The sequence below is a fragment of the Myotis nattereri genome (genome assembly GCF_964212035.1).
Source record: "Myotis nattereri genome assembly, chromosome: 12".
NCBI lineage: Eukaryota > Metazoa > Chordata > Mammalia > Chiroptera > Vespertilionidae > Myotis > Myotis nattereri.
The window spans coordinates 55,107,606-55,391,298 of NC_138087.1; the positions used below are offsets into that span (position 1 = coordinate 55,107,606).

Here is a 283,693-nt window from a genome sequence, read left to right on the forward strand (position 1 = left end):
CGAACTTGAGGGCGGCTTTCCCTCAGAGGTGCTTGCAGCCGTTACCGGGACACAGACGCGTGACTCCTTAGGGCGGGGCTAAGGATCCGCCATAGCTGCTTGCTCCGCCCTTTGATTCCTTGAGACCCCGCCCCACCCAGGCTGCGGCAGAGGCTTTTGCATATGAATGCCCCGGCCCTTTGCAACCTGATAATTACCTAACTGCAGCTGGGCCAGACAGACCCAGAACTTCAAGAGAAGGCCCAAGGCCCCACAGCGGCTTGCATTGCTTCACAGCTGAGCCTCATCAGGGCACCTCCAAACTCCAAAAAAGGAAGGGGAATCTGCAGTTCTCTTCGTAGCTCCTGCTGTGTAACCTCAGGCAGAGGCTAAATTAGCACCTCCTTAGATCCAAGAGCCACTGTACCCAGTGGTCAGAGGGGGACCATCCAGATCACAACTCCTCAGATCCATAAGGGACACACTCAGGGTACAGACTCAGTGAGCACCAAAACCCCACTGAAGCAAGTCTTGCCCCAGAAGGGTGTCTCCAGCACAGAAGTTCTCCCACTGCAGACACAGCTGATTCTCACTGCCAATTGGCCTGGAGGTCAATTCCTCCCACTGATCCTACAACAACCAAGGCATAACTACAATAAGACTGTGCACAAAGCCCACAAGGGGGTGCACCAAGAGTGTCTACCTCAGGTAACTGGGGAGGCTGAGACACTGGGCCCTACAGGACACCTAACACACAAAGCCACTCTATCAACACAGGGAAGCAGCCAAAATGCGGAGACAAAGAAACAGGTCACAAATGGCAGAAATGGAGGAAAGCAAACGACTGGATATAGAGTTCAAGGCCACGTTTATAAGGTTTTTCAAGAATTTTATGGAAACCGCCGATAAATTTAGTGAGTCCCTCAATAAGTATAGTGAGACCATGGAGGACATGAAAAAGGACCAACTAGAAATTAAGCATACACTGACTGAAATAAAGAATAATTTACAGAGATCCAACAGCAGACAAGAGGATCCCAAGAATCAAGTCAAAGATTTGAAATACAAAGAAACAAAAAATACCCAACTGCAAAAGAAAAAAGAAAAGAGATTCAAAAAATATGAAGATAGTGTAAGGAGCCTCTGGGACAACTTCAAGCGTACCAACATCAGAATTATAGGGGTACCAGAAGAAGAGAGAGGGCAAGATATTGAAAACCTATTTGAAGAAATAATGACAGAAAACTTCCCCTACCTGGTGAAAGAAATAGACTTACAAGTCCAGGAAGCCCAGAGAACCCCAAACAAAAGGAATCCAAAGAGGACCACACCAAGACACATCATAATTAAAATGCCAAGAGCAAAAGACAAGGAGAGAATCTTAAAAGCAGCAAGAGAAAGAAACTCAGTTACCTACAAGGGAATACCCATACGACTGTCAGCTGATTTCTCAACAGAAACCATGCAGGCCAGAAAAGAGTGGCAAGAAATATTCAAAGAGATGAATAGCAAGAACCTGCAACCAAGATTACTTTATCCAGCAAAGCTATCATTCAGAATAGAAGGTCAGATAAAGAGCTTCACGGATAAGAAAAAGCTAAGGGAGTTCATCACCACCAAACCAGCATTATATGAAATGCTGAAAGGTATCCTTTAAGAAGAGGAAGAAGAAAAAGGAACTCTTACCATTTGCCACAGCATGGATGGAACTGGAGAGCGGATAAATACCACATGATCTCACTCATTTGTGGAATATAATGAACAACATAAACTGATGAACAAGGACTGATCCAGAGATGGAGAAGCATTGATTGGACTGTCAGGCCTTGGAGGGAAGGTAGGGGAGGGTGGGGGTAAGGGGGAAAGATCAACCAAAGGACTTACATGCAAGCATATAGGCCTAACCAATGGACACGGACAACGGGGGGGGGGGGGGGGGGGGGGTGGGTGAGGGCATGAGGGGGGGGGGTAGAGGGTAACGTGGGGACAAGGACACATATGTAATATCTTAATCAATAAAAAATATATTAAAAAAAATTTCTAATTTTCCCAGCCAAACTCTGAGATTTATAATTAAATTATTTGCATTTTGTGTTCCCAACTAGACTCTTAGCTCTATGAGATCACAAACTTTACATCCGCAGTTGCTAGTGCTGTGTCCCTCTCAACTGAGGTTCAAGAAATGTTGGCCAAAAGGACCAATGCCAAACCTGTCTTTCAGGACTGTTGCCAAGAGCCAGTGAACTGATACCAGTAAAGGTGCTTCACTATTTGTAAAGTTGTACAGGTGGGTTTATTATTACTAAGAATTAAAATAAAGTGTGAGAAAAGGAAACAACGCCAGAGGCTTCCAACACAATCGCATAGCCTCTGGAGGCTTCTAAAGGACCAGGATTCACTTCAACCTTCTGCAGGAGTACAGCTCTTCAAGGCTTACAGAGAGTTCATCTGTTGCCTGTAAAAACAGCCGGAAACGCCCCAGTACCAACTAGGTTCAACTTCAAACTAGAGGCGGAAGGTACCTGCCTAGGTTCACCGGGCACACAAGAGAAGTTAGAAGCTAGGCGCTCTCGAAGAGGCTTCTCTCTCCCTGAGGGTCCCTGGGTCAGACGACCAAGCCACCCGACACTCCACACTGAGTCCCTTGTCCCCATCTCGGTCACGGTAGGGAACCCGCACCACGTGGCACTGGGAGTAGGGAGGATGACGCAAGCGATCCAGAGAGAAGGAGGCGGAGCCTGTCCTGAAGCCGGCATCATGGGAGATGTAGTTTTTCTCGCGGGCGCATAAGGAAGGGTGCGAGCTCCCGCCCTGGTTTTATCAGGGAAGTAGGATTTCTAACGCGCAAGTCATGCAAATAAAGTGTCCCCTATTGTAGATGCAGCCTAGGTATCTTTGAAAGAAGCAGTGAAGGGAAAGGGGAAAAGCAAGGAAGACAAACCAAAAGATTATACGCGGGGAAGGAAAGGGTTAATCGATGTTACGCATGCGTACAGAGGTCCCGCAGGATGAGCCGGGACGGAAGAGGACTCCCGGGAGCTGTGTTTTCCCCGGAAGTGCCTGCCCTCCTCCCGAGTCCGCGCGGACGCGGTTTTCTTACCTCACTTGTACTCGCCCCTCCCCGTCCCTCTACGCGTCTTGGTTCCTGGTTGGTGCTTCCTGGTCGCAGCCGCGGCAGTGAGTATGTGTGTGGCAGACCCCTCGCGGCCCGTGGCCGGGGGACCCCCGCTCGCCCTCCGCCTCGCCCGCCGGGCTTTGGAACTGGCGCGTGTCGCCTCGCCGGCCTCCGCGTTCCCCGTCTGTCCCTCGTTCGTGGCGGGGCGCGCGGCTGGCGATCCCTCCGTGCGGCTGTGCCCTGCGCGGCTCGGCTGCCCAGCCGAGGTGTCCGCTCTTCCCTGCCCGGCCACAGCCCGAGGTCGTGGTTCGAACAGGGCTGGGCGCCATGGCCTCGGTGGGGGTGGCGGTTCTCTCTGCTTTACCCCCACGACCCCAGGATCGCTGTCTGTTGGGGAAGCTGATGGGTCACTTGAACGCGGAGGTCCCGCCGCACCGTGAGGGGCCGAGCCGGGGAGGACCGAGCAGTCCTCGGCCAAGTCCAGCCTCTGGTCAGAAGCAGCAGCTGCAGGGCCAGAAACATTTCGGGAGATGTGCCCCTTCGCTCCTGTAAAACGGGGAGATGTGGGCTGTGTTCGCCAAGATTCCCTTTACCCCTCACATGTCGTGAACCCGCAGTTAGTTCACCTTGAAGAGCTGCCGGGGCGGCGGGGAAGCCGCCTGGAGCCGGCAGGCTGGAGGTGTAGCCAGGCTGGAGGTGTAGCCAGGCTGGAGGGGTAGCCAGGCTGGAGGGGTAGTCAGGCCGGAGGGGGAGGCAGGCCGGAGGCGGGGAGCCAGACTGGAGGGGGAGGCAGGCTGGAGGGGGAGGCAGGCTGGAGGTGTAGCCAGGCCGGAGGGGGAGGCAGGCCGGAGGGGGAGGCAGGCTGGAGGGGGAGGCAGGCTGGAGGTGTAGCCAGGCTGGAGGTGTAGCCAGGCCGGAGGGGTAGTCAGGCCGGAGGGGGAGGCAGGCCGGAGGGGGAGGCAGGCCGGAGGGGGAGGCAGGCTGGAGGTGTAGCCAGGCTGCAGGGGGAGGCAGGCTGGAGGTGTAGCCAGGCTGCAGGGGGAGGCAGGCTGGAGGTGTAGCCAGGCTGCAGGGGTAGTCAGGCCGGAGGGGGAGGCAGGCCGGAGGGGGAGGCAGGCTGGAGGGGAGGCAGGCCGGAGGGGAGGCAGGCCGGAGGGGAGGCAGGCTGCAGGGGGAGGCAGGCTGGAGGGGGAGGCAGGCTGGAGGGGAGGCAGGCCGGAGGGGGAGGCAGGCCAGAGGGGAGGCAGGCTGCAGGGGGAGGCAGGCCGCAGGGGGAGGCGGTGACCGCGAATCTCATCTTCAGGCTGGATTCACCCGTATTTCAGGGTTGAATTAGGAGATCTTTCAGGCTCGAAGAATACACAAGCTTCCCTCACACTCTTTCAGGACTTTTCCAAAACTTGATTTTGAACACTTAGGCTATCACATCCAAAGATTTTTAAGGGGGCTTTGTGCATACTTCGACAGTATTATGCTTTTGGGACGTTCCGTATTGCTGTTTTCCAGAGAGTCTGAGGGTGGGGAACGAGCTGTGTTCGTGGAAGTGGGGATTAAGATAGTTACAAAGATAAGGTACTGCCTAGCGAAAGGAAAGAGATGGGGGAGAGGTGAAGGAAGTGCTTTGATGTTGGATTAATGATCCTAAGGGGACTTCATGCATCCCAAGAACAGCTGGACTTTTCCGAATAAATTTAGCATAATTGTCTCCCAGTAAACATCTCGTATTCTCCCTCTTGTTGTGTGACTGTTGATTCACACAGTTCTCTGGGTTTTCTACTCCAGTCAGATTTGCTCCCAAGTGAAAGTCACATTTGAGGAATGGACAGACTTTAACACTAGAGTCAACAGTTTTTAATATCTCACCGTCAGGATAGCTCACTTAAAAGTAATTCAGGTTTTAAGTTGAAAATAAATTCTATTAGTCACTTTCCATTGAAAACTGAGTTTAAAATCAAGATGCCAATTTACATCTCCGTGAGAATGGATACCTCTTACCAAGAAGAAACTCCTAGGCTCAAAGTTCTTTCAAAGGAAGAGCAATAGGCCCGGCATGATCGGAAGGTAGACTGTTAGAGCCGAAGCATTGGCTTTAAAGACTGTGTAGTAAAACCCCAAAGCTTAAATAAGCCTTCCGTTGTCTAGTTTGAAAATTCAGTGAAGGGTTACTGCTCCCACTTTTGAATGTTGAGAGCCTGTGCAGTTATTCTCTGCTGCTGTTTTAAGCCATTTTAATTGTTTAGGTAAGTTTCACCCCCAAACTAATATTTAAGTTTCTTAACATAACCTAAATCTTTTTTGCTCATGGGGTGGATGTCTATGATCTTTGAGTACCAAGTTGGGAGGCTCCTGGGTGCTAAACTGACAAACTCAAATGTATGCTTTGCCTTTCATGGTTTTTCTACTCCACTGGGAGCTAAAATGGATATTCGTGAAATAAATTTAAGTGTTAGAACCAATTCAAATATAGCTTTGAAGAAAGGCTTTAAAAAACGTTTATTTGGAATTATTTTAAAATTAAAAAAACAACAACACCTTCGTGAACACTTGGCTGTAAGTTAGGGGAATGTGAATTGGCTCTAGTTATATTCTTCAGCTAGGTGCAAAACCCTGGTAGGCCTCTTTATCTCTTTGGACTTCATTTTACATCTCCAATGTAAACTGAAGATGTTGAGTGAGATTATCTGAAAGGTTATCAGACTTAAAATTTTGTGATTCTTATAGGGACCTTATGTTATCTAGTTAAGTATGCTTGAGAATTGTGTACCTTGATAAAAAAGCCAAGAAAGCCTAAATCAAGATTTTATATTAATTCTCTAAGTATACACTTTTTTAAAAAAGTAAATTAAATGCATTTGAATGTAATTAAAGTAGTAAAATAAACCAAAACAGCCTCAGGCAAACCTTCACCCTGGCATATATAAACTACATAAATAGAAGAGCAAGTTATGCTGAGCACAATTTTCAAGTACAGAAGATAGAAAATCCTCTTAAAGGCCATAGGGGCTAAATTGTTAAATTCATTTTTCTACATTTCAGGGAAAGAGATAAACCCTGAGACCCAAGGAAGTCAGTTTTTATTATATTTCTTTAGTTTATTTTTGGCATACATTCACAGGTGTGCCTATGGCTCTATTCTTAATCCCTTTCCTTTGGGATGCCTCCAAGAGTAGTACAAATTTGTAACTCTGTAATTTAGCTCTTTAATTTTTTTCTGTGCTGCACTGGAATTATGTTTTATCTTAAGTCCACACTGGATCCTCAGGATGGATCCAGTGAGGATTTTGAGGGAAGCATAATTCCTTTGACTTCTTTTAGAATTAATTTACCTATTAAATGAAAAGGAAAGGATTCGTCTTTTATTTGAATTCCTCTGAGGCTAACATTTCAATATAAACTGATAAATGCTATGAGCATTATTATTCAGACAGCCACATTCAACTTGTATGACTGTAACTGCATAGCCACCTGAAGGACAGTGCAAGAAGGGAACAGGTAAAAAAAGTACCTTTTAGAAGGAAAAAGGCATTGAAAGTTTGTTTCTTTTCTCCTATCTTTATTGATATAACTGACAAATAACATTGTGTAAGTTTAAGGTGTTCAACATGATTTGATACACATATATATAATTACCACATTGATATTAGTTAACACATCAATCACCCCACATATTTCCTTTTGTTTTTTTTAGTAAGAACATTTAAGATCTGTTCTCTTAGCAGATTTCAAGTATACAATACAGTATTGTTAACTCAGAACTTAATCATCTTTTTAAAAATCTAGCTTTATTGAGGTATAATTGACATACAACATTGGCTAAGTTTAGGATATACAACAAAAATTGGTTTCTTTTTTTCTGTAAAAAATTTTTCATTCATTTCTTCATTGGCTTTTATTTATTTGACTAGAGGCCTGGTGCATGAATTTGTACATGGGTGGGGCCTCTCTGGGTGGCCTGCGGGGATAGGGCCAAAACCCGCAGTTTATTGCTGCCTGCAGCTCCTACCTCCCTCTCCTGCTCATCCTGGCCCCACTATACCTGCCGCAGGCTCGCGTCCAAGCAGTCCTGATCAGGAGAGGCTTCATGCTGCCACAGCAGCGCTCACCAGCCATGAGCCCTGTGTCTGGCACCCTCCTGAGGGGAGTGGCCCGCAGGCTGGGGCTGAAACTGACTTTCCTGGATTGCGAGAGGGTGCAGGTCAGGCCGAGGGACCCCACCAGTGCACAATCAGGCCAGGCAGGGACCGTGGGAGGTTGGCCAGGGTGGGAGAGACCACAGGAGGGCTCGTGGGTGTGTCTGGCCCATCTCACTCAGTCCCGATTGGCCAGACCCCAGCAGCAAGCTAACCTATGGGTTGGAGCATCTGGTGGTGAGTGCACATCATAGTAACTGGTCGACCAGGCGACTATCTGCCTCCTGGTGGCCAGTGCACATCATAGCAAGCTGTTGAGCAGCCTTAGCATATCATTAGCATATTATGCTTTGATTGGTTGAATAGTTGACCAGATGATTGGACACACTTAGCATATTAGGCTTTTATTATATAGGATTCTTGGAGTCAGCTGGTTTTATCACCAAATCTACCATCAGAACACCCTGACATTTTGGGCAAAGAATTGGTAAACTAATAAAATGACTAGTTTTTCTAAATCATGTCTGTATAGATAGAAGGGGAGTAGAAAGAATAAATTGTCATTGTTATTCTCTAGTCTGTCCCTGATTTTTTAAAAAACATGAGTTATTTTTCCAGAGCTCTCATTTTGATCAATATTCCATCAGTACCTAATTGAAACATCTACTGTACAGATTTTTGGTTGATGACATGAGAATAGTTGGAATAGTTGGAGACAACTATGAAAATCCCATCATTTTCTTATTTTAGGTACATATTAGACATTATGGCTGAAGAACAAATGCCTGATGATTTATTCTTTATTAATTTAACAGACATTTATAGAGATCCTGCTAAAATAGCAGTTACTCTGCTGGGTTTTGGGGATCCATTGTTAACCAAATGCATATAGTTCCTGCCCTCCTGGGGTATGTGATTAGTGCTTGTGGGAGATTTACTTTAAATTAGTAATTAGAAATTTGGTGTTTTGAAAGTGCTATGGAAGCCTATGAAAGAGACACTTAATTTAATCTGGTGGGTCAAGGAAAGCTTCCCTGAGAAGTGATGCTTAAGCAGAGTTGAAGGATGACAGGATTTTAATATGCTCACAGTTGGAAAGTAAAGTTCTTCCAAAGCTGAGTTTTGCCTCAGTTTCAGGTCCTTAGTAAGTTTATATTTTATACCTATCTTTTAGCTGGCACAGAAGTAAACCAGGTTTATCAGATACACACACACACACACACACACACACACACACACACACACACATATATATATATGATGATATGATGGGGAATATATATATATACACACTAGAGGCCTGGTGCACAAAAATTTGTGCACTCGGGGGGGGGGGGGTGTCCCTCAGCCCAGCCTGTGCCCTCTCGCAGTCTGGGACCCCTCGGGAGATAACGACCTGCTGGCTTAGGCCTGCTCCCGGGTGGCAGAGGGCAGGCCCAATCCCTAGGTGCAGCCCCTGGTCAGGCTCAGAGCAGGACCGATTGGGGAGTTGGGGCGCTGCCCCCTGTCATGCATAGAGCAGGGCAATCGGGAGGTTGTGATGCCACCCTCAGTCACGCTCAGGGTAGGGCCAATTGGGGGGTTGGGGCACCGTCCCCTGTCACACTCAAGGCAGGGTCGATGGGGAGGTTGTGGCACCACCCCCTGTCATGCACAGAGCAGGGCCAATCGGGGTTGGGGCACTGCCCCCTGTCACTCACAGAACAGGGCCCAGCAGGGGGGTTGGAGCTCCGTACCCTGTCACTCACAGAGCAGGGCCCATCAGGGGGTTGGGGCGCCGCCCTCTATCACCCACAGAGCAGGGCCGATCAGGGGGTTGGCGCACCACCACTGTCACACTTAGGGCAGGGCCGATGGGGAGGTTATGGCTCTACCCCATCACACACAGAGCAGGGCCTGTGGGGAGGGGGGTTGGGGCGCCGCACCCTGTCACACACAGAGCCGCAGGGCGATCAGGGTGTTTGGGCGCTGCCCCCTGTCATGCTGATCCCGGTGCTGGGAGGCCTCGCGGCTCCACTGATCCTGGTGCTGGGAGGCATATTACCCTTTTACTATATAGGATAGAGGCCTGGTGCATGTGTGGGGGCCAGGTGGTTTGCCCTGAAGGGTGTCCTGGATCAGGGTGGGGGTCCCTACTGGGGTGCCTGGCCAGCCTGGGTGAGGGGATGATGGCTCTTTGCAGCTGGTCACACACCCTTCAGGGTGGGGGTCCCCACTGGGGTGCCGGGCCAGTCTGGGTGAGTGGCTAAGGGCTGTTTTCAGGCTGGGGGTGACTGAAGCTCCCAACTGCTCCTTTTTTTCTTTTTTTTTTCTTTTTTATTCTGGGCCAGCTTTAGCTTTGAGGCTTGGCTCCAGCTCTTAGGCCTCTGCTGCTGAAAGTAGGTTTCTGGCCTTTGCCTACAATGTTGCGATCCTGCTGGCTGAAGCCTGGCGGACTAAAGCAGGTTTCTGGGGTTTTGTTTAGCTTCTATATTTGTTACATAGTTGCTTAGAGTTGCAGCTCAGAGGCCTGCAGCGGCAGGCGGGGAACGTTGGAGTCCTCCGTCACTGAAGCAAGCAAGCCTCATGTTAGTTTCAAGCTGCCTGGCTGCCGGCCACCGTCTTGGCTGGCAGTTAATTTGCATATTGCCCTGATTAGCCAATGGGAAGGGTAGCGTTCGTACGCCAATTACCATGTTTCTCTTTCATTAGATAGGAGATATATATATATATATATATATATATATATATATATATATATTTGGTTAAGAATTAGAAAGCCATGAGGTTATTTTTTTAAATTGAGAATAAAAATCTACACAAAAACAGTAAATAAATTTGTTACCCATTATAGATGTTAGTCATAGCTGAAGTAATATTCCTATATGAGAATGTATACCAGAAAAGATGAGATCCAGAACCAAGGAGAAGAGGTAGAATGGATGGAATAGTGAGAATTACATAACTATATTTGTGATTTTGGAGAAAAAGTATTAGATGTCTGAGGCAATGGATCACAACCTTCTTTTTCCTTTCCAACATACCTGCAAAATATGTCATTTTCTTTAATAACTATAACTCAATTTGTTGGTAGTAATTTTCATTTGGGAGGGTGGGCATTATTAGAGTAGGTCATAATTGGATTTAGAAATCCTTGAAAATAAGCTGTTCTAAGAGAAAAAGGTATTTTTTAAAAAAGTCCTTACCCAAGGGTATGTTTTTATTGATTTTTAGAGAGAGAGAGAGGAAGGGGTGAGGGGTGATGAGAGAGAAACATCGATGTGAGAGAAAAACATCAATCATTTGCCACCCATAGGCATCCTGACTGGGGCTTGAACCCATAACCTTTGGTGTATGGGCCAGTGCTCTAAGCAACCCAGGCCACCTGGCCAGGGTGAAAAAAAGGTATTTTAATATGTTATTGAGAAAAATGATAGCCTTTGTATAGAAGTTAGCACTAAACAGGCATGACCTGAGTTTTAAAAATACGTTCTTTGTATGACTTTCTCTTTTACAGCATCACTGTTACAGACTTTCATGATGTTTGGTGGTTATGAGACTATAGAAGCTTATGAAGATGACCTTTATCGTGAAGAGTCATCTAGTGAACTGAGTCTCGATAGTGAGGTGGAATTTCAGCTCTACAGCCAAGTACATTATGCTCAAGATCTTGATAATATCACCAGGGAGGAAGAACATGAAGAAGAGAACTCTGGGGATTCTGAATCATCTAGTAGTAAGCAAAATCAGAAGAACTTAATTATCCTTTCAGATAGTGAGGTCATCCAGCTATCAGATGGGTCAGAAGTCATCACTTTGTCTGATGAAGATAGTGTTTATAGATGTAAAAGAAAGAATTTTAGAGTCCAAGCAAAAGAAAAGACCAGAGTTTCTCCTGCTTCTCTTCATTCTCATGAATTGGATGGTAAGAAATGCAAGAAGGATATTAAGAAGCCTAAACCTGAAGAGAAATCAGGTATGGTCCGAGAGGTTATGATTATAGAAGTCAGTTCAAGTGAAGAGGAAGAGAGCACCATTTCAGACAGCGACAACGTGGAAAGCTGGATGCTGCTGGGATGTGGAGTTGAGGATAAAGATGATGATATCCTTCTCAATCTTGTGGGATGTGATAACTCTGTTAATGAAGGTTAGTATCATGTTGGCCATTTTGAAAAGTAGTATCATCTTTAGAAGACTTTTCCTAGACAAAAAGGGTCTGCTCCATTTAATTCCTCACCTTTTGGTCGTGTTTTTTGCCTTGTTTCTTGTGAGACTCTCTTACCAAAGGCTACTCTAATGGTGGTCTGTCTGAACATCAGAAAGAGTATGTTAAAATATCAAAGAAACTCTGCTTCTGCTGGAAGCAATTTCATAGCTGCTTCTTCCTGTTTGGCTAGAGCCAGTTCTGGACCTGAAATCTTAGTTTCCCTCTCTCTCTGCTTGGTACCACAGGTGAGTACTCCATCCACCTCTGACATTGGTCCCATGCTCTCATTCAGCCAACTCTGTTGGGTCTGCTTCTTCTTAAGTGATTTGCTTACCTAGGAGTTATTCAGGTAGCAAGCATTGGGAATGCTTGGTACACATAGGATATGGAATTAATATTAAGATTGCAGGAGCTCCACAATAAGTAAAGTAGGAAACTGAAAAGCTAAAAATGTGCAGTAGACTGTAGGAGAGAATGCAAATTCTGAGAACCACATCACAGGATTGAAACTTCGGTGTTAGCTTTGTCTCTTCTGTCACAAGTAGTCATCTAGTATTGATACTTATCCTTTTAAAAAGTGCCTTTCATGTCTTATCTTTTATACCCAATGCCTAGCATTAGTTTCCTAAATGATCCTTTTTTTTTTAAATATATCTTCCCTGCACACTATAAAGGTCCTGAAATGCCCTTTTACTCAGCGTATTTTACTGCTGCTCCAAAACCTTTCATGGTACCCACTTGCCCTCGAGGAGTGTTGATACTGAATGGAGATCATGCTCTGGAGCTCCAGAGATTGACAAACTTTATTATAAGGAGCCAGATAAGAAATAGTATTTTAGGTTTCCAGGCCACAGGATCTCCTAACTACTTAACTTTGCCCTTATTGTGGGCACAATACCTAAGAAATGGGATGGTTCTTTCTTTTTTTTTTTAAATGATTTTTTTTTTTTTTGTTAAGAGAGAGAGAGGTGTGGAGAGAAAGAGGGAGAAATGATGTGACAGAGAAACATCGATTGGTTGCTTCCCGCATGTGCCGACTGGGGATTGAACCTGCATCCTGGGTATGTGCCCTGATCAGGAATTGAACCTGCCACCTTCTGGTGTATGGGAGGATGCTCTAACCAACTGAACCACACTGACCAGACCTGGGATGGTTATTTCAACAAAATTTTATTTATAAAAACAGGTGGCTGCCTCAGGCGGTAATAGGCCAACTCTGAGAATTTGACAGCAAAAGGAGGAAAAGAAATAGAATAGTACATAGAAATAGTACGTAGAAAAGAAATAAAACATAGAGCAAAATCAAGTAAAGTTTTGTCAGAATAAAGAAGATCTAATAATGTTTTTAGAAGGAAAAAACTTTTGAAGGAGAGATTATACCTGTTTGGTAGATTAGAGTGGGAGGGGCCAAGTAGAAGATGGGTTCAGGTATATATGTCTGAATTAGTTTCAAAAGGGGAGAGACACATCATTAATCACTAAATTATCAAATATTTGTAGAGAAGAATTTCATTGTTTTGGGGATATCTGTATTTTTATTGAGATGAAATTAACATAAAATTAACCATTTTAAAGTGCTTAATTCGGTGGTTTTTAGTTCATTGGAAATGTAGAACCGTTACATCTATGTAGTTCCAAAACATTTTCACCACATCCAAAGGAAACACTGTATCCATTGAAGTCACTTTCATCCCTGCCTCCTCAGACCCTGCAACCACTAATTTATTTCTATCTGTCTGCATTTACCTATTCTGGATATTTCATCTAAATAGAAGCATACAATATGTGACCTTTTGTGTCTGGCTTTCACTTAGCATAATGTTTTGGAGATTTGTGCATGTTGTAGAACATACCGGTTCTTCATTCTTTTTAAGGCTGAATAATATTCCATTCTGTGAATATATCACATTTTGTGTATCCATTCATTTGTTGATTGACATATGGGTTATTTCCACCTTTTGGCTGTTGTGAACAGTGCTGTTGTGAACATTCATTCATATTTAGGTATTTATTTGAATACCTGTTTTGGATATTCTTTTGATTACATACCTAGGAATGGAATTACTGGTATTTTTATATTTCACTTTTTGAGGAATTACCTATTTTTCACAATGGCTGCACCATTATACAGTTTTATCAGTACAAGGATTCCACTTAACGGAATGGTTTTTTATGATGACTTGTCGTGTTGTACATTTCTATATGATTTACACATTTCTACTAATATTGGATTTTTGCTATTTTCTAGCCCCCCGCCCCCCGCCCGCCCATTTTGTTTCATATAGTTGTTGCTTATGTTGGCTTATGTTTTTTTTTTTTAATTGATTAAGGTATTACATATGTGTACCCTCTACCCCCCCCCCCCCCCCCCCGCTCATCCCCTCACCCCCCCGTTGTCCGTGTCCATTGGTTAGGCCTATATGCTTGCATATAAGTCCTTTGGTTGATCCTTCCCCCTTGCCCCCACCCTCCCCTACCTTCCCTCCAAGGCCCGACAGTCCAATCAAAGCCTCTCCGTCTCTGGATCAGTCCTTGTTCATCAGTTTATGTTGTTCATTATATTCCACAAATAAGTGAGATCTTGTGGTATTTATCCGCTCTCCAGTTCCATCCATGCTGTGGCAAATGGTAAGAGTTCCTTTTTCTTCTTCCTCTTCTTAAAGAATACCTTTCAGCATTTCATATAATGCTGGTTTGGTGGTGATGAACTCCTTTAGCTTTTTCTTATCCGTGAAGCTCTTTATCTGACCTTCCATTCTGAATGATAGCTTTGCTGGATAAAGTAATCTTGGTTGCAGGTTCTTGCTATTCATCTCTTTGAATATTTCTTGCCACTCTCTTCTGGCCTGCATGGTTTCTGTTGAGAAATCAGCTGACAGTCGGATGGGTACTCCCTTGTAGGTAACTGACTGTCTTTCTCTTGCTGCTTTTAAGATTCTCTCTTTATCTTTTGCTCTTGGCATTTTAATTATGATGTGTCTTGGTGTGGTCCTCTTTGGATTCCTTTTGTTTGGGGTTCTCTGCGCTTCCTGGGCTTGTAAGTCCATTTCTTTCACCAGGTGGGGGAAGTTTTCTGTCATTATTTCTTCAAAAAGGTTTTCAATATCTTGCCCTCGCTCTCCTTCTGGTACCCCTATAATTCTGATGTTGGTACGCTTGAAGTTGTCCCAGAGGTTCCTTACACTATCTTCATATTTTTTGAATCTCTTTTCTTTTTTCTTTTTCGGTTGGGTATTTTTTGTTTCTTTGTATTTCAAATCTTTGACTTGATTCTTGGGATCCTCTTGTCTGCTGTTGGATCTCTGTAAATTATTCTTTATTTCAGTCAGTGTATGCTTAATTTCTAGTTGGTCCTTTTTCATGTCCTCCATGGTCTCACTATGCTCCTTGAGGGATTCATTAAATTTATCGGCGGTTTCCATAAAATTCTAGACAAACCTTATAAACGTGGCCTTGAACTCTATATCCAGTCGTCTGCCCTCCTCCGTTTCTGCCAATTGTGACCTGTTTCTTTGTCTCCGCATTTTGGCTGCTTCCCTGTGTTGATAGAGTGGCCCTGCGCGCCAGGTGTCCTGTAGGGCCCAGTGGCTCAGCCTCCCCAGTTACCTGGGGTGGACACTCTTGGTGCACTCTTGGTGCCTTGGTTGTTGTAGGATCACTGGGAGGAATTGACCTCCAGGCCAATTGGCTGTGGGAAGCAGCTGTGTCTGAAGTGGGAGAATGGTCCCCCTCTGACCACTGGGTACAGTGGCTCCTGGATCTAAGGAGGTGCTAATTCAGCCCCTGCCTGAGGCCACACAGCCGGAGCCACGAAGAGGCTCAGCTGTGAAGCAATGCAAGCCGCTGCGGGGCCTTGGGCCTTCTCTTGGAAGTTCCGGGTCTGCTTGGCTGGGCTGTAGGTAGGTACATTCACATGCAAAAGCCTCTGCTGCAGCCTGGGTGGGGCGGGGTCTCAGGGAGTCAAAAGGGCGGAGAAAGAAGCTATGGCTGATTCTCCGTGCCCGGAGTCGCGTGTCTCAGTGTCCCGGTAACGGCTGCAAGCACCTCTGAGGGAAATCCGCCCTCAAGTTCGCCCGCTGCCGCCTGACAGAGCAGCCTCTCCCCGTATGAGTCCTGGGTCCCCAGAGACTTCCCAGAACCGGAGTTCAGAGCAGTCGGGAGCTTGTGATTCAAAAAGACAGCCGCGTCCTCAGGTGCCACCCCCTTTCCGCGCACGTGAGCCGCCGCCGTACCTCTGCACTCAGCCTCCGCAGCTCCTCTGGCTCTCAGCGTGCTTTTCTTTTCTTCTAGTTGTAGAAATTACACTCAGCCAGCCTTCCTGTTGTTCTGGACGATGTTTGCTCCGTCCTTTGCGGTATTTTTCAATTGTTGTGGGAGGCGACTATTTCCCGGTGTTTATCTATGCCGCCATCTTAGTTTCGGCTTATGTTTTTCTAGAATAGCTTTTTTGCATAAAATTTTCTTATATGTTGCCATTCATTTATAATTTTTAAAGAAACTGATTCATTCTTATAGGTATGTATTCCTTTAAAGTTTAGTGTGTGTATTAGTAAAAGTGTTTGATACAAGACCTAAGTAATTCTTGATTCCAGACATTCAGTGTATGCTTCTATTATCCATATTGACATTTATCCCTACTCTTTGCTCCTAGGAATTTTTAAAAATATATTTTTATTGACCAGAGAGAGAGAGAGGGAGAGAGAGACATCAGTGATGAGAGAGAATCATTGATTGGCTGCCTCCTGCACACCCCACATTGGGGATTGAGCCCGCAACCCTGGCATATGCCCTGATGAGGAATCAAACCTTGACCTTCTGGTTCATAGGTTGATGTTCAACCACTGAGCCATGCTGGCCAGGCTAGGATTTGTTTTTTTTTTGTTTTTTGTTTCAGCCAAATTGAAGCAAATTCTGCAGCCTGCAAATTAACTTGCTTGACTCTTATGAACTCTTACAGATATTCAAATATATATTCCTATTTTATTTCCTTGATCTGCTAATACCATAATCCTATTTCTTTCCAGTTAATAAGCAGTATATTCAGTGCTGATACCTATTTGAGTGTGTTGTTATTCTCTAGTCATTATTATCTCATTCATAAATAGATCTGGGGATAGGTCTGATTCAGTGTATATAATAGTCTCTAGAGAAAAGATTTTTTCATGTTGGTGGAATTTTGTGGAAATTCTGGCATACTTTTGAAATGATGATTGTTAAACAGCAACAACAGCTAATTTGTGTTCTCCTTTCCCTTCCCTCAACCCCTACCCCCAAACTATGACATATTTAAAATATCAATAGGATATAAGAGAAGAGATTATAAACTCCTTGATGGCAGGTCTTTTCCATACTCAGAAGTCTCCTTTTTATATATTTATACTAGAGGCCCAGTGCATGAAATTCGTGCACTGGAGCGGGGGGGAAGCGGGGGGGAGGTGTCCTCCCCCAGGCTGGCCTGTGCCCTCTCACAGTGCAGGAGCCCCACGATCGATTGCATCGCCCCAAAGAGATAGGCCCTGCCCACCCATCTGAGCTCCTCAATGGATGCCCCAGAGAGGTAGGCCAGAGCCACGGGACCCGCCTTCGCACCGTGCACACAGCATCAAGCCCCACCTACCCGGGTGCACCTGCTGTGCACACAGCCTCCTGGTGATCACTCGTTACAGCATGAGGGTGTCACAACCACATAGGCTTTTAGTAATAGGACTAGAGGCCTGGTGCATGAAATTTGTGCACTAGGTGGGGGTCCTCAGCCCAGCCTGCGCTTTCTCATAGTCTGGGAGCCCTTGGGGGATGTCTGACTGCCACCTTAGGCCTGCTTCCCATGGCAGTCAGACATCCTTAGTGCTGCCGCGGAGGTGGGAGAGGTTCTTGCCACTGCCTCTGTGCTTGCCAGCCATGAGCCTGGCTTCTGGCTAAGCGGTGCTCCCCCTGTGGGAGTGCACTGACTCTTACATTGAGTATCTGTCCCCTAATGGTCAGTGCACATCATAGTGAGTGGTTGACCGGCCTTAGCATATCACTAGCATATTATGATTTGATTGGTTCAATGGATAACTGGATGACTGAACACTTAGCATATTAGGCTTTTATTATATAGGATGAGATATATATTTTATGTAATATATTATATATATTCCTTGATATATATTACTTTGTTTTTCAATAATTGCTAAATGAACAAACATTTATTGAGCATATACTCTATGTAGACTATTATATAGAGGGGACTTACAGTGGTAAAAAAACATAGTTTTAGCCTTAAGTCAGCGGTTCTCAACCTGTGGGTCACAACCCCTTTGGCAGTCAAATGACCCTTTCACAGGGGTCACCTAAGACCATCCTGCATATCAGATATTTACGATTCATAACAGTAGCAACATTACAGTTATGAAGTAGCAACGAAAATAATTTTGTGGTTGGATCACAACATGAGGAACTGTATTTAAAGGGCCAGAAGGTTGAGAACCACTGCCTTAAGTGGTTTGTGTTTCACTGAAGAGACAAAGTATAATAAGAAGCTAAGTAATTTATAGAAGTCTCTTTTTTCTTAACCATGGGAGTTAAGTCTCTCAAAATCCTAGTGATAGATGTGGTTGAAAACTTAACTCTAAAAAATAGGATTAGTGAATTTTAGGTAGTACATGAGCTTATGAAAGACTATATAAGTACATACATATTTCTCATTTACTATTGTTAAATTTGTAGTAATGAGTACAGTGCCACTCTTGCTCTGTGGATAGTTAAGGCTTTCCCCTGCTATTTTAGTTTCAGTGAGATGCTTACATTTGTTTTATTTTAATACACAATTAGAGATAATACACTATCAGGCAGATAATACACAAGTAAAAGGCATTTTTCCCCCTTTCTGTTCTTCCAGTGTTCTATACTTTTCTGATTTTCTGGTTTTGAATTTGTTGATTAGTTTCCTGAGGTTCCCTTGAGGCCTTGGGGGTGTAACATTTATGTAATGTTCAGCCAAGCCTTCCTCAGTATATACAGTTTTATGATGAGGGCTTTGGTTATAATAAATTCTTGCCAAAACATAGACCTAAAGTGCCTGTTACATCTGGCTCTCAGCTTTCTCTTCTGAGGGATGTAGGAGTTTATTTCTAAGATCTAGGCTTCATTTCCTTTACTTTCTTTACTCTTTCCTAAGGCTTCTTTATATAAACGATGCCTACTCTATCATTTGTTTTCTTTTAAAAATTCTCACCCTTTCTTTTCTTTTTTTTTTTGTTATCCTCAGTAGGATTGGCTTGCAATTCTCATGTGTTAGAAAGACAGGTTATCTGGTTGAAGAAAACATGCAACACAGGAAATCAGCATGGCTTTTAGTTTGTGAGGGTGATCTCAAGTTTGGGAAGGATTATTGTATAAGACAGCCAAATGATGGGGAGACAATAAATGCTGTAAGAATTATAGAGGAATAATCAGCGACTTATTTTCCTGCATAGGGAAGAAATATTATTAGCTCTGGGAGTAGTTGCTAACTCTTTGTTAATTTTTTATTATGGAAATTTTAAAGTATACAAGAATAGAATGTTGTAATGGACTTAATATTCTATAAACCAGCTTCAACAAATTATCAACTTATGACCAATATTATCTTTAACTCCATGCCCCTATATTATTTTGAAGCAAATCACATACATAATTTCATTCATTGATATACATACATATATGCATTTTAATATGTACTTCTGAAAGGTAAATATTCTTCTTAAATAATATCATTATTACACCTAACAAATTATCACTAATTCTTTTTTCATTAAATAACTAGAGTCAGTGTTAAGATTTTCTCATTTGGCTCTTAATTTTTTTTCTTACACTTTATTTGAATTTAAATCTGTTTGTTGTAATTGGTTGGTAACTTGTATCCTTTATAGCAGGGTAGGGAATCAAATTTTATTTGGTGACATTTTATGTTCTAATTAAAACTAAATCGGAAGTCTTAAAAATCAGTCCAATACTTACTTATTGGATGCTTCCAGTGTATAAGCCACTGTATCATTAAGAAGTTGGGATTTAATAATTGCTATATAATTCCTGCGTTTAGAAACCTTAAAGTGCATGACAATATGGAAACTTCACTGTGATACCAGTGTTAAATATATTTCTACAAATATGAGATGCTTCAGCACAGTACATAATCATTTTCAGGTAAATGTAATAGACTTTTAAAAAAGATTATTGTGGGTAGGCAAAGTATAAGACTGAACTGAAAAGTAGCCCTTTGAACTGAGCCTTCAAGAATGGATAGGATTTAAAGTTTAGGTTAAATGCAAAGAGGAAGAATAGAAACTGAAAACCCTAATAGAAACTTAAGACTGTATAGTGTATCATTAATGTTTAATTAATGGTTTAATATGTGGTTAATATGATTAAACATTTTAATAGTATGGCTTTTTAGACAACCACCTTAGCCTAAATGTAAATGAGGAAGGGCATTTATGTTTTACATATGTTCAGATTTCTTGCTCATTATTTTCTTCTAATGTTTTCTACCTGTTTCTTGCTTTATATCTCCTTTTCTTTAAAAAAAAAAAAGTGGATAATTTATATAACTTTATGGCAGATAGAAAAATTCTCTCAGGTGGGCCAGGTGCTATAAGTCAAAGGACAGCTTTTCAAAGTGTCCTTATGCAGGGCAGTTCCAATTAGAGCATGACTTAAACTGTAACTTCGGCACTCATGGCTTGTGTTCTTCCTTACCATCATCTTTAACATTAATTAAACTTTGCTTTTAATGCTCCTCAAATCTTTAAGGTAGTATTTCCCTCCTCCCCTTTTTGCATTTATCAGATAACTAGTCAGTTTAATTTTAGTAAATATAGTTTCTTGAGAGATTTTATAACCAAATAGGTCATAATAGTGGATTGCTGCCCAGCCGGCATGGCTCAGTGGTTGAGCATCGACCTATGAACTGGGAGGTCAGAGTTCAATTCCCAGTGATGCTGGGTTTTGGGCTTTATCCCCAGTGGGAGGTGTACAGGAGGTAGTCGATTGATGGTTCTCTCTCATCATTGATGTTTCTCTCCCTCTCCCTTCCTTTCTCTAAAATCACTTTTAAAAAATAAAATTTAAAAAAAAATGTCTGTTTGACATTCTTCTCATTGATGTATTGTTTAATTTCTGCCTTATAATTGAAAAAATAGCCATATGCTAGAGTTCCAGTGACCGAGAACATCAAGGAGCTCCCTCCCTGATGTTTTCAGCTTTTGTAAGCCTGTACTACACAATTCCTAAAGCTGCTTTTGAACTGTCTCTAGTTGTAGCATGTTACCTTACACTTAACTATTGTAAGGGCATCTTTTTATTTAATTTCTAATTAGCATAATGACTTAAGCTGTGTTATTCACTGTTCTGTAGTGAAGTTGTCATAGAAAGAGAAGAAATAAAAATGTTCAATTTCAACTTTACTTGTGAATGGAGTGAAGTTTGAAAGCCTTTTATAGCTATTATTCAGCAGACTGAAAATCTCATTAGAAATCCCAGAAATGCTAAGGCAGCTTTGGGTTGGATTTTAATAACATTTTGGAATGTTGATACTGCATGTTACTAATTTTTGTGATTTTACTATTGATCAGCAAGTTAGGTATGCATTCTTGCAAAGTCAATTTATGACTTTTAGTCCAAATCCATTTACAGTAGCTTTCAACAGTGTTAAGTACCTTGGGAGAGGATTAAATTTTACTTTTTTTTTTTAAACATTTCTTTTAGAAACCGATTAAATTTTCACAAAGATACTAAATTTGTTGAAAACTGCTTAGTAAGAAATAATACTCTCTCTCTCTCTCTCTCTCTCTCTCTATATATATATATATATATATATATATATATATATATATATTGAACTAATGACTTAGTTGCCATTATAAGTTACTTACTCATCTACAGATTTACTCTTTTATTTTTTTGGTGTAATGGAGAAGCATAAAATTAGGTGGGCACATTTTCATTTTTATCTCCTGTCATAGGAACTCGAATACTGATGTCTGGATAAAGAGTGTTTAAATGTAATTTTCTTACAGCTGTTGGCTGTAAAGGTACTGTATTTCATATAGTGATTACTTGTTTAATAAGATAAATGTAATTTATAGACAGTATATTTTTATGGTCAGAAGGTAAATTTGATGGGAATTACATATGATTAAACTTTAAAACATTTTTCACAAGAAATACAGACTAGGAAATATTTACTCTTTTTTTCCTTGTAATAGAAAAGGCTGTTTAGTTTATGTCTTTAAATAGGTCCTGCTTTTAAGTTTTTGCTAAATTTATATTTAACTTCCAAGTGATTTACTGATGTCTTGCTAATACTCCCCTGGTTGTTAACACTTAATAAAAGTGTTGACTTATGGAAGTTACTCAGCCAAATTATTGTTTATCTTTGTTTTGTTATAAATTGTCATGATTAAGTTTTTGGCATTTTGAGTATTTGCCAGATTGTTGTTGATTCTGCTTATAATAAATAAATATTTTAATTGAGCATCACCATGTATATGGTCACATTTTCTTTTCAGATTACACAGCAATACTTAGGAATATCTAAAGGAAGAGATTTGACTTGTTTCTTAGTTTTTGAATCTTGATCTGATAACATGCTATCAGATATAATTTGGGAGGAAATTATTTTTTCAATACAGATTTGGATTCAAATGTAAATGAAAATAATAGGTTATTTAAAAGTGGATCTTGTCAATGTATAACTTTATTTTTATGACAGTTTTATCTTAGAATTTCAGTTTTTGTCAATTTTGAATATTGTCAGTGGTGAACTTGAGAGCATCTGCTCTTTTGCAAATTCACTTTAAGGGAAGACAGCACAGTTCTACTATGGGAAAATAATTTGTACTCTCCTTCCCTGCTTTTGCCCAAATATATAGTTAATTTATAATTACCGCAATATGAAAGTTTGGCTCTTTAGAGGTACTTACTGAGAGAAAGTGTTTTTATTGGCGTGTGTATATCACATTTGATTTTGCTTTGTAATGAATAGTGCCTCTAACAGAATTATCTACGATAGGAACGGAAAGCCCTAATTTCTAGAAAACTTTTTAATAGTCTTCCCATATTTGTAGTTAATGAGAAATTTTAAAGATATAGGGAATAGTCTGCTTATAGCTGATAAATGTCATTACTAAGTAATTGAATAATTATACTTTGAAAAGTCAGGTGAGAGGAATTCAAGATATTGAGGAAAATGGCAAATAAATTAACTAAAGAAAGGAAGTTTTATTTAAAGAAAAGGTGTGCAATTACATTAATCCGTAAGTTACTTCTTATATTGCTCTAATCATTTTTTAGTGTGAAATGATCTGATTGAAACAAAAGTGAACTTTTGTCAGTGATTTTACTTAGAAATAGTATTACTTTCCACTTCTAATTTTAATTACCAGTAAAATCTTACTGTTCTAAGTACTTGAAAATTACCTCAGTTTCCTATAATTAATATTTTGCTTTATATTCAGTACCCTGTCTACTTCACCTATTTTGTTTTGCTTTAAAAATGACATTAAATTTTGTGAGAGAATAAATGTAACTTAAATATTGCTGTAAATATGGTCTTTAATATAGTATGATTGATTTTTATGTGTATGAAATATTTTCCTAAAAAGGTTAATATTCAAGATGTTTTTGGATAGGTTTGTTACGGGTAAAAATTCATCAGTTCTAAGTTATCGAATATTTGTATTGGTTTTTAACACCATGACTGTCTTGGTTGTTGTAAAGACCCTTTATTCTTCTGTTTGAGATGTTCTAGTTTGAGGAATTTCCTTTATTGACAGATTTAACAGGTGAAATGTAATGGCTGTACCACTGATCATCTAATTTTTAAGCTGTTTTGATTAAACTAATTTTGGTATATAGTTCTTTATGGAATAGTCAAGGAGGAGCTGTGTGATCTTGCCATCACTTAGGTTAACAACAGGAGCAAAGGGCTTATTTCTGACTTTTCTTTCATTTGTTAAAAATTTTCATTGCTTTAACATTATTTGAATATGGAAGGAGAGAGAGTTGTGAAGCAGATTTCTGGATTTGTTGATTCTCAGTATTAAGCAATGGGAATCCTTACTCTTCCTTTAGATACATCACATACATATGTATATTTTGATTTAAGGGGGAAAAAAACCTTAATCTTTATGGTACATTGTGGATAGTTATTCCTTTTTAAAATTAATAAAACTAATAAAGTTTGTTTGGAAATCTCAAAAGATCTTTAGTAGTATACCTGCAACCTCAGCACTCCCTTTTTATCTGTACAGATTTCCCTGCCTATTGTGGCCATTTGCTCTAATTTAAATTTCCCATGGCTTTGGGTTGCAGACTTGGTTTTCTGCAAGAGTGCCCATGCTTACATGGTCATATATTCTGGGCGACTTTTCCACTTTTTCTTTTTTGTTATTTTGTTGATTGCTAAAGGGAATGGGAATCTTTTTTTTTTTTCACTTCTTTGTTTTGATCTTTCTTCCTTAGCCCATCTATTTGTGTGTTGTTTTGTTTTGCAGATTGGGAAGAATTATTTTGTGGATTTAGATCCATGGGGACTAGCAAGGAAAAACTAATTTTGTTTTTGGTTTTGTTTTCTTAATAACAGTAACAATTTAACTTTTTAGCCATTGAGAAGCTCAAAAGATATGTTAGCTTTATGCATGAAATTGATAAAAAATTTCAAAATTTTCTATTCATGGTTGCTCTACTGTTGGAATAAAAATGTTATGTTATAGTTGAATTAAGTAAATACTACTAGAAATACTAATTAGCAGTAAGTAGTACTGTTACAAGTTTTAATTTAAATATTATTGTATATTCAAAAGATATCCATAGGTAATCAGCTATAATCTGATATGTGATATCTCTTACATTCATTTTTTCTTGTTATAATGTGTATATATTCAAATAGACATATGAATATACATTGATTTGAGACGTACATTTTTAACTTGACCAGATCTTAAAAATTTTCCTATTCTTGCAAAACATGCTTACTTTTGAAATGTGAAGGATTTTGTTTTATGAAACAACTTTGTGCTACTAAATGTTAAATCTTTGGAGAAGTGCTATGGCAATTCAGATGTTGAGTAATTTGTTACTGTTGTAAGGGAATAGTAGAAGCTTCTTATCCTAACATCTCAAAATATTTTTTCATTAATATCTGTGAAGATTTTAAAATAGCAAATTAGTGTGATCAAAGATACTTCTGTTTTACATTTGTTTTGTGAGGATGCCACATACAATAGCATTATTTAATGGGATTTTGAATTCCTTAAATTAATATAAAATAAAAACAAGTATTTTTTAGCATTTAAAAATCGTAATAATTTCCAAATATACCATGAAAACTGATGTTGTCTTATACTGTTAACTAATAGGCTAAGAGAACTTTCTAACATTCATAAATAGGATGAAAAAGGATTAATTGTGATATGCATAATTTTAGGGGTTTTTGTTTGTTCAGTTAATTTTACACCATGGCAATGAGTTATCTGAAATTTTCTTTCTGGATGTGTGTTAAGTACATTGGGAACTGGACTAAGGGCAAGTTTTCCTTTGTGCCTGCTAATTGTAGTTTTTCTTCTGGATTTTAGTGCTCCTAGGCTGTGAAACTGGTTTATAGAATTTGTTATTACCAAGAAACAAATGGCATTTTTGAATTTTTGTGTTTATTATTTTCTAGTTATTATGTATTTCACAATTTTATTTCTATTTAATGATGTCTCAAGAAGCAGTTTCTCTTAAAATCAGTGAGTTTCAAACTAGGAAGAAAATGGATCCTGATAGTCTTATTAGCTGTTGTATTATCCCTGACAATTAAAATAATCTTAATAATTTTTACTTTTCATCATTGTTATAGAGGCTTTATGTTTGTAAAATTATTCTTCCTAATTCTTATTAATATTTTTAAAGTTGTTTTATGTTTACATTTGATATTCATATGTAATTATTAAAAAACACTAACCTCTACAATATATTTATTTCCAGTATTCACATCAAATCAGGGTATAATCCATGATAGGAAAACGGATTCAACTGTGAAAATGTACAGCTCTAAAAATAACAAAATTTTTCTGTTAGTGCAAATAACAAAATTTTTCTGTTAGAGAGACCTCTACTATTCCCTTACTGAATGTTCATGTAAAATGTTATTAGGTCTTAAAGCTAAGGCACAGATTTGTCATGTGTGGCTTCCAGTAGGAGAGCAATGTAGAGCCGAACTTGAAATTTATTAGGGAAAGAGCAAAGTTGTAAAGTGCTTTCATGCTATTAAAAACTTCACAATTGTCAGACAACTTTTTTTTTTAAAGGTCATGATTCTTGATTCCTTTTCCAGTGTTTATTTGAAACTCCCGTTTTGTAGGATTTTTTTTTGTTCTCTCTCTCTTTTTTCTTTTGGCAGTGGGCGGAAGATTCTCTTAAAACTGAATGGCTAAACATGTATAGTAACTATTAATGTGTAATGGAAATACTTTTATTCTTGATATTTTTTAGATCAGAAAGTGCTTTGAAGGTAAGCCAATGAAGGTAAAATTACATTGTGTGATTGGGAAACCTTTTAGATTTTTCTGTTTAAAAGAGTAGGCTCTGCATTAGAGCTTTAAATAAGAGTTGTTTGTGAAATATTTTAAAATTCTCTTATTGCTTGGTAAGTTTGAGGTGTTTTTATGTTTCAGTATTCTAGTTGATTGGTGGTATTTCCTGAAAAATACTAAACTGTGTATGAGAGAACAAGAACTTGGGGGAAAGAAAAGCTCATATCCAAAATGTCTACACTTACAGGTAGAGATTTATATGCCGTTATAGATTTTTCAAAACACAGAGTGCTTGAATTCTTTTTTTCTCGGAGTTTACTTAAACCTTGACATACTTCACAAAGTTTGATTGTGATAGGTTTTAAAATTTTAAGTCTGGCATTTATCCTGAATTAATTTAAACGTTTACAAAATTAACCAAACAATCCTTGCTGATAATTGCTGATATTCAGTTACATTATGTTCATTTAAGTAATAGTTCTTTGACTATGGTATTCTTTTCCTTTTATTAATATGATAAGCTAAACTTAGAAAAGATCTATAAGAACGCAGAACTTGAATTATGTAAAATTTTTATATTTTGCTGTAGAGACAAATTAAAGTACATTTTGGTATATAATAATTTTATTTCTTAGTGTTATAAGGACATCTACTGGCTTCCAATATATAAAAAAGGTAGACCTTTTAATTTTTAATACTGAATATATTTAATTTTAAATATTTTCATAAAATAACTGTAGTCATTTTTTTAATGCAAAAACTGGAAGCAAATGATTAAATATAATAGTGTTGGTTTATTTAGATTTTCAGCAATTAGACTTTGTGAAGTAGGAATAAGACCTGAGATTTTATTTAATTTAAGAAAATATAATTTAAAAATACTAATATTAGAACTAGAGAAATCTTACCAAGTATAGTAAATCTATGTCAATAATTATTTTAAATATCTAGTTAGAGAGGAAGGTATGAGATGCTATCATTTTCTTTTTGGAAATCATAAGCTGTTTTTTGAAAAAATGAAAGGAAAAAAGTAATCTGATTTCAAGCAAATTTGTATAATTTTGAAAATGTATTTTTCTGTTTTGTCATTGATGGGTTCAAGTCACAAAATCCTGCAAAACTTCACAAAGTATTAGGTATATTTTAATTTAGTAGACTCGCTGAAAACTATTTTGTGATCTATCTAGAAAATTTTATTTAGGGAATTTTTATATTTTAAAATTTAGTGATTTTAGGTGACAAATAGATGACAAATCATCTTGGTGTTTTTTCTCAATTTTAGTCTTTCTTGTTAATTTAGACATCTTTTTGTTTGTTTAAAACTTAGAGTATTTGTTGGAATACAATCTGTATTGTTGAAATACAGTCTTACTGTCCCAATTACATTTCATCCATCTATGACATTTTATCAGCCAGCTATTATTATATTATTGTTCTTTTTGTGTTGTTAAAAGGTACAGACTTCAAGTCTAAAGTAAGAGCTGGTGTATATTACAGTGTATTTGACCATCTCTAATTTGACCTGTTACTGTAAAGAATGTTAACAAGTGTGTATGACTAGCCCACCCCTTCTGGAGCAGTTGAGAACAGGCCTCAGAAGACTCAAAGGAATTCTTTTAACTCCTAGCAGGGCCACGGGGTCAATGTCAGATTTAGTCATGCTGTTATTTTAGCCCAGTGGTCCAGAGAGATGACTGAAAAGTGAGTCTTTTATTTCTTTTTTTGTGTGGTTATTAACAGGATTAAATGTAAGCCATTGTGTACTTAGTACCAATTAGTTTCTCATCTGAGAGGTTCATTATGATTTTTTGTCAGCCTTCACCCTGTGTAATATTTGTTTCATTGTGTGATTAGTTTAAGGGGGTGAATGGACTAAAGAAAAGTTTTATAGCAGTGCTTTTAAATTCATTGATAATTTTAATACATAGTGAGATATGTAGACCTTGATTGAAAAATGGACCACATTGAAAATTGGCATAAAAGATGGTGAAGTTAAGTAAATTGTTAAAATTTTCCTTTTCTGTGTATTTTCTTTAGTCTTAAAAAACAGACTTATATCAAATAATACTTTTATACTTTTAGCAGTCTGCTTTATATTCTTATGCATACTTTAAAAATGTATGTTCAGTTTGCTCTGAATTTGTAATTGTTGTTTGGGAGACATACACACCAAGAAACTCCAAAATTAAAAAACTCTTGTTCTAATTTCTAGATTAGAAACATAGATTGAACTATTAAAAGTGAACATAAAAATTCTAGAATAAAGATAATTATAAGGTATAAACAAGCCTCAATTTTTAAAAAAGCAGCCTGAAAGTTGATTCTTTATGCTATTATAAATAAGTAAAAATGCAAAGTTGTACAGATTCAGAGAAGAGGAACATACCTTTTAATTGTGTATTAAATTGGTATGGTTTGGTGTTGTTTTTTTATATTTGCCTTTTGAAATTCTTATTAAAGTGTTTTTCAGTCAATAACACTTTTCATTTAAAACATTCAGATATTTCAATAAATTTTTGGACAAAAATTGTTCTTATAAATTAGGTCAGAGATGCTGATTTCAATTAAAAGCAACAAATATAACTCAGAATTAAAATAGAAGACTTATTTTGTTAGTATATAATTGTCTAGGACAGTAGATATTATACCCTGATGTTGAAGTATACTACACACATTTTTACATGTATTTGCCTTTAAATGAATATGCCTGCAGGCTGATTCAGGCTTGACATTAAGTTCCTTTATATACATTAAAAACAATAAATATTAATCTAAGCAAGTGCAATACTATTTTAACTTACTGTATTAGAAGAGTTGCTTGATTTATCTCACATTGTTTGATGTGCCATATTTAGGTACTACACTAAGTCTTTTGCTTACTGCAAGATTTTTTAAAAAGTACCTAGATTACTTTATTATGGAGTTGGTTATTGAAGATTTTATTACCCAAATAGTTATGAAGCAGATGGAATCTGACATACAAGGTTTTCCCCCCTCAAATTAGTTTCAGGCATAGTGTATTTATAACCTTTGCTTGTTAGTATTTATGTATCTCATTTTCTGAAAAGCACATTTCTTTAAAGTCTAGATATATGTTACTTTTCGTACTTTTCTCTTTAATTATAATTTGGAAAGGATTTAGATCCTCTAAATAAAAAACTTTATTTCTGACCTTCTTACCATATTATCAAATTACACCTGCTGTATTATTGTTTAGCAGTCGCGTTCTCCTTGCTCTCCCCACCCCTATTTTTAAAACTAAATATGTGGTAGTTGCATTAAGTTGATGGAAGATTTTTAATCAACAGCAAGTAAATCAAAGTAACTTCCTCTTGTGATTTGTTGTTTATCAAATAAGAAAGTAGTTTCTTTTGAGAGATAGATAGAATTTTTGCTATTTAACATTCCCATAACATCTTTGGGAATAAGAGGGAAATCGTTAGTATGAAAACCTTGTAATATGACAATGGGCAGATTAAAATAAAAATTTATTTCACCTTTTATTACTTTGTATTTGACTTCATAAGAAGCTGAAAGGTGTAGATGTTAAGTTGAAAATATGACTCAATGTAAGTGCTCTGATGGTCATATAATTTAAAATTAGCAAATAACCTATATTAATTGACCTAATATTTACAAAATGTAGCTAATGACAAACTTTTTGTAACTTCTATCTTGACTAAAAGTTGAATTAACTTTAGGTGTCCAGTAGAATTGGTCTAGAAAGTAACATTCAAATAACTATAGGAAGTATAAGGTGAAGGACAGCTATTCTTAGGATCTCATCTTTAATAGTGACCACTATAAGCAATTGAATTGTGATATCGATTTAGTAAATTATCACACCTTTAATAACATTCAGCCACATTACCTTTTTGTTGTTGTTAATCCTCACCTGAGGATATTTTTTAAAATTGATTTTATTTTTAGAGAGAGTGGATCGGGGGAGGGGGTCAAAGGAGGGAGAAGAGAGATAGAGATAGAGATAGACATCAATTGGTTGCCTCTCCCGCACATGCCCAGTGGGCCCAGACCAGGGCAGAGAACCTACAACCCAGGTACTGCCCTTGAGAGAGAATTGAACCCCAGAAACTTTAGTGCACAGACCAACACTCCAGCCACTGAACCACTCCAGCCAATGAGCCACACCGGCCAGGGCCACCCACATTTCTTTTTTCTTTTTTTAAAATACATTTTTATTGATTTCAGAAAGGAAGGGAGAGAGAGAGGGAAACATCAGTGATGAGAGAGAATCATTGATCAGCTGTTTCCTGCACACCTCACACAGGGGATTGAGCCTGCAACCAAGGCATGTGCCCTGACTGGGAATTGAACCGTGACCTCCTGGTTCATAGGTCAATGCTCAACCACTGAGTCAAGCCAGCCAGCCCCAGCCACATTTCTTATGGTTGGTACCCAAACACCTTGAAACTATGCTATTTTAAAAATAGTACAGTGGAAGTTGGGAACTTAGAGTAATACTATTTCATTGTAAGACTCTACAGAATATTCTTTTCTTGATAAATGAAGTTCTAGGGATAATTGATGTTGCAATGTAATTGAAAAATGTTTTGTCCCATAAAAACTTTTAGTTTATACTTTGTTTTTCTGTCTAACCAGGTGAAGCCTAACAAATATAGACAAAAATACCCTCTAACCCTTTAAAAAGTGTCTACTATTGTCAAATGTAGAGGTATAGTTGTGTTATCTTATTTATTCCATAAAATTTAAACACAAAGTTAGAAGGAAATAAAAACTCTTAAATATCTGAATTCTAAGAAGATAAATGGAAGTTGAGTGAAGAGTGAGTAGAATAGAGATCTAGTTTTTGAGTCTGCAAGCTAAAGTTTATATCCAAAGCTTTAACCTTCTGGCCTTTTATATTTCCTACAATGCATATGACTTTATTTTGTATAAAGCATGACAATCATGATAGGATTCAAAGGTATAGCTCATATAGTGCTTAGAATTTATTTTCTTATGGCTTTGTAATGCAGACCAAACCTTTGTGGCTTTTTTGGGGGAGGGGATGGGGAAAGCACTCTTTTATTGTATTTGATGAATATTTCATTTTGCATGAAAGGTGCTATAGATCCTAACTATTAAGTAGTCATTTATATACTATGATTTCATTGGTTCAGCCAGGCCCATTGACCTCTTAAAAACATTTAGGTTTTCAAAATCACTACTATTTATAAGCTGATTTTTAATACATTGTAACATACTGGTATTTGTTTATAAAGGAATTTCTGCTTCTATTTTATAGAGATGCTCTGTATAAGCACTGATGATAATGATGTTTGTATCTGTATCTTTTACTGACTTTTACCTGGTATCTTAAACTGTCCATATTGTTTCTTTATATTAATTAGGAAAAAGAAAACTGGACTTGCCTCTGTTGTTTTTTAACCTTGTAAGGGATATTGTAGAAATTGAACTGAAATGTCTCTAAGCCTTTGATTATCTGTGATACTGGTTTGGAACAAAGACATAAATAACCTGAGACAGTAAGTCATAGACAAAGAAATATATTCTATGTCCATTCATTCAGCCCACAAAAAGTCAGGGACTATTATGATTCACTGTGTGAGGTATGCTGCTCCATACAGAGATGAACCAGCCATAGACTTGACCTCAAAGATCCTATAGTTGAAGAGAAGAGACAGAGATGAGTGGTATGGGAAAGCTATTGGGGTGCAGAAGAGGAAAGTCTGTTTTCATATATATTGAATGGATTTGGGGGGTGGCAGCAGACTTTATTTCTATTTTGAATAGGGCACTTTCTTACACTGGGCCCCTTAAACTTGCAGGGTCCATTTTGCGGAATGGTCTTTGAGTTCTGTAAGAACTGTTAACATTTGTATTTTTATTTTGATGCTTGGTATTGTACCTAGTTAGAAAGACAGCACTTCATAGTGATAATTCATAATGGAAAGAAATTTGTTATAGAATGGGATCTGTTTCTTAAGTCAATGTTCCTCAGTTTAGGATTTGTAGACCGTTTTGATGTTCAAGAAAACTCTTTATACATTTCTTAAGATTAAAAAACAAGGGCTTAGGCTAATAATTTGTATTCTCTGTACCACATTTTCAAATCCATGGCAGGAAGTAGTTGGTCCAGAAGTATGTGAGTGGCAAGGGGATCTATTTTGGGAAAAATTTTTTCAGGAGACAAGGCAATTCAAAACGGTAGCTGAGAGTTCACTAAGCCCCAAAATTCTTTGAGTTTTTTTTGTAAGTCATTACCATTTAGGGTTTAAATTGGTGGCAGTGCTGATGTGTGGGCACAGTTTGTGTGATTTTAAACAGCAATGAACTGTGAATTTATTAAATGGAGGGTAAAATTCCTAAATATATTCTTAACATAAACTAGACCTGATAAAATGGTTTCTGTTATAAGCCTTCTATTCTAGTTCTAAACAACACACTATATGATAGTCAAAGCCTTTTTTGTAGTTGATTATAATATTACAGTAAATGAACAGTTTACTTTCATTGAAGTTAATTAAACCTAGATTATTTTGTAACATAATGGTTTAGAATTTTGTGTCATAAATTTGTGGAAAACATAAGGAATAACCAAGTACATTAATTTATAGTCCATAGTCTCTAAAAATTTTCGTTTCACATTTGGTAAATTCAACATGATAAATTTAAGAATATCTATATCAAATATCCCCAAATTGGGAAACCTGGAGTTGCGGGGGGGGGGGGGGGGGCGGGGGGAGAAACATTGAAGAATATGTCCCATAATTTTCTCCTTCTAAAAATTTTTAGGGGTAAAAATAACCACCCTCCCTACTCCTCCTTCTCCCTTTTACATCCCCCCCCCCCCCAAACAAACAGAACTGACCAAAATAAGAATTACATGATGGTTTTAAGTTTCTTACATTTTTCTGAAATCTCTCCAGGCTTTTAGAATTGGGAATACCTAGGAAAACTGTTTTGATAAGGGAATTGAAACTATGGTGACATTATTTGCTCACATTGTACATAGAATAGTTTTGGCTCATCTTTAGATTCTTATTTTCTTACAGTGTTTTGCATGTAATATATGCTACTTTGAGGATATTACCACTTGAGGTTCTAATAGTCCATGTGTCATATTGCCTTTATATAAAAACATATTTAAATTGCTTTGACAGATACTTTAAATGAGAAACATGAATTTAGCATTGTCATATTCTTTTGTTTTTGCCTTTCTTCTTTTTTTAAACCCAGAGCAATTGTAAGCATTTCTCAATTTCCTGTGCACAGAAATTTCCTGAAACAGTTAAAGCTGCTAAAAGACAAGCTCTGAAAGAAGTCCCAGAGATACATCACTGCTTGACTGCAAACATTTTTAAGAAGTCACTGATTATAATGAACACAGCCTTTAATGGCAGTTTTTCCTCTCCTTTTCAGGAGAACGTGACAGAATGTCATTAAGGTTTTAGAAATGAATGCTCCTGAGGAAAGGAGGATCACTAGGACTACAATGATGCCCAGTATGTGGCCTTGAGATTCTCAGTTGGGCTCTTTTTAGGTTTTTAATCAGGTTGGAGAAGGGGGATGGATGGAGAGGAAAGGAATGGGAATAGACAGAAGCTTTGGAACACCTGTACACCAGAGCATTTTACTTTCTCAATGATCTCTTTTAATGTTGAATTTGTAGGGTCTAATGTAGAAAGGTAAACTAGATTCTAAATATTTTGAGAGCCAATAAACATAATCAGCCCTTAACAGTTTATATTTAGAAGCACATGATTGTCTTTTGCATTAAACTGTTTGGATATATTAAATCTGAAATTTCATTTAAATTGTAATTCCACTTCTGCTCTAAGGATATTGTTTTAACCATTGTTCTTTTGTATGGTGACAGTAATTGCCCTTGATATATTCTGCAGGTCAATCAGATTGTATCACAAAAGAGGCAAATAATAAATGTGTGCCAGGGTGAGCTGTGTCTCAGTGCAAGAATAGAAAAGCATAGTTTTGCATTGGGCATTGCAATAACATCTAGAAGGCATTGCATCATATATGTATTCTTACTTTTATAGTGGAATGTAGAGTGAAAAGAGGAGTTATTTTTAAGTGTTCAGCCGTCATTTCCCACTTTAGATTTCTTAAGAACAAACATTATAAATTTTATATTAGAACTTTTTAACATTAATGCTGATATTAGAACAGGTAACTTTCATTTTTTTGGTCTTCGCTACTTAGATTTTATGACAAATTATAAAATAATCTCCATATAAATTAAAAAAAAAAATTTTTCCCTTTGATTCTAGGGTGATGTTGGGGCTTTTTTTGAGCTCTGAATATAAATTTAGCGCCTGTGGGTTATTTCTAGATAGGCTTCCTGACAGCTCAGTATTTCATTAGCCATTCTTTATTTTGTCAGTGTTTATCCCACATAAAATAATAACCCTTATAAACCCCACTCTTTTTTTAAAAAAAAATGATGAATTGAAACCAGCGTTATTCCAATTTCTTCTGAAAACCTAGGCTTACGTTAGAGCAAGATCACAGTGATGGCAGTATATGCTAGGAATTGTTTGAGAATTTCTATTGAGAGTACTAAAGAAAAATTTCCAGATAGCTACCTAAGATTAAGTAATCTGCCTTGAATTATATAGGAAAGTAGTGAGATCTGAACTTCCCCCTTTCTCCTTTCTGGTCCTGTTTGCCTTAACTTTTAAAAAAAATTTTTTAAATTTTAGAACAGTTTTAGGTTACAGAAAAATTGCAAAGATAGTACAGAGGATTCTCATATGCCAACAGCCAATTTCCCCTCATTAGTACCATCTTATATTAGTACTAGAGGCCCGGTGCACAAAATCTGTGCACTCTGGGGGGGCGGGGCATCCCCTCAGCCTGGATTGCAAAAGGGCGCCAGCCAAACTGAGGGACCCCACCGGTGCACGATCGGGGCAGGGAAGGGACTGCGGAAGGGCTTCTGGGCATGTCTGGCCTGTCTCAGTCCCCATTGGGTGGACCACAGCAGCAAGCTAACCTACCAGTTGGGACACCTGCCCCCTCTGGTCAGTGCACATCATAGCGAGCATTTGAGCAGCCTTAGCATATCATTAGCATATTATGCTTTGATTGGTTGAATGGACGACTGGACACTTAGCATATTAGGCTTTTATTATATAGTAGGATAGTACAGTGTCCAAATTAATGAACTGGTATTGATTCCTTATTATGAACTAAAGTCTATCTTTATTCATATTTCTTTATTTTTTTCTTTATTTTTTTTTTTCTGGTCTAGGATTCCATCTAAGGTAGCACATTATATTTAGTTGTCAGGTCTCTTTAGGCGCCTCTTGATTGTGACAATTCTCAGACTTTCCTTGTTTTTGATGACTTTGTCAGCTTTGGAAAGTACTGGTAAGGTATTTTGGAGAATGTCCCACAATTGGAATTTGTCCTTTTTTTTGTCATAGTTAGTCAGGGGTTATGGCTTTTTGGAAAGAAGACCACAGAGATAAAGTGCCATTCTCATCACATCTTAATCAGGTACAAATGCTATCAACATGACCTGTCAGTGATAATGATAGCCTTATAGCCTTGATGACCTGGCTAAGGTAGTGTTTATTTGGTTTCTCCGCTGTAAAGTTACTCCCCCCGCCCTTCCTGCTTTTCCATACTGTACTTTTTGGAAGGAAGTCATTATGTATAACCTACACATAAGTAGCAGGGTGTTCATGCTCTACTCCTTGACAGTGGGGTATATACATAAATTGTTTGGATTTCTTCTGCATGGAAGATTTGTTTATTCTTCCTCATTCATTCATTCATATCAGTATGGACTCATTGATATTTATTTTATACTTGGGGCTATAATCCAATAATGCTTTATTTTGTTGTTTAAATTGTTCCAGCTTGGCCCTTTGAGGGCTCTTTTAGTTGGCTCCTGTATCTCTTTGACCTAATCCCATCATTAATTTTTGTTGTAATCTTTTTAGCACTGCCTTTCTTTCTAGCACTACAAGATGCCACAGGTTTTTCTTGTATGTATATTTCTTTTAGCAGACCTAGAATCAGCTATTTCTTAAAGGAGCCTTCTTTTCTTTTATTGGAGAATATTAGAAACCCAATATTTGAGCACTCAGTGTTTGTACTTTTAACATAGTTATATTGGACTGAGTCAAATCAGAAATATTTGAATGTCTGTTCCTTGATAATATTGTCCAAAATTCAGTGATTGATTCAGACTGTAGCCATGTCCCCCATGGTTCATAAGAAAGATTTGATGTACTTAGAAGTAACCTAGATATTTATATTACTACTAGAGGCCTGGTGCACAAACTTTGTGCACTCAAGGGGGCGGTTTCCCTTGGCCTGGCCTGTGCCCTCTTGCAGTCCAGGAGCCGTTGGGGGATGTCCAGCAGTCAGACATTCTTAGTGCTGCCGCAGAGACAGGAAAGGCTCCCGCCATCGCCACTGCGCTCACCAGCGCTCACCAGCCGTGAGCCCAGCTTCTAGCTGAGCGGTACTCTCCCTGTGGGAGCGCACTGACCACTAGGGGGCAGCTCCTGCATTGAGCATCCCCCTGTTGGTCAAGTGCACCTCATAGTGGCTGGTCATTCCGCTGGTCGGTCGATTTGCGTATTAGCCAATTATCATATAGGATGATATCAATTTGTTTATTTGATTGGTTTGTCTTGATTCTTTCCAAAGGTCTTTCAAACTTCTTATATTTTGGTTCTAAGGAAACTTATTCCATAAGTTTATTGTCTTTTGTATCTTCATAAAACTCATATTAATGGTTTTATACACCCTTTTATAATTCATTTATCACTTTTGAGAACTTGAGGCCTGTGTTTTTTGCCTTTGAGAGTTCCTGGACCCTGGATGATTTCAATAGGACAGGTTATTCAAACCTTTGGCATGATTTCTTCCTTAATTATTGCAAGATTTTTAAGCAATCATAGTATGTGCAATATGCATTATTGTACTAGGGTTATATGGAATATGTTAATAGACTTTATTGAACTTACTTTTTTTGAGAAAATGCCATAAAAAGGAAAGTTATTAGTAGCTAAGCTTTTTTAGGGTAGGGTGATGGTAAGAAAATAATTGCTGTGTGGTAACTGGGTAGAAAGTATTTCTTATTTTTCCTAAGAGCCTTTGAAGATCTTGATTCCTTTTGAGAGGGACAGGAGGGGGATAGACAGTTGTTTTTTTTCCTCTTTTAATATTAATTTCTTTCCTTTTTTCCCCCCTTCTTCCTTGGTAATTTTTCCTATTTTGTGGCTAGATAGGATTTCCTTTCCTCCTCTTCCCATTCCTAGGCCATCACAATGGTAGCCCAGTTTGGTAGGGAGCCAATGCATAGTGATTAAGAGTGCAAGCTTTGAAGTTGAGATCTAGGTTTGATTTTGCCATTTACTTACTACTAGCCATCTAATTTTGGGCATACAGTGGGGCCTTGACTTACGAGTTTAATTCATTCTGTGGCGGAGCTCGTAACTCAAATTACTCGTATGTCAAATCTTAAAGTGAACGAGTGAGACACGTGATGCTGGGCTGATGTTGTGGCGTTCACTGTGACATTCACTGCACCAACTAGTGGTGGGGTATCAGAAGCTGGGTCATAACCCAAATTTTAGCTCACAACTCAAAGCAAAAGATCGGCCGAGAGACAGCTCGTATCTCGAAAAACTCGTTAGTCGGGACACTCATAAGTCAAGGCCCCACTGTATTTCTTAAATTTTCTAAGTCTCCTTTTTCTTCATCTGTAATGAAGACAGTGCCTACCTTTTGGGTTTGTTGTGATGATTAAATGCAATAATGCATGTGGAACACATACCACGGTCCTTGGAACATTGTAAGAACTAAATAAATGTTAGTAACTGGATTAAAATATTCAGGTGCCATGCAGGCAAGAATGTGGTATAAATAAAAGGTTGTTTAGAATTGTATATCTTTAATTGCATGGTATGTAACAACTTGATCTCAGTTTGATGCTTTTGAAAGTTAAGATGAAGATTATAATAATATTTTGTAAAATAATCTTAATGATTTTTGAGTTCTATTTAATTTCTTAAGATTTTATTAAACTACTAGAGGCCTGGTGCACGAAATTGTGCATGGGTGGGGTCCCTCGGGGTGGCCTGCAGAGATTGGGTCCCAGCTTGCGCTACACAGCCCCAGCTTGCACCCCAAGCCTCACAGCCCTGCCTGGCACCCCACCTTGGTCTGGCGCCACTCCCTCACCTGCTACACCATCTCGCCCGAGGGCTGATTGATTGGGCCTGGGTCCCCCCCACCCCGGCTCCCTCAGTGCCTGGGAGCCGGTTGGCAGTCCCACCCCCTGCTGCCACCGCTGGTCATCGTCTGCAGGGCAATCAGCAGGACGATCGGGCTCCTGCTTGCACCCACCTTGGCCTGGTGCCGCCCGCTTACCTGCTCCACCATCCTGTCGCAGTTCCACTTTTGTCGGGGCCCATTGAAGCCAGCAGCGCCTCCACTGTTGCCTACTGCCAGCACCATGTCGCTGACACCCACCATGTTCTGCACTGCCCCCTGGTGGTCAGTGCACATCATAGCGAGCAGTTGAACTGGTCTCCTGGTCCCGACCACCCAAAGGGACAATTTGCATATTAGGCTTTTATTATATAAGATAAAATTGTGAAATATAATTGGCTTTTGGGGAAAATTAAATTTATATAATTTTAAGACATTATCAAGTGGTATTTAATATTCTGAGGATCCAGATTTGTAAGTGTTCTAACTATACTGAATGTAGGGTACATACAAAAATGGCAATCACGATGACATTTATACAGTTTAGTTAGCAGTAACTAAGTCAGTCAAACTGATCCTATTATATGCAATATAATAAAAGGCTAATATGCAAATCAACCAAATGGCAGAACGACCGATTGCTATGACGCGTACTGACCACCAGGAGGCAGATACTCTACCCAGGAGCTGCCCCATTGTGGTCAGTGCACTCCCACAGCGGGAGTGCTGCTCAGCCAGAAGCCGGGCTCACAGCTGGCAAATGCAGTGGTGGTGGCGGGAGCCTCTCCCACCTCCATGACAGCGCTAAGGATGTCCAACTGACGGCTTAGGCCCACTCCCAGCAGGAAGCGGGCCTAAGCCATCAGTAAGACATCCCCCAAGGGCTCCTGTACTGCGAGAGGGCACAGGCCGGGCTGAGGGACCCCCCCTCTCCCCCAGTGCATGAATTTCATTCACTGGGCCTCTAGTCTTTTATACTTTTATTAGTTTTTAAAGACTTTTTATTAATTTTTAGAGAGCAAGAAAGGGAGAGAGAGAGAAACATTGATGTGAGAACGAGACATTGATCGGCTGCCCCCTGTACACCTCCCCACCAGGGATCAAGCCTGAAACCTGGGCCTATGCCTCATACTGGAATTGAATTGGCAACCCTCCCATTCCTGGTGTATAGGATGACTCCCAGACAACTGAGCTGTATTGGCCAGGACTAGTTTTAATAGTTTTAATATTAATGCCTTATTATTGAGTGTATTTTGGTAAATGGTTTTTAGTTCTTCCTTTAAAATAAGTTTTTTATATAAATACTTATGAATGCAAGTTCAGTGATTAGATATCTCATGTTATCAATTAAGACCATTCAATTCTTGTAAACTAGTCGTTGGTGTTCTGAGAAGCTGGATATTAGAGTGCTTTAATTTTAAAAAGTCCTTTTTCTCAGAGTACAGCCCACTAAATGTTACTAAATTTCAGAGTTCTACTTGCCTAAAATATACTGTCTTTGTTCTCTTCTTTAAATTTTTCCAAGTAACCTCATCAACTGGTAATGGTTAAGACTGTGAATATCCTATATAATAAAATGGTAATGATTAAGACTGTGAATATCCTATATCCTAATATGCTAAGTGTCTGGTCATTTGGTTGTCTGTTCAACCAATCAAAGTGTAATACACTAATGATATGCTAAGGCCCCTCAGCTGCTCGCTATGATGTGAACTGACCACTGGGGAGCAGATGTTCCAACCAGTAGGTTAGCTTGCTGCTGGGGTCCAGCTGATCGGGACTGAGTGAGATGGGCCAGATACTCCCTGGAGCCCTCCTGCGGTCCATCCCTGGCTGGCCAACCTCCTGCATCTGTCCCCTCCCTGGTCCCGATTGTGCACCAGTAGGGTCCCTTGGCCTGACCTGCACCCTCTTGCAATCCAGGACCCCCCAGGGGATGTTGGAGAGCCGATTTTGGCCCGATGGCGGAACAACCAGTCACTATCATGTGCACTGACCACCAGGGGACAGACGCTCAATGCAGGAGCTGCCCCTAGTAGTCAGTGTGCTCCCACAGGTGGAGCACTGCTCAGCCAGAAGCCGGGCTCATGGCTGGCGAGCGCAGCAGCAGTGGTGGGAGCCTCTCCCGCTTCTGCGGCAGCGCTAAGGATGTCTGACTGCCAGTTTAGGCCTGCTACTCATGGGGAGCAGGCCTAAGCCATCAGTTGGACATCCCCCGAGGGCTCCCAGACTGCAAGAGAGCACAGGCCAGGCTGAGGGTCGCCCCAAGTGCATGAATTTCATGCACCGGGCTTCTAGTAAGGAATATTCCATTTTGGCACTCCCTGTAATGCAGCAGAGATGTCCCATCAGCTCACAAATATTTTATTGACAGCTTCCTTTATTAATAAGTGTTAATAGTGTCTGCAAAGAATAAGACTGGTTTCTGACATGTCAAGAATATCACCATCTGGTCCACCATCCATCTGGGATTTTGGGTTTGGTTCCCGTCAGAGCCCATACATACAGGAGGCAACCAATCAATGTCTCTCTCAAAGTGACCATAACTTTGCTAAGTTTAAACTCTCTATTGGTAGGTTGCACGTGTTAGTTTGTATTATTAGCCATTGTTTTGTTTTTTTTATTTTGGTGGGAGACATGAAAAATAGGTAGCAAAGCACTGGAATTAGGTAGGCTTTATTCTCAGATCTCTTGATGGATTTCTTTTTTAAGCCATAATTTACCTTTCTTGTTTTCTTTCTCCCTTCCTTCAGATAAAAGGTACCTTTTTCTGAATATTGACTTGAATTAGATATTATTTTTCTTTTAGTTTAAACCATTTAAATGAATTTTCTCCAAATTCATACATTATTAAAGATCTTATTTCTTTTCTTTTTAAATAGCATTTTATTGTTTTAAGAAATGATTTCAGAGAGGAAGGAGAGAGATAGAAACATCAATGATGAGAGAGTATCATTGCTCAGCTGCCTCCTGCATACCCCATACTGTGGATTGAGCCCACAACCCAGGCATGTGCCCTGACTGGGAATCAAACCATGACCTCCTGGTTCATAGGTCAATGCTCAGCCACTGAGCCATGCCGGCCAGGCTCATTTCTTTTTTTTTTTTTTTTAATGGCCATTGTGGCTCATTATATTTTGGCTATAAAAAGGCTATTTTAGGTTTTCTTGAACTTCTCTCCTGACCCATGTGTTAGTTTCCAGAGGAAGAGATCATATTTTATTCCTCCTTATTAATTCCAGAACCTATAATAGAGTGTCTAACATATCGCAGGTCCTTAATATATGTTAAATGCATTCTCTAAATGAAGTAAAAATTGTTTTGAAATTCTTTTTTATATACTGACGAATCCAAATGACCATAAAAAGTTTAAAAATAACTTGCATAAGCATTTTTTACTTTTGCTTAAGTTGTTAAATTCCTTATAAAAATAATTGTTAAAAAGGTTACTGAAAGTTTATGAGCTTTTTAGTTGATTAATGGGAATATTTAGATAGACATGTCTTCAGTGTCATCTTTTTTTCTCTTCAATTGTTAAAATGGTATACTATTGCTTTCTTTAATCTCTAAGTTAGTTGATATTATTTACCCGTTGTCACCAATATTCTTTCATTAAAACATTTCTTTGTTCATTCAGTTATTGATTTAGATTTAACAGTTTTATTATGGCAAGGCATTGTGATGAGTAAACAAATTTTCCTGGTTCAAGGAGTTTGTAATCTAGTTTATTTCTCAAAATGAGGGATATGGACCCCTGTGGTTCCTGCAAGGTCAAAACTCTTTTTATCATAAGATGCTTTTATTTTCCTTTTTCATTGTGTTGGTATTTGCTCTGATAGTGCAGAAGCAACGGTAGGTAAAACTGCTGATGCCTCGCATGAATCAGTGCTATGGCAACAAACTGTACCAGTCATTGTATTCTTCACCACTACAAACTCAATTTAAAGGGGGGGAAAAAAAGCTAGTTTCTCTTAGTGTCCTTGATGAAGCAGAAAAAATTGTTTATTAAATCTCTATCCTTGTAACCACTTTTTTCCAATATTCTGTATGATGAAATGGGAAATACACATAAAGTACTTATGTTATTTTCTGAAGTATGATTGTAGTCTCAGGGAAAAGCATTTGTTTAATTTTGTGAGCTGAACTAGCCTCTTTTAGCATGGAACATTTTTACGTCAAAGAACAACTGATAAGCTATAGCTATCAGAATTGGGTATTTTATGGACATTTTCTTGAAAAAGAGTGAAGTAAACAGGTCACATCAAGGAAAATAACTGCCAACATTTGTTTTCAGTGATAAAATTTGAGCTTTCAAGCAAAAATTAGAATTTTGAAAAACTTGTATCTGTCATGGTAAATTTGACAAAGCTTCCAAATTCTCAAAGACTTATGAAATCAGTTGTGATATAACAAATGTGATTGTTTTTTGGATTATTGTGTGATGAAATATATGTCAGCATTTGGTATTTTCCATATGACCAATGAATGATGTTACAAAATTGTGCATGGGTTAAAAGATCCTTTCAAGGTACAAGGTAGACCAATGGATTTTAATGTTAACAAAACATGAACGTTCAATGATATACTTTCATATTCTATACTGAACTAAGTTTTGTTAAGTGTGTCAAAGAACAATCATAATCGTCTGAATAGGCTATGAAAATACTCCCCTTTTCAACTACATATCTATCAAACCTGATTTTCTTCATAATATTTCAATCAGAACAGCATATCATAACAGACTGAATGTAGCAGAAGATATGAGAATGAACTGCATTTATTTTTTTAATCCTCACCCAAGGATACGTTTTTGTTGATTTTGAGAGAGGCAGAGAGAGACAGACAGACAGAGATTGGTTGCCACTTGTATGGGCCACGACAGGGATCAAACCTGAAACCCAGGTATATGCTCTGGGAATCAAACTTGCTATCTTTTGGGGTATCTGATGACACTCCAAACAACTGAACCACATTGGTCAGGGCTCAATTGCATTTTAATAGGCCAGTCATTAAAGCAGCGGTTCTCAACCTGTGGGTTGCGACCCTTTGGCAGTCGAACGACCCCTTTACAGGGGTCGCCTAAGATCATCCTGCATATCAGATATTTACATTACCATTCATAACAGTAGCAACATTACGGTTATGAAGTAGCAACGAAAATAATTTTATGGTTGGGTCACAACATGAGGAACTGTATTTAAAGGGCCAGAAGGTTGAGAACCACTGCATTAAAGAGTTTTGTAGAACACTGCCACTCTTACTACTAATTGTTTTCTGTTTTGGAAAAAATAGTTATTTTTCATAAAAATTTTATTTATATTATAATGAATTTATTGTCATGCTAAATGAATAAATACTTGTTTTAAAAATTACTCAGCTTTGCCCTAGCCAGTTTGGCTCAGTGGATAGAGTGTGAGCCCTCTGACTGAAGGGTCCTGGGTTTGATTCCGGTCAAGGGCACTTCCTCGGTTGCAGGTTCGATCTCAGCCCCAGCCAGAAGGCCACCAATAGATGTGTCTCTCTCACACTGATGTTCCTTTCTCTCTGTCTCTCCCCCTCTCTTCCACTCTTTCTAATAATCAGTGGAAAATGTTCTTGGGTAAGGATTAACACAAAAAAATTACTCAGCTTTCGTTTCTTATGTGGTAAATATTGATAAATAGCCCATATTTAAAATGGCTTTTGGAGTGCTCAATAAATTTTTAGGGTACACAAGCATTATGAGACCAAAAAGCCTTTCATCTAGAACAGGCAGATAGGACACATACTCAAGTACCAATGAAATGTTTGAATACAATGATAATTTGAATATGTTAACTAAGAATGATATAAAATTATTTGTGTTGAGAAAAAAACAAGAAAACTTCATGAAGGAAGTATGGATTAAACTAGGTTTTGAAAGAGAATGTGTAGCCTTTCTGGAGGTAGAGACAGGATGGAAGAAGAGGAGGATATTTAAGATAGCATTGAATGAACACTGTTCTTTTTAAACATATGTATATTTATATAATTTGGGTATATATAAAATATTAGTATAGCATTTCTCCTTCTCACTGAATTGGTGAATTGATTTGTAGAGATTGAGGTCTGACCATTTTCAGAGACTCAGACTTTGTAACTATTTTTTTCATTGCCTATCATTTCCCCATGCAAATGAGGCTTGGGAAATCTTTGTCTAAATGCAAAGAGCTAATGTTTCTATTTACATCTGTTTTTATTGGCTCTATTCTATATAAAATTTCATAATGGAATTTTATGGAAGTTTCTATGTGTTTGTCTATTCCTGTGCACATTCATGTTCTTCTGTGTTCTCTCTTTTTCCTTCTGGTTGTATTTGTTTCTATTTGGCTTTTTTACCTGACGTGCTTATTGTGCCTATAGTTGATTCTCTGATTCCCCCTTTTTTAATTTTTGTTTTCTCTCTCTCTTCATTATAGAACTAGAATAGGTCAACAAACATTTAAATATATATGCATGTGTGTGTTTGTGTGTGTGTGTGTGATGGGCTTCTTAACATAAAAATTGGAGTAATAATGTATTTTACATTTATTTCCGTAAATATTCCCAGGAAATAAACAACATCAGCAACAAACCTTGATGTGTGTGTGCATGTCTATATACGCACACATACCGTTTCCCTTATGGCTAGAAGCTTGAGATTTTTCCAGAACTAAAATACTTAGGAAGTCCACTCAGGTTCCTTAATGTTTAATATACTTAGTTGATCTCTTTTGAGAGTTGTGTTACTTGATATGGAATGTGGTATTTGGATTCATTAAGAAAATATGGACGTTACTTTCTTGATTGTAGTAGAAACCCATTTTTGTCTGGTGCCATTAGGATCTATAGTCATTTTCCTGATTAAAATGGAGAATCATGAAAAGTGACATAATAGTATATGAACATTACACATATTTTAAGTTAATATATACATATACCCATTTGCCAATCTTTTTGTAGTGTCACTATCATTCTGCTGAGTATAAAATATTTCATATTTCTTTCATAAGCCAATGTTTTGGAACAACAATAGTGCAGAATCCTTCCATCCCGATGTAAGTCTTATATACTAGTAGTTGGCTTGCCTACAGCTAATTTGACAACAACTTTTAGCAACTCACTTAAGCCCTAACCCTGTCTTTTAAAATCATTTCATTGATTTACTTAATACTTAATGATATTAAATATCACAATAAGAAGTACAACTGGCAAAATTAGTTTTGGAATATATACAGCATATACTTAAGCTGATTAAAGCAGTAGTGAGTGGTTGAACTTGAGAGTGGCCAACTACTCATGAGCATTTAGTATTCCATAGCATGAACACATTTTATAAAACAAATTGAGAGCATTGGTCATTCTGTTAGTGGGTTAAGTTAAGATTTGTTAATATTTTGAGTCCAAGCAATGTTCCTGGACAGAACCTTAATTAAAATGTTCAAAGTAGAGAATAAATATATATGTGATCTTTTTCTTTTTTCTGTTTTTTAGGGCTGCTATAATCCCAAGGAAATTATTTGTTTTTTAGCACTTAACCCTTGAATAAGTACACGTAGGCAAGGCCAAATGTGATGAGTGAGACAAAGGGAAGAAACAAATGCCAAAAGATGATTTTGATTATGGGTGGTTGGTGGTCAAAAGAAAAGTGGATGTAGGAGAAGTGTGTAGGGAGTATCTCTAGGTCATATGGAGGAGAGTAAGTGTGTCTAACAGATTTGAAAGTTATTTCAAATTCTGTTGAGACTTGTACCTTTTATTATGAATTTTATATTAACGAACATAAACGCATATCTTTAGCTAATGTGGAAACAAATGTTTCTCCTTTTGGAGTGGATTGACATGTTGTTTATTGTAAACATAAATAAATTATAAAATTTCAGTAGTAGCCTTCTAATTTTATAATAATTTTCCTTAGAATCTGTTGTTAAAGGATGATTTTGTACAGAATATGAAATATGGGGCAACTAATGGTTGTTTACAATTTGGTTTGCAAATAGGAACAAAATATATTAGTTTGTCTGCTGAATAAAATTGAGCTTATTTTTTTTCTGCAGCATATTAATTGTATTATAGTATGCCACAGCCACTTTCAGTGCAATCCTCCTAGTCTTGGAATAGCAGCCAATTCCAGGAATTAAGAGAATTAGGTTACTTTGCCTAGTGGCACAAAACATACCCAAGGTATTAAATCATTGGCTTGTCTGTTTGGGACACAATCAGAAATAAAGTTTAGAGATAAAAGTTGATTTGCATACTGTTCACATTTATTTAACAGGTATATTTTTCTATTTTGCCTGATTATAATCCTCTTGAAACAGATTTTCAATTGTGGTTATGTCCAGAGGTATAGAATTTTAATAAAATTTTAGTATAAAACTAACTTCAGAATTCAACTGTAATAACTTGATGCTGTTAGCTATGAAAATATTTTGTTCTGTCTTTAGACTTAAGCAAAGATAAAAAACATTGTGTTACTTTAATAGATGACTATGCAGTATAAAATTTTTGAAGGATTTATTAATCTGTTGTGTCAAGTAATATAATAAACCAGTTTGGAAGAAGGAAAAATGACAGCTTTTTTTTGAACTTTAGTATTTTAAAAAATGATATAATCTGTACTCAAAATGGTAAATGCAGAGATGAGGTGACAGTGTGAGATGCTTTTGATTGTGTTTGGGTGAAATTTGGTCATCCATTATAGCTAACATTAGTACTGTATCACTACAGTTTTATGAGATCATTTGAAAAGTTATTTTAACTTTTCATTCTCAAGCTCTGAAGGTCTTGCAGAAATTTTTGCCTTTCTGTTCCTATATCCATTGCTATAAAGCTACAAGAGTGTAGGACAATATCTTTGGCTCTGTGGAATCTAAACTATCCTAAGAATTATGGGAAGAGAATCTTGCTGGAATAAATAAGTAGAAACACACTGGAGAACTAATCAGTCTTTAGGGGGTCTGGCAAGTATGAAAAGGAGTAAAGATAAAGAATTCAGTGATTAACTAGCAATAACTTATTTATAACATGGATCAGGCTTGATATTACTCTCAAAAAATTTAAACTTATTTCTTCCAAGTCAGTAGAATTTAAAGAAATCCCGTTGAACATTAAATATTAGGGCTTTCTGTGTGTCTCATTGCATGCAACCTTTGAAAATAATGCTTAAAGAATATTGCAGCTGAAAGGACCTAAATCTGGTTTTATGTCAGGATTCGACAATATGTCCCCAGGCTCTACCCAGACCTGTGAATTAGAATCTCTGAGTGAGACCCAGGATTCTGTATTTTAACAAGTCCCCTGTGTTAGGCTGGCAGAGATTGATTAGAAATCAGTGCTTCAAGGCCATTGCTCTCATTTTCTAGATGAAAAATCTCAGGCCCAGAGGAAAAAAGTGACAAGTCTATCTCTATTCAATTTGGCCCTCTTCTCTACATGGCAGCTACAATTTAGAGTATTTGAGGTCAAATCATGATAGCTACAGAACTCTTAGTTGGTGGACCATGCTCAAATGCTTCTTAAGACTAGCATTTCCGCTAGGCATTATGACACACAATGTTTCTTGAGCTGTAGCAGACAGACATTGAATCCCTTGCAGGAGAATGATCGAAGAATCTCCTTCACATTAATATTCTATGAGTGAGCAATCAGATACTTTGGGGAGTTATAGAGATAACTTCAGAAACTAGCTCTGAATAAACACCTATGAGTGAAGTATCATAGATGACTGTTAGTAAAGAGGTACTTTGAAAAAAATCAAACACCTGTTAAGGCATAATTGGCATTTAAAATGTACAGTTTGATAAATTTTGATTAGTATACACACAGGAAGCCTTCACCATAATCAAGATAGTGAACATATCCAAAACCTTCAGAAGTTTCCTCATACCACTTTGTAATATTTTTTAAAAAAATATATTTTATTGATTTTTTACAGAGAAGAAGGGAGAGAATTAGAGAGCTAGAAACATCGATCAGCTGCTCCTGCACATCTCCCACTGGGGATGTGCCCGCAACCAAGGTACACGCCCCTGATTGGAATCGAACCTGGGACCTTTTAGTCCGAAGGCCAATGCTCTATCCACTGAGCCAAACCTGTTAGGGCCTACTTTGTAATCTTTATCTCCTACCTCTCCATATCCTTTGTCCTTCATTCCCAAAGAGAACACTGCTTTCTGTTATGGTAGGTTAATTTTGTGTTTCTAAAATTAGTCAATTTTGTTGATCTTTTCAAAGAACCTGCTTTTGTTTTTTTTGTTTCTTTGTTTTGTTGTTGTTTTGGTTTCTAATCTTTTTGTTTTTAACTGTGATCTTTATTATTCTTTTTTTATGTTTACAATGAATAATGCTTGCTTTTATTTACCTAGTTTCTTTAGATGGAAGCTAGGGTTGTTAATTTGAAACTATTCTTTTAGTGCTATTAATTTCCCCCTAAGTACTGTTGTAGCAGCATCCCACAAATTTTGGTATGTTGCATCTTCATTTGCTCTCTCTGTTCAAAATATATTTTCATTTCCTTTGTGATTTCCTTTTTGACCCATGCATTATTTAGAAGTGGGTTATCTAATCTCTATATTTTGGGTTCTCCAGAGAGCTCTCTGTTGTTGATTTCTAACTTAATGCATGTGTTCAAATAGCATAGTTTATATGACTTGAATCTTTTTAAGTTTATTGAAACTTGTTTCATAGCCTAGAATATGGTCTCTCTTGGTAAATATTCCCAAAAAGATTATAATTTAAATCAAATTTAAAAACATTCTAGTCACTATTCAATTTTTTTTGGTCTCCTTCCTTTGGGTTCTTGAATTACTTATGTTAAATTACTTGAAATTGTTCCACAGTTCACTGATGCTATTTTCATTGTTTGTCTTCCTTTCTATTTTTTTAGGTAGTTCTTATTGCTCTCTCTTTAGTTTCACTAATCTTTTCTTCTGCAATGTCTAATCTGACATTAATTCTATCTAGTGTATTTTTAATCTGAGATATGATAGCTTTTGTCTGTAGAAGTTTGATTTGGGTTGTTTTTTTTTAAATCTTCCATGTCTGTACTTAATTTTTTGTAGATAAGGAATACAATTATTACAACTGTCTTAAAGTTCATGTCTCTTAATTTTAACATCTCTGTCAAGTCTGGGCTGGTTTCAGTTGACTGATTTTTCTCATTATGAGTCATATTTTCCTGCTTCTTTGCATACTTTCCAATTTTGATTAGATTTCAGACATTCATTTTAACTTGTTTGTTGCTGATTATTTTTATATTCCTGTAAAATATTCTTGACCTTTATTCTGGGACAAAATTAAATTAGCAATTGTTTGATCCTTTTGGGTCTTGTTTTTAAGATTTGTTAGGTGAGAATAGGGGAATGTTTAGTTTTGGGCTGATTATTCCCCATTAATGAGGCAAGACTCTTCTGAATGCCCTACATAGTACCCCATGAAGTATGAGATTTTGCAGGGGACTGGTAGAAACAGACACTGTTCTCATCTCTGGGTGATTCTGTCTAATCCTTCTGGACTATTCTTTCCGTGGCCTCAAATAGTTTTCTTACACATGTGCTGGATACTCTGCTGCTGGGGTCCAACCCCAGCAGGTCCAGGGGTCCCCAACGGTGTGGACAGAATAGGCGAAGAAGGAAGGACACGGAGACAGTGTTCAGTTGCTCAGCAGCCTAGCCAGGATCTCCAGCCAGGATCTCCAGCCAAGTTCTGGTCTGGATCTCCAGAGAGGTTCTGCTTAGGATCTCCAGCCAGGTTCTGTGTCCATGTTGTCTTGCTAGGTTCTCCAGCCAGGTTCTCCAGGTTCTCAAGCCAGGTTCTGTAGCCAAGTTCCCTTGCTAGGTTCTCCAGCCAGGTTCAGTCACCAGGTTCTAGTCAGGTTCTCTTGCCAATTTCTGTAGTCAGGTTCAGTCCAGGATCTTTTGCCATGTTCTCTCACTAGGTTCTGTCTCTAGGTTCTGAGGCCAGTTTCTGTCCAGGATCTTTTGCCATGTTCTCTCCAGCGAAGTTCTTCTGTCTCTAGAGAACGTTCTGTGTAGGTTCTGTGCCTAGGTTCTGTCTCTCCTGGTTCTGTCTTCTTACATCTGTATTTATACCAGTTGATTCCAATCCTATCAATCTCTATTACAAAGGTTAGGGCGTTTCTTATCTCCATTCCAGGGAGTAAAGATTATGTAGCTTAAGCATGATTGTTCGTAGTTAAAGTGATTAATTACCCACCTGGCATTTAGTTAAGAGGTTTTATTCCCTCCCTAACTTCAGGGGAAAATCCCTACCTGGGGAAACAACCTTTCTCAGAGACCTTGGTTAAAACACATAGTGCCAAGAAGGTGAGCAAACATATTAAGAACAGTATGCCATATATGCCAGGTCCCTTGAAACAGCAAGCATGGACCGGCTCCCGGCACTCTGCTAAATGTTCAGTGGGTTGGACCCTCTGAAGATCTTTGTGATTGTTTCTATCCCCTTTGTTATTATATTTTTCAAATTTATCTGCCTTGGTGTCCCTGGGCTCTCAGCTCTTTTTCTTAAACTATTGACATCTGTTAGGATCTGCCTGGGTTCTCTCCCTGTACTGTGTCCTGGAAACTCTAGCCATAAGCTGGGACAGTGCTAGGGCTCACCTACTGGTTTCTCAGGGATTTTATTGTCTTTTATTGCCAGATACCCAGTGCCTTAAGCACTGTTGTTTGCCATGTTTTGTCTGTTTATTTGTTGTTGTTTGGGTTTTTTTAGGTGGGCTGGTAAGTCTGATCCCTATACTTTATCTTAGTTGGAAGTAGAAGTCTGATACTCTTGATTTGTGTGTAATAAGTTGTTGAGGTTTGGCTTTGCGCTATAGAGCACATTAGACTATTTTGACTGTATCCCTAAAGGTTTATATATTTGGATGCCAAAAATCTTAGTTTTAAATCTGCATATTAGGAAAATGGGTTTACTTTACATTTGGGATTTCCTTATATTTTGGCATATTTTAGCATGTTCAGTATGTTCTCCATGATGCCTAGTAAAATGAAATACATAAAGTACTCAGCATGTAGTTGTGGACCCAGTTAGTTAATAAATTAATTTTAAAGGGCCAGGGGCTTCCTATATCCTGAGACATCACTCTAATTCTGTGCACTTTATATAGTAATTCTTTTGAACTGTTGAAAAGATCTAACAAGTCCATATCATTGTGTTTAGCAGTCATCTTAACAGTAAATGAACTGGAAAGTCTAACTGTAAGTTCCTCTGTGCATCAAGAAATAAAATACAAGGGTGATGGTCAGGATCTTCTTGCCTAAGGTAGACTTTAAAAAGTCTGGGTCTGCTAGAATATAATCTTTCTTACTTTCTTTTGAGATTTGATACCAACTCAAGGGTACCATCCCATTGATGTTAGGAAGGCAGATATTTGTTGACTAAAATTCTGACATAAACTTTTTCTAAAAATACACAAATATTTTGTGAAAACGGGACCAAATATTTCACTAGGGACCTACTTGCTGAGGTGGATTGTCATCCGGAGAGATGCTTGGAAGACTGACAGACTCTTACCTGTTTTGCCAGTTAGATGTCTGCCAGCTGCTCTGACTTACATGGAGCTTCAGTGGGAATTTGACTGTGGGTGCTTGATCTTAACTCTAATTCCTGTGGCAGTTTAACGTTGCTGGTTTTGTAATTTAACGGTCTCCAGAAATTCTTTAGGATATATTTGATATTTTTTTTATCTAATGACTTTTATAACATGGGATTATTGTTTCCAAATACATGTTTTTATTTGTATGTACTAGCATTCCTTTGGATGTAAAATAGATTATAAAGAAAACTTCTAAGTTCTGAATCCCATTTCTTATTAATTTTAATTATTGCTGTGTATTCTTTTTGAAAATTTTGAGGCAATGGAATATGACACAGAAGTCATTATGGCCTCTGATCCTGTCAGTTTCTCTTGTTCTGCCTTTTTGGTGCTATTAACTTTACCTTTTTCGACAAGTTTAATGAATTTGTTGGTGGTAACAGTTTCCCCTTTGATATTTGTCAGCCTAATATGTAAATTTGTAATGTTGAGCAATATGAAATGTAATGTAATGTTGATAAATTAAGAATTAATTTAGTGTATTTATTAGCCAAGTAAAAAAGGCTACACATTAAAATTAATTGAATTGTCCACATTAAATCACATTAAGTATGCATATAACTTTGCCAGTTCTGTTTGGAAAGAGTTTCTGTGCCTGAGGTGAGAACTTTAATCTGGCCAGTCACCTTTGCCACGAACCAAGCAGGTATTTTTTACCTGTTACAAACATGTCTTTGATAGAGCTGTTGTGCACTTTAAAAAAATTAAAGCAAAGAGGTGCCTACAACTTTTTTTCTCAAGCAAAAATAAAACCCCAAAACAAAAACAGATTTGGGAAGAGGAGGAGATACGTAATTCTAAAATTTAAGAACATAAATGTTAGTATGTCACGTAGGTATGATTTTATTATGGTTCATTAAAAATGAATTTCTGAGATTATAGAATCTCAGGGATGAAAAAAGTTTATTTCTATAATGCTATTTGATGTTATTAAAAGTAGATGTGGTATTATTGCTATGGTTATTTAGGAAACACCCTTATTTTTAAGAGATATGTACTAAAACAACCCCTTAGGCTGTTGCTTCAATGCAGAAATGAGCACCAGATTTTAAATGACAGTTTATCACTGTGTTTTGGTGAATTTAGAATGTTTTTATGTTGGTGGTTTAGTATCCAGCCCTTTGAAGTTTTCACCTTGAAGTATGCATACTTTCAGCAGTAATATTTCACAGAGAGAGAGAGAGAGAGAGAGAGAGAGAGAGAGAGAGAGAGAGAGAGAAAGGGAGATGGAGATAGAAACATCACTGATGAGAATCATTGATTGGCTGCCTCCTGCACGCCCCCATTGGGGATCGAGCCCACAACCCCATCATATGCCCTGACCAGGAATCTAACCGTGACCTCCTGGTTGATAGGTTGATGCTCAACCACAGAGCCACATCAGCTGAGCTCATCAGTAATATTTATAAATGTCAGTCACTGCCTCTGCCTCTATGTTTAATCTAGCATTGCAGTGCTTAAATAGCATTGCAGTGTCCTTGAGTTATATAGAGTTCTTTTTAAGCCCAAGCTATTTTACAGGAAGAATTGAAGAGACATAAGAAGTGTAAACCCCCAGCGTAATAGCATAGCTATGAAGGCTGTAACTGGGAAGACACATCAGCTTGGCACTGCTATAGTCAATACAGAGCTAAGGCCTTGAACCAGTGGTTCTCTACCGTGGCTCTGTATCGGATAATCTGGAGAGTGTTTTAAAAACAATTGGTGCCCAAGAATTCTGATTAAATTGGAACCTGGGTAACAGTATTTTAAAAAACTCCTCCAGATGATTCTAATGATTAGCCTAAGTTTTAGACCAATTTTGAAAGCAAAGACACAGGCCAGAAATATCTACGAACTTGGAAATAGTACTGTAATGACTCAAAGACTAATCTTGGTGCAGTATGGGAAGCACAGCTGAATTTTTTTCTTCCTGTGAATCACATTTAAAGAATAGTTGTTAAAATTGCCGAAACCGGTTTGGCTCAGTGGATAGAGCGTCGGCCTGCGGACTGAAAGGTCCCGGGTTCGATTCCGGTCTAGGGCATGTACTTGGGTTGCGGGCACATCCCCAGTAGGAGATGTGCAAGAGGCAGCTGATCGATGTTTCTCTCTCATCGATGTTTCTAACTCTCTATCTCTCTCCCTTCCTCTCTGTAAAAAATCAATAAAAATATATTAAAAAAAAAAAAAAAGAATAGTTGTTAAAATAGCCATCTTCAATAGTGAAGAATAGTAGTGTTATTATAAAATTTAGAAAAGTGTAAGTGCAGTTTTTGTGAAGACTGAGGCTAAATTAAAACACAGTGATAAAACAGGTAATCAAGGCTGTCATCATTATTGATAAATTATGTTGATAGCATTTACACTCGAGATTATATAATGAGAATGTCACTTTATCTCTGTGGTCTTCCTTCCCAAAACCCCATAACTCCATTATAACCTTGAGAAAAGCGAGTAAATCCCAATTGTGGGACATTCTATTAAATTACCTGATCAATACTCCTTAAAGCTGGCAAGGTCATCAAAAACAAAATCTGAGCCCTAGCCAGTTTGGCTCAATGGGTGGAGTGTCGGTTCAATTCCTGTTAAGGGCGCATACCCAGGTTGCAGGCTCGATCCCCAGTAGAGGGTGGGGTGGGGCGTGCAGGAGGTAACCAATCAATGATTCTCTGTTTCTCTCTCTCTCCCTCTCCCTTCCTCTCTGAAATCAATAAAAATATATTTAAAAATAAATAAAATAAAAATATATTAAAAATAAAATAAATGGCATTCTTATAAAAACAAAACAAAACAAAACAGACAATGTCTGAGAAACTATCACAGCCAAGAGGAGCCTAAGGAGACCTGACAGCGAAATGTAATATAGTATCCTGTATGGGATCCTGGGACAGAAAAACCCCCACAATAGGTAAAAATAAAGAAGTATGAATAAAGAATGGATTTTAGTTATTAATAATCAATAATGGTTCATTAATCTTAACAAATGTACCATACTAATGTAAGACATTACTAACAAGGGGAAACTGGGTTTGGGGCACCTAGGAATTCTGTACTGTCTTCATAATTTTTCTGTAAACCTTAAAGTGTTAGCCCTCATAAATAATTTACTGAAAACAATGCCTTGATAGTTAAGACACGTATGATTTCTAGCTAGCTTTATTTATTAACCCCATGACAGGGTATGGATATATCAGGCCAAATTCAACACTCCTAATGGAAAATCAGGGTGAGTTTACACCACATTAAGAGTATAACAGTAACATTGTGTGTTTGTAATTTAGACTGCATTTCATTGTTACATACCGTTTCAACCCCTACATCCCCACCTTATACTCCCCAAAAAGAAAGAGAAGGTAAAACAAAGAAGAAAGGAAGGAAAGAGGAAAAGTGGAAGTAAAGGAAAGAGAAAGGCATAGTAGTTGGCACCTAAGCCTATGTATAGGTTGGGGCAAAAGTAGGTTTAGAGTTGTTTGTATGGAAAAAATACAATAATTAGTAAATAATAATACAACAATAAACTTTTGCATATTCAATAACTGTAAACCTTTTGTATCACCCGGTATTTCTAAAGTTGTGATGATGTAACTAAACTATATTATAAACAAGTTGTAAAAGATACAACTTAGTATTGGTACATGATGTTGGAATATTTCACAATTAATGTTATAAGCAATGATATTAAATTCAGCTGTTGCAACAAAAGTATTTGAGTTTATAGACAATAAGCAGTGGGAATAAATGTTGGATTTCAGTGGAAACAACTGAAATAGCCATTAGATTGTTTTGGATATCTGTGAAAGCAAATTTTGAAGACATGTTAGAAATGCTAACATTCCAATTGTATAGGGAATTACAAGTGACAAAAATGGACTGGGTTTTTTATAAATAGAGTAAATTGACTTTTTTATATGTGATATTTTTGTTGTATATGAAATTAATGATCTGTACGGATGAGTGAGTCCTAGTCGTTTTATTTTGCAAAGTAGTGCAATATTGCTTGTTTTATCTGCTATTTCTTGATAAAGTGTTTTTTTAACCTGTTTTTCCTTGATCAAGGGATGTATCTTGATTTCTAAAATAACCAGGCATGCTATTTACATGCAACAGATAAGAATACCATTGTAAATCTTCATTGATTCCCTGAGAGGTAGTGTGTGTGTTTTTTCCCCCCTTTTAAAAATTTATTTATTTATTTATTTATTTATTTATTTTGCTGGCAGCCTTAATAATGTTTTCATAAAATATGATGGATTTATAAGTCTGTTTAACATGCCTTTCCCTTTTTGTCTTAGCGCTTTGCTTCTAAGTTGCAGATGCAGTGGTTGAACAATACTCTGTGTGGTGTGACAGGTAAATTTCCCAATTTACCTGCCGTAATAGTGTGCTGTGTAATGCCATTCAATCATCTCTGAATTTTACTTGCCTGATTAGTTGAGTGAAGCAGATTTTCAATTTAAATGTAACTTCATCTGCTTGATTAAAAATGTAACAGAACATTATCTGCTGCAAATAAATTTCAGTGGAAGAGATGATTTTGCCTGTTTAAAAATAACATCTGTTTATATTGGCTGGAAGCAGACGATTAATACTTCTCTAATTTCGAGGTTTACCAGTCCAGCTCACCTGTCTCTTTGCATGGATAGTTGAAATTGATGGCTGTCGAGTATAAACATTTACCTGTTGATGTTTAGTTGATGGATTTCTTTTTTAAGGATAATACAGAATCCCATCATTGGGCATTCATTTATTTGCTGCTCATCAAGATGATTGACAGTTTTGCCAACAACGTGGAAAAGGATCTTCCTTCATGATGCATACGAGAAAAATTTTAGCTCTCAGTGATGAGTGCCTTACAAAATAACAGATTCTAGTCAGTTCTTTTGTATAGTTGATTTTTATTTGAAATCTGAGTTTAGAGTCCGTGAATATAAATTTAAGTCAAGTGTGTAGTAAATGAGGGTAGGTAGTACTCTCCTGCTGGCATCTTTCATCAAGTGATTATGTGTTTAGGCCACAAGGACAACGGCAGAGGAAGATAGGAAAACCAAAACGGTTATTTTTCTCCTCAGCGTTTAGCATAGTGTTAGGCATGTAGTAGACCACTCAATAAATATTTATTGAATTTGAATTAAATATTAGACCCAGGGCATATTTGATATTCTACAAATGCAGCAAACTAGATTTAATTGGTTTAAATGTGTAGTTAAAAATTGTAGCAAAGAGAGATTATAGAATACTAGTTTGTCTTTTTTTTTTCTTAGTGAAAACTTCCCTTTAGGAGCTTATTAGAAATATGTTTTTAAATGCAGAATTCTTCTATAAATGTCCTCTAGAAAGAAGAAAGTCATTGTTCACTGTTAACTTTCCTAACTGGTAAAGTTGAATTAAAAAAATAGATGTAAAAATTTTTTATATTTTTTTATATTTTAAATATATATTTTATTGATTTTTTACAGAGAGGAAGGGAGAGGGATAGAGAGTTAGAAACATCGATGAGAGAGAAACATCGATCAGCTGCCTCCTGCACACCCCCTATTGGGGATGTGCCTGCAACCAAGGTACATGCCCTTGACTGGAATCGAACCTGGGACTCTTCAGTCCGAAGGCCGACGCTGTATCCACTGAGCCAAACCAGTCAGGACAAAAAAAAAAAAAAAAATTTTTTAACACTAGTGAAACAGCAAAACAATCCAGTGGTTTTTAGTATATTTAGTATATAGTAAAACAGTATATATTTTAAAATATATTTTTATTGATTTCAGAGAGGAAGGGAGAGGGAGAGGGACGGAAACATCAGTGATGAGAGAGAATCATTGATTGGCTGCCTCCTGCACGTCCCCTACCTGGATCAAGCCCGAAACCCTGGCATGTGCCCTTGACCGGAATCAAACCCAGGCTACATTGTCTGCAGGCTGACGCTATATCCACTGAGCCAAACCAGCTAGGGCTGTTTTGTGTTTTTTTTTAAATTGGTACAGCTCCACAATCTCAAAAAATTCTACCTTTAAAATTTTTTTGAATGCTGTATTTATTTTGGTAGAGTATTCTGAACATGTCACTTATTTATAGAGGAATAATATTGCATTATTTTGATAACATTTTTTTTCATAGAACAAATTATTCACTTTAAGGTTACTGAATTGTTGTGTTGTGAACCTGTTTCCAATTTATAACATTTAGGGGTTCTTGACCACATCTTATGTAATTTAAATAAAAACTTTATAGTCTATATTTTTCAAGGAGATATTTCAGGAGATCTGTAACAAATACTTTTACTCAACTAATTAAGAAAATCATTCTTTGCTCACAAACATAGGGTAAATATTAATCTCCAGTTACTTTCGTCAGTTTGGACATTTTGGATGATTTGGCTGTTCTCTTTACACAAAGTAAATATTTGGGGGTGCATCTTTTCAAATTTATCACTTTAATCTTTAGTATTTAGTGGAAAATTTTGCCATAGTGCTTTAGGAGAAAAACTCTAACTGTAAGTTGTATGCGTACTTAAATATAACCATAAGAACATACCATATATTTGGTATATTCTTCAATTATAAATTTGTAATTTAATCATAACAAATGACTTTGTTCTTATTTAAATATTCAATTCAAATGTGAGATATGTAGGTTTTTAAAACTCAGATAAGGTCAACGTAAGAAACTTCGAATATTTTATATTGTAGCTTTATTTTTTTATTTTTCTGTTCATGGTTTGTAAAGGTAGATGAGGTTTTTCTCCTGTATCATTTGTTCGGATGATATTTAATGAAAAAGAATGAACTCAGAAAAGCAGTCTATACCTAAAGAGGAAGATGCTACTACTTGAAATTGTATTAAGGTCTGTAGGGTCTTCAGAGACCTACTAGTGCCACTGTGAATTGCTTTAATTTAAAACTTTGCCATATATCTTAAAAAGGGGATGAAATGATAAAGAACTTCCATAGCATCATTATTCATAACAGTTAAGATGGGGAAATAACCCAAATGACCATCAATCAATGGATGGATAAATAAAATGTAATTAAGTAGTTATCCACAGGTTTGGTTTTCACAGTTACAGTTATTCAGTCAACTACGGTCCAAAAATATTAAATGGAAAATTTCAGAAATAAACAACTGCTGTTCTGAGTAGCACTATGAAATTTTGTGCTGTCCCGCTCCATTCCACCTGGGATGTGAATCATACCTTTGTCCAACATATCTAGGCTGTATATACCACTGACCAGTTAGTCATTTAGTAGCCATCTCAGTTATTAGAGAGAGACTACATTCATGTAACTTTTATTACAGTTTATTGTTATAATTGTTCTATTTTATTGCTAATCTCTTACTGTGCCTAATTTATAAATTAACTTTATTATTGGTATATATGTGTAGGAAAAAAACATAGTATATGTTTGGTACTATCTGCTGTTCAGGCATTATATGGGGGCTTTGGAATGTATCCCCCATGGATAAAGGGGGGAATATTGAGTATTCTTACAGTGGAATATTAGCCATAAAAAGGCATGAAGTACTGATATGTGCTACAGTATGCATAAACTTCCAAAACATTATGCTAAGTGCAAGAAGATAGGCACAAAAGTCTACAGATTCTAAGATTTCAGAGATGTGAAATATCCAAAAGAGATAAAACCATAGAGTGACCGGCGCCCTGCCTTAGTCTGGTACCCCTGCTCACCTGCTCCACCATACCACCACAACCGATGCCCGCCATGTTCCGCGCTCTGCCACCTGCTGCTGACGCCCACCATGTTCCATGTGTGCCCCCTGGTGGCCATTGCATATCATAGCGACCGGTTGTTTGGTTGTTTGGTTGTTCCGCTGTTCAGTCTGTTTACATATTAGGATTTTATATATAATTTTTATTCATATGTTTTTACATATAATTTAAAGATCCGCCCTGGCCGGTTTGGCTCAGTGGATAGAGCGTCGGCCTGCGGACTCAAGGGTCCCGGGTTCGATTCCAGTCAAGGGCATGTACCTTGGTTGCGGGCACATCCCCGGTGGGGAGTGTGCAGGAGGCGGCAGATCGATGTTTCTAACTCTCTATCCCTCTCCCTTCCTCTCTGTAAAAAATCAATAAAACATATTTAAAAAAAAAAAAAAAGATCCATAGTTAGGTTGTAGAAATTGAAAAGATGAATGAAAACATAAGGTAGCTTTGTGCAATATCAGGCTGTCTTGAAATTGTGCAGTCATTTTTTGAGGTTTTAGTGTACTTGTTTCATTTTGAGATCGACAAGCTTTAAGGTAGATTGTAGATGCTATGTTAAATTGTAGAAATCTATCCTGGTGGAAATATTTAGGAAAATAGTTTTATATTAAAATCAATGTAGATATTTATGAATTGGAACATATTCTAATAAAAAATTATGTTGATTAAAAACCTATAGCATTTTTTGCATTAAAAACACCTTACACTCATATGTGGAATTTAATGAACAAACTGAACTACTACTAAGTAAAATAAACCGACTCATAGATAGCAGGCAGACAGCTCTGGTGGTAGTTGTGGGGGGGGGCGCGTGTTGAGGAGAGTAGAGGGATTAAGAAAAAAAGAACTCATGGACATGGACAACAGTGTGGTGATGGGATGGGGGTGGAGGGCGTGGATGGAGGTGGAAGAGGGCATCGAGGGCATAAATAGTGATGGAAAAAAGAAAATAAAAAACCTTAACAAATCAGCATTAACTTTGTAAATGTTCATGTAATCAAAATTAGGCATTTTTTAAATTTCATAAATAACAGTACAGTATGTTCCTTTTGAAATTGTGAGAACATTCATTTTGTAACTTAGAGGAGAGAAAATAGATGATTGAATATAAAATATTAGTTCAGTTTTCAAAATCAATCCACTGTAAAATATTGGTTGCTTTAGAGGCCAGGCATACTGAATTGTATGCTTTATTATTTGAAATGTGGTTTGTTTTAAACTGCTGGAGAAATCCCTTTCCTTCAGTTATATTTTAGAACTGCTCTAAGTATACATTGCTGGGTTGTTTAGTTTTGTAGAGCTTGGGTCCCCTACATATTCTCAGCAACTTATTTTCACACCTCATTCTTTTATATTCAGTTGAACCATTAAAACATTGTCGCTATTCAAATTGTTTTGACCTATAAAAATATCAATTTTATATGGTTCAGCCCAATAATAATTTACTTTGGGTTACTGGCAAGTATGAGTACAATTTAAATACGAATAGTAAATATTCATTGTAGTTTTCTGAGCACTTTATTTGCATTAACTCATTTTATTCTCCTAACAATCTAATGAATTGGTACTATTATCTCATTTATAGGTGAGGGAAAAAGTATAAAGAGTTAGAGTACCTAAGTAAGTGAGAACTCTGGACTTAAACCCAGGCAGTTTTGCTCCAGAGCCCACACACTTAACCACAATACTATGTTGGCTGATACTCTTGACCTGGACCCCTCTTCACTCTCTGGTAGTGTTATAAATTCAAGCCTAATTCTTTCTTTTGCCACGAGAGCTTCTTTTCCTACCCAATGTAAGTTAGATGTTAGGTTTTTATTGCATTGTATTTGTATTATAATTGTGTGTTATCCCAGATGTGTTTTATAACTATATGAATACTCAAATGAGTCTTTCAGTAGAATATATTATACTGACATTCACACTTGTGTTGTACATATTAATTTTGTAAATTTCAGAAGCCTATAGTTCACATCAGTTCAGCTAACACTTATTGAGTGCTTTTGTGTCGGCCCTTATATAGCAACTTAATGTGTATAATTGTTGTTAACTGAGTTGATAAATCTAGGAATCAACTTAGTCTTTGTCATCTGAAGATTCAGGCAGTGTTTTGGATGGCTGATAAAGTATGTTGTGTCCAGTTTTATTCAGTCCTTAATGGCAGTTTTCCAAATTGCCATTATTGCCTTTCAGCAAGGAAACATGCATTTTAGAAAAATATGTCAGAGATAAGAGAATAAGAAGTGTTTAATTTTTGCTGGTAGGGCTTGCAGGATCCTGTTCCTGCTCTCCTGGTTTCTTACTCATCCTGAATCCCCTGACACCTCTCTTCTCTTTTGTACTTTGTATTAGAGGGGAAACAGTATCAATACTCTAAAGAAGGCAGTTAAATTTAACAGTATATTTAAATCATCATGGTATACTTAGATTTACTTAAAATTATATAGTTCATGGCAGTGGTTTATGAGTCTGGTTTGCTAAAGTGGCAATTTGCATATACTGCATATACAAGTAACAGATTCTTGGACTGATAAATATCTGTGTTGTTTTGTGGGTTTCTTATATTGAGTAAATGAGCTTAGATAATCTAGACTCTTGGGCCCAAACAACCTGAAATTCCGCGTTAAGGAATAAACTAAAGCTGTAAGGTTCATTTAAAAAATGTGAAAAAGATGAGCCCACACTGAGCAATTTTTTAGTTTGAGAATTAAATTATCACTCATTCTTTTTTTGAACTAATATTTTAATGATATTTTTTCAGATAAAATTATTTGGCTGATGTTAGATTATCTGCAGTTTTATATTAGAGATTCATTCAAGTAGTAATGGCTGGGGAGGGAAATTCTCACATTATTTTTGGTATTTCAGAGCCTTAAGGAAGCAATTATCTATAATAATAAAAGCATAATATGCTAATTAGACTTGACATCCTCCGGACGAAGCCGGGGCTGCAAGGGAAACCTGGGTCCAGGGTGCCTGTTGGTGGCCGGAGGGAAGCCCGGGTCCTGGGTGCCAGAGAGAAGCTTGTGCTGGCAGCCAGTGGAAGGAAGGCCTACTCTTATACGAATTTCATGCATCGAGCCTCTAGTCTTATATATAAATTTAGAGCTGATTTTATTATTATTTACTGTTGTCACTAGATATTTTTATTACATATAACTAAATAAATCTTTGATTTTAAAAGTAGAGAAAATACTTATGGATAAATATATCTAGAAAAAATTTCCATCATGATGTACCCAAGAGGTGAAGTAATATAAGGTGATAAACTTGGTGAAAATCGAAGTAAAAGTTACGTATGCATAAAGAGGTTGTTGTTGCTTTCAGATTTAAACATTTATTAAGTACCTGAATCATTTCAATTCATACTCAGAATAGCCCCCACCAAATACTGTACTGATTAGAAGGAGAAACAGGCTCAGAGGAATAATTTTCCCCCAAATCAGCTTAGCAAAATAGTGGCATTATCGGTATTACATGCTCAGGTCCAGAGGCAGCTTCATGAATCTAATTCCTGGTTGCCCAATTTCTGCGTGTCTGGGTGGTACCTTCCATTTCTCCAGACCCTGAGTCCACATAAAGAGTTTTAAACTGATTGGGTAAGTGGGTGTGTTCTTTAGATTAGGTGTTTTTAAATAAGATCATATTCACAGGTACTGGCAGTTAAAACTTGTACATAGCATTTTTGGAGGAGACACCATTTAGTGCACTACAAGAAATAAATGTCCATTTGTGTATCTCACTTTTCATAATTTCAGTCGATTTGGTTAACGTTTCATGAAGTAAATCTGTTGCATGTTTTTTTCTGACAGATAATATTTTGGAGGTTGTATTACTCAATATCCTCCTCCCTTCCCCCCTCCCACACCCCTATTACTTAGAAAAATAAACTTTCATGGTGGGATTTTTGGGTGGGAAGAAATTTTTTTTTAAACCCACTTTGCTGTCATTGTTTTGGGGGGGGGGTATTAAAAATGTGTTCCAAACATATTGTATGATATATGCTTAGTTTAGTGTTGTTTATTTTTAGATGTTTACTCCTTTTACTTTCTCTTCCTCTTCTGTCTTTTGTGGAGAGCATGTACATAAATGTTGATATTTGGGGCAGGAGAAGTGGAAAGGTTAACTCACTTCTAAGGCTGACATTCAGAATACCTAATTCCAAGAATGAGAAGAATATATTTTATTTAATAGCTATGAGAGATGGATTTTCATAGACTTTTATCCAAAGTAACTAGATTCACACATTTAGTATAAAGAGTGTTATGGAAATGTAAAGATCATTAATATGCTGTATATTTTTATACCCTTGAATATTTTTTAGAGATTATATACTGTAATAGGATTTATGACATTATACTGTTTAATCTTTAGGGTGTTACTAACACATCAAGAACAGTTGGTAGTAACTGAAGTTTGCCTGAATTTTAAGAATGTATTAGTATTACATAATATCATGAGCTTTACTTACCACTAAACAAAATTTATACTCAGACTATTTACAGATTCAAAGAATTTTCTTCTGCAGGCCTAAAATAAAGTCTTTAGGAACTAACAAGATGAGTTAAAGATGAAATGATTTATTTCTAAGATTAGGCTTTAATTACGATATGGGGGAGGGTTATGGCATTTCTTCAAAGTATTTGTTTCTGTGTATCTGAATTTGCCCCTTCTCATTAAACTAGCTGGGATTTATAAAATGGAACAATCTCTTCTCTCCAATTTGGCACTTAAAAGGAGCTCTGATATACAAAAGGTAAGCGTATTTTTCTGTCAGGAATAGCTTACCATTCTAAAATTTAAAACAAGCAAAATAGTGGCCCACTGAACCTTCCTCATTTTTTTCTTTTCTTTGTGTACAATAAATACATTGAAATTTTACTGGCATACAAGGTGTATTTTACTTGAGTCTTTAAATCATTGCTCAGTGTTTGTTTTTTGTTTGTTTTATTTCAGTTGTTTATTACTTCTTTTATATTGGATTTAAATAATTTAGATTTTAAGCTTCTAAAAGGGCAAAGAATCTATTCAGCTTGTGGCTTAACAATATCATGCACAATAGGTACTTACAAGCTATTTGATGTTAATTGTTTCTACTTTGGAAAAAGAGAGGATCAATGGAAAGAAATGAAAATGGCTGTGCTATTAAAGATCCATGCAAAGTAGTTTTACTATTTTTGCTCAATTTTGAGTTTGGGGTTGATTGATATATTTGTCTAATGTATTATATCTAGGTACATCAGACATTGTTATTCCATTTGCTTTCTGTTTTCAAACGTATTTTAAAGATCTTAACAGAAGAAAGACTTTTACTATTTCTGTTGCTCCTCTCATTTCTAATATTTAGGTTTCATTCTGATGTCATATTTCTTCTCTCTGAAGAACTTCCCTCTAGCAGTTCTTTTAGAGCAAATCTGCTGACAGTGAATTTTCTTAGTTTTTCTTCATTTGAAAATATCTTTATTTCACCTTAATTCCTGAAGGATATTTTTCTTGAATATAGGAATCTGGGTTAACAGTTCTTTTCTGTTAGCATTTAAAAATGTCACTGCTTCTTCTGGCCTCTGGTTTCTGAAGAGAGAAACTCTCAGTAATTTCAGTTTTGTTGCCCGAGAAGTAATGCAAGTGAAGCTAGGAATTTGGGTTTTCAGTCATTATTTCCTCAAAAACTTCTTTCTATACCACACTCTCTCCTTTCCTGCTTGGATTCCAATGAAGTAAGATATCTTGTTATTTTCCCACAAGTCCCTGAGGGTTGGTTTTAAAAATATATATTTTTTTTCTCTCTCTGTTCAAAATAGGTATTCTTTAATCTATCTTCAAGATTACTGGCTGTTTCTCTATCATTTTCATTTGGCTATTGATCCTGTCCAACTGGATTTTCCTTTCGGTTATTTTATTTCATTTATTTATTCATTCATTCATTCATTCATTCATTTATTTATTTATTTTAGTATAGCAAAGGTGGAGATTTATTGAAGAACAAGTACAGACTCACATGTGGGGAGAGGGAAAGGGTCCCACAGAATGGACTCCCATGTGGGGAGGGGGAAAGGGTCCCCCGGTTATTTTATTTTTCAGTTTCCAAATTTTCCTTTTGGGTCTTCTTTCTATCTTTTATTTCTTTGAAGCAATTTGCCACTTTTCCATTCATTCTAAGAGTGTTTGCTCTTATGGAACATTTTCATATTAACTTCTTTTGAAAGTGTCAGATATCATCAGATAAGTTCATCCTTTGTGTTATCTCAGTGTTGGCATCTGTTAATTGTCTTTTTTTATAAGTTGAGGTTTTCCTGGTTCCTCGTGTGATCAAATTATTTTAGACTAACTCCTGGACAATTTAAGTATTACATTGTGATGCTGTCTTGTTTAAATCCTATGATAAATGTTGATATGTTTGTTTTACCTGGTAATCAGTCTGGTTGGTTGTAGGTTTTAAGTTCTACCCAGGCTCCTGTAGGTTGTTTCTAATATCAGTTCCTTTTACAAAACCTTTGCAGTACAATTTGAATGTGACCTGCATGTGTGCTAAATGATGGCCAATCTAAAAATTGGGTGGTTGTCCCATAGTTTATTTCTTAAAGTCTGTGGTATGCTATTTAAGCATCAGCTCCATGCATGCACAGCTTAGATAAACAACTTAATGGGATTGCTTTCCTGAACTTCTTCCTGGCTGTTTATAATCTCCCTGGTACTTTTTGGTTACTTGGACCTGCCTTTTTTGGTACTCCAACCACAGAGTTGGGGCTTTAGTTACCCCCTCTCTGCTACATGCTTCTTTTTTTTTAAAAAAAACAATTTTTTATTTATTGATTTTTGAGAGAGAGAGCGAGAGAAAGCGAGCACATAGATTTGTTATTCTTATTTATGCATTCACTGGTTGATTCTTACATGTGCCCTGACCCAGGATTGAACCTGCAACCTTGGCATATTGGGACAACATTCTAACCAACGGAGTTACCCAGCCAGGGCTGCATACTTCTCCCAACTGTGCCTATATGTGGGGTGAAATAGCAAGTAGTTGGAGAGAAAAAGGTAAGCAACAGGAGTTCATGCCATCCTCTTGAAAAAGGTTTCCTCCGTCAAGAGTTTAGAAAACAGAATCCGCTGCTGCTGCTGCTGTCCATGCCTCCTCCACTGCATCATAAGATTGCTTGGAGTCTGAGGTACAAAAGAATGTTGAAAAGCACACAAACCCGAGAAATTGACTCTGAGCCTTAGAAGATTCCTTTCCTGATTCTCAAGCTACAACTAGAAGGCTTGTTCCTGCAGTTCCCTCTATCTGCCCAAGTGCCCACTTGTAAGTTTCAGCTGTGTTGAGTCTAGGCCAGAGGATACCAAAGGGGAGAAAATAGTAAATTCACCAAAAGTTTGGTAATAATTAAAATGCTGATCTTCTCCAATTTGCCTGCTAATGTTTACTCTTCAGAGCCCTAAATAGATGCTTTATGCATTTGGTCCAGGTTTTTTACCAGCAGTCAGTGGGAAAGACAGGGTAGAGTGTACTTATTCCATATTATCTGGGGCTGGAACTCCTAATATATTTTTTAAGTCATCAAAAAATATAGAACAAGTGATGCAATTATAACTTGGGGTAGTGCAAATTTAGGAAAATATTTTTGGCACTGGAAGCTATTGGGATCTTTGCTTTTTCAGAGAAGCTTGATAAATCTTTTCCTATGTAAAAAATAATTTTATTTTTATGTCTTCCTAATTTGACATAAGGCTTCAGTCCAGATACCTAAAAGCTGTTTTCTAGCAGGTTTCCTTTTTGTTTGTTGACTTACTAGAAGTGCATTAGGTTTTGCTTTTCTATCACCAGTGCATTTTTTTTTTAAGTATATTGAAAATTTTCTTTCTCATATTTTTCCTCTTCTCTCTTCCTTATTTTGGCTGTTTCTTCTTTATCATTCCTTTCGGTCCTTTTTCATTGTATTTATTCAGGCTCCTCCCTCCCTCATCTTACTGCTTAAAAGGAGTGGATAGGAATTATATAGAAGTGCTTCCCTAAGATTTAAACTCTGACTGGGAAAAGAATCTTCCTTCTCATCCCCCAAATGCTGTCTGCCTCAGCAGTCCCCTTGGCTAATTAGAATTCTAAAGGGCATTAATAACCATTTTAAATTAATCCAGTTATACCTACAGTAGTACGATAACAGATGAGGTTCAGGCTGTTTAATTCCATATTGACGAACTTAAACAACAGTCAAAACTTGGTGGGAATTTCAACATTTTCTTTTCATTTCTGTCCTATGGAAGAAAACCTAAAAACTGCATGACATAACGAGTACATAGACCACCCCACCTGCTCACCTGCAGCAATCTAGTTTCCAACAGTGCAAGGAAGCTCTGCCATTATTTCAGCCTTCATTAGGAGACAAAAGCTAAACAGCTTGATCTTGTGAAAATACTTTTGCGTTGTTTGTGAAAGTCCTTTGGGGCAGAGCTGTAGAAAATCTCCTAACAGTAAATAATCCTTTATTTAAAGGCAAAGTGTTATAAAGAGCTAAAAATTCTCTTAGCCACTGATGTTATAACAGTAGTTTGACAATAGAAGTCTCCGAAGGGACATTAAGGAGGGAGAAAAACAGCTATAATTATAAAACTTTCGATAAAAAGAAGTGGAAATTGAATGACCAGTCTTAGGAGTCAGGAGAAACCCTACAGGTTATCTAGTTCAGACCCCCTCATATAGGTGCTTTTTCTTTCTCCAACACAGTGGACACAGTCACTAGTCTCTGTAACAGCAAGTATTAAAAAGATAGACCATCTTGGATTCAGAAGACATGTCAGTATCAGAGAATCCTATAATAGCTGTTTTCTTTCATTTTATCTCTTGAGTCATAGAGCGTTATTTAATTACAGCTACATGTTTGTCTATTATCCCCACTGTCCCATCCCTGACCCCGCAACTAGATCAGGTGTCTATTTTTGGAATTTAAAAATATATTGGAGAATAAAATGTTTAATAAGCGTGGCGGTTAGAGCATTCTTCATACATTGTTGAATTTGAAAAATGAAAAGCAAGAATAAAAATTAGTTGAAATGTATATTTCTGTGTAACAGGCTATTTTCTCAAAGCGTTTTTTTTTCACTGCTAATGTGAGTGCCAACTATGGAAAGCTACATTCAGGAACTGAGTACAAAAAATGAGTTGGTTTGAGAAAAAAACATCTACTGGAGCCTGCACAGCACTCCTTCAACAAAGATATCTATTAGTCAATAGATGTCATACCCTACACCTGTCTAAAAGGACTCATTTCTTTTCCTGATTACCACTTATAGATTTTTCCTTTTTTAAAAAAAACTTTACACAAAATGTAAACTTCATACATTGGGATTATTCTTTGGTCCGGATCTTTTCTTTGAATGAAATAAGCTTTGGGATGCTTATTTAGATGTTCAATGGAACAGTGTGGAGAACAGTAATTGTGTTTGGGTTAAAGAATTAATCCATTTAGTCATGGGAAGCATTACTTAGCTTTTCCATAGCAGCTGAATTGTGGTGCAACTTAGGCGCTATTTTAAGATTTTAGCCTCAAATAGAAACTTATAGGAATGAAAGTTTATTTGTATTGATGAACATATGCTTTTGAATAATGAGCCATTGAATTGTTTTCAGTGAAAGTGAAATTGTTTTTCAGTTTCCCCTTCTTATTTTATGTTTAACCATGAATTGAAAGCTATATCTTTGTATCGCCCAAATTAAAAAAAAAAAAATCAGGATGTCTGAGCCAGTAAAGAACATTTTAACAGAGAATGGTTTAATAAGTAATAATTGGGATGGCTTGAGAAAGGACCTGTAACTTCAGAATTTTTTGATGGTTACTACTATACTTTTGTGTCATTCAGGCATTCTAATAAACTTTGTATCAACTGTAATTATTCTTTTAAAATAGAAGAATTTACTGATTTTTGATATCTAAAGGGCAAAAAGAGGTTTTTAGAAAGTTATATTTTCATCTCAGAATAATAATTGTCCCATATGTTATGTAAAACATTTTCTTAAATTGTTAGTTTAAATGATTGGGTAAGAGGAAATTTCCTGACTGATATAAGCTTGCCTGCATATGTGTACTGTACTGTAGTCTGCCAAGATATATAGCCTGAAGAAAAAATCAAATAACTTAAAATAACACACTAAAAAACTTTGTGCTTATTGTAGCCTGTTTATGTTGTTGGATTTTCCCTTATTTCATATTACATTTTATATGCATTACCAATTAACAAATATTTATTGAGCATTCACTGTCTGCCCAGTACAGAGTTTAACTGAACTGAGATGGATGGATACATAATAAGACAGAAGAAGAAACAAGTTCTAGTTTCAGCCCAGATCTTCAAAGCAGGAAGCTGGGGCTTTTTAGCTCACCTCCAAAGATTTAGCATTGTGTGTGTGTATGTGGGTGGGTGGGGGGGGGGCGCGGGGGGGGGGTTGGTGTAGGGAGTGGGGGGCAGCACTTCTGGACTTTTCATACTCTGCAGTAGAGTTTTCTTTTTTTATTAAAATAATTACTGAGTTGAGAAAGAGCGAGTGAGAGATAAACATCGATTTGTTGTTCCAACTATTCATGCATTCATTGGTTGCCTTTTGTGTGTGCCTTGACTAGGGATCAAACTAGCAACCATGGTGCATTGGGATGATGCTCTAACCAACTGATCTTACCCGGCCTGGGCCTAGAGTTTTCTTTTTTAATAAATGCTTTAGTGAGATATAACTCACATGCCATATAATTTACTCATTTAAGTGTACAGTTCAGTGTTCTCTTTTAGCTTATTCAGAGTTGTGCAACCTTCATCACATTAATATTAAAACATTTTTATTACTCCAAAAAGGAATCCATGGCCATTGTCATCACTCCTCTCTTACCCCCAAAACTCTCAGCCCAAGGCAACCACTAATCTACTTTTGATCTGTATAGATTTGCCTGTTCTGGACATTTTATATAAATAGAGTCATGTACTTTGTGGTTCTCGTGACTGGATTCTTTCACTTACAATATTTTCAAGGTTCATTCTTGCTATATAACATGTACCAAAACTTAATGCCTTTTTATGACTGAATGAATAAATAAGTAAGTTCCATTTATAGATATATTACTTTTTATTTATTCATCAGTTGATGGACATTTGAGTTGTTTTTAGTTTTTGGCTACTAGAAATAATGTTGCTATGAACATCTGTGTACAAGTTTTCCATGGAAACATCTTTTTAATTCTTTTGGGTGTATGTCTAGGAGTGGAATTGCTGGCTCTTATTCATTTTATCTTTTTTAGAATTAATAATATACTATTAATTTAGTGTCTGTTTCTTCCCTTCTGATCTTTCTAGGTCACTTCACATCAGTCTTTAGTTACTTTTCTGACCATCTCTCTGTCTCTACCTAAGGAAATTGTATTTATTTTTCAAAGCATGGCTCAGATGTATCTCCTTTGTAAGATAATTTCCAATCCTACCCATCAAATAATTATTTTTGTATAAATCTTTAGCACTTGAGTAATATTGTTGTATTAAATTTTGTGATATATGTCAGTGATTGAGCGTCGACCCATGTACTAGGAGGACCCGGTTTGATTCCCGCTCAGGGCACATGCCTGCGGTTGCGGGCTTGATCCCCATTGTGGGGCATGCAGGAAGCAGCTGATCGATGATTCTCTCTCATCATTGATGTTTCTCTTTCTTCCTCTTTCTTCCTCTCTGAAATCAATAAAAAATATTTTTTAAAAGAAAAGAAATCTCATCTTTATGAAGCTTTTCCTATGTGACTTTGTGACCTCATTTTCCTCATCTTTAAGATGCAAGAATTGAATTTTCTTCATTATGATTTTTAGGATTAGACTCAAATATTGATACTGCTCTTTGAAATTTTCTGGCACTTACCTATACTAAGTGCCCCGATTGACCTTGTACTTGGTATTAAGTTTTCATATGAATGTGGACATATTGTGGACAGGCTGTAAAAATTGGACAAATACTATTCTCTCTGTATTTATCACTTATGCCATAGAGGCATCCTATATAATAAAACCCTAATGTGCAAATTGACTGAATGGCAGAATGGCCGGTTGCTTGGACGTGTATTGCATTGAGCGTCTGCCTCCTGAGAGGGAGGCGACCGGCGGGGTGGTGGGACTGGCCAGCAGCCGGTGCCAGGCCACCAGCCAAGGCAGGTGCCAATGGAGGCCTCCCGATTGCCCCGCCCACTGGTCACCCCACAGTTCGGCCCTGATAGCCAGCCAGGCCTAGGGACCCTACCCTATATATTGGGGACAGTCTCTTAGATTTAAAAATTAAAACCTGGCAAGGCTACTCTAACACTGAAAACACAGGATGATGCAGCGATGACATGAATGGACTCTGCCTTGCACATTTTGTGGTCAGCCCTGATTCTGACACTGTGACAAAGCCAATTACTTCTCTCTACTTCAGTTTTTCACCCATAAGATGGGGAAAATGGTACTACTACCTCAGAAGGATCATGTTATGTACTACTTTTTATAATCAGGACAAAAAAAATGAAGCTGCCCATACAACAGCAAGATGCCTTTCACCTGTATGAAAAGTATGGTCCCTGGTACATGCAGCATGCCAGATTGCGATAGCCTAAACCAGCAGTCGGACATCCCCCGAGGGCACGGGCTGGGCTGAGGAACTCACACACACACACACCGCCCCACCCCCCACCCCGCCCCGCACGAATTTTGTGCACCGGGCCTCTGGTTTGAATACATAGAACAATATTATTCTTGTTTTGTTGGGTCAGTATTTTTAATGGAAAATTGGATAATGATTGGAACCCAGATTGTGATTTAAGAGATAATACAGAGGTCCTATGAGAGACTTTGGAACTTACTTAGTGAGTAGGATAGAGTTAAATAGAGCCTTGCAACTCAATAATAGGAATCTTACTTAGGTCATACAGGTAGAGAAGCAAGTAGAGTGAAAATCGGGAATTGAGTTATTTGGAGTAGTGATACTCAGGAAACACATCTGAATAAGTAATATAGAGAATATGTGAGTTTAGATTGATACAGACGCTAAAGACATTTGGAAGATTTAGGTCGAACTTGGGTTTGCACATCATGCTTGAAGCTTAAATGATGTATTCATTATTTTCATGGAGCATTTATTCTTCTTAAAGGGAAGATTTATTTTGGGTGTTGTCCTGGTTAGCTGCAAGAAGGTTTCTATGTGAAATTATGCTGGAATTGGTTTTAAGGATGTAAATCCCATAAGTCCACAACTTGAGTAACAAATTGAATCCCTAACAAATACAAGGAATTTAAGAGAAAGATCCCACTTATAAAAGAATGTCTAACATTATATTATAAGCGGTTATTATAAATAAAGGTTCTGTATCCAAAGGATATCTTTGCATGTCATTGAATCATTGTCACTGCTTGCTCTTACTTAGGCATTGCAGAGCTACAACCCAGATTTCTTGGACTCTGTTTTCTCTTATAAAGGTAAAGGCCTTATAAAGCATAATGCATTGCACACCTAAATGCCTAAATGATTTTGTTGAAAAATTCGGTCAACATATAGCTGTTACTTTATAAGCCATGTAGACACTGCAGAGAAAATATATAATAAAGTTTTTTAAATTCTCTTCCCATCTTCTTCAGACATATGAAAAATACCTCCAAGAAGTAATATTTGTGATGCAGCCATGCAAACCAGTGTATTTTGTATATTTTTAATATATTTTATTGATTTTTTACAGAGAGGAAGGGAGAGAGATAGAGAGTTAGAAACATCGATGAGAGAGAAACATCGATCAGCTGCCTCCTGCACATCTCCCACTGGGGATGTGCCCGCAACCCAGGTACATGCCCATGACCGGAATCGAACCTGGGATCTTTCAGTCCACAGACCGACGCTCTATCCACTGAGCCAAACCGGTTTCGGCAAACCAGTGTATTTTGTGTCTAATGTAGCAGTTCAGCAAGGGGGAAGATGACTCCTGATTCAGACTTCGACTATGGGTAGAAAAGGAAAAGGCATTTAAAACCAGAAGAAGTGGTGGTGGTGTGTACGGCAAGTAGATAGGAGAGACACTACCTACAAAACTGTTAGTTTAGCCCAGAGCTTGAAGAGGGGTGACTTATACTAGGTTGGCAATGGTAATATTGAAGTAAATGAAATATTGACAAAATAATTTTGAAATGAAAGTCAACAGGGCTTGATGACATATAAAGATGATGATGAGAGGAGTAAGAGTTTGGAGATTGCAAGGTTGGGGTTTTTTTTTAAATGTGCTACTGACAGAAATAGCGTCGTTGGGAGGAAAAGCCAGTTTAGAGATAACATGCGTTTAGTTTTAGATGTGTTGTGTTTGAGTTATCTGTCTTTGATTCAAGTGAAGAAATTATGCAGGCATTTCGAAAAAACAGGACTAGAATGTTTGTGGTGATATAATTATATGTAGATTTTTGGATGTGGAAGTTATCTCAGAAATCATATAATCCACCAATTTTATGATTTTGGCACACCCACACCTGCCTTTTTTTATTATTCTCACCTGAGGATATGTTTTATTGATTTTAGAGAGAAAGGAAGGGAGAAAGAGAGGAAAAGAGAGAAACATCAATGTGAGAGAGAAACATTGATCAGTTGCCTCCTGTATGCACCCCATCTGAGGATCAAACCTGTCACCTAGGTATGTGCCCTGACCTGGAGTCGAACCTGCAACCATATTGGTTTATGGGACAACATTCCAACCTACCGACTCACCTGGCCTTGGCCAAACCTCCTGCCTTTCGTGTCTCTAAGTCCCACTGTCCACTACAGAAATATATTTGTTATGTATTTTGAATTAACAGTAAAAGAATGAATCATTCTTCCTTACCAAGCAGTTTATTAGAGTGGAATTTTATCTATAGATGCATCACTTTGCCAGATCTCTGATAGGACTAACAATAATATTGTCTACTTAATTTAACAAGCCCTTTGTCAAAGGATATTGAAATGAACAAATGTAACTTATGATCCTATAGCAGGTAAAAGAATATTTGATTGAAGGGAGATCCAATTTTAAGAAGAAGGCATATTTTTAGTGGTGCAATGATTTTGAGACTTTTATTAGAGTAAAACTCATATCTTATAGAAGGTATTTTGTTTCAATTCCTTTTGTTTTTTTTAATAGCTCTTTATTTCATTGTAATCAATTTTAGCACTATAAAAATTAAATATATTAATCAGTTTTAGTGAGTTATTGTTTACTGAGTATTTCAAATTAACTTCTCCCCTAGTGTGTTTATTTTTGAGTTCTCTGTTCTTTTATATAAATATTTTATTTATATATTTGCTTTCTGCTTAATAAAATTCAGTGTTATGATTATTTTAATGTCATTTGAGGACATTAAAAATTCTCCCAAAATAATCTGGGATAATGTTAAATGATTAAAACAAAATCTGTAGCTTTTTTGTCTAAGTGGAAATTTTAAAATTCGTAGTATCCACTTTTTTTTTTAAAGGATTAAGCTCTTATTAATTATATCAGGTTGGGTAATTATTAAAATGACATTATTAAAATTTATATTATATACTGTAACATGTTAAGAAAATTTCAGTGCATGTTGTGGTTATCTGAATACATAACACTTTTAAATTGGTTGTGTTTTATTAAGAGGTCACTTTGTTATATTTTATTCTTATAGGCAGGAAAAAAAGCAATCCAGAACAATAATCAAAGCCAGGGTGGAGCAAGTTGTTAAACACTTTAGAATTAGACTCCCCCTCCCCCTTTCTAGTGTGATACTTTGAAGGCAGCTGCTACAGATAAACTCTATAGCCCCAGATGGTGGTTGCCTAATCCTCATGAGAATTCATGTCCTGGAAGCAGCTCTTATCTCTCCAGACCTGACATTGTCTGTGAGCTTTTGCTAAGGAGGGAATAATATAAACATGCTATGCATGAGTTTCACTTCTTGAATATGTCAAAAACATAGGAAGTTATAGTAAAGTACAGCAAGAACAGAGTTCATATTATTGAAAGTGTTGTTTTTGAAAGCACTTGATGCTCACTTGTTATGAGTGATGGAGTGCGGTTTGGATGGAAAGACAGTGAACAATTTTATAAAACAAAAATCGCACCTTTCCAATATCATGAATTCAGAGATGTAGAGTTGTCATTAAGTGTGCAATACCCAAAAGAATTCACTGTTATGTGATTTGCTATCAGAATTTAAAACAGTTCATCCTATAAGTGAATGTTCTGGACTTTTATTTACCACCCACTAGACCTCTTTGTTTGGAAAGTTAAAATAATGATTCCACTATTCTAGATTTACTGTTTTGTTAAAAAAAAACAACAAAAAACAAAGTCCAGGAATCTTATCTGTGAGATCTGGGTCTGTGACAAGTAGGAATGATGGTTTCTTTAGCATAACAATCAAATGTTCTGAAGTGGGGTGGTAGAGACTTTATCAACTCCAGGCAGTGTGTCATTAAATATGTGAACAGGATGTTACATGAATAATATTGAATCAACCATCATTTGATGATATGACTCTGTGTGGGGTATAATTTTCCTCTGAAAATCATAAAATTTGTAATCAAATGAGAAACTATGATGCCCCTCAGAATATAGCTTTAGCCTATCTTTCAAGTCTTATATTTCTTTCCCCTAAATATTCTGTTTGCTAGCCACTCTGGGCCTCTCAGAAGGTTTATTAGATAGGTCAGGTAATAGGGTGATGGAAGAGGCATCAAAGATCCGTGTCAAGTTTTTACATTGAATTAATTGATGATCAGCCCTTGGTGTGTTTGTCATATTTTCCTTGTTGTATGAAATTCTTTTGCCACCTTGTGCCAGAGTAATCTGAAATGTCCTGCTTACCACCTGTATCATGGTCAACCCACTGAGCTCATTTTCTATTGCTTCCTGTTGCTGTCACATTTGGCTCACTCCCCTCTTTCCACCCATATTCTCTTTTGAGGGTTCTGTTTCCTGCAGTACATTAAAAGATCTATGCCCCAAGTGGTGCTGTTCTTTATCATGATCTCTTGCCATTTTGTGTTTCTATTTAAATGAACAAATAAAAAACAAAACAAAAAGACACATGCTGCTGGATTGTAACCCAGCTGGCTCCGATTTCTCTTACCCTTGTCTTTGCTGTTCTCTCTCATTCTTGGTTTCTACTGTTTCTTTTTGTTATTTCACCATGTTCCCATATCTGCTTTCCCATTTGTGCGCCACCATTATAAAATTCTTTATAGTCCCTCTCTCTGGCTGAATTGTACATTCTCTTTTTTTCCCCTAATTACATTTGACATACAATATTATATTTGTTTTAGGTTTATAACTCAGTGATTGGACTTTATATAATTTACTACATGATCACTCTGATAAATCTAGTACCATACCCATCTGACACCATACATAGTTATTACAATATTATTGACTGTATTCCCTATGCTGTATTTTATGTTCCTATGATTATTCTGTAACTACTAACTTGGATCGTACATTCTCCAATTCTTGCTTCCATTCCGAATACTCTCTTTTTCTCTGTTTTCTGTGTTTCTAATTCCATGTCTGTCCATCATCTTTTCTCTCTCAGTTCTCTTCTCCATTTCCACTTCTGCTTTCGTTATCCTCAACTCTACTCCTTTTTACATTCTTCACTGTATGTCATTTTAGAAAAGTAAACAAACACCCTAAACCAGTGGTCGGCAAACCGCGGCTCGTGAGCCACATGCGGATCTTTGGCCCCTTGAGTGTGGCTCTTCCACAAAATACCACATGCGGGTGTGCACGTACAGTGCGATTGAAACTTCGGAGAAACTAAGATGGCGGCATAGATAAACACCGGGAAATAGTCGCCTCCCACAACAATTGAAAATTAGCCCAAAGGACGGAGCAAACATCATCCAAAACAACAGGAAGGCTGGCTGAGTGTAATTTCTACAACTAGAAGAAAAGAAAAGCACGCTGAGAGCCAGAGGAGCTGCGGAGGCTGAGTGCAGAGGTACGGCGGCGGCTCGGGCGCGCGGAAAGGGGGTGGCACCTGAGGACGCGGCTGGCTTTTTGAATCACAAGCTCCCGACTGCTCTGATCTCCAGTTCTGGGAAGTCTCTGGGGACTTAGGACTCATACGGGGAGAGGCGGCTCTCTCAGGCGGCAGCGGGCGAACTTGAGGGCGGATTTCCCTCAGAGGTGCTTGCAGCCGTTACCGGGACATTGAGACACGCGACTCCGGGCGCGGAGAATCAGCCATTGCTTCTTTCTACGCCCTTTGACTCCCTGAGACCACGCCCCACCCGGGCTGCGGCAGAGGCTTTTGCATGTGAATGCCCCAGAACTTTGCAACCTGATAATTACCTAACTGCAGCCGGGCCAGCCAGACCCGGAACTTCCAAGAGAAGGCCCAAGGCCCCGCAGCGGCTTGCATTGCTTCACAGCTGAGCCTCTTCTTGGCCCCGGCTGTGAGGCCTCAGGCAGGGGCTGAATTAGCACCTCCTTAGATCCAGGAGCCACTGTACCCAGTGGTCAGAGGGGGACCATTCTCCCACTTCAGACACAGCTGCTTCCCACAGCCAATTGGCCTGGAGGTCAATTCCTCCCAGTGATCCTACAACAACCGAGGCACCAAGAGTGCACCAAGAGTGTCCACCCCAGGTAACTGGGGAGGCTGAGCTACTGGGCCCTACAGGATACCTGGCGCGCAGGGCCACTCTATCAACACAGGGAAGCAGCCAAAATGCGGAGACAAAGAAACAGGTCACAATTGTCAGAAACGGAGGAGGACAGACGACTGGATATAGAGTTCAAGGCCACGTTTATAAGGTTTGTCTAGAATTTTATGGAAACCGCCGATAAATTTAATGAATCCCTCAAGGAGTATGGTGAGACCATGGAGGTCATGAAAAAGGACCAATTAGAAATTATGCATACACTGACTGAAATAAAGAATACTTTACAGAGATCCAACAGCAGACAAGAGGATCCCAAGAATCAAGTCAAAGATTTGAAATGCAAAGAAACAAAAAATACCCAACCGAAAAAGAAAAAAGAAAAGAGATTCAGAAAATATGAAGATAGTGTAAGGAACCTCTGGGACAACTTCAAGCGTACCAACATCAGAATTATAGGGGTACCAGAAGGAGAGAGAGGGCAAGATATTGAAAACCTTTTTGAAGAAATAATGACAGAAAACTTCCCCCACCTGGTGAAAGAAATGGACTTACAAGCCCAGGAAGCGCAGAGAACCCCAAACAAAAGGAATCCAAAGAGGACCACACCAAGACACATCATAATTAAAATGCCAAGAGCAAAAGATAAAGAGAGAATCTTAAAAGCAGCAAGAGAAAGACAGTCAGTTACCTACAAGGGAGTACCCATCCGACTGTCAGCTGATTTCTCAACAGAAACCATGCAGGCCAGAAGAGAGTGGCAAGAAATATTCGAAGAGATGAATAGCAAGAACCTGCAACCAAGATTACTTTATCCAGCAAAGCTATCATTCAGAATGGAAGGTCAGATAAAGAGCTTCACGGATAAGAAAAAGCTAAAGGAGTTCATCACCACCAAACCAGCATTATATGAAATGCTGAAAGGTATTCTTTAAGAAGAGGAAGAAGAAAAAGGAACTCTTACCATTTGCCACAGCATGGATGGAACTGGAGAGCGGATAAATACCACAAGATCTCACTTATTTGTGGAATATAATGAACAACATAAACTGATGAACAAGGACTGATCCAGAGACGGAGAGGCATTGATTGGACTGTCGGGCCTTGGAGGGAAGGTAGGGGAGGGTGGGGGCAAGGGGGAAAGATCAACCAAAGGACTTATATGCAAGCATATAGGCCTAACCAATGGACACGGACAACGGGGGGGGGGGGGGGTGAGGGGGTGAGCGGGGAGAGGGGGGGTAGAGGGTACACATATGTAATATCTTAATCAATAAAAAATATTAAAAAAAAAAAAAAAAGAAAGAAACTTCGTGGCCCATGCACAGAAGTCGGTTTTTGTAAAGGAGATAGACGAAACAAGTATACAAGACGAGTGTGGATGGGAGAGTTGGAATGGGTCGACCTCAGAGAACGTACCTCAATCAGATTGAGGACGTTTTTAGCAAAGGCCAGCTTAGGAGTACCCTAATTAAGTTAATAACAATGTACCTACCTATATAGTTTAAGTTTAAAAAATTTGGCTCTCAAAAGAAATTTCAATCGTACTGTTGATATTTGGCTCTGTTGACTAATGAGTTTGCCGACCACTGCCTTAAACAAACCTCAACACCTATAACTCCTCAACTGTATCCGGGCCTCATTTTATATTTCATTTTCATATTCCCTATTGCTTTAATTAGAAATGACTAACTCCACCCTTTCCCTTCATTTATTACTTTCTGTTTTCCATATTTTTCCCCATAATACTAGTCAATCTTAAAAAGCAATAATTTTGGCTGTTCTTTATCAGTTTCTTTTCCTATTTCATGTGCTCCCTCTTTCCATTATTTTTCCAGTGGGGTGTGTGTGTGTGTGTGTGTGTGTGTGTGTGTGTGTGTTAAGGCCCTAAGATGAGGAAGGTATGGCTAATATGCAGCTACAATAACTGAGTCCTGCAATACTGGCTATTTTACTTTGTAGAAGCCTTAGTGGTGGGGGTAGAAGCAGGAGCCAAATCAAATGGAGAAAATAAAGAGTCAAGAAATTGAAGGGCATTTATAGCTGTTTGTATTAATTATGCTTTGTGGAAAATGGAGTTGGAAATGTAATTGAGGAGCAAGAAGGTAGGATAAGTTGACCAAAAGTAGATCACTGGGAGATTCTCTACTCAAAGATATATATATCTTTTCTTCCCTGCCTCTCTGACTGTACCTACTACCAAGTTCTGGTAATTACAAATGCATATGGTTTATCTGGTCTTTTTAAAAATGCAAATGTCTTGTGATAGTAAGTCTCATTTAGACCTTGTGTGAATTACTCCTAATCAGATTATGAATAGGAATGTTAATTTTATTGAGAGTGCAGGAAGGCCAGTGAAAGAATGGCAAACTCTAGTGGGTATTGGAAAGGACTATGGGGGATGTATCACTGTATTCTTTTGTAACTTTTGTTTTGAATTCATTAAATTTTTAAACTGAAGGTTTATTACTGAAGCTCTAGCTTAATTTATTTTATAGGTTATATAAAACAAAACATTCCGGAGAGAGGTTGACTTGTGTAGGTCTTCTAACTCCTTAGTGATGAAAAGGACAATTCTTTATATTGTTCTTATTATAGCATCACTAGAGGCCTGATGCACGAAATTCGTGCAAGGGGCTCGGCCCTTGCAGCCCCAGCTGCCTGGCCCTTGCAGCCCCAGCTGCCTCGGCCCTCGGGCTGCCTCACGGCCCGGCTGCCTCGGGCCACGTGGCCCCGCCCACTGGTCATTCTGGAAGGTTGTTCCACCATCCAGTCTAATTAACCTATTAGCTCTTCGTTATATAGGATTATATTTTTATGCTACAGTGGATTCCTAGCCATTCCAACTGGGACTTGTTTGTGGCTCTGCCACAGGTCAATCCGAGGCTTAACTCTAGAGCCACCCCCTACAATGCATATACAGTAGGACAGTTAAATATAAAGTCATCGAATAAAAGATAAGATAAATTTCTCTTTTTTAGGAACCTCAAATGAAATGAGTACTGCCCTTAAATATTAAATTTAGCTCTCAGCTTTGGCAGTCAAAGCAAAGGGAAAAATAATGAGTTATATGGTTTTCTGTTTAATTAAAGGGAAGCACATTATTTATTTCATAGTTATTTATGTACACATTGTATTTTGTTTACAAACACCTTCAGAGTAGGGACCGTATGGATCCATGTTTCTACTCATGATAGTGTTTAGTATGAGTGAACAAGTGGTTAAATATGAATTCTTTTGAAGAAAGTACTTTTTTGGCACTGAAATCTAAGAGAAAATTTGTCATTTGAATTCTTATGAAAGAAACACTGAGTAATATAAATTTTAGACAACTATCAGCCATGGTTTTATAAAGTGTGCAGAACAGTTCTTCATCTATTCTAGCCTTTGCTTTTATTGAAACCCTTCCCCAACTTCAACACATGAGATAAGAGGGACGGTCAGGTGGTCTCTGGCACAAATCAACTTCAGAGTCAGATGGAACCAGGTCTAGTCCCAGATCTACTCTGTTGAGCTCTATGACCTTTGACAAACTGTATAACATTGCTGAGCTTTAGTTTCTTCATTTGTAAAATAGGGCTATTAATACTGTTCTCAACGGAATTAGATTGATTAAATGAAGGTAGCTTCTCGCTTTACTGAAACTCCAGCTACACTTCTTCCAGGACTGGATTAAAGGAAAAGGGATTTTGGAAACAGAGATGAAATTCCATGTAAATAAAAATCACTCATTCTCCCAGGTGAGTCTCAAAATTTTTTTTCTCCAGGTATCATAAGGACTCCATACCCAGCACCCAGTGTGGAAGAGGACAGCCCAATTTCTCCTATAACATTTTCACTACAAATCTGACAATAAAATATTGAATTTTTTACTTTAAATAGTCATATATATATATATATATATACATATATATATGTATATATTAAAACTTAGGAAGAAAAATATATATTTCTAAATACCTATTTATTTATTATATCTATTGCTTTTCATCGCTCCTTAAAAATATGAAGTATCCACTTGGTATTATTTGCCTCCAGCCTGGTGAACTTTTTTTTTTTTTTTTTAAATTGTTCTTGAAGTGCAGATCTGCTTGTGATGAATTCTTAGTTTTTGTTTATCTGAAAAGGTCTTTATCTTGTGTCCATCTGTTTTCGGTGGGGATATGTTTTTTGAGGTACAATTTATATACTGTAAAATTCACTCTTTTAGATAGAAAGCTTGATGAGTATTGACAAATGTATATAGTTTTATAGTCACTACTACTGTTACCAGGAAGGGGACCTGGCCCTTGGCGGGTCTACCTAGGGCCACCCGGTAGTATGTAGGTTCTTGACTTCTTGCAGGAAAAATTTTACAACACAAATCCAGGTGACTATGAGGGAACATTTATTAAAGCTGAGGATGTAAAACAAGAAAGGGATTAGCGTAGAAGAAGCAACAAGAGAGTCTAGGCTGGGCTGCCCTAACTTTCTGGGAAGTCCAGAGAAAAGAGGGCCTTGGGAACAGGTTCAGTGACTAGCCCATGACTAGCTGCTGTTGCCCATGGCTCCCCAGGTTGCAAGTCTCGCGGGGTCCCTTAGGGTTTAGGAGATGCATGCCCATAGGGGAAGAAGAAGGGAAAGGGAATGGTGGGAGGAGGTGCTCCCCAGAGGGAGAGCTTGCAAGCTGGGTCTTTGTTGAGGCTTTACCTCCTTCTCTCAGGCAGGAATCTTAGGGAAGGGCCTCAGCAGAATATTAATCAGTTTTCTAGGTGTGCTCCGTGGTCTCTACCAATTGGTCAGTGTCATGATGTTGTCAGTCATCACAGCTGGTTCTGGTGCCGCCCACCTGGTTTTGTAGCTTTTTTGGGTCTGGAGCTGAAATATAACTAATACCTAGATGTTATCTCTAGGGAGGTGACCTTTTGTATCTGCTGTAAATTGCTCTGTCAGTTTGTTCAGCTGTCTGTCTGTCTTAGTTTCCCTATTCTACTTGTCCTGGCGTACTAGCCTTCCATCTCTGAAATCTTTTAGGGGTGATGAGGAAGGATCGTCTGTCTTCTGTAACTGCTTCTCGCTGATAAGGGCTTTGATTCCTGCCTGTGTTGGGGTCTGAAAGTCTCTGTCTCAGTTCCCCTATTCACCTTGTCATGGCTTACTGGTTTGTCTCACTACAATCAAGATGAAGAAAATTTCTATCACCCTCAGACATCCTCATGCCCCTTTTGGGTCAGTGGTTTGCCCTTTACTTCTTTGATGAATCTTGGAAGAGTTGTTGATTTGTTTGTTCAGCTTTTTACATGTTGTTAGGATGATTTTTAAGCTCCTTACATGCAGGACCAGAAACTAGATGTCTACACTCGTGTTTTGGTTTACCTTGAGTATAGTGATAGCTACTTTAGAATTCTTACCTGCTAATTCCAACATCTTGGTCATCCAGGATTACTCTCCATTGATTGTCCTTTCTCTTGAGTGTAGTTAACATGTTCTGTTTTTCATATGTCTGGTTATTTGGGACTGTTTTGTTTGACATTGTGAATAATATGTTGTTAGAGACTTTGGATTCTGTTGTATTTCTCTGAAGAGTGTTGTTTTCTTTTTTCTATCATTTAAAAAATGTTTCTCAGAGCTAATTGCCTTGACTGTATTTAAACTTCACACTTTATTTTTCTTACAGTTGACCACAGATGGCATTTCTTCAGTCCTTTTTGCCTTAGTTGGGCTATTTGGAGTGTGTTCCATATATGCATACATCAGTGGTTAGTCATATATTTGGGCAGACTTTATATATAGAATTTTGGGGTATGACACATGCTCCCAGATGAGGTAAAAAATATAGGCTATGCTCTGCCTTTTTGTTTCAGCTTTCATACAGAGGTGGCCAGAAGTTGAAGATGGTGGGGGACAGTGCAGAAGTTTCAGCTCTGGGGCCAGTTGGACAGAATTTAAAACCCAATTTTGGCACCTCTTAGTGGGACACCCTTAGGCAAGTCACTTGACACCCTCAGGCAAGTCACTTAACACCTCTGAACCTTATTTTCTTTTTTGTAAAATAAAGAAAATAGAATCTACCAAGATAAGTTGTTTTGGCTATCTACACACACTAATAATAAAGGAATATGCAAATTGTCCGGGATGCTGTCACAGTAACAGTAACAACCGAACAGCAGGCTGTGTGGGGTGACCAGGCCGGCAGGGGGTCAGTTAGGGGCAACCAAGCTGGCAGGGGGCGGGCAGTTAGGAGCAATCAGGCCGGCAGGCAGAGGCGATTAGGGGTGATCAGGCTGGCAGGGGGGCAGTTAGGAGCGATCAGGCAGGCAGGCAGGTGAGCAGTTAGGAGCCAGTAGTCCCAGATTGTGAGAGGGATGTCCGACTGCTGGTTTAGGCCCGATCCCAGGGCCTAAACAGGCAGTTGGACATACCCCGAGGGGTCCTGGGTTGGAGAGGGTGCAGGCTGGGCTGAAGGGACCACCCGCCCCGTGCACGAATTTCATGCACTGGGTCTCTAGTCTGTATAATAAAAGCCCAAGCGACCGTTATGGTGGAACGACCAGAATGACCAGTCGCTATGATGCGCACTGACCACCAGGGGACAGATGCTCAACGCAGCAGCTGCCCCTTGGTGGTCAGTGCGCTTCCACAGGGGGAGTGCCACTCATACAGAAGTCGGGCTGACAGCTGGTGAGTGCAGCGGTGGTGGCAGGAGCACTAAGGAGCAGTGAGCCGAGTGGTAGGGAGCACCGAGCAGGCAGGAGGTAAGGAGCGAGGGGCCCCGGACTGCGAGAGGGCGCAGGCTGGGCTGTGGGATACACACACACACCCTCCTCTTCTCTCCCCCCCCCCCCCCCCAGTGCACGAATTTCGTGCACTGGGTCTCTAGTAAGGTTATAATCTATGTGACGTGTTTGTGTGTGTGTGTGTGTGTGTATTTCCCTTAAGAGCAGTGCTTCAGTATTTGCTAATTCATTGTTTGTGGCAGCTTTATAATACATAACTGCTGTGAATAACAAGACTCAAGTGTAATTGTTTTTTTTGTTTTTTTTTAAAATATATTTTATTGATTTTTTATAGAGAAGAAGGGAGAGGGATAGAGAGCCAGAAACATCGATGAGAGAGATCGATCAGCTGCCTCCTGCACGCCCCCCACCGGGGATGTGCCCGCAACCAAGGCACATGCCCCCGACCGGAACCGAACCCGGGACCCCTCAGTCCGCAGGCCGACGCTCTATCCACTGAGCCAAACCGGTTCGGCAAGTGTAATTGTTTTTATATTGTCTACAGAGTTAAGGTATTCTTTCTCCTCTACCTTTCTCTACCCAACAGCCAGAGTGATCCTTTTAAACATAAGTCAGATGATGTCATCCCTTTGTACAAAACTCCTCAGTGATTCTGTGTTATACTGAGAATAATATCCATTCCATGTTATGAAAGGCCGTATATGATCAGGTTCTCTCTTACCTCTCTGATCTTATCTCCTATCACTATCACCTATTATTACTATCTTTCAGTCACACTGACTACTATTTCTTGAAAGTGCCAAGTACATTCCTGCCTTAGGTCTTTCGCACTTAATATGCCCTCTCCTGGCTATGCTTTTTCCTCAATATTTGCATGGCTGTCTCCCTCACTTTTTTTAGATCTCTAGTCAAATGTCATCTTATCAGAAAGGATTTCTTTATCTTATATAAAACTAGAGGCCCAGCGCACAAAATTCGTGCACGGGTATGGTCCCTAGGCCTGGCCTGCGATCAGGGCCATCTTCCCCGGCTGCTGGCAGCTGACACCCCCACCCCCACCCCACCCCCAGTTCCCCATTCCCTATCGGGTGATCGGAGTTTGCCGGCCAGGGGAGAAATCAAGAGGTTGGCCGTTACCGCCTGCTCACCAGCTCTGCCCCTTGCTGCCGGTTGCCCTCTGTGTGTGGGGTGACTGGCGGGGTGGGGGTCTTGGCCTGGCACTGCCCGTGTCTGCTACCACCCACCCCCGGTTTCCCATTCCCCATTGGGCGATTGGGGCTTGGGGCAGCTCCTGTGTTGAGTGTCTGCCCCCTGGTGGTCAGTGTGCATCATAGTGACTGGTCGTTCCACAGTCCAGTCGATTTGCATATTATGCTTTTATATATAGATAGCATCTTCTCTTTACCACATAATTCTCTACCCCCTTTCCCTATTTTATTTGCAATTGTATATCAATTTTATATGCATATGTATGAATGCATGTATTATATATGTATCTTTATATGTATTTAATAGTTTTATCCTACCTGCTAAAGCAGAAACCTTATGATTCATTACTTTATCCCCAGGGCCTAAAAGACACTCAGATATTTCTTTGAATGCATGATTGAATATAACAGATGGGATGTACAAGAAATTATTGTGCGTTTGTAAGGGAAACCAATGGGCATATAGTAAACAGCACGTAGAACTCTTTAGAGGTGTGAATGGTTTGGTAGGAATGGCTTCAGGAAAGAAGGGCTTGGAGTGGACATGTTTATATTGAAGATTGCTTAGTTGGGCTGATTACTTAGGCAGATAGTAATACATGAAGTCAGAAGGCTTTCTGAATTGTCAATCTCTGATCCACCAAGGATAAAGTTTCTTTCCATTTGCCTATTTAACCCCATGCTTTATAAGTAGCTCTTTAGTGTGTGTATGTGTGTGCATGTGAGTACATGTGTGTTGTTGGCAGGATGTGATTTTGTCTTACAACATGAGTAAGCTTTCTTTTACCCTTTCCTGGCTCTCTGGTTTCTTATTGTGGCCAATTTCTAGGCCTTTCTTGCCAGCTTGTCTTCCCTCTAGTGGCTGGTCCTCATCTCCCGGGCTTCTTTTTTGTCAGGGAGAGCATTTTATATGTGCACTTTATCCCTGAATGCTGAGAAAGTACTTGTCAAACTGACAGGTGAGGTGACTACTGGTTGCCACTTGACATGGAGAGTGACACCTAAAAGTTTGCATTTGCAGCTGTGGTCCTTCAGAGAATCGGTGTAAGAGGCTGTACTTTATCAAGTAGAAATAATCATATTTATAAACATTTAATAGTTACTATATTAAAATGTGTCTTTTCTATAAACTTATATTTTCCCCTTGTACTGTCCAGTCTAGTCTTATATCATAGATCTTTTCAATGGGATAAATAAGAAAATATCGAGAACACCAAGAGTTTTGAAGACTGGTGCCTAATAATGAATTAGATATATTATTTCATTCATTTATTCTATACATCACATTATTTATCTTCCTCTGTTTTGACACTTGCAATGGATTCATAGTAGTCACTGAAATATAGCTCATAAAACCAGTATTTAAGGCAATAAATGATATGCTTCCTATGCTACCTTTTTAAATTTCTTAACTCATTCTTATATTTCCCTATACTCTAGTCCAGTGGTCGCCACACTTTCGGACCTCACGGACCACCAGTGGTCCACAGACCACTGGTTGGTGACCACTGCCTAGTCCACTGGTTTTCAAAGAGTTCTTTACTGCTTCTAAAGGATTCCCTTAGACAGGTAGGGGTCAAGTTGGCAGGATTCTGTCTCCATTCTTTGACCAGAGCCTTTGGGATTTCATCTCTTTTGTACATTTGATTTTAAAACAGTTCTGTAGTTAAAAGAATGTTTGCCGTAACCGATTTGGCTCAGTGGATAGAGCGTCGGCCTGCGGACTGAAAGGTCCCGGGTTCGATTCTGGTCAAGGGCATGTACCGTGGTTGCGGGCACATCTCCAGTAGGGAGTGTGCAGGAGGCAGCTGATTGATGTTTCTCTCTCATTGATGTTTCTAACTCTCTATCTCTCTCCCTTTCTGTAAAAAATCAATAAAATATTAAAAAAAAAGAATGTTTGAAAGTCACTCCATTTATTAATCTGTGTATCTGTCTCAGACACACACACACACACACACACCTCAAAATCCTATACTCACACTTTGTTATGCCTTTCGTATTCTTTTATAGTTCGTGTATACACACACACACACACACACACACACACACACACACACACTCCTCAAAGTCCTATACTCACACTTTGTTATGCCGTTCCTATTCTTTTGTAGTTCCCTCTGCCTGGAATGCTAATGTCTACAGTTGATTATTTACATAGTGAGTTTTGCTGGGTACTTGGAGCAGTATGACAATTTTAAGCATTTTAGTTCAAAGAACTTCCAGAAAATTGGGAATTAACTACTAACATGATCAAAATCCTAAGGATTAATATATGTTTTGTTAACTCATGGCATTGTATGCATGGTGGACAAAGACAGGTACTTCTCCTAAATGTTATAAATACTGGTCTTGAGTTTGGGCCAATTTTTTTTTCGTAAATGTATCTAAAATATTGATGAATGGTGATGGAAGGAGACTTGACTTGGGGTCGTGAACACACAATACAGTGTACAGATGATGTGTTGTGGAATTGTGCACTTGAAACCTGTGTAATTTTGTTAACCAGTGTCACCTCCAATAAATTCAATAAAAAGGAAAATTATATATATTGTGGAAGTTTAGTGGGAGAGTGTGATTTTGGCACACATATGGTTGTTTTACCTGTAGATTTTGTTGTTTTAATGCACACTCTATATAAAGCCAAGACAGATTATATTTCTTTAAAAAATATTTTTTCTGGTTTTATTTTAAATTTCACAGAGCAGTTTGTGTTTTTGTGTTTTCTTTTAATTCAGATGCTTTTTTTTTGCAATCCTAGCCCTTCATCCTTAACTCCTTGATGAAATGGTGACTTAGACTTTCCTTTTCTTAATAATTACTGAAAACTTTTGGTTTTGTATACAGTTTTTAAAAATACGTAGTATTTTTCTTCCATCTTAGTCATAAAATACTGGGTTCTCTAAAGCTGCTTTAATTCATAGTAGAGGTATTTTCTTTGCATTTACTTATCAGGTAAGAAGTATATTATACAATGGGAGTTCTTTCATTCACACATACTTTTAAAACCTCAGTTTTTATGTCTTGGAAATATGATGGTAATGATGTGATATTAATTGTTTTTTACTAGTATTTAATATTTTCACTGTAGAATGTTAATATGTAATTGTTACCTAACAGCCTGTAAAGGATAGTTGTTGCCAGTGTAAAACACTCAAAATCATTTCTCCCAGAAAACCTGTAGCTACAGCAGTGGTTCACAAATTGGAGATGCTTTTACCTCCAGAAGTTATTTTGGTAATATCTGGAGACATTTTTTTTTTTAAATATTCTTTTTTAAAATATATTTTATTGATTTTTTACAGAGAGGAAGGGAGAGGGATAGAGAGTTAGAAACATCAATGAGAGAGAAACATCGATCAGCTGCCTCCTGCACACCTCCTACTGGGATGTGCCTGCAACCAAGGTACATGCTCTTGACCGGAATTGAACCTGGGACCTTTCAGTCTGCAGGCCGACGCTGTATCCACTGAGCCAAACTGGTTAGGGCTGGAGACATTTTTGATTGTCACAGCTGAAGGAAGACATTGTTGGCATCTAGCATATTGCTAAATATTCTAAAGTGCACAAAACAGCCTCCTATAACAAATAATTTTCTAGCTCAAATTGTCAATAGTACTAAGAGTGAGAAGCCCCGAGCTAAAGATAACTACCAGTTTTCCATTTCACCTAAAAAAATGTTTATTTTAATTATAAGAGAAATATTTTTTGTTTTTATCTTTCTGTACAGGTATACAGATTTAGCCAGCCAGTACTTTAAAAATGGTTAGTACATCTTCAGAAAAGAGCAGATCTTTAAAAAAATTGCTTTTTTCCTAAAAGAAAGGTATAATTGTGAACTAGCTATCTTTTCTTTTGTTTCTTCCCCCACCCCCTTTTTAAAAGTTGGCTATTGGGATGAAATGAAAATTAGAGACCTGTAGTAAATATTCCTGCCAACAATGGAACTCGTAAGGCCTAGCTGTCAGCTTAAAGCAGCTCACCCTTACTTTAGGGTCCCCACCTAACAGACTAGAGCAGGTCACTTTATTGGAGGAATTACTTTCCCCTCAGGATTAATTAAAAAAATTTTAATAATTTTTGCTTTCTCCTTACCACTTTGCCCCTAAAACATGGTGTTAATAGTTTCTATTTTATACTCACACTGTATTAGTGTTAGCTGCTTCTGTATTCTTTTATACCTTTCTCCATGCTGTACAAAGAACATTTAAACATATGCACATAGTTGTTTGGGTCATTGTTTTTACATACTTCTCTGAGACATAATTTTTTCACTTTTACTATATAACATTCCTTGGTTCATCAATACAGAGCTTGACTTTTCCTTTTAATAGCATATCTAAGCAGTAAAGCGCTAAACTTAAATTATTCAGTAGTCTAACATAAAGATCATACTGAAACACTTAACACATTTGAGTACACAAAGTTCAGAATATGAATTACTTAGTAGTGAGAAATGCTGCATTGAGTTAATTTTTATATTGTCAGATTGTTCTTACGTTAAGAACACGTTTTCAAAGAAGATACTGTTTTGAGATAATAGGGAAATAGTGAATATTTTATGTTGAATGAGCTGTGCATTTTGAAACTGCTATATGTATGAAACATTTTTATGTCAGTTTAGCCTTTCATCTGATTTCATTATGCTGTATCAATTCTAAGTCTGTCCAAAGTATTTCTAATGTCTTGATTAAGAGAATACAATTTTTGAGCTGTACTTCTGAGTCATGTGCTGTTTCCCTGATCAATATATGAATGGAATTAATGATCTGGTTGCAGAATGGCCTTTTGTTCCTCTACTGCCCCAAGATTCTTTTTTAACTTCTGGTGTTAGCTGTTTTGTTTTGTTTTTTTATTTTGTTTTTAGGCATTAGCTTTTCAAGCCAACATTTATTTTCATAATTATGTCTGATAATTCTATATAGTAATTGCTAGAGGGATGAAAATAAATTTAAGGTGGTGAAGATATTATTATTCTCCAACATTAGCAATAATGAAATTGAATTTCATGTCATATGCGCTCTTGCAGGTATTTGGGGGTTTGAATCATCAAAGTCTTTGTGAAGCTAATATAGCAACCTAGGCAGTTCAAGAAAGAGTTTATTTCTGATGTAATCTTAGAAAATATAATGCAGGAAAATAAAGGCTTTATTTTGTAGATTAAAGTTCTCCCTATGTTATATTAAATTTTAATAACATTGATATTCTGCTTACTTTATGAAACCTTTTATTACAAACAGTTATGAATATGAACATCTCATTTGACTACTGATGAACGGAGGGAAAAATCTAAATTAAAACTTTAAATACCACTATTTAATTACCCAAATGGCTTTGACTGTGTTAAAGAGTGCCTGGGATTATTCTGTTTTTCAATTTGTTTTAATGCTTCCTTGGTAAAAGCTGATGGATTCCCAGGCCCATTGCTGTCACTGATGAACTATATAAAGATAAATGACATTATGGTAAATTCCACTTAATGACACATTTTTAATTTTCAGAACACAGGCATTTTCAGGCTAGTGAATGAAGGCTAATTACCTCAAGATCAGAACAAAATAACTCCTCATTTCGAAAGATAATAGAAAAGAAATGTTGCAGATTAATGATGCTATTTATCTTTAAAGGAAAAAAATTTTATCTTTATCCAGATAGCATAGCTCCCTGAGGAGCATGGTTATAAAATGAATCTGAAGTCGCAACTTAATAGGTTATTAAAATTGTTTGAGTGCAGGCTCTCCTGCTTTAGTCTTTCCATAAATTTAAATTGAAGGTCTGCTGAATTCAAAAAGGAGCAGCTTGTTTATGAGGCCAGAGGGAGCAACATACGTTACTGACAAAAGATGCACTTAACCTCATTCTAATATCTTGCTTTTTTATTTCTCTGAATGAAACTCAACTATTTGAGAAAGTATTTTCAAATTTGTTGCCTCTCTTAATTAATACCTAAGTGGAAGGACCACACTTGGACTTGTTTAATTTAAGATTAGAATAAAAATGAAAGCTGTAAATGCACAAAGCCTTTACTAAATACATATAAATCAATTTGTAAACTGATTTAATTGTATACGTGCGTATAAGTACATATGTATATTTTTAAACATTTTAATTTTGTTTAAAATGTTGAAACAAATGTCTCACTTAGATAAGTGAGAGGAAAATATCTTGGCCTGCGAGGGTGTGATTTTGTGGTCACAGTTGGAATTTATGTAGGAATTGTTCAATAAATCATTATTCACAGTTAAAGGATTAGCAATAATCCTTTTGCTACACTCCCACACAAGTAACAAAGTAGGACTCAGACAATATTACTTGATCATAGAGGCTTTAACCTGCTCCTGACATCCTATACTCCTGTCTTTGGCTGTAGGTAATATAACTATTATTTCTTTACTAATAAGGGCACATAGCATTTTCTATAATTTTCATTCTTGTCTCTTAGATAATACATGATTTGCCTATATATTGATCATATTTCTGAGCCACAAAAAAATATTTGTGACCATGAAAGGAAATAAGTGTGTTTCTTGTACCTGAGAGAATTTTCAGTATATTATTGTGAGATATTATTTTACTCCGTTTCAATTTTATCTGCTTGAAATAGTTAAAAGACATATTTTATCTTATAGGGACAACAGTGTACTTATAGACCACAGCATTATTTTCACATGAGATTTTCTAAGATATTTCTTTAGAAAAGTCAAGAAAGGAATTCCATCTAATTATAATTGCCATATACTTTTTAAAAAAAATTTTTTATTGATTTCAGAGAGGAAAGGAGAGGGAAAGAGAGATAGAAACATCAATGATGAGAGAGAATCATTAATGGCTGCCTCCTGCACCCCCCCTACTGGGGATTGAGCCCGCAACTTGGGCATGTGCCCTTGACTGGAATTGAACCCGGGACCCTTCAGTCTGCCGACCAGTGCTCTATCCACTGAGCCAAACCAGCTAGGGCTCCTTTTGATTTTTGTTATAAAAGCCTCCTCTTTATATTTTAAGAGTTATTTTTAAATAGTTTTGACTGAAGGTTGGGGTAATTTCTAACAAAATAATTTTTAATTATTGAATCAAATCAATTAGTCAATTCGGCTAAAAACTCAGGAAAGGTACTAAAAATATACTTCGTGTCAAAACCTTTATCTAACTTAATATTAATACTTAATTGTTACTATTTATTTGAAATTTCCATCAGTTTTCCTACCAGGCTTTCTTTATTCTCTATAGGTGTATCCATCTTATAGTGGCCTTAGGAGATAAACTGATAACAATTCTGAAAGTTATTTCTAGACAGAGATAATCCTGTGAAAACAAAAATAATTGTATTTCTAATATTGAAATACTTTTCTTATAAACATCTTATTTATGATTCTTAAAAACAATATTTGCAAGAGTGAAAAGAAATAAGTATATTTGTTGCATATGGGAGAAATTTCAGCAATTCATCATTTGAATTCTCTAAAACCATTTTTTATGTGGCAAGCAGTGTGTGTTATAAACCTGTGTGTTATTTCACAATCATTATTTGAAGGTTTCCTGATTTATTCTATCTCAATCATTTAAAAAACATAAAAATTTTTAGGAATTCAATCTTTACTTAAGCATGTAACTATACATCAAAGTAATATAAAGACAGGTACTGCAGTATTTTGGTACATTATAAAACTTTTATTTTACAAAATTTAATCGATTAAAATGGATATTTACAATACAGGCAGTCCTCGGGTTACGTTGGACTCAACGTATGGGAGGATTTACAGTATTTATTAAAAAAAAGTTCTGTCATTTCGACGTATATACATATGTGCTTTATGTTTTTTATTATTTATTTACCACAAGTAAAGGTCAGGAATTGTTATCTTTTGTTTAAATTTTTTTTACTGTTTCACTTCATTACTGCTGTGTATGTGCTCCATGTGAGCGACGTAGGTGCTTATGTAGGTGGGTTCCGACTTACGGCGAAAATCGCATTACATCGTACCTAGGAACAGATCTCCGATGTAACCCAAGGACCTACTGTATATGTAGTGTGTTTTCTCTACATGGTTCTTAAACTTAAGTAAGAAAAATGTAATTACTGTCATAATAATATACATGGAAATATTTTAGAGCATTAATAATACTATTTTTATGCTCATCTCATCTTTCTCAATTATTGCTATATTTTAAAAATTTCCAACACTTATCTCCTTCCTAGCCTTCTCCAGTAAAGATGAATTCATTCTAAAGACATTTTCATGCAACAAAAGAAAAATGTAAGGAATTATCAGGGTTATATTTTAGAATTAGTAATCCTATATGGAAATGAAAATATAATTTTTCTAAATATTCATATTTTTGCATCCACTGATGATGATCTTGAATAAATAATCTCTTTGGAAAATCTCTGCTTATGGGCTCACAACATTTATTCCTTTCATGTGCACTCTGAAAATTCTGTTCTGTAAAGCAAGTCTTTAGACTTAACCCTCTTCTAGTTTTTTTCTGACAGACTTTGATATTGTAGTGTAGCGGTGACCCGTAAAAATCATATGGAAAGGGGCAACATTTTAGGGCCATGATCATGGTTTCATAGGAAGGATGACAAGCTAGTTACTATTACACCTCATTCAGAATTCTAGAATTTTGTTTGGATCTTTTTGTGATAGGTAACAGACCCAACAGAGTCTCTACAGGGCAAAAAACAAATCACTGTGGATTTAAACACTCAAATACAATCAGAATAATAAGGCTCTGTTAGAAGTCACAAATCTTAATAATGTGCTTTACTTTCCCACTTTATTGCTACTTGACTCCCCAAGTTAACTATCATGGTTTAATGGCATACAATCAAGAGTCGAAATCTAGATTTTAATTTTAGCGCTAGCTCTAGCATTCTTGATGATCATTCATAAATTATCTCCCCCCCCCCCCCACACCCATGAGTCTGTGTTTTCATCTATATAAATAAGGGGTTTAAACAAATTGGATTGTACAGAGTTTTAGAGGGAAGAACAGCTATCAAAGATATACATTGGAGCAGTGGAAATGAGGCTATGTTAGCAAGGAAGGAAAAGATGGATTACTAGATGGCAGATGGATGTGGTAGACCCTTCTAAATCATATTATGTTCCTAAGTAAGAGAGTGATGAAATCATTATATGTAAAAGTAATCAGTGAGACCAGTTAGGCAGCTATTGATCAGTCCTATGCTAAGTGCTTCAGAAACTGTCGGATTTACAATGTGATCACATATTTTTAAGGAACTCTTGTTCTGGATAGGTCGTCAATCCTCTGTTGGGGAAGGGTATCACATGGTTGTGTCCGGTGTGAGTTACTGAGTAGTGTGGGAATTTGAAGAAGGGAAAAATTACAGCCCTGAAAAGTTGTGCAGATAGCATTTGTGCTGGGCCTTGAAGGGTAAGGAGTACTTGGTAGGTAGATTTCATATAGTTAGAGTGAAGGGTATTGTTGGGAGAGAGAAGGAAGTGAACAAAGATGTGAAGATAAACATTGTTTTGTATTAACAATAAGGAGAGAAAAATCTAAATTGAAATTTAAGTATAAGTAATAAAGTTGGAAAAATAAGGAATTCTGGGCATAGCTTTGTGAAGACTGTGAATGCAAACTGAACAAGTTGGATTTTTTCCCTCTGAATCTCTTTCAAGCTTTTCTCCCTATACAAGTATAGTGGGGCCTTGACTTATGAGTGTCCTAACGAGTTTTTCGAGATAACAAGCCATCTCTCAGCCGATTTTTTGCTTTGAGTTGCGAACTAAAATTCGGGTTATGAGCCAGCTTCACATACCCCACCACTAGTTGGCGCAGCGAACGTCACAGTGAACGCCACAACATCAGCCCAGCATCACGTGTCATTGTAATGCTGAAAATTGATTTGACATACGAGTAATTTGAGTTATGAGCTCTGTCACAGAACGAATTAAACTCATAAGTCAAGGCCCCACTGTAGTGGAACTGTCTCTTTAAGCAGAATATTGCTGATAACATTAATGTGTAAAAGAGATTAAAGCAGAGTAGCTTTGGTTGACTAGTGTGCTGAAGAACATGGAGCCTTACTTACCAAGTCCTACCAAAGTAGCCATAGTGGTACATCAGTGGAACCCTTATTGCTCTTTGCAACAAAGTTTGAAAAATACTGTTTTAAGCCTTGCAAAGCTGTTTAAAGTTTTTGAATGTTGACAATGCAATTAACCCACTGGCATGCAGGATAGAGTGGGAGAAACCTGGGGAAAAAAATTGTTGTACTAAGAGATTTAAGGTCCTGAGCAAGGATGGTAGTAGTTAGAATAGAAAGGGAGAGAACAGGAATGAGATTTTCATAGAGAAATCATCTGTAATGTGGCAGTTATGATTATGAACGAGAGATCACCAAAGTCAAATATGTGAATAAGGAATGGCTAAGGAAAACCATTTAGAATACTGGAAGGAGAGAAAATAGCAAAGCATATATAAACAGGAAAGGATAATAAAGACAAAGTATGGGCCATTTTAAGGCAAAGGTAGTCAATATTGGATTCTACAGAGAATCCAATGGAACTAATGAAATTTGAACATGGAACATGGAAACTAATTTTGAAGTGAGTCATTAGTGAATACACAATTTTTTTTGGGGGGGGGTTGTTGTTTATAGCTTTGGAACTATTTATTTAGCCATACTTTTAATATTCTTTTTCTTTTTTAAACATAATTTTTGTTATTGGTAAAATTTATAGTGAATTTAAACATACATGTTAAATGTACAGTTTGATAAGTGTTCATAAATACATACACAGGGTTGCATTATGACTTTCTTGGATCACAGGTGGGCCCCTTCATAAAAATATTAAAAACTATATTCTATCAATGTGTTGGTAGATCAACTAGAGTGCATACTTCTGAAAAATATGAAAATATGGTTTCTGTGAATAGAGATCCTGATAATAAGTAACTAGATTCACATGAGAATAGAACAGAGAGAGAAAGTGCAAGAAAATAATGGGATTTGTTAATTGAATATAAGAAATGAATGGGAGGAGAGTGAATCATAACTCCTAGAAAATATCTTAGTGCGGTTTTTTAAAGTTGTTTTATTGGAAACCACAAGTTTATAAATAGAGTAATATGTAAATGTATAACATATTTAATGTTTTAGACAATAAATTATAAATGAATTCATTTTCATTATTAAAAATACTAACATGGTCCTAGCCAGTTTGGCTCAGTGGATAAAGTATCGGCCTGCGGACTGGAGGGTCCTGGGTTTGATTCCAGTCAAGGTCGCATGCCTAGGTTGTGGCTTGATCCCCAGTCGGGGGTCATGCAGGAGATAGCCGATCAATGAGTTTCTTTCATCATTGATGTTTCTATCTCTTCTTTTCCCTTCCTCTCTTAAATCAATAAAAATATATTTAAAAAATAAAAATACTAACATATTCCTATGTTATCAACTAAATTGCAAAAGAAGGCATATAAAAATAAATTATATCTGTACTCTCTGTTATAGGTAGTCTAAGTAGTGTTTAGAAATGGCATTTTCCTTTGTTCCCCTTTTTTAAATTCTTTATTGTTGAAAGTGTTAGACATATGTCTCCTTTTCCCCACATTGAGAAATGACATTATTTGACCATTACTGAATATGTAACATTAATGCCACACACTACATTAGATCTAAAGGTAGGTTGTTCTATACCTTGGTCCCCCATAAGATCAAATGTCTAATCCACCTAGGTTTCTTTTTTAATGTTTTATTATGAAATATTTTAAATCTATAGAAACTTACAGGAATAAAACAGTGGACTCCATTATACCCTTCACTTAGTTATTTAATAATTGTTAACATTTTTGCCATAATTACTTCCTCCTTTAACATCCCTCTCTCCTTTTTCCCCTCCTCCTGTACACACACACACACACACACACACATTTATTATTATTACATATTGGCGATTAATTACTTGAAAATAACTTGCAAAGATCATGTCCTTTTATCCCTAAGTATTTCAAAACTTATATTCTAACTATCTTACATAGCCACCATATAGTTAGGAAATGCAAGAAATTTAATGTTGATAAAATTATTTTATCTAATGTAGAGTGCATATTAAAATTTTACCAGTTATATCTTTTACTACAATCTGTTCCCAGCCTCTACCTCCCTTCAGACATGATCTATTCCAGGATCAGGTATTACATTTAGTTGTTACTTAAGTCTCATTTAAACTTGACCAGTTTATTAGTTTTTGTTTTTCATGTTATTGATGCTGTTGACGTTTTAATGGTAAGTTGTTTTGTAGAATGTCCTTTAACTGGGGCTTTTCATAAGTAGATTCAGGATATATATTTTTTGGCCGGAATACTATGTAATTCAAGCATATCAAACTCATGGCCCGCGGGCCGCATGCGGCCCACAACGAATATTTTTGTGGCCCAGCCAATATAACAGTATGTAAGAAATGTTTTAATAAAAATGTCATAACTTAATTTTTACAATATCTGTTATACCTAATTATTAATAATGAACTACAACATTCCCTAATGACTGATTACTATAATTGTGTTGCGTTCATTTTCCTTATGCGCCTTACATGCAGGTACACTATTTCTCTCCACTAATACTAGCAGCGAATATTTTAGCAGCCAATTGCTACATCACTAGTCTTTTACTGACTTGTTCGATGTGCACAACAGGAAATATTTCGGAGAACAAGAAAAATGGGTTTATTTGCGTTCCGCTTATTAATTTGTGTAGTTATTCAGTGGTAAGTTAATGTTCAAGAAAATATTTTTATTAAGATGTTCTATTATTTTATGTTAACGATTACTCATTTATTTCAGCCCTTTGTATTCAGCATGTCTCTAAACCTACATTTCTATGAAAATTGAAGCTTTTGGGGTTTTTTGCGGCCCACATAAACTTAAACCTTGTTTATTTGGCCCATGTTAGCCTTTGAGTTTGACATGCTTGATGTAAGTGATAATATGTTTTCTTTGCATCACATCAGAGAGTTCATGTCTCAGTTTGTCGTGTTATTGGTGTTAACTTTGATCATTTGAGTAAGATGGTTTAACCAGATTTCTTCATAATAAGGATACTTTTTTTTCCCTTTGTACGTAGTCTATGGGAAAAAGGATATTCACACCATTTCAAAGTATCTGAAATGATGTGAATATCCTCTTTTCCAAATAACTTTAACCTAGTGGTTTTAACTCCATTATGATTTGTACCTAAATCAGTTAATGCTGTTGTGGTTTAATTCACCAAATTTTTCATGCATAATTTTTAAGGATTTCTTTAAAAAAAAAAACCCCTATGTGTAAATATAACAATCAAATACTTTTAAAATTAAGAATATCTATAACATGGCATTTGTACTAGTTTCCTGTTGCTGCTGTAACAAATGACCACAAACTCGATGGTCTAAAACAACAGAAATTTATTCTGTCATTCTGGAGGCCAGAAGTTCAAAATTAGTATTATTGGGCAAAAATCAAGGTGTTAGCAGGGCTGACTCCTGGACACTTTCGGGGAGAATCCATTGCTTGCCTCTTCCAATTCTAGTGGCTGCCGATATTCCTTGGTTTTTTATCATTTCACTCCAGTCTTCAAGAGCAGCATTGTCCAAAATCTCTCTGTTCTTGTCTTCTCTTCTGTCTCAAATCTCTCTCTCTTTTTTTTTTTGGCTTTTGGACTTCCTATTGGATTTAGTGGTATAATATGCTTATAAAGGTTGTTTGGTTTTATTAATTATGATTGGGCTTATTACTAAAGGGACTTTCTGCAAATGTTATTTTTCTTAATTATAGACAAGTATTAAGTGGGAAATGACAACTCTGTTTGGACTTGTAGAGGTTAAGTTCTCCTTAAGCTCTGTTCTATCATCTGCCCATACATCCTGCATTACTTACCTTGTTTAGTGGCCAGGTCAAGTAACAATAAAATAAATACATTCCCAATTTAGGCATTCATCCACCATAATTCAGTATTGCAGGGGAGGCAGGGAATTACTGGGAGTAGCAGAGAGTGATACTATATAAGGAATGACATGAAACTGACAAGATTAAGAGTAGATGACAGAGGCTTTAGTAACCTGGGCTCTTGGTTACAAATAACAGAAATCAAAACCAAAGCGAAGGAAGAAAATAAAGGAAAGGAAGGACTGGGAAGAAGGAGAAGAGGAAGAGAGAGGGGAAAGACAAATGTAGGCATTTATCTGGCCTTAGCATAGCTGGATTTTTCTAGCTCTATTCTAAAGACCTAAGTATCAACAGTCTCTCCCCCATTTTTTTATTTCTACTTTCCTCTGTGCTGGCTTCGTTCTTAGGCAACTCTGGTTGGAGAAAAATGGCTTTTGACAGCTTCAGACTTACATGGTCCTTAACGCCTATGTCCAGTACTGAGCCTGCTTCTTTTCTGATTAAGTCCGGTAAAAGCTTTGCAGAGTTCTTTCATTGGCTCAGCTTGGATTATTTCTGATCTAATCAGTGGGATCTGATGCTTGGGTTGGTCAGGTTTGAATTGGTCAGGTTGAATCGTACTCATCTCTCTAATGGGAGTGTGAAGAGGGGTGAAGTGGAGAAGCGTGGTTATCACTCGTCACCATCCAAACCGTACAGAATAATTTTCCAATAAGAAACACTGTTCTGTTACCAGAGAAAGGGAATGGTACTAAAGAGGTAAAATAATTAGCTATTTCAAGGCCAGAATCTAACACATGCAGAATTCTATATGCATTGTACACTCAATAATTTTTTTAATAAAATATGCTTAAGTAGTCTTTTTTAAAACTTTAGAGATTTTTTTTCAGGGCTCTTGTATCTGACATTTAAGATTCTTAGGGTAACTAGATGGAAATATTTTAGCATTTCTTTCAATAATTATTTATTGAATATCTGCTACACTGTTTACCTACAGTATCATTTAATATTTTCAAAGGTTATATATAATTTTTAAAATAACTTCTTTGTATAGAACTAGATTTCAAGACAACTTTAAAGTGTTTTTTTCATATTTTATCTCAGTATGTCAACTTACCAGGCTAAAATATTTATGCAAGCCAAGGAACACCAAGTTACATTTTAAAATATATTTTAACCAAGGATCATAGGCTATCTATCTCCTTACCTTTTATTTATCTAATGTGCTATGGGGTTTTTAATGTCTGTGCAAAGCATACAGTAAGCCTCATCTGGAAGACCCATGCATAGCACAGTGCAGCTACTCAATTTATCTACCTTGGAAGGATGAAAAGCCAAGTTGAAAAATCATTTATCGGTTCCACTTCAGTTGTTACATTTTTGCTTCAGAAACATCCTTCATCTCCTGAGTCTCATAATCTCTTGCTTTTGAGGTTGTTTCATAGACATACTTTTACTCAAATGCCTTCAATTTGAACTTCTTCAAGAGAGGTGCCTATCTCCCAGAAGTTGCCTCTAGTCTAGGGTCTGCTTATAGCTGTTATTTCAGCTCCTCCCACCTAGCTTGTTGAAGCAAGTTCTTTTACCAAAGACACTTCTAATAGGAAACCAGTACTAGTCAAGCCATACCGCAGCTTTGAAGATTGAGTACCCAACTGGAGTTCCTTAAAAAGAAGACGCAACAACAAAACCAATAAGAATGCCCAAGATAAACTTTAGTCCTTCGAAATGAACTTCGCATGCCCTGCTTTCATGTCTTGAATGTGAATGAATGGACCCCCTGGAATGAGATTATACTTTTGGCTTTACATAATAAGAATTCTCAGAAATGTGTTATTTGGCCATATTCGAAGTTCCATCTCCTTGACCGTACTGTAAACTCAATGCCCTGTATTTATTTTGTATTTTCACACAAATGTCAAGTAATTATTATTTGGGAAGATGGTACTTAGTAAAATAATTCATAAATTTTTAGCATCTAGGTATCGTGGCAGACATAAAGATAAATAAGACATAGTTCCTGGCTTCAGGGAGCTTTTTGACCTTATAGAATAGGTAGGATATGCATATCAGTTTAATCTAAAAGAATCAATAAGGCATGAGCAATCAGTTTTTCCTCAGGAAATCAGGGCAGGCTTCAAGAAGGAGTTGGTATTTGAGCCAGCATTAGATTAATGGGCTCTTTTAATTTAATTGTCGAATATCTGGATTATAGCATTCTAGTAGAGTTATTTCAAGGGAAATAATAGTGATCATCACCCATTGTATATAATTCTTGGTGGTTGGCAAAGCTTTTTCACATTCATTTCTCATTTGTGCTTTATAAACCTATGAGTCTATAGAGATTATATTTATTACTAACATACAAATCTTACCTATTTAACTTTCAGAGTTTATTTTATTTTCTGATTGCCTTGCTGATCAGAAAATAGCATTATCATTCTTGACTTTTTCTGCCATGGTATTTTGTCCTTGAGATTAGCACTCTAGAAGAAAGGGGTAATTTCTTGTTCTAGCATCTGCACTGAAAAGTCAGTATTGATTCTGTCTGCTTGACCAGATTTGTCTGTGACCTTCTTGAAATAGTATTCTAACATTAGTTTGTCAAAAAGGAGGGTTGGAGGTGGGGGATAAAGTAGGAACTTTTGCCTGTTAATTTGAAGCATTCTTGAATTTTCTTATCTCTTATCTGTACATGTTTCTGTACAACATACCTGCTAAGATAATGTAAAACATTTCGACTGTGCTATACCTTGGTAAATAACTTCTGTCTCTTCACAGAGGTATATTTTAACTATTTGGCTCCCTTTTCCTATGTGTTCACATAGTCTTTGAAAAATAAAGAAAATGGAAGAAGAAACATTAGCTTAATAAAATAAGGTTTTGTCTTACCGGAAAATTGTTAATGATAGAGCCCCCCATCCATCTGATATCTACCTGTTTTTAAAATGGTCTTTATTAAAGTCAAAATTTGGTTTTGATTTTGCCCAAATCAAATTTCATTCTTTTGCTATTATTCAGAAGACTATGTCTCACCTGATTGATCATTCCAACTATTTCACTCAGTGTTTCAAATCATCAAAATCCCATTTGCCCCACTGCAGGGTTGGCATAAGAATGAATGTGATGGTAGCAATTAACATTATGATCTCAATGAAGACTTAAAAGGAAATAACTGCTTCATTAATATCTAGCTCTTTTTTCTTTTTTGTCCAGAGTTATATCATTAATAAGAAGTGGTAGTTGGAGAAACAAGCAAGAAAAGCTGCTTTTTATAATTAATTAGAAAATTATTTTTATTTGTCCCTTGAAAAGTAATCAAATTCTATGGTTATTTTCCATTGTTTCTGTTATGATGCAGGATTCTTTATAGTTGTGGTTAATTTTGCTTTTAAACTTTAGGAACAACAACAAATTGGAGAAGTCAGTGTTCTACATAGATTCAAAGAAATTCATTATTAATTAGAAAAAGCCAAAGGACTTCCGAGTCCACCCTCACTCACACACAGATTTAGGCATAATGTTTCCTGGTTAATAGATCATGGTGTTATTGTGTGCGCCGCAGGACTTATTTCACATGAATTTAAAAATAATTATTTAATGTCCTGGGTTTTATTCTTATTAAAAAAGGAAATTGAGTATTTACATAAAGCAAAGCAGCTCTTCTTGACAATCCCCAGTGTTTATTATTTTTTGTAATTATGATTATTTTATATAGACTTTTCTTTTTGTAATTATATCCTTATTGTAATGTGGTTGCTCTTTGCCCTGTGATGTTGCTTTGTTGGTTTGTTCATCTACCTTGTAGACCTTGATGACCCTCGTGTTGTAGCCCTTTGGCTTTTTACTAGGCTGAACCAAAAGAAAGCCCTTGGTTGCTAGCAAAAGAACTGAACAAAGGCAGGAAGGGAGGGTTTTAAGCATGGGATACTGCCCTAGAAAACAGCAAATATATTTCAGCTCAGCCTGTGAAAGCCAGCTTCTGTAATGCTAGGCCACTGCACCATCATTTTTATTGTTATCCATGTCTTAGCCTCTGTACACTGTTGAAAAAGTTACATTTCATCACAGGAAGGTTTGACAGAATTGGCCTGTTTGAACCCTGTATAGTTGGGGAAGTTGGTTTTCTACATCATATAACCATAATGGGGGCAGCCTGCATTTTAACTGAATTGTGCTTCATCTGTACATTTCAGTTCAGGGTGAGATTTATTCATAAAGCTTTGAAGCAAAGACTTTTTACTTTTACTGTGTTCTTTTTTCTTTTAATATCAGTATTGAAGAAAAAATGTATGAGAACTATTAAGATATGATCAGTAGACTTTTAAAATAAAGAGGAAAATGTTTAATTATTCCCTTGGGTATCAAAGTAGAGGTGTACACCATATTTAAGTACGTTACTGGCATTGTGGAATGGTAGTAGTCAGTTTTTCAGTTCTATTTAAAAATGCAGGAACTAGCAGGTTTAAACTGATAATTGCTTAGAAATAATAAGCTATCCAGATATTTATGTAGCAAAATGATATATTGAGAGCCAATTACTAAGATAATGGTCTACCTTATCCCTGTGTTTTAATTTTTGTACCATTTGAAGACAATAAGTTTGCTGGTGAGGTTTTGGAGTTTAAAGATTATTAATATGTTATACTCTGGTTTCTCTTCAGATCGCATAAATCTTTCGCCTTTTAAAGATTATTAATATGTCTTGCAGTATACATGTGAGTCTGTGAATGTTACTTGTATATAAGTGACTCATTATGTAAAGAGAACAAATACAGAAAAAAAACCTTTAAAAACTCTTCTTACCTACCTTTCCATTATTGGAGCTTGTTTTTTGAAGGTTAGTTCAGTTTCTGTTTGCTTTCCTATAATAAAATAATTCAGTATTTTTTTTTTGCTTCAGATTGTTACAAATTCAATCTAATTTCCAAGAATATTATATTTCTATATTTAAAGGTTTATGTAACATTTAAGTATTGTTAGGGAATTTGTTTCATACAGGTTAAATTTGGGTAACTACCCAAATTCTAACTATGTTAACCTGATTTTTGTGTTAGTTGTGTTAGGTGGCAGATATATAAAATTGAATTTATATCTACTAATAATAGTTTACAGCAAAATTCCTGTAAAGTGTTATGTAAAGTTCACACAAAATAAAGTGTTGATATTTTTAAAAGTTTGTGAATAAGAAATCTTTTAAATTATTTTTATGTCACTTAAGAATAAATCAGAGGATAATTTTTTTACATTCGCTGAATAAATTCATTTAAAACAAACTTTACACAGTGGGAAAAGAAAACATATTCCAACTCACAACTCCTAAAATAAATGACAAGAAGCTGTAGGAGTAGCAAAGGTAGGAATTGGGATGGGCAGACAACATAATTTTGACCAAATTTAGATGGAATAGAACAATATTCTTCTCACTAACAAACTTTTATTTTTTTGTTTATTATTTTTAAGAAAAATCAGTCCAACTAGGATTAAGCACATTTAATATAAAGTGAAATGTTGATGCAAAGAAGATAGCCAAGAGATACATATTTGTCAAACATTTAGATATATTTTTAGATTATTAATATTGATGCTATTATAGAAATATTAATTATAAAGTGTTGGATAACATTTCACATTATAAAAACTATATTTACTTGAATAATTTCCAAAATTTATCTAACCTTCTTAACACACTTGGACTTCTCATTACATTTGGACTTCTCATTCATTTTATTAAAGAATTTATACACATAATAATTGTATATACATGACAATAAGGTGCCTGGGTTAAAGATGTTTTTCTTATTTTTTTATGTTTTTTATTTTAAGGCCCCTTTAGGAATTGTGCTTTTAAATATGCCAAACATTTAGCTATTTAGCTATGTCCCAATGATAGCTAAAATTTTTACGGTATAACTGTATATTTGGTATGGTATTGGCCTGACTAATGAGCATATAACAAAATGCTATAAATGGAAAGCTATTTCTGACTTAAACTTTTGATTCTTCTACATTAGTACTAGTAAAATTGATGTATTCTTATTTCCAAGTAGTGGTATTTTATAATGCCATAGCAAAAGCATGGTTGGAAATGAGAAGTGCTGTCTCTTAGAAGTTTTCTCATATTTCAGCTAAAACATACTCAGCAAAAAAGATATGTAAATTAAAAGAAAATCTCCAATTTCCTATTCTGAGTAAAGCTTTGATTTTTTGCTGATTCAGGAAGTTAGGTTGACATTGGAGCTTCTCATTTCATCTGGAATAATCACTTTTTCCTTTTGAAAAGTCTTTCATTTTAGCAGCAATATCTTCTAAAACAGTCCATTTTGCATGGATGAACCTGTTTTTCTCTAGATAACACAGAAAATACAACTATCATAAACGGTAACCTGCTTTCTATAGTATTGCTTTCCTGGGTGCTCAGGGAGAGATACTAAAGTGCCAGGCTGTTCATTCTGGAGATTTCACTGATTTTCTTAGCTACATCCCTCCTCCCACCACCCAAATAACAACCCAACAGAAGAATTTTATAACTTCCAAATTGACTACTGCAATAAAATGTTTAACCCCAGGGTTTGATAAATAAGATGCTGACTACCTAATGAACGTGGTTAATATCAATAGAGTCTCCCCTTAGCCACTGGCTCATCAGTTGAGGAACATTCTGAATATATAATTAATTCTAGTTTTTAAAACATTGCACTGGTATTTTTTTTTTTCTGTTAAAATAGATGTTGGATTATTAGCCTTCTGATTCTGTTATATTCTCAGATTTTTCCATTAGTATTTTTTTCTCCCATGTATCAAGATATACTTAAAATCTGAATAAATAATAATGAACTTGCTTTTGTTACAGGGTAAGTGCATAGGGTATTCAACTGCATTCTAAATATTTGACAGCCAAAATAGGAAAGCATGAACTGCTTATTTGTTTAAATTAGTATGAGGCAAAGTGCATTTAAAAAATATGTTCTAGCTAGTGTAATATACATAAAATCCATTAAAATTTCCAAACAAAGATCCATTCTGTATTGGTTGGATTTCTGCCAAATGATGCTAAAAGTAAATTGAGTTTTTATTTAGCATCTATGGTAAATGGAAGTGTATGTGATATTTTACTTTTACTAGAGAATTATAAAGAGATCCATTGTGTTTCAGGTATGTAATTTCTGTGCTGTATGTATTGGGGGCATTTTCTTGCTTCCCACTGTACTTGACAGTGCTCCCAAAAGAGAAAATGTATGCTTATTTTTTCATGGGCACAATACATATTTCTCTGACTATTTGGACTGTTAATGCTCTGTGATACAGAGAACGTACATGAAATTTTATACTCTATATAGACAGTGCTTTTAAACTTCTTCCTCATAACACATTCTCTTGTATTAATGCAATAAAGCCAAAATGACAAGATGACATAGTGAGGCTCTTATTAAAAACATGTCCTAATTGCTGCAGAGGTATTAATGGAAATCTGGAGCTTGCAGCCTCAAGTTATTTCAAATAGTGTATTTTATATTTATAGTTTACATTTACATATTAATTTTATCTATTAAGAATTGCTTTCAAATTAAAAGATTTACATATGCTTAAACAAAAGCATGAAATTAGATTTGAACTCCAGAAACCAATTCATTGTGCCTGTACACTAAATGGTTTTGCATTAAGGAAAGCCAGATTCAGTGTCAAGTTTGGCCCTCACACTTGAAAATATCATGAAGGAAAAGCAATCATGGGAGTCATGTATATATATACTTATTTTACTTTGAAGAGCTAAAATGCTCAAATTATTATGATTTAACATTTAAGCTTTCTAGCCAAAACATAGGGGAAGAATTATGGTGGGAATTTTAGAATGGTTTCTGAGTGAAGTTCATTACATACAAATAATACAGTTTTTAAAAGAATTAATGAGTACTCCATTTGAAATTTATACATATTTGTCTTCATCTTGATGTCATAGGTCTACCATATAAACTTTAAGCACATTACGAAAACAGATTTTAAGATTTTAGTAAGGCCTTCCTTAGAAAATTCTAACCCTTTGTGTAAGATTGGGAGATCATCTGACCATTCTCACCCTATGAAATTATTTCAGTATTTTGTATTGCTGGCTACAAGTGATTTTGAAACTCTTTAATCCAGCTAATTCTTTTTTTTGGCAAAGTATCACTTGCATTTTTAAAAGAGCTTATTTTAGTGGGTACGTCAACATTGCTTTCTCCTTTGATCAGTTTTTAAAACTGTACCATTTTGTAGTTTCATTGGTACATAAATTATAAGTACTATAGAAAGCACTGTGAAGTGTTCAAGAACCATGCTTTCAGGCTTAAAACTGAGTTTATATACACACATTCTACATCCTTTTAAAGCCATGGATCTGTTATTCAGACTGCACTGTAGACTGTGCTATAGGAGTTATTACCTTGCTTTTTTGCAGACATGGTTGATTGGAAAACAACAACAACAACAAAATTGTCCAGACTGGCTACTGAAATGTTTTTCAGTCTTTACTGCACAGCTGTATCAGCAAAGTGTTGATCAAAGTTCAAAAGGAAACATTAACAAGTCTAGCTAGGCTTCCAGTGTTTTCATTAGTTAATTCACAGAGAATCGGACAATAGACTGGATTTTCTCCTAGTATGAATGCTTGCCATAAAATTGTCTGATGTAAGGACCTGACTATAGAGTTCTTCTTGTGTCTCCAAACTTTCTCTCCTGCGCATCTTGACTCTCATTGTATTCATTTTGTAATCTATCAACCAAAAAGGATTTACCTTAAATTAAGCATATTTAGGTATGCCTATTGTCTCCCAGTGGTGCTTTGTAGATAAGTGCCATATGTTTGCCACTTAGTTTAACTTACAATCTTAGTCTTTTTGCTTCTTATGCTAGCCATTTTGCAAAGATAGGCTGAACTTCTTTGTAGTACAGGTCAAGTACTTGTGGAGTGAACTGTAAGGAAGCAAACTTCCATTGTGCTGGAATGTCTTCGTAGAAAAACTACCCCAGCCCAGAATTTTTCAATAGATGCATTTCTTATTTAGAACACCCATTTTACTTTAGGCAGAGTGCTTTTTAAAAAAATAACTCAATTTGTAAATGAGTATTTATTTAATAAAAAGATTACTTTTTCAAAAGCTTATCCATGTCTTCTTTAAAAGGTAATTCTTAATATACTTCTAGAAAAGTGAAAGAGGCATTTAATCTTCATGTATTTAATATGTAATGAATGATAGTGAATTTGTTTTGCCAAGATTTTTTTTTTCCTTTGTAAAACCTAACTAATCTTAGCATTTTCACTTTTCTTTGAAAAAAGGGGTGGCGGAAGTTTTGCTCTGCTTGTTAGCTGTGACTGCCATGAGGGTTCTGCCATGATTGATCAGTGAGGGCCACTGTTTTTTTCATATATATTCACTGCAGAATAGAATCCACAGTTGGATTTTTCTGTTTTTCTTTTAGTGAATAGTGAAGAATGGGGGTAATACATTTGTTCCATTGAATAATTTATAATAGCTAATTTCCTTGTAAAAACTCAACAAAACATGATAGATATATCTCGCTTAGAAAAAAGTTGTCTATAAAGTGAAGCAAATCCTATTTTGGTACATCAAATAGATATATCAAATCCTTGGTATATCAAACCCTGTTTTCTCAATTATTTTACAGTATAAATTAAGGAAGCATTGTTCCAGAAGACAAATTGGTTTTTAAGACAAAAAAATCAAATTTACGATCTTTGTAGAAGAAAAGAATCACTTCCAGGCATAACAGTAATAAGCCAGATTATGAATGCAAGGCAGAAAAGTTTGTTTTACATTTGGCACACTAATTTAAATATAAATATAAGCAGCACAGTTAAATAAGTCTGGTTTTCAGATTCTCATCCTCTCCTTGAAATGCTCTATTAGAATACATAAGCTCTTCTTTTATGTTCAATATTCTGCATTCTAATATTTTGGGTAAATACCTATTTTTAGAAATTAGCAGATTGAAATAAGCAATAGAGAATTTGACATGTAAATAGTTGAAACTATAATTTTAAATATAGTACTAAATTATTAAATAAACAGATAATTTCTTGGAAGGTCAAGTTCAATTGAACAAATTATTGTTGAGCATCTGCCAGTGCAGTTGACACTGTTAAGCGGTGACATTGCTTTCAAGCAGCTAGCTCATATCTTCGCAGGGAGTTAAACACACAAATGGGTATTCACAATAGTGCCTCAATAGATATACATACAGGACACCATGGGGGCACATAGGAAGAATTCCTATTTCAGTTTGGGGAGATGAAATAAGAAGAAAACTGAAGCAAGATCTGAAGAATAAATAAAAAGTAAGCTAAATAGAGGTAGTCATGGAATGGGAAGAGAGCAGGCTTAGGGAATAGTAAGTATATAGTCCAACTGCTATTAGTTTGCCAAAGGTTTATCTATAATTAGGTTTGGCTGGAACATAGGTTGTGAAGATGATGGAAAATAGTGAGTGATTCATCTAAAGTGGTAAATTAGGACCAGATTATCAAGGGCCTTACAAGTATAGTCAGAAAACTCAAGGATTGCTAGAAGGGATTTTAGTAAGATGGTGACATGGTCCAGTTTGCCATGAGGAAAGTCTGAAGAGTGGAGAATAACAGAGGGTTGAGCAGGTGACAATAAGATCAGCTGTAAAAAAACAACAACATTACCTCCTCTCTACTAGGTGAGAAGTAATGATACCATTCTTTGAGAAAGGGAAGAATAAAGTACAGTGGTAGAAATTGTGCTTCATGTGGAATCAAGAGACGTAAAATGTTACATTGGCTCTATTGCTGATGGGGCCATATGATAATGTAGGGCAAATCATTTACTCACTCCCTCAGTGCCGAGTTGCTTCATCTTTGGCATCAACATATAATGTTTTCTTGCCCAATTTATTGCATTTCTGAGGTCATAAGACAGATGTGAATATATGATGACATATTTACCGTGCTGTACAAATGCAGAATATTTACTGTAATGGAGAGTACATTTACATTAAACACATTGCCATGATGTTTGTTATAAAACTAGTGTAGTAAAGTATGGATCCCATGGTTCATGGTTGCTATGGAGAGAGAACACATGAGAATAAAAGGGGTGAGCTCGTGTTATCGGGCAAACAGTTGTGTTTACTTCAACTTTAATGAACCTTAACCACCACCACCCCCAAAATAATGGAAACAAGACATTTTATATTTTCTTCATTACTTCACTTGACAATAGAATATTTCAGTTTTATGAGAAAACAAAAACTTGTTTCTCAACTCTTTTCTCTAGGTATGAATCTATTAAAAATTAGTCTTAAGGGTTCCAATGTACATATGCCAACATAAATGATAGTAGAATGTATCTGAACAGTTTTAAATCTTAAGATTTAAGTACTTCCACATATTTTTTCATATAATACCCACAGTTCTTAGAGGAAGTATCAGAACAGGTGTTCCCAATTTTATGTTTGAGGAAATAGGTTCCAGAGGTGAAGTTTCAGATCTAGATTTTTTTCCTATCATACCGCACTGTCTGTAGATGTGCAGTCTCTACAAATTAAAATAATGTTACTGCAGCTTTTTTACTTTCCTACCTGGAGTGTTTCAGTAGAGGTTCCTATATTATTTGGGAAGTTAAACCAAATGCCTTTTTGTACTCTTTTAGACTCTGCAACTGCTGTTAATCTAGATTTCCTACCCAATAACAATGTCAAGGAGCTAGGGCTCTCTGGTTGGCAGAACCTTTTTAAGGGCTTAGAAGCCATATAGAGAGAATGTTCAATGAAAGGAAGGAAACATCCCTTTATTGGAAACCTGCTGCATAGTAGTTATATACTGTCAGGTGACTCCATCAAGCCACCAGGATGGAATCAACAGGCTTATCATAATTCAGGTAAACATTTGCTGTTATGTATAGCTGTGTACTGAATACTTTACAAATTTTACTGCTTTGGCTTTGGCTCATATTTCTCTATCTGGAATTTTGTCTCATTTTAATCTGTCAGCATTCAACCAGCCTTCAAAGCCAGCTCAACTGATACTTCCTTTGTAAAGCTTTCTCTACTTCAACTAATAATGACCTAAATTTTTATAGCAGTTTGTAATATTCTTAATGCAGATGACACTTGTAACTTTATTAGTTTTTTAGAGGCCTGGTGCATGAAATTTGTGCACGGGGGGCGGGGGGCTCCCCTCATCCCAGCCTGCACCCTCTCCACTCCGGGACCCCTTGGACATCCCTCTCACAATCTGGGACCACTGGCTCCTAACTGCTTGCCTGCCTGCTTGCCTGCCTGCCTGATCACCCCTAACTGCCCCCGCCACCAGCCTGGTCACCCCTTACTGCCCCCCCTACTGGCCTGGTTTCCCCCAACTCTCCCCCCCCCCCCCGCCAGCCTGGTCACCCCCAACTGCCCCCCCTCCCACCGGCCTGGTCACCCCATACTGCCCCCTCTGCTGGCCTGGTTGCCTCTCACTGCCCCCCCCCCCATGGCCTGGTCGCCCCCACCTGCCCCCCCTCCCCCCGCGAGCCTGGTTGCCCCATGCAGCCTGCTGCTCAGTTGTTTGGTCGCCCCTCACTAACCCCCCCTGCTGGCCTGGTCGCCCCACGTAGCCTGTTCGGTCGTCTATTCGGTTGCGATGGTCGCTTAGGCTTATATATATATATATATATATATATATATATATATATATATATATTTGTGTGTATATCTAACCTTCTTTGGTTTCTTTGTTATAGAACATAGCCTACCCAGAACTTTGTATATTATCCTTTCCCTTAGGTCTCTTGATCAGTTCCTTCCACTTAAGTTCCTACCCCAGTCTCTTATAAATCTACTTTGTCTGGGGGAGGGGGAAGCATTGGGGTAGAAGCAGGGATCTGTTACACCAACAGAATTTCTGCTTCTTATGGGCTTTTGTTAATGTGAGTGTTCCATGACATTCCCTCCCTCCCCCCTCCCTCCCCCCCCCCCCTGCTTTTTTTGGTCATACTTATATTGGAATTATTGCAAGGTTCTTACTATTTGATACAAAGGATTTTCTGAACTTTGGATCATAGAGCTAATAAGTAGTGGAGAATTTTACCTTCACCTTTACCTGGATTAATTCTATGAGTGTTTTGGATAGAATATGAGAATCAGAGATTCAAAAAGAAATTTCTGTTAAAGATTTTTGATAAATAACTTTGTAAGTACATAGTCTATTATATTTATACTAGAAGTCTGGTGCACAAAATTTGTGCATGGGTAGGGTCCCTAGGCCTGGCCGGCGATCAGGGCCAATTGGGGCCTTTTTTCATTCCATGCCACCCAGTGGTGGTCAGCGCACATCATAGCAAGCGGTAGAAGTTCCCATCTCCCAGTCGAACTCCCTCGGGGACACTTTGCATATTAACCTTTTTTATATATAAATTTACTATTATAAATTTACTATTGTTCTGTTTCTATATCATAACCAAGTTAATCTTTAAAACATTGCCTGTATACATTCTCCCCTACTCTAAAAACCTACAGTGACTCACTGTTGCCTAAAGAATAAATGTTAGCTCTGATTTAATCCCTCACATTCCTTCTCTAGTTACCTGAGTCCTATTCTTCTTTCAGGTTCTATTGAATACCCTCACCCCACTCCCAATTTTTCTATTCACTGAGTTCATGTAACTTTCAGTATGTTACAGTATGTCCTTTTCTTTATTGCTCTCACTTTTTATGTTTCTGAAACCTAATGCTTCCTCTATAGTATAAAGCTTTAAAGATAGAGCCATGTTTTACTTTATCTCTCCAGGGCTTGTTACATACATGGTACATAGAAGACATGTACTCATTAAGAAACAATAGCAATAAAGAGGAGGAAAAGGACTGTAGATTTGTTTTCTTTTGTCTATCTGAACACTTGCAACTTGACCTAGATATTGGACTTCTTGAGTAGCTTGGCTTTCTTCTTCTCATTACCAGAAGACTTACCTTAACATATTTGATAGGGTGGCTTTTTGGAGAGGAGAGCAATCTGTGGACCTTTCAGTTAAGTTGGTACTAGGATGCCATTGATTATAGTGATGGTATAATGGGTATCTTGGTAGTGGAAACTATTGGGGATATCAAAGAGCCTTAGAAAGGGAAAGTGGTACCCTCCTTTTCAGTATTGTATCTTAATCCTACTCTGGAGCACGTTGCTGATCATTCTCTACCCATGATCCTACCCAAGGATACAATTTACTTGTTCTCTATAGGAACCAATTCCCAGGCCCTGTAAACCAGAAAAGTCTAGCAATAAGCAGTTGTCCCAGCACAGTAAGAATGTTTTTGTCTATAGGTTTTCTAAAAGGTTCAGCACTTTTGCATGCTTCACTGTCTCTGAATCTTCGCCCCCCCCCCCCCATCAGTTCATTTTGTTTATTAGATTCCACATATAAGTGAGATCATGTGATACTTATCTTTCTCTGACTGGCTTATTTCACTCAGCATAATACTTCCCTTGAAGCATGCAATAGACTGACGGATTTCTGAGGAAGCGGTGGTGGGCGGGGCCGACAGGAAGAGATTAACCAATGAACAGACAATCGTTCAGAGAACACCTGGGGAGGGGACAGAGTGGGGTAGAGGTAGTCAATGGGAGGGAGTAAAGGGGGACATTGTAATACTTTCAACAATAAAGATAAATTTTTAAAAAGTGAAAAAAAAATAAAACAGTGATAACACCAAATGCTGGCAATAATCTATAATAATAAAAGCATAATATGCTAATTAAACCGGACGTCCTTCCGGACAAAGCCAGGGCTGTGAGGGAAGCCTGGGTCCTGGGTGCCAGAGGGAAGCCGATGCGAACAGCTGGGGGAAGGAAGACCTACTCTTGCATGAATTTCCTGCATCAGGCCTCTAGTAATAATAACAACAACAACAACAAGAAGAAGAAGAAGAAGAAGAAGAAGAAGAAGAAGAAGAAGAAGAAGAAGAAAATGTTTAGCACTTTGATTATCAGCTTATATGTCACCCTTTATTCATATGATTAATCAGACATTGGCGTTACTGGGGTTTTTTTGTAGCTCTCTTGGACTGCAATATAGTCAAAGATGTGTAGAATATGGGCTTGCAGGGTTTGCCAAGTTCTGTGCCTTCTAAAGGAAAATAATAGTTCCACTCAACCTTCTACTTAACTCCTGGAGACAAGTAGACAAATTCAAATTTCTACTCTTCTAACAGTGCAGCCTTGTTGACATTACTTATCCTCATAGTTATCTAGATTCTTCATTTTAAAAAATCTTTTCTCGTAGGGTTATTGTGAAGATTAAATGAATTAATTCTGTGAAAGAATCTGGCACAGTACTTAGTACATAATTGTTCCCCAGTATATGTGGCTTCCCGAGGGTGACCAACCTGTCCCTGTTTGTCCAGGACTTTCCCACTTTTAGCAATGCAAGTCCCACATGTCCTTTGAAGTGTGATCAAGTTTTACTTTATAGGTTAGACTTTAAAATGGATCTGAATAAAGTTCCTTAGGTTGTATATGTTTGTTTGTTTTGTGGCATTGTGAGGTTGCATTATTTAGTTGCTTTGTTGATTGAACCAACCAGACCTGTCATTTATTGGTTGACCTAATCTGGGTAGGGAGCCTTATGAGTTACTTGGTAAAGATTGAAAGTGACGATTTTGATCTTTACCCCTATGGATGGGTTCTAACTACTTTAAGGAACTATAAATCATATTCACAAGCCTAGAAACTTTAGAATGAGCTCTTGATATTAAAATATTTTATCATGTAAAGCCAGTTTTTTTAGATTCAAGATCTTTCCCTTTAGATACAATTTGCAAAATGATTCTTTGTAAACTATTGTAATTTTCCACCTCTATTTAAATATGTATTTAAATATTTGAATAACTATTCTAATGTCAGCTTAATGCATTTAACAAGCGAAGCTACCTTGTTTTCTAATGAGACAATAAATTACAATTGATTCGTTTACATTTCTTCTTTGTTTCTAATTTTTGCTCCATCTTCCCTGTCTTCAACTCTAAGTTTTCTTTTTTAATTAAAAAAAATCAAATAGAAAACAAATATCTGGTGTTTTTGTCAATGTCATGGCCTTATGTCAAGATGTTGAAAGGTATCTCTCCAAATTATTGTTCTGCTATAGTTACTTCTTTCAAAGAAGGCCTCTTGTATAGCTATTTGTTGAATTGTGTACCTACTGAATTAGTCAAAGCTCTAGCTAAAACCATTTTTTTTTCTTTACCTCTCCCCTCCCCCCAAACTTGCTTTTGTTATGTATTGGCTTGCTAATCCTTGTGTTGAGCAGTATCAGACATCACCTTTCTTGGGGGCAGTTAGTCCACTCTTCCGCTTTCTTTGTCCAAGGGCTCCCTTAATAGGAGAAGTCAACAGGGAGGACAAAAAGGATTGAAAGTTGTATTTAATCAGGGTCAGAGAGGTGGTGTTCAGAGTGACGGGCCCACAGGCAGGCTGGCCTTTTATGCTTGCCGACGCAGATGGTCCCAGAGCATTCAGCTAAGTGAAGAGAAAGCTGCCCAGTGAAAGCTATTGTAGGGTAGCATCGTTACAGTTGAGAAAGGTTGCCAGGGGTAACTAGAGAGTATCACCAGTATCGTGTGATCACTAGTCTGTGCCATTGAAAATCTTAGACTGAGGATTGTATTGGGTCCCTTGGCATCTTGATGTTCATATGTAAGCAGTATTAGCTTACATTAGTGTTTGTAATTTAATTTTTCTTTCTCCCTTTGTTCTTGTCTTGCCTTTTTTAGTACATAAAACATAGATTTCAACAAAACATATGCTTGTAAAAGCATATGGTATTTAATAATATGTATATTATAATTTGGTATAAACTATACCAAATAGTTTAAATTTTTGCAAGTAAATTGGATTTATGGAAATAGGATCTAATATTCTCATTTGAAGAGCTTTAAGTTGATTTTCCATTGCTCTCAAACTGCCCCACTATATCCAAGATGGATCGGTGTTATTTTTTTCTTTTCTCTATGTGGTTTTAAGTAACTTATAAAAGAATATGTTGAAGTATTTATCTGAAAACAGGAGCTATAACCTTGAGTGAAAAGTTGTAACCAAGAGTTTCCAAATATTTATGAAATCTATCTTTAATTTTTTGCCAAAGGCAAAAGTTAAATTATTCATCCCAAGTGAGCCAGAGCGAAGTAGCGTAACAGTCATTGGTCTTAATTTAATATACTCTGAATATAATTTTAATAGCCAATTTTAGAGTTTTTAAAAATTGTACCCTCGTCATTGGAATATTTTAAAGAAATTACTTATAGTTACATGTAGAATGTAAAACCAGTAGTCTTCTGCATTCACTAGAGGAAAATGCATAGAGATTTATTTATATTTAGTGAAATTTAAAATGTACCTAAAATTCAAGATGAAGTGGTAATATAGCCTTGCAAATAATTGTTTTAACTTAGATTACTAATCAACCCAAGTTAAGTTGGCCTTATTTTCGCCAGAGCTGATTTTGGCTTAAAAATGCTACCTACCTGTTGGTGTAGCATGGAGTGAACACAAACCTAATATCATATTGTCATATGAACATATTACAGTGTTTGAGAGCTAATGGTCGTCAATAGAATTATTGTATATAAAAGGTAACGTTTTTAATTAGTCTGTTACAAGTGAAGTCAGACTTATAGAAAAATCATTGGTGTTAGTGTGAGCTTTTTCATCTTAAAATATGGTTGAGTCATTTTGTGACAGTTTACAGTCACTTCCATAATTATGTAAAAGCATTTGCCACACAAAAAATGAGTGAATCTGGTGAAATTTAGAACAAGCATGCTGTTGTCTATGTAATAGTATTCCAGGAAGTCTACAGATGGGTGACAAAGCACTTTATTGGTAATTTCAACTTTTATATTCTTAAAAATCAACAGGTAATGTGATTTCCCTTTATTTCCTGAAAATCAAATAAAGATTAACAACTAGTTTGTACTATCCTTTTATTATCATAGTTCTTTTTTTAAATGAGTCTATTGAAAAAAAAATGTCTCTTAGTTTGTGTCACCTTTAGTATAGGCTGGTTTTCCAGGATTTATGAATGAAGATGGCAGTGTTGAAGAAAATTTAATTACATTGCTTCTTTAATGAACCTTGGTGACTCAAAGACATTAATGTTATTGCAGTTTATGGCCATTCATTATTTTTATTCTGTTGATCAATTTTTTCTTCTTTATATACATGACATAAATTTGTCTAACTGAGGTGAATTGAATGAGCTTGAAGAATAAAAGAGAACGAATTTTAAATTTACATTACATGTATTTTCATTTAAATTGATCATGTAATGTGAACATCTATATAGTGGGACTAGGGGGATTGACATTAAAGATTTACATTAAACTCCAACAGAGATTTCTTATCACTTTGGTCTTTAAATCATGGCAGGTGACATGAATATGAAAGGAAATATAAAATAACTATCTATTGGTAATCATCTCAGCAAAGATTAAAAACAAAATTGCTTTTAAGATTCACAGGTATAGCTATAAATCTCTTAACTTCCTTGATATAGCTTAAAGTTGTCTTTTTAAAAGCAAACTGTTTATGAAGTTAAACTGTTCTATCAACAAACATTTTAAAAAGTGTAAATTGAGCTATATGTCCACTTACATTTTTTTACTGGAAATCAGGAGCCAGAAAACTAATTTAGATTTTGCTGATTTTTAAAATGTTGCTAAAATGTTAGTCAAAGCCCCTTTTTTATTCCTTTATTATGTTAGTAATAGTAATACAGGTTGGGGCAAAAGTAGGTTTATAGTTGTGAGTATGTGAAACAGAATTTATTTTCGTATTATTATTAATTACTAGAGGCCCGGTGCACAGATTTGTGCACCAGTGGGATCCCTCAGTGTGGCCTGCAGGGATAGGGCCAAAACCGGCAGTCCAACACCGCCTGCCACTCCTGCTCATCCTGGTCCCACTGCACCTGCCGCCACTGCTCAGTAGGCTCACTGCTGTTCTGCTGTGGTCTCTGGGCTGTGGTGGCCAGCTGTGGGCCCTGCTTCTGGCGCCCCTCAGTCAGCTGAGCGGCACTCCCACTGTGGGAGCGCACTGACTACCAGGGGGGTAGCTCCTGCATTGAGCATCTGCCCCTCACTGGTCAGTGCACATCATAGCGACCAGTCGACCGGTTGCTTAGGCTTTTATATATATAGATTGTATTATTTTCCATACAAACAACTGTAGACCTACTTTTGCCCCACCCTGTATATAAGTGTTATTAATGATTGGAATATATATATATCAGAATCCATTAATAATGGTGGTGTGAATAGAAGGTCTGTCTCTGTATTTTAGATATATGGGAGTAGAAAAAGAGTTGTCCTTAATGCGAAATTACTGCAATTGTGGTCAAGTTACAAAGAATTGTGAAATTTTAAAGTGCTGTTAACCTTTTGTTTTGTTTTAACATTTTCTCGGGAAATTCAGAAGACTCTGGATTTTGAGGATCCCAGGTTCATTATTATGAATATCAAATGTTTTTTTAAAGGGGAGAGAACAGAAGGAATGATCATGACTAGAGAGTTTTAAATGATAGAATCTAAGAAAAAGCACTTAAAGGAGCCAAATGTTTGGATTTAAGCCCACTAATATGTGCATTTATTACTAATATGGTAATATCTCTATCTAAAGAATTATACACTTGAGTCCTGGCTGGGCAGCTCAGTTGGTTAAAGCGTCATCCGTATGTGCCAAGGTTGTGGGTTTGATCCCTAGTGAGGGTGCATTTAAGAATCAACCAATGAATGCATAAATAAGTGGAACAACAAATCGACGTTTCTCTCTCTCCCTCTCTCCCTTCCTGTTCCCCCTCCCCCTCTCTAAAATCAATCAATAAATAAAATATATTTTAAAAAATTATTATATACTTGAAATTAGATAAAGGACTTGAAAGTACTGCTAAACTGTAGTATACAAATGAATGATGGTTCTAATAATCACCAAGACTGCCGGCATTATTGCTACTGCTGCTGCCCTGTAACTAGTGTTTGCTGGTATGTTTATAGTTTGATATTTGCCAACATTGGGCATTAGAATTCAGCCACATCAGGAAAACAAAATTATAAATAATTAAATAGATATTAATGGGTGAGCATGATAGTGCTCTGCTCTTTGGGAATCCATATTGGTTACATAGGTGTATTTAGCTCTTGGACTTGATTCATTTCAAGTGGGATTAGATGACACACAGTAGGTTTTATAATGCAAGAAATGTAAGACTTAATGAGTGAGCTTCTTAGCTTAGCTAAATATTCTTAACAGTGATGTGGGAAAGATCCTGAGATCTTTGTAAAATTGTAAATTAATATTCATCACTGTACCATGTATTTCCTTACATTTTCTTACTTTATTCCATATAACACATATTTTCTTCCAACAAATAATGTTAATTTACTTGTTCAGATAGACTCTAGCAGGTAACTTTTTAGTAAGGGCAGTGTGTTTATTTTGTGTTGTTTGTTTTGTTTTTACAAAGAAACAATACTTTTATCATTTACATGATGAAACCATGATGACATGTCAGTACTGATTAATTTTACTCAATTGCTTCCATACAGCAGCCTTACTGGTCATGCCATTCAGATTCATGAATCAGCAGAATTTACAAATTATTGTAGGTCATAGGTCTTTGTTTTTCTACCCAAATTTAAAAAACATCAAGTACCTATTGGCTTTATATACCTCTTTATTTATATTAGCCAATGATCTACAGTAGTTGTTCTCAAAGTGTGGGTTGTGTACCCCTGGGAGTCACTGAGTCCTTTCAGAGGGTCTTTGAGGTGAAATCTATCTTCATAATAATACTAAGAAGTTATTTGCATTTTTTACTGTGTTGACATTTGCACTGATGGTGTAAAAGCAGTGATGAGTAAAATTGCTGGCTCCTTAGCACAAATCAAAGCAATTGCACCAAACCATAATGATATTATATTCTTCATTTCTGCACACCCACAGGTGTTTTTTTTTTAAAGGCTAGTTTCACTTTAAAAAGTTCTTGATGAATGAATAAAAAGAATTAATTTTATTAAATCTGAATGCTTCAATACATGTCTTTTAAATATTCTGTATGATGAAATGGGAAGTGCACACAAAGTATAACTCAGTGAACCAATACTTTCCACATGACCAATACATGATGTTATAAAATCATACATGGATGAAAAATCCATTCAAGGTGCAAGATAGATCAATTTCAGATTTCACATTGTAACTAATTTTTAAGAAACTACTACTTGTTAAGTTTGGTGTAGTATTAAAGAACAATATCCACAGTTATCTTAAATAATTGTTGAAATTCAGTTCCCTTTCCAACTGCATATCTGTGTGAGGCCAGATTATCTTCATTTTCTTCACCCAAAACAGCATATCACCATCAAACTGAAAATAGGACTAGATATGAGAATCCAGCCATTTTCTGTTAAATCCTGTCTTATAATTATCAGTTTATATGTGAATCTCTTCCACTATTGTTTAAGCCTTCAATGGCTTAATTGCTATTTTTTTAAAATACATCTTTAAAAATTTGTTTTAGAAAGAGAAACATTAATGTGAGAGAAAACATATTGATTGGTTGCCTCACGTATGCACCACAACCAAGGATTGAACCTGTAACCTGGGTATGTGTCCTGACGGGGAACTTAACTGATGACCTTTCCACAAGTGCTTGGGCTGACGCTCAACCAACGGAGCCACACTGACCAGGGTGGCTTAAGTATTTTTTAATGCTTATCAAGTTATACTTTCATATAGCTTCAAAAAGTCAATGGTTTCCAGATTTTGTTGTGAAGGACAGCATTCTGTCATCACCTACCAACACTGCCATTTCACCTTTGCCCAAAGTCAATATGGTCAATTATTTTCGCTGATTCTTTTGTTGTTGTTGTTGTTTTGTTTTGGTTTGGTTTTTTTACCTCTGGTCCTCTTAGTTACATTCTTGTAATTCTTGACTTTTCAGTTTTAGAAATTTCTATAGACTTCTCATTATAGAAGATGGGATTTATCTTTACCTCGTTCTGTTCTCAGTCTGTGCAGGCACTCTTTCCATCTTCCCTATATAATTACATTGTCCTTTAGGTTAGATTAGAGTCAGTGTTTTACATTATTATGACTACATAAATGTTACTGAATAGCTGAATCACTAGGTAAAATCATGAATTTCCTTTACTGTATTTTCCTACCTCCCCCCACCCCACATTTTTGCCTTGTTTTTGTTGTTGTTTACTTAGTTTTCCATGTGCTTATCCCTAAATCAACTCAAAATTCTTTTTAAATTCTCTAAATCTTCTCCCAGGGTGCTCAAACACTTGGAGGTTTTCGTCAGTTTTTTATCTTTCTGGAGGAATTCTGACTGCTTCATCCTGGTCTGGTTGCCCTATATACCAGCTGGTGCCCACTGTCTTTCTAGGATGTCTCTTTACTATCATCCTAGGAATTCCTTTTGCTTTTATCCTGTGGTGGAGCTTCTGTTCCTATATCCCATTTCATCTTCTTCCTTGGTTTGTGTATTCATTTTGAAAGCGTTCATCTCCAATAATGTCCTGAGAAAGGATGCATAAAGGTAGAACTCTTACGTTGAAAAGGAGAGCATTGCTCCATTGCTTGCTAATTTCCAGTCTTGAGATGCCTTAAGTTATTCTGATTTCTGATCCTTTGAATGTGATGTGCTTTTTCTTTTTAAATCTCTGGAAGCATATAAGATTCTCTTTGGATTTCTTTTCACCTACTATGTAGGGTGCTGATAGATCCTTTCAACCTGGAAATACATGTCTTTCCTTTCTGGGAAATGGTTTTTAATTTTTTTTTTAAGATTTTTTTTTTCCTAGGGAGGGAAAGAGGGAGGAACAGACAGACATCAAGGTGAGAGTAAAACATTGATCAGCTGCCTCCTGCATGCCCCCTACCAGGGATTGAGCCCAAAACCCAGGCATTGTGCTCTGACTGGGAATCAAACTTGCCATGCTTTGGTGCAGGTGATGAGTTACACCGGCCAGGGCCCTAATATTTTTTTTCTGGATGTTCTCCCCTTCTTTTTCTTTGTTCTCTCTTTCTAGAACATCTGTTTTTTATACATTGGACCTCCTGAATTGGTGCTCTATTTTTTTTTACTTTTGCTCTGCTTTGTGGGAGAGTTCCTCGACTTTATTTTCCCCTACATCGATTGAATTTTTCCTCTTTGCTGTTGCGTTTTTTCTTTTCTAAGGATGAGTGATTATGTTTGTGTGCCTGCTTGTCTGTCTCTCTGTCATCTGTGTGTTTTTGTGTCTGTGTGTTGGGAGAAAATTTAATGAAGAATATTTTGGGTTAATGTAATGAGAAGTACATAGAAAACTAAGTTTAAGAAAAAAACAGCAACTTGGAGGACTTATAACTTATGGGTACAATATTTTCTATTGGAGAATATTCTTTATACTTTCATTTTAATTTCCTTATCTCTAAGTAGTATGTTTCATCCAAGTTGCCTTTTCTGTTGGTTTTTTTTGTTTGTTTCGGTTGGCCTTAGTTTTCATTTCAGGTATTTATCAAATATTTGATCATTCTTAGTTGTTTGCTTATGATTAAAAGTGGGAAACGTAACAGATTAAATACCCAGAGCATGTTTTGGATGTTTATTACTTCATTTAGGGAAATTTAGCTGATTTTCTTCTCTGGGAGAACCCCTATGTGAACATATTTAGGACTTACTTTCAGGTTAGTTGGAATCCTTGGAAAAGAGAAGTATTAGAGCATCTGCCTCAAGTGTTTGGTTGACAGTGTTCTAAGAGCCAAGTTGGGGAAGAGTGATGAGGTGGGTCTCAGAATCCGTTGAGTATATGTTCGCTTAATCTTCGTGTTTCCTTTTGTTATCCCCACCACAATTCAGAAACCTTTTTTACTTATTACCTCCAGAAAGTAAACTTGTAGTCATTTGCTGAGGTACAGATAAGATTAATTGCAAAGAGTAGGAAGAGGACTTTGGAGACATCTGACTCTTTAAACTCCTTTACTGTCATTATTAGTAGAGTTTGGGGAAGGAGCAGCTATGCATGCATGTGTTAGTCCTGCATCTTTGTCTGGTGTCCTTAGACTTCATATATAAGCCTCCACAAAACTTAGTATGGTACCAGTACATGGTAGGTAATAAATGTTTGAATGAATGGTGGGACTAGCTGTGTCCTCAAGGCTAAACGAGATATTGATTCATTGCTAAATCTCATGGTGCTATTGAAACGAGTCTTTATGGAACCTCCCTTCTAGGAAAGTTTGGTGCATGTACATAAATATAAACTTCAGTAGAAAGTCAAAGTAATAAAAGACTATTTCTTGACCGGAAAAATCGAGTAAGACATCCTAAGGGAGGTGTCATTTGGCTGAGTTCCACCTTACAAGATGGACAGAAATTTGTTAGGTTAGCAATTAGATGAAAGACTGAAGTATAGAGCAGTGTTGGAACAGTAGGAGATAATGGTTTCAAGTATAGATTAAAACCTAATTTGAGGAGGTTGGGTTGTTGGTCCTAAAATTTAAGCTTAGGAGCTTTATTTATCTTTTAGGCAGTATGTATAAAAGGTCTTAGATGAGAAATTGATCTGTGGAAAGTTTTATTGCAAATTGGAATACTCATAAGACTAGCTAGCATGATATAATGGAGGATGTTATGCAATCAGACCCCTTCTCGATAGCTTGAGCAGTTTGTTTTCATTGTGATTATGACCAGTGTGCTTTACTTCTCTGTTCCTCAATTTATTTAGTTGCAAAATAAGATGATTTTTCCATCAGAATCTCCTCTGCTGGTTTTTCAAGAGCTTATGAGTTTCAGATGATAAAGATACTGTGTAGTAAGACTTCTCTTCGAGGTACATTAGGAGGAAAAGCTTTACAGCGGTTCTCAACCTGTGGGTCGCGACCCCTTTGGGGATCGAACGACCCTTTCACAGGGGTCGCCTAAGACCATCGGAAAACACATATATAATTACATATTGTTTTTGTGATTAATCACTATGCTTTAATTATGTTCAATTTGTAACAATGAAATTGGAGGTCACCACAACATGAGGAACTGTATTTTAGGGTCATGGCATTAGGAAGGTTGAGAACCACTGGTTTAGGATGATCACAGTGAATATGGGATTAAGTTACAGAATTGAGAGTCAAACCAAAGGCAATCTAATAAGACTTATGTAATGACTGATTGAATTTAGGGAATAAAAGGATATTGTTCAACAAATTGGAGGGATAGGGGAGAAAAATGTAAAATGGGTAAAATCCTGGTCTTTGAGATCAAGATTACAGGTTTGGGAATCACAGCATAGATAGAAGGTAAAATAGAGCAAGGTGGCCAGAGATGCAGTCAGGACAAAACTAGTAGTGGAGGGCATAGATAACTGTTAAGGTTGCCCTCCAGAAGCAGGAGAGGTTTGCAAAACAACAGCCAAGCATTGATACGAACTATTGAATTAGACTCCCTAAGGTGGGGCTGGTTACCTATTTTGTGGGACTCAGTACAAAATGAAAATGCAGGGTCCTCTTTAAAAAGCAGGAAGAAAGTGCGGTTAAAGGTACTAACCTTTAATAATTTTTTATTTAAAAATATGTTCTTATAAAGCATAATAGAGGTAATAGCAATGCACGAGTAACAACATAAAGCTACAAATTATAAAAAATATTTGGGGGTTATGATTTTATATAAAAGTAGAAATTATAATACTTTATCAGTGTGACATTTTTTATTTATCATTTGATTTTTCTCATCTGCTTTTCTGTCATTTCTTAGGTCAAAATTTATACTTCTAACAACTTAATTTGTTTTTAAAGATTTTTTTTTTTATTTATAGAGAGAGAGGAAGGGAGAGAGAGAAACATCGATGTGAGAGCAAGACAACAATCAGCTGCCCCCTGCTAGAGATCAAGCCCCCAACTTGAGCATGTACTCTGGGAATCAAACGGGCATCCTTTCAGTTCACGGGACAATGCCCAACCAACTGTGTCACACTGGCCAGGACTAGCAACTTAATTTTTAATGGATATAATTGAAAATAATGTTAGTCAGTCTTGGCAAATGCCAGATTGTAAATAATTTTTTTATTGACAATTTTTAACTTTAAGAAGGGTCTTTCTGATGATGCAGTTGTAACTGGAGCTGTTAAGAACTTTTTATAGGCTAAGCTTTGATAACATTAGGATACATTTCTGATTATTTTTGAATATAAACTTGGGAACATCTAGAGCTGATGACTTATAGAACAATTTTTCTAAAAATATATAACTTTATATGAATCAGTTTTGTGTGGATTTAATTTTGAGTGCAGTTTTAAACTATGGCATTTAAATATTTTCTCTGCCATTTCTTATAACTTGTGGAGGATGTACAGGAAACCAAAGTGGTTTTATGACTGGTATATAATTCAAAATGCCTGGTTATACATTCTATCACTACATCTTCAGTTATAAGGAAAAATTAATTTTAAAATTGTCTTCCTCATTAATAATTGGTTCATCCAAAGCTTCATATGAAAATAGTGTTCTTTTTCATCAAATGTCACAATCTTTAATTCTTTTTCTAAGCCTGTGGGTATTGCTTTGCGATGTTACGTTGATTTTCAAACTTGAGGTTCTAAATTCTTTTAAAAATTCCAGTAACTCCTTAACATGCTAATGCCATGTTATGCTTTTACTTTGTAATAATTTGCTGACCAAGTTCAGTGTCTGAGCACTGGCACACCCTGTCCTGGCTCTCAGGCTAAAGAGGTAATATTTGTGTATATGCTACTGGGACAGGTCCCAGGGACAGGTAGCTGTTCGTACGCAGAGAGCCCCTCCTTTTTCCTGTGACCACTGCCACTATTGCCAGTACCCGTGTGGGCTCAGTCCTGGATGACCCTTGAGTGCTCTGTGGTACCCCAAACTGCCCCAGTTGTGCACATTTCAGTTGGGCAGCCAAGGCCAACTGCTTGGTGCATACGCTGACCCTTGGCATATTTCCTTTGCTGGTGTTTCACTTTCCCATTGGCCTTCACTTACTACAAGTTCAAAAATATAGAGTTCCAAAATGGCAACAATGGAGTATTAAATCAAGCCCCTTGTGCAACTGTCAGGATGCATACCCAATAAACTGTCCCTGTCTAATTTTATGAAAAAGTTTGCTGCCAAACTGCCTTTAAAATTGAGCTGTTCAGTACTTTCCTAAGATGAACTATTTGGGGCCTTTACAGTCTTTAGGGACAGCGTTCTGGTAGTTTCCATGCATGTGTTGGCTGACTTTGCTTCTCTAGGGGGCTTCTGGAAGCTAAACTCCTTAGCAGCCAGAACTGTAACTATGAATCAAGCTGGGGTTCCAAGAAGCAGGTCTTTGCAGTGGAGCTCAGACTAATTAGTTACACCATCATTTATTTGCTGTGTTTTATTATTTACCTTTCTTTTAATACCATTTTAATTTTATTATTGTTGATTTCCTTTTTTTTTTCCTTTTTTTTCTTTTCGGTTAAAGGGAAGGGGACTATGGATTATTATTTACATCTGACCCCTAGTGACTTGATAAATTATGTGTTCATACATAGCCTACTGGTCCTCAGTGCTTAGAAACCACAGTTTTGGCATTTGCTGAAACCAGTTTTCCCCCTTAATCTTGTATCCATCTGAGAGAGATTTTTAAAGAAGAAAATTAAGAAAAATGTGCCCTATAGCCCCATTTTTTTTTCTTCTTTAAAACTGCAATAGTGTTTTTAGAGGAAGTTTCTCTAAATGCTTTAAAAATTTTTTAAGATGGACAGAAGTTGAAATTATCAGTGTATATGAAAGGTAAAGAAGTCAAAGTCAACACACAGACCCCAGTTTATACTCTGCTGCTTCTTTGCTTCCCATAATACACTTTCTATCGTGTAAAACGGTATCTTCAGTGAACTAGGATTGCAGCTACTGCTTGTTCCTCCTTTTATTCCCATATATTTGTCCAAAGATACTTATATTCTAACTTTCTAATTAAGGTGCCACAGCCATTGCTATAACGGGAATAAGTTGCAGGTGAGCAACATATTGAGTCCCTCTCTTCTCGGGGTGATACAGAGGGTGGCCCGGCAGGACCTGGGACATTCAGATTTTTGGGGCAGGCTGTCTCTGACTTAAAGTGCCCTTGTCCATTTACCCTAATGTGCTGTACAAACATCATTTTCTTCGGACACCATGACACAAAAAAGCCTTGGAAATACTGCCTTTAAGCCTCAAATCAGAAACTCACAAGGAAATAAAATTCTGTATTTAAACAATTACTTTTTAACTACTTAAGTACTCAATATGTCTTTGTTCTTTTTCATTATATCTCCTAATTTTATTTAAGGTAAACAGCAGCAACTACTGTACTGATAAAAATAAATATTAAAAGGTTTATAGTCACCCTGGCAAGTACGGCTCAGTTGGTTGGAGTGTTGTCCTGTACACCAAAAGGTTGTGGATTTGGTTCCCTGAGGGCACATATCCAGGTTGCAGGTTCGATCCCTGGTTGGGGTGCGTAAGGGAGACAACTGATCTCTGTTTCACTCTCGCATCGATGATTCTCCCTCTCTCTTCCTTTTTCTCTAAAATCAATAAAAGCATGTCCTCAGGTGAGGATTAAAAATAAGACTTATAGTCTGTTTTCTTCCAGTTGTTATGTTATGTTGGCTATAATTCTTGATAAAGAAATTACCATGCTCTCTGTGCTCAGATTGTGTCATCTTCATACTCTTTGAATGGAACTATGCCAGTTTATAGTCTTCTAACATTAGAAAAGTTTCAACTGTTTATCATACTTTCAATTGAAAACAAGGCCGGTCTAAATGATCATTGTGGTCGTTTTTTCGACAATACAAATCTTCAAGTTTAGTTAATAACAAGCAGATTAAAAACAAACTATTTCAAAGGTGAGTGTACCTGTTTCTCCCCCACCCTCGACCTAATATAAGGTGACTTTGGGTGGTGGCACATGGTGTGATATACAGATCCTGTAACAGAGAAACCCACACCTGAAACCTATATGTTTATGTTGACCAATGTCACCCCAATTTAATTAATAAATGCATTTTTTAAAAAGATGCATGTAATCCAAGAGAAAGTACAAGGAGGTATTTTTTTTTCCAAATGATTGATGTGTGAGACATTACATTTGATTATGTTCATTTGTTTTTGTGAATTATTTTGGTAAAATTTTGGATATCTGAAAATTTAGATAAATTGTAAGAAAGTAGCTATTTACAAAAGTGCATTGGTGTATATAATATGAATTGTTGGTTATTTTAGCTTCATTCTAATAAAGTTCAGATATAAAAAGTGCATTGGCATATTAAAAAAAACAGTAAATCTACATTAGTAGTAATAATGACTATAATTGCCAGTTCTGTGTATTCTGCTCACCTGAGACGGTCAGGAACTTGAGCCTCATCCTATCTTATGAACTCCAATTTGTGTCTCAGAAATCTTTTTTACTGGATACTGGTAAGGACTATTATACTTTATCTGTTTAGAATTTTCAAGGGCAGTATCTTCACTTATTATTTGATTATGGCAGTTGTAAGTAAGGTAGAGTCTCCCCTTGATGGCAAATAAAGGAATTCACATCTTTACTCACAGTAGCAGTGGTAAGCTGCCCTCTCCTGGTCATCTGCGCCATCTAGAACTCCCAGTGGGTCCTTAGGAAAAACCACGTTCTGCCAAATAAATAGATGATTTAATTGTGTCTTTGATACCAACGTTATCCTAGTCTGTGAATGTGCAACGTAAAGCTCTGTTCTAGCTTCTTTTCATTTTTTCTAAAAAGACATTGTTGACAGAAATGATGGGGCTATCTTCTCTCTCACACATGCAGGCATTCTTCCCACCTGAGATTTTTGCCCATTACTTAAATCTTAATGAGTACAATCTGTGCTATTCCTTTGTTTACTAAATTCTTGATTTACTTTAAAGATGTTTCTTAGTGTATGATCACCCCTCCCTGGGAAAAATGATTTTCAAAACTACTTAAATAAGTGGATTAACCAAGATGTTCTTTTCATGGAAGCTATTTCTTATATATTTTCTTAAAAATGGGCATCAAATTTTCCCTGCTCTAGTTAAATAATTTTATGCTGGAGATGAATTTACTAATGATAATTATTAAAACCATTAGACATTTCTGTTTTTAGTTTTCCATTCTAACTTCAATGATCATTTAGACCTGCCATTCTAAGTTCTTAACTTATTTTACACTCTGGCCTGTAGACCTGCAGGATTAGCATCAACTTTGGTACTAACCAGAACTATAAAACCAGAATACTGAAAAGAATTTCACTTCCTTGTTGAAATGTAGCAGTTTATACCTGCCTTTTTTCTTGATTTAGCAGGAGTTCTTTCTGTGTACCCTTGTATTTTAAAAATGGAAAGGAAAAAAAACCCTCTGGTTTTTATTATATTTCCCAGTTAAATTTGTAGCTTGCTACTAGTTGATATGTCTATTAAAGGTACATATAAGGCTTTTCATGATTTATTTTAATTAGTCAGTATATGTCATTGTTTACTAAGGAAAGGTACTAATATATATTTCCTACAGTTGAAATAAAAAGACTAGAGATGGAAATCTTTAAACCTTTTCATGTATTGGTCATTTTACTTTTCAGATAATTTTATGTCATTTTGTTTAACTTGGCCAATTTCATTATGTAATATAACTATTACATTTGGAGAAGATTACAGGTGCAAAGACTAATTTGCATAGTTGAAGAGTCCTCTCAGAATTAGCTAGAATTTCTTCTCATTTTCAAGTAAGAACATAAAAACCCAGCCAATTAGTTCAGATCTGAAATATTTTAAAACCCTAATCAATATTTTAAAATATTTTTTAAAAGTAAATATTAAAAATAAAGACAAAATTGTGGGAAGTAATTATTCACAACAGGAGCAGATCATGTGCCACTTTATCCCCTACCCAGTCTATTTTGTCTTAGTAAAGATTTATGGATAGCTAAGACCTGACCTGAATTTAGTGACCATGGATAAATAAGTGAACAGGTTTCTTTAACTTGATATATGCCTTACTCTTACAAAATCTTAAAATTTATCAAGCCTCTTTGCTTGTCATTGATGATATTATTTAAAAGTTTAACCCCTGATTTTGAGCCTCTGCTATGTCACTATTTGTATGACAAACTTGCCTAGCTTCCTCCTTTATTAAAATGGAAGTATTCATTTCCATAATGGAAGCTTATGAAGATAAAAAGAGAGTTAAGAATATTTGGTAAACTATTAAATGGTGCCCAAATGTAAAGTGGAATTACTTATAAAATAAAAATGCACATGCAAAATTTAATCCACATTACCAAAGGGAAAAATGGTATTATAGCCCATGCTAAACTGACTTAATGGAAGACTTAATTTTTCTTCTCATAATTACTTAATTATATGCCTGTGTCAAACTTGTACACTGATAAAGATTTTCAACTTATTTGTTTGTGGGGGGAGGGCAGTGAATTGTATCATTTTAATGCAACTCACTGCATTTTCTATTGTGTGTAGCATAATAGAAAACAGGATTTACATATTTAAATATTTTTTCCTCATTAAATCTTACCTCCAGACTATCAAGAACTAGGAAAGTAGACATTTCATATATCAGTCTTTATTTTATGAATTTTTTACCTGAGATTCAAATGATAGTTTTTGGATGTATTTCCTCATAAAGATGCAGAGCTAGCACCACAAATTTCAAGCAGCAACTAGACAGACCTTTGTCTCACTTTTTATTGCTTAGGAACCTTTCAGTATGCTCTTTCTGTGGTCCTCTTTGTGACAGTTAGACTTGAACTCTCATCAGAGAAGAAATTGCTCAAGAAAAGAGATGTTAAAAGCCTTATGTTTGAAATACAAGACCAGGGCTCTCCTAATGTTTGGTAGTTAACTTGTAACAAAACAGCTTTGATCTGCTTATTCTTACATTTGAGTTTGTATTTCTGAATTTATGTATGTGTGTGATAGTGTAGGGTATAGGATAAATTTGGTAGCCTAGGAAACCTGTATCCCATCAGGAGAGAAAACAGATGTTCTTCCTCCTGGATAGAACCGCGGCTATCCATTTAGCAATTATGAATCTCTTCCCTAGATAATACTCTTGAGAAAGGAGTCTTTCAGCAGAAGCACACAACTCATTTTTTGCTGTGTGGGACTGAATCTTTTTACATTTGCCCTCTTCTTTTCAAGCCTTCAGTTTTAAAAAAGGTAGGTAGAGTCCAATTTGAATCAAATGACTGCCTTACAGGACTAAAATCTTTACTTCCTTGGATCAGTGCATAGATCGAATTAGAAAGTTCCTCATCTCCCCATCCCCAATTCAATTCAGTCAGTTGTTTCTACTAGAAGATGTGGTTTGCTTATTTGTTTGTTTTTTACCGTCTTCAAATTTGGGGTTGTTTTGATTGAAATGGAAAAGGCCAAATATTCTTGATTCTATTTAGGTAATGCCCTTCATCTTTTCCCTTCCCCATGTTACTATAGTGCAGTGATGGCGAGCCTTTTGAGCTCGGCGTGTCAGCATTTTGAAAAACCCTAACTTAACTCTGGTGCCGTGTCACATATAGAAATTTTTTGATATTTGCAACCATAGTAAAACAAAGACTTATATTTTTGATATTTATTTTATATACTTAAATGCCATTTAACAAAGAAAAATCAACCAAAAAAATGAGTTCGCGTGTCACCTCTGACATGCATGTCATAGGTTCGCCATCACTGCTATAGTGGTTAAAACCTTTATATGTCTTTCCTCTACCCAGACTATTATAATAATAAACTGTCACTTTGTCACTTCGCTCTCTTTCCTTTAGTTCCTTCCATATTGCTGTTGGACTGGTCTTTCTAAAATAGAGACCTCACCATGGATTTCCCTTTTTCAAAGATCTTTAGTGACTCCCCATTGCCTATAAAATTAAGCATAGCCTGTTTAGCCTTGAATTTAAACCCTTCAGTGATCTGGTCCTCGTCTGTTTTTCCAGCCTGTATGCCTTACTGAATGATTCAGTCTTCCACACTTGATGCCTCTTTCCCCTTCTCAAATCAGGCTCTTTCTGGGGGGGGGGGGGGGGGGGGTGTCTATCTTTCTCTTCCTTCATCTCCTCTCTGGATCCCTGCATGTTGAAATCCTACCTCTTCCTCAAGATCCTGTCATAATGCCACATTTACTTCTTAAGGTCAGACTGGAAGAAGATAGTAGAAACTGTACTTTCTATAGCAACATGGTAAAAATGACACTTTTATTTCTTTTAACTAAAATTATCTAACTTACTACAGTTCACCTAAGAAAGTAGGCAATGACCTTCGCAAATGCCTAATAATGTAAGGTTTTTATTACCATATTTAAGAAGAATTTGGGGGGGGGGGGTTGGCAGAATACACCTTTATTATAATGAAATAAAATCAGTGTTTTCATATGACTTAATTTTAGATTGACAGAAAAAATACAAATCCACAGATTGACAATTGTTAGGTAGAACACATATTAGAAATTTATATTCCCAGAATTATGATTTAATATTAGGTTAAATTTACCACCTTACAGAATTTGTGGATTCCAAACAATAGAAATAGAAAACTTTAAATATGATATGGCTAGATTATCTTTCCTATTACAGTTGTTCCCGCCCCTTATCTGTGGTTTTGCTTTGTATGATTTTTGTTTAATAGCCGTGGTCCAAAAATATTAGATGGAAAATCCCAGAAATAAACAATCCAAGAGGAAATGCTAAATACAAGGAGTAGAAAATAGAAGAACAAGATTTATTCTAGGGCTGAGTACATCAGTTTGGCTAGTAACATGACAATAGTAAACTAGGAAGATTCATTTCACCTCAATCAGAGCTCTGTCTCTAAGGATCAACACAGGTCATCAAAATCACAGACTTCTTAGATGTTATACTAATTATCTTAGCTAAGAAATATAGATTATTTTAATGAACCTTATGACCTATTTCTTAAAGCCTTTCCAAATGGATAAATTAAATATATAGGCATATCCCATGAAACATCTTCTATGTCTTAATATGTTCATATAGATAATTTCAAAATTATTTCTCAGAAATTCAGTATGTAAAAGTCTAAAGTTACCTTCCAGATATAACTGGTTGAACATCAAGAACACCATAAAGCCCTGCTGGTTTGGCTCAGTGGAGTGTCGGCCTGCAGTCTGGAGGGTCCCAGGTTCGATTCCGGTCAAGGGCAGGTACCTTGGTTGCGGGCACATCACCAGTGGGGAGTGTGCAGGAGGCAGCTGATCGATGTTTCTCTCTCATCGATGTTTCTAATTCTCTATCTTGCTCCCTTCCTCTCTCTAAAAAATCAATAAAACATATTAAAAAAATAATAATAATAAAAATTTAAAAAATTAAAATCAAGTGGATTAAAAAACAAAACAACCCCATAAAGAGATTCGCAAAAGTAACAAGAAGGTAAAATTCCATTTTGCAATTCTTACCCTAAAACACTATTTCCCTCCCAGTAATTTATCAAAATCTTCCTAATCAGAAATCAGTTGTACTGTTAGTTTGTCTGTGTTTCATAGTTTTTCTGAAATAGTTTTCCCCTTCTTTGGACATTTTGACTATACCATAATTTCTTTCAACAAGCGAAGCTGGCTAATTCAACATTCCTCCTCTCCTTATCTTTCTTTAAGTGCCACCTCACTTATGGAGTGAAAATTCATTACAGAAAGTTCCCTTGTTTTTTCATGGTAAACTTTAATTTGCATTTTTTCTAACAAATTTATTTATTGCTGTTACCTGCTATCTTATGCTATGGCAAGCAAATTGTATGTGCCATTTGTTAACAAGTATATTAAATGCTTTATGATAAGGATGCTCATTTTTGCATTTTATTTCCTAAAGTGATTTCATAGATAGAAGCATTTTACTATGTTGTAGTTACATTTTAGGAAATTGACTGAGGGCTTTTGGTGGGTGTGCAACACATTAAAATTTTTCCTATTTAGGATTAGAAATGCTTATATTCAGTAGTCTAGGCAAATAAGAGATTCAAATCCCCCTCTAAAGAAATCAGTGACATTTGTTGTTTATTTCACTTTTTTCCATGTGCTGGCTTTGTCCTTATTTTGTGTGTGTGTAACTTTGTACCCTAACTTAATTGTAAATTCCTCAGAGCAAGAACTGTGCTTTTAGCCTTTAATTCCCAAATAGTGCTTAGCACAGAGACTAATACATAGGAAACTCTTTGGGAGGGTTTTGTAAAAGCCCTTGGTATCTCTAAAGTGCTCTTAAGACAAACTATTATAAAATAAAAAGACTAACTAACCGTATTTATCTACCTGGTAAAAAAGATATACATGAGTTCCAAATCTATCAAGTATTGCAAAGAAACAGAAAGTAGGGCAAGGGAAACAAGAAAAAAAATAAGCAAACGGGACTACATCAAACTAAAAAGGTTTTGCGCAGCAAAGAAAACCATCAACAAAATGAAAAGACAACCGAGTGGGAGATTAATATCCAAAATTTATAAAGAACTTATACAACTCAACACCAAAAAAAAACCAATCCAGTTAAAAATGGGCAAAGGTCCTGAATAGAAACATCTCCAGAGGACATACAGATGGCCAACAGACATATGAAAAGATACTCAATGTCATTAATCATCAGAGAAATGCAAATTGAAACCACAATGAGATATCACCTCACACCTGTCAGAATGGCTATTACCATTAAATGGGCAAACAACAGGTGTCAGCAAGAACACTCTCATGCACTGTTGGAGGGAAGGCAGATTGGTGCAGCACTGTGGAAAACAGTATGGAGTTTCCTCAAAATATTAAAAGTGGAACTGCCTTATGACCCAGCTATTCCACTTCTGGTAATATATCCGAAGAAACCTGAAACACTGATTCAAAAGAATATATGCAGCCCTATGTTCATTGCTGTGCTATTTACAATAGCCAAGATTTGGAAACAGCCCAAGTGCACAGTAGATGAGTGTGTAAAAAAGCTGTAGTACCTTTATACAGTGTAATACTACTCAGCCATAAAAAAGAAGGAAATCTTAACTTTTGCAACAGTATGGATAGACTTGAAGAGTATTACGCTAAGTGAAATAAGCCAGTCAGAGAAAGACAAATAACATATGACTTCACTTATATGTGGAATCTAATTAACAAAATAAACAAACAAAATAGACTCATAGGTACAGAAAACAGACTGACAGCTGTTAGAGAGGAGAGGGGTTGTGGGACTGGGTGAAGAAGGTGAAGGGTTTGAAAACAAAAACAGAAAACTCATAAACACAGACAGCAGTATGTTGATTACCAGAGGGAAAGGTAGAAGAGGGTAACGGGGGTGTACATAATGATAGAGGAGACTTGACTTGGGAGTAAGCACAATACAATATACAGATGATGTATTATAGAATTGTATGCCTGAAAGCTATATCATTTTATTAACCAATGTCACCCCAATTAATTCAACTAAAAGAAAGAAACATAAAGTAGTAAGCTTCAAAAATCATGAATGCCTTCCTAACTTCTGACCTCATCACATCAAAAAATTAATAGAATTTCTAATCTTTCAGAGGGTTGATCCTGTTCTCTTAACCATGAAACTCTGTCAATGTTGGCATCACATTGGGCACTCTGTTCATTTGGTATTTCAACAAATGTATTAAGTACTACTGTCTGCTAATCTTAGAATACAAAATGAACCCAACTGCTTTAAAAAGTAAAACAGTGCTTTGAGAATGTATAATGGAGACCCCAACCAAGTATGGAGGTCAAACAAAGGCTGCTATGGATATTTTTATGCCTGTCTCTTAGTGCACATGAGAGAATTTCTTTAGAGCAGGTCTTGGCAAACTGACCCCCAGGCCAATTGCCTGTTTTTTGTAAATAAAGCTTCAGTGAAGCAGCCATGCCCATTGGTGTATGTATTGTCTGTGACTGTTTTCAGCCTACAGTGGTAGAGTTGATTAATTGAGAGACCTTATGACCCACAAGCCTAAAATATTTACAACCTGGCCTTTTAAGAAAAAGTTCACTGACCCGTGATCTGGGAATAGAATTACTAGGTAGTAGGGTAATCTCCAACTTTACTAGATTTTGCAAAGCATCCTGCAGGCATGATTTTATAAGTTCCTGTTCATCTACCTCCTAGTCAGTATTTGGTATTGTCAAAGTTTCCTGTTTTGTATTTGTTTACATTGCTGTTTCTCTGATTACTTGTGAGACTGAACATCGTTTCATAAGTTTATTAGATCTTGGATCATTCTTCCATCTTTTGCCGTTAATTGCCTACTCATATCTTTTAACCATTTTCCCTATTCGCTTTTTGTCCTTTTTTCCCCTTAATGATTTTTGGGACTATTTTATATCTTCTGGATATGAACCCTCAGTTGGTTATATGTATTAACAATATTTCCTCCCAGTCTGTGGCTTATCTTTTAACTTTTCTTAATGATGTGTTTTTAAAAACCTTTTTATTTGGAAATAATTTCAGATTTATAAACAATAAAAAAATAAAAATAGTACAAAGAATACCTGTATACCCTTTATCCAGATTCACTTATTTACATTTTACTTCATTTGCTTTATTATTCATTTGTGTACTAGCTCACACCCTCTCTCTCTCTCTCTCTCTCTCTCTCTCTCTCTCTCTATATATATATATATATATATATATACACACACACACACACAAATATATAGTTTTGAACCACTTGAGATTAAGTTACATACATCGTGCCTTTTCTTTAATCCCTAATATTTTTTACTGATTTTCAAGAGAGAGGAAGGAAAAGAGAGAGAGAGAGAATGAATTAGCACTTTATACTAATTATTGATATCTGGTGGGACAAGCCTCTTCATCATATTCTCCTCAAGTTTAACATCTACTTTGATGAATGATTATACAGCAAACAACTCACATAATCATCACCTAGTGGAAATGTAGGATATTACTAGCACAATGAAGCCCTCAGTATGCCGCTCCCTGCACATAACCTTTACCTTCTCTGAAGAGGTGGCCTGACTTTTGTGATAATACTTTCCTTGATTTTCTTCATATTTTTATCACTGATATATGCCCTAAACTGTTGTCTAGCTTTGCCTGTTTTTGAGGTTTATATGCATGGACTTGTACAGGATATATGTTTTTGTATGTGTCTGCCTTCCTTTTTATAACATTATGTAGCTTGGTTCATTGTTTATTTTTTAATTGATGTAAGATATTCTATTATATGACTATACCAGAGTTTATTCATTTTACTATAAACGGCTATTTGGACTATTGCTAATAATGTTGTTCTTAATGTTATGTTTTGCATTTCTTTCAAATATATACCAATACCTAGGACTGGAATTGCTTTGTTCTATGGTATACATATCCTGCACTTTAGTAGTTAATGACAAACTGTTTTTCCAAAGTGGTTATACACAGTATACATGCTAACAATACTGTGTGAGAGTTCTCATTGTCCACATCCGTACCAACAATTAAGTATCCTTAATTCTATCTATTATGGTAGATGAATAGTAGTATTTTATTATGACTGTAATAAGTATTTACCTGATAACTAAATGACGTCAAGTACTTTTCATGTTTCATGTTTATTGGTCATTTAAATATCCTCTTTTATGAAGGGCCTATTTTAAGTCTTTTGCTAGTTTTTCTATTTGTCTTAATAACTTGTAGAGGGTTATATCTTCTGGACATGAATCCTTTTTATGTTGGGAAAATATCTCCTTCTACTCTGTGGTTTTCACCTTTTTAACTCTCTATTTAATAGGGTGTTTTCTTTTGTTTTGATGAACAGAAGTGCTTGATTTCATTATAGTCAAAAGTTACCAAATTTAGCCCTGACCTGTTTGGCTCAGTGGATAGAGCATCGGCCTGCGGACTGAAGGGTCCCAGATTCGATTCCGGTCAAGGGCAGGTACCTTGGTTGCGGGCACATCCCCAGTGGGGAGTGTGCAGGAGGCAGCTGATCGATGTTTCTCTCTCATTGATGTTTCTAACTCTCTATCCCTCTCCTTTCCTCTCTGTAAAAAAATCAATAAAATATATATTTTTTAAAAAGTTACCAAATTTAAATTGCTCCATCACTTACCTACTGTGTGACCTTGGCCAGCTTTGAGCTTTAGTTTACTTATCTGTAAATAATTGCTAATAATATCCATGTCATAAGGTAATTGAAAAGAATCCTGAGATAAAGTATTTTTTATAGAGCTTTTCACCTAGGAGTCCCTCAATAGATGTTAATAGCCTTCCCCATCATTTAGGGTGCTCATTTTCATACTGTCTTTTGGGAAATTGGGTAGTATTCATGAGCTATTTGCAAATGAATGTTTTGGAAATTAGAATCTTATATAATTATCCCAGGAATTTAGAAGGTGGACTAAAATAGTAAATCATAATTAATTTACCCAGAGAACTAAAATATAACATTTTCTTTGATTAAAATGATTATACTTAATATAGGGCCTTTGAATAATAAAACTCATGATTGGAGTTTCTTATCCAGAAAACAAGAAGCTATAGTTAAAAATAATCTAAATCCTAAACATAATGCATCATATTTTGAAACTAAGGGTAAATATCTTTGTCTCTAAGAAGAAAGCAAGGTTTCTTTTCTTTTTTCTTTTATTTTAGAGAGAGAGGGAGAAAAAGAGAAACATTTATTTGTTGTTCCACATATTTATGCATTCATTGGTTGATTCTTGTATGTGCCCTGACCAGGAATTGAACCTGCAACCTAGGTGTTTTGGGACACTCTAACCACCTGAGCTACCCGGCCAGGGCAAAGCATGATTTCTTAAATGAGAAATTGCTAATCATCCCAGTTCAAAGTACCTTCCCCTCCTTAAAGCTTTCTGATGATTTTCATTTTGCCCTTTTTCATCATTCATTAATTTATTCAAGAAGTATTTATAGAATACCTCGTATGTATCAAGCCCTATGCTAGGAGAAAGGGACATAGCAGTGAAAGTGTAGACTCAATCTTTGCCTGAATAGACCTCAGAAAGAAGAGTGAAAGATTTTTTTAAAGGTTATGATGCCATGGTAAAAAAGCAGTCTCAGAGTTCTGCTGCTAGTAATGGCAGAAATGTTCATAATGGACCAACCTTCCCACAGATAATTATATTCTGGACAGAATACTATACTATAAATGTATGCACATATATCACTTTAAAGCTTACTTTAATACTTAAAAACATAAAACAACATCTGAAGGTATTAGAGGCCAACCAAAAGCTGGTAGAAACTGATAGTGAGTCAACACTTGGAATAAAGGAACATCATTGAATGAGTTTCCTGTTTTTATAGCTCTTTGCCTGAGGGCAGTCACTGATTTATACAGCATGGGGAGAGCTAGAACTCAGAAATTTTCAATCTTTCTGACTTTGGAAATCAGAAAAGAGGCTACTACCACAGCTAGAAAGTAAAGGGGGAATTCACAGAGGAGGAAGCCTCTATTATACATGTAAGTATTTGCCAAAGTTTTGATTTTTTTAACAAAATCACTCTTCAAAGGAACGTAAAAGAATCCATCATCTACAAAGTATCATTCACAAGGTTCAGGATACAATAAAAGATTACCACACATGTGAAGAAACTGGAAATTTTGATGCATACTCAAGAAAAGGTGATCAGTGGATACACTCTGGGATGACCCAGATGTTGGAATTAGCAGACAAGAATGTTAAAGTAGTTAATTTGACTATGTTCATGCATATAATAAAATAATACACATGAAATCTCAGTAGAGAAATAAAACTATAAAAGAACTAAATGGAAATTCTAGAACTGAAAAATACAGTATCTGAAATAAAAGTTAACTGAATGAGCTTAGTAGCAGATTAAAAACCTCAGTGAGCTTGAAGACCAAAATTACCCAATCTGAAAAACAGAAAAAATATCGTAAAAATAAATTTAAAGGAGCAGAGCCACAGTGACCCATTGAACAAAATTAAAAGACCTAGTATGTATCATTAGCATTCTAGAGGAGAGGAGAAAGAAAAGTATTTTTAAAATAATATGGACAAGATCTTTTCAAATTTAGTGGAAGATATAATCCTATAAAATAAAGAGCTAATATGCAAATGGTCATCATGCCCTTACGCCATCATGCTGTAATGGCTCAGACACTCAACACTGGGAGAGAGGAATGGGGAGCAGCCAGGCACAAATGAGCTCATGAGAGAAGAGTGGGGACCAGCCAGGCTGTAGCCCAGGAAAGGGACAAGCCGCCCACCCTATAGTCCCGGGCGCCTGTGGCTGCAGCCCAGGTGAAACCATCCACCCACGGTCCCCTGCTGTTGCGGCCGGCCCGGATCCTGGGTGCATGTGGCCAGCCAGATGGAGGGAAGCCAGGTCCCGGGCAAGGCAGAGGCGAGCAGATAGGGGTGATCGGGCAGGCAGGCAGAGGTGGTTAGGGGCAATCAGGCAGGCAGGCAGGCAGGCAGGTGAGCAGTTAGGAGCCAGCAGTCCCAGATTGTGAGAGGCAGTCAGACATCCCCTGAGGAGTCCCGGGTTGGAGAGGGTACAGGCCAGGCTGAGGGACACCCCCACCCCCGCACAAATTTTGTGCACCAGTCCTCTAGTTGTACATATTCAAGAGACATAGTCAAATTGATGAAAACCAAAGATGAGAAAAATTTTATAAATAAAAGGTTGGAAAAAATATAACACGCTAAGAGTAAGCATGTGAAAACTAGAGTGGTCATAGCAGATAAATAGACTTTGAGACAAAGAGTAGTACAGTAATCACCACCCCACCATCCCTTATCCATGGTTTTACTTTCTGCAGTTTCAGTTACCTATGGTCATCCAGGATCTGAAACTATTAAGTGGAAAATTCCAGAAATAAACAATTTTAAATTGCACATCATTCTGAGTAGTGTGTTGAAATCTTGTGCTATCCTACTTTGTCCCACTTAAGACATGAATCATCCCTTTGTCCACTGTATCTACACTGTATATGCTGCCTGCTCATTAATCATGCAGTAGCTGTCTCTGGTTATCAGAGTTTATAGTTGGTTGGAGCATCCTCCCAATGTACCAAGGTTGCGGGCTCAATCCCCAGTCAGGACACATACAATAGTCAACCAAAGAATGCATAAATAAGTGGAACAACAAGTCGATGTCTCTCTCTCTCTCTCTCTCTCTCTCTCTCTCTTCCTTTCCCCCTCCCCCTCCCCCTCTCCCTCCCTCTCTCTCTTTTTCTCTCTCTCTTTTTCTCTCTCTCTCTTTTCTTGCCCCTCTCTTCCTCTACCGCTCTCTCTCTAAACAATCAATAAATAATTTTTTAAAAATTACTGATTCACATGACTTTTATTTAAGCATCTTATAATAATTTATATTTTATTATTAGTTGCTGTTATTAATTTCTTATTATACCTAATTTATAAATTAAACTTTATCACAGGTATGTACATAATAGGAAAAAACATAGTATATATAGGATTTGATACTACACACAGTTTCAGGCACCCACTGGGGGTCTTGGAACATATCCCCTTCAGATAAGGAGAGTACTACTATAATTCCTCAAGAATGTGATACTGTTGCTCCTTTGACATGACCTGTACCTTATCCTGTGCCACTTTTTTTTCCTTTTTTAATCCTTACCAGAGGATATGTTGTTTTTTTTATTTTTGAGAGAAAGGGAGAGCGAGAGAGAGAAGCATCAATGTGAGAGAGAAACATCAATCAGTTGCCTCCTGTAACATCCCCTCCCCCTTCCACCCCCCCACCCCCCCCAAACCATCTCCCAGGGATCAAACCCACAACCTGGGTATATGCCCTGACCAGGAATCAAACCCATGACATTTTTAACCCACATCCTTTTTATGTTGCTGTTTCTTATAATAATTTTTCCATGTTATCTGTTTTCAGTATTTTGATGGGTTCATTTTATAGGAATTCCCATTAGAAATCCTGTCCTAAAAAGAAGAAACAGAGCAGACTTATATTTTTGTTTCTGTAGATGACAGTAACTAGAATCAGTTAAATATATAGGGGGATGAAGGGGCTGTCTCTATTTTGTGTATAGAGTCAAGCTTGTACAGAAAACAGATTTTTTGAAAATATTCCTCAGATCTTTAAATACATCTTTTACCGCTTATAATTGGACTTAATGAGTTTCATTTTGAAAGCCATTCTTCTTTTTGCCCTCTTTGGTATGGGATTTTTCAGTACAGAAATGATTTTTGAGGTCTAGAATTTGCCAAGGGAAGGAAATAAAGCAAGCTTGAATATACACACTAACTTTAGCATGTATATATTTAATAATTTAATACCCTCAGGTCCCAGTAACCAACCTACTTACCTGACAGGTTCCATTTCTTAGGGTAAGGATGTCCAGACAACTTTGTCACAAAAGAGCTGAATTATGAACTCCTTTGGTTATTAAATTATGCAAATATGGGCCAATGTTTTTTAATATTCTGCATTTTAAAACTTGCTTTTTAAAAAAATATATATTTCATTGATTTTTTACAGAGAAGAAGGGAGAGGGATAGAGAGTTAGAAACATCGATGAGAGAGAAACATCAATCGGCTGCCTCCTGCACGCGCCCTACTGGGGATGTGCCCGCAACCAAGGTACATGCCCTTGACCGGAATTGAACCTGGGACCCTTCAGCCCGCAGGCTGACGCTCTATCCACTGAGCCAAACCGCTCGGGGCTAAAACTTGCTTTTTAATAATGACATGGACTTTGTCCCTGCTCTGGTATATGGTTCTTACCATCACAGGGTTCCAACTTCTACCTTCAAACCTTTATTCTCTGTCTTAAGCCTTTTGAGCAACCTGTGTAATAAACATCTCATTTCTAGTGTCTTCATAATAAAATGTGATATTGCCAGCATCAGCTGCACTGTCAGGACATTGAGACCTTGTCAGAACAAGAACATACCTTCCAAGTTATGCATCAAAAGTTGGTAAAATATTGTTTAATAGTTATAGAGTTTCAGTTTTGCAAGATGAAAAAAGTTCTGGAGATGAATAATGGTTATGGTTACACAACAATATAAATTAATGCCACTGAACTGTTAAGAATGGTTATAATGGTAAATATTATATTACAAGAGGTCTGGTGCATGAAAATTCGTGCACTCGAGAGGGCGCAGGCCGGGAGCCCTGGGGGGATGTCCAACTGACAGCTTAGTCCCGTTCTCCGTGGACATCCCTGTGGGAGCACACTGATCACCAGGGGACAGCTCCAGCCCCACCCTCCATTGCCCCACCACCGCTGCAAGTCACCGCAGACCCCTGATCACTATCCCCTCCCTCTGCCCACTGGCACCTGCTTTGAATTGCCTGGCACCGCCCACTTGCCGGCCCCACACCACGCCAACCGGTCATTCTGCCGTTTCGGTCAAGTTGCATATAGACTTTTATTATTTAGAATGTGTATTATACCACAAAAAAAGTTTTTAAAAAAAAGGTTGGTAAGAATATTTAAGAAAGAGGGCTTTGGATCATTTTTTTCTCTTATGAATATGACATTGGTCCCAGAGGCAAAGTGCATCTTGCTGCTGATTATAAGAGCTGTCCTGCTTGTGGTCAATATATAGGAATTGTAATATAATAATCTATATCTATAAAAGCATAAGCAACCATTACAACCAAATGACAGGAACGGATGATTAGTTGCTATGACGCTCACTGACCACCAGGGAGCAAACACTCAATGCAGGAGTTGCCCCAGGGTGGTCAGTGTGCTCCCACAGCCAACCTCCCGTGGCCCCCCCACACTCCCCTGGCTGCCTGACCAACCTCCCATGGCACCTCCCCCCACCCCCTGCACCTGGTCAGCCTCCCCGATCAGCCCCAATTGGGGGGACCGGCCAACCTTCCATGGTCCCTATCCCCACCCAGCCAGCCCCACCATGACCTGATTAGGGGAGCCAGCCAACTTCCCAGGACCCCCCCTGCTGGCTGGCCAACCTCCCACAGCTCCTCCCCCTGGCCGGCCAAACTCCTATGGCACCCCTGCCCCTGCTGGCCAGCCAACCTCCCAGGGTTCCTCCCCCCAGCTGGCTGGCCCCTCGATGGGCCTTGATCACTGGCCCAACCAAGGGACCCCACCTGTGCACAAATTTGTGCACTGGGCCTCTAGTATATATATTAAAGTACTGATGGCGCAGTGCTTTTTCTGTTCCATAGGATGCAGAAATCATTTGGGGGGGAGAAAAGAAAAGGTAGCCAAACTTTTTGTACTGTATCCTAAAATTCATAATCACCCTTCTTTAAATATATGAAATTAGGCAAATGTAGATTATATATAGGGAAATTTAGAATATATATAAATTCTATATGTATATATATTCTAAATGTATATATATATACATACATACACTCTCAAGGGAAACAAATTTTAAATTGTTTTTCTTATTTTTACTCTTTATACCAAGACATCACATGTCCAGATCCAACTATAGCCTCTCCAAATAGTCCCCTTGTTTGAAAACAGAGAACTCTATAATGGAAAGTGAGCTCCTTTTCTTTTGTCTCTACTCACATGAATTTTTATATTTAAGATGAATAACAGGGAGAAATTAACAGGCCCTTGATTTATTCTATCCTCTTTTCCCCTCTCCCCATTACTACTTTCATTTAATATTTTGCTTTTTTAAAAAAATATTTGTTTTACTATTTTTTAACAAGATTTGAGGATCCAATTTTGTTATAGACACCTTAGTCGGACTATAGTAGTAATGTTGATGTTAGACAAAAACAATTCTGACCCTTAACAAAATTATCAGAAGGGGGATTTTTAAACAGAAAGGACAGTTGGTTTAGTTTAGTCCTCAAAATAAATTGTGACCTACTAGATTCCAAAGTTCTATATTGTGCTTGAATTTTCCATCGGGAATGAAACATTCCACTGTCCCTTTTTACTGTTTAACTTAAGCTGCAGTGAATACTGGGAGAATGGCTCTGTGGCTGAGCTGCTTTTTTTTTTTTTTTTTTTAATCTATTCATTTTATACTTTCAGACAGATTTTTCCCTGGGGTGAAACAAAGGTTAACTGAAATTTCCTCTGTTGTGTACCTGAACGAATCAGCAGTTTGAGAAGGAAATCCCATTGATGGGCCAAGAGAGTGACAGGCTCTATTTAAAGAATTCCCCCGACTGTGTGGTAGACCAGCCATGCCATGAATTTAACTGTTCCTGTGGTCCCCGTACTTGTACCCACCAAAAAAAAGAGAGAGAGAGAGAAAGCGACTTTGTTCTGCAAACGTAGCCCTTAAGCTTTGAAAACCACGAGCCATTGAGTTTTGTGAATTCAAGTTAGACAGCAACAGAGGCCAAGACTCTAGGGGAACAATATCTGAAAGGGAGTACACAAAAACAGGTAGAAACTGTTTAACTGTTTTATTTCTCTATGTGTATACAGATTTATGTGTGTTTATACACACACACCCGAAAAACCTATACCTTTCTCTCATTTTATGTAGCTAGTCCTAATTATATTTAATAAATATGCTTGTTAAATTTTTTGTTTTTATACAGCTTTTTTGCTCCATAAAATATTCTGGTTCTTGCAGGATATATTATATGTATTGAAAATGAGAGTAAACACAGTAGGAATTTAAATGGTTAAAAAGATGGGCCTTTATATTACCTCTGCAGGAGCTTTACTGTCAGGGCAGCTCATGTATTTTGTATTTTTCCTGTTTAAGGGAAGCTGCTTTAAATATGAAAAGATGGTATCTTGAGTTGGATTAAACATCCTTAATTCATTTGTATTTAACCTCAGGACTTGTGAGCCTTGTTGAAAATCCAGCTTTAACCCTGCCTCGTAGGCCTCAATAGTGAGCACTGCATAGAGATTATAAACAGTCATTTTCTGAGGTGGAGGTTAGTGTGTATTCCCAGGGGACATGAACTGTTAACATTTCTAACAAACATTTCACATATGTTAATAATTCATATTACTGTTCAAAAGATTAGAACTTTTTTTTTTTTTAACCATTGTTATTTGAAGCTTTTGTTATCAAAACTTTCCTACGTGTATCCTCTGTCATGTGGCCAGGAGCTTATAGAGAGATTTTCTAGACATTAGAATTGATAAAATAATAGAGTGATCTCTGTCTGGGGATTTTTTTTTTTTTAATATATGTTTAGTGATTCGAGAGAGGGAGAGAGAGAGAAACATCAATGATGAGAATCACTGATCGGCTGCGTCCTGCACACCCCACACTGGGGATCGAGCCCACAACGCAGGCATATGCCCTGATTGGGAATTGAACCATGACCTCTGGTTCATAGGTTGACACTCAACTACTGAGCCATGCTGGCTGGGCTGGCTGGGGATTTTTAAAAAGCAAGAACCATTTGAGTTGGCTCCTGAGGAAAAAAATAGGAATTTATCTTAGAGATCATGGAGGGGCTAGATTCATGCTTACAAATGAGAAGTTGAAGTCCAAAGAGATTATATTAGTACAAAATTATTCAGTATATTTTAGAAGAACCTAGGTCTCAATTCATACGTGGTATTTACTGCCCCCCCCCTTTTTTTTTTAATCTGGGATGGTATTTAAAAAATCATTTCTTTCTTGCCCTGGCCAGGTGTCTGTTAGAGAATCGTCCCATACAATAAAAGGTGTGGATTTAATTACTGGTCAGTGCACATACCTAGGTTGGGTTTGATCTCTAGTCAGTGCACATATGGGAGTTAACTGATCCATGTTTCTCTCTCTCTCTCTCTCTCTCTCTCTCTCTCTCTCTCTCTCTCTCTCTCTCTCCCCTTCCCTCCCCTTCCCTCCCTCCCTCTCTTCCCTTCCTCTCTCTAAAAAAACCAATAAAAATATATCCTTAGGTGAGGAGTAAAGAAAATAATTTCTCTCTTATTTGTCAATCATACCTCAATAAAGCTGAAGAAGTCATTTCTCTCTTTCTCTTCTATTATTTCCTGGCTGTTTCTTGTCACTCATTCTTTTGTGTTCCTTGTCTTTTCTCTTATTTTTCAATATTGATCTTATTGTGAATAGGTTGTAGCATTGAAAATTAAGAGCAGGATTTAGGGGAGTGGATCTGTCCAAATATTCCATATGGCCTATAAAAGGCTACATTGTTCTTTTGGATGTTATTTTTTTTTTAAATTGCAGTTACCCTGCTAGTTGAGCAAGCTATGACTAGATTAAATACTCTTTAGTTGTTACTTAGGTAAACAGAAGAGCTAACCAATGCCATGGATAGATGCAGCTGATTTTTAAAGATCAACAAAAACAGTTGACATAGCTTTAAGGAAATCTCTTGGTTCTTCCAAATCTATTCATTAAGTAATATTTATTGAGCATCTACTATGTGCCAAACACCATGCAAGGTGATATACATTGGAGAATAACATGGAAATGGTTCCTGCCCCTTTATTGACTAGAGTTAACCACAACTAGAAAGTTAGAACATTATTTTAATAAAACTAAGGTTCATGATTCTCAAAGACTCTTACATTAAAAGTGGGAAAGTACAGTTTGAAATTCAAGTTTTTTTTCACATTAGAAATTGCCATGTGCTACATGATAAAATGATAATATTGTAGAGATGAAGAGCAGTATTTTTATTAGACAAAGCCAGAAGACTACTGATAAAAATAATTTAGAAAGGTAATATAGCATATTGATTTAAGAGGATGGTTTGGAAGTGTGCCTCCAGCCTGCCACTTAAAGCTTTGTGGCATTAAGCAAAATACTTTAGAATTCATATAACACACCTTTTCCCATCAAAATAAAAGTAGTAATGTTTGCCTCTATAGGATTGTTGTGTGGGTTAAATTAGAAAAGTAGGTAAAATGCTTGATATAGTACTTAGCATAGAAGAAGCTCTTTATATATATGAGCTGTTCTTACATTCTATATTCTTTTTTTAAAAAAATATATATTTTATTGATTTTTTACAGAGAGGAAGGGAGAGAGAGAGTTAGAAACATCGATGAGAGAGAAACATCGATCAGCTGCCTCCTGCACATCTCCTACTGGGGATGCGGCCGCAACCCAGGTACATGCCCATGACTGGAATCGAACCTGAGACCTTTCAGTCCGCAGGCCAACGCTCTATCCACTGAGCCAAACCGGTTTCGGCACATTCTATATTCTTTAAAACCAGTCTTGATTTTCTTCTTCTGGAAGAGTCTGTTAGTGGGGATTTGAAAAGGAACAGTCTTTATGTATTACGCGTATTCTCTATCTGAAGGCATTGCACACTTAAGTTAATTTCCTCAAAAATTAAGGTGAACATTTGTACAAAAATATGCCATCAACTAGGCTGGGTTTTTAAATTTTTGTTTTCCTTTGAACACAATTTTTTATGTAATAATTTCTACTCCCTCATAACTTCTTACTTATTCTTTGGCAATCTCAACTTTGAGCAATGGTTACATTGGTAAATTTTTTTATTTTGGAATTAAAGACAATTTTGTCAGTAATCTTTCTGAAGCTAAATCAAAAACTGAGTAGTTTATAGGCCTAATCCTATATAATAAAACCCTAATATGCAAATCAACCAAACAGCGGAACGACCGGTCGCTATGACACACACTGACCACGAAGGGGCAAACACTCAACACAGGAACTGCCCCCTGGTGGTCAGTGCACTCCCACAGGGGGAGCATTGCTCAGCCAGAAGCTAGGTTCACAGCTGGCGAGCGCAGCGGCAGTGGCGGGAGCTTCTCCCACCTCTGCTGCAGGCGGGTGGTAAGGAGCTAGGGGTCCTGGACTGCGAGAGCCCCAGACTGTGAGAGGGATGTCTGACTGCCAGTTTAGGCCCAATCCCTGCGGGGAGCATGCCTAAGCCAGCAGGAGGACATCCCCCAAGGAGACCCAGTGGCCAGACTACTCAAACTTGTCTATTTACTGCCTCCAGATTCTGTCCTCCAGTTCTCTTCAGTTCAGTCAAGTGTTTGCCTTACCACTTCATCCAAACTTCTCTTATCGGGATCACCAGTAACTTTGCTAATAAATCCAAGAGTCAGTTCGCAGCTTTTATCTTATCCTGACCTAACGGTGGCATTTCCCATAATTGATAACACCTCTTCTTTATATTTCCAGTTTAAGTCTGTCTTCTAAACTTAAGACTAGTATATCCAATAGCCTACTCAACATTTTCATTTGGATGTCTACTAAGATGTCACAAATCCATTATCCAAAACTAAACTTATCTTTCCCCCAAAATACATTCGTCTGTAGCTTCTAGTTGCAGTAAACCTAGGAGTCATCCTTGACTCTCTTTTCTCTTACATTCGTATCCAATTCATCAGGAAATCTTGTTGGATCTACCTTTAGGATATATTCAGAATTCCTCCACATCTCAACACATCTGCTGCTTCCATCCTGGACAGAGGTACCATTGTTTGTTGGTGCCATTTTTTATTCTCAACAGAGTCATTCTTTATATCGTCAGTCATCATATCACCCGTCTGCTCAAAACCCTTCATTGACTTTCCATTTCACTCAGAATAAAAGAGAGAATTATTATAATGTTCTTCAGCTGCTTCAGAGACTGGTATCCCTGCACTTCTTAGACTTCACCTCCCCCTCATTCTCTCTGTTCTTACCATACTGGCCCCCCTGCTATTCATCAAATACACCAGGAATATTCCTGCCTTAAAGGACTTTGCTTTGGTTGTTCCTACTTCTACCCCAGAAGAGCTTGTCTAATTCCCTGATCTCCTTTAAGTTTTTGCTTAAATGTCAATAAGGTCTACTTTGTCCATCTTATGTAAAATTGTAACTCATATCTAACATTCCCAATTTGCATCCCTGCTCTATTTTTTCTTTACTCAAAGTATCACTATCTAACATACATCATTTACTTACTATGTTTGTTATCTCTTCTCCCACTAGAATATAAATTCTACAACGATAGCACTCTATTTAGCTCACTGATATGGCAGTAGCTCAGTAGATATTTGTTGACTGAATGAATGGTAAGAGTTGAGAGTAATTATGTTTAGTTTAACCCTTGGCATCCTGTCCGGTTCATTAGACCCAATTTTAGCTTGAATTTCTTTTTTGAGTATTTTTAACTATTTCTAAGAATTTATATTTCATGGTTTTTATTCTTTGTTAGAGGTCTCCAAAAGACCAGAGAGAAAATGTACAAATCTTAGTAGAATAAAATTCATTCTAGCTCAGAATTACTGTATGGGTCCATGAAATCATTTTATAAATCTCAGATACATCATGGGATCCTAGTGACCTTATTTTTGCCATATTTTGAAATATTTTACTATTTCATCATTGTAAGAATAATTTTATAATTTCTCACCACTTATTCCTAAAAAAGACTAAATTAATAAGAAAATAGGGAAATGACAGAATTGCCTAGGAGGAGGACGTAATGGTGAAATAACTCATCACTATTGCATCATCCTTTAGTATTCTTATTTTTTAACCAAAATATTGCATTGTCTTGCAAAAATGTATAAAAGAAGTCTGGAGGCACCATCTTTTTTAGCTTTCATTAAACAAAGTTGAGAATTCGAAATTTTACATTTTCTGCCCAAAATAGCAAATAGAAGAAAATTGATAGAGGAAGCCATTTTCTAATTATTAGATGAATCAGAACATGAATGCAAAAGACAGATAGTAGCACCTAGATTTTAATGATGTGATGAACCTGATCTTTTAGGCGAAATCTCAGACTGCGATTTTTCAGAGGATATCATAGATAAATTTTCTCAAACTCAAGAATTAATGAGTGAACAACATATTTTTAACTACAAAAAGAAAATAAGCTATTCTCATCTGGTTAGTCATTCAACAGGAAATTCTTTACTGCATATTTTATTATAAAAATGGACCATCCCGCTTGATAAAAGGAAGTGTGACTGTATTCTTTCATATTTTATGATATTTGTATACCAGACTTTACTTGATGTAGTTTGTTTCCAGTGGAAAAATGCTGAAGGCAGATGTTTATGCAGGGGTGATTAGAAGGAAATAGATGATATAGAAGTGAAAAAATTAATAGACTTATCATTCTAATTGGTGTTTATAAGTCTAAAACTGAAAATATTTGGAACTATGGAGCAAAGAAGAAATGTATTTGAAATCTGAGATAAGTATTGTGTCTTATTCCTCTATAAATTGTGAAATGAATTAGATTATTAAAAGGATCCACTAGACCAGTGGTCGGCAAACTCATTAATCAACAGACCCAAATATCAACAGTAAAACGATTGAAATTTCTTTTGAGAGCCAAATTTTTTAAACTTAAACTATATAGGTAAGTACATTATTATTAACTTAATTAGGGTACTCCTAAGCTGGCCTTTGCTAAAAACATCCTCAATCTGACTGAGGTACGTTCGCTGAGGTCGACCCCTTCCAGCTCTCCCATCCACACTTGTCTTGTATACTTGTTTCGTCTATCTCCTTTCCGAAAACCGACTTCTGTGCATGGGCCACGAAGTTTCAATCGCACTGTATGTACGCGTTGGCACTTGGTATTTTGTGGAAGAGCCACACTCAAGGGGCCAAAGAGCTGCATGTACCTCGCGAGCCGCGATTTGCCAACCACTGCACTAGATCCAAATGATTACTGATAACTATTTTTCCTAGTATAATGCATGTATAATGAATAAGCACTGCCTTAATACTGGAGATATGGAGATGACTAAAACTTAGCCTTTTAGAGAGATGAGGTGCTAGTGGCTGGCATGGTAGTAGGTAGACTTTTCAGGCCAAGTAAATGAAACAACTAAATTGGTATTAAATACAGGAAAATTAAAAAGTTGTGTAAGAAAGGAAACCATGTATTACTGCATAGTCATAAATTGAATATTGACCTGAAAGGGGGGTGGAGGGAGAAGAAATTCAGGTAGGATGTTATAAGAAAACTAAATCCACTTTACTTTTACTAGGAAATTATTAATGTTTAAATAGCAGAATGAACATTATTTAGATGTATGCAGATAAATACCAAAATAGCTGAAGAAATAGCCAAAGTATTGAAAATGCCTCTAGAAACTGGGAGCTGGACTAGGAAGGAAATAACTGCTATTTATTTCTTATACACATTTTTCGTATTATTTAAGAGTTTTAAAACCATGTGCATTATTACTTTGATAAAATATAAGATTATAAATTTAAAGAGAAAATCTAGTTGGTGTGTATCAAATGAATTTGAAGGCACAGGGACACTGCAACAATCCTAGGTCCAAGGTGATGATCAAATGGTGGTAACTAGAAGGAAACCAAAGTATTGGCTTGGAAAGACATTTCAAAGGAATATACTGTGTAATTGTAAGACCTGGCCTGATTAGATAAAGGGAGTGAAGCATTTGGTTAAGATGAAAGTAAACATACAGTCTGAGCCATTAATTACTAACAACAGGGAAAAAAGTGTTGGAGCCACTTTCAAGTGGGATTGTAAAGAAGAGTTTTGTTTTGAATGTTATGTTTGCAGTAGCTATAATATAGACATTTGTGATATATCCTATAAGCAGTTTTAATGTGAGCCTGGACATACTTGGTCTTAAGATCTGGAGAGTGATTTGAAGAAAAATTGACCAAAATAAATGATAATAAATAAATGATAATAAAAGCAAGGTGTTTGGAGTGACTTGTTTCCCTAAGAGAGGTGAACAGAGAACAAGACATTGAAGAAAATACATGCGTTTACACACAAAGTTAATGATGGGTACAGAAAAATATAAAAGGTTCAGGAAGGGGTAAAGAAGTGTTAAATAGAAAGCTGACTGATAGAATATAGCTTCCAGTTTGGTATTTTTAACCAGCAGGTAGATACCAACTTTTATATAGCCCTTGAATAATCTCTAGAAACTATAATGTGTGTTTTAAAGTAACTTCTTGATTATAAAGTTTAAATGTGTTTTATATGTGCTTGTCATCTTACAAATATTTCAAGTTGTCTGTATGGTATATTTTACTTTTTGCCTTTTGGGGTGGGGTGGAGGTGGGGACCAGGCACCATAGGTAGATATCTTTAAAAGAATAAAAAACATGGTGCAGCTACTTTGAAAAACAGTTTGGCAGTTCGACAAAAAGTAAACACAGAATTACCATATCATCCAACAAATCCACTTCTAGATATACACCTAAGAGGTGAAAATACACATCTGAACAAAAATTTGTAAGGAAGTGTTCATTGCAACATTATTGCTAATAAGCAAAAAGTGGAAACAATGCAAATATTCATCAAATGATGAATGGACAGATAAAATTTCATTGTGGTATATCAGCATAGTAGAATATTGTTTGCCCATATTAAAGGGATGATATACTAACTAGACACATTATGCTAAGTGAAAAAAGCCAGTCACAGAGGGCTACATATTGTTTGTTTCATTTATACAAAATGTCCAGAATAAGCAAATCCATAGAGACAGAAAGTAGAATAATAATTCCCAAGGACTGGAGAAAGGGAGAATGGGGAGTAATTAACATTAAATTGTACATGGTAAAAGGGTGAGTTTTATGGTATATGAATTGTATCTTAATTTCAAAAATTTTAACATACAGCAAATAAGTATTGGGCCTTCCTCTGAAGTAAAAATCTGCCAACATAAAGCTCATTCTGACTTTGAGATTAAATAAATTCACCTATAACTAAAAGTGTTTGTATTGTTTTCCCTTTTCTAATAACTGCTTTTAAAAGTAACACCTTTGATATTGTATATTTAGCAAGACCTATTCTTTCAGATGGAATGCAAAAAGTTTTGTGACATCTCTTTGTTTATTAAAAAACTGCCAAAAAAAAAAAGGAAAAAAGAAGAAAAAACAACTCCCATAAACAGAATTGCCTGTTTCTGTTCGTAATTTTTTCCTTTCTATTCTTGTTATTTATTTTCATTTGAGGAGTCTTTTATTTCTAAACAAATATTTAGAGTCTTATTTCTAAATAAACATTAGTCAGGTGGTTTACTGACTACATCCATGGGGCAGAGGGAATAAGGAATGATAGAGAACCCTGTGTGTCTGTGACTGTCTTGTCTGGTGACACACAAAAGCCTTTATGGGACTGATAACTTTGCAAGAGCTCTATATAACCCTGTGCCTAGCACCTGTGTTTATTTCCTCTTTCTTCTTCCTCCTCTACCTCTAAAAAAAGAAAAGCTAAATCCCCATTTATTGTTGACATACATTTAAAAATATAAATTGTTTCTGGTAAATTTGATGTGATTTAAAATAAGTGAACAGTTTGATACCTAACTTGCAAATTCTTCTGTTAAAATTTGCTTTATTTAAATTATTGCTAGTACAAAATTTTAATGACTAAAATGGTTTTGTGACCAGTGTTAAATGGAAATGTATAAATTAGAGAAAACCGAGACAGAAATAAAGAGCAGTTTGAGAAGAATGCAAGTTGAATAAAGTGGCTCAACCCACAGGGGATTTGCATGTGGCATTGTGTGTATTTCAAAAGTTTCCGTTGAAATAACAGATGCTGCTGATGAAATTGGGAATAGTAACTTCATTTGTGGCTGGCTCGGTTGCTTATTAGAAGTGAGAAGATCCCAGGAGGAAATCTGGTATAGTAGAAGTAGGCTCAGGAAAGGATATGACATAAATAATATGACAGCTTCATCTTTGTGATCTTTAAACCATAAACACTGACTAGTTACAGGCATGATTATCTATATCTAGTTATCTTATATTTTGTGTGCATCCTGTGTCTACCAAGTGATGTTATTCAATAACTGATATTTTAAGTTTTTTTAGTTCCCAGAGTTGCTTATTACAGAAAGTCCAAGTTTTAAGTCTTAAAACTAAAAGTTCAAGTTTTCAAAGTCTTACTGAACTTTTATATACACAATGATAGTCCATTAAATTATCTAATTGGCTTTGTACCCAAGTTTAGAATAGTGTTTATTCACATGAGTGTACATATGAATGTTTCCCTTTTTTCTTTTTAACTTTTTTCTAGTGTAACTTGAAGTATGCAAGATGTGCTAATAACTGGATAGATATACAAAACAGATAGGTCTCAGTCCATAGAGATGTAGTGAGGGAAATAAAATATTAGTATATTTCTTAATACAGGTTTAGAAATTTTTGCTAGTCTAAGGCATACAAAATAACATGCTTTTAGAATATGAGTGAGGTAGAAAATACTTCTACCAGAGAGAAATTTTTTAAAAAGTTATGTAAGTAATTCATTCAGTAAACATGAGTACCTATGATAGCAAGCAATTTGCTTTGGTGTTTGTTTGGAAGATACAACAATAGAAATGACATGGTTAAAGTCCAGGAGGTTAAAGAGTTGAGAGTGATCATCTCTGCTTTTAAAGGGTTATCAGGGAAGACTTCAGAGGAGGTGGTGACACATGATTAGGTACTTGGAAGGCAAACCTAATTTCCATGTGATTGAAATTAGGTTTGTGTTCCAGGGAATATATGCATAGACAGAGTTGCAGAGAACAGCAATATATATTGGGGACATTATTAGGCATACCTGGAGTATTGGGGCCAGGAAGATGAAGCTAGAGAAATAGATAAGGGCCAAAGTACAGAAGGTGTTACATCTCATACGGAGGAGTTTCACATTTATTCTGTAGGTATAGAGGGACCATTCAGGGCAGAATGTATTCATATTTCCATTTTAGAAACATTACTTCAGGAATGGAAAAGGGGTTGTGGTGTTAGAGACAGAACTTATTTTTATAATCTAGGTGAGAAATTAAATGTCTCTGGGCCAACATAAAGCATTGAGGTCGTTATGGATACAGAATTTTCAGGATGTGGTTAAGTAATTGCGTGAAAAGTGAGAGGGAAGAGTTGAGGTTTTTGATATGGAAAATAGACTAAGATCCAAGGAGGAGAGGTAGGGTTGTTTGTTTTTAAGAGAGAAATGCAAGGAATGGAGAGAAAATGAATTCATTTTCAGTGATTATGAATTTGAATTACCTATGTCTAATCCAGATGTCCCATAAATCAGGAACTCTAGAAAAGATTTGACCTACAGATACAGATTTGGTTTCCTCTGTGGGCATGTATGACATAACCTGGGACAAAGAATATAGAATGAGGAGAAGGAAGACAGTAGAACATTGGTTACTTGCTGGAAGAAAAGGAAACCACGAAGGGAGAGAAGAAATAGAAAAGTGTTTTTGTTATATCAGCTAAGACAATTATGAATGCTCACAGAGATCAAGTGAGAAAAGTACTGACTGACTATTATCTATTTGTGTTGAGAAATTGAGCATTAAAGGATATTCAGAATTTATAATCAGGAAAATTGGATGGGTTAGGTGGAAAATTGGGCAAAGAGGGAGACAATGTTGGAGATTAAGGGAATAAAGTGAGCTGAAGTACAGAGATGGAGAAGCACTGAGAGTGTTAAATTATGAGTAGGACCTTTCAGTTTAAAATATTAGGTATATAGCCCTGACCGGTTTGGCTCTGTGGATGGAGTGTCGGCCTGCAGACTCAGGGGTCCCAGGTTCGATTCCGGTCAGGGGCATGTACCTTGGTTGCGGGCACATACCCAGTGGGGAGTGTGCAGGAGGCAGCTGATCGATGTTTCTCTCTCATCGATGTTTCTAACTCTCTGTCCCTTTCCCTTCCTCTCTGTAAAAAAAAACCAATAAAATATATTAAAAAAATAAATAAAATATTAGGTGTATAAAAAGGTAGTGTGAGCAATAACTTAGAAATGTAATATTGTTCATTTGTCTTTTATGCTGTAACTGCCAAATTATTTAACCTCAGGTTATCTGGTGGGAGGGTTATTCACCATCTTCTCTACTTTTACCTTCTTTATGATTTCTTGACCATTTCACTGTGTTTTAGAGGAGTGAAAGAGTGCCATCTCATATGAGTCAGTTTGGGTTATATCAGCAACTGAATGACTAGATATTGAGAAGGCCCACAATCTTGTGCCTTAGTGATTGTGTGTATATACATATACCAACCAGTGTGTGATTTTTTTCCCAATTCCCAACTGCAAGCTGCCAATTGATAGCCTCACAGATTATTTGGGGAGAAAACAGTTGCTAAAGGACTTACATATTTTAAGAAAGAATGTTTAGACAATATAGTCTTCATGATAAGTTAATTGCTCATTGGTAGATTACATTCAGTATTTCTATTAAATAGTCTATTTTTCCAAATAGTGGACATTTTGTCTTTTTTAGAACTTTGTTAATTAAATCATTATTCTGTTTTAAAAAACAAAATTATCATGGTTATTTAGTTAACACAGTAATGCTTTTTAGAATCTTTAACCCAATGATAGCACAGATTACTCTATGGCAAGCACTATGTCTGGTCATCTTTCTGTCTCTTACACTGTGTTTTACATGAGATATTCAGTAAATATTTGTTGAAAATTAACTTGACACCACATTAAGTGAAAACATTTTACAACTTGAGGATAGTTGCATTTACATTCTTAAGTAATGAATGGTGGCCAAATAAGTTTTTATATCTGATTGGCTGAATATTAAATTCTAGTCCATTGTATGCTGAGAAAATCATAAATATATACCTTCTCACTAAATGTATTGAGATTTATAATTTTAGGTCTTACAAATTAGGGTATTTAGAAAATGTAAGGCATCTATCGCTTCCTTATAAGAAGGAGCTATAGGGTATTAGGCTCAAGAAAAGATTATTGTTAGTTCCTGGCACCTAATCAGCAAATGACCAGCTGGGTGTGCTCAACTAAGTCCGTCTGTAATCTTTGGTGATCTTTGGGAAAACATTTTACTAACTCCTATTTCCTGTCATATTATCCCAAAGGTAGAGAGAACTAGCTCTCTAATTGTCTGTGGCTGCTCTCTTGGCAAAGGAATGATCTTCAGCTATTCCCACCCACCAGGCAGACTAAGAATAACTGAAGCGGAGTATGAACAAGTTTTGATCCTAAGAAATCTAGTCCATACTATTTTCTTTAGATCCTTTGAAACTGAATGCAGCCTTATGGGTAAATAGCTCCATTAGTACTACATTCCACAGAAAGCACCAATTGCCACTTTTTGTAGAAAGTACACATAGAAAAGTGAACGTTTGTGTAACCATAATGTACAGGATTGTTCTGAGGATAAAATGTATATTTAAAACAATTTATAGTCTCTGACTCACCATATAAATGTGAAAGATACTTATCTCTATTACCATGCAGTAAGAAAGAGAGAGAGAAATAGCAGAATAGTTCCACAAGTAGGCGAAAATGTGGGAGGGAAATGTGCAAGTTTATGGTTTCACTTTTTTCTTTTGAAGGTTTACTTCAGGAGAGATGAAATATTCTGGTAGTTGCTTAGTATAAACAGAGCACCCTATATTATTGTTCTGTTATCTCTGCCTTCATCATTACTACTCTGATAGAAAGAGTTCCTTGGAGAGCTCACAAAGGAGGAAGTCAAGACTTTTTAAGTTAACCTGAAAGGGGACATGCAAAACTTCTTAAATGGAAGAATAGCTTTGATATTAATTATACGTGTTTCAGGTAAAAAGCTTCTTATAAGTAATAGAATTTTAATACTCAGTATTCTTTATAGTATATAAAGAGGTCTGTGGAAATTTCTAGTAAAAGAATTATTACACCCTTATTTCCAATCAAACTATACTGTTTGCTATGTTCTTTTACCTCTCCCATTATGTTGCATGTGCCTTTCCTTTTTACTAGTGTCTGCCTTCATCTTTTCTATTAAAATCCTATACAAGACTTCTTCTTCCAGCCATATTATGTTAACTTATTCCACACTTGCCCTCCTGAGAAGAGATAATGAAATTCGCAGACAAGGACTTTAAAATGAAAACAGTTGTTATTGCTCTGGCCAGTTTGGCTCAGTGTTTAGAGCGCTGGCCTATACACCAAAGGGTTGAAGGTTTGATTCCTGATCAAGAGCACGTACCTGGGTTGCAGGTTCCATCTCCCATTCTGATCGGGGTGAGTGTCTCTCTCACATTGATGTTTCTCTCTCTCCCCCTTCCCTTCCACTCTCTCTAAAAAACCAATGGAAAAAATATCCAAAAAACAGCTGTTATAAATATACACAGAGGTTTGAGGGAAAAGATAAATAAGGAGATACGGAAAGAAATGGAAGATATAAAAAAAAAGAAGCAAATGGAACTTCTAGAACTGAAATATATAATATTTGAGAGAAAAAATTTACTACTGGATGGGCTTAAGTACAAATTAGAGGAATAAAAGGAAGTATAAGAGTCTATTCTGGATAATTTTATGTCAATAATTTTGACAATTTAGAAGTAATAGACAAATTCTTTGAAAGTCACAAATTATCAAAACTGGCCCAAGAAGAAATAGAAAATATAAATAGTTACATATTTACTAAAGAAATAGAATTTCTATTTTAAATCCTTTCTGCAAGTAAAATTCCTGACCCACAAACAAGAAAAACCCTAACCTAAATGACTTTACTGATGAATTCCACCAGATACATAAGGAAGAAATCACCAGTCCTACACACTCTTCCCAGCACTTCCCAACTCTTATGAGGCCAGTTTTACCCCAATACCAAAACTGGACAGAGACATTATTAGAAGAGTATAAAGCAATATCTGTCATGAATTCAGATGTAACAATTGTTAATAAAATACTAGCAAATTGAATTCTACAATCTATATATATATAAAAGGCTAATATGCAAAATGTCCCCTTGGGAGTTTGACTAGGAAACCAGGAGTTTGATCACTCTCTGTGATGTGCACTGACCACTAGAGGTCATTGCAAAACGAAGGGAGGCCCCAGCCAGCAGCCAGCAGTCAGGATAGGGAGGCTGCAGCTGGCAACCGGAAGGCCCTGATCACCGGCCAGGCCTAGGGACCCTACCCATGCACAAATTTTGTGCACTGGGCCTCTAGTATATTATAAAGAATAGTACATCATAACCAAATGTGTTAACCCTAAAATACAAGGTTGGTTTAATATCACTGTAATTCACCATATTAACAGAAAATAAAGGAAATTTGCAGGATGCAAGGTGAGCAAACAAAAATTAATTGTATTTTTATAAACTTGTAACCAAAAATTGAAAAATGGAATTAAAATAAGCCATTTGCAATAATAAAGAAACATGAAATACTCAGGGATAAATTTTTTTTTAAATATATTTTATTGATTTTTTATAGAGAGGAAGGGAGAGAGATAGAGAGTTAGAAACATCAATGAGAGAGAATCATCGATCAGCCGCCTCCCGCACATCTCCTATGGGGATATGCCCGCAACTCAGGTACATGCCCCTGACCAGAATCGAACCTGGGACCTCTCAGTCTGCAGGCCGACGCTCTATCCACTGAGCCAAACCGGTTTCGGCATACTCAGGGATAAATTTAATAAAATATATGCAAGACTTGTTCACTAAAACCTATAAAACTGTTTAGAAAAATTAAAGAAACCAAAATAGATGAAGAAATACACCATATTTATGTTTTGAAAGACTTGATATTGTTAAAATATCTTCCCAAGCTGATCTATAGATGTAGCACAGTATCAATCAAAATCCCAGCAGGCTTTTTTGTAGAAATTGACATTTATTCTAAAAATTATACAGAAATCAAAAGGGTCTAGAGTAGCCAACACAGTCTTGTAAAGGAACAAAAAAAGTTGGAAGGCTTACTCTGTGTGATTTCAAGATTTTTAAGTAAAGCTTTAGTAATATAGGCTGTAGTACAGTATAAGATAAACATATAGCTCAGTGTAACATAATAGAACTCCCAGAATTTGACCCACATGTATATAGTCAATTGACTTTCAGCAAAGTTGCTAAGGTAATTCAATGAAGAGAAAGGATAATCTTTCCAAGAAATGATGGTGGAACAACTGGATATTCGTATGGGGGGAAATGAGTAATAAGTAAACAAAAAGCTAAAACTATAGAAGTTTAGAAGAAAACACAGAATGTACTTATAACCTTGCATAGGCAGATTTCTTTGAGCACAGAAAACATTGTCAAGGGAAAATTTGTCAAGTTTATTACAACTTCTGTTTTCCTAATAACACTGTTTAAAAAATAAATGAAAGAGCAAGCCACACGGGGAAAAAATATTTGCAGATCACATGTCTGATAAAAGACTGGTATTATCTATCTATATAATAAAAGCCTAAGTGACCAAATGACTGAATGACCCATTGACCAGCCGCTATGACGTGCACTGACCACTGGGGACAGACCCTCAATGCAGGAGCTGCCCCCTGGTGGTCAGTGCGCTCTCGCAGCTGGCCAACCTCCTGCGGTTCCGCCCCCCAGCCATCCGGCCCCGATCCGCCCCGATCAGGACTGGGTGAAACAGCCCCAATTTTCCCTGTTCTCCAGCCAGGCTGAGGGACCCCACCTATGCGTGAATTCGTGCACTGGGACTCTAGTAATATATAAAGAACTTTTGTGATTTAACAAAAAAAAAGAAAGACAGCCACTCGATAAAAATAACCCAATTTAAAAATAGGCCAGAAATTTGAACAATTTTTAAAAGAAGACATATGAATGGCAAATAAATGCATAAAATATGCTCAACATCATTAGTCATCAGAGTAATGTCCATTAAAATCCTAATGCACTACTACTTTACACCCATTTTAAGGCTAAAATTTAAAAGACTGACCATTCCAGCCCTAGCCAGGTGGCTCAGTTGTTGAAGCATCATCCCATTCACCAAAAGGTGGCAGGTTCGATTGCCAGGCAGGACACGTAAGTGGATTGCAGGTTCAATCCCCGGTTGGATTCCATGTACTGAAGACAACCAATCGATGTTTCTCTCTTGTTCTCCCTCTAAAAAAAAATAAAAATCCATAAAATAACATCAGGTGAAAATAAAATAAAAGACTGACAATTCCAAGTGTTGACGAGATTATGAAACTACTTGAACTCTCATACATTGCTGATGGTAATGTCCTATCACACAACCTCTTTGGGAAAATTTGCCAGTTCCATATAAAGGTAAAGATATACTTACCATGTTTAGTAATTCTACTTCTAGGTATTTTCCCAAGAGAAATAAAAACTTATGTCAATTAAAAGGAAGACTTTTGCAGAATGTTTGTTGTTGCTTAATTTATAACTGCCCAAAATTGGAAACAACCTAAATGTTCATCAGATGAGCAGCTAAACCAGTGGTTCTCAACCTTCCTAATGCCGCGACCCTTTAATACAGTTCCTCATGTTGTAGTGACCCCCAATTTCATTGTTACAAATTGAACATAATTAAAGCATAGTGATTAATCACAAAAACAATATGTAATTATATGTGTGTTTTCCGATGGTCTTAAGCGACCCCTGTGAAAGGGTCGTTTGACCCCCAAAGGGGTCGTGACCCACAGATTGAGAACCGCTGCTAAACTATTATATCCAGACAATAGAATACTGCTTAGCTATTAGAAAGGAACAAACTACAACCCAACAACATGGGTGAATCTCACAAATATTCAGAAGTAAAAGAAGCCAGACACAAAGTTGTACATAATATATGATACTATTTATACAGGGTAAGGCAAAAGTAGGTTTACAGTTGCTCATATGGAAAATAATACAATAATTAATAAGTAATACAAAAATAAACTATGTTTCACATACAATTGTAAACATACTTTTGCTCCACCCTGTAGGTGGTCCTAGAACCAGCAAAATAGTCTATCATGACAGAAAGCAAATCAGTGGTTGCCTCAGGTAGGGGATTGACTGCAAATATGTACAAGGTAATACCTGGCATTTTTGGATGATAGAAATGTTTTACATTTGATTTTTGTGGTGGATACATAGATAGTACATTTGTCAAAATTCATCACACTGCATTTTTTACATGGGTATATTTTATAATACGTAAACTACAACTCAGTAGCATTTCCTTTATGGCACAGCCTTCTGTGACTTTTTCCCCTTTCTCCCTTAAATTTAGACATCTCTAAATTTACCATAGTATTTTTGTAAAAGAATTTTTGTATTTTCTTTTTTCATTAGTCGCCTTGTGTTTTACTGGGCTAAACACTCTTATTCATCTTTGTTTACACTATTCCACCTTGCTCCTTGTAACCTTTCAATATGTTTGTTAAACAGTTGATTTAATGCAAAGAAAGAGTTATCGGCTATTGCTATTACAGTTCTGAAGTCTGAAAAGGATCACAGGCCTAAATATTAGCAAAACAAGGCTATAAGTCAGCTGAGAATTGATATTGGACATTTTTAGGGCAATCCCATTTTATATTCAATTGCACTGGGTGGTAAATACATGGAAGATGAATACTCCTGGGCCCTGTGGGAAGTTGTCTTTAAAGCAAGATGCCAGTTGCAAAGCCCCGGAGGATGTAGGTAACTAGACTGAATGACATTGTATTTGATTCCAGAATGAATGAAAATCTGGTAAAATCACATACATTTTGTGCTAGAAGTTACCATGGGTACCATTAATCCAATCCCTTACTATACAGACCCAGAGAGGATGAAAACCTGTCCAGAGCCACACAGCAAATGATAGGGTTAAAACTGGAACCTAGGTTTCTACCAAGTCCCATACCAGTTATTTTGCACAGTGGAGAACTAGCTGCCTGTGGAAATTCTAATGAGTTGCCCCATATACAAAAGCTCTCATTAGGTTGGGACTTGGAGTTAAGCAAACAGGATAGATAAAAAAAAAAACAAGAGCAGGAGTCAGCTGTCATTTCCAAGATGGAACCAAAACTGGAACCATGGATAGGGTGAAGAGTTGATTTATATGTTCCTGATTATGTTCTTGTTCATTTTCCACTAAGAAGTCTAATTTAGTCTCCAATTGAAACCTATTTTGTGTACTTGTCGATAGATTTTCCAAAGTTAGTATATACTGTAGCTTGTTGAAGAGAAGTTAGTACATAGCCCAGAATATTGATGAATTGTAAGTGGAGTGGATCTCCCTCTCTCAAACCTTCCGTTTTTTCACTGTTCCCTGTTGTGTGTAAATTTATTGTGGATAGAGGGTGGCAACAGTTGCTATTTTGCATTTCACTGGTTTTGAATTTCATTTTTTAAGGACAATATGAAGGCAGTTTTATAATTAAAGTGAGTTTAAGCGGTCATTTTGAATTTTAATGATGAAGGACATTGAGTTACAAAAGGCAGCTTTGAAAGCTACAGCAAAGCTTGCTCCTTAGATGAATCCTTTGAATGAAAGAATAATAGCATGGATGGTGATGATGAAGAAATGGGAACTGCTGCTATTTAATGTATTCTGCACTCTCAATATATGGATGCAGCCTCCAAATTTTACAAAGGAAATAATCATCAGCACAGCATCTCTGCTCTCCTATGGGTTGGTCTTTTTGTAAAGCAGCCTCTTGGGTTTTCTCAGTAAAAGTATTTTATTTTAAAATATATATCTCTAAACACTTACTCCTGGTAGGCCTGAGAAAATGTAGATTACTTCATGTCTCTTCAAAATTCCTTTCAGAGAAAAGAGTCAAGCTCAATTTGTGTTTTTGAGATAGAGAAGAAAAGTAGATAGGAGGAAAGAGGAAATCTTAACTTTGCTTTGGGGGAGAAAAAAGTCTTTCAGTCCTTTGTTGACACCTTAGCTTCTGCATTAGTCATATGTCCCTTCCTCCTGGGCATAGGTGGACCAAAGGAATAGCAGCCATGTGCTGTTTTGTAAAGGAGCAGTGCAAAGGGAAGAAAATAGCAGATAAAGAAAAATGTAGGGCTCCCCACCCGCACCCCTGGGTTTTTTGTTTTATTTTTAGATCAACCAATGGATTCAGGATATTTGGCCTCCTCTTTTGCTTTTTTACTTTACTATTTTTGATGCTAGTTAAAAAACAGTACTGAATTCTTAGCCCTAATCATGAGATAGTGTTCAAAATCCAAATTTTTTAGATGTTAAAATGAAAGTCAACTACAATGGGATGCTAGTGGACACAGTTAATGCTGATTTTGGAATGAAAAAATTCCCTGTAACTACTCGGATCCAAAATGGTGGGGGGAAGGGGAAAGGCTGTGAGTTAACTAACAATAAAGAGCTTAATAAGAGAAAAAACAAAATGTGGGAGCACTAGTAATGAGTAACTCACTGAATAGGCAAAGGTAAAGGTTTGTATACCAGCTTAGCAAAGGGGAGGATTTAGGGCTCAGAAGATAGGTTTTACCCTGGCCAGTGTGGTTCAGTTGGTTGGGCCTCCTCCCATGCTCCAAAGGGTTGCTGGTTGGATTCCCCAGTAGGAGGCGTGCAGGAGGTAGCCAATGGATGTTCTGTTCTCTCTTGGATGCTTCTGTTTTTCCCTTTGCCTTACTCTTTCTCTAAAAATCAATAAAAATGTTTTTAAAATCAATAAAAATATTTAAAAAGAAGATGGAAAGTTTTGATGATGCTTGTTTATACAATTTTTTTGGAATGTCCCTGTTACCCAAGGTCAGTGACTTCCCTAACAGGACACCTGCAGTGGTGGCGGTGGGGGGGGGGGGGGCGGGGGGTCGCTGACTCTCAAAGCTCTGCTATAGTCAGATAAGGGAAGTTCAGGTAAAAATCTCTGCTTCTGTTGTTAGGTTTTTGGTCCCTTCACTGATCTATAATAATAAAAGGGTAATATGCTAATTAGACTGGATGTCTTCCAGACGTCCTTCCTGATGAAGCCAGCCTGGGGCCCGGGTGCCGGAGGGAAGCCGGTGCCAGCAGCTGGGGGAAGGAAGGCTTCCCTTTGCATGAATTTTTGTGCATGGGGCCTCTAGTTTTCTTATATTTGTTTAGAGTTTCATAGTTTTCAAAGCGTTTTCACATATCTCATAAGATTCTATTTTTAGGTAGACAGGGAAAATACTGTTATTCCCATTTTATGGATAAGAAAACTGAGGTTAAGAGAGGTTAAGTATTTTGTTCAGAGCCACACAAGTAATAATGATCCAAGGTATAAGGTTAAGGTATTCATATCTCTCACTATACCTTTGGGGTCCAATTTCGGTACTAAAAAATTGAATAATTTATTGTCAATCTGTAAGTGCTTTAAAGATGTAAAAGATTAAGTAACATTTTATTTATTTTGTAGGAGAAGATGGTGTAAACTGGTTCATCAGTGACAAAGACGTTGAGGTAAAATCAAATTGTTTTTGATGTTATAAATAATAGATTAATAGTTTTTTGATTCCTAATTTTCTTTTACTTCATTATGAACTTAATAAATCTTTTAAAAATAGCAACAACCTGAGTATCTTGTAAGAAAAAGTTTGATTTCAGTATATGGGTAATTGAATTTTGGGAGGTGTGGTTCAGCCTTGATTTTTGTCAGTCACTTAATTACCGTAATGAGTTAGTTCCCATTCCCTTCTGTTTCTTCTCTGTGGTGGTTAGTCCCTCTCAACTCATATTGCCTGGTACCATTAAAAATCAACACCGGAAGTAACTGCTTCTTCAGTGTAAGGAAATGGTTAGGCTATATTTAGGATGTGGCAGGTGTTTATTAGCCTTAATTGTGGCAGATGGCTAGAAAAGAGAATAATTTTACAAGTTGGTAAAAGAGAAGTTTTAAGAGATAATTAGATTATGACATCTTGGAGTCTACTTGGCCAGTTCAGCAAAATAACAAGTAAAAGATTAAAGTTTTTTCAAAGATGGAATTCTACCGAATAAGATAAAAGCATGGTTGGCATTTACATATTCCTCTAGAGATCCGTATGATGTGCTTTGCTAATATTTTCTTGCAAGATACTACCTTTTGGCTAGAATATGGGACAGATAGCTAGCATTGGGTCATTGTAGGTAGAATGGATTTTAAAAGGACTCTGGTGGAAAGAAATTAATATCATTCTCTCTTAGAAATTATAATTCCGTTTATAGGCAGTAACCCTAGGCTGTTCATTAGAAGGAATGTATTCATTAGCTATATAGTTTTATAACTTTATAAAAGAGAAATTCATTTTAAAAAACACCATTCCCTAACTAAAAACTTAAGCAAGCTTCACGTTCAGAAAAATGTGGTATATATTCAGATATGGAAGTCAGCAATATTTTTGATTCTGAATGCCACCAGCATGTCTGATGCACACCAGTGCCCTTGCTAGGCCCGAACTGTAAGCAGAGAAAGATACAGAAGAAATAGAATCATTTGGAGAATGTGAAAGAATGGAGGGAAGGGGCAACAAAAAGTAGAGTTGTCTTTCTAGCACACCTTTTAGGTTTTTCTAACTCCTTTCAAGAACACAGTGTTCCATGTTGTTGGACTCTAAATTGAACTATGACTATTAACTCTCTTGAACAGTATGAAATAATGTTTTTTAATTCTTTATTTTCCCCCCTCTCCTTAGGCCCAGATATGTAATAATAGATCATCTGGAAGATGGACCCACCGATATTATACAGCAAACAAAAACGTCACCTGTAGAAATTGTGACAAATGTGGCCATTTGTCAAAAAATTGCCCTTTTCCACAAGTATGTGAAATATGTAATAATGTTTCTTTCTACCTTATTAAAATCAAAATCTTAGGATTAAAATCCTATAAGCTTAGAATTAAAATCTTAGGTAATATATGTGTTAAATTTCTTGTTAATATTTTATGCAGGCCATAGCCTAGAGTAGTAGTAGAGAAAGAACAGTAAATGTAGTCAGAAAAATCTGGACTCCATTTCAGCTTCCCATCAGTAGTTGGGCAACTTTAGGCAAATTATTTAGTTCTCTGTGCCTCTTTTTTCTTATCTGTAAAACAAGAGGATTGAATCAGATGATTCCTGAGACCCTTTTCACTTCTAAACCTTCTACTTTATGAGACAGCTATTTCATCATGAGAGAAGTTTCATTGTTAGAAAATCATAATTTTAGGCATTGATAGATGTTTACTGATACAAATTATATTAAACAGATACCTCAACCTTTGGAACAGCACAGAATTAAAGATCTTAAATGTTCCCTGACACATACTAAGCCTTTAACAACCATTTCTATTACCTACTCCCTCTTCCAAATGATTGTCTTTCAAATTTTTGAGATAGCTCTCATGCTTCTCCTTTGTCTTTGCTTCTCTAGGCAAAGCTATCTCTTTCTGTTCTTCCTAGGACTTAGGTTCCAGGTCCTCATCTTCCCACTTTTCCTCTCAGACACATTCTACTTTGCCAATATTTCTACCAGACAAGGCATAAGAAATAGATGCCAGCTGACAGTACATGCAGACTAATATGCCTTTTTGGTAACCAGAGGATACAGACAGCTTGTGTAAAAGTTCTGATTTCAGACATTTTGTTTTATTTTATAATTAGGCTCCAGATTTGACCTTCACTGAGGTCTCAAATTAGAAGTTACTTTTTATGGAATTATACAGAAAAAGAAAAATTAATCTACTGTTTGAGTATTTTACTAAAGACATTTTCTGTTTGCCATATAGAAAGTCCGTGCCTGCTGCCTCTGCTCCGAGCGAGGACACCTCCAGTATGCCTGTCCAGCCCGCTTCTGCTTAAACTGTTCTTTGCCTATGTCTTCTACTCACAGATGTCACGGAAAACCTTCCTGGAGAAAACGATGTGACCGATGTGATATGCTAGGCCACTATGCAGATGTAAGTATCCTGCATATAACGAATTTGTCAGGCTTTGGGGACAGTGTGCCAATTTGTGACTATCTGTCAGCCTACTTAAAAGAATGTTTACTCTGTACTGTATATAATGATAGTGATGGCCCTTTGGCCTCTAATCATGTAAAGCAGTGCTCTAATATATCAGGATAGGGATGCTTTGAAATGGTTCATTTGAAGGCAGAATCAACAATTATTGTAAAACCCTGCTAACCCCTTTTGCTTAATGTGCTTGCTAAATAAAACTTGAAATTAAAGAGATATGTAATAAATAATATGTCAAATTTATGTACCTTGTCATGGTTAGGTGGATGAAAATATATACACACTTAGCAGTTGGGTATAGAGGTCCATAGGAAAGCTGGTTTGATGCTGCTTACTGATGGCTCTAGCTGATAGAATAGTCTTATGCAAGAAGGACAAGTCATTAGTACTTTGAATCTGCTTGTTTAGTTTTCTTCCTGCCTTCCTTCGTTCCTTCCTTCCTTCCTTTCTTATATATATATATATATATATATATATATATATATATGTTTTTTTTTTATTTCAGAGAGGAAGGGAGAGGGTAAGAGAGATAGAAACATACATCAATGATGAGAGAGAATCATTGATTGGCTGCTTCCTGCACTGCAGATTGAGCGCGCAGCGTGGGCATATGCCCATACTGGGAATCGAACCATGACCTCCTGGTTCATAGGTCAAGGCTCAACCACTGAGCCAGGCTGGCTGTGCTTAAAGGATCTTTTTAAACAAATAAAAATAGGATTACTGTCCTTCACACTGACTTACAACTTGGTGTTTTTTTCCCACTTTGGAAAATTTGTGAATGCTCACAAAGATCTACCTTTCTAGTGTCTAATTTTTATTCCATTGTATGGATGTGCTAATTGACTCCGCCAATTAATACATTTAGATTTATATTATTACCCATTTTTTTAAAATATATTTCTTTATTGACTTCAGAGAGGAAGGGAGAAAGAGGGAGAGATAGAAAAATCAATGATGAGAGAGAATCATTGATTGGCTGCCTCCTGCACACCCCCCACTGGGGAACGAGGCCACAACCTAGGCATATGCCCTTGGCCGGAATCGAACCTGGGACCCTTCAGTCTGCAGACTGACGCTCTATCCACTGAGCCAAGCCGGCTAGGGCATATTACCCATTTTTTTAAGCAAACAGTGCTTCAATAAACATCTATACTATATGCATGAATGTAAGAGTATTTTGGTAAGTCAAATTCTAAATTCAATTGCGTAATCAAAGGAGGCATACATTTAAATCTGGATCAGTATTGTCAAATTGCTCTTCTAAAAGATTGTACCAATATATCCACCTACCGGCAGTGTTTAAGAGTGCTCTCAACACTAACTATAATAGACCTTTAAAAATTGTGCCCAATCAGCCCCGGCCGGGTGGCTTAGTTACTTGGAGCATTGTCCAGTACAGCAAAAGGTTGCAGGTTCATTTTCTGGTCAGAGCACTTATCTAGATTTACCTAAGTTTTGAGTTCGATTCCCAGTCAGGATGCATATAAAAGGCAACCTATCAGTGTCTCTCCCTTACATCGATGTTTCTCTCTCCCCCATAAAATAAATAAAGTATATCCTCGGGTGAGGATTTTTTTAAAAATTATACCAAATCAGATGAGGAGAAAATGGTAGATTGTTTTAATTTGTGTTTCTTAGGCCACTAGTGATGTTGAATATGATTCTCAAGACTAGAGAATATATAGAACATAAAGATAGAAGTTATTTCATTTCAAAGTAGTTTAAACTTTTTTTCAATATTTACTAAGTCTTAAAATAGTAAATCCTAAGTTGTTGTTGTTTTATACTATTCTTCTCTGCATTCAGATGCCAAATATAATTTTCTTAGCAAGATTTTCCTGTTTGGCAATGATGTTTAATAGCATATTTTTTTACTCTTTTCTTCCAAAGAGCTCTTACAAATACGGTTTTATTTGCCTGTTGTAACAGAACGGGGCTCTGATGTTATCATAAGCATTTTTTTTTTTTACTAAGTATTTTAGTACAGACCAGTTAAGAATGATTTATAAAAGGTTGTATAATCAGCTGTGAATTAAATCTACAGCCCATTCTGCTTAACGTCTTAATTTTGGCCTCTAATGTATGTTAAACTCTTTATCTAAAATGGCCTTGAGGATTAATAACCCCAGTGAATATAAGTTTTTACGATGGGTTAGGCTGTGGCCGACTTCAGAGACGGCAGCATCCTTTCCCCTAAGTTTCCTAAGACCGACTGTCATGTTTTTTTGGTAATTACATGCTGAAGGTCCTGGAGACTGATTGATCTTTTCCCAGTGTGCCCCATTGATATAGCATTCCCTTGGGGCCAGTTCAAACCTGGGTCCCACTGACGCTTTCTGAAGAAGCTTAGAGTCTTTCCACTGTCCCAGAAGCTCTTCATGAAGATTTACTTAGAAGTGAAGTCATTCCAGACCCAGGTTCCTAGAACTATTTAGCCAGTCCCATCCATGCTTTAAATGTCTTGAAACACCTGGCATTCCATAGAAAAGATTCTCCTGCAACCCTCTCAAATGCTTGCTGCTCACTCTTTCTTGACTCACATACCTCAAATTAGGTTGACTGATCAGGATCAACCTCTTTCTCACTTGCTATGGCTGCTTCTGAATCATTCCTCCTCCCTCTTTATATATATTGATTTCAGAGAGGAAGAAAGAGAGAGAGAGATAGAAACATCAATGATGAGAGAGAATCATTGATCAGCTGCCTCCTGCAGGACCACTCCTGGGGATTGAGCTTGCAACCCGGGCATGTGTCCTTGACCGAAATCGAACCCAGAACCCTTCAGTTCTCAGGCTGATGCTCTATCCACTGAGCCAAGCCAGCTAGGGCATTACTCGAGATATCTTTGATTTATTTAAGGTTCGTACCCTCTGACGATGCTGTCCTCCACCCTTTGTCATTTTCATCTTCCCACCTTCTGGATTTTCTGCTAATTCACGGAGGATTTTTGAAACCCTGGGTAATTATAGATGCCCTAACCTCCTATAAATTAAGGAGATCAAGAAACTTCCATTTTTACTGTATATATCCTTGTAGCCACACCTCAGACCTCTGCAATGCCAGAGTACCAGTTATATGTACATAGAGAATTTATAACAAGAACTGATGAGTTGTATTCATATTCTTGCTATATTGAAGAATATGAATTTTCTAGCCCACTGGTGTAGCTCAATGGTTGAGTGTAGACCTATGAACCAGGAGGTCACAGTTCGATTCCCAGTCAGGGCACATGCCCAGGTTGTGGGCTTGATCCCCAATAGGAGGCTTGCAGGAGGCAGCTGCTCAATGATTCTTTCTCATCATTGATGTTTCTATCTCTCTCTCCCTCTCCCTTCCTCTCTCTGAAATCAGTAATAATATATTGTTTAAAAATAGAAATGATTATTGAGTGTGACGAACTTATTAGTCCATTAAATGAGAAATGCATAAATTACAATATAGCACATGAAGTATAATCCTATTTTATATTAATATAAATATTTATATATGTATATAGATATGCATAGAAAAAAGTTTGGAATGACGTATTCCAAAATATTTACTGTAGTTATGGTAACTAGAAGAAAGAAAGAGGAAAGGCAAGAAAGGAAACTGGTTGTTATTGTTTAAACATTGTGGAAAAAAGAATTTAGAAAGTTTGAGTAAACGGAAGGAGGGTATATAAACTTTGAGAATGGTGTGGAATACTTTTAGATTTTATCAGTGATCAAGATCTTTTAGGTTTTTTAATTCCAAAATTGAACTATAAAATATGAGATCATACGCATTTTTGAACAACTAAAAACATTACTGAGTAGATCTTAGTTGAATGTGAAAATAGATACATTGCATATAGTGGATGCTCAGTGATGTTTCTGAAATTGTTTTCTATGCAGAGAAGGTGGCCACAGCAGCTATATCCTAACAAAATCTATATTTTTTTATTTGTCCTTTTGGATTTTTTTTCTCACTTCTTATCAATAGCTCACTTAAACTGTGAGGTTTTTTGCTTTCTCAAGTTTGGCCACACCCAAGAGTTGACATTGCCAAGTAGATTTCACTTACTTCCGCTACCTTATTGAATTTCCCCATGATCATTTTTTGCATCAAAAATATAGAGAGTACCAAATTGACCTCATCACAGCAACAATTTATACAACTAAGTGCTTGCTATGTGTCAGGTGTTGTTCTAAGGACTTCATACTTATCAACTCTTTACCTGTCACAACAGACCTTTTAAGGTACTGTTATCCCTGTTTATCAGTGAGAGAACAGGCATAGAGATGCATAACTTGCTCAAGATAATAAAGAGCAGAGCCAGGAATTTGAATCCAACCATTTTGACTCTAGAATTACCCATTTTACCCACTACATTATCATGCTTCATGTACTGGCTCTATATATTGCTTTACTTTATAATACCTTTAACAACTAGCAGGTATATTACAAGCATTAGCAACTATTTATAAAATTGGTTTATGTTAGTAGTCTAGAATTATAACCAAGATGTCTAGAATCAAAATAAAAAAAGATGTCTAGAAGCACAATCAAGATGTTTTCAGAAAGATTTGCGATTCTCTAGTGTGAAAAAAAAAATTTTTAATGAAAATACAGTTGCTTAAGGTAACCCAGTATAATGTATATGATTTGTTTTATTTTTTGGTTGATTCTTTTGATATAATTTTCTATAAAATATGAACCGTTATATTTTCAAATAAAACTGAAATGTAGTCTACTACTGACAAACTTTATGCCCTCATAACTGCACTTAAGTTGGGAGGAGAATATCAAAGAGAAATATCTTTAAGCAAAAAAATTAGGCTTGTCAGTTTCCCTGATTACAGAGGATTAAGAGTAGAGGGATTGATTAAAATTTGACCTTGGATGGAAAGATGATTTTATGAAGTCTGATTCATTTTGGAGGCAGCTTAGAGATAGAGACCAATGCATGGCTTTCCATACTGATTGGTGAGGAAAAAAATTAGGTGGATTCTGTACACCCTGCCACATATATCTGTTGTATATTTATGACTCCTCTTTACCATGAATGACACATTTTTATATAATATAAATATAACAAGCCCTATTAAAACAGTAATGTATGTTGAATTTTAATTTCTATGATTGATTGAAGGCTAATGCCCAAGATGTTCTCTTTAAAATCTTCCTTATATGATAAATTTCATTTCACATATATTCAATGTACATCTATCATAGCCTGTGTAAGTATTTTATGTCTCTGAGGAATAGTGTATCTACACAGTGACTACCAAAACAACTGGGCAGTCGGATGACTTGAAAGCTGTAATTTATAAAGAGCCTGCTGACGAGACTCCAGAATAGGGCATCTATTTAATGAAGGCACCTAAAATTACATTAATGTACATACGAGAAAGTTAAGGTGGTTGAGTTCAGAAGCTGGAATGCTTTTCTCCCCATATGTTTACATTTGACAAATTTTAAACTAAATTGTCCTCTTTATTCTTTTATTTATGTTATTCACCATCAATGAATATTGCTTGTTTTATTAAATCTTTTGTTTTGCTGCAGTGACTTGAGGGGGCCAGCTCCTAACAACAGAGGCTTTGACAAAGCACCAGAGGATTCTGTTAAAAAGTTGTGTTTCGTAATTGTAGTTGTCGTGTCAGAGCCTAACTGACTTGGAGCTGAAGGATTTTTGTGAGATGAGTAGCTATGCCAGCAGGGACCCGAGTCTCCTGGGCTGGCCGCGCTCTCATTAAGATTTGCCGCTAGCAGTGGCGGTGTTCAGCATGTATGTGACGTGCATTCTGTTATTGTATGCTTGGCTTGTCAGCCTGCAGCTTTCTGACACTCACTTATGTCACTCTTTATTCAGAGAGGAAGAAGCTTTTGATAATTTGACAAGACAAGCTCTTAAACGATCTAGGTCATGGCCTTCACTGTCTGTGATTGTGAACATATTTCCTGAAAGCCCTGTCACTCATCACAGCTACATTTTCTCCCGGGGAGCCACAGGCCTGTCCTGGTCTCTTGTCAGCTCATGCATTTTGGTTATTCATATACCAAATACAGTACTGGGGTGTTTTTTTTTTCTTCCCTTTTGCAAATGCTAGCATGTTAGTAAGGCTAATCCTTTCTCCTGTGCTGTGTTCCCAGCAGGGCTGCGTTCAAGGGCTCTCTCTAGTACAAGGCAGACAACTGGCCAAGGGGAGCTGAGGAGGGAAGGCCGCTTGGTGCTGTTTTTGTGTTTGTTCATTGTTGTGGAAATATGAGACCTGGTGGCAAGGGCCTTGTCTATTGAGCACTTGAGTCTTGGTCTGCTGTCAGGGGCTGTTTAAGATTGAGTGTTTTATTTTCTTTGATGTTCACATTTGAGAATAGGGAAGTGGGAATTAAATAACAGATGCGCTAAGCCGTTGTTCTGGTAAAACAATAATTAGCACCTGATACAATTCAATATGGGTGAAAATGCACAATATAAACTCTCAATTCATCTGGTGTGGCAAACTGTGTTGATTCATTGTTGAATTTTATGAATAATAACACTCAGTTATTCATGTATGCTTTATTATACAAAATACAATAGAGGGGAAAACTAGTTGGGCAAAAGTTGGCATACAGTGTAGCACATTGCTAAAACAGATGTACAAGTACACTTTGTGTGTTTCTGTGGTGAGCCTTGAGTAGGCCCTTGGGTTGCCATCCATCTAAGTGCCAGTAAGGTGAACTCACCAGTACAACCAATAAATAAAATTGTATTTTAAGAGTTTGTTGCATTTTCATCTTAGATGAGTTCCACAGCAGACTAGTCATTCATTTTAAATATTTAAAATAATTTTTAAGTTTCAGTTGTAATAGCAATCCTCTTGCTTTAGAAGTTACTTTGGCTAAATTTTCCATGCAGGAGATATATATACATATGGATACTATGGCATTCTATTTGAATATATAATTCTTTGCATCAGAATATATGTATGTGTGTGTGTGTGTGTGTGTGCGTGTGTGTACACACATATATATGCACAATGACTACAGAATGGTAAAAAGAAGTAGAAACCACAAGCAAAAAAATTAACATTTAAAAAATTAATTACTGATACAGTTATATGTCATATATTCAGAAATAAAGATGTATACTTTATATTGGCACCTATTTTGAAGTGAAAAATATTCTACTTTTTAACCTTATATAAAAATACTCTACTTTTTAACCTTATATAAAAATATTCTACTTTTTAACCTTATATAGAAAATAGTAAAATGAAACATGCATGGGAATGTTGAGTAAAAGTACTTCTTAGTTGGTTGAGGAGGATTTTTTAAAATTATAATACTGTTGCCTAAGAAGAGAAGTTTCATGTCTCTCACTACTAATTTTTTATATTAGCCATCATCTTCATGTACTGAGCAATCAGATGATTGTTCAAAAACCAAGTAATTCTTTCTTTTATTACTAAATTGCTGCAACACAAGAAAAAGTCACATGGTAGAGTGGCACACTGCCAGTGTATGACAACTCAGCGATTGTGATTTTTCAACCATATTATTCTGAGGATACTGTGGTAATCAAGAACTATCCATAACTAATGTATAAATAACTGCTTGCTTATCTCTATAGTAATCCAACTCAAATTATATATACACAGCAAAAAGCGAATGATAGAAAGCAGAAAATGAATATTTAAAGAAATATTGTACATTAGATTTTTGTGTGTAAATATGTTTATAAAAATAGTTATATATAACAATGTGCATATATTCTTAAGAACTTTTGTAACCTACAGGTTTGTGGCCATTATTTGCTACCTAACATGATCTTTGCCTTCTGAAGCTGCTTTCTACTTTTTAAAACTAGTTTTCTTTTTGATCAGTGTTGATCATCCATAAATCACTGTGTATAAAGTGACATTTTTTCGTCAGACTCTTTAGTTTGCATGAATTGCATTTAAATTGGAATCTGACCGCCGATAATTTTCCATACATTTCTTGAGAAAATTACATAGGAAAGTTAAGCTTAAAAAGCATAATGGATAAAATATTCAGCATAGCTGGGACATATTTACTCTTTTTTTTTTTTTGTCCAATCACTTATGATGATTTTGCCATTAAAAGTTATTATCTGAATTATTACCATACCCATATTTTTAAATGATATGAATTCTCTTTATTAGTTTTATCACTACCCTATAAAATAAATGAGACAAGAATGACTAATCAGATAAAGAATTGTTTCAGAGGGTATGTCAAAAATTATAAAGATTTAAATCATTCCAATTTTAGTCATGCATATGTATAAGTACATACACATTTTTAACAAAAGCTATAAGTTCACATTTACTTTAAGAATTGTCATTTACTAGGTTGGTGGTTTAACTTACTAAAACCATTGCTATAATATAGTTATTTAAAAAACACTTTCTATCATCAACAGTTCTTTTTCTGAGAAGATTTTAACCCATCAACTATTCATAAAGACCTTGGTTAGGAAAAGTGTCTCTCCTTAACAGAGTCATAATTCCGGTACAAGGAAAGAAGATTTAAATATGTATCCATAAGAAAATATCTCCTAGAATTTTTTGTTGTTGCTGCTGGTTTTTGTTTGTTTTGTTTTGTTGTTACCTATTCTGGTTTCAGTAAATCCATTTTTTACCAATTTATTGAAGTTTTATTAAGTTATATTTCTATAAATGTAAAGATAGAGAAGACTCAACATTTAAGGGAAAAGACATGGACTTTAGTTCTTGAGATTTTTGTTTGGTTTTGTTTTAATTCTCTTTTTACTCTATTTCATAGAGGAGTGAAAGTTAGAAAGTGATTAGGTAAAAGATGGCAACAGACATCAGAAATACCTATGTAACCACAGTGAAGTCTTCTTAAAGGCTGTTGCTATTAAATTGTTTTCTATCATACTACCAAGGTTCAAAATGTTCTTTAAAAAGGTATACCAGTACTTGGCGAGTCTCATTGATTTTAACCACTGCTGTTCATTTATCAGTTTAACTGAGTTATGGCTCTTAATCACATCTTAGTGCCCAAAACTTCTAACCCGAAAAGAAAAAAAGAGAGAGAAAACTTTGTTACTGGCTTTCTGACAATGGCAGGGAGTGTGTTAAACCAGTGTAAAATTCAATTAAACTGTCTAGCCAGGTTTTTGAAGCTGAAATGCAGACCCTTTCTGTTAAGCTTCTTATTTTCCTGTGACCGACACCGGTGGATGCTGGGTTATGCCAAAACCAACAGGCTGTAAAGTACCTTGTTTCATGCTCCCAGCTGATCAATATTTTTATTTTCCAGGCTTGCCCAGAAATCTGGAGGCAGTATCACCTAACGGTGAGTAGAAACACCTTTTTTATTTTCCCCAAGACCTAGCCTATTTACCCTTCTCTGAACTGCTGACCATAAAATATAGACAAGCATCTTCTGCTGGAAGATAATAAACATCTGAAGAGTTTTTGCACTGAGAGAGCAATAATATACTTTTTCTCTTCTCCCCTGCCCACTACTCTATCCTTTATCTTCCTGTTCTTAAAAGATTTTGATTGTGTTTTATTGCTCACATCATTTAATGATTACATCATGGTATCTCTCAGTCTTTCTGCGTTAAATTCAAATTAAAGAGGGAAAAGTATGCTAGGAGCCCTAAAAAAATAATAGTAATCTAGTGTCTAATATATTGTATCATCTACAGTCTACAAGCATGGAGTCCACAATATCTTCCATTATCAATTCTCTGGCTTTACTGAAATATTTACATATATTTTTAATAAAGCTAGACAAAGCTTAGTGTATCTTTCATATAGAACACTTCAACTGTCATATGCTTAAGCCCCTCTTGACTTACTCAACGTGTATAAATATCTGCTTAATACTATTCAAGTTATTCAGTTCTCTGCTTTCCTTTTAATTGTGATTTTAGGCTAAGTAGAAGCAGAAAACATTGTTATGGAATCATCTTACTAATGCTCAATATTATGAAGTCAGTTTATTTCTAATAGTCAGCTTAAATAATTTTGAGAGTTCACCAAAGCCCTGCTAGTCATTTCTTTTAATGTATTAAGTATGTTGTACTGAGCAAGAGACAATAATAAAAATTACTTTTAATTTTAAAGTTATACAATGTAATTAAAAGCTATTTTCTTAAAGATTAACATATTAAAAAGTTTTCTTTATGGAAGATAGGTAGTGAAAATAGAAAAGGCAAAGTTTTTACAAAACATGTCTTTTTACTGCTCTCCTCTTTATGAAATGAAAGGTAAACCAATAAGTAGACTTATACTACCAATATGTCTTACCACAGGCCCAAGAAAAAAGGAATAATATCAGGTAGTTTGTTCCTATATTCTGTTATCACTGTTTAATTTATTTAAAGATTCTTAGTAGAAAGCTATAATTACTCAGCTATCCCTCAATCCCAAATTGGGTTTTCTTAAAGTCTTCACTATAAAACTAAAATATACATATACACACACATACCCATATATGTACACATATATTTTTACAGATGTAACTTATATAGATATATTACATTTGTGCTTATGTATCATTTTTTAATCTTAACATACTGTGGTAAAATCCTTATAGTCTAAACTTGATTGGAATTCAACCATATTATACTTTCAAGATCACGGTCACTCTTTGTATAGCATTTTTATCAGTATTTTAATTAAGTAATAGCCTAATGGATTTGATATTGCATTTCTTTTCCCCTAACTTAGAGAACTCCAATCTTGAAAACTTGAAGTGATGGTAGCACTATTTTAAAGCCACTCTTTTCATTATTTGCACCTATATTCTTTTATATAACTCTCATAGAAGATTAGAAATTGGTGTTTAGTATAACATAAATATTTGAATATTTGTTTAATATTGTAGCTTTTAAAAAACAAATTATAAAAAGAATAGTTAGGAAAAAATTAGTGAAACAAAATGAGTTATCTTGAAGAGAATAACAATATATTCTATCTATAGGTATAACAAAATCATTTTGAAAGGTCTGTTTGTCTCAACCTGGACTATTGATTAATTTTCAAAATAATATTGAAGCAGCTATTCCAATTCATAATTATCAAGTCTAAACTAAAATTAGGAATAGTTTACTATGCAAGTATAAATGCAGAATTTGTATATTCAGAAATATGTATACATATATATCAATCCATCTAAAATAAAATAGTTAAGTGATTATGTATATAGGCAATATCCAAATATGTACAATTAGGCAATATTTAATCTTGAATAAAAGCAGAATGCATGGTGAGTTTAGTCATCTTCAGTTCTTTACTAGGCGATGGACTGCCATCTATTGACTCATAGTAGCCGTCACACTCGAATGTGGCATCAGTCAGAGCAATGACCAAGTAATGAAGCCTAGGTTAGAATTGCTACTGTATATTGATTTCAACCAGTCTTCTTAAAACTCTGGAAATTTCTACACTTAATCACTGGTTAATTTCTTTTTCTAACCAAAGTATACATTTCTCACCCAAAATGAACTGCGCTTTTTTGGGAGGAGAAATTGATTAGTATATTCAGTTTGGAAATGTTTATTTGCATTTGAGAACGTTTCAGTTGCTTTTATCTGCCCTCCAATCAGGAAGACTAGAAAGTCATTTACACCTAAAGTTTAGCAAATACAATTTAAGATCTATCCAGGAATCACTTTCCTTAAAAGTATTTTTTGAGCCCAGTCGGTGTGGCTCAGTGGTTGAGCAAGGACCTAACCAGGAAGTCACAGTCCAAGTCCCGATCAAAGCACATGCCAGGGCTGCTGGCTCGATACCCAGTGGGAGGCATACAGGAGGCAGCCAATCACTGAGTCTCTCTCATCATTCATGTTTCTCCCTCTCTCTCCCTTTCCCTTCCTCTCTGAAATCAATAAAAAAATACTTTTGCAAAAAGTATATATATATATATATTATATATATATATATTATATATATATATATATATTATATATATACATACATATATTTTTTTAAAGCCTAATAATACAGAGTATTATTTTTCAAACACATAAGAAGGTAGTGAAACTGATTGATATAAGTAGGCTTGTGAAATGTTCCAAGTCAAAAATTTCTTTGAACACATTATAAAAGATGAATATTAAAAAGGAAACATGTTCACTACTCTCAGCAATTTCATGAGAGATCAAATAAAGTATCCCTAACAACTTGTATGTGAATAGAATAGCTTTTTAACCAACTTGACTAGACTTCACTAGATTAATAAAAACTAAGACCATCATTCTAAAGGGCACATGCTAATAAAACTCTAAAGCACTGCCTATATATATATCTATTATATATTTAAATAGCTATAAAATTGCCATATAATTTAAGGACTTTTAGATTATCACTTTGGAGACCTGCATGGGAAAAAGAAAAATATGATTTTTATTTCCCAAGTAGTTTATGTATTTACCTTCTTCAGAATGTTTAGAAAGTTTTTTAAATCTTCAATAATATAGCACTGTTCTTGTATTTTAATTTGTTATATTTTCAAATTTTGGTAATGCCTGACTTTGAATATTCTTTTTCATTTTTTATCCTAGATAAAATCTCCACCCCCACCCCACCCCCACCCCCTTCAACTATTCAAGAAGGAAAGTCCCTTTCCCTACCCCCTGTCATTTCTAAGCTCATTTATATTAAAACTCCTAGGCCAAAATGGCCACCAACAGAGTTTTACAACCAACAGAATTTTTAACTAGTAGAGGCTGTAATTTGACATACTTTGGACATTTTGTTCATCTTGATTTTAATCTACTTAAAAAAGTAGCTAGGAGTTTGCTACTTTGGGACCAAATGTGTTAAGAACCAAAAAGGACAATACATCTTTTATGTTTAATTTTGCCCTTGGATTTCTTTGTGTGCATTGCTAAAATGTGTTACAACTTGCTACCTTTTACTTTAACTAAAAGCTTAAGCAGAAAGGAAGAATTACATTTTAAATGATTCTTTATATATAATGTTTAAATGCCTAGAATTCACACTTCAAAAAGTAAAATACTTGCTGTCAGAGAAATGGGGAGTAAAGTTTCCTTGCCTTCCTTTCTAGCCTAGAAAAGGCTTGTGACCAGAGGTTACTAGCAATTAATAGTAGTCTTACCTGAACTAGTTGAATGCCAGAGTGTATCTTATGGATCATAATTTAAAATATCACTTAGTTTTGCCACTCAAGTTTTTCTCTCCTTCCCTGGAAACATCAGTTTAGAAATGTTTTCTGGGTTCTCACAGTATGGAAATGAGATTTTTACTCTAAATGAGAATGTAACTCTCTAAAGCATCCTATGTCATACCACCCAGTAGGTAACCCTAAATATCAACAGATTTAAATTTAACTTTAGAAACATGTTGTATCCAAAAGAAAGGAATAAGAAAGTGTAATTTGATTGTGAGGCTATAGCCACAAAAGTCTTTTTTCTGAGATTATTGTGATATAAGATAGGGTGGGTAACAATTTTCTAGTTGCCTAATGCTAAAATGGAGTTTTTTTTAATAAGTTAAAATGTGAAATAAAGAGTTTCAAAAAGTCTCCCTCAAGCCAGAATATTTTCTTTTCATGGAAAAAAGAAAACGGGCTCTTAATTAGATAGATGTTGGGAATTCTAAATCTCTTTCTGAGAGCTCGGTGGTTACTTAATAGAACTGCAAAACCCACAAGGATCTCATCTACATGGTAGATATCAAGTGATAGGTCTCAAGGTGTGTGTGTGTGTGTGTGTGTGTGTGTGTGTGTGTGTGTGTGTGTTTAAGAATATAGAACTGGTTACATACTGTATTTTAAAATATTAAATAACTCCAAAATAGAATGAGAAGTAGGCTTCACTCTATTTTGGAATTATTTAAATCAACTTTTTCTTTGTACCATATTTTTGAGGCCCAGCATACTATCCTAAAGTAACACTTACAAATTTACTTTGAAGTTCACTTCACTTTGGTAACTTACTGAAGACATAGGAGTACAGTACTTTTTTTTAAATTACAGTTTTTTCCTCCATATCTGACATCACTATTTCAGTGTTTTGATTGTTTAAGTGTTGCTATTGAGATATTACATCTCTGTCAAATTTTCAGAGATTTAGTTTTCATCAAAAAATACCCTTAGTATTAAAACACTACTGAGGTGAATGTAAAGTTATTGGTGTCTGAATAAAAAGAATTTTCTGAGTAAGCACCGATAAATTATTTTCTAATACTCCATCTGTGATAACCAAGATAGGAAATATATTTGGACAGTGACTAAAATTTTTTAAGATTTTTCAAGTGGACATTTTGTGTGAATACTTGAATATTTATTTACCTGTTCTTAAAGAATTTAGGGTGAACATTTTGCTGGTAATTTTTTTTACCATGTTTTGAATTTAGTGTTAAAGATAATTACCACATTTATAGAGTAGGTCAACTGATTTTTTTAAATCTCTATTTCCAACTGGCATGTTGGACCACATCTTGCCAGAACTTATCGTTCAAAGCAATTGGAAAATGCAATTTCAAAGCAAATGAAACCTGGAATTATCAATCTCAATAAATGAGATTCATTTAAAAATAAATACAATTTGCCAAATCATAAAAAAGCAATTTTCTAAAGCTTCTGTAAAAGGAAGAGAAGAAAGTGAGTGGTGTGAATTATAAATGCATGTTATTTTTCCTCTCACAATGTTTCCTCAGACATTTAAACAATTCGTATACAAACTTATTTTTGAATGGAAGCACAATAAAATTATATAGATTTAGATATAATTTATTTCTATTTTTAGAGAGAACCTTCATATTTTCTTTTCAAACAGATTGAGGTGTCATCCCCGTAGAGAAATTCCCAACTTAATTGATTTTCAATATTTTAATGAGGAAATTAATTTGCTTTAAATGGGAAATCAATATGACATATTCTGAGCAGGGTTTTGTTTTTTTCTTTCTTTCTTGAAAAGTATGTAGCAGACACAATGTAGAGAACAGTCATTATAAATGTTTGGCCTGGAAGCAGCTGCATTTTTGCCACCTTCTAAATATCTTTAATGTTCTTATCACCCATTGATTTTCCTGATTTCTGTTCATTTTTTAGGTAGTACATGTTGCTCAATAATAAACTAATTGAATATGAGACTGTACTATAAACAGTAACTTTTTTTCTTCATTTGACCAAAAAAAGTCCCTGTGCTTTTTTATCTGCCCCAGAGGCTGGAGGCAAAGATGATTACATTTAAGACTTAACATGTTTTACTGTATCCGCTTCAAGTTTTACTTCTGTTTTAAAAATTTAAAGAAATACTTGTTGTAGTCTTCATTTTCTTACCTGTTAACAAACGTTAACAGATGTTCCTGATGATGATAAAAAGATGGAAAATTGCATTTGGACTCTTCACTATCCTTTTCTCTGTTCCCTAGTATGTTCAACTTTATAATTATAGTTAGTCATTATAGGGGCAATTTCTTCTTGATACTTAAATTTTGTGGTAATTAAATTCCATTTCTAAGTATTTGTAATTTTAGTATACATAACTTTTACAAATATTTTCTTCTTAAAAAAGCACATACATTAGTCATATAATTACAAAGGAAATTACATTGTTTTTTACTCACAGTTCTACACTTTGAAAAAGTTTTCCTATTATAACAAAATGAATATAAGCAGGTAGTCTGAGAATTTTCAGAATTCATGCAGTTTAACACTGCTCAGTATCTGACTGTATAACAAATTGTACTTTAAAAATCTAGAATGTGGCCTATTCTTTGTCATGTTAACTACACATAACAAGCATAGAAGTATTATGTAGAATAATTTTAGCATATTTGAGTGATTATTTTTAATATGTACTTTGAACAGGTGATTCATGCCATTCCTTAAATAAATATATTCCAGGTGGTTGAGCTTGTCATAATCTTTTCTGGACATTTCAGTGGATGTAGATAAAGTATACTGGACCATTGACATTTGTATTAATACATTCCTTTTACTAGCCATTGCGTGTGAATGATGTGGTAGATTACAGTAATTCCTAATAGATTTAGGAATCATTTAGATACTGACTGTCATGATCAACCATAACCTTTAAGGGTTTGGGTTAATTATTTGAAGAATCTACAAGAAAAGATTCCTAAACGAACCCCTGGACTTGTTGACATGAACACTCTCTAAACTAGTCTTATATTTCCTGTTGTGGTATAAACTTCAGTAGTAAACTTAAGTTGAATTAAGTTTATGGTTCTACAACCTAAATCTTTTAAATGATCCAAAGTTAGTTTTTGTAAAAAGAATTCACATGTGTGAATCGATTGATAATAAAGCTATCCAATTATTTTCGTTCCTTTTTTCAAAAATAATCTAGAACTGAATCTATTAAGTAGATTATAAGGTCATCTTTATAATTTTGTAATATGTCCATGTCTATAAATACCCATTTTATATTTTTCCTTTAATGTATTTGTAGATTACCCCACATGTCTTTTCAGTTAGGGGAGCTAAGTTTTGGATCTTTCCTCAAGTTTGTCCTTAGGAAAACATTCCATAAAATGGAGCTAGAGGGGCCTATTTAATTCTGAGGAAATTATTAGGGAATTACCAGCTTTGGAATCAATCAGTTCAAACTGTGGTTCTTTCATTTACTAGCTGTGCAAATCTAGTTAAAACATTTATCTTCTAAATTCTCGGTTTCTTCATCTGAAAAATGGGGACAGTGCTTTCTAGGGTTATTGTAAGAATGCAATGAGATGATAAACATAAAGTACTTAGCACAGTACCTAGCACAATGCCCGTGTTCAACACCATGTTAGCTCCAATGCTGCAAACTCGTGGACTCCTCACACCTGGAGAGATGGCCTCGGGACTGATAGCCCAAACTCAGATTATTGCAATGTCTTTGCCTAAGATGAGGAGATTCATAATGACCTCTTTACTCTATTTCCTAAAAATGTTTCCTTCTTATAGTTATTGAAATTAAAATACTCACAAGCATTGTCTTTTGTTAACAAAATTATTTTCCCTCAGTTTCTATTTTGTAATTATTTATACTTGTTTTCTGGTCTAGAAATATAGGTGTGTAACTTTTAACTAAATATACCAAGCAAATTTTCTTAATTTGATTTGCTTAAAAATCATAAAGACATTTATGAGTAGATCACAAAAAATCTTTAGGCTACTTCCTTTTCTAATGAAAATGACTGTATGAAATGTGTACCATATAAAGATATGACCATATCATTTTGAAAAATAATATTAAGTGAATAAATGTATAATTCTTAAATGGTGATATCAGTGTCAGCTGAATATAGTTATCTTTCATAAGCTAAATTACATAAATCTTTGCTTCCTTTGTAAATAATGAGAATAATATGAAATTAAATAATTCTCATACACAAATACCAATTATAATACTTTCTGCTAGGGGTAGAGGTTTTATGTTAATGAGATGAGGAATGAAACAAATAACATCAGTTTTTTGCACTTTTGGTAAAACTGCTTCATGCCTTCACATGACTGATGCCAGAAACCAGCCTGATTTCACAGCAGAACATTGACGTGTACGAGCTTGGTCACTTGTTTTGCAGATTCCTTCCCATATTCTCCTATAAGCCCAGCAAAAAAAGGCAACACAAAACTGAGCACTGTCTCGGTGCATGGGATTTGTATTCTTTCAAAGAGCATTCCTACTTTTTATGTTTTTCTTTATTTTAAGGCAAGCAGGAGCTAAGATGGAGCATAATGTTAAAGCAAGGAATCATCACTTCCCTCCTTTAAACAGGGCCTTACAGCTGTTGAATTCCCTGCCTTTGTGACTAATGGTTAAGAGTATTTTTCAGTAGAATAAGCAGGGCTGGGTGTGGGGAGGTGCAGTTCTATGTGTTGTAAGTCATGTGGAGTCATAGTAAAAATGAAAATCTTGAAGTTTATTATCCCCTGTGTATTAGATAATAAATATAATAAAGCTATGACTCTATTCCACAATTTTTTCAATAATGATTTACGTACAATTGTATGAGATATATATATATATATATATATATATATATATATATATATCTCAGATTTGAGTGTGTTAAAGACTTAATATGGTCAGAAGATGTATATTAATGTGGATTCTATGTTTTATAGTCCACCCCAGTAAACAGTCAGATAAAATATCCATGCATTCACACATGTATGTGTTCTTTCCTGTCCCTTCCCCCCACATCCTGTCTCCATGCCCCCTCATCCCTCCACCCTGCATCCAAGCTTGTGGTCCTTTTCCATCCATGTACTAAAAGGTTCTTTGTAAACCAGGCCATTTGTCCATCATTGTTTGGGGTCCAAACAGTGGTAAGATACCCTGTCACCGATCCCGCGTGCTATGAATGGCAGCTCCTCTCCGGACAATTGGCGGAGGGGCCGAGAAATATTCCTGAGAGGATTATTTAACCTTTCAATTTAGAGGGCACAAAGCCTGGCTGATTAATGAACTTTCTGATGGGCGCCGATAAGCGGATCTATTTCTTTATTTCCCCTAAAAGTGATTCCTTCTCCTGTCCATATTACTATAATCTTAAACATAAAATGTGGCAAATAGATTAAAAACAGCACTAAAGAGTTTATCTGGCTGGCAAACTGAAGGAGCTAAATTAAAATTGGTAATGACAGCAGTGGCTCAGCCTCATATATGGTTTTTAAATGCACTGTGTATTTTGAAGAGACTTATTCTCCAGCATGCCTGGTAATGACTGCTTTTGGTGCACAGTCTGGGGCTGGCTTCTGTTATCCCCACCCCGCCCCCCCAAAAAAATGAGTTGTGTTATCTGGATGGCTGCAGACACATACGCATCCCCCTTTCTCACTGCATGGGCAGACAAGGTCGATAGCATTACAAGGTATTTGTGGCAGTGCTTGTTTCAGTTTTCAGAGCTGCCAGTTTCCAGGCGGATTTGAATTACAAAAGAAGAAGCTGGCATGAAAATTGAAAGGTTTTATCGGCTGGTCTGAAGCCTCATAGCACATTGCTTATTTATGCAGTCCATTTGCACCAGGAAATATAAAAAGGAAATACATTTTTAAAATAAGGCCATAAAGACCCAGATATGTTTAAGATGGCAAATAAAATATAGATACCTATAATATCTTTCCAGGAAACGATTTTCACTTAATGTTGCACATTACTTCAGAAGAGCATTTATGTTGCTGTCATAAATTTGTGCGTTTGTGTCACTATGTAGGTAGTCTCTGGGGATTAAGAAGGAAGCCTTTGCTAACTTACTTTAAAATTAAAATAGACAGAGGGATAGCTCTGCAGGTTGAGAGCTACATTGGACATATTTAAATAGGGTGGTAAATTAAACTTAAACTAACATTTTTGCATTCCATGTAAAATTAGCTATGGCCCAGTGACTAAATGCCACTACCTTTGGAGAAAACTGGGATGCTTTTTAAGCCATGAAGATTTAGAACATTCAGGAAGTGAATTACTGTGATCCTTACTGTCTTGCATATGTTCATTGTTCTCTGCTTGCTGAGGTTCTCTTTTGTTGTTGTTGTGTGGTTGTTTTTTGTAGGGGAAGGACCTCATTTACAAAAAGAGAAATCATAAATTCATAAGTTTAATAACTTCTTTTTATAAAACTTGTGTTTCATTTAGTCTCCAAATATATTATCTCTTAGATGTTGCCTAATGCTTAATGTGGTTAATATATCATCTTTTCACTATTAGGAGTTATACCAACAGTTTACCTCCATTCATATTACTTTAACCTAGTTTTACTACGAAAGATACACTCATGCAGTCCTTTACACTCTTGGTTACCTAAAATGAAGATATATAAGTATAGACACACAGTACTGCAAGGCCTTGAATAATTAATTAATAGCCTGACCACTAGTTATTTGCAACCTTCAACCCATTGGTTTGTAAAACTATGAGTATCAGAAGAGGGGTAGAGAGGAAGTTACGTGTATATAGGAAGTACGAAATCAGTAAAGCAACACTCTTTATTCTGCTGCAATTCAAATAAACACTGTTTTAGAATCCATTTTCCAATAAAGCAAATTACTCTCAGTGAAACCATGAGAGATGCAATTTTTTGCAATTTTCAATTTCGCCAGAGTCTGGTACCTTTCTCATGTTTTTATGACCTGGACTAATTACTTCATGTAGTGTTGGTTTTTTTAACAGAGAAAATATCAAAAGCATACACGTCTACAGCATGCTAATGATGTGCTGTACATTTTTTCATGAATTTTCATAAGGATTTTTCTACGTAGAATGTGTGGCTTAATGATGTAATCACCCGATAGACTAGAAAATGCTCCAAAGGAGACGTTCCGGTCTGTTGTGTACATAATACATGTTTCAAAAATCTGCCTAATTAAGGAATTACCCGATGGATTGGTAGTCTGTTGGATACATGTCATCGTTTTTCTTTTAACACAAAAAATATAGGTATATTATTATATATGGTGTTTTTAATGGCATTTTTAAGATATAAGGAAAATTAGTAGCGGTATACAATTGAATTTATTTTTCACTGAGCAAAAATTAAAACTTAAAAAATTCATAAAGGAAGCCTTATTTTAAAATAATTTCAAAGCCTTTAGCTTAGAGAAAATTCCTTCCAATGTTCCTCAAAGGGAAGTAATAGTGTGAATATTTGCCAGAACACTGTGCAAATGGATGGCTTTGACCAAAATCATGGTTGGAATAAGACCTGTTCAGATCTCCAGGTGTGAGGAGCACCTACCCCAGAAAAACACTGAAAAGGGGAGACAGGGCACCTTTTGTATCTTTAGTTACATGGGATCGTTTTTGCCTTCTCACAGACTCAGGTTTGGTTCCGTTCACTGCAAAACTGCCCAACTTTTAAATTTCTTTTTTGATTCCTTTAGGCCCCAGATGTGATTTTTCTTGACTGTGTACCAGTTACATTTCTGTTGGCATTTATATTGTAAATACTACCAAAGGAAAGGGAAGGCAACCATTCTTTTTGCTCTGCCTACTCTTTATGAAACTAAATAAAATACTTAAGACAATCACATATGATCTCTAGAGTAGGTACAAAAATGATGTTTAAATGGGGGGAGGGGTATATTTTTAATTCAAACTTTTGTTCTGCTTAAATGTCAGATTCATACCATTAGGTCCCATTTTCAACTAATGGGCTTTGACTATGATGGCAAGTTTTTGATTTGGGGTGACATTTTCTTGAGAAATTCTATTTGATTACTTGGGTAGGATTGTTTTTTAAATCTATGGATATTGAGGAGATGCTTGTACTGTTAGCTTATTGGAAAAACTTTGAAAAAAGAAGATTCTGAAGCATGAAAAGCATATGGATTTAGGAGGTGTGAGTACAGATGTGACAGCAGAAAGACTGGAGCTGAGCTCAGTGCTTTATAGACTTGCTTTTTAATATATGTTCATATAACACTTTGGATTAATAAATAAAAACATAAGTCTAGTCATTAAGTATATGTATGATTATAAAAATAAGTACATTTTGTGGTCACAAAAGTAGAAAATTCCCTATAATTGGTGAAATTGATTGCATATCCTGTATAGTAATGAGCTTCAACAAGATGCAAGTCCTCATTGGATCAAAGTCAGTTTAGATAAGGGCAGCTCAAGGTCACAGAGGGAGATGCCCAGCAGGTTCATTTGCATAAAAAATTACTGTTAGAAATAGGACACTGAGGCAGTTCTGGCGTTTTGATCTCTTGGCCTTTGTCATGGAGATTCCTACTAGTGAAGGGAGTAAGGCCAGTGTCCCAGATAATGATTAACTGTTTTAATGGCATTCATTCATTCATTCCGCACTAACTACTCATGCAGAAAAAAGGGTTATGTAAAATGACATTAGAAGAAAATCATTTGTAATCGTTGCATCGGGCAGCACTTTGAGGAGACATTAGAAGTAAATCCGTGGCGTGGTAGGCTTATGCTTTATCTTCTGATATTTACTGAGTTTACTGGTGCATGAAAAGCTTTCAGCAAGAATAGCAGATGGGATGGACCTTTCATAGGTAATGCTATCTCCCAGGTTATTACTTCTATATATTGATAGTAAAGTAATCTCTAAGATATCATCCTACAAATATAGATTATTTAAATGTCTGTAACCAAAAAAAAAAAGTGAAAAGAAAAGAAAAGGCTGCTTTTATAAATAGTTCATTTGGTATCCATTAGGTCAAAGTCTTAAGGTAAATTTTTTAAGTTAAAAAAAGTTCTAATCCAGTTTTCTCAGTAGTTATAGTTTTGGCCCATGGACTGGCAAGGGCTTGTACCTCGTTTGCAGGCTCAATCCCCGGCCCCCATCTGGGGCGCGTGCACGAGGCAACTAATCGGTGTGTCTCTCTCACGTCGATGTTTCTCTCTCTGTGTCTCTCCCCCTCCCTTCCACTCTCTCTAAAAATCAATGGAAAAAATATCCTTGGGTGAGGATTAACAAACAAATTTTAAAAGTTCTAAAAAACTACATCTGTTCCCTGCATTTAACTTTTTGTCCACAGTACAAACATGTATGAAAGAACCCTGAACTTAGAGCTAATCAGTTGACACATTCTGCTTTAAATTGGACCTTTACTGTTAATTAAAAATGAAGACATGCTCCAAGGCAGAAGTATTGAGTCACAAATTTGTATTTCTAACACTTTAAATAGCTGTAAGATTTTTGTTAGATCATAGTATGAAAACTTGTCCACTGGAAATCATTATTGAGTTTTCAGTATTGTATTCTAATATAGAAATGTTCTCTAATTAGGTAAGATCTAGGCTGATTTCATTCCTATTAAGTCCTAGAACATGATAGTTTATTAAAATGAGGGTATGTAGATAGCGTTTGTCATGTCATTTACTAATTAATTATTGTGAAACAGTTTAGAATTTCATAGCACAATATAAATACGGTTGCTATTTTTATTAGTAATAATGGAAGTTTTTAACTAGTGACATTATTCAGATGAATGAACACCCAAATGTTTGCACTTCATCCACGGGCGTAAATGAACAGTAAGGCTAAATTTGAGGCCTTTTGAATGAGATTACTTTCAAAATAAAATAAGTGTCGACATGAAACAAGCTTTCAAAGTCTTGATTAAAAAGGATCTCTTTATCCCTAGTAATTGTAAAACTGAATTCCTAGTCTCTGTATTAGTAACTCCTTCCTGATTCTGCCAGAGTATGTACCACACTCTCAATGTGAAGTAGAGGAGACCCTTAGGAAGCTGTGTTAATTTATTCAGGCATTTTAATATATAAAAGCATAATCTTAGAGGTTGTCTTTAGTGACTAAAATGTATTGGATGCTCACTATGGGCCATGTACTTTACATATGCATTATCTCATTCATTTACTAATATTTACTGTCCTGCTGGTGTGGTTCAGTGGTTGAGCATCCACCCATGAACCAGGGGGTCATGGTTCGATTCCCAGTCAGGGCACATGCCTGGGTTGCAGGCTTGATCCCCAGTAGGGGGCGTGCAGGAGGCAGCCGATCGATGATTCTCATCATTGATGTTTCTATCTCCCTTTTCCTCCCTCTCTCTGAAATCAATAAAAACATTTTTTAAAAATATTTACTGAACTATTATATGCCTGGCCCTGTTCTAGGATCTGGGATATAGCAGTGAACTAAAAACAGACAAATCCCTGTGAGTTGAGGTATAGACCAAACAATCAAGTAAAATATATAGTATATCAGATGCGATAAGTGCCATGAAGTTTAAGGAAAAAACTCAATGAAGCAGGATAGGATGCTCCAATTGGAGAGCGCTGGCTGTTTTAAATAGGTGATCAAGAAGGCCTTACAAACATGACATTTGAGCCAAGAGATGAAGTTCTCCATTTTTATCTGGCAGATGGAACAGCATTTGGATACTTGTAATTTCCCAGGCTTAGGCAATAAAGTAAAGTCAGAGGAATTTTGGAGTCTTTATTATCTACTTACTCACCAGCTACTTATTGGGCACTTATTATGTTCTAAGTCAGGCATCAGCAAACATTTTCTATAATAAAGAGCCAGATCGTAAATATTTTAGCTTGGCAGGCCATGTGGTCTCTATCATAACTATGCCCCTGTAGCATGAAAAGCAGCCACAGATAATCTGTAAACAGATGTGCCTGGTTGTGTCCCAATAAAGCTTTATTTATAGACACTGAATTTTGAATTTCATATAATCTTTACATGTTGTGAAATATTTTTTTAGCCATTTAAAAATGTAAAAACTATTCTTCCCTTGTGAGCCATACAAAAACAGGCAGTGGGTCAAATTTGGCCTGCTGCCCATAGTCTGCCAACATTTATTCTAGACTCTTGGCTTAGGGGTGCACAGTGGATCAAGCACAGATCCCTGCCCTCATGCACCTTACATTCTACCAACGGGGAGGTAGATAATAAACATAATAAATAACCAGTTTAGTGCACTAGAAGGTGAAATAGGGAAAAGGTGGGTCAGGAGCACTGTCGCAGTATTAAATAAAGGCGACCTTTACTCTGAGTGGAGGTGATAGGAAGGAACCACTAGAGAGTTATGGAGTATTGTGACTGTCCCTGTGTTCTATACTACTGAGGAGAAACCAGGACTGCTGTAGAGGTATGGTGGCCCCTCCCATGAGGAAGTCTTTGCTCGTATCCATAGCAATCAAATTCCATGTCTGGATTCCCTGCTAATTTGGTTCTCACCAGCCTACTTCCTTGCTACTTCCTGATTCATCTTGTTTATTTTTTATTTAAATTTTTATTATTTCTTTAATATATATTTTTTTCTTTATTGATTAAGGTATTACATTATGTGTCCTTATCCCCCTGTTGCCCCCACCCTCCACCCCCTCATCTTGTTTTTTTGCATAGGATTTGAGCCAGTGGAATCTTTTATTCCAGTGAAACAAAAATAGCATATTTAGCCCTAACCGGTTTGGCTCAGTGGATAGAGTGTCGGCCTGCAGACTGAAGGGTCCCAGGTTCGATTCCGGTCAAGGGCATGTACTTTGGTTGTGGGCACATCCCCAGTAGGGAGTGTGCAGAAGGCAGCTGATCGATGTTTCTGGCTCTCTGTCCCTCTCCCTTCCTCTCTGTAAAAAAAATCAATAAAAATATTTTTTAAAAGATAGCATATTTACCTTCTCATCAGTGAATCTAGAAATCTTGCCTCAAAGATAAATTGCCATATATTTACACAAATGAACATAAATTTAAAAATTTATAAACAGGTCAGTTTTTCAGAGAACATTTATTATTTGGGAGTGTGGATTGTTCTTTCTGTGATCGCTTACAGTCTGCTAACAGTTGCCAGCTGGTTATTGAGCACCTACTATTAGCTTCAAACTACCTGCTCATGTCACTTAAGACCCAGCTCCCTTCACCCTGGTTTACACAGCTCTCAGTTATCTGGTTCCATTCTACCTCTAGAGGCTCCTTCTCTGCAGCTCTTCCTTCACCTACCACACTTCCCAGTTTACAGATATTTTTCAGATACTGAAATATGCCCGCTTTCGTGCTTTGCACTACCTGTTCCCAATGCCTTATGCCTAGAATGCTGTTTGCCCAGTCACTGAGTACTTGTTTTTTCTTATTATACAGATTGACCATCCCAGTGAGAGTTTCCCAAAACTCAATCTCAGTCACCACCAAAGATTCTCATTCACATAACATTTATTACTATCTGATTGTGTGTGTGTGTGTGTGTGTGTGTGTGTGTGTGTGTGTGTTGTGTTGGTGGTGGTTTTATTTATCTGTCTTCCACCTGGAGATGTGAGCAATGATTTTTGTTTCGCTCACTTCTCAATTACCTAATCTTAGAACACTAACTTGCATGTATTAGGCACTCGGTATATTTTAAATCAGTTAATGAAAGAATGTGTATATATGCTCGTGCCCCGTGCCCAGCAGTGGTGGAGGCATCCTTGGACCATTTGGTTTCCTAAGCTTCATCCTACGTAGACAACCTCCTGGTGACCATCTCCACCTAGAGAGTCAACATCCAAGGCAAACTCCATCATTTCTCCCCCGACATTGGCTCCTCTTTCTTTTCTGAATCAGGTGTTGGCACCACTACTCACCAATTCACTCAAGATAGAAACCTGGAAAGCATCCTGATTTCTTTTCTTCATTCCCTCTTACCTTTTCAAATTTCAAGTAATACCAGTTTTATTTTCTAAAAGTACCCAAATCTATTCCCTTTTCTTTATTCTTTTTTTTTTAATTTTGCAATATTGGAGGACCAGGCGGGCAAGTCCCGAAGGACTTCCACCCATGCTCAGGCTGCTCCAATCTTTTATTGAGCTTGGAGTAGCCTTAGGTAAGGAGGTTTCAATGACACAGATCAGCAATTTCCAGGAATAGACAAAGTATCTGATTAGCTCATCAGTAGATGATTTCCAGGAATAGGCAGAGTATCTGATCAACAATAATCAACAAGGATCTACATAAGTATCTAAGGGATTAAGTGAACTAAGGTGGGGATGATGCTTCAACTATTATTACCTAAATTAACGGGTGGCTCCTAGATTAACTGGGTAGTGCGCAGTCCTGACCTTTGCTAGGACTTCAAAGGTTACTAGCTTTTGGGGGTCTCTGTCTAAACTCAGCTAGTGAGGACAATGAATGGACTCCGGCATCTCCCCCTTATTTTTTCTTTAAAAAATCAAGTATCTGTAAACTAGGTCTTTATTCTTATTACTCTGGTAGTTTGGGCCCTCATCACCTCACCTGTAATTGGCCAACAGCCACTTCATTGGTCTTTCTCCTTCATCTAACCTCCTCTTGCTTATAGTCATCCTCCTTATAGCTACAAGCCAAAATGGTTTTTCCAAAATGCAATTCTAACTACTCTGCTCCCCCCACTTAAATCCTTACACATGGCACTAGATAAAGCCCAAGCTCCCTAACATGACTTATAAGCCCTCCATTTTTTTGCCATGCTTTCTCCAGCCTCATTTTCCTTATACCTGGTCACGCATCTTTTTGTTGTTGTTAATCCTCACCAGAGGATATTTTTTCCATTGATTTTTAGAGAGTTGAGGGAGGGAAAGAGAGAGAAAAAGATAGAAGAGGGAAGCATTTATGTGAAAGTACCATACCAATTGGTTGCCTCACACATGTACTCCAACCAGGGCTGGAGATGGAGCCTGCAACTCCAGTGTTTGGGCCAGCACTCTAACCACTGAGCACACCAGCCACGACCTGGCCATGCATCTTATACTTTGTTGGCAGGTTTGCTCTTTCTTGGTTTCATGCCATTGTTCACGCTGTCCCCTCTACCAAGGATTATCCAGTTGACTTACACCTAATTCTTTGAGAGTAAATTTAAAATTTGTATTTCCAAGAAAGCTTTCCCTAACTGCCTCACCCCATCCAATGGTGGGTCTGTCTTGCCACTCCATTAATACCTGTACATGCTTCTATCACTGTGTTTACATTGTCCTGTCATTATCTATTTATATGCCTGTCATGTTCTACTAGCCTGTTATCCTTTTCTATCTGGGATACCTAATACCTAACACAGTGTTGGATATAATGCTGAATGGAATGCAGTGTAAGGAAGGAGAGGAAAGCACACATTGACATTAAGAATAAAGGAATTGTTATCGTGTTACAGAGTCACCTGAAGGTGGGGTCTCTACACTGACTTCTAGAAGACAATATTTCTAAGGACTCTCTTACCTAAAAAGAGCTTTTTTAGAAAGAATGAGGTTTTAATTTTCTTCTAAGTTTAATAAAACCTTACAAATATTCATGTTGCAGACTAAACCTGGACCACCCAAAAAGCCGAAGACTCCTTCTGGACAATCAGCCTTAATGTATTGCTACAACTGTGGTCAAGAAGGCCATTATGGACATGTAAGTCTGAGTGGCATTTGGGCATAAAGCATTCTGTTGTCAGGAAGCGATTGATGAAAGATGAACTCAAAAATAATGTAATCTGAATGCTTACTTTTTTAGGAACTAACATTCTAAAGTGAGATTTAATATAGTTTCAACTAACGTACTTCTCTCATCCCTGCCAGTTATGTTCCTAAATGTATGTATGTACCAGCTTGATCAGATGCTTAGAATTACAAATCAAGTATATAATGCCAAAATTATGATAAATTAAGTTAAACTTTATATGGATTTTTCACATACTTTCTTCCTAAGAGGTATTCTAATTTTTCTTCAATACTTAGCTAAGAAGTATTGAACTCGCATAAGTAAATTTTAGGCAAGGTGGCAAAAGACAGAAATGGGAACGTTCCAAAGGGAAACCTCTTTCAAAGAAAAGAAAGATATTTGGTTTCAGGCATGTTGAATGGATGGATATATGTCACAGGTCATGATTTTTATAAAAGCCTACTAAATGGGTGTATTTAGGCCAAGGGTATGGATTTGGAAACTATCAGGCATGGGAAGGTCAGAGTCATGAGAATAGGGAGCTGTCCTAGGGTAATGAATGACAGGAGGATCTGATCCTGAGTGGGGGAATTGAAGAGATGAGAGGGTTCCGTTGGGGTGTTTCAAAATCACCTAAGACAGCAGTTGTCAACCTGTGGGTCGTGAACAATGAAAATACATCCTGCATATCAGATATTTACATTACGATTCATAACAGTAGCAAAATTACAGTTATGAAGTAGCAACGCAAGTAATTTTATGGTTGGGGGTCACCACAACATGAGGAGCTGTATTAAAGGGTCGCGGCATTAGGAAGGTTGAGAACCACTGACCTAAGAGCATTTCAAACTGGACACAACCCACCACCACACTGCTCCCCACCATAAGAATCAACTGTTTCCCCCCAGTGAGTATTTGTTAAAATAAGTTTACAAACCACTTGTGTGGTAGGAAAAAGAGCACAGAGCTAGGAAGTTACCCCCACATCTAGGGTGTAAATGTGAGGGGAAAGAGAGCGGGGAAAGCACTTGACAAAAGGCTGTTGAAGAGACAAAGAAGCACAGATCTAATACAACACAAGGCCAAATAGAATAAACCCTCCAACAGGTGTGAGGCAGTGCAGTAGGAACCTCTCTTCCTCCCAGCCATTGCTGTCAACTCAGCCTGGGGGGGGGGGGGGGGGGGGGGGGTTGGCAGGAAAGATTGAAAAAAGGTAAGGTTTTCATAGGTAAAGAAGTAAGAGAAGAAAATTCAAGTCTGAAAAAATACTTGATTGGATGTCAGGCTGGGTGATCCTCCCAGTGTCCCAGCAAGACCACAGCCTGCAGCCAAGAATGCGTATCAGTGATGTGGGACTCATCTCTACTCACAGTCATCCATAACCTTGCAAAAAGGTTGTCAGAACAGTATGCCCTTGTGACATTCTAATTTCTAAAAAAATTTGCAGGAATGTACAGAAAGGCGAATGTTTAACCAGACCTTTCCAACATCTCCATTCATCTACTACTATGATGACAAATATGAAATTCGGGAGCGAGAATACAGAATAAAACGAAAAGTAAAAGGTATGTTGTTAGACTTCTTGCTAGATCAATTTTGCAGTAGTTCCCAAATTTCTGTTTTCGCACTGTTTTTACCTGCTTTGGGGGTCATTGGTTAACACAGAAAATGTTTTTAATTACCATGGAAACTGGAATTTTCTTGATCTCCAGAAATCAAGTACCCACTTCAAAAATCCTATGTTGTGCCCTGGCCAGTGTGGCTCAGTTGGTTGGAGCATCATTGCATACACTGGAAGGTCATGGGCTCAATTCCCAGTTGGGGTACATAACCAATGGAAGTTTCTCTCTCTTTCTGTCCCTATCCCTTCCTCTCTAAAATACATTTAAAAAAAAAAAAAAAAAAAAAAACCCTGTGTTATAATCTATTCCCAATAAACATTTTTCTAACATAATGATAATTTTAGAAAATGTCCAGAAAGGACTTCTATCCATATATGTAGGCAGAGTTTTAAAGGCTCTTTGAGATTTTTCTGTTTGACTAGTGATTTGTTCCCCGTTTGTGTAGCTCTAGTAATTTTCATAGAAAGACAGGCATCCCTACTGGGTGACTTCCTGGAGCTTCCCCAAAGAAGTCATTTCCTATCGGCCATGAGCTGAGCTCCAGGTCCATAGCCACTCTCTGTGGCTTCTTTATTATGTTGCTATCGCATAAGGTTCTTTCTCATTAAATTATCCTATAACGTAAGCCTGTTTTCTCTACCTCTGTTCTTTCTTGCAATATACTTCAAGGTGGTTTACCAATTATTTGTCTTGCTTTGGGGACAAACAATTCTTTGTATTTCAAGTTGACCTATACATTGTTGATTCTTTGGGCCTTTTTTGTTACTCTTTTCCAGATTCTTTTTAAAACATTAAAAAGAAATGCACCAAAATGTCGTCTCTGGATTAAAGGATTATGGGTGCTTCTGTTTTATTTTCTTTATGCTTTTCTTTAGTTCCCAAATTTTCTGTAATGAGTGTTTTTATAAGTTTTATAATCAGAGAAAAACGATTTAGTTTCCTTTTTAACTGGTTATATTGACAGCTCTGCAGCACAGATTCACTTTGAAGCTTGCTGTGATTCATTGGAATTTTCATTTTATGCCGAAGTCTATAAGTCATTACTTATTTTTTTCTCTATATTCCAAAATTCATTTTTAAATATATTACTTTGCACTTCATTTCATTTGGAGGGGAGGCACTTCTTTAGTCTCTGAAGATTCTGTTGACATGTTAATTTTCATCCTGTACTGTAACCTCATCTCCCACCTACCCTGTCAGAATCACTGCTATCAGATCCTTGTAGTGAGAGCCAAGTCCTAACAAAACATAGCATCAGATCTGCACAACTACATACTCAGTCTCCAAGCCAGCGATCTCTGCTCTGGAGGAATAATCTGTCCACTTTGGCATCCACCTCTAACCAAATACTATGGCCAGACTTTATCTTTAGGGTGTAATTGAAATATCATATGAGTCTGTCAATAAGACTGTTGTGCATCTCGCTTAACCTTACTATCAAGGGCTGTCCCTTGAATTGGTCAGACATGTCTTTTCTTCAGGAAGCTAGGATGATGACTACTCTCACTCGCCCTCATCTGCACTGTTTAACCTAGTTAGATTGTATTGAACAGAATGATTATCATTGGACTGCTGGATGTTCACTGTTAGCAATCAGAAATGTATAACTACAGCCATATAGTTCTTAGTGAGTGACTTTTACTTTAGTAAGGGCCCTTGAGAATGCCCTATCGTTAATGCATTTAAATGTCTGGCTTCCCTCTCTGCTAAGTTATTTACAGACTTAGGAGAGTTCTGCATGGACTATCTTGCTGCAGAATATGCAAAAATACTTTTATATTTTCCAGAACTCCAGAAAAATGGGGAATTTCCAGGGCAGTTCAAGAGGCCGCATACAAAAGCAGCAAATCAGAGGTCCCACCATGACATGAAGAAGAGCCACGCCTCAAGGAGAAACACAAGGTGGCCTCAAGAAAAGAAAGAAACCCAAAAAGAAACAATGAGCAGGAACAACAGGGAGCGTGAAAAGCACAGGAAGGCCGACAGGTGTCATGATGTGGATGAGGACTTTCCCAGAGGCCCCAGAACCCACTCTTCCCTTGGCACCTTCAAAACCCAGAAGCCTCACAAGTCCTTTCACCACTCACACCAGCACAAGCCGGGAGAAGACAAGCTGCCCAGAGAGGGCAGGCGGGGCAAGCACAAGAAGAAGGAGCACCGGGTGGAGGAGGAGGACGATGATAACTTATTTCTTATTAAGCAGAGGAAAAAAAAGTCTAGACTGTGAGGCAGCTGCCGGTTTGGCTCCCCCGCATTTGTCTGCTCTTCATGTCTGCAACATTCTGCCAGTCTTTTTACTAATTAAAGTGAATTTTGTTTTGTTGTTTTGTTTAATCTCAGCCATACCCTAGAGCTACTGAATGAAGACCTTGCAAATCTGTTCTCTGTGTCCAGGAGGTTACTAGGCGGGAAAACAAAAATAAACTCGGACTTCCCCTGGTCCAGTTGATTTTTACTCAGAATCCTACAGATTGGAAGAATTAATCTTTTCAAGAGAATTTTTAAAAATACTTTGAAAAAATTAAAGCTCATCAAATGTAATTCATCTTCCGTGTGCATATGTAAATTAAGTCCTTGCAGGAAGAGAAATCAACGCTAACATGAAAAATTCATAGATCTTTTTCATCATTACTCTTTTTCTAACATTGGAAAGGATAATAGTTATAAATCTAAGCTTTACTGGCTTCTGAAGCTGGGGTCAAAATCTTCCTTTGGTCAGAGCATCAGGGATGAACAATGAAGGCGTCGTCACTGAAGCCCTGAAGAAGCAGGGAAGTGGGCTGTTGTGAAATACAGGCAAGGAATCCATCCAGTGTGAATGTCCCAGGACAGATTTCCTGAAACAAGTGAAAAAGAGTCCTCAAAACTGTTGATGTCCTCACCATGAAATAGTTTCTACCATTTCTACAGCCACACTTCCAGAACACTGTCACGGCTATATAGAGATGAACACCGCCCAACTTTTAAAAATTGTTTTGTTTTCATGGGTTTTTTAACTGTATAGCTATACAGAAATTTTTGTACTTATGAGCTTTTGTACTTAACAAGGCCTAATGTTAGAATTGGAAAAATAAAATGTCTGAAATAGAGTAAATAAATGTGTCTGATGTGTAAAAAGCCAATGAGAGTTTGGGCGACAAAGAGCATACTTGGGTTGGACAAGTGACTAAAGTTATAAAATCTCCAGTAACTAGGGTTAGAGTGCCCTTGTTGCCCAAGCACTAACTCTGTGCCAGAATAAAACAAGGTACGCTAAGACAGATTTATAATGTTAGATTCTTAAGTTCGTCTTTGTGAACTACACAAACTGCCAAATATCTGGTAGGATCCGCTCTCTTGTCTCTCTGGGGAAAACTCTCTCCTCCCAAGTCAGCTCCCATGTAAATTGTAGGCCCACAGGCTTCCATCCTCACCTGCCCTGTGGCTGCTCAGCTTGCTGCTCAGTGTAAGTGTTCATTGTGTGTTGGTGTGTGGCGTCCTCACATCAACTGGGAATGTTTTGACCCTAAGATAGGTGACCAGAGACTTAACACCCTGCTGAAGTGCCAGCGGCTCCATGGAGTGGTGTGCCTTGAGAAAACAGGCATGATTCCTCAGAAGGACCAGAACGAGCATGGTGTGCCTGGCATTCCTGCCGATCCGAGGGCCTCTGCTTTCAGGACAGAAATGGGATTGCCATTCTGTAGCATCTTCCATACGTAGATGATTGTTTGGAGAAGGGAAGAAAGGAAGCTTTCTTTTCTATTTGTTTCTGCACATTCTCTTATTTTTCCTCCCAACTGTATATTTTTATAAGAACATTTTTAGAGTAGAACATTCGTTCTGGGGTATAATTTACCCTTCAGGTCCATGCATTTATAGTCAGATACGAAAGGATGGTAAGGAAAGGCCAAACACAGAGGAGCCTCTGCTCCATTTCCTCCTCACGGTCCTTGGCACCTGCTTACAGTCCGCAGTCAGCCTCCTCACACACTGACTTTCCGTACAAGAAAGTGGAGTTTAAAATATGCGGCGGCTGGACAATCAAATAAGACTTTAAGTCTTAAAGAGAAGAAAAGCAGATGTCCCGAACAGTGCAGAGCTCTGTGTTGCGAGGATGGAGAAGACTCTCAATGTCTTTTGCCTCTGAACCTGTTTTAATTAGAAGCAGCCTGAGGGGCTCCTTTTTCTGGGTTCTGGCTCGGTTCACATTTGGCATTTTTAGAGTTGAGCAGAGAGGCACCACCTCCCATTCTCTCAACGGAAAGCCTGGCTTTTGTGGGCCAGAACTATGCTATTAACAGTGCCTCTTATCAGGCTGTTTATTTTTATGTTTCACAAGGAGTACATATTCATTGCGGGGGGGGGGGGGGTGTTAACATAAAATCATACCTGATTCTTCTACCCAAAGATAAGGGTAACATTCTTACTATCTATCCTCCCATATGTTTTTTATACATATATACATTATTTTGTAACCTGTTTTTATATTTAATAGTGAAAATATTTTCAATCAAATACATATCTACATCATTGTTTTTCGTGGCTCCATGATATCCTATTATGTAGCTATATATAAGTTATTTAACCAGCTTCCTGTTGCTGAACTTTTTGGTTGTTTCTAATTTTTATTAGTTTTAGAAAAAAATCCTTCTACATACACCATATATTCTTCAATTATTTCATTGTGATAAAATAGAATTTATGGGTCCAAAAAATGCATCTATTTCATGCAAGGTTTCATACATATTGCAAATTACATTCCTGGCAGCCCGCTCCAAGAGTAACATGGAGTATTTTCATGCCTTTTTCTTTTTGCCACTTCGATGGGCAAAGAAACGTTATTTGTTAATGCTGCAGTGAAAAGGTTGATGTGGGCTGTGTTTGTGTGAAGAGAGACAGGGTTAACATATCAATAATCTGTTGATAAAAGATATGGAGAGAAGCTTCTCATAAAAAAACAACTGGAAATTCTTCTGCCAACAAAAGATTCCACACAAAACAAGACAGCCTATTACTCTGTCCTCGTTATCTTGATCCCTGCGTGATTGCCTGTGCCGACTATTCTGTTCCACTGTCATGACCACCCCAGCCGGTATTAATCCTCCCCTCTTGGATATTCTTATTGCCTTCTAACCAACAAATATTTGCCATGGACCTTTTTTATGGTGGTAGTCTTCTTGCTTGAGGTTGACTTTAAGAGAAATCTCAAGCCTCAGGGGCTAACAAGCAATTGAAGAGACAAACACAAAAATGAAGACCTTGCCATACAGTGGGGCAGTGGCTGGAGGAGTTGAGAGGGGTAGGCAGGACCTCTCCTAGCCAGGACTTCCTGTGGGTCTTTGTAACAGAGTGTTTTCCAGGTTAACAGAAGTGGAACAGCCCTTCAAGAACAAGGAACCCTGTCAGTAAAGGCTATGAAACAGCAAGGATGTGCCCCATATTTTTTTCCTGAAGCCATGGTAACAAGTCACTACAAACCAGAGGGCTTAAAATAACAGCAATGTGTTCTTACAGCTCTGGAGGCCAAAAGTCCAAAATCAAGGTGTTGGCAGAGTTGGTTCCTTCCTGACGTGAAGGAGGATTCATTCTTGCCTCTCCTAGATTCCCGTGGCTGGTGGCTGGTGGCAGGTCTTGGCCTTTGGGGCTTGTAGATGCATAACTTCAATCTCTGCCTCCGTCTTCTCTCTATGTCTTGGCTCTAGGGCCCACCCTAAATCCAGGATGGTCTGATCCCAAGATCCTTATTTACATCTGCAAATACCCTATATCCAAATAAGTTCATAGTCACCGGTACCAGAGATTAAGACTTGGATATAACTTTTGAGGGAACACTGTGCAACCTACTACACACCCCAAAAGCTGTAAAAAGAATTGCTTCTACCAAGTTGCACTTGTTTTAATTCTCTGAGCCTTTATTGGGGTAATGCAGTATTTTCTCTGTTGTTTTTCTCTGAATTTCCATTCTGGTTTATATGTTGCTTAAGACTATTGTAATTATTCCTAATTTCTGATCTTGCATATATCCTTATACCTCAATTCCTTTGTGAAATAAACATTGGGCAAACATACATATGAATAGAAAGCATCTGTCAGATTTGGGAGCATGTGGCTTCTTGGAGACCTTTTTTTTTTTTTTTTTAACCAAACTAGTGCCATGGTATTGGAGGGAATGAGCAGCCAAGAGGAGAGAATGTGTCTCTTTCTAAACAGGGAAGAAGAGAAAATGTTCTAGTATGTCTCTTTGTAGACCCTTGGCTATGAAATGTTGACAGAGGACTGGCAGAGTCAGGTCACCGTTGACAGGAAAGTGCTGAAAGTGGAGCGGATGATGGAGAACTAAAGAAAACGCACTTAATGGCACTCAAGGAGGGAATGGGTGGGTCCAGAGGGATGCATGAAAGGAGTTGAAGACTGGTGAGCGAGATGGGAAATGTTATCCTCAGTGTCTCCCTTTTGATGGAGGAGCTTTTCTGAGAATAAAGGAATGGGGGTGACAGGCGTGGGGAGGTATGGAAGGGCTACCAGAAGGAAGGGGAAAGGGGAGTCTCGGGGAGTCACTAGAACGGTGCTGGGGACCCAGAGCGGGTTGGAGACCAGGAGTCTCCTATCTCCTATTCACATGAGAAATGCCCTGTGGCCACCCAGGTGAGGAGAAGAGGTGGGTACACATGGAAAGGAAGGATTTCCTATGGGGAAAACAGACCATCGCTGTAATCTGCTTAACTTCTCATCTCAGAGTTCAGGCCTATGTACCCCAGTGAACAGCCCTTACAGATTTCCACATACGTCCTCCTGAGTATGTCTTCCAAACGTAACTCCACCTCTTGCACCCAACAGACCAGTATAAACTCATTGCTGATCAGATGCCATCACAAGGACGTGCCATTTTGAGCTCCAATGACCTCTGACCACCTCTCTGGGCCTGTTTCTTCATTCTGAAATTGGAAGCAGTCACCCGCCCTGTGTGGCTCAGTGCTCGGCTCTGCCAGGCGTGTCCAGGTCAGCAATTAGGCCCTCACAGTAAGCAGCCAGAAGGGAAGCCACCATAAAGAACCCTTGGTTCACAGCTCCACCCCGTGCCCTGGTCCTGCCCTGGCATCCAGGGCACCCTGCCCTTGGGGAGCTTTTGCTTTCTTTAGTGGGCAAGACAGGTGCAATCCCCATTCAGCTCTACAACAAAGATACAAGCTCACACAATTGTGGGGCTGGCAAGTTCAAAACAAAATACGTAGGGCAGGCCAGCAGGCTGGAAACGCAGGCAGTATTTTACCATTTTGAACAGGATTCCCCACTTTTTGCCTTTGAGGCCTTCAGCTAATTGGATGAGCTCCACATTGTGGAGGATAATCTTTACTTAAAGTCAACTGATTCGTTCCCATCTACAAAATACCTCTCCTGCAACATCTAGGGTTTGGCTGCACAGCTGGGAGCCATAGCCTAGCTCATTTGACATAAAATTAGCCATCACAATAGTCTTTATCTCAAAAATGGAAACTGGAGTCAGAAACTTTGACAAAATCCTAATCCCTAGAACAAGGTACCAGGCCTGCCAAGTAACTTTTGCACCTTGGTAATAAGTTTACATTATTTATTCCTGCATCCTACATAAAATTCTCCACAGACTAGAACCAGGCTGAACATCCAGGAATGCTGTACCACATGCCAATGCAGCTGGGGAGGAGACTGGCTTGGTGCCGAGAAGCCTTCCTGGCCAGAGTTTCCGACAGTGGAATAGGCCAGGGACACAGTGAGCTCCTGGTCCCAGGGGGTGAGTTACCAGAGCCGTGGAGATTCAAGCATCTTCTGAGAGGGGGGCCAGGGACTGGAAGGAAGCCTCCCAGAGGGCCCATGGATTCTGGTAGCTCTAGACACTAGAAATGTTGATCAGAAAAGTCCCTGCTTCCGCTTCTCCGCACCCCTCCTCCCCCCAAGTGAGGCGTCAGAGGTTGGGGCAGAACACGGAACCTCTCTGAAATGGAAACCATCTGTGCCTTTCTCACCCTCCTCCACCAGCCCCGCTCCTCTGGCAGCCAGCCTCGCCTGGGTAGTCGTCTGGGAGGGGAGCTACTCTGCCTCGGCCTCCTTTCACACCCACCTCATCCTCCATGCCTCAGGGGGCCCAGGGGATCCACCATCGGTCCATCATCCACAGGTCATGGGTCACCAGGCACCTCTCTTCTGTTTTGCCTACACCCAATTAATCATCTCTTCCTGGCGATTTGCATGGCAGCCCTCCTGCACTTGGCTAGTCAGGGGAGTTTTCTGGTTTCATTGCTTCACTTAACCTTGGCCTCCTGGGTCACTCTGGATTCCCCTGCCACCACCACAGGCTCAGCCTCCGAAACCTACCTGTCTGTGTTCCAGGATCCTTGTCTTCTCACCAGCCTTCCCATCCTATCAGCAAGCCAGGCTCTGCCCACAGCCCCATCTTGCAAAGGGGGGGGGGGGGGGGGGGGGGATCTGGGCCATAGCAGGATCCTTGAAGTTCTGGTGGATGTCAGAACTGCAAAAAGGACCTAAAAGATTGTCTACTACACTCTGGCTCACCCTGTTGCACCCCATTTCACAGATGGGGAAACTGAGGTCAAAAATGAGGAAAAGGTGGCGTGGCTCAGTGGTTGAGTGTTGACCTATGAACCAGGAGGTCACGGTTCAATTCCCGATCGGTGCCTGAACATGCCCAGGTTGCAGACTCAGTCCCCAGTGGGGGGTGTACAGAAGGTAGCTGATCAATGATTCTCATCATTGACGTTTTTATCTCTCCCTTTCTCTCTGAAATCAATATATTTATTTTATTTTATTTTTTTAAGAATGAGGAAAAGTCTTGCCCATGGCCAAATCTCAAGTCAGAGGAAGAGCCAGGTCTAGGGCTTTGGGGTCCTCTACCTCAGCCCCTCTCCCCTGTCTCTGCCACACTTTGTCAACAGAAAATAACTTCTCGGAAAACTTTAACACATTAGGAGTGAGTGAGAAATGCATTTAGTGTTTAAATATTGAGTCTGCTCGGCAGCTATTTGCAAGAAGCTGTGGCCAACAAACTGGGCTGTGGCCTGGAGCCAGGTGCAGGGGGCAGAGGAGACCTCCCCACGGCAGCCCTGCTAGCATGAGCCCCTTAGAAGCAACACCTCCCCGCAGTTATCATCAGGAGCCAGTGAGCAAATGGACCCACAGACACAGGAACCAGACCTGGGGACGGGGAGAAAACTGGAAAGAAAATGGGGAGTAGTAGCAGGTCCCGGGAAGGGGAGGAGACCCCTGGAAGACCTCAGGTTCCCAGACCATCAGGGGCCAGCCCAAGGCCCAACACTTGCTATGAAAGAAACCGAGGCAGAAACAGTTCCTAGGACAAAGGAACTGTCAAGGTCAGACAGTCTTGGAGGTCGAGGTTCGATTACCAGTCAGGGCACATGCCTGGGCTGCGGGCTTGCTCCCCATTGTGGGGTGTGCAGGAGGCGGCCGATCAGTGATTCTCTCTCATCATTGATGTTCCTATCTCTCTCCCTCTCCCTTCTCTGAAATCAATAAAAACATTTTAAAAAATTTAAAAAAAAGATCAGACAATCTACAACTTGGAGACCTTCAGAATTTATCAAGTCTAGAACCCTCTATGGTACAAGTGGGGAACCTGAGGCCCAGAGAGAGGAGCAGATAATTGGTATGGGATGGAGCCAGGGGCAGAGATCAGAGGAGATCCCTCCCTGGGGCAGAGCCAGGCTGACACCCAGGTTCCTGCCTCCCTGGGTGGGGACAGACTTTGGAGGAGGTGTGAGGCAGGGACATCAATGACTGGGGGTTGAGCTTTTCAGAGCTCTGGAGGCTGAAGAGGCAGAAACACCCCGGAGGAAGGCTGGGGCGTCTCTGACAGCAGGCTTCTGAGGTGCTGTGGAGAAACCCATGTGGTTATGATGGGGGAAGAAGGGCTGTAAAAGTGAAATTTGCAATTTGTGACGGGGGGAAACTGAAAATGTGTTCTCCATCCCATGCAAATTATCTGTGGCCTTTGGTCCTGCACCTGCAGCAGCTCACAACATACACAACAGCGGGAGCACTCAGGTTCCCACAGTCTGTGCTCAGAACAGCAGCGGAGAAAGCCCCCTCAGTCTGGGATGGATGTGCTGGGTGCCCAAGCTCCGTCTGCCGGTGTCTGCTGGGCTGAACACTGCCTCCTTTGTACCTGGCTGAGGGGACCCTGTTACAGACTACCTTCCTAGGGACAGCACTTGGCCCTCCCCACCAGTCACCCCCTCCTTGTCCCACCCGCCAGACATGCCCACATTGTCACTCCTGTGAGAATTTGCGGATCTGTCTCTTGCTGGAAGTTCCCTTCTTCCTTTTCTTCCCCCAACCCTGTCAGCCTGACCAGAGACTCCATGAGGAAACCTTCCCTCTGCTCCAGGCCCCCCACCTCTGTGGACCTCCTTGCCTGGCCCATAGCTACTCTCAGTTGTCTATCTACTGTCTCAGTCTCCCCCAGAAGACTGGGAGCCCCTCAGTGGCCAGGCACTTTGCTTGGCCCACAGTAGGAGGACAGAGATGGCAGACATGTGGTGTGCATGCTGCCACCGTTCCAAGTGGAGCCCAGGGCAGACATTGCTAATCAATCATGATCACCCTTCCCTTAGAGTCTCAGAAACTTCAATCCTCAACACTGGTTCCAGGTAGGCAGTGCCTGGCAACCAAGATTGGCTCCCTTGATGAAACTAGTGACTATCCCTGAGATGGGGGCCTGTAAATGTGTGACTCAGATCTCAGGTGGGGACTACTGGCCCCTCAGATTTGGCTCCCCATGGAGCCCACTCCATGGTCTGTGCTTTCCGTGTTTACTGAGAGATCAAAGGTTGACTTCCTCAGTCTCCCTCCTGAAACAGTCCAGGCAGGAAATATATAGATGTTTTCTCAATACACACACACGTACACACATGCACACTGTCACACATGTTCACATCACCCACATGCACACACACATATCCCCACATGCACACATTTCACTCTCACAGGCACACACTTACACATACCCACACATACACACAGGCACATATATATATATACATATTCACACACACACACACACACACACACACACACAGATACGCTCCCATTAAACATTTCATGAACGTGGGGAACCTCAGTGAAGATTTGGGGCTAGGGGAGGTGTTACCTTTCACAGAGCACAGCTCCCCACCATCCTTGCAGTCCCCTCTGCCCACTCTCCTTCTTCCCTCCATCCCTCTAGCACTGCCCACCCCACTGTCAAGTTCTTGTCCCTCTCTTTTCTAAAGCCATTCTGCTGCCCGCTCTGGAGCTGGGGACAGCCCACCCCTGTGTTGGTAGATCCCAACCCACCAAGTAGAGCAGCGGTTCTCAACCTGTGGGTCGCGACCCCTTTGGCAGTTGAACGACCCTTTCACAGGGGTCGCCTAAGACCATCCTGCATATCAGATATTTACATTACGATTCACAACAGTAGCAACATTACAGTTATGAAGTAGCAAAGAAAATAATTTTATGGTTGGATCACAACATGAGGAACTGTACTTAAAGGGCCAGAAGGTTGAGAACCACTGAAGTAGAGTCTTTCTCCAAGAGTCATTAGAATCACAAGCGTTGCCATCAAATACTGTTACGAATAAATGGATGGCTGTAACAAAAGACGCTTGTCTACGCTCCCCTTTCCATCCTAAACTAACACGATTCAATGACAAGCACCATGTTTAAGCCCCTTTCCGTTGCACAGCACTGCATCCAGTATTACAAATAAACACTACTGTCCCCAAAAGAGCACCCGCCTATGGCAAGCACAGATGCCTGAACAAGTAATGACAAGTGGAGGGCGTAAGGCCATCCCTGGAGGCAAAGAAACACACCCCCGCTGCGATGTGAAGGGTAATCTCAGCAGGAAGGACAGCACGTGCACAGGTGACATTTTGTGCCAGGTGTAAGGCTGAAGGTAGAGAAGCAGTGTGGAGGCGTGGAGAGAGCGAGCAGAGGCCAGACGCCGCCAGGGCCCAGGGTCGGGGGCCCTGACTCCATCCTGCCCAGGGTGGCCCTGGACCACCCGTGAAAGCCCTGGTTTGAAGAGGATCCAGTATCAGACATCTTCCCCAGAACCTGAGCCATGAGTCCCTCTCTGTCCATCACCAAGGCCCCAGGAAAATATTTATTCAGGACCTCACTCTCCAACAAACAAACACACGTCGGAGGCCACCATTTCGGAGGCTGTCACTGTAGGGCAGTTTCACCTGAACTTGAGCATCATGTAAATGGGATCATCCAGTAAGTACTCTCGTGTCTCTGGCGTCTGTGGCTCAGTGTGTCTGTGAGGTACACCCGTGGGCAGGATCTTTTAAAGTTTTGTTTCAAATAGTGGAAGTTGGGGCACAAAACTTGGAGGAGCCCGAACTTAACCCAACAGTGTCCTAATCACCCGACCACAGAAGCAGGGCTCTCATGAAAATTAGTTTTTATCCTCTTCTGTTAAAAGCTTACACAGAACATAAGCCTCAGGGACCACAATGTATAGCAAACTCCCCCACCCGCAACTCCAGTCCCCAATTTAAGAGACTCTATTAAACCCAGGGTGGATTTTCTATGCCCTGTGATTTTCCATTTTGTCTTTTAATTTTTATTTTAAGGACTTAATTTTAACAAAAGAGCCAAATTACCGCCACACTTTAAAATAAACTTGTTTAGGGGAGTTAAAAACAGGCTTTAGAATATGGAACTTTAATTAACTTTGGAAAACGGTAATTAAGCAGCCCCTGTGCCCTGTCTTATGCTTTGCAAAGGCAAAGAAGAGAGATCAGAGACTAGAAGTTCACACCTTGGCCAAAAAGGGAACCACCTGAAGAGTTGTAAGGTTTCTCCTGCCCAGGCTGCACCCCCAGACCAATGACATCAGAATCTGTTGGGTTGGGACCCAAACACTAGGGTAGTGTTTTAAGCTCTCAGGCAATTCCAATGAGCATTGAAGGTTGACAATTTCTAATTTAGGTTGATTGGCAGCTGTCAACAGTGATGCCATAAGAGACAGGAAGGAAGGGAGACAGGTGAGGCTGAGAGACACAGAGATCTTCACACCAAAATCCATCTCAGCTTTGGAAGGAGCCAAGGGGACCGCAACCAAGTCAAGTGACACCAAGGGACATTTCCAACCTTTAAGAAAAAGTTCTGTTATGGGCTGAACTGTATTCCCCCCCAGTTCCACACGTTGCAGTCCTAATCCCCTCAGGGTTTGGCTATATTTGGAGATCAGGACTTTAAGGAGATAATCGAGTTACCATGAGGTCACTAGGATGGGCCTAATGCAGTCTGATTGGTGTCCTTATGGAAGAGGAGATTATGACAAAGAGACACCAGAGGGTACATGTCCAGAGGAATGGACCCTGTGAAGAGGCAGGAAGAAGGAGAGAAGGAGAGGGCCTCAGAGGAATCCAACCCTGCCAGCACCTTGATTTGTGGCTTCCAGCTTCCAGAACGATGACAAAATAAATGTCTGTTGCTTATGCCTCCCAGTGTGTGGCATTTTGTTATGGCAGCCTGAGCTTAATCCAAGTTCTATTTCAGCTCTTTGGTCTTATGTGTAGAGTCTTATAAGGGCTACTCCTCTAGCCAATTCTTTACTTCTAGGACTTTACCCTAAAAACTAACCAACAATGTCCTAGAAGAATTACCTACAAAGGTGTCCATTGAGTATTCCTTTTGTTGTTGTTAATTCTCAACTGAGGATATTTTTTTTCCCATTGATTTTTTAGAAAGAGGGTAAGGGAGGGAGGGAGGAAGAGAGAAAAACATCAGTGAGAGAGACATCAATTGGTTGCCTCCCACACATGCCCCAGCTGGGGCTAGGGATCAAACCTGCAACCCAAGTATATGCCCTTGACCATGAATCAAATCCATGACCCTTTGGTGTGCGGGCCAGTGCTCTAACCACTGATCAACACCAACCAGGGCTCCTATATCTATAATGGTAGATATAGGAAATGTTTGACAGTGGGAGAATGGAAAAGCCAATGATAGTGACCAATTCAACTGAGCCTGCAGAAGCCATTAAGCTATAAAAATTTTTAAAGCTGCACATTCAGCATGGCCTCCCACCTGTGCACAAATGCACTGATCTTGATCTTGATCAAGAACCTTATCCTGAGATCTCCTAACCCCAACCTAGGATGCTCGACATGTGTCTACTTTCTTTGGCCTCCAATTTCTACAGGTAGCGCCCTCTCCCCAAGGCACACAGACTGACAAGAGTCTTTTAGCTTTTCAGTTTGTGCCTCAGTTTGTCCCATCTGTATCTCAAACCCACGCATGGATGTATAAATATGGAAAAACGTATTGAGCTGTCACTGCACTTTATGCAAGTTATATGTCTTTTTTTTTCTTTTTTTTTCTTTTTTTTTTTAAATATATTTTATTGATTTTTTACAGAGAGGAAGGGAGAGAGATAGAGAGTTAGAAACATCGATGAGAGAGAAACATCGATCAGCTGCCTCCTGCACATCTCCTACTGGGGATGTGCCTGCAACCAAGGTACATGCCCTTGACCGGAATCGAACCTGGGACCCTTCAGTCCGCAGGCCGACGCTCTATCCACTGAGCCAAACCGGTTTTGGCTATATGTCTTTTTTTAAGTACTTTTAAATGCAGTGTTACAAAGCTATACGTTAATATGGCACATACACAGGTGACTGGTACAAAGTCTGCGGAGCCGGGAGGTGTCTCTTACATAAGGCTCAAAGGTGAACACAAAATGAATGGGGGAGAAAGAGCATCTCAGACATGCTCATCTAAAGGCTCAGAGGATGCTCTGGTTTCTCTTCAGACCGCATAAATCTTTGGCCTTTTAAAGGCTCAGAGGATGTGTTCCGGGCCAGTGGAGGATGCATTCAGGTGGAGAGACTGGCCAGGCTGGGCCTGGAGTGTGGTGGGGGAGGTAGGGGGACAGGGCGAGGGCATTGGGCTGCAGATGGAGTTGTCTCTTGTGCTGTTTCCAGGAACAATCCTAGTGTGGTGGTTAAGGGTGGCCTGTGTTGTCAATGACCTCCGAGGGGATCAGGCAGCCATGTCAGCTGGAGTGCGGGGGAGAGCAGTGGGGTGGATATGGAGCTCAAGAGTTCAGATGATGTGGCTAAGGTCCCAAGTTCTTGGGATAAAGATGGGAAGGCCAGGCACAGACTAGAGAGCTGGGCTCTCTATGGCTGTGTGTGTGTGTGTGTGTGTGTATGTGTAGGGAAGGGGGTACCAATAGGTCATTTAAACTTGGGGCACCTAAGAAGGTAGACACAATGTCCCGGGATGGGGTGAGGGGATCTCAGGACAAGATCGTGGGTTACACCTTGAACCCAGAGGGGGCCTTAGCTGCTCTGTTTTCTTCTTATTTGTGTTTTAAGATCAGATTGGGAAGGATTCTTGGAGGTTACTCTCCTCATTTTATTTTCGTTTGCTGGACACCCCCCCCCCCCACCACCACCACCACCACCAACCCTTACCCCCGTTTACAGAGAGCAACACAGAGACCCAGAGAGGAGAGGAGGGTTGAGAGGGAAGGGGAGTGTGGGTGGTTAGTGATGTGAACCAAGCACATAAGGAGCCTGGCAGGTGACCGGGCTTGGCCTGGGGTGGGCAGGCCATTCGGGCTCACTGCAGGGCAGCTGGGAGGAGGCCTTTAGGGGGGCCGGTGTACCCCGGAGAGATGCGCAGGCCAGTCATTTCAGAGGTAGGACTGGAATGAGACGCAGATAGGCACCTGGCGTATTTGCACAGATGAGCAGCAGTTCCTTCTGAATTTCTGTGGGGTATTTTGGTTGGGTTTTTTTAATTATTATTATCTAGATTAGCACAAGGTGAATTCCCATGTTTAAAGGGTCCCCTTTCTACGAGACTAGCTGTCAAAGTGGAAGTGGATGCCAGCTGGGTTTGCTCACTTCCCCGTGTCTTCATTGGGAGGGGACAGTGGAACCCCCCAAACTCCCTTCAGCTTTTCACAACTTAATTTCTCCTCACTAAGCACCACAGGCTTAATGCAACTCTCTCCTTGATGTTTAAGTACAGCACTTGCTTTCATAATGAGCCGGGGCCCCAACCACCAGCCCTCCCTCCCCCTGGGCCCACTCTGATTCCCAGTGCAGGAGGGTCTGCAGGGGTGGGTTTGGGGTCACTGGTGGGGGGAGGGGAAGCTTTGGGAGGGAGACAGGGAAGAAGGATGTGTTGTGAATCAGGACATGGGGACGTGGGTCTGTGCATGAGCTTTACAATAATGTGGGAGAGGGGTGAGCCACAGAGGGGTCACCCCCCCATTCCTTAACCTCTCGTCCCTTACCACTGGCATTGCTGTCACCCACCTCTCTGCCCAGCGAAACCCTGCCATGGTCAGCAGCCGCTCAGTGAAGCTGGCTGGGTGAGCGGACAGCACAGAACTCAGGCCCCCCCCAGGCAGGGCAGCCCCCTCAGGACCACTGTCAGGGCTCCACTTTCGGGCCACAACCAGGGCCACCTCCTTCGGGCACCAGTCCCTCGTCCTCTGTGGTCCCTCAGAACTTTGCACATTTTTGTGCTTTGTTTCAGAACAATAAGCATTAACGTTGCAGAACTAATGCACACTAAGGTCCATTTTTTTAAAAAAAAATTAAATTGCCATTTTTATAGGCGTGCATATAGATGGTTGGGAATGTGTGCATATTCATAAAGAATATGTCCTTGTATATTCATCGAAAGGACACACGCCACACCGTTCCTCTTGCTTATCTCTAAGTGGTTTGCTGTGAGACAGTCTTGTTTGAATCTATCACAAGCATGCATTATGCCTCTAAGCTTTTAACCACTCTTTCTGACGAAGAGAAGTTTCCTGGGTTTGCATCTGTCTTCTCCCTACCTTCGTAATTATATTCTGGGGGACCATGCAGATGCTTGGGAACCTCAGGTCCATGTCCCAGGAGCAGAGGAGACATGAGCAGGGCCACAAGCTACACATGCGATAAGGAGCTCACACCAGAGAGGAAGTGAGCACACCGCTTCCTCCCGACAAAGTCTCGCTATGAGAAAAAGTCAGCTGACCTGAACTGTGTGCTGGGCCCTGGACAGTGGTGTCCATTCTGGTTGCAGGCTCCTGGATCTCTCATGGAAATGTGACAGGGAAGTTGCAGACCGGCACTGGCCTGCAGGTCATGCTTTGAGTAGCCCTTATCTATGCAATGTCATTAAGCACCGGCGGTTACTGCGGCAACGGTTACATCTGGGTAGATTTGGGGTTGGGTTTTGGAAGAGCATCACGGTCCCTCCCATGAGCCTGGCACTGTACTTGGCCTTCCTCCCGCAGCCCGGTCCTGCTGCTCCAGCTCCGAGCGCTTCCTGGGGCCCAGGCCTGTGCAGGTGGCAGATCTCCCGTGTACTGCTGTACAGGCACGAACAGCCCCTAGAAGCAGGAGAGCAAGGGCAGCTCAGCCAAAGGGGCCTCCGTGACAGCTGGCACATCTCATAGGACCCTTAGTAGATTGTTAAAGACAGAGCTTTTACAATGGAATTCCAGTTGTTCTCAGAAAAGGAAATAAGACCACCACGCTAAGGGAGGATTTTAAGCTGCACCATGACATGGGCAGGTCTGCATGTTAGAAGGAACAAACTGCGCTGTGGAGAATAGATCAAAGGGGGTGAGACCAGAGGTGGGGGTACTCAGGAAATGGTCAGGACCAGAGCACTAGCCTTCACCCACGGTGCCCTCCATGCAAACCGGCTGCGGCCTCAGCGCGGAGGGGTGTACTCTCCTAGCCCTGGGCTCTGGACTTGGTCTTGTGACTTTGGTCGATGAAATGAGGCAGAAGCAACTGGATGCCAGACTTGAGACTTGACCGTAAGAGGCCTCACATGTTTCTTATGCATCTGCCATCACCAGAAAAACATGTCCGGTCCTCCCGTGTTCTTGGAGGAAGAGAGACGTGGAGCAGAGCTTCCCTCCTACCTGCACGCTCATGAGCCAGCCCAGCTGAGGCCAGCAGGGCAGCAGAGCCATGAGAAAGAACTGCTTGTGGCTGTAAGCTGAGATTTGGGGCCGTTTGTTAGGCAGCAGTGCCCCAGCAGTAGGTAACTGATGCAGTGGGGCTGGAAAGAAGTGAACAAAGCCCAGGAGAACCTAGGAAAGCAGATGGAGTTGGTGGTCAGTTGGGTGTGTGGGTGTGGCTGGCGGGGAGTCTGGAGGACTCCAGTTTGGGCCGGGGTCCCGGGAGGTGGGAGGTGCAGTGCGTGGATGGAGGGCAGCAAGAGGAGGACAGAAGTGACCTCCCGCATTACACTTACATCAGCAGCTCTCTCTCCTTTCCTCTGGCTCGCTCTGTCTCCTCGTTCCCAGAAGAGACTAGGACCTACGTCTGTCAGGATAAATTCCTTGGGGGCTGAACCTCTGAGCGGGGATTTCACGTGTCCCCGCCACACTCAGCACCCCCACAGGCCTCCAGCTCTGCCCGGCCATCTCCTCCATTACAGGCCCATTGGGAGAAGCCCTGATTCAGACAACAGGGTGAACCAGACTGCCCAGCCACAGGGCAGAGGCCAGCCTATTCTCATTACCCCCATGTACTTAAAATACCTGCCTTCGCAGCAGTGAAACCGCCCAAAATATTCACTTCTTTATTTCCAGCCAGACAGTTGAGCTAATTTGCATTGGATAATTATTTTCCATTAAGTGATAACAATCCTGTTCCATTCAAAAATAATCTTGTCCAAAGGCCAAACAGTTTATCCTTTCCAAGGCACAAGGGGGCCGAGACAGGAGGAGACCTGTCAGCATGCCCTCCACGGGGGTGGAGGGATGTCCCGGCCAAGTCCCTCGTGGGGCACCTGTGCCCCGGTGGGCCAGGTGGGACCAATGGCCTGGTCTGCCCTCTGGCTCCCCTGCCTACAGCCACTCTTTCCTGCTTTGAGCTAAGAAGGGCGAGTCTTCTGACAGCTGCCAGGTTCAAAGCTGCTGATGCAAAGAAGGGCCCAGGACAGAGGCAGGAGCTGAGTTCTGGACTCAGGATACCGCTCAGTACGGGAGCAGTGAGGTGAGACGGATGGGACTGCTCCGGCTCAGATGTTCTGTTTTGTGCTTCTGTCCCGGTCATCCAGAGCGACCTAGGTCTAAAGCCAGGTTGTCTGTAGAGCAGCGGTTCTCAACCTGTGGGCCGCGACCCCTTTGGGGGTCAAACGACCCTTTTACAGGCGTCGCCTAAGACCATCGGAAAACACAAATATAATTACATATTGTGTTTGTGATTAATCACTATGCTTCAATGATGTTCAATTTGTAACAATGAAACTGGGGGTCACCACAACATGAGGAACTGTATTAAAGGGTCGCGGCATTAGGAAGGTTGAGAACCACTGCTGTAGAGGAACTGGCCCATCAGCCAAGCCCTACTTCCCTGGTATTCTGTGTGCTGGTGAGATGGAGCTTCAGCAGAGGGAGCAGGGGCCCAAAGGTGGGGGATCTGAGAGCTTAGACTGGGGCCTTGCTGCCCTGCCCCCACCCTATGTGCGCGCACGCACGCGCGCGCGCACACACACACACACACACACACACACTCAGCACTGCGCAGAGGCAGAGGGTGGAGATGGCCACATGGAGTGTTTCAGCAAGCCACCAGGACAGCCTTATAGGTGGAGCAAGAGAGCCACAGACACAGGGTACCTAGAAGGGAGCCCAGGCTCTTTGCCAGTCCCCCACCCCACTGTCCCTCTGCTGTTCTAGCTGTAGCTGGCGCTCCTCACAGCTCGGATCTGCCCTGAGTGGCCCAGGATGGGGAAGGGCAGCAAGGCCGCCCCGGGGCTGTCGCTGCCCCCTGAGAAGGGCTCTGTGCTGGGTGCTTTCGTGTGTTCCCTGGGGTGCAGCTCTCCTACAACCCTGGGAACCGACCCCCTTGTCACTCACAGCTGAGGAGACCGAGGCTCAGAGAGGTTATGTCATTTGCTTAAGTAACACAAGGTGGAATGCAGACTGTGGTCTGATGTTTTGTTGATTTCAACTGACTTCAGCCCCAGGGTTCTTTTCTCTGTTCAGTGGAGACAGAAAGAGCCGAGATGGCCCTGCCCTGGTGTGTGCCCTCGGCTGGGCCTGGGGCCGTGAAGGGGACAGGAGGAGGGCAAGGAGAAGCCACCAGAGCTGCCATATCTCTCAAGTACAGTTTGCTATATTCAAATTAGATGGCGCAATCTCCATGAATACAATTACAGTTCCCAAGGGGATCACACCCAATTTATATGTATAAGAGGCCAGGGGGGCGGGCTGGCTATTAGAACTGAGCTCCAGTGCCATTTCTGGTGGGGTTCTGATACCATGTGAGCAGCACTGGGGGCGATAGAGGTGCCCTCAGTATCCCCCACATGGCCTGGGTCCTCCGGCTGGCTGGGTGCTGAGGACCAGGTGCCCAAGAAGCTCTGGCCTGCTCTCCTGAGGTCAGACACCCTCCCCTAACCCCAGCCCCCCTGTTATTTAGCTGAGTAACCTTGACCAACACTGAAGGTGGGGTTCCTGCTCATTTGAGGGGGGAGGTCAAAGTGTGAAGAAACATTTGTTTGCCTTTGGTCAATAGCTGGTCTCTGACCACAGCAGGGGCTTGTTCTGGTGCTGGCTCCCAGGTTTGGGTGGAGTCCATGGGCCCTGGCCGCCTCTGGCATGAGCGTCCTGAGTGCGACCAGCCTGCACTTCATTTTATGAAAAGGCATTTCTATAAAAGTCACATAAGACCATCCCAGGGAATTTGCAAAAGAGGAAAAATAGTTACCCTCATCCATCCCTTCGTACCATCCAGATGTCGATGTGTTTCCACCCGGTGTTTTCCACAGTGCGGTAGGTGAGGTCTACTGCTCTGTCTCTTAGCTTCAGCTCACGTGGTAGTGATCATCCTGTCCCTTCACATTTTTATCCCGCTTTTCCCACTAGCTTCCCTGGCCCCTCAACAATACCTGTGAATCCATCCACTATTGCCGAACGATAATCCAACTCAGAATTCATGGTCGAGAGCAATACTGATCATTGCTTGTGAGTCTGTGTCAAGTGGACAGTTCTCCTGGTCAGGGCAGGCTCAACTGGTCTTGATTGGGGTTGTTTAAGCATCTGTGGTCAGCTGGGTAGTCTGAAATGGGCTCATTCACGTGTTTTGTGGCTGGTGATCACCTGGTGATAGGAGGGAGGGGCACTGTGCCACGTGTCTCACCTCCGTGACATTCTGTTGGTCAAAGTGACAAGACCAGCCCAGAGTCAGAGTGGAAGGGACTACAAATTTCAGGGTAAAGGGCGTGAGTACAGGGAGGCCAGTAATTGCAGCATCTGTTATGCCATCAGTCCACCGTACTCCTGGTTGGCATAGCTGTCACTTTTGATAGCAGCAGTTTTTCACAGATGTACCATTAAGTGGGGATGAACTACATTTAATTTGTTTAAAGTTTTCTTCTAATAACAACTTTGTAGAGCCTTAATCTCTGAAGTCAAGAAAAGCAATGTCTCCACCCTTAATCAGAAACCCAAGGTCAAGGGAGATTGAGCCAAAGTGTTCCTGAGCCCCTTAGAAGCAGCGCCACCTGCAGGCCTTCTTATCCTCCTCATCTCACTGAATCCAAAATGTCTGACCAGGGTTCTCTGACAAGTCCTGGCTGTTGAAATCACTTTCAAGAGTCCCTTTCCCCAGCAAAGCCATCATTTAGAATTGAAGGTCAGATAAAGAGCTTCAGAGACAAGAAAAAGCTAAAGGAGTTCATCACCACCAAACTAGTATTACATGAGATGTTGACGGATATTCTAGAAGGAGAAGGAGAAGGGGAAGGGGAAGAAAAAGAAGAGATAAAAAATATGAACAATAAAATGGCAATGAATACATATCTATCAACAATTGAGTCTGAAAAAAAAATAAACGAACAAGGAATCTAATGAACAAAATAAACTGATGAATAAAGTAGAACCAGAGGCATGGAAACATGGAACAGATTGATGAATCCCAGAGGGAAGGGGGTCGGGGGCAGGAAGAGATTAACCAAAGAACTTATATGCATGTATGCATTACCTATGGACACAGACAATAGTGTGGTGAAGGCCTGGGGCAGGGTGGGAACCAGGTGGAAGGGGGGTAAGGAGGGGGGGGAAGGGACACATCTGTAATACTCTCAACAATAAAGATTTAAAAAAGTAGCAAAGGGAATATAGTCAATCACATTGTAATAATTATGTATGCTGTGAGATGTATACTAAATTTATCAGGGTGATCACTTCCTAAGTTATATAAATGTCTAATCACTATGTTGTAGACCTGAAACTAACATAATATTGTAAGTCAACTGTAACTTAAAAAACCCCAAACATTTAAAAAAAAAAAGCGTCCCTTTCCATATCTGGGCCTCAGTTTCCCCATCTGTATAACTAGAGGGTTGGACTAAATGCTTGCGGGGTGGGGGGTGGACCAAAACAATGTTTCTCAAATGGTGTCACTCAGGTCTTACAGCCAAAAAGATGCCAGTGACATCCTCACACGGATTTTTTAATACATGAGAAACACAGGCACGCCTGCACCGTTCTCCCGCCTGCGGTGACCCGCCTCTAGGAGGGGGTGTCCTGTGCAGAGCAGAGGGGCCAGAGAGGTGGCCGCCGGCATGTGCGGGTGATGTCAGATGCGTATCCGGGCCGGGCAGGTGTCACAAGGCTGCCGACGGTTGCGGGTTTCTGCTCAGTGCCTTGTCTTGTGATCTGAGCATGTATTTGTGACCTTGCCTGATGCTCATTGTCTGTTAAATACGCTACCAACTTTAATCCCCTGGTGTGTGGCTGAGCGAGGGAGCTTTGACAAGAGAGGTATGGGCATTCTAGCTCATGAGCTCTTCTCACTTTTTAAGACTTTATTTTCCTAAAGCAGTATTAGATTCTCAACAAAATTGAGAAAAAAGTACAGAGATTTCCCATGTACCCCTTCCCCATAGGTGCACAGCCTCCCTCCTAGCCCGCCTCCTGCGCCAGAGTGCGTCATTTTTAACCGAGGACAGACCTACCGTGACACGTCGCAGTCGCCAAAGTCTGTAGTTTACATTAGGGTTTGCTCTCGGGGGTGTAATGACACGTATCCACCATATACTCTAATAGGGTATCTCCGCTGCCTCACACCCTGTGTTCCCCACCTGTCCACTGACTTCGTAGCTTTAGCAATTACTGAATTGTCATCTCGCGGAAAGAGCATCCACTGAGTGGAAACTCAGTCCAAGGAGCAGCGCTCAGTACTAAGGGCACAGGAGGTGTCACACAGCCCTGAACTCTTGCTTTAGGTTATAAAAGAGAACATTTGCAGAGCTCTCCTGAACTCATCCCTTCCGCCTATAAGAGCTAGGCCCTGGCCTGGACCCATCCAGGAGGCAGCTGGGTGAGTCTCTCCTCTGGGAGGTCAGGGGAAAGAAGGCAGGGACACGGTTCCCATACAACTGCGGGAGGAAGCGAGCATGGGGGTCTGGTGCAGCCAGAGGAGGGGGAGCGGGATCTGGGACCGGCTGGGCCCGTTGGGCACTGACAGTGCAGCTAAGGGCGAACATGAGCAAAGACGGAGGCTGGCGGTACAGGTGACCCACAGGAATCAGCTAGGATTCTGTCGGGCTGAACCAGGACACAGGAAGCGGGCATTGGTGGGTGGGGCTGGAGAGGTGAGCTGGGTGGGGGGGGACCGGGTGCAAGAGAAAAGCAGCTGGGCTCAGCCACCTTGCCCAGGACACCCCGCGGGCTCTGGGCCCCACTGTGGACCCTGCCTTTATTATTAATCTCTCTTGTGAATTCAGGTGGGGAAAGGTCTGCTGAGAGTCATGCCAGAATTCACAGGAGAAAGATTCTGTAATTTCTTTGAGCTCTGTGACTCTGGACAAAGTATTCAGTATTAATGCAGCTGACCATGACGTCTTCTGTGTGTGCGACTGACAGACCAAATTACCTTTTCTTATCTCCTCGGAAGAAAAAAGGACCATTTATTTGACATATTTCATAATCATTTCACCTGCTTGCCCCCTACAGAGAGCACCCGCGACCCGCTCCCTCCCCTCCCACACGATGCAGGAGCCTGTCGGCTAATAAAGCCCTGTTTCTAAAGAATGTTTTTAATCTTGGAACAGTGAGTGTGATTGTCGATTGTTCTTTTAATTCTTTTTCTATATTTTAAAAGCCCACATTTCTATTCTCTCTCATTTTCCTCTTGCCTCATCAGATGGGGAGGGAGCTCGGACATCGCAAGCTTCCCTCTCCTTGGTATCTGACAGGAGGAGAAGAAAACAGGTAAGGACCACCCCCCTCCCCCGCCCCCCGTCCCCTCCCCTACCCCCACCGAGAGGCCAGGGAGCAAGCTGGGGCCTCAGGGCTCTGGGCCTTCAGAACCACTAGGCACAGTTCTCTAAGTGGCGGCCTGGAAGTCCCCAGCCTTGGCAACTACAACACCCCAGAGACGTGTTTTTTAAATTGCGGTTAACACATAACACAACGTTTGCCAGCCATTTTTAAGTGTACAGCTCAGTGGCATTAAGTGCGTTCATGTTGTGCAGCCATCACCACCACCTGCCTCCAGAATCCCTTTTCTTCTTATAAAACTGAAATTCCATGCCCATTCATAAATACATCTCATTGCCCCCACCCCCAAACCCTGGCAACGACCATTCTACTTTCTTTCTTTTTTAAAAAAATCTTCACCTGAGAATATTTTTCTATTGATTTTTAGAGAGAGTAGAAGGGAGAGAAAGAGACAGAGAGAGAGAGAAACATCGGTGTGAGTGAGACACATCGATTGGTTGCCTTCGCACACACCCTGACCAGGGCGGGGGATCGAGCCTGCAATATAGGTACATGCCCTTGACCAGAATCGAACCCGAGACCCTTCAGTCCGAGGGCCAATGCTCTTTCCACTGAGCCAGACCAGCTAGGGCCATTCTACTTTCTGTCTCCATGTATCTGACTACTCCAGGTGCCTCATACAAGTGCAGTCACTCAGCGTTTGTCTTTTTGTGATTATTTGGGTGAGTATAATATCCTCAAGGTTCATCCATGTCATAGAATGTGTAGAATTTCCTTCCTTTTTAAGGTTGAATAATATTCCACTGCAGGTATATCCGTCCATCCACTAAGGGACATTGGCAGCAAAAGACAATTCAAAAGAGTCAGAAGACAGATTAGGAGGAAAGGACTGATAAAGGACAGCTATTCAAAATATGCAAATGACTCTGAAAACTGAACAATAAGAAGATAAACTACCCGGTTAAAAATGGGCCGAAGACGATCAGACAGAGAGCTCACCAAGGAAAACATACAAATGGCAAATAAGCCCATGGAAAGACGCTCCACATTACATGTCACCAGGAAAATGCAAATTAAAACGAGTGCCCACTGCACACTCGTTAGGAGGCCAAAGTCCAGAGCACGGCAACACCCAGCGCTGACAGGAGCGGGGAGCAGCGGGAACTGCCGTTCATGGCTGCTGCGAATGCAGGGTGACGGTGATGCAGCCACTTTGGAAGTCTGGCTGTTGGGCAGTTGCTTAGGAAACTGAATATATTCTCAGCATAGGATCCTCGGTACTTACCCCCACAAGCTGAAAACTGGGGTGAACACAAACCTGCACCCCGATGTTCACAGCAGCTTTACTCACCATGGCCAAGACTTGGGAGTAACCAGGATGTCCTTCAGTAGGCTAAGGGATAATAAGCGGTAGTAATCCAAGACAATGGGATATTACTCAGCACTGAAAAAGAAGTGAGCTGGAAGCCATAAAAAGACATGGGAGAAACTCAAATGCATATCACTAAGTGAAAGAAGCCATTCTGACAAGACTACATACTGTATGATTCCAACCGTATGACATTCTGGAAAAGGCAAACTATAGAGTCAGTAAAAATATCACTGACAGCCCTAGCTGGTTTGGCTCAGTAGATAGAGCGTCGGCCTGCAGACTGAAGGGTCCCCGGTTTGATTCCGGTCATGGGCACATGCCTGGGTCACGGGCTTGATCCCCAGTGTGGGGCGTGCAGGAGGCAGCCCCTCAATGATTCTCTCTCATCATGGATGTTTCTTTCTCTCCCTCTCCCTTCCTCTCTGAAATCAATTATATATATACATATATATATATATATATATTTTTAAAGATCACTGCCAAGGAAGGGCAAGAGGAGGTGTGGAGAGATGAATATATGGAGGGAAGAGCTGTGAAACTACTTTGCATGATACTGTAATGGTAGATATATGTCATTATACATTTGTCCAAACCCATAGAATATATAACACCAAGAGCGAACCCTAATGTAAACCATGGATTTGGGTGATAATGACGTGTCACTGTAGGTTCACCCTTGGTTAAAAATGCGCGTGCTGGTGGGGATGTTGATAATGGGGGAGGCTATCTGGGGGGGCAGGCAGGAGCTATATGGGAAAACTCTGTACCTTCTTCTTCTCAATTTTGTTGTAAATCTAAAAGTGCTCTAAAAATATAAACCCTTAAAAATTAATTTTAAAAAGAAAAAAAAGGAAAGCTTGTTCAAGCTCTACTCTTGCAAAAGGGTACAGGCAGTTCTCAGATGAATCTTGTCAAAGTATCACATGATAGTTCATGGCTGTGCTGTTTAACCTTTCCAGAGTTTAGGGAAAAGTTTAAATGTTTCCAATTAATTTTACACACTTAGAACAACTCTAATACCAAGACTTGATATACCTCCCCCTCGCCCCCCCACCCATCCACCCCCCCCCACCCCCGCCTGCCCAAAAAAACAAAGCGCACAAGATAAAGTACTGCCCATGTGGCCTTTCAGGGACACAGACTCCTTCTGCCTTGGGCTCTGCCAGCACCTATGATGTCTGCTAGGTCCTCTGACAGTGGCCAGAAGAGAGGCGAGGGTGGAATGGGAGGTTTTATGGGCCAAGCAGGGAAGCCCCATTCGTCCCTCCCACCCACAGTCCAATCGCTAGGCCCCAGTCACACGGCCACACCTAACTGCCTGCAGGGGAGGCTGGAAAGTGTAGGCTAGCTTTGTGCCCAAGAGGAAAAAGAAACAGGCGATAACGCAGCATTTCCTAACGAGTGCCCCACTGTTGCCTCCTGGACGTTTTTACAAGTTGCCGATGCTTTCTGCACATTTTTATGAGTGTAAGGCAGACAATGCCGACCCTCTGAGCACCAGCGACTGTAAACACATTACAATTTCAGAGCTTATAATGTGAAACACTTGGCATAAGTGAATACTAGACAAACTCATCAGAAAGGCTGTATTTGAAAAAGCCTGTGGACGAGCAAGGGCTTTTCAGACAGAAAGCATAAAAGATAGACTTTGCTACATAAAAATGAGAACTCCTTCACATCAAAAAAGAAAATTAAAAGCAGAAGGACCCATGGAGGGGGAAATATTTGTAGCATGTATGATAGACAAAGAATTAGTAGGCTTACTATTTTAAGAGGTCTTTACACAAATCAACAGTGAAAAAGATGAACCTCCAAGATAAAAATGGACAAAGAACTGTAACAGGAAATTCATCAAAGAAGAACTAAAGATGGTTAAATATACTAACTATGTAAAACTATTTGGCAGTCAAAGAAATGAAAACCACAATATGATACCTTTTTTAAATCATCAAACTGGCAGAGATCTGAGAACGGATCATGGTGTTTTGCAAGGCCTGGCAATGAGAAGGGGTCACCTGTGGGTGAGATTGGTGTACTCCTCAGGACTACGGCTGCAGGAGCGTCAAGATTGCCCATTGACCCAGCAAGCCCCCCTCTGGAATTTATTGTAAGAAAACAAGTTTTAAAATCTTAAAGATATACATACGAGGCTGCTGATCACAGGGTTTTGTCTTTGTTTCCCTTTTTCAGTTACAGTTGACATTCAGTATTATATGAGTTTCAGGTGTTCGACATAGTGATTAGACATTTATATAACTTACAAAGTGCTGCACCCAGTAGGTCTAGTACCCACCTGGCACCATATGGAGTTATTCAATAGTATTGACTATATTCCCTTTACATCCCCGCTGCTATTTTATAACTACCAATTTGTGCATCTTAATCCCTTACTCCCTCCCCCGTTTTTTTGTAAATAAATTTTTAATGATTTCAGAGAGGAAGGGAAAGGGAGAGATAGATAGAAACATCAATGATGAGAGAGACTCCTTGATCAGCTGCCTTCCGCACGCTCCACACTGGGGATCGAGCCTGCCACCCGGGCATGTGCCCTGACCGGGAATTGAACCGTGACCTCCTGGTTCACAGGTCAACACTCAACCACTGAGCCATGCTGGCAGGGCTATCCCATCCCCTTTTTCACACAGCCCTCCAAGCCCCCTCCCATCTGAAACCATCAGTTTATTTTCTGTATCTATGAGTCACAGGGGTTTTTGTATATTTAGTGTGTGTGTGTGTGTGTGTGTGTGTGTGTGTGTGTTTAACCAAAGTTATACGTATGCCCCATAATTAAAAAAACATTTAAGTTGGAAAATTCTACATGGTTTGTTATGAAAATCAGCAATTCCCTGAGGCTCCTCCTCCCCCACCCCACCCCTCTTTGTCAATCCCAGAGAAACTGCTTTCAGTCCTTCTGGTATTTACTGTACTTTCTCTAAATAACATGCTTATAATGCTACTTCTTCATTTTTGAGGTTTGGGCATTCTCTAGTGATTTCTCATCATGGAAAGAGAGGATAAACTTTCTCATCAACCCAATCCTCCCCCAACACACCCCAAAAAACACATATGAGTTCTCTACCCTCCCCACTCTCCCTTCCCATATGTAAGCACTATTCATCAACCTCCCAGTATAGATATTTGTCATTTTTATTAGATCAATATTCATTATGGGCCTTTTTTTTTTTTTTTTTTTTTTTTACTGTAAACCTACCATCAAATGAGCTGTATAGGCTACTACCATGTTTTCCTGTACATTTCATTTGCCTTGGAGTTAATAATTGACTTGTTTCTGTCATTGGCTTTGTCTGCTCATTTTTATTAACAGTTTAACTACAAACTCTTCTTTCAGAACATATCACTCCGTTGTGTTCTGGCTTCCACTGGTGCTATTAAAAAATCCAAGGTCATTCTGAGCCATAATCTTTTGTCTACAATCTATTCTTCCTCTACAAACTTGAAGGGTCTTTTCTCTGTCCACCCAGTTAACCAGATACTTGGCAAGCCTGGTTCTGGGTCTCTTCAAGGTTCAGGCTTCTTTTCCAAGTTTGGATTTGGCTTTCCTGGGCCTATTAAATCCTTCTACATTTCAGCTTACAAAATGCTGATGACTCCTGTAGTATTCTCTTCTTCCTTATGGGTTTTTTTCTTGTTTTAAATCAGTTTACAAGAGTTTAGAGAGAAAGCAACATTGCTCCAAGCTTAGGCCTTTGGAGTCCTGCTTAGTGTAAACGGTCTCCGATTAGACTCCCCCCACATCCCCGCATTGGGTTCTGGGCTTCCACCTCCATCCCCCTCACCCCCACATTCACTCAAAACAGCTGCTGTTCAGCTCAGTTCAGACGGGAGGCAAATACCCTCAGGTCAAATTAGTGACCTATAAGTGTTCTAATCTAAGACTTTTTTAAAAAATGCAATAACCCAAAAAAAAAAATAGAAAGAAAAAGATGAGCTGTAGCTGGTTTGGCTCAGTGGATAGAGCGTCGGCCTGCGGACTGAAGGGTCCCGGATTCGATTCCAGTCAAGGGCATGTACCTTGGTTGCGGGCACATCCCCAGTAGGAGGTGTGCAGGAGGCAGCTGGTCGATGTTTCTTTCTCGTTGATGACTAGCTCTCTCTCTCCCCCTTCCTCTCTGTAAAAAATCAATAAAATATATTTTAAAGGAAAAGATGATAAACAAAATGGAATTCAATGAAATAGAAAACAAAAATGCAATAAGAAAGACCAACAAAACCAAGAGTTAATTATTTGGGGGGAAAAAAGGCAAATCTCTGGGAAGATCAATCAAGGGAATAAAAGATACAAGTAAAAAAAAAAGATACAAGTAAATGACATCGTACACAAAAAGAATAACATGACTATAGTTAAAACAGAGATTTAAAAGATAATAACACAAAGACAGCCAACTATCTTGGAGATTTTACCTTTTCATGTGGCTACATTTGCAAATGAAAGATTACTGAGAAAAAAATAGCAAGAGATGAGGGGAAGGTCAATGGTGGGAAAAAAGGAGACATGTACTACTATTTGTAATACTTTAAACAATAAAAATTAAATTAAAAAAATAGCAAGAGAATGCCATCAAAACCTCTATGCCAACAAATTTTAAGTCTTAGTAAAAATAAATTTCTACCAAAACTAGAAAACAATAGATATTCTGAATAGTCCTAAAACTATTAAAGAAATTGAAACAATAACTGAAAACATTCCCACAAAGGGGAGTCAAGGCCGAGATGGTCTTATAGGTAAATTCTAGTAACATTTCAAGGAATGGATAATCCCAATCTTATATAAATTCTCCCAGGGAATAAAAAAAATAAGAAATACTCCCAAATTCATTCTTGAAGCTAGTATAACCTTCCTAGCAAAATTAGACAATGAAAGCATGAGAATGAAAAATTACAGGCCAATTTCATGCAAGAGCATAGAGGTAAGAATCCTAAATAACATATTATTAAAATAAAGCAACTGTGTGTAAAAAAGATAATGTATCATAACCAAGTTGAGTTTATCCCAGTAATACAAAACTGACTTAATGTTAGAAAAATCTATAAAGGTAATTTACCACATTAATAGATTAAAGAATAAGAAAAGTAGATACAGAAAAGGTATTTGACAAAAGTATGCACTAACTGATGATCAAACTCTAAACAGATTGGAAATAGAAAGGAATTTCCTTAACATGATAGAAGTTATCTATTCAAAAAATTTAGACAAAACATTACTTGATATGTAAACAATAGGAATACTTCCTTTAAAATCAGGAAAAAGTAAGGATGCCCCTGTTACCTTTTTTATTCAGCATTGTACTTTTGAATTTATTTTTCTTAAATATTAAAATCAATACATTTAATGGCAGAAGTTTTTACATAAAGTAATAAAGAAAATATTAATGGCATACATTTGAAAAGAAAGAAATAAAGTGTCATTATTTATTATTATTATTTATTTAGAAAACCCAAAGAAATCTACAGACCAATTATTAGTCCCCAAGATTAGCAGATATGAAATCAATAGGCCAAAGTCAATGAAATTTCTAGTCATTAAAGAAGAAACACAAATGGTAGATAGACTTGTGCAAAAATGCTCTCTCCTGAGTGTGTGCAAAGAGACATTTACAAGAATGCTTATGGGAATATTGTCTATGACGACCAAAAAACCTTAAGTATTTATTGACAAGGGAATGAGATGGTGCTTTCGTAAGAAAGAAAAATATAATCGTGAGTAAATAAGCAAGATACCAGTTTTTGCACGATGGGAAATTTTCACATTACAACTTAGTTTCTTAATAGCAGGAACAACAAGCACCTGCATCGGGCGCTAGAGTGTCTGAGGGTTTCCCCACATGGTGTCATGGGTGTAGATGGGGCTTCCTAGAAGCCCAGCTCAGAACAAGGTGGGGCCAGGGACTGGGCATCTTCCAAATCTCCGGGGGACGAGGGGGGGGGCGGGGGGGGGGAACCCCAGCCTGAGAGAGAGGAAGGGCCAGCCCAGGGGCCACCTCCGCTGGATGAGACAGGGAGGGTGGGTGAGGACAGGGCTTTGTCTTGCACTGTCCTCGTTCGGGAGCTGGGGCTGCCCCAGCTGAGAGGATCTCTCTTCCCGGCTCCCGGCTCTGGGCCTGGCTGCTGGGTCCCCATGTCAGGGTCAGGCCCCTCACTGCTCCGAGGCAGAGCCGGCTCCACGTGAGGAGACCCGGGAGCGGTCCCAGTTCCCTGTGGCTTCTCACTGCTCAGCCTGGTTTCCTCCCTGGATCCTGGGAGACTGAACCAGGACCCTGCTGTGTCTACGTCAAGGGGCTGTTGTGAGCATCAAACAGGGAGGAAAGAAAATGGCCCTGAGAGCAGAGACTGGAGTCTCAATGCATTTCCCCTTTGACAGGAAACCTTTGAACGTAAGTATTACCTACGTTGTCTCCCCAAAATGATCATTTTTGCTGGCTGACGAGCCAAGGATGCAAGCATCACTCACTCTGTGGTCTCCATTGTTACGGCTGGGTGTGCTCGCCCTCCTCCCCCGCTGTGACCAGCACGGCCATCAGCATCCTATGGGCTTCCATTTCTGCTTTGCTTTGCTTCACGAGGACAAACTTCAGAGGAAACAACTGGTCAAAGTGCACAGATGGTTTCTATGGCTCTTGATATGTTCTGTCAGATCGCAGTCTACCAAGGGGTTGGCCCTCGTGACATGCAGGTGTGTCAGGATCCTGCGCCTCCCACCAGGAATATTGCTAAACTCAGGTCTGCCCTTTCATTCATTTTCCAAAAACCTGAGCACCAATATCCTGCTGAGGAATAGATGGAATCCAAGATTAATCCTGCCCTGGCCATGGGACTAAGTGGTTAGAGCATCAGCCCACGTGCCAAAGGGTCTTGGGTTCAATTCCCGGTCAAGGGCAGGTACCTGGTTGCAGGTTTGATCCCTACCCTGGGACACATGTGGGACGCAACCAATGGATGTGTCTCTCTCACATCGATGTTTCTCTCTCTCTCTCTCTCTCTCTCTCTCTCTCTCCCTCTCTCCCTCCCTTCTTCTCTCCCTCTCTCCCTCTCTCCATCCCTGCTGGGGTCCAGCCCCAGCAGGCCCAGGGGTCCCCAAAGGTGTGGACGGAGTCAGCGAAGAAGGAATGACACTGAGACAGCGTTCAGTTGATCAGCAGCCTAGCCAGGATCTCTAGCCAAGTTCTGGTTTGGATCTCCAGCCAAGTTCTGGTTAGGATCTCCAGCCAGGTTCGGTCACCAGATTCTGTAGCCAGGTTCTTCAGCCAGGTTCTGTCCAGGTTCTCCAGCCAAGTTCTGTAGCCAGGTTCTGTCTAGGATCTTCTGCCATGTTCTCTCACTAGGTTCTGTCTCTAGGTTCTGTGTGTTGTTGTCTTGTTATATCTGTATTTATACCATTTGATTCCAATCCTATCAATCTCTATTCCAAAGGTTAGGGAGTTTCTTATCTCCATTCCAGGGAGTAAAGATTATGTAGCTTAAGGGTGATTGTTCATAGTTAAAGTGATTAACTACCTGCCTGGCACTTAGTTAAGGGGTTTTATTCCCTCCCTAACTTCAGGGGAAAATCCCTACCTGGGGAAACAACCTTTCTCAGAGAGGTGACCTTGGTTAAAACACATAGTGCCAAGAAGGTGAGCAAACATATTAAGAACAGTATGCCATATACACCAGGTCCCTTGAAACATATGCTGTGCAGATGTTTCTTCCCTGCAGCGACTGTGTCAAGCAGCAAGGATGGACCAGCTTCCAGCACATCCCTTTCACTCTCTCTTTAAAAATCAATGGAAAAATATCCTGGGGCAAGGAGTAACAATAACAAAAAAAGACTAATCCTGAAAAAGGGCAGGAGGAGATACTTATATTTATTTACCAATTTTTAAAACACCCTATTTAGCAGTATTGTAAATCCAGTTTGTAGCTCACTTAAATGGACAGCTTTGAAATTATTTGTTTCTTGACATACATTTTAAAAGTTACGAGAGTTCAGATAAAATGAGAATGTATTAATATTTAACATTTGATAAAATATTTACCTGGCATGTTTAAAATGCTCACAAAATGCTGCCACACTGTGCTGGTTTTGCCACACCATCTCCTCCACTGAGCACTATTATTATTACTTTGTTTCCTAAACAAATAGGTCTCTTCTAATGACCAAGTTTGCATTCCAGGCCTGGGAGATGCATTTATAAGGCAGGGAAGGAGGAAGCAATGTCATATATAAATATAAAATATATATACAGGGTGTTGCAATTATTATATATATATACACACACACATACATATATAGAATACTTGCAAAGGTGGTGTTTAATTAAAATACATTTCATTTTCAGAATGTAATAGAATCAGTATATATATATATATATATATATATATATATATATATATATATGCCTTTCCTGGAGCCAGTTAGTAATTATATGCTTCACTTTCCATTCTGCCAGGCACTTTTCTTGTACTATCTCATTTAATCTTGGATCCTTTGACAGGCACAATTACCCCGACTTTACAGATGAGGAAGCTGAGACAGGTCCTAGGGATATAGCCATTATGAATGTAGTAGGCAGAGAACAAAGGTAGGACTGATGTCAGGAGGCGGGGGGCCCTGGTCCCAGCTCTGTTCCTAATTTCTGGCTCATAGTTCAACCCTTCTAGGACCGGGGATGGGCATGGTCATGTGACTTCCTCACATCCCACAGGTGGGTCCCTGGGACTCTGGAAGGGAGACTGCCTTTTCTTTCTCCGCACAGAACACCAGCGAAGCCGCGATCTCCCGGCAGCTGAGCATGGATGGGCCACACTGATCGCCCGGCAGCGACTGGCACATGCTGTGATTACAGCGTCTCCACCGCTCCCTCTGGAGGACTCAGGCATGCCCTTTGGTTCATTCGCCAAAAACCTGAGCATCGACTGCGAACACAGCTGTGCTGCCATGAGGCCCGGGAGGCCACCTTGTGACGCCAGCCGTGGGACCTGGGTAAGTCACTTCTGCGGCCTCTGACCGCAGTTTCCTCATCTGTAAAATGGGGACAGTAATGACTACCTCAGACGGTTGTTGTGAGGCTTAACTAAGGAAAGGGGCGTGGCTGAGGCCACAGGGGCCGGGGCAGGTCTCCAGGTGTTCTCTGGGCATGACTCAGGGCCGCAGGGGAGCTCACGGACACCCAGTACAGATCTCAGGAGGACGGTGTCGGGCAAGGAGGGGCAGGACGGACTTTCCCTAACGGCTGGGAAGGCTCTGGGAGGGCTCCCAGGAAGAGGTGGTGTCTGCACAAAAGGAAAACCAGCCCTGCTGAGTGACCAGAGCTGCCAGCTGTGCCGGAACATCCGAACCTGGACAGCAGGTTCCATGCAGGAGGAAACGTGGGGCTAGCTCCACGGCCCCCAAGGGGACACCCCAGAACCTGTTGGGGAGTTCTGCCCACTGTCTCTGTCAAATGACAGGTGCGCTTCATCCATTCATTCATTTGATAAGTGTTTCTTGAGCCAGGCATTGCTGTCCATACTGAAGATGTCAGCAAACAGAACAAATCTTAGTCTCTTAGAACTCACATTCTAGAGCAGCGGTTCTCAACCTGTGGGTCGAGGCCCCTTTGGAGGTCGAACGACCCTTTCACAGGGGTCGCCTAAGACCATCGGAAAACACATATATAACTACATATTGTTTTTGTGATTAATCACTATTATTTAATGATGTTCAATTTGTAACAATGAAATTGGGGGTCACCACAACATGAGGAACTGTATTAAAGGGTCGCGGCTTTAGGAAGGTTGAGAACCACTGTTCTAGAGGGAAACTAGACACTGAACTACCTAAGTAAGTAAATAAAGATGAGGCTGTATCGGCTGGTGTGAGTGCTGAGGGTATAAACAAGGCAGGGTGAGGGGAGTAGAGAATGCAGGTGGGGGCGGGGTTATGCAGCCAGGGAAGTCTGTGAAGGGCTGATTTCTGGGTGGGATGTGTGGGAAGTGAGGAGGCTTGTTCCAGGCAGAGGGAACAGCAAGTGCAGGAGCCCTGCGTGCTCTCCTGGCGGAGTATACACAGCAGGGACCCCGGGGAAGAGTGTGCACGGCAGGGACCCCGGGGAAGAGTGTGCACGGCAAGGACCCCGGGGAAGAGTGTGCACGGCAAGGACCCCGGGGAAGAGTGTGCACGGCAAGGACCCCGGGGAAGAGTGTGCACAGCAGGGACCCCGGGGAAGAGTGTGCACCGCAGGGACCCCGGGGAAGCAGGAGGGGCAGGGAGAGAGGTCAGAGGGCATCTTGTGGGTGTGATGGGCTGAGGTAGGACACCTGCTCCCCCCGAGGTGATGGGAGCCCAAGGAGCTCCTCAGAGAAGAGCTGTGCAGGGCCCTGGCCACCGGGAGAAGAGGCTGATGAAGCGGGCCCAGCAGGAACAGGGAGATGCCAGGAAGCCGCTGCAGAGGGGACAGCAGCTCAGACCTGAGCGGAGGCGGAGGCGGTGGCTGGAGGAGTCGGATTCCGGGCGCTTGAAGGCAGAGCCCAGAAGACTTTCTGGTGCACTAGACCAGTGGTCGGCAAACTCATTAGTCAACAGAGCCAAATATCAACAGTCAACGATTGAAATTTCTTTTGAGAGCCAAATTTTTTAAACTTAAACTATATAGGTAGGTACATTGTAGCCACACTCAAGGGGCCAAAGAGCCAATGTGGCTCGCGAGCCGCAGTTTGCCGACCACGGCACTAAACTGTCCCCTCCCACCCCAGCCTCCGGGTGCAAGGCTCCCTGACCTCACAGCACCACCTGGGAGTCTCCTCATTCCCCAGGCGATTGGGAGTGAGGCCTGCGTGCTTCACTTTGGGCTTTTTGCTGAAATAAACCCCGTGTAATCACTGTAAGGGAAGTCCACCCAGGTGCGTGCTCCCTCGCGTGGGGTGGAGGCAGGATTAGGTGAGGTTTGCAGGACTGTGTTGACTCGCATTGAGACGCTTCCCTGCATGAGTTCCAGAGGCAAAGTTGGAGACAAGGCTGGCGGTCCCGGACACGGGGCTGCAGGCCCTGGCCGCTGCTGGGGCTGTGGTTTCTGCCCAAGGTTTGCTGCTCTCAGCCGCTGTGGGCTCATCCCAGGAGGGCTTGGGAGAGCACTGGGGTTTAGGGCCTTTGCTTGAAGGCAAGGGGGAGCCGTGGGAGCTGGCAGGCAGGGCAGGGACAGGACCAGCTTTGCTTTTTGGGGTCCTGAGCTTCTGTTAGTGCAGCCTCTTGGGGCCCAGATCAGGCCAGTGACTCATTTCTGACCGGTTGTAGCTGAAATAGACGGTTCTATCTTGCACCTGAGTTATTTGTCCCACCTCGTCACAGTTCAAGGTTTTGGCCCCAAACAGCGGCACATGAGAAAAGGTTTCCGGTGGTTTCTGGGACTTTTGCTGAAATAGCTGAGTGAACTTCACCTGCAGCCGACAGGGCTCATGCTCCTCCTGGGCCCCTCCTGCATCAGGCCTGGGCCTCAATCCCCTTCCAGGTAGGAAATGCCAATGTGTCCTTCCCCAGTGTGTGCCTGAGCTCCTCCCCGGGGCCTGCAGGCTCAGTCACCACACAGCACTCGGCAAGGACATGCCTCCTCCTCCAGGAAGCGGCCCAGACCTCCCTGCATGGCCCTGGGAGTAGGGAAGCCCAGCTCCGTAGCCTGGGGTTTCGACAACCCTTCACTTCAGAGACCCCCACAGAATCAGACCAAAGCCACCCTCTGCAGGACTCAGCCAGAAGTGGGGTCATTGTCCTCCCCGCTCCTCCTCTCCTGCTTCTGCTCCTCCCTGGCTGGTTCTGGGAGCACCTCCTGAGTAAGGCACTTGCACGGGAACCGGCCCAGGACATGCTTTCCTCCATGCTTTCCTCCTGCTGTGCCCTTGTCTGACACCAGCCCCTTTACAAACTAGCACGATGCCCGCCAGGCCCCACACAGCCTCTCCTTCTGAGTCCGGTGGGAATGGCCCCACCCTGACCTCCCCCGGTCGCTGATGGCCAGCCCGGGTCCTGACGCAGCTCCTCCCCTTGGCTCTGCCCTGCTGCACCCACAGGCCAGCCTGCATGTGGAATGGGGCTGCCCTGTGGGTCCATCTGCATAGCAGAGGTGCTGGGCTCGGCTGGTGTGAGCACTTTGGTTTCAGTCCTGGATCCCGGCCCCCTGCTCCCCCTGAAATATCTGAGCAAAGAGGGGCTGGCTCATTTAAGAATGAACAGTTGTTCCCTGCTCACAGACCCAGTTCTCCGGCTCTTACAGCTCATTACGGAATCTCAGCCATGCCCTGAGCAGGATTAAGGACCGGCTCTGGTGAAATCCCCAGCAGGAATAACGCCGTAGAAACCTGACCACGGTCATCTCCTCCTGTCCCGCACAGCTGGGGTTTGCATGCCAGCTGGGCCAGCTGCATCCGGCGCTCGCCTCTGCCAGGCTGGCAGCAAACAGCCAAAGGTCCCGCCTTCAGGTGCACCATCAGGCCCGCGGAGGGAGCCTGAGCCCCGACAGCAGGAGGCCTGGGGGCGCTGCTCTGCCTGGAGCTGCTGGTGACTCAGGCCGGTCAGTGTCCCCCCCGCTCCCCCCCCGACCTTCAGTTTTCCCCTTTGGAAAATGGGGGTGGTATCTGCCTTTGCAGGAGGTCCCTCGCAGAGAAGACGTGTGCTGTGTGTGCACCCTGGCGGGGTGCTGAGGCCCCAGAAAAGCCTTGGACCCTCCTTGTCCGGTGAGGTTGCTGGTTCATGGGCAAGATGGACAGGGAAGGGGAGTGGTGAGGGTCAGAGGAGAGATGGGGTGTGTGGTGGGGACCACGTGAGCACAAAACTAGAGGCTTGCAGCCAGCACCCCAGGCGTCAGGGCAGCAGCGGACGCTCCAGGAGCTGCCCAACGTCAGAGGCCGTGAATGAATCACCAGCTGCAGGTGTGGCTGTGGTTTGTGGTCAAGAGCTTTGGGGTCACTGTGACCTGGGTTTGAGGCCCAGCTCAAACTTGGTGACCTTGGCCGGTCCTTCTCTGAGCATCCACTTTTCCTATCTGAAGGTGGGAATCAGCAGTGCCCACGCTGGGGTGTGGGTGTGGCGAAGGTCGCAGAGTGAAGCCTGACACAGCTGGGCTCAGTCTGGTAGAGGCGGCTCCCCGTGCCCCCGGGGCCCCCAGAAGGCGGGCCTCCCGGCTGGGTGCAGGGCTATGGCAGGGCTGCAAGTGTAAGCGCTGTCCAGGGCCACTGCTGAGCTGGGGAAACTGGGAGGCGCCCACCCCTCTGCCCCGGTGAGTCTGGCCTCCAGAAAGCCTGTGGGGCAGGTCCAGCTAAGCCTGTCTTCCTTCCTCACGGAGGCCTTGGCCCCTCAGCCTGAGTCCACACACCCCATCCCCGGGGACACACCTCACTGGGAACCCAACTCAAACATATTTTCCAGGGGCCTGGCTGGCCAGTGGGGCCCAAATGGGCTCTCTGCTGACCCTTGTGGCCAGGGCTCAGGCTCCTTGTATGGCAGCATCAGCTTCCAGCTGCGAGCCCAGGCAAGGGCCAGGATGAAAGCCACATTGAGCCTCGCTTTGTGTCCATCACAAGGAAAGTTCTTTCCCCTCTCAGGGCCTCAGTTTCATGTCTGTATAATGGGGAGTAGCAGGTCTCTGAGGTCCCTTTATAAGTCATTATAGCCATTGTGTTCTGTGGCCCAGAAAAGTGAAGGGAGCCCAGGCATCTGCTACCCAGGCTGGGGCTCTATGACCATTAGGGTGCGCAGAGGGAGAACCCCGAGCACGTGCTGTCAGGCCTGAGACTGTGAGGGGGAGCCAAGAACTCGGGCTCTGGGGTGCAGCCCCTCGCTTCCTGCATATGCTCCACCAACACGCCTCCCCTCCAAGCACAAACCAGGGCTGGGCACTCCGATCAAAGAGTAGAGGACCAGTCAGATAATCTAGATCAAATCTACTCCTACCCCTTATCAGCTGTGTGACCTCAGGCCAGTCACTTGACTCATCTGTGGGCCAGTTTCCTCATCTGTAAAATGGGGGTCCTAGCCCTGGCCAGGGTGCTTAGTGGTTAGAGCGCCAGCCCTTGGACCAAAGGGTTTCAGGTTCGATTCCTGGTCAAGGGTATGTACCTGGGTTGTAGGTTGGATTCTGGGCTCAGTCAACACATGCCAGAGGCAACCAATCGATGTGTCTCTCTCACACCGATGTTTCTCTCTCTCTCTCTCTCTCTCTCTCTCTCTCTCTCTCTCTCTCTTTTTCTCTCTCCTCCCCCTCTCTAAAAATCAATGGAAAAAAATATCCTCAGATGAGGATTAGCAAAAAAATAAAAACTAAAAATTGTATCTAATAAAGAGGGAATATACAAATTGACTTTCACGCCATAATGGTCAAGATGGCTGCGCCCACAGCGGAGGCCGAGTTCCTGTAATGAGCCTTAACGATCAATCAGCAGGGACCTGAGGCTGCATGGTGCTGGGCCGGGGGATCTGAGGCCATGCCCCCAGCCCGGCGGGCTTGACGGGGGACCTTAAGGCATGCCCCCACCCTGGCGCTGGGCCGGGGGACCTAAGGCCATGCCCCCAGCCCAGTGGGCTTGACGGGGTACCTCAGGCCGCGTCCCCTGTCTATGGGGCTTAATGGGGACCTCAAGGCATGCCCCCACCCCGGTGCCAGGCTGGGGCACCTGAGGGTGCACTGGGGTACCTGAGGCTGCACCCCCCACCCAGCGGGGCTTGACAAGGGTGGGGCTGGCTGGGGCTGGATCTCACCCAATGGTGGTGGGGCTGGATTTTGAGGCACCGCAGGTGGGCAGGGACTAGACTCTGGGTCCCGCAGTGTGCCCCAGACTCTGACAGGAAGGAGATTTTCATACACATTTTACTAATTTTTTTTCATCTCTGACACTTCTATTATAGAGAAAGGGCAAATAGCAATATTAAAATATTTCCTCTAATTAATCCCCTTTTAATGTGCATGAATTTCATGCACCGGGCCACTAGTATAAAATAAAACAGTGGCCCTAAACTCTACGTCACTGGGCTTTGCAGGAGCAAGATGAACTCCTCTGTGTGTGAAGTGCTGGCACAGATCAAACATTCTCTAAGATCAAACACTCCCTTTCCTTGGGCCTCTTCCCTTCCTCCTATGTCATTATCTGGCCTCATTTTCCACTGGCCATCCCAGCTGCTTCTACTTCTCTTCCCTTTGGCACATGCCCATGCTTTCCTGCCTTCAGGCCTTTGCTTATGCTGTTCATTCTGCCAGAAATGCCTCTTCTCCCTCTCCCATTTCCGCCTTTCCCAGCCTCTCTGCCTGCGTTGTTCGGCTCAATGTCACCTCCTCAGGAAGCTCTTGGCCAAGGAGCTCTGGGCCTGCGATAAGAGCACAGACAACAGGGCCACCACCAGGGGCCGCTCTCCACCCGCAGTGGCCTCCTCTACCTTCAGACTCAAAAGAAGTAGAGCGTTTTTCTCTCCCACTTCGCAGTACTTAAAAGTGCCCACTAGGTGGGGATAAAGTGACACATTCCCCGTGGGGATGAGCAATGAGGGCAGCCAACCCCTGTCTCATTCATTCATTTCTTCAACAAATATTTCCTGAGCACCTGCCCTGTGCCAGACTTTAGCACAAAGAAGGTCCGGGGTCTCAAGGAGCTTATGTTCTAGAGGGGAAGAGGGGAAGGGAGGGGCAGACACAAAATAAGGAAATAAATAAAGCAAGAAAAGCATGAGACAGAAGTGAAGTCTGTAAGAAGATGCTGGGGCCTGCTTGCAGCCGGACCTTTGAGTGAACAGCAGGATCAATGAACAGCGGGATCAATAATTGAAGCATACCCTGAAGGGTCTCAGACACTGGCCGAGTTGGATCTCAGAGTGTGGTCCGTGGACCAGAGCGTCAGCAACAGTAAAGGCTGATTCAGAACTGGGGGCACCTGCACGGGCCCAGCTCTGGCCGGCACTTTTCTGTATCTTGCCTCTTGCAGCCCTTCCGTGGCCTGGAGGCGGCCATACTCCCACCTGCAGCTGCCTCCTGGCGGTTGGATCTTCAGGTGTCTCCGGGCCTCTTGGCCGGGCTGAGTCATTCTGTGCGGAGTAGGTGTGGTGAGGGGCTAGGTTACAAGGCCAGCCTCGGGGTGCTGTGCTGGGACTCTAGCCAGGGCTGGGGAGCAGTGGGGAGGAGCGTGAGGCAGGTCTCTGGGGCTGCTGACTGGGCTCAGAAAGGTCGCGGGGCTGGCTCAGGTGCTTCAGGTTCCAGGTTCTAGAAGGCGGGTGTGGGGATCAGGCAGAAGCCAGATGCCTAAGGGCCAAGCAGGCCCCTCTGTCAGGCTGCCTCGGTCAAGACCACTGAACTCCACACCCCCTGACCAAGGGCAGGAGGGGGCCAGGGTCTGGAGCTAGGGTGGGGTTCAGGGAGCAAGTACCACAGTGGTGGGGAGGGAAGCCAGTGAGCACAGGAGGCAGGCAGTGCCCATGTGGATATGGTTGGGCCCAGTTCCTTCCTGTGGCCAACGGAGTGAGGTCGTTATTGTTCCCTAGGCACCCCGAGGCCCACCCTGCGCTCAGCGCACACCAACCACCACGACACCCGAGCTTGTCCCCCTTCTGTAGTTTGGAAACCAAGGGTCCGACAGGAGAGGCGCTTTGCCTGATGTCGCTGGCCGTGTTGTGGCTAAGGCGGAGCTTCTGAGCCAGCCTTGTTCTCACGGAGCCTCAGATGTGACACAGGCCACAGCCCCTACCTTTCTGCTTCACCAGGGGCCTCAGCTGTCTGTGTCCTCACTGTGTGAGTGCACTATTGCTGCATAGCTGGCGCCCACACACGTGGTGGCTTAAAGCAATGCCCCTTTCCTGCCTCACACGACGTCACATATGACTAGGTAGATGGCGCACCAGAGCAGAACAGAATGCAAAGTTCAGAAATGGACCCCAGTAGACCCAAAGTTAGTATATGATGGCAGTAGAATTTCAAATCAGTGGGGGAAAGATGGATTGTTTCATAAAAGGTATTGAACAACTTGCTGGCTATTGGGGGGGAAAAGAGAGAGGGAGATCAAAATCTCAGTAAAAATATAAACTATACAAGTATCAAGCCTAGAAAGCACGAGAGAGAAATTTTTTAAAAAAACTAATCCCGCCGAAACCGGTTTGGCTCAGTGGCTAGAGCGTCGGCCTGCAGACTGAAAGGTCCCAGGTTCGATTCCGGTCAAGGGCATGTACCTGGGTTGCGGGCACATCCCCAGTGGGAGATGTGCAGTAGGCAGCTGATCGATGTTTCTCTCTCATCGATGTTTCTAACTCTCTATCTCTCTCCCTTCCTCTCTGTAAAAAATCAATAAAATATATTAAAAAAAAACACAAAACAACTAATCCCGGCCCTGGCAGGTGTGACTCCGCTGGCTGAGCGGCGTCCCGTGCACCGAACGGTTCCGGTTCCATTCCCAGTCAGGGCACACGCTCAGATTGCGGGCTGTGGGCTTGGTCCCCAGTGGGGGGCATACAGGAGGCACCAGTGTTTCTCTCTCTCCCTCTCCCTTTCTCTCTCTCTAAAATTCAATAAAAAATCCTTCCCCCTCTCTTTTACTCTCTTGAAAAAAATCAATGGAAAAAATGTCCTTGACTGAGGATTTAAAAATAAACAAAAAAAACCTTGGGCCTGGGGTCAGGTTGCCAGGCTTGAATCCAAGCTCTGCCTCTTACTAGCTGTGTGACTTTAATTAAGCAAATGATTTCACCTTTCTTGTCCTCGGCTTCCTCATCTGTGAAGTGGAAAGAGTAGCGGTATGTGCCTTACAGGGTGCTGAGACGTTTAAATTGTAGTGAGTTATTACGTATAGTTCTTAGCGCAGTGCCTGGAACTTGCTAAGAGCTCCAAACATCTTAGCTATGTATTAGATGATCCGTTTTACCCAGTGAAACCCAGGTCAGACCTCCGATCAGATCTCCAACCACTTTATCCATCTCCTCTCGGGTCCTCAGCTGGCTCCGCACCCATCACGCCAGCTGGGTGCTTTGCCCTGGGGGAGGAGACCCATTGACCTGTCGCGCCTTCTGCCCCTGGTGGACAAGCTGCCCAGTGTCCTCGCCTGTCCTGTGTGGGAGGAGCTGGGCTCAAGTGTCACCCTGATTAGCAGAGGTTAGAGCCACAGGACTATGCCATCCCCCTGAGGTTCTGGCTTGGGGACAGAAAAACATCTTGTGTCAATGTTTGAGGTATTTCAAAAAGTGTCCCTGAGGTGGCCTGGCAGTGCAGGTAACGGTGTGTGGCTAAGATGCTTATTAATGTGTCGCTTAAGAGAGGGGGATGGCAGGGTGTGCACTGGCCAGGGACCCAGGCCTGCGCGCCCGCTCTGTTCCCTCCTGAGACTTGCCGTGTGGCCCTCAGCTGAGAGGTGACCTCTGTGCCTGTCCCTGTTTCCTAGCTGGACCTGGCGGGGGGGGGAGGGGGGGCTAGAATGGATTCAGATAAAATGAGCAGAGAAGAGACCACAGGCAGGACTTCCGCCCTCCGGGTGCTCCCAGGCGCGGACAAGTACATGCACAGCCTCTGGCAGAGATAAGGCAAGGGAGCTGAGGGGCAGGCCTGGGCCCTCTTACTTGTCCTGGGATTGGCTTCAGAATCTGCAGCTCTGGCCAATGCCCGGCCCTGGGCACCAGCGTGTGGGTTTCCTGGGATGTGTTTCTAGTTGCTAAGCACCCACTAGGTGTGTTACATGCTGTCGCAACCACTGTGCTAGGTGTACCGGTTAATAATGCGGATTTTTTTCAGTAGCTGGAGTTACACATATGTTGATATATATGCGATTTGATATGTATGCTACTTTGTTGTATTGACAACAAACTTCAAAACTTCATATGTCAAATTTTCTGAAGGTGTTAACATCATTGATACTTTTACGCGTAAAAATGTCGAATTTCGTGCCAAAAAAAGCATTTGAGGGAAGTTTTAATTCATTCTTTTATTTTTATTTTTTTATTTTTTTTACTGAGAGGAAGGGAGAGAGATAGAGAGTTAGAAACATCGATGAAAGAGAAACATCGATCAGCTGCCTCCTGCACATCTCCTACTAGGGATGTGCCTGCAACCAAGGTACATGCCCTTGACCGGAATCGAACCTGGGACCTTTCAGTCCGTAGGCCGACGCTCTATCCACTGAGCCAAACCGGCTTCGGCTAATTCATTATTTTAGTTTGAAGAAAAGTGCTGCTGAAAGTTATCGTATACTTCCGGAAGCTTATGGTGAACATGCTCCATCTCAAGATACTTGTGAACGCTGGTTTAAACGCTTTAAAAGTGATGATTTCGATGTGAGAGACAACGTCCAGGTCAACTGAAAGAGTTTGAAGACCAACAATGACAAGCATTATCGGATGAAGATGCATGTCAAACTCAAAAACAACTTGCAGGAAGATTACACATCTTCCAATTTCCAATCATTTACAAGCAATGGGAAAGATTTTAAATGAAGGAAAACGGGTGCCACATCAACTGAACGAAAGACAAATGGAAAACCGAAAAGTCATCAGTAAAATGTTGCTTCAACAGCACAAAAGGAAGTATTTTTTGCATCAAATTGTGACTGGCGACGAAAAGTGGATTTATTCTGAGAATCCCCAACGCACAAAATCGTGGGTTGATCCAGGTCATCCATCAACATCGACTGCAAGGCCAAATCACTTCGGAAAGACAATGCTCTGCGTTTGGTGGGATCAGGAAGGTGTGGTGTACTATGAGCTTCTAAAACCAGGTGAAACCGTTAATACTGATCGCTACTGATAACAAATAATCGATTTGAACCACGCTTTGATCATGAAACCACCAGAATGGGCCAGAAGACACGGCAAAGTAATTTTATTCATGATGACGCACCATCACACACTTCAAAACGAGGTAAAGACACATTAAAAGATCTTGCCTGGGAAGTATTAACCCACCCGCTGTATTCACCAGATCTCGCTCCTTCAGGTTACCACTTGTTCTGATCGAAGGCACACGCACTTTCTGAGCAGCACTTCAAAACGTACCAAGAAATGGAAAATTGGGTCTCTGAATGGTTTGCCTCAAAACAAGAAAAGTTCTATTGGGACGGTATTCACAAATTCCCTGAAAATGGGGGAAATGTGTAGCTAGCGATAGACATTTCATTGAATAAAGCACTTCTGATGTTTCTCTTGAAATTATTGTGTTTTCTTTGATTACAAAATCCACATTATTAACCGGTAAAGGGTCAATTTGCATTTTTATTCGGTGGTTAACCAGCCCATTCTGGTGGTTTTATGATCAAAGTGTGGTTCAAATTGATTATTTGTTGTTGGTAGCGATCAGTATTAACGATTACACCTGGTTTTAGAAGCTCACAATACACCACACCTTCCTGATCCCACCAAACGCAGAGCTTTGGCTTCTTTCCAAAGCGATTTGGCCTTGCAGTCGATGTTGATGGTCGACCTGGATCAACCCACGATTTTGTGCGTTGGGGATTCTCAAAATAAATCCACTTTTCATCACCAGTCACAATTTGATGCAAAAAATACTTCCTTTTGTGCTGTTGAAGCAACATTTTACTGATGACTTTTCGGTTTTCCATTTGTCTTTCGTTCAGTTGATGTGGCACCCATTTCCTTCCTTTAAAATCTTGCCCATTGCTTGTAAACAATCGGAAATTGTTTGCTGAGCAACGTTTAATCTTTCTGCAAATTCTTTTTTGTTTGACATGCATCTTCATCCAATAATGCTTGTAATTGTTGGTCTTCAAACTTTTTCGGTTGACCTGGACGTTGTCTCTCACATCGAAATCACCACTTTTAAAGCATTTGAACCAGCGCTCACAAGTATCTTGAGATGGAGCATGTTCACCATAAGCTTCCCGAAGTATATGATAACTTTCAGCAGCACTTTTCTTCAAACTAAAACAATGAATTAAAACTTCCCTCAAATGCTCTTTTTTTGGCACGAAATTCGACATTTTTAAGCGTGAAAGTATCAATGATGTTAACACCTTCAGAAAATTTGACATATGAAGTTTTGAAGTTTGTTGTCAATACAACAAAGTAGCATACATATCAAATCGCATATATATCAACATATGTGTAACTCCATATACTGAAAAAAATCCGCATTAACCAGTACACCTAGTACATAGTTCATCCTCTCAACAAGCCCTGAGACAGGCAGGCACTACCCATTTTACAGATGAGGAAACTGAGCCACACAGACGGTTAGTGACTTGGTGCTGGTACATGGCAGAGCTGGGATTTCAGTCCAGGCAGTCTGAGCCCAGAGCCTGACCTCCTTACCTCTCTCCTCCATGGCTTCTGTGTTTGATGAACACCCTACATCGTCCAGGATCCATGCAAATGTTGCTTGTTTCATAATCACAATATCTTGCAAAAGTAAGTGCTCATAACCCCATTTTGTAGCTGAAGAAACTGAGGCTTAGGAAGATGATGTGAACTGACCAGGACCACACAGCGTGTAAATGGACTGGGATTCAGACCCAGTTCCATTTGACTGCAAACTCTTGGTCTGCCCATCACCCCACAAGGCCCCATCCATCACCTTGACCCTTGTCCTACACATGACCTGCCAGTCAGCAGGTGTCAGACAAGCTGGGGGGCCTATGACCAATTACCCGCCCCCCACAAAGGTGGGCTTCCTATAAGGAATTGCACCAAGTATTAAAGAGGCCATTCCTGGACTCAGAATGCCCTGGGCAAGCCTCCTGTGTTTACACAATAGGCCAGGCTCAGAGCCCAGGCCGTGTGACCAAAGGCCCCTGCCTGGAACAGTGTGACCATGATGGAACAGACCTAGCGAGGACGGTGAGGGCACTGGAGCCCTGCGGATGGGGATGGTGCCTGAAGCATCCCCCACTCCTGGAGCAGACGCACTGACAGCCGTAGGCGCCCTGGCAGACATCCCCACACACTCACACAGGACTCTGGGTCCCTTTACCCAGCTCAGCCTCCAGACACCCCGTCAGTCCCTGAGCCCCTGGGGCAGCGGGTGGTCACAGGGAAGCCATGGGGGCCCAAGGGCCAAGGCACCAGCCTGGCCGCATCACCCGGAACCAGCCCCCGTTCCATGAGGGTTCGATCACACACCCACAGCTGCACGGGGCGCACACGTGGTGCCCCCGACACAGACACACTGTCAGTGCCTAACGCGCAGTTCGTCCCGCACGCCCCGCCTTCTCAGCCCCGCCCCGCCCACCGGAGGCCCCGCCCCTCCCACCCGAGGCCACGCCCCCCACGCCGCGTTCCGCTTCCGGCCGGCCGCGTCCCGGTCAGTGTCCAGCGGCAGCGGGTTGGATGCGGCCAGCGCGACTCATGAAGGTGTTCGTCACCCGCAGGATCCCCCCCGAGGGCCGGGCAGTGCTCGCCGGGGCCGCAGAGTAAGAGCCGCCCCCCTGCCCCCCCGGGCCGGGAAGGGGCTGCGGCTCCCCGGGCTCCCCCTCATCCCCGGCCTCTGGCACCCCGCACGCTGGGTGACTCAAGTCTCCAGGAGCTACTTTGGGGGCGCCCGGGGCTGCGCCTGGGCGGCTGGGGGCGGCCTCCAGAGGCCATCGTTATTTTGGGGGGAGAGCCGGGCGGTCCTAGGGGCCCCGAGAGCCGGACTTTCCCACCTGCGCGCGGCCGGGACGGTCTTGGAGTTTGGGGGAGGCTTAGGGAAAGTTCCCGGGGCCCAGCTTTCTCCAGGCCGTAGGGGTGGCGCCTGGACTGCACCTCCCGCACCTGCAGTGGGTGAGGGGAGGGCGGCTGGAGCCGTTCCCAGGGATGGGCCCGTGGAGCAGGAACATCGCGCATGATGCAAGGACCAGGCTGTTAATCCTTTACCTTCCAAGGTCGCTTGGCAAAGTCAGGGACCTCGCCAGTCACTGATCCGGTGCTTCGGGCAGTTGGCAGGGGCTTTGGTGACACTTCCTCAATTGAACCCTGCATGCCAACCTTGCCAAGCGCTTCGTGTGCATAAACTCTTTTAATCCTTGTAACACTTTGAGGTTGTGATTCCCATTTTACAGATGAGAAAACTGAGACTGGGAGTGGTTAAGTACCTTGCCCAAAGTCACACAGCTCTGCATGTGGCAGGGCTGGGATTTGAACTCAGCTCGCTCTGGCTGCAGTCGGAACACTGCATGATACAGGTCTGCACTGCCTACCCCAAGCAGGAGAAGGGGGAACCCCGCCTCAGAAACCCGTGCCCGGGGGAATGAGATTTGTTCATGTTCAGTGCAGCAGAAGCTTTGCAGAGGCTCGCTGTGATGTGCCCGGCATTGAGGAGGAGGGAAAGGCAGAAGCCACAGCAGTGGTGGCCATGGCTTGCGTGCTGCAGCACCACGCCATGCCCGTGGAAAGGAGGTGCCAGTGGCCGTCCTGTGTCTGGCACATGTAGATGCCCCATGCATGTTGGCTGCAGTGAATTAAATGGCCAGGGCTGAGGGGCTGGGCAGCACCCTGGGAACATGCCCAGAGCCTGTAAGTGCACCATCCATGCTGCATTGCTTTGGCCGTGTCCTTCTGGACAAAGTCCAAGTAAGGGTTTCCCATATCCTGGACTCACAGGACAGGACATGTACCTGGACATGGAATCCAATCCCATTTGATGCAGGAACCTCCCCATCTCCCCCTTCCCCAGCCCCCCCCCCCCCACACACACACACACTGGCCTTGCCAACACTGACCACCTGGGGCCAGGGAGCTCACAACCTGTGAGGCCTCCTCTGAGGGTGAAAACCTCTTCCTGTGTTGAGCTGAGAGCTGTCACTATGACTTTTTCTTTTTAAATGTATCTTTCTTAACTTCAGAGAGGAAGGGAGAGAGAGAGAGAGAAACATCAATGATGAGAGAGAATCATTGATCATCTGCCTCCTGCACACCCCTTACTGGGTTTCAAGCCTGCAAACTGGGCATGTGTCCTGACAGGAGGTGAACTGTGACCTCCTGTTTCATAGATCAATGCTCAACCGCTGAGCCACTCCAGCTGGGTCCCATGACTTTCTACTTTCAGGTTAGGCTCTTGTCAGCCCTCTCTGCTCTGTGAAGCCCCTCACCCTTCAGCCACCCTCTCAGGATGGTTCTGAAGTCGCCCATACATGACCCTGAATCCTTCAGCCAGCTTCAGGCAATCTGAGGCCAGAGCAGGCAGAAGGCACTGTTTCCTACTCTGAGACGGGGCTGCAGATGTGTGTGTGTGTGTGGGGGGGGGGTCCGGGGGGGGCGGGCTTTGGGAGCCCGGGCGTATGTGCGGGGTTCCCCTGCTTCTGAGTGGTCTCTCCTTCGCCCTCAGCTGTGAGGTGGAGCAGTGGGATTCAGATGAGCCCATCCCCAGGAAGGAGCTGGAGCGAGGCGTGGCCGGGGCACACGGCCTGCTTTGCCTCCTCACGGAGCAGGTGGACAGAACGCTGCTGGACACCGCAGGTGTGTGCCCTGGGCAGGGCTGGGAGGGCCCGAGGCTCTCGGCCGTCAGCTGCTGCTGCTGGTTCCCCCAGCAGGTGTGCAGTGGCCTCTGAGCTCTGAGGATGTGGCTGCAGTCGTTGGCCAGAGGGAGCGGTTGTGTGCAGCTGACCTCAGGCACACGCGTTGCTCCTCTCTCCGGCCTGTGAATCCTGGAGGGAGACCCCAGGAAGGCAGGTCCTGTGCGGAGGCAGCAGGGTGTGGGGGAGCATTCCAAGGCCCGGCCCTCGTCCAGCCCTGCCACAGCCTTGCTTTATGACCTCCAGCAAGGCCCTGCCCCTCTGGACCCATCCGGAATGTGCAGGAGGGTTTGAATCCTGAGGAAAGATAAAAACGATGCTTTTTCTGCCCAATAGGAGCCAATCTCAAAGTCATCAGCACAATGTCTGTGGGCGTCGACCACTTGGCTTTGGATGAAATCAAGAAGCGGTAAGTGCAGCCTGGGTTCTGCAAGGGGCCTGGGAGGTGAAGGGTGACTACCAGACAGGGAGGAAGAGGAGCTGGGTGTTTGTTTTTATTTCATATTTCTAACCACTGAGTGAGACTGAGGTGGCTGATGATGAAGTCTGTCTATGAGCACAGGCCAGTTAAAATAAGCCAGGGAGTTAGAAACGGGGTAAATATCTGACCAAGTACACCCTTTTACATCCGTTGTCTTTTTTGACCCCCACAATAACCCCTTGATGTAGAAAGATTAAGTGTTGTTATTTCTCTGTTTAGATGAGGAAATTCAGAAAGGTTAAGTAGTTACTTGCCCAGACTTTGGCCCTGATCTCCCATCTTCATATCCTTCCCACAGTGGGAGAGGATTAAAATGGAATAACGGGATGATGACCGTTCCTGCATGCTCATTTGCAGCTCTGAGCTCCCCGACAGGCTGCGCCAAGAGGGAACAGAGCAGCAGCATAGGAACTGGCGAGGGTGCTGGAGGCCGGTGTTACCACCAGATGTTTGATTTGTAGTGGGATCCGTGTGGGCTACACCCCAGATGTCCTGACAGATGCCACCGCAGAACTCGCTGTCTCCCTGCTGCTCACCACCAGTCGCCGGCTGCCGGAGGCCATTGAGGAAGTGAAGAAGTGAGTGGACACCTGGGTCACCTGGTGGGAAAGTTGGATCTGCTCAGCAGCTGGCTCCTGAGCACCCAGGGACACCCTGGCCCAGATGTGATCCCTGCCCCCAGATGTGCCCCATCTAGTGAAGGGGGTAGACTAACCCAAAATATTAAAGTACAAGCCAGAGCTGAAATAAACAGGGCCTGAAGGAAAATTGTGAGAGAAGAGGATAAGGGAGGTGGGGAGGTGAGGGGAGGAGTGTGGATCAGGGAAGGCTTCCTGGAGGAAGCAGCAGGTGGGCGTCTTCTAGAGTGTGCAGAGCAGGTCTGCCACTCCTCATTCACAGTCAGAAATGCAAAAGCTCTGAAAACAAGGTTGTCTCATAAGTTTTTGGCAGCAAAGTTTGACTGGAACTAACAGGAGGCTGCTCGTGGCTTCAGTTCCTCCTAGTCAGTGTGAACGTGCATGTTTTGCTGCAGATAGACAGGGTGCCATAGTGTGCGGCCCGCTGAGGTGGGCACGTAAAGTATAGCGTATGCACCAGGCTACCTTGCTGAAACCTGGGAAATTCTGAAATCTGGCCTGAGGGTTTCAGATCAGGGGTTTGAGTCTGTATATCCCGAGTGGGGAAGGCATCCAGGTGCAGGGACCGGCCTGAGCAGATGCAGGCCCTCGGAGAATGGACGGGGAGCGTGGCTCCAGGCAGGGATGTGATGGGGCAGAGCTGGACAGCACCGGGGCTGATTAGGCCCAGTGCTGAAAATGCCACTTGCCCTTCTGTCTAGGGCGTCCATGTCTACAATGGAGATGACCCAAGACAGGCACCGTACCCGTCCACCCAGGGCAGTGGGGTGGGCCTGTGGTTTTTTGTTTGATTGGTTCCCGGGGTGCTGAGAATACTGTTTTTGGAGTCCCAGATCCTGAGTTTGCAACCTGTTGCTCCCAACTCTGCCCTGCCTGGGTGGCCTCAGGCAGGCCACCCTTTCTGGTCTTGGTTTCTCCATCTGCTAAATTGGATGAGAACTTCTCAGGCCCCTTCCGGCCTCGCAAGAGTCATTCCTGCTGCTTGTCCACAGGGCTGAGTGGCTGTGGGTGCGGCTCATGCCACTCTCAGTCCTTTGGCCTAGAGGGCAGGGCCTGTGCCTGGAAGAACAGCCCCTGCCCAGGGCTGCTGGGTCTGTGAGTTTGCAGTGGCCCTTGCCTTCCCCCGAGGCCAGGGCCTCTCACTCTCGCCGTCTCCCTCCCGCAGTGGTGGCTGGACGGCGTGGAAGCCCCTGTGGATGTGTGGCTACGGCCTCACGAAGAGCACCGTGGGCATCATCGGGCTGGGGCGCATAGGTGAGGCCCTCCCCACCCCCGGGCCCTCCCCGGCTCACAGGGTTTAGTTTGAGTCTCCGGCACCAGGGGTCTGGATGCTGACAGCCCTTCTTTGGAAGGGGTTGCCCTCACTGCGTGGCATTCGTGCACTGTGCACGCAGTGGGGCTGTCTCTGATGAGAAGACACAGCTTCTAAAACACAGGCAAAAACAAACTAAGAAGAAACACAGGACTTCCTCAAGGACTTGCTCGGTGATAGGAGCAGGGTGTCGGGGCCAGGGCTCCTCATGACTGCAGCTCCGTACAGAACAGATGAGAGACGCTGGCTGGGTCGGGGCCGTGGGAGGTTTTCTGTGGGGGAGCCCGTGCTCCCCAAGGCCTGAGTTCTGGCTCATAAAGCCTTACCGCGGGCACCAGCGGGTCCCGTGGGCAGAGCTGTTTTTCTGCCATTGGCCCCATTTGGAGAAGCCTGGCAGGAAGGCTTAAGTTTAGCCAGGCAGCTGCCAGTGGTTCTCTGGCATCCAACTTGGTACAGAGATGAGAGGGAGAGTGTGGATGAACTGGCCTGCTGGCAGCCCTTCCTCTTACGCTGCAGTGGCTTGGAGGGACCCACCAGCTTTGGGGCACATGCTGAGTCTGAACATCCAACGGTCTCAGGAGCAGCATCTGTGAAAGGCCTGCTAGCTTGGGGCAGGCTGGCAGTGGCAGTGCCACCAAAACGCCAGCTGAGGTCTGGGGCCTCATTCACAGAAGCAGAGGGTCCAGAAGGATGGAAGGGGTGCCAGGTCCACTTCTCAGGGAAGGTTAACAGATGGACGTCAGGTGGCCGGACACCATGTGAGGACAGCCTGTCACAGAGGAGCTGTGGTGCTGCCTCCAGATCTGAAGGGCTGTCAGACCCCTCAGGGCAGTGTGGGCTGGCTGGGGCTGGTGACACCGAGGCAGGACCAGTTAATGTGGGGACTGTGCTAATGAAAGGATCTGCCCCTGCCCCCATGGGCTCCCTGTCCCTGGAGCTGCTGGGTGCTGCCCCTGCTCTCAGGGGGGTTGGGGCCAAGCCATGACTCTGACTCCTTGTCTCAGGCCAGGCCATTGCTCGGCGGCTGAAGCCATTTGGTGTCCAGAGATTTCTATACTCAGGGCGCCAGCCCAAGCCTCAGGAAGCAGCAGAATTCCAGGCAGAGTTTGGTGAGTCAAGCATTGGTTTGCACAGGAGCCCGTCTGTGCTCGGTGAGAGGGTTCCCCTGTTTCTGTAACGGCAGCTTTGGCAGGCGAACACAGGCCCTCCAGGTGTGTCCAGGGCCTGCAGTCCCTCAGGGGTCATCTGGTCTACCTGCCTCTGGATGCAGCCCACTCAGGGAGCACAGAGACTTGCCCAGGCCAGCAGTGAGCTTTCTCAGGGCCAGGAGAGCGCTCCAGGTCTGTCCTCAGAGTGCCTGGTCTCCATTGCACATGGGATGGGCAGAGCAGCAGGGGCGATGGCAGCGGGAAGGAGCTGCTGGGAGCTTTCACTCAGTCTCCTCACACGGCTGAGCATTACTGGCCCCCACCCAGCCTGTGTCCAGGCGGATCCAGCCCGGCAGGGTGCAGAGCAAGGGGTGCAGAGAGCAGGCTGAATCTCAGCCATTCCTCACCCTGTGGCACAGAGGACCCTGCAGTTGGTGAAAGCCCAAGTGGCCCAGATCCCACTGGGTGACCTTGAACAAGCCTCTGCCCCTCTCTGACCTCAGCGTCCCTGTCTGTTAGACCAGGGAGCTGGATGAATGGTGTAAGACCCCGGGTCCCACGAGTGGCTGTTGACTGTACAGTTAGGAGTCGTGCAGGTAGCGGCAAGGCCTTCAGGAAGCATCTTGCGAGTTTCCATCATCGGGGGTTGGGGGGGGGGGGGGAACCTGGCCTCCTACCGTCTCGCTCTCCGTAACTGGGACTCGCCTCTGATGGAGCTGTGCCCTCCCCAGTGCCCACCTCCCAGCTGGCTGCTGAGGCCGATTTCATCGTTGTGACCTGCTCCTTAACGCCTGCAACCAAGGGCCTCTGCAACAAGGACTTCTTCCGGCTGATGAAGAAAACAGCCGTGCTGGTCAACATCAGCAGGTACCTGGGCACCGACACGCTGGGTCACGGGCAGGCCCAGAGAGGGGCTCCCTGCTGCTGTGAGCTGAGGCTTTTCTCCCCGGAGGGTTGTTGAGGAGACCTCAGACTGAGCTTGCTACGCTCCATAAACCAAGCAGCCAACTCAGAAATACACTAAAGGCCACAACTAAGTACCCAGGCCAAGAGGAAGGTCCACGAGAGCAGGGCCTGGCTGGTTCCCAGCAGTGTCGCCGCCTGGCTCAGGGCCAGGCACATCGTAGCATTGGTTTAGGGAGTGAAGACATCATGGTATCGAGTTCCCAAGTACCCTGTTCCTCTGAACCACAGAGGGTTGGACTTGAGATTTAACAGCCTTCGGAGGCCGACCTCCCATTGCACTGAGCCTGGGTCTGTGTGAGTCAGTGCCATCTTGAAACTTCATGCTTCTGGGGACACAGACCCAAAACTCAAGTGGTCTTGGTTCCTCAAAATGCCCCCAGGTGCCTTCAGGCCACTGGGCATGTAATAGGGGCAGATCTTCCCTCTCTGCCTCTCCAAACCCTCCCTAGCTGGTGCCCTTTGAACGTGCTTAAATCAGTCTGGAAGCAAACAAAGGTGAGGGAAGGGGTTGGATGAGGTCACCCCCCAGGGCTAATGTTTAGCTAGAGAGGTGGTGATCTGGAGGTGAAGTGAACACAGGGCTCACGCTGATGGCTGAGTCTCATGGCTTCCATCTCCTGATCCCCATGGACCCAGGACTGTGCAGGCTGCTGTGATTATTGCACAAGTGTTACTTAGTGCACAAAATGGCATATTACTTGGTGGTTCACTTGGTGGCTGAGTGGCAGGAAGGAAGGTTGCTCACTGGGATGGGTGTGCTTAGGTGGATCCCATCTGTGCCCTTGGTTAGTCAGGTGTCTGATGGCAGAGCACAGTGGGTGGTCGGGGAGCACCCAGGTCAGAACACCTGGGCGGGCCCTGTTCATGCAGCAGTGATGTCAGTGAGCTGTAGCCTCCAGCACTCCTGGGGTTAGGCTCCCCGTATTACGGAGGAGGAACTGGAGACAGAGAATTTGAGACACTTGCCCAAGGTCGCACAGCTAGAAAGTGGCGGAGCGGGGTTCTCTGACGGCAAGGCCTGTATTCCTGCTATACAGACATACTGTAAGTGAGGATGCAAGACTTCCTGCTTCAGAAGGCAGCGCAGGTGCCAGGTCGGTGGGGAAATTCATTCCACAGGTGGTTCTGCTGTAAAGGCAGCCTCGGTGCAGGCACTGGGGCACCCACATCACCACTGCGTTCCAGGGGGGACGTGGTGAACCAGGACGACCTGTACCAGGCCTTGGCCAGTGGCCAGATTGCAGCTGCTGGACTGGATGTGACGACCCCGGAACCACTGCCTACGAGCCACCCGCTGCTGACCCTGAAGAACTGTGGTAAGAACTGCGTCTTCGGTGCCGCCACCACCGCCTCGCAGGACCATGGCAGCTGGAGGGTCTGGAGGTGCCGTGTGGGAGCCGCCTGCGCTGTGTGAACACAAGGGGACACGCCCAGGGACCATAAATTATGCCAGGAGTGGCACTGGTCCCTAACAACAGAGGGGAGGGGCCTCCTGAGCGTGCTCACCTGTGTCCCTAAAGGAATGAATGGGGGTAGGGATGAGTGGATTTAACTGGGTGTCTTTTATCCATAGCTAGTCATGGGTAAAACCCGTTGCTATGAATTGCTGTTACCAGTTTAAGTGTGAGAAGTCACAAGTACAATTACAATACCAGTACCTGTAACCGGGGCCAGGGGTTAAGCCCTTGGTGCAGTGTGGACGCCGCAGGCAGCCTGGCAGGCTGGAAAGCAGGCCCTGGCTCCCTCCTGCCCTCCCGGCTGAGTGGCCTGCAGCTGCCCGTCTTCACTAGCAGCAGCCGTTCCTCCTGCAGTGGCCGGGGCATCTGGTTTGCAGTTTTCCCAACGTGGTGCCCCCCTCAGACAAGCCACAGCCAGCCAGTGCCCCGGCCACAGAGGTAGGGGTCCGAGTTGCAGCTCCTCAGGGGCCCTTCCTGCAGTTTTCTGTTAACCCCACCCTTCCCCTCCGTCCCCCTAGTACTGGGGAGGCAGATGCTTCCGGCTCCGTCTCTCTGATGCCTGAGGGAACCTCAAGCTGTTAGGTTCCTCAGTCACCTGGGGGGACCAATCAAACGGGCTGGGCCCCAAGGGTTTCTGCTTCAACGGGTCTAGCATGCTCCTCGCCAATGCTGCTGGGCCTGGGGCCACGCTTTGAGAACTACTGCCTCAGTGCCCTCTTTTTAGCCTCCTGTTCACTTCCTACCTCGGTAACAGTACTTTATATTAAATTCTCTCTCGGGTGGTTTGTTTCCACTGTCACCGTGAGCGGTAAGGGTCTTGGGTTGTCTGGCCAGTCCCGCCTTGGTTCATGTTCTGGCACGGAAACCAGAGAGAAGGTCCTTAGCTGCCTTCCCCACAATGAATGCTGCCGTTATTGTAGCCCTGGAAGCTTTACCCTTCCTACCCCCGCGCCAGCTAGAAAGGAGCATTGTGCCCACAGCCTGGAAAACGGTCCCCATCCCCCAGGCCTGGGCGTTCAGCTCAGCGCTGAGACCTGCTGTCAAAGGCGCTCTGTGGGAACGTGCTCTCCTGTGCTGTCCATGGTTTCACCTCGTCCTTTCTGTAGATCAGAAGCCCGTGGCATCACTTTCAGGGCGCAGGGTATGGATGAGCAGTTAAATTGGCATCGCTCACTATCTGGTAATGGAAGGGCTGGGTTCTCGATCAGCTCCAAGACCCCTCAGGCTGGTGTTCTTACGTTTAGGAGACACACCCCTCATCATCCTTGCATCTGGGCGTCCGGAACTTGGATTCCCTTTATTCTCACTCTGACCCCCGGCCTCGGGGGAGTGGAGTGCTGAGTGACAGGAGGGAAGGCAAATCAAGGAATATGAGGCGGCTCTTTATTCGTCTTACTGGCAGGCCATGGCCCTGAGAGAAGGGCCCGCTGTAAGGCTCTTGAACCACCCTCTTAACTCCGTCTTCCTCTCCTTTCCAGTGATCCTGCCCCACATTGGCAGTGCCACCCATGGAACCCGAAACGTCATGTCCTTGTTGGCAGCCAACAACTTGCTGGCTGGCCTGAGAGGGGAGCCAATGCCCAGTGAACTCAAGCTGTAACCAGACAGGAAGCACCGAGGGCCAGGCAGACATGCCCGGGATGCTGTCGGCTGTGCCAGGCTTGATTTGGACCCACAGGACAGGAGCCATGGAAAAGTCCGATCTGGGCTGATGCTGCAGAGGGAAGACTGGTGCTGGGAGATGTGCTTGCCACTCTTGTGGTTGGAAACATCTGCGCCCAAAGTGTGTAATTGTATTAAATAATTCTCTGAGAGACTGTGTTGGGCTGTAACTGGGCGGAGCTAATGACAAGAGCACCTGCTTTACCTTTTCTCAACCAGGGCATCTAGTGACCTGCGAGTTCAGCGTCTACCTCAGTCCTTACCCCCTCGAACTTGTCCAAACCACCTTACCCCTCGTCCTCTGCTCAGGTTCCTTCGCAGGCCCCTCACTGAGCACGGACAGCCAGAGCCCATGGTGACCTAGGCCACTGGGACAAAGTAAATATACTCAGCAAAGAGAACAAGGCAAGAATAACTGGAAGTAGGTGAGTTTTTTGTTGTTATTGGAATTCAGTTCTTTATATAAAGTCTGTTGTAAAAACAACAGAATAAAAACAAACCAAAAAGAAGGGGCAGGGCAGATATTTTAAAAAATGAAAAAGGAATAGGAAAAAAAAAGGCAGAGCACTTATTGCTTCTCCTCAGCTTTCTCCTTGGTCTCGTCTTCGGACTCCTGTTACCTTCCACCGAAAGAGCTTCCAGCTTTTGCAGCCACTTCCTCAGCATTACCATTTTTGCCCAGTTTTCCTTTCTTTTCTCTCTCTTCAGTCTCTTTCCTGCATTCTTCAAACTTTGTCTTGAATTTCTGTGCATTTTCAGCATTGGGGAAGCAGATGGCCAGCTGCTCCAGCTTGGGGCGCCCGTCGGCAAAGGTGGCAGGGTATACCAGAGCCATGCACGGTCATTGCCTGCGCTTGGCTTCAGCTCCAGTCGGCATGATACAGTGGTTGGCGAGTAATTTCAAGGCCTTGTCCCCCCGCATGAGGAGGCGGATGGTCCCTTTTCCTTCTGCTCCAGAAGCTTGACATCTCCAGTGCCTCGTTCCTTCCATTCTGGGAGATCATTCTCTGAAGAGAATCAAAACAGCTTTGCCCGCATTTTGAAAAGCTCTTCTTCGTCTTCCAGCGTTTTTTTTTTTTTTTGTTCGTTTGTTTGTTTTTTTTTAAATATATTTGATTTTTTACAGCGAGGAAGGGAGAGAGATAGAGAGCTAGAAACATCGATGAGAGAGAAACATCGATCAGCTGCCTCCCGCACATCTCCCACTGGGGATGTGCCCGCAACCCAGGCACATGCCCTTGACCGGAATCGAACCTGGGACCCTTCAGTCCACAGGCCGACACTCCATCCACTGAGCCAAACCGGTTTCGGCCTAATTTCTTGATCAGGAAGAGAAACTATAGGCTCAAACTGAGGGTTGTGGTTGGACTCATCTGCATTCTCAGTGGAGGTACTGTCCTCATGGGGGTCCTTGGCGACCACCATGGCTCAGTCTGCTGGCTCCAGGGCCTCCACAGCTCTTAATTTTTATTTTAAAATTAGTTTTAGCAGCATCACACTTGGCTCCCTTTGTCTGTCTTGTCCTCATCCCCACTCCCCCCAGGTGGATGGGTGCCCTTTTTCTAATCGCCACCTCACTCCTCCCAAAAGCCCTCCTCCTGCTGAGGCAGGCAGGTCCCAGCCCTCCCCACAGCCAAGCCAAACTGGCGAGTGGAGTTTTCAATCTGGGAGGCAGGTAAGGGAGCAGCGGGGGCATAAGAGTAAGCAATAAAACTGGGTGGGCTGAGAAAACCTCACACATGCCCACGGCTCACAGACAGACAGAAGTAGGCAAGGCAGAAGGGACTAAATTGAAGGAATTACCAATAATGGCTATTGAGAGCATTAGATTATTTTCTAAAAGACTTGGTTAAAAAAAAAAAAAGTATTGGCTGAAGCATTAGCAGAGAAAGCAATACTGCTTCCCTTTTTGTTTTAACCTTAACCTAAGCACAGAAAAATAACACATATTTAGAGACATGAATGTGACAAAATTTTTATTTCAAAATCTCAAATTTTGACTAGCATAGCACCACTGACATGGGTGCCCTGAAGGAACTTTATGATTTGATCACCAGAAATTATGCCAGGCTATAATTAAGGCTAACCAATCAAAATCCAGGTTAATTCAGGTAGAAATGATCATAGGATCCTTGGGACTGGTTTTCCAGGGAACCTCTGAATTATCCTATAAGCACTACAGCTTGTATGAGGACACTGGCCTGCAAGCTTGCTTCTCACATAGAAACTAACAAAGAGGTAGATGCAATTCCAGATTCCACCTAGCAGAGGAAAGGTAGGGCTCCAGCCACGGTACTGGAGATAGGCCAGAGCCAAGTCCATGTAAGACAGAGGAGGTGAGGGGGAGCCTCCTGGCACCACCACCTCAAGAAGGAAGGGAAGGAGGGCTGCCACTGGTCTTCCCGTGTCACTGGTTCTTCCCAGGCCCAGGCAGGGTCTCTTGTCCACGCTGCCTGCCAAGGTTAATCTCATAAGACTGGTCCCCACACTGTGTAGAAGGGTGGATGTAGAGCCTCCTCGCATCAAGTCAGAACACAACTGCTAACAATTAGCCACACACACACTGAATTTCACAGGTGACCCCGTGTCCTCCAGTGGTCTCTTTCCCACATCTGCTGGAAAGGAGAGAAATCTTAGAGTCTCCTTCCCTCCCTGGGAATCTGTTCACAGGAGATGCCAAGCCCAACTCTGAGCATTCTGAGTTTATCCAGACAGGTGTGTAACTGCACACACTAGATTAAGAGGAAAAAACACGCTGATTTTTGTTTTAGGCTACACATACTTAGCTTTCTAAACACAAAAATGGAAGGATTTCTCTCAATTATGCACAATGGTTGGTGTCTAAGAAAGCTGTATAAAGAATGAACCCCTGTCCATGCATGAATGAAACTGACTTCATGAGCTCTACAGGCACACAGGAACGTGTGCTGTTTCCCTGGAAGCACACAAGCCAGGGCTCAGCCTGACAGAGGTGCCACCAGCAGCCCTGATAAGAGGGTCAGGCGACCACAAGCCTGGCTGGGGAAGTGAGGCAGTGGGACCCAAAGAGGCCCTGGACAGTGACCCAAATGTTCCTTTTAACAGTCTCAGATGCTACTTGGTGACGTCTATGTTCTGGGCTCTCCAACCCTCTTATAAAGCTGGAAAATATTGGTGAACACTGCTATGCTTGGATTTCAAACATGCAGTATTGAGCTGGGGCAACAACAAAAGTTCACATTCTATACTTTAAAAAACTATAGTATATAACAGTAATAAATCCATGGTTTTTGGTTATAACTGAAAACAGCAATCGAGGCCCTGGGAACGAAGCCATATAAGGTGAGAGTGAAAAAGCGAAGCAGAGAACAGGCGTGGCGTGCCATTGGGTAAGATGTGTCAGGCTGGACTGGCCCTGAAGTCTGGATGGAGCAAAGCGTAAATGCGCCGTGAAAGATCCCACAGAACAGGACTCCACATCATCAGAACAAAGACAAACACTAGCTCTTTTCTGACTTCCAAACGTGGAACTGTAACATGTATACAAGTTGGTTAAAATACTGCTAAAACAGCACACACAGAAACAGTACCTTACTGGTCACTCCCTACAAGTACATACTCCATTTACAACCTTGTTTTTAAAACCAGGAAAAACTGTTAAAACATCTATCCAACAGTGATGTTTTCAAAAGTATATACACCCAAAAGCCCAGAGAATGCTCGCTCTGGACCCAGTGTCAGCACCATCAAAGTGCAGTGTCTGTGACTGCAAGTCAGACAAAAATAGAAAATACAGTACTTTCCGAGGCCTAGGACCAGCTCACGATAGGCTCTACAGCATTTGTGGCCGACAGGTGTGTCGTCCTCAAGGGCCTTTTCGACGGGCACAAAGTCGCCACTGGTTACACATAGGTGAGTTTTGCATCACTGTTCAGGTATATAATATTCCCATCAGAGGGTATAGGAATTTTAATTAAATGCTTCACAGAGTTTTACAAAAATTGCTAAAAAAATTTTTTTGCACTTCGATTTTTAATTTTTACATGTGCCATTTTTAACGTCATCAATTAGAAACTACTTTCTGACTACAGTCCTCAACCCTAAGAGAACTTGGCTCGAGGGCTGCGTCCCTCTCTGAAAGTGTGCATTTCACTCAGAAATGCAGAGCACTAGTGCTACACATATTAGTTCTGAGCCACTGAAACTGGCAAAAGCCATTGGCAGTCTGAAGCCTCAAACCCAAGGGTATTAGCTCTCAACCAAGAGATTTTCGTTTCCTACAACTGACATCGGCATCATCTCAAGAGGTCAGGGTTAGAGCAAAGTGCTGGGAAGACTGCTGCTCTGCCAGCGCAGGCAGGTAGTCTTGGAATGTTTATACAGGTGGCTGGACTGACTGAACCTCTTGCCGCACTTCAGGCAGGCATAGGGTTTTTCACCTGTGTGAACACGGATGTGCTTCTTACAATCTGTCAAGGTCAGAAAAGTCTTGCAGCAGATTTTGCAGGCATACTTGCGAGCGCCCTCCACAACCAAGACGTTGTGCTCTGATAAGGCCTTCTTGCATTTGGACAGGACATCAGCAGAGGCCCTGGTCAGCTGTGGAGGGCCGGGCTGGGAAGGATGCCCATTTTCAAATGAGGACGTGGCCCCATTCATCATAAGCTGGGAGCTGGCAGAGTTTTCTGGGATCTGCGAGCTCCTGACAGAAGTCACAATTGGCATTTTGGGAGCGATGCGGCGGTAGTACGGAAAGTTACTGGCCTTTCCTCTTGAGGAGCCCATCATTACCCTGGAGAAGGAGGAGTGGAGGCCCAAACCAGACCTGGAAAAATCCATTCCAAACTGTTCTCCTTGATAGCCTGAACTCTGCACACAGGGCAGGCCCATGGCTTCCTGCATAGGCCTCGCAAAGTGGGAGTCTGCAGGCTCACTGAATGGGTTTTCCACATGAGAGCCAGTGGCCGAGGAGGGCCCGCCCACAGGCCCAGTCTCTGGACTCAACAAATAAGGACCCTCACACTCCAGCCTGCAGTCACTAGTGGTGTTTGGAATATTATCATCGTTGTTCTGATTGGCACTAAAGTTACTTCCTCTGCTCTTGTTAAGGAAATTTGAAATACTAAAAGTGGACTTATGATCCAAGTTATTTGTGACTTCTAAAATATGGATGTCACCTACCCTGTCAGTGCTAGACTGGGGATCTGAAAAACTCCGATCACTGCTTTCAGGGCTGAGGTCTATCTTCTCAGCACTGACCACAACTCCTTCCACTTCCACAGATTCGCTGCCTTCTGCTTGTGAGGTCACGTCGCTCACTTCATCCTGAGGCTCAGGAGAGCTCAAGGGCTCAGATTTCACCACCACTCGCATGTGCTCCTTCTCACCAAGGCCAACCTCAGCATTTTCACACTGAAAACCACTTTTCTCAGTTGCAGCTTCCTGCTCAAAACTAGTCTCAACCTGAGTTGCACGAGAGGCCATGGACAACGGTGCCATGTTGCCAGCACTGTTGTCGGACTGGCTGGGCACCTGGGCATCTTCTTGAGCACCGAAAGACTGGTCGAACATGATGGCACTGTCTTCCTGGTTGTCGGTCATTCCATCGGCCTTAGGGTTATCCACAATTTTCAGAGAATCTGGCAAGAAGAATTCTTCTCGAGAATGAACCCCTGAAGGCCCGTTCTCTGGCGTAACATTGGAAATGGCAGACTCATCCATGGCAGGCCGGAGGCGCTGCCTGGCCCTTTCTTCTGCAGACTGCTTACGCTTATGAAGGCGTCTCATGGGGAAGGGCGTGCGCGGGTCCAGGTTATTGCGCATTGAGGAGCTCATGGGGGCTGGCTGCTCCTCGCCGCTCTGGTTGGAATTGAGGGCTGAGCTCACTATGCTTAGTCCCAGCTGCTGCAGCATAAAGAAGCGCTGCATGCGGGCGCTCTGTTCCTGAGCACGCTCGCTGGGGGGAGACATGGGCAGTGTCCTTGTCGTTAAGTAATGCTTACATGCCTTAACCACAGAGTTCAAATGCAGGTGAGAGGCTGCCAATAAGACATCCATAACATTGCTCTCCCCCAGCATGAGGGTGGAGGTATACATCATGTCAATCAGTGCGGCGAAGGCCTCCGCTGTCACTACCTCGCTATCCAGCTGGATCATGTTCATGGTCTGATCGCCCTCTGCCACTGAGAACAGGGCTCGGAAATGCGTGCTGCAGGCTGCCAGTACGGAGCGGTGGGCTTTAAAATGCCTATTCCCCACTACGATGACACAATCACAGAGCTGGCCATGAAGTCTTTGGTAGTTCAGTTGCTGGAAGATCTGTTCAAAGTGTCCAGGAAAATCCATGATCCTATGGGAAAACAAAGAAAGTGTTAAGACTTAGAAAAGCTTAAGACAAAGCCAGAGCACAGAGGGTGTGATGAAAAGAGGCATGGACAGCCAAGGTTGGATTTTAAAACCTTGTGATGTTTTTTATAATGGGCACAGACTAAAAACCCGTCAAACAAGGAGCAAATGCTGATTCAGATACAGCTCTGGAAGCACGCACACACATGGGATCAGCTATGGCTGCTTACAGGCTCCCTCACTCTTCCTATGACCCACTTTTAACATTTAACACTTAGGGCCCATGTTAGAAAAGGCCAACCTGTGAGTAATAGGATATCTGCCCCACAGAAGTTAATTTGAGTTCTGCATTCCCTAAGGACAATGAATAAATTCCAGTCTTTCAGTAACTTAAGTGAAAGGGGTAAATCAACATTAGTGGGGAAGACTTCTAGTTATAAATAGTAGTAGATTGCACACATGTGCTTACCACTACTCTCCCGCCCCCAACACACTCATTCCTGAGACTCCATTAAAAATATACCAAAGTTTTTTGGTTTTGTTTTTATTTATTTATTTATTTAATCCTCACCTGAGGATATTTTTTCCATTCATTTTTAGAGAGAGTGGAAGGGAGGGGGAAGATGTGCGGGGGGAGGGGGAAGATCAATGTGAAAGAGACACATCAATTGGTTGTCTCCCACACAACCAGGAATCGAACCCAAGATGCTCTAACCACTGACCCACACCAGCCAGGATGGTTTTGTTAAAGGTATAAACCCAGAAGGAAAGAAAGAATTGGAAGTAAGTATCAATAGCATTTTGGAAGCTGGTGAACAGGTAAATGAATGATTGCTAACTGACTTAGCATACTCAGAAAGCTAAAATCTTAAATTGGCAGTGAATAAAACACCCTGACTTAAAATATAAGATCTCCACCCACCCAAAGGCTCAGGAACTGATTGCTAAGGTGCCAGGGGAAGTGGAATGGAGGTGATACTCAGACAGGAGGACTGGATGGAAATCTATTCAATAAAAATAACCCAATGGAAGCTCTGTGCCTATGGCACAAGAAAGGTAAGTCTATAGAAACAAAGAGTTATTGGGGGCTGGGGATAGGATCATGGTAGGACTGCAAAGGGGAAGAGGGAATTTGGGGGGGAAGATGGAAATGTTCTAAAATCAGATTGTGGTGCCCCAGCTGGTTTGGCTCAGTGGATAGAGCCTCGACTTGTGGACTGAAGGGTCCCAGGTTCAATTCCAGTCAAGGGCACATGCCCGGGGTTGCAGGCTTGATCTCCAGTAGTGGGTGTGCAGGAGACAGCCAATCAATGATTCTCATCATTGATGTTTCTTTCTTTCTCTCCCTCTCCCTATCTGAAATCAATAAAAATATATTTAAAGAAATAAAATTAGATTGTGGTGATGACTGCACAACTCATAATTTCCTAAAAATATTTGAACTGTACACTTAAAACAAGGAATTTTATGGTATGTACATTATACCTCAATGTAGATCAATAAATTATACCACAATAAAAAAAAATGGGGAAAGGGGAGAACAAGAGATGAACAAGATCCAGATTGGGGGGGGGGGGGGGGGAATGAAAGACTAACTTACCAAATAAATGGCATTTCATTCTAGCATACTAATTTAAAAGGATAGTGACATCCTGGTCAATGTCTTCTTCAACAAGCAGCAGAAATATGATTATATGAGAAAAAATAGCCTCCTTATTTTTTGAAATGTCAGTCACCTTGAGTATAAGAAGAAACTACAACTCTTTTCCACAAAAGGTCATTCACTGGAATGCCACCTCTTAACCTTCAATCCCACTTTCTATAGAAAAAGCATAAGTAGCAAAGATATTGTGGTCTCAGAAGCACCATTTTGAGGAAATTCCCAGAGCCTAGAGACCTTAAAGAAGAGACTCCTGAGATAGCAAAGCATTGCCCAACAAAGGCAGAAGTTGAAATAATACTGGAAGACAGGTAAACATCCATACAATCATTTACGCGCACCCGCCCCCTAAAGATCATCAGCCCTATGCTAGATGCCCTAACACAGACCTAGAGATCAACTCAAGTTCTTCTCACAACACTTCAGGAATGGCTGTAAGGTCCTGCTATGCCTTGTTGTCAGGCCATCTTCAAGGCAGTGCAAAGGCATGCTTTTTCCTCTCTTTTTCAGAGACTCATTTGAGGATATGTTGTTGTTGTTGTTTATTATTATTATTATTATTATTATTATTATTATTATTATTTGAGAGAGAGAGAGAGAGGGAGAGAGAGAGAGAGAGAGAGAGAGTGTTGATATGAGAGGGAGACATAGATGGGTTGCCTCCAGTACACACCTTGACCGGGTATCGAACCTGCAACCTAGTATTTTCCCTGACTAGGAATCGAACCCACAACCTTTTGGTATACAGGATAATGCTCCAACCAACTAAGCCACCCAGCTGGGGCAAGGCTTCCTTTCTCTTAAGGGGCTCTGCAAGTTGTGAAACTAACATGGTAATATTAGAGATGATTAAAATCTAGAGAAACACCGATTCTCTAAGTTAGTAACAGTGTGCAATTATCCATTTAGCGATATCTCAATATCATTTCATCAGTCAATTTATTATCTTTTGATTTAGCAATGGAAATCTAATCCACCAGATCAAAGCTAATCTTAGCCATAAAGCTGGCTAATTGGATTATTCAATTGATCTTTCCAATATCAAGAGTGTCAAGCACTTCAGTATTAAGTCAGAGTTCTTAAATGAATACAGTCAAGTCCACTCCACTGTGATTTATGATTACAGGATGTTGGGAAGGGAAGCTCACAAAATCTCCAGGAGGATAGGAGAGCTATACTCGAATGCCCCAGAGTGCCCAGCCACATTGTGGAACCGTTCCAGAAAATTCATTACTGCCACTGCCACCTCTACCACCTGCACCTTTGCATGGAGCTTGCTCTGGATTAGTGACTCAGAAAGAGTCGTTGACACTGCACCTTCGAGATCAGCACTACCCAGTAGAACGTTTTACAATAATGGAAATCATCAGCACTGTTTCTATGCTGTCTGCTAGTCATATATGGCTACGAGCACTTGACATGTGGCTAGTGTAACTGAGGAACCAAACTTTTCATTTTATTTAATTTTAATTAACTTAAATGGCTTGCCCTAGCTGGTTTGGCTCAGTGGATAGAGCGTCGGTCTGCGGATTGAAGGGCCCCAGGTTTGATTCCGGCCAAGGGCACATACCCAGGTTGCGGGCTCGATCCCCAGTGTGGGGCATGCTGAAGGCAGCCGATCAATGATTCTCTCTCATCACTGATGTTTCTATCTTTCTCTCCCTCTCCCTTCCTCTCTGAAATCAATAAAAATATATTTTAAAAAACACAAAATAAAATAAATGGCTATTATATTGGAGAGTAGTTCTAAATGCTCAATATTGTTCCATATTGCTCACATCGGCATCCAAACCCACTCAAGTACATATGACCAAGGGAACCTTAGCTCTTATTACCATGATTCTACCTTGGGAAAGTGGGCTCACAATTTAAAGGCTACGCAGATGTAAAGGAAGGGGTCGTCAAAAGATTCTGGGCAGCTGCAAATGACAAATGTCCACTACAATGTCCCATTGACAGTTAGAGCCCCTCTCCAGGCATGTCATGTACAGATGACTTTGGAAATGCATAGTTGTACTCAGTAACAGGTGATCATCTAGAAGTGAAAGAATGAGCCAAAACAGAAGGCCAGTGTTACAATACATGTGTGCAGGCACTGTAGACATCTTCAACTAGCATTTATTAAACCCTGACTCCTCTTCCACGGGCTATGATAAGAAACTAGGGTAAAATTTTAAAAGCTCTGGGGAATTTAAAACTGAAAATATTATAAAATATATACTTGTTAGTTTCCTTTAAAATAATAATAATTACATGGTAAACCACTTTTATATAAAATATATTTTCCCCTCAGAATGAGAAGAGTGGCACTGTTTTACATTTTTGCATTAACGGAAGACAACTGGATTCTCCTATTTTCTTGTGCATTTAGGCTTTTGCAATGTAACATATCACATGGCCTCTGGAAAACACTGTACATTCATGGAAGAATTAGAGTGAAAAAAGCAAATAAGTCTTTGTATCATTATGAAAATAGTTTTGACCTCACAGATCCCTTGAAAAAGTGTGAGGGGCCCCTATGGGTCCTTGGACTATACTTTGAGAACTGCTATTCAAACCAAAATTCTTAACTATACTGAAATGATGGAGGCAGGAAGAGTGCATTGAAATGCATATACCAAAACTAGAATTATAAGGAGAAATTAACAAATTCATAAAAAAATCTTATCTCTAACCAAGAGGAAGTCAATAGATAATGTCTAAAAATTAAGTAGCTCTAAGTACATAATTTAGTGTATGCATACAAATATCAAAAGAATTACATCCGGTGTGGCTCAGTGGTTGAGTGTCGACCCATGAACCAAGAGGTCACTGGTTCGATTCCCAGTCAGAGCACATGCCTGAGTTGTGGGCTCAAGTCCCAGTAGAGGGCATGCAGGAGGCAGCCAATCGACGATCCTCTCTCATCATTGATGTTTCTCTCTCTCTCACTCCCTTTCTCTCTCTGAAATCAATAAAAACATATGGGGGGGGGGGGGGAGAATTAGTTAAAAGCCTTGGGAAGAGAAAATGGAAAGCAGAGAGGCTAGGTGGTTTTCTTAACAAATCTTGTAGAACTCTTTGATTCTTAAGTGATCTGTACTTAGCAAACTACATATACTTTTGGCATAATTTGTTTTTAAAACCGAAAAAGAAGAGAGCTGAACAGACCATAACCGCACACATACACAAAATTAGAAAAATTTACCAAAGAATTACTCCCCCTCCCCTGAAAAAGCATCAGTACAAATAGTTTTATAGGGAATATATATTAAATGCTATGGAAAAGATAATTTCCTATGTTATTTAAACCATTTTAGGAGAGGAAGCTTTCAATGATCCAATATTGAAAGAAATAGTTACTATCTCACATGTCATGCAATGTAATTAAATGTAGTATATACAGACCAATATTTCTAAGTGGATCGATAAGGATGAGTTAGAGAAGGGCAATCTGTTGCTGTGAGTGCACCAATAGACTTTTAAGAGAAGCTATTTAATATCCAGTAACACATGCATAACTCATTAAGGTAAAAGTACAGCCATAAGTTAAACCAAATGAGAAATGCTGCTGAAGTACTAGCATTTTTAAACGTATGTTTTGGCCATCCCAAAAATGCCATACCAAGAATGAATTGGAAATAGCAGGGCATTACTCTGATGCCCAAAAGTGATTCCAAAGACCATGAATATGAAAAAGGCTTAGATTTATAGCATCTTAGGTAAGTTTTCCCAGAAGCAGACCATGAGTGAAGGATTCAAGTGAAAGTGATTTATCAATGAGATGCTCCCAGGAGAAACTGGGGGTGGAGAGCATGAGAGGAAACAGCAGCAGCAAAGCAAGGGTTCGATTTGGGGCAAAATCCCAGCCTTAGCCTGGTCTAGCAGGAGAGCTCTGGAGTATAAATGAGTTTAAGCCACCTCAAGGCAAAGAAACTGGTCTGTTGTAGCCCTGCATTAGTCTGTCAACAGCTAAGAGCCTCTCCAGGGAAACAGCACCTGCCAAGCACTTCCAGCTCCCTGAGCCCATGCACAAAGGGATGCCTGTCACCCAAAGACCTAGTCCTCAGGAGAGTCACAGATGCAAGCCATTAGAAGCAAACGCATACAGAAGCTGCACGGCGGGTGCACAGAACCGATAAAAAGGATCATGGGGATCTGGTTAGAGCCCAGAGAGTATCTGCTACTCACACTATACTAAAGAATAAACAGACGACAGAAGTTACTGTCTGTTAGGAAAGGACACTTGTATATATACTTACTATGTTTTCTTCCCAATCCCCCATTGCTATCCCAAAATTACTAAGTCAGCAAGGAATCTCAATTCAGTTCAACCATATAGACAACAGATGCTACTGTCTGTTAGGAAAGGACACTTGTATATATACTTACTATGTTTTCTTCCCAATCCCCCATTGCTATCCCAAAATTATTAAGTCAACGAGGAATCTCAATTCAGTTCTTTCATTCTAAAATGCCACTTTACATTAAGAGGTCCTGCTGTAGTAAACATTAGTAAACACTGTTTTAACAAGTCATTAACAAAATAATATGCCACAACGTAATTTTTAATTGAGCTTTCTGGCATAATTAAAGAAATCTAATTAATTTGGGCATAAAATAAAGCTAGCTGTTATTATAATGGTCTGTCAGTTAAGGCTTTGTACTTAGAACCCACAGGACACAACTCTGGCTTACTTAAGCAAAAGATATCTGAGAAAACAAAGACCTGGGAGGGTGAAGAACCAGACAGCTGTCAAAGGAACTTTGAAGGGTTAGGAAGCAAAATCCAGTCACACTGGTAGAGTAGGAAGAGTCTCCTTCACAGGTACTGCTTCTGCAATAAAAGGCCTCCACCAGTTCCTTCAGAATGGACATCACATGCTCAAGATTCAAAGTTCCAGGGAGAGCTCCTATATACTGAGCTTAGGGACCCACCCCCACCCCGATTGTGCTGGGAAAACAAAGAGGAAGGGTCTTTCTGTTTTTTACTTATGTAGTGGAAGGCTGATTGCTGATTTATCCACCTAACAAGATTACACATAAAGGGGGTGTGGGTGTCAAGATAATTCACAAATAGGAAATCAGAGTGCTATCGGGAAGGGAAAAATGTCTGAGAGTTTTTTAGTAATACTATGACACATTAGGCAACAAAGTGATAAGGACAACCCAAGAACTGCCATGGCCTCATTTACATTCCATGTTCTGTATAAAAATAAGTCACAGGAAATAAGGCAATGTGTATAGCAGATTGTATTTTCCAAGACGGCTGGCTACATTAAGATCTCCCATCCTGCCGAAGCCGGTTTGGCTCAGTGGATAGAGCGTCCGCCTGCGGACTGAAAGGTCCCAGGTTCGATTCCGGTCAAGGGCATGTACCTGGGTTGCGGGCACATCCCCAGTGGGAGATGTGCAGGAGGCAGCTGATCGGTGTTTCTCTCTCATCGATGTTTCTGACTATCTCTCTCCCTTCCTCTCTGTAAAAAATCAATAAAATATATTTAAAAAAAAAAAAAAAGATCTCCCATCCTGCATGTTGTCTTACAGTGTGCTATTTACATTCCTCTCACAAGTGATGGGATCTATGTTCACTCCCCTTGAAACAGACAAGTCTAAGACTATTACAGAAGTTACACTATGTAGCCCGACCAGGTGTGGCTCAGTGGTTGAGCACTGACCCATGAACTAGGAGGAGGTCACAGTTCGATTCCCAGTCAGGGCACATGCCCGGGTTGCGGGCTCAATCCCCAGTGGGGGGCGTGCAGGAGGCAGCCAATCAATGATTCTCTCTCATCACTGATGTTTCTGTCTCTCTCTCTTCCTCTCCCTTCCTCTCTGAAATCAATAAAAATATTTTAAATATATATAATATTTATACCACTGCTCATTACATTAACATGGATAATCAAGAATTGACTGTTTTCTCTATGGATTTACTTTCCTAATAATGCTTTACTTAGACTGATTTTTTAAAAAGCTCATTTGTGTTCCAGGAGAACAAGCCAGTTAATAGTACATTTTAACTATTTGATTTATATACTGACTTACCCACATGCTTTTCATTAATATACTTAGTTCATAAAGAAAAATACACTCATACTCAAACATCATCTACCACCACAGCAAGTGATCTACTGCCTGTCTGCCTGGCAGGATCTGCAAAGTTGCTACCTACAGGGAAGCATCTTAACATTCTAAGGAACTCTGAACATTCAATATTCCTAATCCAAATAAAATCCTAGCAGAAAAGTAACAAAACTTTTCCTCCACTTGTAAAGATGATATAAATAAGGATAAACGTTAAGACAACAAAACCAGGCAAGTCCCAGTCAAGCAGGCTAGGACTTTTGACAGGGCTCCAAGTCTTGGAGTCCAAGAACATTCATCCATTGTTCTGACTAAGTAGAAATCAGGAAAGGCTGGGACAAGATAGGCATACAGATGCCCAAGGTTAGCCCCAGATACCAGATCTGTCAGCCTAATTTCATATTCTCTCTGGTTCTGCTCTGTCAGGGCTGGCTCAGAAACTGGACAGATGAAGTCTATTAAAAAGGGAATCTGGGCCCAGCTGGCGTGGCTCAGTGGTTCAGCATCGACCCATGAACCAAGCGGTCACGGTTTGATTCCCAGTCGGGACACATGGCCGGGTTGCAGGCTCAATCCCCAGTGGGGGTGTGTGCAGGAGACAGCCGATCAGTGACTCTCTCTCACCATTGAGCATGCTACTTAGTCTCTCTCTCCCTTCCTCTCTGAGATAGATATATATATGTATGTATGTACGTATATATATTATCTGAAGAGAATCCGTCAGTAAGTAAAGGTGAGCACCACTGGAGAAGTCAAGCTAATGCCAGGAGCCCTTACTGTCTCGCTCTACACTCCAACTCTCCCCAATTTGCCACCTTGTTTTCCAGTTCAACATTCCTGTGGATTAGCTGACCTAGACCTTTATAACTCAGTTTAAATAAGAAAAGGTATTAGTGTCCTATTATATATCTAGTGCAAATTCAAAATGCTTTTTTTAAAAAACTGAAATAGCTTGTTGAGGCCAGGAACTATATTTTCTCTCTCTCCCTTAAAGTGCCTCAATAAATTATTTGTTGGATAACCTTCAACTGCATGTTAATGAAATATAACACCATATTACTCAATAGTCATTTTTCTAAGAGCCCCAACTCTCTCCAAAAACAAGAAAAAGTCTCAGAATATCCAAAATAAATATTAAAACCTATGTATGAAAGATTTCCTCATAGGAAAATCTCTCAAACCCTCTTTTGTTTTAAACAAACAAAATTCAAGTTTTTCTAGTTTCTTAACGGATTAAAGATGAGCAATAGCAAATCTAGAACATGAGGAAGAGCTGGCTGCAGGTTAACAGCTGCAAAAAGAGACAGCTGACCCACTAGAAAAGAAGAGGCCCAGCAACTTAGAGCCCTAGAGATTTCAACAGCCCTGGAACATGCTGTGTATTTAGTATGCAAATTCATTCATCCAAAGTTTTAAAGTGCTGGGGAACAGAGATTTATATGGCATAGTCCTGTCACAGATGCTTAGCAGAAACAAGTCATACACAAATAACCATTAAGTGCCACATAAGTGATAAAGTGTACATGATGGCTCAAAGAAGGCAAAGGTTATTTACAGCTTTATGGTGGATTTGACAACAGAGCTAGGTATTGTTTTGGATTAGGATAAAATGAGATATGAAATATATTCTAGACCAGGGGTGGGCAAACTTTTTGACTCGAGGGCCACAATGGGTTCTTAAACTGGACTCAGAAGAAGGAGCTGCAGCCGTGTTTCCCGACGTTGCCATGTTAACACTGCTGCTGGTGAAGGAGCGGAGGGGAGAGCAAGAGAACCCTCCGCTCTTTCGGCTTGGCGGGCCGGATAGAACAGCCTAATGGGCAGGATCCGGCCCGCTGGCCGTAATTTGCCCACGGCTGTTCTAGACAGAGGTAAAGGTGGGGAGAGGTTTGAGGTGGGGGAAGCTATGTAATCATTCTGGCTGGAAAATAGGTAAGGGTAGGAAGGTAGGTATTGAATAGTGAATACTCCTAACTGATGTTAATAATTACAGCAAGTTAGCATATAATTTTGAACTAGACTCACTTTTCAGATAACTTTTGTAAAAAGCACTTTAAAATTTAAGCACCGGGTCAGTCAGGGTTCTTGTTTGCAGCAACAGAAAATGATTCTAGCTAACTTAACTAAAAAGCAACTTGCTGAAAGGTCATTGGTTTGTTCACAGAATTGATGAGAAGGCTGGACACCTGACCTTGAACTAGGCCCATGGTCAGCAAACTGTGGCTCGGGAGCCACATGCGGCTCTTTGGCCCCTTGAGTGTGGCTCTTCCTAAGCCTTAGGAGTACCCTAATTAAGTTAATAACAATGTACCTACCTAACTAGTTTAAGTTTAAAAAATTTGGCTCTCAAAAGAAATTTCAATTGTTGTACTGTTGATATTTGGCTCTGTTGACCGAGTTTGCCGACACTGAACTAGGCAGTAAGAACAATCCCCACACAGCCACTGCTACAAGAATGCTGACTCTATAGGGGATTTAATCTTTGTCTTCACTATTGTTATTTAGTCATGATTCTTGAATACATTCGTGCCTTTTTGATATTATGTGGGATGAAACAGGAAGTACACCTGAAGTCATTGTGCTACATATTGAAATAAGATGTTGTCTCAAGGAAAATAACTTGTGCAATTTTTGAATCACAAACAGCACTCATTGCTTTTTTCATGGAACACCATTTTTACTTGGAAGAATGAGTGTCAAACTATGGTTATTCAGAGTTGAGTATTTGTCAGACATTTTCTTGGAAATGAAGAAAATGAGCTTGTCATTTCAAGGAAAACACCTAACAGTATTTCTTGCCTATGATAAAATCTGAGCTTTCAGGTGAAAATTTATAATTCTGGAAAATCTGTGTCTGTCACCGTGAGCTTGACAGCTTCCCAATGTTCAAACCCTTCAAATCATTAGTGATATTAATGAAATGTGATTTTTAAAAATATTATATAATAAATGTGTCAACATTTGAAAGATCTGCATAACTCTAGTGAATCAACATTTTCCAAATGACTAATGTAACTATGATGTTATGTTACAAAATAAGGTATGGGTAAAAAAGATATGCAAAGTGCAAGATAAAAATTAATGTATTTTAATGTAACAATATAAAAAGTTCATTGATATAGTTTCAGACTCTACATTGCAACTAAACTGTTCTTCCATTAAACTAGACATTAAAGAGATTTGCAAAAAATATAAAACAATGCCACTCTGAGCATTCCCTGTGCACAGATGTTGGTTTCAAAGACCATCTATACTAATAAAAGCCTAGGTGGTCCCCGTGCCCTTGCGTGCGACGTCGTCACAAGATGGCCACCACAAAGATGGCCCCCACAAGATGGCTGTATGCACAGTGGAAGTGGGGCCCAGCAGCTGCTCCACGCAGTAAGGCCTGGGGGTCCCACGGCTCTGCGTGGTGTGGAGGAGGCCAGTCCTAGCGTCTCCGCTGCCTTGGTCTCAGCTGCCTCACGTGTAGCAGGTGGGTCACGGCAGGGCGTGATCAGGCTGGCAAGGGAGGGCAGTTGGGAGCGATCAGGCCAGCAGGGGAGCAGTTAGGTGTCAATCAGGCCAGCAGGGGAGTGGTTAGGGGGCGATCATGCTGGCAAGCAGAAACAGTTAGGGGCAATCAGGCAAACAGGCAGGCGAGCAATTAGGAGCCAGCGGTCCTGGATTGTGAGAGGGATGTCCCAGATTGGAGAGGGTGCGGGCCTGCTGAGGGACACCCCTCCCCCCATTCCGTGCACAAATTTCATGCACCAGGCCTCTAGTTCGCTAATAAAAGGAACCTGGGCTCCTTGGAGAAATGGCTGATTCTAGGACTGAGGCAGGAAATATACAAGATAAGCCTGCAGAATCTTATAGTGCCAGAAAGTCAGGAAGTGCTTAAAAGAAACAAACAAATATAATAATGGGAATATATGAAAGGGACATAAGGCCCAACAGGAGAAAGTGCTCTCAAGGCCAAAGCTGGAACAGTTTGAGCAAAAAGATAGATAAAATAGTATTTTATTATAACCCAAAGTGTACAATAAATATCCATAGGTCCATCCTGATATAAATGGTTGATTAGATAAATAAATGGGAGAGAAGAGACAAATCTCCTGTGCAGAAGAATTCCAAGTAATTTATGTAGCTACTCTGCCCTCAAGGAGATAGAGCACACTCCCCACTCCCATTTTTTTTTGTAGCTATATTTATTTTTTTATTGCTTAAAGTATTACAAAGAGTATTACATATCTCTCCTTTTTTCCCCCCCCTTGATAATCCCCCAGCCACCCCTACCCCCCAGTGTCTTATGTCCATTGGTTATGCTTATATGCATGCATAAACGTCCTTCGGTTGATCTCTTACTGCCCCCCTCCCGCCCCCTAACCCTCCCCAGCGTTCCAGCAGTAGTTTGACAATCTGTTCGAGGCTGCTCTGCCTTTGTATCTGTTTTTGTTCATCAGTTTATAATGGTCCTTATTATCCATAAATGAGTGAGATCATGTGGTATTTTTCTTTCATTGACTGGCTTATTTCACTTATCATAATGCTCTCCAGTTCCATCCATGCTGTTGCAAATGGTAAAAATTCCTTCTTTTTTACAGCAGAATAGTATTCCATTGTGTAGATGTACCACAGTTTTCTAATCCACTCATCTGCTGATGGGCACTTAGGCTGTTTCCAGATCTTCACTACGGTAAATTGTGCTGCTATGAACATAGGGATGCATATATCCTTTCTGATTGGTGTTTCTGGTTTCTTGGGATATATTCCTAGAAGTGGGATTACTGGGTCAAATGGGAGTTCCATTTTTAACTTTTTGAGGAAACTCCATACTGTCTTCCATAGTGACTGCACCAGTCTGCATTCCCACCAGCAGTGCTTGAGTGTTCCCTTTTCTCCGCATCCTCTCCAGCACTTGTCGTTTGTTGATGATAGCCATTCTCACAGGTGTGAGATGGTACCTCATTGTTGTTTTGATTTGCATCTCTCGGATGATTAGTGACTTTGAGCATGTTTTCATACGTCTCTTGGCTTTCTGAATGTCCTCTTTTGGAAAGTGTCTATTTAGGTCCTTTGCCCATTTTTTTGATTGGATTGTTTATCTTTCTTTTGTTAAGTTGTATGCGTTCCCTATAAATGTTGGAAATTAAACCCTTATCAGTGATAACATTGGCGAATATGTTCTCCCATTCAGTGGGCTTTCTTGTTGTTTTGTTGATGGTTTCTTTTGCTGTGCAGAAGCTTTTTATTTTGATGTAGTCCCATTTGTTTATTTTCTCTTTAGTTTCCAATGCCCTAGGCCCACTCCCATTTGTTACGCGTGGCCTGTGCAATAGTGACTTCCTTCCAGAGTGCAATACAGAAAGGGAGGGGAAAAGAGTAACTTTAGAGTGGAGAAAACTGACACACACTATCTCAGGCAAGTGATCAAGGGCAACGTCAATGGTGAGAAGTCACATTCATAGTATGCATGTTATAGGCGTCATGTGTTGATGTGATGAGAATGGCACTTTCTCTCTGTGGTCTTCCCCACAAAACCCCATAACCTCACTCTAATCATGAGAAAAACATCAGACAAATCCCAATTGGACAGTCTACAAAATAAGTTGGGTGGTAGTGGGTTAGTTGGTAGGATGAGTTAAATGCCTACTAAGAATCAGGTTCTGTAGGTACTTTACATCTTTTATTTCTTATGGATGATTGTCAAGCAGTGACTATCATCCCCATGACTAGGGCCAACATCATCCAGCTAGTAGAGTAAGTGAAGGAGAAGAGTTATGAACCCAGGTTCAACTATAAAACTTCACTTTGCTGTAATGGGAGCAAGCCCCCAGTAAGACATGGGCCAGGTGGATGATGACAGAATACTCAGGAGAGAACAGTATGTAGTTACGAGTGTGAGCAAAGGCTAGGAATAAGGATTATGAGGCTCGAGAGAGTAAGGGGATGAAGCTGAAAAGAAAGGTCAAGAATTGGGGAGGGCTGTTTTAGAGTGAAAAGACAGGTGTGTAAAATAACAGCGAAAGGATTGAAAATTAGAGCAAGGGTTGTGGAAGAGGTGGCAGGAGGGTCTTTTCTTCTCCTCTTCTCTTACTCAAATCTTCCCCTGATACTAATGCCACATGCCACCACCACCGATCACATTGCCAAGCCTTCACCATGGCCAACAGACCCGTCTGGGAAGGTGAGGAGAATGCAGGATGAGCTATGCTTTCTCCTCCCACTGCCTCTTGCCACTGGCTCCTCCCCAATGCTGCCTTCCATGAGACTGGTGCAGAATAATGATCAGGGATCAGAGCTTTGGGGAGAAGGGGAGGGGAACAAAATATATTCCTGGTAACAGGCTCACCTGTCATATGGGGAAATCTTGGCCTGCCCAAGCCTCTCAGGAAGGTGGTCTGTCAGGGTGGTGGCCCACCAGCACAGAGTACTGTCTGGAAGATGGGCATGCCCAAGACAGCAAGTTACATACATGACCGACTATAAAGGATACATTTAAACTTAAAAATAATTTATGACAAATTTCACCGCTTTATCCTGTTTAGAATTTTACATTCACACTGTAACTGGCTTAGAAATTTCCCTACTACATTTTCCTAAAATTTCAAAAGAATAATCAGCTAGCTGATTATCTAGATAAAAGAACATCTGTAGCCAGTTAAAGCTCTAAAGATCATACAAACTTCATAAAGGTATTTTAAAAAACCATAAATGGCTTCTTTTAGCTACTTATAAATATGAAACTATATCTATTTTAACATCTGTTTAAGAAGTCTAAATGTATTTTCCCTCTATTACTTACAAAATGTTGCCTGCCATCCCTCGATTACCGCCCCCTACACACACAAACTTCTCAGCAATTTAAAAAAGAGCTTTCTTTCACTGCCTTTTATCCCTGATAGATCAAGAAGCATATTCTTTTTTTTAATGTACTTTTTATTGATTTCAGAGAGGAAGGGAGAGGAGAAAGAGATAGAAACATCAATGATGAGAATCATTGATCGGCTGCTTCCTGCACACTCCACACTAGGAATAGAGCCCGAAACCCAGGCATGGGCCCTTACCCAGAATCGAACCGTGACCTCTGGTCACATCGGCCAGGCAAGAAGTATATTCTTAATGAATGACACTACTTTATCAAGAAAAAAGCCATGCCAAAGCTTTAAAGACACTGTTATTGATGGTATTTTTCCAGTAGGAAAAAAAAAAGATTTAATTCATTTTCATACCTAGTTTACTTTCAAAGTAGTATATTCCTTCACTTCTGAATCATTTATCAAATCAATAGCATTTAGCAAGTGACTGATACTTTACCTGCTAAGTTGCTTTCGAGGTTCTACTCAAAATAAAGACTACAATGTATGTTATTAAATGTGTTTAGATTTTTGCACTATCTGTGGGTTTCCCTCAGAACCGAACCCCAAAACCGTGGGTTTTCTTCTCCCTATACTTCCTCAGATCCTCTCTGCTGTACTAGAGGCTAAAACAGGACTAAACAACTGAAGATCTCTCATTTTTAGAGGAAGACTGTTGAGCGGATTTTAAATTACAATTAACTAATTAAGATTTAGTGAAAAATCAATTATACCAGTTAACAATCTCACGTTCAGAAGAAAAGGGGGAGCAATTCACCCTAATCATATTAAATTTAAGAACTTGGAAATAGCCGAAACCGGTTTGGCTCAGTGGATAGACTGTCGGCCTGCGGACCGAAAGGTCCCGGGTTCGATTCCGGTCAAGGGCGTGTACCTGGCTTGCGGGCACATCCCCAGTAGGAGATGTGCAGGAGGCAGCTGATCGATGTTTCTCTCTCATCGATGTTTCTAGCTCTCTATCTCTCTCCCTTCCTCTCTGTAAAAAATCAATAAAATATATTTTAAAAAAAAAAGAACTTGGAAATAAAGCATTTGTAAACTTGTTATCAAGTACACAAAGTAACAGAATACAGAATCTAATTTCTAAAAGCAGACTCCACTCAAACATCCTTTAAGTTAGTAAAAGAAACAAAACACTTTGTTAACTTCCATTTATATAAGAAAAAAGTACCACTTCCATTAGGTACTTTAACAAACTTACTTCAGAGTACAAATTTGGAAAATTAATTGGTTATAATTACAATAAAGTTAGTGCTCCAACACAAATTCCTAATCTGTTTGAACTGTCAGAAAGATAAATCAGTCTTTAGCAAAATTATGTGTAATTATTTAAATAAAAGTCATCTCATTTCCCCCCTCCCCCCCATTAGTCTTGAGATTAAAAGCCACTATTCAGTGATGAAAATGATGAAAACAACTGTAAAAAGCAATAGTTCACTCAGAGACAGCTGGTCTTTTAGCATGAGAAGTTCACTGCAGTTAGTGTTACATTCCATCCCACCTGCTACACTAACAAAAACCAGCTCTACTAGACAACATCCATATTTGAGAAATGTTAAGTACAGTAAAAATCATACGCTTAAAATTGACAGAAGAAAGTATTTGTTTACAATAAATTTACTTTTTTTTTTTTTTAAGTTGACAGCTAACATCAAATCACTACCTTGGGTTTTTCCTCTTCCCTTCCAAGAAGTTGAGGCAGATTGAAGATTCTGCACTACAGCAAGCTTTGCCGTATCTGACTGTACACAGATATTAAATCCTACCCACACTAAAGAACTCAATAAAATTCAAGCTAAGTACTTAAATACTAAAACATTTACACACATTTTGTATCCAAGTGATTTTTAAAAAGTACTTCAACTTCTCATGATAGTCTTGCAACAAAGCTTTTGAGAGCAGTGACCCATAAATCTAGGAAAACACTCCATTAGATGTTTTCCTTTCAAATTTTACCACTTTCAGAATTTTTCTAAAGGCACCTCAATGAACCAGAAAACAGCTTGCCAGTACCTCCAGCTAACGACAGTATGTTTTGACACAACTTTTAGGAGAAAAAAGGCAGATCAGAAAACAAGTTGATTTCAGGACTTTTTATTAGTCCTGGCTCATTTAAAATCCAAGGGCCCAGAACAAGTCTCCAACCTATTAGTATTACCTGGCAGCTCATCAAGCCGGCTGCAGGGCCCAGGCCAGTCTTCCGAGTTTGCTGGGATTTCCAGAGGGGGTTAAAGCAATAATGGGAGGCCTTCGCTTGGGTTAGGGGCTTTTATCTGAAATTCTTTTTCTTCCCTCCCCATCTTATCTCTTCCCCCCACTCCTATAATTTTAGCTTATAGCCAACCACCCTCACCACGGAAATCCTAAGATTTCAGCATACAAAAAGCAAGCTCTCCAGAAAACAAGCACCCAGGCCACCTTTTTAAAATTATCTAAGGCACAAAAGCCCATCCAAAAGATAACAAATCATCAATGATGAGGAAGGCACAGCATTCACTTCAATCTCTAAAGGAAGATCCCAATGTATGTAGTATCTTCTATTTACTACAACTGAAAAGTAGTTTGGGGCAAATGTAAGTTTACAGGTGTTAGTATGGAAAAATAATACAATAATCTATATATATAATAGCCTAAGCCACCCTTAAGACCTGAGGGACAACCGGCTGGAAGCTATGACGTGCACTGACCACCAGGGGGAAGACGCTCAAGGTAGGAGCTGCCCCCTGGTGGTCAGTGCTCTCCCCCCTCCCCCCCTCCCCCCCATCAGGACTGGGCAAGACGCCCCAAGGGGCCAGGCCTAGGGGCCCCACCCGGGCGCCAACTCATGCACCGGGCCTCTAATTAATAAATAATACAGAAAAAAAACCTCTGTTCCGCGTTACTCACAATTGTAAATCTACTTTGAAAAGATTCCTGTTTAATTCTTGAATGCGAAGGATTTCTTCCTTCTCTATTCATTCAAATTAGCCAGAACTTGAGCATACTACTTAGTAATCAAGACTTTTCTTTGCCTTTACCTAGGAATTTTCCTTCTAACTAGAACCTGTGTACCTTTCAGAAGTTCGTTTCTACAGTACCGTCCACTATGACAGAAGGCAGACTGACTTCCTAACAACTGACCTTTTTTGGAAGGAAAAAACCCTGATCTTCAACGCCCCCTTCATTCCCCGTCTGATGTATTTACGTGCGAATCTGCCAGGGGAGGAGGTGGAACGGCCGTTCTCACCAAGCCTGGACGCAGTGGGCATCCAAGGAATGCCCACACGCACTGGAGTCCTCCGGCAACAGCGTGGGCCATTCCCCAACACTGGCTCCACCCTCCGGGCCAGCGCCAGGTCCCGGCTCCAGACCGCGCTGGCCTGGCGGTGGCGAAATGAAACAGTGTCGCTCAAGGAGACCCAGGATGAGCCCAGGCAGCAGGTCCGAGGCTGTCGGTCCGGAGACCTCTCCCGCCCCAACCCGGTAACCAACCTCTCCGCCCGCAGATCCGAGGGGGCAAGAGCCTCCGCCCAATCCCGCAGACAGACAGCCTGGCGTCAGGACACGGGGACGCCTGCGCAGAACCCGCCTCCCATCCTCCCGACCCCTCCGCTAGGAAGGGTAACAATACCCCCTCAGAAAGACGGGCAGGGCAGGCGGGGGGCACCCGGACGCGTCTGCGCGCTCCCCACATGCTTGGTCGCGACCCAGCTGAGGCCGCCAGCCCAGCGCCCCTGGTGCTCAACCGTCTCCACCTGAGCGCGCCCGCGCGCGGAGGCTCCCACCACTCGCACTGACAGGGTCTCCTCACCTGAGCCGGGCTCCGCCCCCCTCCTCGCTGGAGAAAGCAATGACCCTTCTCCGACCCGACTCGACAGTGTCGGAGGAGGCGGGAACGTCCAGGCTGGCGTCTCCGTGATGGGATTTCCTCCCCCTTCCGCCCACCCTCCCCGCCCACCCCGCCTCTCGTTCCCCAGCTCCCACAGCCCGTTGGCCGCCTTACTCGGATAACACCGCGGCGGCGGCCGACAGTAAACGGAAGTGACGCGATGCTACAACGCCTACTCCACCTCCTCCCCTCGGGCCGAACTGCAACCAATCAGCAAGAGAGGGGCGGGGGCGGAACAGGAGAGCAGCCAACCAGCGCGCGGAATCCGGAAGAATTTCCTGGGCTCCGGAACATTGGCCAATCCCTGGTCCCAGGAGTCTCGCTGTGTTTACTACTGACCGAATCCGCGAGCGCTGTGGCCAATCACCGTTTTCCTTACAACACGTAACACTGGTATCAAACGCCTTTAAGGCGGGATTCACCACTGAGCGGCTTTAGGTTTGGTTATAGAAAAGCTAATGTGTGTCACAACCAATCAAGACCCATTGTGGTTGAGGCGAGAGGTCGTTCTGTCTCGTTCCACCAATCACAATCGCGACTGCCCAAGGTTTGTTCCACCTTTCGCGGGGGCTGAAGGGTTTTTCCACTCCCCCAGCGCCCGCCCTTCCGAGACCAGCCGGCTCCCTGTTGGAAGAGTGCGCTTCGCCGGAGCCACACACACAGCGGTCAGAAGTTGATCTCTCACGTCGTAGACTTTGGAAAAAATAAAATTCCAAGAAGGTGTTTAGGTTGAATTAGCCGAAATCCAGGCTGCAAACGTTGAACCAACGCTATCGCAGTTGGGCCCGACAGCGCCCCAAGTCCAGTGCGAGTGGGGAGAGACGGGGGTGGCTTCTCGCAGCTCTGGCGCCGGAGGACTGACGGACTCACACATGCTTCACATTTCGTGCCGTAGGTCATAGAAGCCTACAATCTCCAAAACCAACTTCCTCCAAAAAACCCACAAAATTAGACACGTGGAATGATAGCGTACTTTCGTGGGACGCTGTCAGAACAGAGCAAGCCCCCGAGATCCCAGGTGCACCCTCGGAGGGAGGGTCCGAGCCCTGAAGGGAGACTGGACAGGGAGCTCCTGTCCGGGAGCTCGGCTTGGATCCAAAGACAAGGGCAGGCTGGGGAACACCTCGGGTTTCTAGAGGAAGGGAAGGTGTACACTTTTAAATATCTCACTGCCTCAGAACTTAACACTAAAATATTATTAGAGCTGATGCATCTGTACAGACGTTATAGGTTGGAAGTATTACCATTTGGGGTTTCTTTCTTTAAAGCTTCAATGAAGTCTGATGGTCAATTCTGTTCTCTAACATTCCCTGACATTGTATAGCCCTTACAGATATTTTATTGCCACATTGGGCAGTAGAAGAAAAAGATAAAAGAATTCTGACAATAAGCAGAATGGGTGGTGTGAGAGGTCTTTTCACATGTGACCCTTACAAAAATGCTGTGAGCTAGACATTATCCCAAATTTACAACCTAGCAAAGATTTGTATATTCAGTACTTAGGAGTACTATAGGCCCTCTCCTATATTGTTGATGGAAGTACCAATGACACTGCCTTTGAAGATAACTTGATAATGTCAAAATTTTAAATACGAATTCATTCCCTCCTAACTGGAATAACTTTCTAGAAATGTATTCTGAAATGCACAAATTAACCTAGGTGAAATACACAAATGTGGGAAAATATATAGGAGGTTGTTGATCACAGCTTTGTTAATAGAAAAAAAGAAAAAGAAAAAGCTGAATGTGCATCAACAGAGGATTACCAAAAAAATAATATATGCATTTTATGGCTCCTTCATTACTAATGACAAAGTAGGATTTATCCCTGGAATGCAAGGATAGTTCAATACATAAAAATTGATCGAGCCCAGCGGTGTGGTTCAGTGATTGAGCATTGACCTATGAACCAAGAGGTCACTGTTTGATTCCTGGGTTGTAGGCTCAATCCCCAGTGGAGGTGTGAAGAAGACAGCTGATCAATGATTTTCTCTCATCATTGATAATTCTATCTCTCCCTCTCCCTTCCTCTCTGAAATCAATAAAATTAGAAATATTTTTTTTTTAAAAAAAAGGATGCCCACTTTCAGAACTTCTATTTTACAGAATTTCTAGCTAGAGCAGTTGGTCAAGAAAGAATAAAAGGCATCCACATTGGAAAGAAAGAAGTAATATCTTTTTGCACATGATAGGATCCTATATTTAGAAAACCCTAAAGATTTTACAAAAATCTGTTAGAACTAATAAAATTCAGCAAGTACCAGGCTACAAAGTCAACACACAGAAATCAGTTGCATTTCTATATGCTTAAAATGAACCATCTCAAAAGGAAATTATGGCCCTAGCCGGTTTGGTTCAGTGGATA

At 40.0% G+C, this 283,693-nt stretch overlaps 3 protein-coding genes and 1 pseudogene across 5 annotated transcripts; 2 read left to right on the plus strand and 2 right to left on the minus strand.

Annotated features, from left to right (window-relative positions):
• Nucleotides 1–3,058: 3,058 nt before the first annotated feature.
• ZCCHC7 (zinc finger CCHC-type containing 7) lies at nucleotides 3,059–202,100 on the plus strand. The gene is made up of 9 exons (XM_081103696.1): nucleotides 3,059–3,156; nucleotides 10,721–11,350; nucleotides 166,876–166,919; nucleotides 168,131–168,256; nucleotides 169,204–169,374; nucleotides 178,693–178,728; nucleotides 197,094–197,189; nucleotides 198,667–198,784; nucleotides 200,629–202,100. The coding sequence occupies exons 2-9, from the start codon at nucleotides 10,741–10,743 to the stop codon at nucleotides 201,066–201,068; spliced, it is 1,641 nt and encodes a 546-aa protein (XP_080959822.1). The 5' UTR covers nucleotides 3,059–3,156; nucleotides 10,721–10,740; the 3' UTR covers nucleotides 201,069–202,100.
• A 30,993-nt stretch (nucleotides 202,101–233,093) lies between these two features.
• On the plus strand, nucleotides 233,094–256,702 carry GRHPR (glyoxylate and hydroxypyruvate reductase). 2 transcript variants are annotated; one of them, XM_081103431.1, is made up of 9 exons: nucleotides 233,094–233,443; nucleotides 248,700–248,830; nucleotides 249,223–249,295; nucleotides 249,829–249,945; nucleotides 251,171–251,259; nucleotides 252,322–252,426; nucleotides 253,197–253,332; nucleotides 254,617–254,747; nucleotides 256,367–256,702. In XM_081103431.1, the coding sequence occupies exons 3-9, from the start codon at nucleotides 249,249–249,251 to the stop codon at nucleotides 256,486–256,488; spliced, it is 747 nt and encodes a 248-aa protein (XP_080959557.1). In that variant the 5' UTR covers nucleotides 233,094–233,443; nucleotides 248,700–248,830; nucleotides 249,223–249,248; the 3' UTR covers nucleotides 256,489–256,702. The 2 variants fall into 2 exon arrangements, with proteins under 2 accessions (XP_080959557.1, XP_080959556.1); XM_081103430.1 differs by lacking the exon at nucleotides 233,094–233,443 and adding an exon at nucleotides 246,682–246,807.
• Nucleotides 256,703–256,994: 292 nt separating this feature from the next.
• Nucleotides 256,995–258,057, minus strand: LOC308527984 (ran-specific GTPase-activating protein-like; annotated as a pseudogene). Its single transcript has one exon. The product of its transcript is annotated as a ran-specific GTPase-activating protein-like (transcript).
• Nucleotides 258,058–258,520: 463 nt separating this feature from the next.
• ZBTB5 (zinc finger and BTB domain containing 5) lies at nucleotides 258,521–262,874 on the minus strand (the record flags this gene model as incomplete). The annotated part of the gene is made up of 1 exon (XM_081103429.1): nucleotides 258,521–262,874. One exon carries the CDS (start codon nucleotides 262,872–262,874, stop codon nucleotides 260,844–260,846), a length of 2,031 nt encoding a protein of 676 aa, XP_080959555.1. The 3' UTR covers nucleotides 258,521–260,843.
• Between the last annotated feature and the right edge of the window lie 20,819 nt (nucleotides 262,875–283,693).

Coding starts and splice junctions, on each gene's coding strand:
- ZCCHC7 (XM_081103696.1), top strand. CDS start 10,741: ATGATGTTTGGTGGTTATGAGACTATAGAAGCTTATGAAGATGACCTT. Junction 166,920..168,130: donor TCAGTGACAAAGACGTTGAG/GTAAAATCAAAT, acceptor CCCTCTCCTTAG/GCCCAGATATGTAATAATAG. Junction 168,257..169,203: donor AAAATTGCCCTTTTCCACAA/GTATGTGAAATA, acceptor TTTGCCATATAG/AAAGTCCGTGCCTGCTGCCT.
- GRHPR (XM_081103430.1), top strand. CDS start 246,725: ATGCGGCCAGCGCGACTCATGAAGGTGTTCGTCACCCGCAGGATCCCC. Junction 248,831..249,222: donor AACGCTGCTGGACACCGCAG/GTGTGTGCCCTG, acceptor TCTGCCCAATAG/GAGCCAATCTCAAAGTCATC. Junction 252,427..253,196: donor AGAATTCCAGGCAGAGTTTG/GTGAGTCAAGCA, acceptor TGCCCTCCCCAG/TGCCCACCTCCCAGCTGGCT.